Source organism: Triturus cristatus, chromosome 1_2, assembly GCF_964204655.1.
Source record: "Triturus cristatus chromosome 1_2, aTriCri1.1, whole genome shotgun sequence".
NCBI classification, from domain to species: Eukaryota; Metazoa; Chordata; class Amphibia; order Caudata; family Salamandridae; genus Triturus; species Triturus cristatus.
This window is the reverse complement of record NC_140580.1, coordinates 1,072,885,031-1,073,173,388: the sequence shown is the minus strand read 5'-3', so window position 1 is coordinate 1,073,173,388 and position 288,358 is coordinate 1,072,885,031. Positions and strand designations below refer to the sequence as shown.

Here is a 288,358-nt window from a genome sequence, read left to right as displayed (position 1 = left end):
CACTCCAGACGCCATCTTGACTCCACCGCGTGGGCTTGCCACTGCCAAGATCCGCTGCCCCATTCCTGGGCCCAGCATCATCGACAGCAGACACCTGCGTGGGACAGCTCGCCCTCCATCCTGGTCGCCGCCGCGCCTCCTGGTCCGAGGAACAGCCGAGTCCGACGTCATCCACTCACCTGGTCGAGGTGACTTCCGCCGGTACCCTCCTGGTGCCCCACGATCGCTGGCTAGCGGTTGAGAACTGAGTCCCCTCTGCTTTCAGGTTTCCTTCATCACCGATCCAGGTTTGGATCTCGCTGAACATCGACACTGGTCGCCTGCCAGCAACTCTTCTTTCAGGCTCCTGAGACTACAACGAGGACGTCCGACATCTTGCCGAACCTTCCACAGCCGCAGCCTCTGGGCTAGGTAACTCGAGCATTTCGGTGCTCCATCGCAGGTTCGCTTTACAAGTGTCCAGTTCCTTTTACGTTTAGTCCCACTGATCGGATCACTCCGGAATCAGTCACTTTAGACTTTCTACACTCCTCCCCTTCCACTTGCAGTGTAATGGTTTCGTGCCCTCGGGCATTTGTGTAAATTGTGCAACCAGAGGTATTCTCCTAAGAGTTTTGTATTGTGCTTAGCTCCCTGACTCATAAAGAGCCAGGGTAGTCTTGTTATAAATAAATATCCTTTATTTTCATAACAACTTGTGTGGTGTCCTTTCACTTGGTGTTCAAGGGGTATATGTGATGGTAAACAGCTGGCTTAACACGCCCTCTAGAGTTTAGCCTAAGACTGCTCGTATCCACGCTACTAGGATAGCTGGTCTATAAGGTTGACTTACAACCAATCATCAATAAGGGTCGTTTGGAATGAAACACAGTGATCACTAGAATAGTGAGCACTACATATCAGGCCAACTTCTCACATTGGTGAGCAGCGGTTGGGATTTGAGCTTGCTGTTGTTTTACCACACACGTATCCTAAGAATATCGAAGTGAAAGATCACATAAGTACCCAGGTACATATAACTTAACTTAGAATACTCCGAGTTCTACTGAACCGGCTGTTGTAGTGTAACAGGGCTTAGCACACCCTGGCTACAACTCTTAGCAAGGGATCAGTAGGTAAACACATAGTGTAGGTAGGTGCATCACTTACACCTCACTAGAAAAGCATGTCGGTCCACGGAGAGTCTTCGCAGACTCCCCTAGTGGTCAGTGACCCTCCACAGGTCGTGTCACGATATGCAACTCTTAGCTTCAAGGAGATGAGACAACTGTGTGCCTCCAGGAAGCTAAACCAGGGTTCTAACCCTACCATCGCAATACTGATAGGTCTCTTAGAGGCGTACGATGCTAGGAGGTCCTCTAACACAGGTCCCCCCAGTGCTGATGGGAACATGCCTCCCTTAGAGGGAACCCTCGGTGACCCAGACCTCGACCTCCACACAGAGGAGGAGGACGAGGAGGAGTTATCAGGAGACGAGGCAGACAAAGGTCCAGTGGTAGTCGGCAGGCTTACAAGGACCAACTTAAACAGGCATGAGAATGGAACTGGGGGAGCCCCGGGCCCACGCTCAAGCAGGCCTAACCTTGGGAACGGACGAGCTAGGTCTCTCTCCAGAGGCTCTGGCAGATCGGTTCATACACATGTCTCTCAGGCATCTTCTCAGAGAGGAATGACGTCCCCTCAGAGAAGGGAGCATGAAGCGAAGATGAGGGAAGTCAATCTGAGGATCGAGCGGGAAGAACTTGCCCTCGCCAAGGAAAGACTTGCCCTGGCCCGAGAGCAGAAATTAAGTGGGTTAGATCCCACTGGTGGCAGCATTCTCAATAGAGAGAAAGACAGGGGTATAGACACTAGACACCTGAGTAAAATAGTGCCCCCCTTTAAACAAGGGGACGACATCCACAAGTGGATAACTGCCTTGGAGAGGGCCTGCACTGTCCAGTGCGTCCCCCCAAGTCAGTGGGCAGCTATACTGTGGCTTTCCTTTGAAGGTAAAGGAAGGGACAAGCTCCTCACTACTAGAGCTGAGGATGCTAACAACTACCAAGTCCTGAAGAACACACTGATTGTTGGGTTCGGCTTAACCACGGAACAGTACCGGGTGCTGTTCCGGGACACCCAGAAAATTCAGTCTCAGGATTGGACTGACTTTGTCGATTGTGCCACTAAGGCTTTGGAAGGCTGGTTGCTGGGTAGCAAGGTTACTGATTACACAGGATTGTACAATCTTATCATGCGAGAACAGATTTTAAACAACTGTCAGAACCAATTGTTGCACCAGCACCTTGTCGACTCGGATCTGACCTCTCCCCAAGAATTGGGAAAGAAGGCAGACAGATGGGTCAGAACAAGGGTCAGGCAGAACCAGAACCAGAACCAGGGTGGTCAGAAGAAAGCAGACCAGAAGGGTAGTAACAAGAATGAACAAAATGACCAGATGTCTTCGACAGGTCCCCAACAAACCAAAGAGGGTGGGGGTCAGGCTTCACAGAAGAAGAAGACTCAAGAAGGCCAGTCCAAAAGGTGGTGCCAATACTGTAAAAGTAAGACTCACTGGTTTAGTGAGTGCACCAAGAAAGGAGGGCAAACTCCTGCCACTGCACCCCCTAAGGCACCTGCACCCCCTAGTACAGTCAGCAGTGGTAGTGCGCCTCCCAAGGCATTAGTTGGGTTAACCTTGGGAACCGAGGGGAGTGACGACTTAGTCGGCACACTCACTCAGGCCGTCCTTGTCTGTACAGGGGATATGGATATGTCCCCTGATGCCAGTCCCAATACTTTGGGCAAATACAGACAGACACCTTTGATTAATGGAAAAGTGGCTCAGGCCTACAGGGACACTTGTGCCAGTGTCACCATGGTGACGCCTAACTTTGTGGACCCTGGACAGATCATGCTAGGTACCAGTTACCTAGTGACCAATGCCAGCAACGTCACTACCAATCACAGTATGGCAGTTGTTGATTTCTCCTGGGGAGGGGTAAGTGGCCCGAAAAAGGTTGTGGTTAGTTCAGACCTCCCCGTAGAATGTCTGTTGGGCAATGATTTGGAAACGTCACAATGGTCAGAAGTGGAGCAGAGGACTCACATGGAAATGTTAGGCTTGCCAGCACATGTCCTTGCTGTGACCAGGTCACAGGCCAAAAGGTGCCCCACTGAACAGGTGCTGGATCCTGGAAGAACGGACCAGACACCATCCAAGAAAAGGAGCAGTAAGGGTAAGGCTTCGCCTTCCCCCTTGCCCCAGGTCGTGGATCAAGTCTCTGAGGAGGCTGACCTTAAAGAACTGAGGGAAACTGAGCCGCAAGAGCTTGAACCTGGTCAGGTTGAGTTTCTGGGCTCAGGGGGACCCTCCAGGGAAGACCTGGGGAAGGCACAGTTAGACTGCCCCTCACTTGAACCCCTCAGACAACAGGCTGCTGCTGAGGCTGCAGGGAACGCCACAGGTACCCACAAAGTGTACTGGGACGATGGACTCCTGTACTCCGAGGCAAGAGACCCCAAACCTGGCGCGACCAGGAGGCTGGTCATCCCCTTGTCTCTGAGAGGTTTCCTTCTTACCTTGGCCCACGAGATTCCCCTTGCAGGTCACTTAGGCCAGAATAAGACTTGGGACAGAATTGTTCCACACTTTCACTGGCCCCACATGTCCGAAGATACGAAGGAGTTTTGCCGCTCCTGTGTCACTTGCCAAGCCAGCGGTAAGTCAGGTGGCACGACAAAGGCCCCCCTCATACCACTACCGGTGGTGGGGGTACCCTTTGAACGAGTGGGGATCGACATTGTCGGACCAATGGAACCCCAGACAGCATCAGGGCACACGTTTATACTGGTGGTGGTGGACCACGCCACTAGGTATCCTGAAGCTATTCCCCTTAGGACCACTACAGCACCTGTGGTGGCACGGGCCCTACTTGGAGTGTTCTCCAGAGTGGGCTTCCCTAAGGAGGTCGTCTCAGACAGAGGTGCAAACTTCATGTCGGGATATCTGACTGCAATGTGGAAGGAGTGTGGTGTCAACTACAAGTTCACCACACCCTATCATCCACAATGCAATGGGCTTGTTGAGAGATTCAACAGGACCCTAAAAGGGATGATTCACGGACTACCTGAAAAGCTTCGGCGGAGATGGGATGTCCTGATACCCTGCCTCTTGTTCGCCTACAGAGAGGTCCCGCAGAAGGGGGTTGGCTACAGCCCTTTTGAGCTTCTGTTCGGACATCCTGTAAGGGGACCCCTTTGTTTGGTAAAGGAAGGATGGGAGAGACCTCTCAGAAAGCCGGCATCAAACATTGTGGACTATGTGCTCGGTCTCCGCTCGCGGATGGCAGAGTACATGGAAAAGGCATCTAAAAACCTTGAGGCGAGCCAAGAATTACAGAAAGCTTGGCACGACCAAAAGGCTGTCCTGACTGTGTACCAGCCTGGACAGAAGGTGTGGGTGCTGGAGCCAGTGGCCCCAGCAGCACTCAAAGACAAATGGTCTGGGCCCCACACGATCATTGAGCAAAAGGGAGAGGTCACCTACTTGGTAGACCTGGGAACTCCCCGGAGCCCCCACAGGGTGCTCCATGTAAACAGGCTCAAGGCATATGTCGACAGGGAGGGCATGGGCTTGCTCATGGCCACAGACGAGGGACAGGAGGAGGAGAGTGACCCTCTCCCGGACCTGCTCTCTCAGAACCCTGACGATGGGTCAGTAGATGGTGTTGTCTTTTGTGGCAGCCTCTCTGGACATCAACAAAAGGATTGTAAACAGGTTCTTCAATCCTTTCGACATATGTTCTCTCTGACGCCCAGTCAGACCAATTGGTGTACCCATGAGGTCGACACTGGGGACAGTCTGCCCGTAAAGAGTAAAATCTATCGGCAACCTGATCATGTCAGAGACTGCATCAAGACGGAGGTGCAGAAAATGTTGGAGCTGGGAGTCATTGAACCCTCGGACAGCCCCTGGGCTAGTCCCGTAGTTCTCGTGCCGAAACCTCACACCCAGGGCGGTAAGAAAGAGATGAGGTTTTGCGTGGACTACAGAGGTCTCAATGCAGTCACTAAGACTGACGCCCACCCAATACCAAGAGCAGACGAACTTATCGACCGGTTGGCTTCGGCCAGCTACTTAAGTACGTTTGACCTGACAGCTGGGTATTGGCAAATCAGGTTAGCTGAGGAGGCCAAGCCCAAAACAGCATTTTCTACCCCAGGTGGGCATTATCAGTTCGTGGTAATGCCCTTTGGTTTGAAAAATGCACCTGCCACCTTCCAAAGGCTGGTGAATCGAGTTCTCACTGGGCTGGACGACTTCTGTGCGGCGTATCTGGACGATATCGCTGTCTTTAGCTCCACCTGGGAGGATCACCTGGTCCACCTGAGGAAAGTGTTAGAGGCCCTGCAAAAGGCAGGCCTCACTATCAAGGCCACCAAGTGCCAGATAGGGCAGACACAGGTTGTATACCTGGGCCACCTTGTAGGTGGAGGCCAGGTTCAACCATTGGAGAGCAAAATACAGGCCATCCAGGACTGGGCTCCTCCAACCACCCAGACTCAGGTTCGAGCTTTCTTGGGCCTGACTGGTTATTACCGGAAGTTTGTCAGAAATTATGGATCCATTGTGACCCCGCTAAACGACCTGACAAGTAAAAAGATGCAAGCTGTCAGAAGGCATTCGATGACCTAAAGAAGGCCATGTGCACAGCACCTATCCTAAAGAGTCCAGACTACTCCAAACCATTCATTGTCCAAACAGACGCTTCGGAACTGGGTGTGGGAGCTGTTCTATCTCAACTGAATTTTGATGGTCATGACCAGCCCATAGCTTTTATTAGCAGGAGGCTGACCCCTAGAGAGAAGAATTGGTCAGCCATTGAGAGGGAGGCCTTTGCTGTGGTTTGGGCCCTGAAGAAGTTGAGGCCATACTTGTTTGGCACTCACTTCAAGATTCAGACTGACCATAAGCCCCTCTTGTGGCTAAATCAAATGAAGGGTGAAAACCCCAAACTACTTAGGTGGTCCATTTCCCTACAGGGGATGGACTTCACAGTGGAGCATAGACCTGGCACTGATCATGGCAATGCAGATGGGCTCTCCAGGTATTTCCACTTAGAGCAAGAAGACTCACCTGGTCAAGGTTAGCTTATTGTCCCAAAGTTTGGGGGGGGGGTCATGTAGGAGAGTAGGGTCTGCAATCCTATGATCACCCAGATTTTTTGCTTTTGCTTCATTGGTTTATGACTTTCCCCGGCTGTGGGCCTGCCAATCAGACCCACAGCCTAGCTGTTCTCTCTCGAAATTACACACATGTACATTAGGTGCATCCACCAATTGGAACTGGGCCGCCTTGTCAGTCCCTGTCTCAGCATACCACAGGTATCCAGGGCATCGGTGTACCCAGGGCCTACCAGGGGCTGCAGCATGTATTATGCCACCCCTGGAATGGCCGCCCAAATCTGACACAACTGGCTGCACGACAGCTGGGGCAACGTGGTGTCATCACCCGTTGCTGTAGGTGTAGTATTCCTACACCTAACCCTAAAATGGACACATGGATTCCTATCAGTCACTCCTATGGCAGGCCTTATCAATCCTGAAGGCAGAGTGCAGGGAATCATGTGGGACGGTGCTCTGGCGCGAGCTGAGCCCGTCGACGGCTTGCGGAACCAAGTCCTAATAGCCGTTCCATGGTGACGCGGGCCAACTACTTTTAAATGCATTATAATCCTCGCGGTTATTTGCTAACTCTGGCATCGCATCACCTACACATGTCGAGTAAAGTGTCATACGAATTGGAATACGAACCCCTCGCCAGTTCTGGCGACAGGGTTAGCATTCCCCCCTTTTAGAGGGGCACGACATGGAAGTAACCTTGAACCCCGGTTAAAGTTGACTCAAGCCTCAGCATCACAAAATGGATGCTGCCACCAGACACAAGTCTGACCTCCTGCTGCTGGGAGACCTTCCAGCGAGGGGAGCTTGGACAAAGGGTTTCCTGTCGAGGGCGGTGTTAGCACCATCCCAGACAGGGTTTGTGTATCCCAGGTAGGCAGGGCTGAAAGGAAGGTGATTGCCAGTGGCACCCCGGTGCTCACTGTGCATAGCCCGGCTCAAACCAGTTTCGGGGGCACACCAGCCCCTGAGCTGGGGCGAAGCCGGACAAAGGATAGGGGTGTAACCACCTCCCTCCTGGCTCCACCCATAGGTAGAACCTAGTCACGGGCCAGCCCCTTTTCTTAGAATAAAGGTAGGAGCGAGTCCCCTTCCCAAATTGGATAATTCTGAATCTTGAACTACTTTCCACGAAAGGAACTCTTGACTATTTCTGAAGACTCTCCCTTGTGGCTAAGGAGTAGCCACCCTGCACCAGCAGGCACCACCTAAGCGCTTGCGGTTTGCTGTAAGTCTCTCCTACGGATCAAGACTGCCCAGCTTGACGAGACCCGAGTTCCCTGCCATCTCTGACCTTTTACCTCCCTCATCAGCTCAGCTGAGAGTCGTAGGTGTGACGAGACCTGCGGGACCGGCTATCCTCAGAACCTGCACGACGCTTATCTAAGCACGCCCACCGAGGGACCCTCGAGTGAGTGCACCTAGGGTTTGAGAAGCCCTAACCCTGAGCAGCTCCAGCACCGAAGTCTGCCTCCCCAGCATCCCCGAGATCTGCATGGGGGCCCTTCCGCTCCTTGCTGTTCACCGCGTTGTTCGACCACTTGCCGACCGGCTTGTGGCCCTCTTCACGACGCACCACGTTTGTTTCATCACTAGTCTGGTTGCTCCAGACTGGCTCTTGCTCCCCTTCAACAGAGGAGTACCACGGACCCTCCTGGTCCACTCCAGACGCCATCTTGACTCCACCGCGTGGGCTTGCCACTGCCAAGATCCGCTGCCCCATTCCTGGGCCCAGCATCATCGACAGCAGACACCTGCGTGGGACAGCTCGCCCTCCATCCTGGTCGCCGCCGCGCCTCCTGGTCCGAGGAACAGCCGAGTCCGACGTCATCCACTCACCTGGTCGAGGTGACTTCCGCCGGTACCCTCCTGGTGCCCCACGATCGCTGGCTAGCGGTTGAGAACTGAGTCCCCTCTGCTTTCAGGTTTCCTTCATCACCGATCCAGGTTTGGATCTCACTGAACATCGACACTGGTCGCCTGCCAGCAACTCTTCTTTCAGGCTCCTGAGACTACAACGAGGACGTCCGACATCTTGCCGAACCTTCCACAGCCGCAGCCTCTGGGCTAGGTAACTCGAGCATTTCGGTGCTCCATCGCAGGTTCGCTTTACAAGTGTCCAGTTCCTTTTACGTTTAGTCCCACTGATCGGATCACTCCGGAATCAGTCACTTTAGACTTTCTACACTCCTCCCCTTCCACTTGCAGTGTAATGGTTTCGTGCCCTCGGGCATTTGTGTAAATTGTGCAACCAGAGGTATTCTCCTAAGAGTTTTGTATTGTGCTTAGCTCCCTGACTCATAAAGAGCCAGGGTAGTCTTTTTATAAATAAATATCCTTTATTTTCATAACAACTTGTGTGGTGTCCTTTCACTTGGTGTTCAAGGGGTATATGTGATGGTAAACAGCTGGCTTAAAACGCCCTCTAGAGTTTAGCCTAAGACTGCTCGTATCCACGCTACTAGGATAGCTGGTCTATAAGGTTGACTTACAACTATCATCAATAAGGGTCGTTTGGAATGATACACAGTGATCACTAGAATAGTGAGCACTACATATCAGGCCAACTTCTCACAGGAATGTCCTCCATCAGGAGAGTGGTCTGGTCAGGAAGGCTGGACGTTGTTCCCCAGTTCCAAATTCGGCAGCTCTGGCCATAGTGCCACATCCTCTCCCCCAGTGAACACCATACTGCTCCACAGAGGGAAACTCGCACTGCTTTCAGCTACAACCCAATTGTGCAACACAATAAACACATGGATGTGACTCAATTTAAATGATGCATTAGACAAGAGTAATATGCTGCCTGAAAAAAAAGTAACACCATCCTGGAAAAAGCAACACTCATAGGGAATGCAAAAGTAATTAGAGCATGTGAAATGTAAGCAGGAACAACATGGTTAACAACGATTTTACACTCATTATCAGTAAACAAGGAGTATTTTTGCCTGAAAAGTTAAGGAGAGCCTGGAGGGAACCAATTTCAATGTCCATTGCTTATATCCTTACAAAACGTAAGCAGTATGTTTTAAAAAGACCACATCCCTGTACACATTTTATAAAGTAAAGTAAGGAAAACAGCTCACAAGGATCACATCAAGCGTTTTCCAGTCCACGCATCAACCATGTATTGCAGAACCTCAGGAATGGTGCACTTCCCCACCTGAGAAAACAAAGGTAGGCCTTCACTGGCAAACTCTGTAAAGTGGCGTTAAAGTGTTTGGGTGTGAATAAAACCATGCTGGCCACTTTGCAACCACTCTGTCGTATTGCTTTATTTGGTTATATATTTATTTTTCGTATTTTGAACCTTTTTTCTCTCCGTCGCAAAGCTGCACTTTGGAATAAAAAAATATCAGAAAAAGAGGAAATTTCCTGAAAGAGTTTCTTCCTTCTTGGATCCATTTCACAGGCTATGAATGAAAGAAAGTAGAGGAAAGAGAGCATAAGAGCCGTTTGTTGAAGTAACGTTTTTCAGCAAGTGAGGAGGAGCAAGACAGAGACAGAAAGAGAGGGAATAGGAGGAAGAAAGAGAGCGGGGGCAGCTGACAGCGGCAGAGCAGGATAAGTGGGCATTGTTAATGTCTTTTTTTTTTTTTTGAAAAACCTTTATTGAGATATAGTAAATAGACATATCAGATTGCCGTAGGCTCCTAGTACAATGGGTTGCTCCAGCGAGCTCTTCTGTACCAGTCCAGTATCTCTCACACAGCCATTTAGCCGACATCCCAGAGGACCGGCGGCATTGCAGTACTACATCAAGCAGTCCAGACCGAATCACTATCGAAGAGTGAAATACGTATTTGCCCCCAGCCTGCACAGTAGTCTAACATGCCCGCATGACCAACCTGTCGCTAGTCTGGTCAAGCCCCTAAGATTTCGTAAACCATATCTCAACGCCCAACCCCCCACCCCGTCCGCTACCATGCCACTGTCTCCACCTTCATTGCTTCTACCTGTACACGCTGTCGCAAACCCAGACGCCAAACTCTGACCAGACACTGCGCCCCTTGCTTCCAGGCCATTCAAACCCTGCAACTCTCGTTCCCGTCTCGTTTGCGCACTGCTAAGAAGCGCACGCCGCAGTCGGAGGACACCCCGACCCCCCTCCCGCAAACCAGCAACCATCCCAGACGATTCACTGACATCGTAGCCCATCACACCACAATAGAGTCCTATTCTTGTGTCACGCCCCCCACCACCCCTCTGCACGCACCCGGGGCTTCATGTTGTGTCTCCCCCTGACCGGCCTCCTCGGGGTCTCCGGGAGTCAGGTATGTTCTATACAGCGCCCAGAAGTTCTTGGGGCGACTCCTAGGGGGTAACAGTTCGCTATACGTTTCCGCCTGCGTGCTGCAATACAGCATATCTCTAACCCATCGTTTCTTAGTAGGAAGCGGCCCTCTCATCCAGCAGGCCGCCACGACGCGTCGCGCGATCAATAACGCCATGTCCGTCAGACGCCTCAGTTGCCCAGCAGCGCCAGAGCCGGATTTGGGGGGATCTCCTTTTCCAAGATCTGGCTCAACTCCCGGAACACCGCCGTCCAGAACCGGGCCACACCCGGGCAAAGCCAGGCCATGTGTAGGAAATCAGCCACGGGGACATGGCAGCGCTCGCACTCCGCCGTGGGGCGCAACCCGTACCTATGCAGTCTTTCAGGAGTGTAATAGACCCGCTGCAAAAACTTAAAATGTATTAAACGGTGTCGACCATTCAAGGAGACCTTTTTAGTACTAGAGCAGCAGTACTTCCACATCTCATCCGAAATGTCTATTTCAAGATCCGTCTGCCAGGCTCGCCGCGCTGCAGAACACTGGCGCTCCCTTTGCTGGTCGCCAAGTTTTTTGAGGATCGAGACCATTTTGGACGGCGCCACAGTTTTAATGACGTAGGAAAGCTCCGGGATTTCGGGGGGCTCCTCCCCGGGCGGCCCCAAAAGAGACAGCAACGCACCACGGACCCTGTGGAATTGAAAGCGCTGGAGTAACGTGATCCCCGGCTGAGTCGAGACGACACTCTCCAGTGTCTTGGCCACTCCGTCCTGAAACAGGTCCGCCATCCTAACTATTCCCAAATCACCCAGCGCCCGCTTCACCCCTGCTTCCCGCAGAGGGGGGAGCCAAGCTGCCCACTCCACCCGCATCAACGGGGAGTATAAGAGGTCACGGTCTTGCATTCTCATAATCGCGTGCCACGCATGGTTAGTAGTTCTGAGCGAGTCCAACAGACCCACCCTACGATCCACAGGTAGAAAGACCGTCGCCGGGAGAGGGAGCGGATCCGCAAACAAGCGCTCCAGCAACACATGCGGAACGTCTGGTTCGGCGTGTATCCACGTATGCAAATGGGACGCCTGCGCCGCTCTGTAGTAGCTCTCTAGGTCCGGAGCTCCAAGCCCCCCCATCTCGTATGGCAGCGTCAGCACTTTCCACTGGACTCTAGGTTGTTTACCACCCCAGGCCAGTCGGGTCAGGGTCTGAGTCAGCTGTGCAAAGAAAGATCTGGGGAGCACTATAGGGATGTTGTTAAAGAGGAACAGGAATCGCGGTAGGATAATCATTTTCATGATGGCAATTCTGCCCATCAGCGACAAAGGGAGCCTGTTCCACTCCTCCACCTCGTCTACAAGTTTGTAATAAGCTACCCCATAGTTTTCTCTCAGCAAGACCTCCGGGTCCCTATGCAGCCGAATTCCCAGGTAGCGGATTGAGTCCGTTGTCCACTGCAAAGGGTATTCCATAGGGAATGGCAATGTAGCCGGAGTCAACGGAAATGCCAGCGATTTGTTCCAGTTGACCCTGAGGCCCGACAGCGCCCCAAACCGGACCACCTCCCGCAAGATAGAAGCGAGATTCTCCTCCGGGTCTCGGATATACAGCAGCGTATCGTCCGCGTAGGTGGAAATCCCGATCTTATAGGAGGGAAAGTTGATTCCCTCGAATCTGTGGTATTCTCTTATTGCGCACGCTAAAGGTTCCGCCACCAGCGCGTAGAGGAGTGGGGAGAGAGGGCAACCCTGCCTGGTCCCCCTAGTGATTGCAAACGCCTCCGTGACTCGGTCTCCGAGGCGCAGCCGGGCAGTGGGCCTAAAATACAATGCTCCAAGCATCTGCAAAAAAGGCTCTCCCAGCCCAGGTTTCCTCAGCACCCGCACCATGAACGGCCACTCCACTGAATCAAACGCTTTCTCCATATCCAGGAAGAGCGCTAAGGCCTTACTCTCTGGGCGCACATGCTGCATGACTCCAAGGACCGAGCAGAGATTGTACGTGAGATTCCTGGATGGAACAAAGCCTGCCTGCTCCGGCGCCACAAGCTCCGGCAACAGAAGCGCCAAACGCGTGGCCAGCACCTTTGCATATATCTTGGCATCGACATTAATCAGGGAGAGAGGCCTATAGGAGCCGCACAGGTTGGAGGGCTTCCCGGGTTTTAAGATAGTAACTAGCAGCGCCTCTCGCATCGTGTCAGGCATACAGCCTTCAAGACATATGTCGTCAAAAAGAGTCATAAGGTGCGGGAGGAGCTGGTCCTGGAAGGCCTTATAAAAGGCCACCGTCAGCCCGTCCGCTCCCGGGGCAGTGCCCGCCCTCATACCTCCCAGAGCCTCCAAGATCTCATCCTTTTGTATGGGCAGCGCCAGGAATTCCCTCCGCGAGTTGGACAAAAACGGCATTTTAATGTAACTGAGGTAGTCGTCTATCTCCTCTTCCATGTGAGAGGACTGAGATTTATACAGTCCAGCATAATAGGCTCTGAATTCTTCTATGATCCCCGTCTCGTCAGTAATCACATCGCCCGAAGTAGTGACGAGCTCGTCAATGACTAGGGGTCGCCTAGAGTTGCGGAGTATCCCCGCAAGTAAGGATCCCGGGCGTTCGCCCTCCCCGTAAGTACGAGCCATAGCGTACTTCCCCATATGTTGCGCCTCTCAGTCCGCTTCACTGTTGAACTCGGTGACCAGGTTCTGCAGCCTCGTAGCCACTTCGGGGTCCGCAGAAGTCCCCTGATTCTCCTCCAACTGAGCAATCTGCATCTCCAGGGCCCCAAGCCGCCGCCGGATAGATTTAAGCACACCCGAATGCTTAGTCATTGCAACACCGCGTATATAAGCCTTGAACGAGTCCCACACCGTTTGGAAACTCTGGACTGAGCCTGAGTTTACCTCAAAGAACGAGTCTATTTCTTCCGCCAGTTCCCCCCGGAACACGTCATCCAACAGTGAGTAAGGCGGCAGCCGCCACGTGAACGGCGGTACTCGTCGGTGTGGAGTAGCCAGTACCAGTAGAAGAGGGGAGTGGTCCGACAGTGTGCGCGGCAAGACCACGCAGTCCAGAACGCGCGCAAGCAGTGACCGCGACACCAACCAATAGTCTATTCTGGTATGCACGTCGTGGAATGCCGAGTAATGCGTGAAGCCCCCTTTACCCGGGTGTCGATGCCGCCAGATGTCTAGCATGTCTAGCCTGGTTAATTCTGCCTGCACATGTAGGGCGGCGGTCGCCGGGCGGCGGGCCGGCCCCAAGGAGCGGTCTAAATCCGGATTGAATGTGAAGTTAAAGTCACCACCCCATACCATACCAGTGTGCACGTGTAGCCTGCATTGTGCCGCCAGTGCATCATAGAACTCAGGGGAGTCGTAATTGGGGCCGTACACATTGACTACAATTAGGTCATGGCCCTTACCAGCGCACCTCGCTATTAAGTAACGCCCGTCCGGGTCGGAGGTCAGCGACGTCAACCGCAAGTTCGATCGTGGGTTTACCCAGGTAACCACCCCTCTGGAGTGTGATGTAAAGCCTGCCGCCGCGCTGGTGCCCACTAGCCCCTTCGCCGCTAACAGTTTACTTGTAAGAGGGAGGTGAGTCCCCTGAAGTAGTGCCAGGTCAATGTGATGCCGGTGGAGATAATTTAAAACTTTCCTGAGTTTGCGATAATCGTTCAACCCCCGAACATTCCACGTCAGCGCTCTAATGGCCTCCTCACCAATGTCACCCATCTGTTCTCCTAGTCCAGTCATCCCAGCAGAAACATACAGCCACCACCGCAGCGCGCGGGCCAGGCAGGGGTCCCCGCCCACCACTCGGCTCCAGATAGTCTGAAACAGCCATACAACAGTAAGACAAAAAGCTTGCCACTCAACAGACAGTGCGGATCACAGTTCCCAACAACAGAACGTCCCCCTAACTTCCCAGCCCTCCACCCACAGCCGACCACCCCCAACCTGGCCAGACAGATCCCCAGTCCCACCCCCCTCCCTACCCCACAACAAACATACAAAACCATCCCGAACCAGCCCCCAGAGGGGCCATGAAAACTATCAGCGCTGGGGCAGGGGCCACCGATGAACAGCTACCCTAAACTCTCAACAGTCCACCATATGGCCATGCCCCCACTTCTAAGCCCCCAGTCTCTGTGCAGCTCGAGCTATTATCACCTCTCCACCATCAGTTCTAGGGGGGACCCCAACCCTCCCATCAGCGGCGAGCCACCCCACCTATCTAAGCTTGCAAGGCACCCTCCAAGCGCCCCCATTAAGTCATCTAGGCCAGAGCCCATTTGTCTCGTAGACAGGCCCGTGCGGCAAGCTCCAGGCGTCACACAGACCAGAGTCCCGCAGTTATTAAGGCCGCAGGGCTATCCCGCCCTTGACCAAACCATGAAAGCGGACCAGCCCCCGCCACTCCTCCAAGTCTAGGACATCAACACCCGGGCACCCCCAACACATCAGAAAGTTCTCACCCAGCTACAGCCTCGAAGTCCTCCGGGGCGGTCGCCGTCTCCTGCACAACAACAATGTTCCAGCAGCTGCAGCCCCGCCAGGGAAGCGGCAGCCTCCACGACAGGGCGACGACCCCCCGCCAGGAGGCAGTGCGTATCAAGTGGCCACTGCCAGTGACCTAGTCCTGCTCCCCCAGGCTGGAGACCTCCGCCCGGGCGTCCACGCCGTCCTGCAGCCCACGCCGTTGCTCCTTCGACCACTCCTTCAGGGATCGTTGCAGCTCCCTCGGGTCCGTGAAGAAGTGCGAGTGCCCCTGTCTGTTGATTCGGAGCCATGCCGGGTATAACATGGCATAGTCCAGGCCCAAGTCGCGGAGTTGTTTTTTGTAGGGTGCAAACTGCCTGCGCTCCTCCTGGACCTTCGCCGTGAAGTCGGGGTAGATGGAGATATCCATCCCTTCATATTGCAGCTTCCCCTTTTCCCTTGCCACCCGCAGGGCTGTGTCTCTGTCCCTATAATTCAGTAGTTTTGCTATTATGGGTCTTGCAGGCGCCCCAGGCTTGGGGCGAGGGCCCAACGAACGATGGGCTCTCTCAACAACAAACATGGGGGAGAACACGTCCTCTCCCAGCAGTGCCCGCAGCAGTTTTTCAACGAAGGGTTCCATTCGCCCGGTGTGCGTCGATTCCGCCACACCGGTGATGCGGACGTTCGACCTCCTCGAACGGGCCTCCAAATCTTCGGACTTGTCCTGAATGACCTGCAGCAGTTTACTGAATTGCCTGCGGTCCGAGTCCCATGCCGTCTGTGCCTCCTCCACCTGTGTTATTCTCTGTTCGGACGCATCCAGCCGCTCAGCATTCTTATCCACTCATTCCGACATGCGGTCCATGCGGTATGTGAGCGCATCGAGCTTGGTGTCTATCGCGGTCAGACTGCCCTGCAGCCCTTTTTCCATTGCCGCCAGCATTGCCTTGATGTCAGCGCACATAGAGCTCTCCGCAGTCGCTCCAGCTGGAGGCCGCGCCGTCGTCGGGCCCCTTCGGCTTACGGGGGTCAAAAGACAGTTTGGGCTGGGACTTATCGCTTTTGCCCATGGCTACGCTGAGGGTCAGCGGCCGGCGTGCGTCCGCAACTCCGGGGCAAAGTCCTGATCCAAGGGGGGCCGCGCTGCAGGTCACCCCCACCACGCCTCGCAGATGTCCGGGGCGCCGACCACCCCGAGTCACAGTTCCACTCTCTGGCCTCTCCCCGGCCACAGTCACCAGACTGCTCGCAGATCAGCCTGCGCCACTCCCAGTGTCCGGTCGCCACCACAGGCCCGAGCGAGGGTGGGGTGCTCCCTACCCGAGTCAGTTATTCCGCGCTCCTCCACATGCTCCGTCGCTATCCAGGACAGGGAGGGCACCCCAGGGGCAGCGGCTAGTGACTGCTATTCACGAAGGCTACACCCCCAAGTGCCGCGGCAGCAGACCGCTCCCCTCTGCACGACAGCCCCAGTGGCCCCTCCAGCACACACAGCCAGGCCACAGCACAGGTCACGCGGTCGAGTCCTCCGGGCCGTCGCCTTCGCCCACCGGTCCGTCCACAGCACAGATGTCAGGCTCCCGTCCAGCAGGGGATAGCAATGGAGGGCGCCGCAGCGACAAAACACAGATCGGAGCAAGGGAGAGCGGCAATCTCTCTGTAGACTCCGCGGGCCTGGGTCATCGCCTATGGTGCAGGGGGGGGGGGGGGAGAGCGCCAACACCCGGGCAGCCTGCTAGTGCCCTCGTCTCCCAGGCACCCAGTTACGGCTCCAATGCGCTTCCCCGCCACCTCCCGTCTCGCAGGTGCCCCTCGGCCTGCGCCGCTCCCCGGGGCAGCCAGAGGGGGGGGGGGAGGGCGATCCACACCAGCTCGCCTGTCTCCCCCGCCGTCCGAAGCAAAGGTGTCTCGGGGGAGTCTCCGGGTCCAAAGCACCAGGGGTGACCAGGGCTCCACGCGGCCCAGGCAGCAATCCAGCCGGGGGGGGAGGGGAGGGGGGGGGAGACACCACAACTGCCTCTCCGTACCCCTCACGGGTCCGCAACCCTCCGCTCGTGTGTCCGATGCACCTGTCTCCGCCACTCCGACGTCTCCCGGACTCTCAGCAGGCGGACCGGGACGGTCGGGTCCTCCCCCTGCAAGTCGGCCGCACGTCGCGTGACGCACGACGGGGAGAGCCACAGGAAAGCCCGGGGATCACGGCCCAGTCCGCTCCCCCGCACAGCGCCCGCCGTTATCAGCTCTCCGGGCCTCGCTCGCTGTCGCCGGGCCTCCGGGGTGACACAGCCCAGCACCGGAGGGAACCCCCTCGCCAGCTATCTGTTCAGCGCCGCTGCTCAGGATACTTTGGTCGGATATTTAGGGGCTTAGAGCGGGAGCTCCGCGTTTACACGTCCGCCATAGCCGCCGGCTAGCTCCGCCCCCCATTGTTAATGTCTTCTATGGGCAAGAAGGATGCAACAGAGTCCTTTTACTTCTCTGACCACCCACCTGCTCCAAACGACCTTGAATGTGGAGCCTTATCTATAGGCCTTGGCTATTTCTGCCATCCTGGGACGCATTTTTACAATAAAAAAAGTAGGAGAACAGATTCTATTAAATTAAAAAAGTAGGGGGACGCCCTGCGCCTGCTGATCCTGCCCACTTCGACCACTGGTCCTCAGTGGCTTTTCAACCTCTTGAGAGTCTGAGGAAGTTTTGGAGGAACCAATTTTTTAAACACTTGATGTATGACTCTGGTACTTTGGTAGACCACTAGTGCCTTCCATATTCATGGATTTAGGTGTGCACCTTTAATAACAAAGTCAGAATATCTTCTCTACTCGCTACTCTGGAACCCATAAAGGATTAGTGGTGAATTAGTATAGTGGAATATGAAATGTGAGAAGTGAACATGTTAGTCTGTTATTTTGATTGAAAAAGATAGTGGAGGGATATATATATATTATCTACTTGCGGTCGCCAGTAGATAGTTATAGTTAGGACCGAGTTTCCATAGGAAATCTGAAAATTCTATTTTGAATAACTTTGGCGCCGGTTGGCGAATCCTCGCGAAATTTTCAAAACTAATGGGGCGCTCCGCTCAGCTCCTACCCTAAAAGTCTCGGGGTGATTCGTCAAGCAGGGGCTGAGAAAAAAGGGGGGTCCCAAAACGCGTTTTCCCCATGCATTTTCCCATAGGACCTTTAGTCGAAGGTACAGCCCGAACGCCTGAACAGAATTACTTGAAATTTGGCAAAGAGGTAGTCCTCAGGTCAGGCATGTGTCTTTTGCATATATGGTGTCTATCTGTTCAGTAGTACCTGAGAAAATTGCAGTTAAAAGTACATAAATATCTATATGCGCGCACCGTGCGCGCACGGTGCCGTGCGCAAGCGTAATTCTGATTGGTGGTTAGATGTCAGTCAACATTCGAATCGGTCGAAATCAGGAAGTGTCGGACGCCATTTCCTGTGTCGCAGTGAAAAAGAAAGGTGGAGAACGTGAAAAGGGGGAAGGGTAGAGAGTTCCTGACCCCCTAGCCTTTGTCAGGGGGTCCCTGAAGGACCCCGAAGGGTGAAAAAAACATTTTATTTTTTTTCAAAAAATCGCAGCGTGCGCGCAGGGTGGCAAAAAATTCATTAAAAAAATTACAACACAGTATATTAGGAATATAGATCTTCTTGGAGAAGTGAAGTGAGTTCTGAAAAGAACTGTTGTTTTTTGTCGAGCAGCAAAAAAAAAAAAATGCAGCAAAAAAAAAAATTAAAAATGAAAAACTTCACCAGGAACAAAAAAAAAAAAGGAAAAAAATTAGGGGGTGGAGCATGTGTGCTGCTGTACCTTGTTCTCTATTAGGTTAATGCTGCTCTCACCATAACAGAGAACAGCATTGCACACATTGCACCGTATATGCACCTTCGTGAACAGAGGGTGCATATCCAGAGGTCTAGAAGCAGGTGAAGCTGCGGCTACAGATGATGTGCTCGGCTGAGCTGCGGCTGCAGATGATGTCCTCGGCTGAGCTGTTGGAGGGTTGTCTCTTTCAGCCCGAGCATAAGCCACAGGATGCACTGCTTTAAAGTGCCTTATCATGGAGTAAATACTAAAGGAGTATTTTTTTTTAGGGTCTCCTCTAGATAAGACCACTCCACAAACAGTGCAGGTGACTTTAGGAGCATTCACCTTCTTCTGACTCTCTGGAAAAGTAAAAAATTGCCAAATAAATGAGTCCTGTTGTTTCCTCTGCCTTGGGGGCACAAAGGTCTCCTCCTCACTCCCTGAAGAAGTCTCCTGTTCTGCCATTTCAGGTGCAGGAAAAGCTGTTCAGCTCCTTCTCCCAGGAAGTAAGAAGTATTAATGAGGGGAGTGGGTGTGGTGTTGGAAGATTCTGGAACTGAAACTACTTTGAACCAATGAAAAGTGTTGTTTCGTAATCAGATGACTTGCCATGCGCGCACCGTGCGTGCACGGAGCACGCTCACATGCGCGCATGGAGCACGCGCGCATGCGTGTACGGAGCACACGCGCACGGAGCACGAACGGAGCACGCACGCATGCGCACACGGAGCACTACGCATGCGCACACGGAGCACGCACACATGCGCACACGGAGACGGTGCGCGCACGGTGCGCGCACCGTGAAAATCTTGTTTATAATGTTTATAAGTTTATGGAAGATATAGGTTTCACACTTAGGAATTAGCATTTTAAAAACCTTGCAAATTCACTGAAAAAACCATAGGTTTCACACACGTTATAGTTAGGAATTAGCATTTAAAAAACCTTGCAAATTCACTGAAAAAACCATAGGTTTCACACATGTTATAGTTAGCTGGACATTTCACTCGTAAAAAACCATTGAAATTCCCCCGTTATAGTTAGTTCAGCTAACTATAACTCGCGCGACCGCAATCCACTGCTGATGACGTCACATAGTTCGAAATTAGCATTTAAAAAACCTTTGAAATTTACAGAAAAAAACATAGGTTTCAGGCAGTGTATTGTTAGCAATTAGCATTTAAAAAACCTTGGAAATTCACGGAAAAACCCATAGGTTTCAGGGGCGTTCTAGTTAGCTGGACTTTTCACTCGTACAAAACCATTGAAATTCCCCCGTTATAGTTATAGTCATTGGAGATGTCATCAGTGATGTCATGAGTGATGTCACTGACCATGTCATGAGTGATGTAATATGTGACGTCATCAGCAGTGGATTGCGGTCGCGCGAGTTATAGTTAGCTGAACTAACTATAACGGGGGAATTTCAATGGTTTTTTACGAGTGAAATGTCCAGCTAACTATAACATGTGTGAAACCTATGGTTTTTTCAGTGAATTTGCAAGGTTTTTTAAATGCTAATTCCTAACTATAACGTGTGTGAAACCTATGGTTTTTTCAGTGAATATATATATATATATATATATATATATATATATATATATATATATATATATATATATAATTATTTTTTTTGCGGTTATAGCAGTAGGAGGAGGCTATTGGATGAGTAAAAAGGGGTGGTGGAGGGGAAAGTCAGAGGGAAGAGTTTAGAAAGGTTTGTTTTGGGGAATCAGTATAGTAAAAAGAGGTGTCAGATGATGCAAGGAGTGGTAGAGTAGAGGAGAGTCTAAAAGGGTTATTTTGTGGATCATAGTCGTGGTATGGGTTTGGGATAAACGAGAGAGGGGATGTAGAGGATATATTGATAGATGTATAGGGTGAGAAATAGGGTAGTGCATTGGAAATGCTAAATTAGAAGAAAGTGATAAATATATAGATCCATAAGTACATTGAAAGTATATAGATGCATAAAGGAGGTAAGTATATGTAGAATAAAGATATTGATATAGGTAAAGGCTGAGAAATAGGGTAGTGCATTGGATATGCTTTTTCAGGAGAAAAGTAACAAACACACAGATCCAAGTACATGGAAGGTACATACATGCACAATGGAAGCAAGTACATGTAGACCAAAGATGCACCAGATAAACAACATAATTATTCTACATGTTAATACAAAGCAATACACAAAGATAGGTACATACCTATTGTGAAAATAAATGATTATATACAGAGGCATATGCTGTAAATTTCTGTTTGCGTATGGTGCTTATGTGAGGAAGAGCCAATTCTTGAGTAGTTTTCTGAAGATAAGGTGGCTGTCAGTGGATCTTAGGTTGGGGGTTAAAGAGTTCCATAGTTTGGCTGATTGAACAGAGAAGGGTGTGCTACCCAGGTTTTTTTTTCTTGTATCTTGGGATTTTGAGGCAAGGTGCCCCTTTAGAACGGAGGTTCCTTTGTTGAATGTGTTTAGTGATTTTATTCCCGATAAAAATGGCAGTCCAAGCACTAGTCATCTCTAGGCTGGAATATGGCTGTTCCACCCTCTCCGGTTTACCCAAGATCTCCCTGGCACCCTTAAAAGCCTTCTTTAACGCGGCCGCTAGGCTACTTACTGGCACCAGGAAATTCAACCACATCTCTCCACTTCTGAAAGCTTTGAACTGGCTCTCCCTTGAGGCTAGAATACAGCTGAAGCTGGCATGCATCACACACAAGGCTCTATACGCAAACTCCCCTGCTTCTCTGGCACAGAAACTAGTGGTATCTGGAAGAAGCAGGAACTCTCGGTCCGCCAGAGACCTCTTGCTCCAACCTGCCCATTTCCGGAAGAAAGAAACATACAATCGGGCCTTCTCCGGGGCCGCACCAAGAATTAGGAACTCTCTCCCACCCGCCATCAGAAGAATCCCTTCTTTGGCATGCTTCAAAAAGGAGGCCAAATCTTTCCTCATGGGTAAATTCCTCATCTAATCTCTGCCGTCAACCACTACAGTGTGCCTAACTAATCTAAGACTACTGCCTTTGCCGCAGATCACCTATTCACTCCACCAAGATTCAGTGGGGTTTTTACGGATTCTAACTGTAAACATACCCATCCACTTATGTTCCCTCTACTCCCTATGGGTCCAGCACCACTGCCCCTCTCCAATCGTTTTGTATACTCCTGTACATATAAGTCTTTTTGTTTGTTCTCTTCTGTAAACCTTGTAAAGCGCTCTGATACCCTTTCGGGTCAAGTTCGCGCACTATAAAACACTTAAATAAATAAATAAATAGATGACGAGTGATCCGATTCTATGTATTGCTTTGTGGGTGATACAAAGCAGCTTGAATGTGGATCTTCTGGCAACTGGTAACCAATGCAGGGCTTTCAAGGCAGGTGAGATGTGGTCTCACGATTTGATATGCAAGAGTAGTCTGACAGCCAAGTTCTGAATCCGTTTTAGTCTTTTCATGGTTTTTAAAGGTGATAGGTGGTAGAGGCTATTGGCGTAATCGAGTTTGGACAGAACAAGGGACATGGTAGCTTGGATCTTGTGTGGAAATACCAAATGAGGGAAAATTCGTCACAGCATTTTATAGTGACAAATCTTGATCTAGCTCGTTTGTGCACTAGGGCATTCATCAATAGTTTGGTGTCCATGGTCATTCTGAGGTTTCTTACTTCCTTCAATACTATAGGCGTTGATCCCAGTTCATCAGGCCAGGCGGCAAGCGGGTCATAATGTTTCCAATCGCCACACATGAGTATTTCCGTTTTGGAAGCTTTCAATTTGAGATGGCTCCAAGTCATTGACTGATCCACGGCTCTGGGACAACTGAAAATTGGGGATTTTCCAATGTCTTTGGGGCATTTCAGTTGAAGGAGTATTTGCATGTCATCTGCATAGTTATAGCATGTGAGGTGAAATTGATTGATCAGTACAAGTAATGACTTCATGTAGATGTTGAAAAGCATAGATGTTGAAAAGCATGGGCGAGATGATTGAGACTTGAGGGACCCCTGCTTTTGTGGAGTACGGTTTGGACGAGAAAGGTGGGGTATGGATGGCATTAGTTCTGTTTCGAAGGTAGGACACGATCCAGTCTAGCGCTGTCCCCTCTATGCCGGCTTCATAGAGTCTTTGTTTTAAAGTGTCATGGTCAACCGTGTCAAAGGCAGCTGCGAGGTCCAAGAGGAGTAGCTCAGCAACCCCGTTGCGATCTACTGTATTCTTCAGGTCATCGCAGATGGCAAGGAGGGCAGATTCAGTGTTTCTTCCCGGACGGAATCCTGTTTGAAAGTCTGAAAGTATGTCATTCTCCTCATTGAATTGTGACATCTGGGCGAACGCTGCTCTTTCTATCAGTTTGCCCAGGAAAGGTCCCTTTGTAATGGGTCTGTAGTTGTCAGGGTTCAGCGGGTCCAAGTTTGTTTTCTTTAGTAAAGGGTGTATGTGTGACTTTTTGAGTTCTTCTGGAAATATTCTGGTAGTTAAGGAATCGTTGATGATTCTTCTTACTGGAGTGGCAGCAGAGGTTGTTAAAAGAATTGTCTTGAAAGTTTGTGGTTGACACGGGTCAGAAGGGCTGCCGGCAGGCCTGCCTGCTTTGACCAGGTCCATAAATTCATCGTGTGATATGTGCTGGAAGGAACGGAGAGGCTGGGTTAGAGTATTCTTGGATTGTTGTTTTGTACAAGGGTTATTGCTGGTGCTTTGTTTCTGTTTTAAGTATGAGTCCAATGTGTCTAATTTGTCAGTGTAATGACTTGGCAGTTTGTCTGTGAAATCTTGAGTAACAGGATGAGCTTCTTCTAGGCAATTTGGTTTGCAAAATTCATTGAGTATTTTATAGAATTCTTTATTTGCACATTTAGCATTTTGAATTCTGTCTCTGGGACAACTGAAAATTGGGGATTTTCCAATGTCTTTGGGGCATTTCAGTTGAAGGAGTATTTGCATGTCATCTGCATAGTTATAGCATGTGAGGTGAAATTGATTGATCAGTACAAGTAATGACTTCATGTAGATGTTGAAAAGCATAGATGTTGAAAAGCATGGGCGAGATGATTGAGACTTGAGGGACCCCTGCTTTTGTGGAGTACGGTTTGGACGAGAAAGGTGGGGTATGGATGGCATTAGTTCTGTTTCGAAGGTAGGACACGATCCAGTCTAGCGCTGTCCCCTCTATGCCGGCTTCATAGAGTCTTTGTTTTAAAGTGTCATGGTCAACCGTGTCAAAGGCAGCTGCGAGGTCCAAGAGGAGTAGCTCAGCAACCCCGTTGCGATCTACTGTATTCTTCAGGTCATCGCAGATGGCAAGGAGGGCAGATTCAGTGTTTCTTCCCGGACGGAATCCTGTTTGGAAGTCTGAAAGTATGTCATTCTCTTCATTGAATTGTGACATCTGGGCGAACGCTGCTCTTTCTATCAGTTTGCCCAGGAAAGGTCCCTTTGTAATGGGTCTGTAGTTGTCAGGGTTCAGCGGGTCCAAGTTTGTTTTCTTTAGTAAAGGGTGTATGTGTGACTTTTTGAGTTCTTCTGGAAATATTCTGGTAGTTAAGGAATCGTTGATGATTCTTCTTACTGGAGTGGCAGCAGAGGTTGTTAAAAGAATTGTCTTGAAAGTTTGTGGTTGACACGGGTCAGAAGGGCTGCCGGCAGGCCTGCTTGCTTTGACCAGGTCCATAAATTCATCGTGTGATATGTGCTGGAAGGAACGGAGAGGCTGGGTTAGGGTATTCTTGGATTGTTGTTTTGTTCAAGGGTTATTGCTGGTGCTTTGTTTCTGTTTTAAGTATGAGTCCAATGTGTCTAATTTGTCAGTGTAATGACTTGGCAGTTTGTCTGTGAAATCTTGAGTAACAGGATGAGCTTCTTCTAGGCAATTTGGTTTGCAAAATTCATTGAGTATTTTATAGAATTCTTTATTTGCACATTTAGCATTTTGAATTCTGTCTCAATAGTACCTTTTCTTAGCTTTTTTGATAGCTGACTTGTATAATCAGTTAATTTTCTGTAGGTGGAGTTTGTCTTGTTTGCCACTTGCTTTGAGCCAGGTACGTTGCAGTGTTCTAATTTGTTGTTTTATGTCTTTTATCTCTATGTTTCTCCAAGGCGCTTTTTTTCTTTTGTTCTGTCGTGTGGTTTTGAGTGGTATCAGGATGTCAAAAGCTTCCTGTAGCCACTTATATAGTTTTTGAACAACATTTATTGTTTCCAGATTTGTACTGGATGCTAGTTGTGTTTCTAAATGTTCCAAATTGAGTTTGTTCCACGGCTGATAGGTGGATGGATGTGGGGTAGTTTTAGGTGAGTCGCCTAGTGTTGTTTTATGTTGGAAAGCAAGCAAGTGGTGGTCTGACCATGTGACTGGAGTTATCGTTTGAAGGGTATCTAGTTCAGTATTAGCAAAAATTATATCTAGGATATGTCCAGCGATGTGTGGGTTTGTGGACGATCTGATGCAGGTTCAGTGCATCTAGGCCAGTTATTATTATTTTTGGATGGGTCATATTGGGTTTGTCAAACCAAACGTTGAGGTCACCCAGAACACATAGGTTGGAGTGTATTGTTATCAGGTTTGAAACTGCGTCTAGAAGTGCGTCTGGGAATGTCGCTTTGCTAGGTGGAGGTCTGTAAAGGAGCAGGAAGTTACAGGAGGAAGACGGTGTAGGATTGCATCTGGTGAGAAGGGCCTCACAATTCTTTATGGTGATGTCGTCAACTATAGTGATATGTAATGTTTGCCTGAACACAACAGCTAGACCATCTCCTTTTTTGCCTATACGATTTTGGGTGATCGTTTGATAGCCCAGTCACGCAGGGATTTTCAAAGTATGGCCCGGGGGCCGCATGCGGCCCTCCTGAGCTTTAATTGAGGCCCCCTGGTGAACAGCAACACTGGCCTGTTGTTCACTTGGCAGTGCGGGAACATTCAGGAAGATGTGAAACAGACATACTTTATTTGCATGTTAACTAAACTAAAGGTAAAGAAGCAAAGCATGTTTTCTAGACAACTTATCTTTATCATACATCTGCTTTGCGTCCCCCTACGCCCACCTTTCAACACCCCGACCCTCCCCTGCTAGAATCGGTGCGGCCCACGGGGAGCCACAGACAGTACTTTGTGGCCCCCGGGGAAATGTTTGCGGGTACCCATGGCCTAGAGGAACGGCTTCATGCAGGACTGGAGCCATATCATCTCCCAACCATGATTCAGTTATGAATAGTATGTCTGGTTTTGCACCGGTGAGAAGGTCGTAGGTGTGATGTTTGTTTTTAGCGAGGGATCGAGCATTTATTAGTAGACAGTTTAGAGAATGGGTTTTGGTGATAGTGAGACTTTGTTTTGTAGAAAAGTGATCAGTAGTGTGTGGGTTTGTAGCCGGTGTGTTTTTAGTGCTGGTATTAGCTGTATTAGGATAGCAATCGTGTATCTGTTCTGTATCATGTTTCTCATCCAGCATGCTAAGAAGGCATTTTGATGGGTCTGCATGTGTATGTGGTGGAGATGGTGTTTGAGAGTGAGTGGTGTGCTGTGTTGTTTTCGTGGTGTGACATTGTTTTGCAGTAGACATGGAGAAGCAAAGTTGTAAGGTGTGGCACGTTGCTTATATTGTTTGCGTGTGTTTAGGGCGGAAGGTGTATGAGTCAGGTGGTGGTGCTGTATGTGGTTTATGTAGTAATGTTCTAAATTGTCCAATGGATGAGAGGCGTTTGGAAGAGAGTTGCTGTGTGGCTGTATCTGTGTTAGGTGTGGTGGAAGAGAGAAAGCTTGACATTGGAGTTTGTTCCTTTGTGTGGTTTGAAAGGTGGGTGTATGTTTGTATTTTGGGATGGTAAGTATTATGAGGTGTTGCGCTTTGAAGATCTTGTTGTGGTGGTGTGTGTGATATGTTTTGTTTTTGAGGAGTAGTGAAAAGGAGTGCTGGTGTAGTTGTTTCATGCAATGGATTTGTTTGTATAGTATTGTTTGTGAGAGGAGGTTGTAAGGTAGAGGGGGTTGTAGGAAGGAATGAAGGAGAGGTAAGAGTGTTTGTCTTAGACTGGTTTGTTGCAAGAGTTAAAAAGTGTGGTGCAGTGTATGTGTTGTGCATTAGTGTTATTATGGTAGAAGGAAGAGGAGGGTGTTTGTTGGTCAAATGACGGAGGGCTGGTTATATGTTTGTTAGTGATAGAAAGTGGTCTGTTAGGAGTAATTAGAGCAGGGAGTGTGTATCTGGATGGGATGTAGTTATGTATGGTGTTGAAAGGCGTTGTGTTAGTGATGAGTGGATTGGTTAGTGGTATAGGATAGAGTTGTGTACTGTTTGTAGGTGATGGTGGAAATATGTGGTAGTTGGGATAGAAGGGTGTATAGATGTGGTTTTGTTGGTTTTGTAGTGTATGCTGGTACATTGATTTGTGCATAGGGTTGTGTGTGGTGTACATTTGGTGTGAGTGTGTTACTATGTTTGTGGATGTGAACCTCCGACTACTAATCGGGTGGTTTCCATTTGGAAACTATGTCAGTCGGGCGCGTATCTGGGCGGCATCATAATAAGGCCCTTATTTTTGTTTTTTTATACTTTGGATTGTGGGTGTTTTGGAGTTTGGATGGGTAGTTTATTCAATTGAATTTGTAACATTTTATTTGTATTTTTTTCAAAATATACACATTTAAGTATGTTACTAAGTGATTGGGTTTTTGGGTGGTTACTGCATATTTAAAAAAAATTTTTTTTAGAAATGTTATTTTTTTAGTTTTATTAGTTATGTTAAATTATTTATAGGTATTTATTTTTGAGGTTATTGATTATTTTGGTGGTTTGGGTGTGTAATTTATCAATTTTTGTTTTTAAAATTTTATAAATAATTTTTGGAATTTTATAATTTAAAAATGTTATTACATTATTTATAGTTTGGGTTTCTCAATTTTATAAGGGTGTTGGTGAGTAGTCATTTTAATTTTTCTTTGTAATTACAATTTTTTATTTTGTTTTCATAAATTTAATTTAGTTTATGTTTCTATTACTTTTTTATATGTTATTCTTTCGTTGGGTTATAGGTTTTACGTCATTTTGGGTAGTGTATTAAAGTGCTTTACAAATAAATGTAAATTTTTATATATATTTTTTCAAATCTTAAAATGTTATTTGTTGTTCTGTTTATTAGGTTTTTGTGGGTGTTGATTGATGCTGGTTGCATTGTTTTAACATACATTTTTAGAGTACAGGGATGAGTTTACTGATTAGTTTTTAGGGCACAGTGTGGATATTGCACTGTGTTACTGTTTAGTTATTATGCTTTGCACCTGTTTACTGATTAGTCTTTAGGGCACTAGTTTGGGTGTTATACAGGTTTAATGATTGGATTTTAGGGTCCTGGAATAGGTATTGATCCGGGTTACTGATTAGTTTTTGGGGCACTAGTATGAGTATTGGACTGGATTACTGATTCATTTTTATGGACACTGGGGGAGGTGTGCTCAGGGTTACTGATTTGTTTTAAGGGCAAATGTATAGGTGTTGCACTGGGTAACTGATATGTTTTTAGGATGCAGGAATGGGTGTTGCACCGGGTTACTGATTAGTTTTTAGGATGCAGGGAAGGGTTTTGCACCAGGTTACTGATTAGTTTTAAGGGTGCATAGATGGGTGTTGCACGGATTTACTAATTTGTTTTTAGGGTTAAGGGATGAATATTGCCCAGGTTACTGATATGTTTTTAGGGCACAGTGATGGTTATTGCACTGTTTTAAGAATTAGTTTGGAGGGGAAGGGATGAGTATTGAATAGTGATAGCAAGGAGTTTGTAGAGCTCAGGACTGTGTAGAGGATTGATGTAGGAAAGAGTGTTTTTACGACTCAGAGCTAAGTATTGATGTACAGTTCACGGGCATCTGTTGGGGATAATTATATATATATATATATACATACATACTATATATATATATTACCTACTGGCTATTGCCAGTAGGTAGTTATAGTTAGGACCAAAGTCTCCATAGGAAAAGCATTTTTTGTTTTGCCAATAGCTTGGCGACGCTTGACAAAGCTTCATGAAATTTTTCACAAAACTTCCCCCTTTTAGTTCAGCTGATGTGTTGAAAGGTTCGGGGCAATCCGTCAAGCGGCGGCTGAGAAAAAAGAGGGGTCCCAAAACGTGTTTTCCCCATGCTACGTCTATTGCATTTTTCTATTTTTGAACACGAACACAGTTCGCACTGCTGAACGGAAACACACCAAATTTGGCAGTAAGCTATATGTTGGCCCAGAAAGCGTGCTTTTTGTGATTTGGTGTAAATCCGTTCAGTATTTTTTGAGATATGTAACTTAAAAAAATTGAGATATCTGGGGACGCGAGCCCTTGCAGTCGACTCGTGGATCCTACTAAAATGTTATTTGCTGCCAACACTTCAACCACAAAGTGTTGGGAGCCTTCTTATGACTCGGCTTGAAGCTGAGTTTCAGACAAAATGTAAAAAATAAAGAAAAGGAAGCAGGATAGGAATACCCTGGCCCCCAGATATGGTGGGGAGTCCCTCAGGGACCCTGGTGTTTTTCTAAATTTTTAAAAGTTTGCCGCAGACTCATTGTGGATCCATGAATCCGTGGCGAAATAGAAAAAAACCCAACACATGCAGACTTCTGTGTGTCTTTTTTTAGAGCCCCCGGGTGGGCTCATGGGCCCTCCCTCTTGGGCTTATGAAAAGCCCGGGGACCGCCACCTCCCCAGGGCTGTAAACAATAAAAACACGGAGGGCACGCTCGGCACCCCCGCAGCCCCCGGGAACTGCCACCTCCCCGGGGCTAATAAATTATATTAATGAGGCAAGGTCCTTATCACCTCTGCGCAGCCCCAGGGACCATCACCTCCCCAGGGCTATATTAAATATCATTGTGTGGGGAGCCCTGGCCTCCCTGCACAGCCCTAGGGACCGCCACCTCCCCAGGGCTAATTATGACGAATGCGGGGGACCGCCACCTTCTTGAGGCTAAATTGAATACTAATGCGCGGGGGGCTCCATCATCCCCAAGAAGCCTCAGGGACCGCCACCTCCCCGGGCAAGTCTTTTAAATTACATATGGGGGCCGTGTGGCCCCCGCAGCCCTGAGGACCACCACATTGTGACCCCCTCGTGGATCCCTACATTGCCCTGGGAACCACCCCCCCCACGGCCGGCTCCAGCCATTCGGGAATGCTGTGCTGTACGGAGTAAACCAGTTCCACTCCACATCCTTTCTGTTGTAGCAATATGTTGGCCCAGAAAGCGTGCTTTTTGTGATTTGGTGTAAATCCGTTCAGTATTTTTTGAGATATGTAACTTAAAAAAATTGAGATATCTGGGGACGCGAGCCCTTGCAGTCGACTCGTGGATCCTACTAAAATGTTATTTGCTGCCAACACTTCAACCACAAAGTGTTGGGAGCCATCTTATGACTCGGCTTGAAGCTGAGTTTCAGACAAAATGTAAAAAATAAAGAAAAGGAAGCAGGATAGGAATACCCTGGCCCCCAGATATGGTGGGGAGTCCCTCAGGGACCCTGGTGTTTTTCTAAATTTTTAAAAGTTTGCCGCAGACTCATTGTGGATCCATGAATCCGTGGCGAAATAGAAAAAAACCCAACACATGCAGACTTCTGCGTGTCTTTTTTTAGAGCCCCCGGGTGGGCTCATGGGCCCTCCCTCTTGGGCTTATGAAAAGCCCGGGGACCGCCACCTCCCCAGGGCTGTAAACAATAAAAACGCGGAGGGCACGCTCGGCACCCCCGCAGCCCCCGGGAACTGCCACCTCCCCGGGGCTAATAAATTATATTAATGAGGCAAGGTCCTTATCGCCTCCGCGCAGCCCCAGGGACCACCACCTCCCCAGGGCTAAATTAAATATCATTGTGTGGGGAGCCCTGGCCTCCCTGCACAGCCCTAGGGACCGCCACCTCCCCAGGGCTAATTATGACGAATGCGGGGGACCGCCACCTTCTTGAGGCTAAATTGAATACTAATGCGCGGGGGGCTCCATCATCCCCAAGAAGCCTCAGGGACCGCCACCTCCCCGGGCAAGTCTTTTAAATTACATATGGGGGCCGTGTGGCCCCCGCAGCCCTGAGGACCACCACATTGTGACCCCCTCGTGGATCCCTACATTGCCCTGGGGACCACCCCCCCCACGGCCGGCTCCAGCCATTCGGGAATGCTGTGCTGTACGGAGTAAACCAGTTCCACTCCACATCCTTTCTGTTGTAGCAAAATGGTGCTCCCTTCCACGACCGGGCAGCTGTGCAGAAAAATTCATCGCCAAAATGCCATGAAGCATTGAAGGGGCACTCAACGGCGCTCCCAACCATCCGGTCTCTTTGCCTCGCTGCAGCTCGCCTCTCTCTTGCCATTCTTTATTTCATGCTGACCCGTTTTGAGGCATACACGCCTCTTCTTCATGGGCTGCAAGACAAACAGGCATTGAAGGCTCCCATCCGATCATTTCCGGCATGCTTTTATTAACAATTTCACCAGTGGGCTTTGCTTAGTGCAATATTTCCTTAGTGCAATGTCTTTAATGCATGATGGGACTTGTAGTCCCTCGAGGTGACTACAAATGAATACCTTAGTAGGTTCAATGCCAGGTTTGTATCTCCGAAAAGCATATTTACATCCTTTGTAGGATAGGCAAAGTCAAAGCGGGCTCTATTTTCATTAGGGAATGCTGTGCTGTACGGACTAAACCAGTTCCACTCCACAGCCTTTCTGTTGTAGCGAAATGGTACTCCCTTCCACGGCTGAGCAGCCGTGCAGAAAAATTCATCACCAAAATGACCTGAAACATTGAAGGGGCACTCGACGGTACTCCCAACCATCCGGTCTCTTTGCCTCGGTGCAGCTCGCCTCTCTCTTGCCATTCTTTATTTAATGCCGACGCGTTTCGCGGCTGACACGCCTCTTCTTCATGGGCTGCAAGACAAACAGGCATTAAAGGCTCACTTCCGATCATTTGCGGCAGGCTTTTATTAACAATTTTACCAATGGGCTTTGCTTAGTGCAATCTTTGCTTAGTGCAATGTCTTTAATGCATGATGGGACTTGTAGTCCCTCGAGGTGAATACAAATGAATACCTTAATAAGTTCAATGCCAGGTTTGTATCTCTTAAAACATATTTACATCCTTTGTAGGATAGGCAAAGTCAAGGCGGACTCTATTTTCATTCGGGAATGCTGTGCTGTACGGAGTAAACCAGTTCCACTCCACAGCCTTTCTGTTGTAGCGAAATGGTGCTCCCTTCCAAGGCCGGGCAGCCGTGCAGAAAAATTCATCACCAAAATGCCTAGAAGCATTGAAGGGGCACTCGACGGCTCTCCCATACGTCCGGTCTCTTTGCCTCGCTGCAGCTCGCCTCTCTCTTGCCATTCTTTATTTCATACCGACGCGTTTCGAGTCAGACACGCCTCTTCTTCATGGGCTGCAAGACAAACAGGCATTGCAGGCTCACTTACGATCATTTCCGGCATGCTTTTATTAACAATTTCACCAATAGGCTTTGCTTAGTGCAACATTTCCATAGTGCAATGTCTTTAATGTATGATGGGACTTGTAGTCTCTCGAGGTGAGTACAAATGAAGATCTTAGTAGGTTCAATGCCAGGTTTGTATCTCTTAAAAGCATATTTACATCCTTTGTAGGATAGGCAAAGTCAAAGCGGGCTCTATTTTCATTAGGGAATGCTGTGCTGTACGGAGTAAACCAATTCCACTCCACAGCCTTTCTGTTGTAGTGAAATGGTGCTCCCTTCCACGGTCAAGCAGCCATGCAGAAAAACTCATCACCAAAATGCCCTGAAGCATTGAAGGGGCACTCGACGGCGCTCCCAACCATCCGGTCTCTTTGCCTCGCTGTAGCTCGCCTCTCTCTTGCCATTCTTTATTTCGTGCCGACGCGTTTCACGGCTGACACGCCTCTTCTTCATGGGCTTCAAGACAAACAGGCATTAAAGGCTCACTTCCGATCATTTCCGGCAGGCTTTTATTAACAATTTTACCAATGGGCTTTGCTTAGTGCAATCTTTGCTTAGTGCAATGTCTTTAATGCATGATGGGACTTGTAGTCCCTCGAGGTGAGTAAAAAAGAATACCTTAATAGGTTCAATGCCAGGTTTGTATCTCTTAAAAGCATATTTACATCCTTTGTAGGATAGGCAAAGTCAAAGCGGGCTCTATTTTCATTAGGGAATGCTGTGCTGTACGGAGTAAACCAATTCCACTCCACAGCCTTTCTGTTGTAGTGAAATGGTGCTCCCTTCCACGGTCAAGCAGCCATGCAGAAAAACTCATCACCAAAATGCCCTGAAGCATTGAAGGGGCACTCGACGGCGCTCCCAACCATCCGGTCTCTTTGCCTCGCTGTAGCTCGCCTCTCTCTTGCCATTCTTTATTTCGTGCCGACGCGTTTCACGGCTGACACGCCTCTTCTTCATGGGCTTCAAGACAAACAGGCATTAAAGGCTCACTTCCGATCATTTCCGGCAGGCTTTTATTAACAATTTTACCAATGGGCTTTGCTTAGTGCAATCTTTGCTTAGTGCAATGTCTTTAATGCATGATGGGACTTGTAGTCCCTCGAGGTGAGTAAAAAAGAATACCTTAATAGGTTCAATGCCAGGTTTGTATCTCTTAAAAGCATATTTACATCCTTTGTAGGATAGGCAAAGTCAAGGCGAGCTCTATTTTCATTCGGGAATGCTGTGCTGTATGGAGTAAACCAGTTCCACTCCACAGCCTTTCTGTTGTAGAGAAATGGTGCTCCCTACCACGGCCGGGCGAGAGGGCCAGGGAGAGAGGCGAGCTGCAGTGAGGCGAAGAGACCGGATGGTTGGGAGCGTCGTTGAGTGCCCCTTCAATACTTCAGGGCATTTTGGTGATGAATATATATATGTAGCTTTATAGACTAATATTATAGTATTGGACGTTATTGAAGTAAAAAAATATGTATTATTAAATATACTTAATATTTTTAAAATGCATTATTTTTGAGTCTACACTAAGGTGTTCGATATTTCTATAATTGTTCTAAATAATGTTGTTAGTTTAAACTTTCTATTTATCTTCATTTGTGGGTTTTCATATCTTTAAGTTTAGATATTTTTATTCAACTATATTTTGTATTTAATATTATGTCATTTTAATTATAACTATAGGGTATAAAATATTCCAGGTGGCAACATTTTGGTTTCAATATTTGTATATGTTGATATTTTTAATATATATATATATATATTTTTTTATATCAATACCTACTACTACAGTCATGGATTTACTACTCGGATTCTATTACTCCTCTCCACTTTTGGCCCCTTTTGGAAGTGGGGTGGGATATTTGGAAGGCAGTATTTTGGCGGTCTCAGCGCGTGTTAGATGAATATAAACAGTCTTCAGATATATGTCCATGGGTTAATATAGTGTCCACTTTCAGACTTAGGGCACATTGAATTGAGAAGGCCAACTGAACCCCATTTATTTGTCTGCAATCGTCACTCCAGCTCTGAGTGGATTTCCTTTTTTTGTCTTTGCCTTTGCTCTCATTCCTCATGCCACTCTTCTCTGTTTGTTACCATTGCTATGAGTTCATTGTGTATCAACAAATTCTTTGGAAACTTTCCTTCCTTTAAAAACAAAAACGCATTCTGTCGTGGGCTTTTCTGAAGTCTATTTCTCTCATTAATTAATGTCTTTACGAAGTAATTACAATATGATTTTTGTACTGGGCAGATTTCTCTTCCAGGGGTAAGGAATTCTTTATTACATTATTGAAAACACCATCATTATCAAAATCTGTATTCGGATTTATGTTCAAATCCATAAAAGAGACGAAGATCAGTATTATCCATAAAGTGGCATATATCATTCCCCCCACAAAAAAGAAACAGCAAAAAATAAATTAAGAATTTAAAATATTTCAATCAAGGTTCAGGAGCTGGTCAGCAAATAGTGCAAATGACAAATTCCAAATGTTGAAATTATACCAAAGGGTTATTTATATACATTAACAAACTTAGGGGCTGATTAGGATGGCAGGTGGACTTTGGTCTGCCTGCCACCCTATCAAGAACGGGATCGCCGGACAGGCTGTCGGCGGTCTCGACCAAGGCAATATGATGGTGGTCGCAAAGGCTATCACTTGCATTGCATTGCATTGTAGCGCGTTGCTCTGGCTGCAGCACACACCGCAATGCATAAAGGGGATACATTACATATCCATGCACTACGTGGCTGGCACCATGCCATGTACCTACAGCTCAGGGCAAGGGGAGACCTGCTACGGGCCTCCAAAGTCCCTTTCCACCTGCCTTTTCATGGCGGGTTACACACCATGAAAAGGCAGGCGGAAAGAGGCATCATAATCCCTACTGTGGTGCCTGGCTTGTAGGGATTGGATGTCCCTCCGATGCACCGGTGGGCACCGACCGCCAACCATCTGTCTGCCATGGTAAGATGGTGGGCAGATTACATGGTTGCAATGGCACCGCCACGGATAGGCTGTCGGTGGGGTTCCCACCGTCATCATAATCAGCCCCATAGATTACTATTGAAAAAAGCATTAATCAAATGTAAATCAACCATGCCCCTTCCAGGGAATTGACATATCTCTACAGTCTATTCAGTTTTCTTCGTAGGGTAAACAATCGAAATGAAATAGTAATTTTCGCCTGTGAAGAGGCATTTTCTTTAATTTTATGTAGTCATAGTACAAAATAATTCATTGTATTACAGTACATAGAATAAAATATGTGTAATAGTACATCATCTTGCCAAAGGACAACATGATGTGGAAAATAAGGAAGACAGACATAAGTGGCACAGAAAAATAAATAAAGAAATCCCATAAAACAATAAGGTATAGGGTTGTGTGCCTTTAATAATTCCTTATAATAGAGCTAATTGAAGTAAGGCAAGAGAGAATCTGAGAACATGTCTAAAGATGGCAAGGAATGTAGCAAGGTATAGCAACCAACTTAGTCACGCAACAATGAATGTAATGAAAGGGCAAAGTCCCATAAGTAGAGTAATGATAAAGGCAAGTGTATAGACTATAATGTTTACATTATCCATGGAAGGAAGCAAATTCATCTAAGGAGCGCCAAATAATAGAGGATATCGGTGGGAAGGACCTTCTTATTTTCTTTTTAATAAATCTTTTTATTAATTTAACATTAAAGTCACATACATTTCCCAGTTGCCATTTCGAGTACTTGTACAATGCTGCATCATCATAGGTAAGGAGAAAATGGTTACAAACATAATACCCCAACATCACATTCTTCCCTTCTTTGCATTTCCAGCTCGACTGATGGGGATATACACAGTTTGCCACGGTAGACATTCCATTTGCCCTATTTTCTTTTTTTTTTTTTTTTTTTTGAAAACCTTTATTGACATTTCAATCAATTACACGTATGGGCCTACAACCCCCGGGGCCGGCCGCTAAGCAGTCAGAATAGCAGAAAGCAAGTCTATCACAGTCAGCACCTCGGGGTGCAAAATCTCGACGTTAGCATACTCTCAGTCTCTGAACGGCCCAAATAGGAGACAAGGATAATAAAGGTTTACATTTTATAATAGAAGAGGATGAAAGGATCAGGCGTCAAACAGTTTCCCAGCAGCGAAAAATGGCAGGCAGAATGATGAAAGTAAACAATAAACAGCAGTCTATCTAGGCAATGGCGCTGAAACAGGAAGTTCAGGATGTGACGGATTGACACGGCCATTTGCGCCTGCAACCCCCCTGCCCCAAGACCCAGGAAACTCCACGGAAATTAGAGCACTCCGGAAACAGCAGTGATTAACAACAAAGGAGTTCTACCATGCTGATCCCAGGAAAAGACAGAGAAGAATAAGAGAAGAAAAAGAGGCCATAGAAAAAAGGGGTTAAAGACTAAAGAATCCCCCCCCCAACCCCCCACCCTGCACCTCTGCAGATGAGTACGGCCCCCCCCCCCCAGCAGTGTGCCTGTCGCCCCTAAACCAGATCCGAAATATAGAAGAAACAGAGAAAAAGAGTAGGAAAAGAGCCCCCACCAGGCGGGGGGGTAGAGAGAGTATTAATAAACTGGAGGAGGGCCTGTAAAACACGCCCCCGGCTTCTTCCTCCCGCACCATACGTTTTCCCGCAAAGCATACAATACAGAACACGAAATCGACCCTGTCAAAATGAAGTAAGGAGCATTACGCACTTGGTACACTAACAGTTATGCCGTGAGAGCACACAACGCCCGAGCCCGCCCGCCTAGTGGATGACCGTCTCTGAAGGGTCAGCCTCATCCTTGGCCACTCTTTGCAAACCCACCCATGCATACCCTTCGTCCCAGTGCCATGTCCAGTGTTACCAGGAAGAAAAGCGTCCAATAAAGATCAGGAAGCGACACACCCAAGTAGGGTAGAGGGCTCTGAAGGTCGACACAGTCAGCTCTATGGAGGGTCGTCTTTCCCAGTGCTGAGCCAGGATTGACACTGCACACCAGGCCCAGGATGGCGGAATCAGGCAGAGTAGGCGACCGTTGCTTGGATGTTGCCTGAGTCGTCGGAGGCCGCGCACGGGACAAGGCCACCACCTCCCGCTCAGGTCCGAAACCTCCGGAACAGACCAGATCCACAGCCAGCTGATCGCACGTTAATATACTGTCCGGAGAGTCCAGGCGTGCACTATTCTCAGGGGCGGCCACGACACTGTCCCCTTGTGCGCGGTGTAAGAAGTCCCAGTGTACCTGGGGATAGGCAGGCGTCAACTGTTCCAACGCTGATGTCACTCCATCGAGCTTGCTCCCCAACACCCAGGCGCCGTGAACCAAGGTGGAATGAAGGGCACCGAGGGCCTCGAGAAGGTCACCGTACCCCAGTACAGCTACCGGCGCTCGCTCCGCTACGCTCCTCAGAGGCGCACCCTCCCAATCCTGCTGCAACCCAGTGTACAGGATAGTGGACACTGTCCGACCAAATTGGCCGCTGGGTAGATCCAACCCAGATCGGGACCGGGACTTAGGCCCAAGCGCCTCGGGTTCCATGTCACTGGAAACAGGGTTCCGGGGGCAGGCAAATGATGTGTCCGGTGTGTGGTCACGGGCCACAGTCGTCCCCACCACGGACCAGTGCCCGCGAAAATCCGGGAGCAGCCCGCGAGAATCGGGGCGAGTTACTGGCGGCGTCCGGGCAGCTCACCGGCGAAGGCTGAGGCAATCACCGGAGAGTCTTGGAGTCGCCACCTCGGGCCCGCACCCGTTCCGCTACGCTTAGTGGTAGGAACGACCACGGCGAAACGCAGGCCGACATTCACACCACTCCGGCAGTCCGACTCCCCCCAGTCACCGAAGGCCGCTGTTGTTGCACTGCCGCCCGGCCACGGCGTCCACTCGAGGTCCCGGCTCCAGGGCTGCACAGGCCGCAAACTTCAGACGGACATTTCTCCGGCGGTACCGCTGCCAGAAACCTCGGGGTCACACGGTCGGGTGCCGCTCGCGTTCACCAACACGGGCAGCTAGCGCAGGCTAAGGATCTCATGCAGGATATCTGTGCGGGGTGCGGAGGTTCACGGAGCCGGGAGCCTACGCTGCCATCCCGGTCGCCATCTTGGCTCCTCCCATTTGCCCCATTTTCGATCCCATTTCTTCAGACACCCACGCGATTTGAATACTTCAGTTTCTGCAATCATGCATTTATCTATTTAAGGACCTTCTTTTTGAGTGTGAATTATGGCCACCCCTTAAAAATGAGACGCATGCCCACCAAGTATGAAATTAAATGTGGATAAAAGATTTCCATTGTTATAAAATAACAATCACTGCAACCGAGAGGAGTAGGTCTAGAAAAGCCATATCATTCCAGCCTAAGGCACTCAAAGATTGGGATACTCTGGGTCCTAATATTACTGAAGGGTAATCCAAAACTACAGAGAAGTGGAAAATTGTTGGGTTGGGATTGGACTTGGTCCCAGCAGGATCTGAGAAAGTCGGCAGTGAAAAAAACATATGAAGATCCATTTTATTATAAATGAGGATAGTACAACAGATATGAACATTTCTCAGAGATTTTAAGAATGCGAGGGCCTCCTGATGATAAATAACGCCTTGCAACAGGAAAAGGGGTCATTGAATGATCTAATATCACAGCAAAATGTACAAAATAACATAAAATGAGTCCTCGACTGTGTAGCCTTTCCACCACAAGGGCATCTCGGGAAATGATGGGGACACAGATCTGTTTTTGGAAAGACCACTAAATGATGAATCAATTTAGGTGTAGTATTGTCAATAAAAATCTATCATAGGTTTTTCTCCCACCTACCAGGTAGCCTTGTATCTCCTGGTCATATTGGCCTGTACTGTACCTATCTATTGTAGTTTTGATTTCTTCTTGGTGTTCTTTACACATATTCCTTTTTGCCACCAGGATCGATTTGATGTTCTTTTTCCTAAATTGCAGGATAGTGTGAGGTTCTAGAGGGTTCAAATCTTCCCCTAGTTTGTGCAATAGAGAATTTATGTACTGAAGCCAGGGCATTGTATCAAAATGGTCCATACCCAAGCAGTCCTTGATGATCTTCCTGGTAGATTTGGTGCCATGCTTTGACCAGATACTATGCTGTTTCATCAGTTTATTGCAGTGGATGATGTCCTCTAGGTACTCAATGCCAAGTTCTTTATGTGCTATAAAAGCAGGAGTCGAACCTGACAATGCCAAAAGTCTACGAAGAAAAATGTTTTCTTGGACGTGCTGCTGGTTACTCTTTTCCTTACCCCATATCGGAGAACCATACAAAGCTACTTACATCTTTACAAATTAATGATAGCTCTTATTGGCTTGCTTTCTATTTTCTTAGCAAACCTAAAAAAAGCTTGTACATTTTAATTTGGCAATTTGCAGGCGAGGTAGCCAGTTACCTTTCTGTGACAAACACGGATATCATTCACTGTCTAAAGTCACAACTAATCGCAACCTTCATTCCTCACTGAAGTCAGGTTCCTGATGTGTGGCTGACACATTTGAAGATTTCCATCCTTGTTAAAGACTTCAGACTGTGTTTTTTTCCTGCTGGTGCATTCATTGACTTCACTATGTTCTTCCTTGAAACTGATGCTATATTTGTAGTTCAATCCAGTCGTTTTCTTTTCAAGGATGGCGTTATTCACCTACTCTGCCATGTTTACTGATTGGTCAGTAAGGAATGCCAGGATTGGTTGTAATGTTAATAGGGGAAAGATAGTCTGACATGTTGATGGGTAGATAGCTAAGTACATATTAACAGGCAGATAGTTACGTTATGTAGGCAGATAGACTGATAGATAAACAGGCTCACAGACAGATAGGCAGATTAAGAAATAAGTCAGGAAATAGGCAGCTAGAGAGAGAAATAAAGAGCAGATTGATTGATAGTCAAACGGATAGTTGGATACATGGGTAGATGGACAGCTGGCCAGATAGGCAGACAAACAGATGCATTATTTAACAGCCCGATAGATTGTCCTGATACGAGTTAATTTAATGCAGGGGCCAGTACTGTGTTGCCGGTAATGCCTTTTGCATATATGCTCTCATTGCCACTCATTACATAGGGACTTTGGAATAGCTGGTGCTAGCTTGTGTCAACGGGTGATGTTTCTCACTCATGTAACAATGTGCTGCTGGCTGCTGCCACTGAGTTCTAGCTCCAAGTGCGTTTCCTGAGCAGGAATATTGTGGGGAACACTTTACACAATAAGGCCAATCTTATGTTGATTATATCCAGTTTTTTTTTGGGAGGGTAGGTATAATGGAATCCGGTGGGGTTTTGTGTTCTTTTATGTGATCTCTTCCCTACCCAATGACACTACATTCTGCATAGTTAGCTCTCTCTTCTCTTATTGAGGCTGTGAGGAGATTGCTGAGAAGGTTCTTGCGGTGCATCTCGGGAAGCAGAACCACCTCGCACTCTGAACAGAACATGCAATGCACAGAACAGTATGTTCAACATTGTTTCGAAATGATATGATGAGGGCTGATGCAGTGATGGTTAACCGGCAGGCCAGGTACCTCAGATGTGTCAGCTCACCCCCAAGCCAAGGGCTGCTCTGAAATGACCGTCCAGGGCAGAGACAAAGACAGTTCTCTTTATCCAGTACTGAATGATTTACAACCATCTAAATGGGCAATGCAGAATGTTCCTTTCTTTGATGATGTCTGCATGGGTAGTGAGACCTATTGTGAAATCACTCACTGGATGATCCCTTTAACACCCTCTTCTGTGTCCAGGCACGAACCTGAGGTTTAACACACTGAGACTGGCCGGCAGCGCCTATGCAATGTATGGCGTTCAGCCCAGAGTGATTGATTCCCGGAGCAGACCTTTAGCCGAGCACTGAACATGAGATGAATTATTTAGCACTGATACATTTGAAGCCCTTGGTGTTTGACAGTTTATTCTGTTCTGTATTTGCCACATAACGCGTGGGAGCATGAGTAATATGTTTTGAATGAATAAAGGCCAGAGGGCTTTATTTTGAAGCCCTGTAACTCTGCTGAGACCAGGCTGAACAGGTCCGGAGAAATCAACAGAGCAGAATGACCTCAGCACATCTTTGGATAGCTAGGAATGTAAAAGTATGTATTTATTGTTGATATTATATTGTATTTTAGCATGTGTATAGTGCTAAGTACATAGGTGTGAGATGCTCAAGCTCTTAACCCCATACATTGAATGCTACTCCGTGTGGGGTGTGTGGTTGGAAGTGTAATGCCTTTACTTTGAAATTTTACTTTGAGCACGCGGGAAGTGTGGCATCGAGATGTGGCTATCATGTTATAGGATGCAGTGCTTGGCAATGTGATGGATGCGGTAAGAGATAGATGCACAGTTTTATAATTTGTGACTTTCTGACAGATCTGATTAGCTCTGCAGGTTCTTTTATTGTTGTTGCCTATTTTTTTATTATTTTGTCTCAATCTTATTTTCGATGCTGGCTGTGCCACGAGGTCATCCAGCAGTTTGTGGCGCATCTTCACATGCTTGTCTGGATGGTAGAGTTGTTCTTTCCTATATCTGTGCTCTTCAGTGGTCGGTAAGGTTCCACATGTCCATTCGTATATTATCTACTTGTCCCGTTGATAATGAATTGATGTTTGATACAGAAAAGACACAGGTTATTTCAGACAGAGTCAAGGAGATTTGTCAGGAAGTCCACAGTTATTGGCCTCCATCTAGTGGTAATCACAATTTTTCTGTTTTATGCAAACCGTTCCAGAAAAACATATCTACCTGTGTGCGGACTGTATGTACCACTAGGTTTAAATCACAATCAGGGCTGATATAAGTGTATTACTGCCATAAGCAACTGCACAAAGGAAGACGCTGTCAGAGCCTACTGGAATTTTATAGTGACATACATCCTTACAGTATAAGCCAAATCTGTGATGTTACATCGCAGTCTTCACACCGCGATACCTTTACAACGCAGGCATTACAACGCAAGTCGTTACAATGACTTGCGCTAGAGGGCACTGGACTTAGGAATAGTATGATTTACTATTTCCACTCCACCTACGTTACAGTAGGGAAGGTATTGGAATAGTAAATCATACTATTCCTTAGCTTAGAGCGCCATCCAGCTCAAGTCATTGTAATGACTTGCGTTGTAAAGGTATTGCGGTGTGAAGACCGCAATGTAACCTATGTTTCCCGTATAAGCCATCAATTCCAATTAGATCAGCACCACTACTACTACTACTACAACTAAAATAGGTAGACAATGGTGACAGTCGATTGGGCAGAGGGGTCGAATGGAACCTCGTTTGCCTCAGGGCAATATTCAGTAGCAGGATGCAGATATCTGTATGAGCAAAGAAGAAACATGAAGTAATCGATTTGCCCAAATTGTATTTTGTAATATTACGCAAAACATTGAAAGATATGTACATCCCTGGAATTTGAGAATGCCCTATAGTGAACTACAGAAGACTTTTTCACCCATGCTTGCCTCTGTCACTTCTAGAGAATAATCTGCACACACAGGAAATATGCTTATAGACGATAATGAGATGTGTTCCCTTAAGAAATGGTCAATCAATGTCCAGGCTGACGTCCAACAATGGAGAATCATAAAGTTTCCAGATCCTAACTATAGTTACTAGCCCTAAGGCTAAAAAATAATTAGGAAAGTCTGAACAGTCAGCAGAATCTCCTTCAGGCATTAAAAACTTTATCAGCAGCAATTACAAACCCTTCACTCCACAGAAGAAACAAGAATTCTTCAGAACATGGCAGAAACTCCACGGAGTCAGATTGACTAGTAGTAATGCTTCTGTGGCACAATGCCACTTTTAACGATTGTTGCAGCTTTTCTTAGAATGTTCCTTACACGTTTGGAATTTATTTCGCACATTTTCCAGTATAATGCTGGAAGACTCAGCACAATGAAAAGTGTAGTTACAAATGCTACCAAGGCATAACCCATCACCGAAGAACACAGTCCTCTAGGTAACAACGTTTCTAGAATTACATACACTGCAACTACATCCACGAATAGGCTGCATAACCAAGCTGCCATTTTTGAAGTAAAAGTGAGTAAAGTAAAATTTATAAAGTGCTACAGATGCCTACTAAGAGACGTGCCAGCTAAAGACCAACAAGGCCTACTTAATGTCTTTTATAGTGTGGTAGTTGCCTGCCGGTGGCACCAACAGAAGAAATGGATATGAAGGGTGTTCAACAATATGTCCAGGATGTCTGTAGTCATACCCGTTTTTCAGGCTAAAACTATTTTTTTGATGCATTAAGTGCGATCCTTGAGCCTGGTCACAGGCAGGTTGCTCCCCACGCCGCACAGCTCCACCAGTTCGTGCCCGTGCTCCCGCCCTCGCTGCTGACGTGAGTTCGCACTAGTCCTCTGCTCTGTTCTCTCCCTCCCGCCTCTCTGCCATTTTTCTGCACACTTCACTTCTGCTGTAATCTGCTCTGATCTGCTTATTGCCTCTCTCTTTTTGCTGTAATCCGCTTCACTTTTGCTGTAATCTGCTGAATTGTGCTCTGACTTGCTTATTGCTTATTGCCTCCTTATTTTGCTTGTTTCTTCCCCTTCCCGCCGCTGCGTCCCCTGCGTCCCCGCCCCCCTCGCTCGCCCATTCGCCCCTCCACTCCCACCTCCCAGCTGCTCATCCCTCCCACCTCCCCTTCTTATGGCGGCGCCGAAGGTGCACCTAAGGCAAGCCCATCTGCGCCCGTCTGCGCCTGGACCGTGCCCAGCGCCAGACCCCCTGGCCCATGCGAGTGCCACGACACCCGACGCTGCTATGACGCCAACCTCCTCCATGCACTCAATGCTGGCCGCTCATCTACCTGCTTCCAGGCCACCCGAAGCGCACCCACGGACCCTTCACTTGCCGAAACTGCAGCTTCACCAGCCAGCGAACACCAGCACGACCTGCCCCCCCCACCAGGGCAGACCACAACCACCTCAGATGCATACTACTCAACACCCGCTCCGTCGACAAGCACACCGTCGAACTCTGGGACCTGCTCGACTCATCCTCCCCGGACGGCACCTTCCTGACGGAGACCTAGAGGAACCCCTCATCGGCACCCGTCGTTGCCATAGCCATCCCGGATGGCTACAAGATCACCCGCAGGGACCGCACCAACAGACCGGGAGGAGGAACCGACATCGTCCACAGAAATACCGAAGACACCCTTAGCACTGCAGAGCACCTACACTTCCAGATCCACATCGATCTCAACACCACCCTCAGAGGAACTCTCGTCTATAGACCACCCGGACCCTGGCCACAGTTCAGCGACTCCATCACAGACGTCGTCATCTCGCACGCCCTGGCCTCCACAGACTACATCCTCCTCAGAGACCTGAACTTCCACCTCGAGAACGCCAACAGCAACTCCACCACCCTACTGGACAACCTCGCCAACCTCGGACTCAAACAGCTCATCACAACACCCACCCACTCTGCCGGACACACGCTTGACCCCATCTTTTCCGCCAGCAGCCACATCACCTTCAGCCACACCACCAAACTCCACTGGACCGACCACCGCTGCATCCACTTCTCCTTCGAGAAAAACACCACACACAACAACCCGCAACAAATCCCCCACCGCAGCTGGAACAAGGTCACCGAAGACCAGCTAATCATCACCCTCGCCCGTGACCCACCAACCGACCACACCGACACAGCCGCCCACAACCTCAGGCAATTGATCGACGACTGCGCCAACGTTCTCGCCCCGATCAAGAAACCCTCAAACAGATGCACCGACAGAAGGGCCATCTGGTTCACCACCGTACTCCAGACATCCAAGCAGACCTGCCGAAGACTCGAGAAGAAGTGGCGCCACCAACAGATACCGGACAACTACGCAGCCCTCAAGAACGCCAGCTGTAGGCACCACCAACACAGTCAAACCGCCAAAAGGACCTCCTTCAAGGAACACATCGACAACAACGCACACAACAGCAAAGAGCTCTTCAACATTGTGAAGAAACTCGCCAACCCCAGCTCCAGCTCTAATGACATCCCGCCGTCACAAGACCTCTGCGACTCTCTTGTCACCTTCCACCGCAAGATCATAGACATCCACGACAGCTTCAACACTCAGTACCACCCGACAGCCGCCGACACCTCAGACTGACCTCCCCCCAGTCACACTGGCCTCCTACTCTCCTGGAACCACGTCAACGACGAAGACACCATCAAAACCATGGACACCATCCACTCCGTCAGACCCCTGCCCTCACCACATCTTCAACAAAGCAAGCTCCATCATCGTACCCCTACTCCAGAAGATCTTCAACCGCTCCTTCGAGACCGCCACCTTCCCGGTGAGCTGGAAACACGCCGAGATCAACGCCCTACTCAAGAAACCCAAGGCGGACCCAAAGGACCTCAAGAACTTCCGGCCCATCTCCCTGCTCCCGTTCCCGGCGAAAGTCATAGAGAAGATCGTCAACAGACAACTGACCTGCTTCCTCGAAGAGAACAACACCCTGGACTCGTCCCAATCCGGATTCTGCAGCAACCACAGCACTGAAACCACCCTCATCGCCGCCACCGACGACATCAGGACCCTGCTGGACAATGGCGAAACCGCGGCCCTCATCCTCCTAGACCTCTCAGCCGCTTCGACACCGTCTGCCACCACATCCTACACACACGCCTCCACAACGCTGGGATCCGCAACAAAGCCCTGGACTGGATCACCTCCTTCCTCACCGACAGAACCCAGAGAGTCCACCTCCCTCCATTCCGATCCGAAGCCACCAAGATCACCTGCGGCATAACCCAAGGATCATCCCTCAGCCCGACCCTTTTCAACATCTACATGACACCACTCACCAACATCGTCTGATCGCATGACCTCAACATCGTTTCATATGCCGACGACACCCAGCTGATCCTCTCTCTCACCAAGGACCCCGCCACCGCCAAAACCAACTTCCACGAAGGAATGAAGGCTGTCGCCAAATGGATGAAGAACAGTCACCTGAAACTGAACTCGGGCAAGATGAAGGTCCTCATCCTCCGCTCCACCCCCTCCGCCTGGGACGACTCCTGGTGGCCGGCCTCACTGGGAGTTGTGCCAACACCCACTGACCATGCACGCAACCTGGGGTTCATCCTGGACTCATCACTGTAAATGACCCAGCAAGTCAACGCCGTCTCCTCCTCCTGCTTCAACACCCTCCACATGCTTTGCAAGATCTACAGATGGATCCCCACCGGAACCAGAAGGACGGCCATTCAAGCCCTCGTCACCAGCAGGCTGGACTACGGCAACGCCCTCCACGCGGGAACCATGGCCAAACTCCAGAAAAGACTTCAACGCATACAGAATGCCTCCGCACGCCTCGTTCTCGACATCCCCCGCCACAGCCACATCACTGCCCACCTGAGAGACCTGCACTGGCTCCCCGTCAACAAGAGGATCACCTTCAAGCTCCTCACCCACGCTCACAAAGCACTCCACTACGCCGGACCAACATACCTCAACAAACATCTCACCTTCAAGCTCCCAACCACCAGCTTCAATCCGCAGACCTCGCCACCATTCCACGCATCCACTGAACGACCACCGGCGGCAGATCTTTCTCCCACCTCGCCGCCAAGACCTGGAACACCCTCCCCATCCATCTGCGACAGACCCAGGACCTGCTGACCTTCAGGAGACTTCTCAAGACCTGGCTGTTCAAACAGTAGCAGCTTCCCCCCCCCTTAGCACCTTGAGACCCTCGCGGGTTAGTAGTGCGCTCTACAAATGCGTGATTGATTGATTGATTGGTTTATAAACATCCAACATAGTATAATTTTATATGTGGATATCCTAAAAATCTGGCATGGATCTGGCCCTGCTACTTACACCCCCTAGCTAAGACAGTGCTCAACTCCTTCCCCCTTTTATTGCTAGTTGTTGGGGACCATGGTTTGCTTATAGATATAGCAAAGTTTCAGAATGGTCCCTTTGAGATAGTTATGTACCTTATGAACCGTACAGTCCCTTATAATGTGGTGCTTATTGATACCTTGGTTTATCACATCACCACAAACAATTATGTTGTAGTACACCCACCATGTGATACATTTTCAATCAGCTAGATAGAATAAATGTGGCATAATGCCCGGTCTGTTCCTCTCACATGCCTCTATAAACATTGGCAAGCATAACTGCAGTATCAGGTTTGCTGCAAGAGGACCAGGCAACTTGTTAAGACCAAGTATTACACCCAGCTCTTCCACATAGGACTTACAATAACCACTTAATTCTCCAACCAAATAAGGATTCCCTTTAACCACTCCGACAGTGGCAAAGCTATAATACCGCTCTAGTTACACTTGTGATCTATGCAAAGACTAGACAACATAAGGTAATGTAAGATAAGATAAGGTAAGGTAGGATAAGATAAGATAACATAACATTTATTTATTTATAAGCGCAACATTCATCTGAGTGGATATCACGGCGTTAGGAGAGCGAGAACCTGAGTGAGGGTGAAGTGATGTTAGAGGCCTCTGTGTCAGTAGTTAGACCCTGGGGAACGGAGGGGTTTTCAGCTTGTTACTAAATGACTCATAGACAGCCGCCATTTCTGAGAGGCAGTTAGTCAGTTTAATCCTGGTGTCCTGGTGTCTTTCTTCAAGGGCTATCAGCAGTTGTGTGTCGTCTGCATAAGAGCAGATACTGAATCCCCATTTTTTGCTGATTTTAGCCAGAGAAGATACATAGGCATTGAAGAGGGTGGGGCTCAAGGAGGCTCCCTGTAGGACGCCATAGTTTTATTTTTTTACTTTATTTACCAGTTTCCACAGTGTAACATTACATCTTAAAATGTTGGTATATATATATATATTACCTACTGGCGGTCGCCAGTAGGTAGTTATAGTTAGGACCCCTTTTCCATAGGAAATCCGCAACATTCTATTTTGAATAACTTTGGCGCCGGTCGATGAATCCTCGCGAATTTCTCAAAATAGGTGGGACGCTACGCTCCGCTCCTACCCTGAAAGTCTCGGGGGGATTCGTCAAGCGGGGGCTGAGATAAAAGGGGGGTCCCAAAACGCGTTTTTCCCATGCATTTTTCCATAGGACCTTTAGAACGAGCTACAGCCCGAACGGCTGAACAGAATTACTAGAAATTTGGCAGAGAGGTAGTCCCTATGTCAAGGAAGTGCCTTTTGTAGGTTTGGTGTAAATCTGTTCAGTAGATTCTGAGAAAATAGCCTTTAAATCAATATATATATCTGAGCCCGCTTACGGTACGCTTACCGTACGCTTACCGTACGCGTACGGTGGCGTGCGCGAGCGCGATTCTGATTGGCTCTTAGATCTTAGTAAACATTCGAATCGGCCGAAACCAGGAAGCGGCGTCCGCCATTTTGTCTCTCGCACTGAGTGTTATTTATCAAACATGATGCCCAAAAACATGTTACGGGGCTGTTTTGACAACTCCCTCCCACATAGTCATGTTGAGGGAGTCCCCAAACATCCCCCAAGACCAAAAACGGTTTTATTTTTTTTTCGGCAATTTCGCCGAGTACGCTTACCGTACGCTTACCGTAAGCGTACGGTAAAAAATAGAAATAAAAAAAACACTATCCACACTTACCCCACCCCCTGTGCTTTTGGTGGCCGTAGGCCACCAAATGTACAGGGCTTATTACACCAGTAAAAAAAGCTATATTTTGGCAACATGAAATTATAAAATCGAAATAAAAAAAACACTATCCACATTGACCCCACCCCCTGTGCTTTTGGTGGCCGAAGGCCACCAAATGTACAGGGCTTATTAAAGTTGATTAAAACCGTGCACGGAACGCACTGCGTTAAGTGGGCGCGCACGCCTCGAATGGCGTAAAGTAACTTAGCATTTAAAAAACCGTACAAATTCACTGAAAAAACCATAGGTTTCACACACGTTATAGTTAGGAATTAGCATTTAAAAAACCTTGCAAATTCACTGAAAAAACCATAGGTTTCACACATGTTATAGTTAGCGGAAATTTTACTGATAAAAAACCAATGAAATTGCCCCGTTATAGTTAGTGCTGGCAACTATAACTCACGCGACCGCAATCTTCTGCTGATGACATATGTGTCTTTATAAAAAAAAATATTTGTAATATATGTATAGCTAAAAATGTATGGAAGAAGACATGGGCAAATAAGTGTCTAAATACAGTATTAGCATCAGCAGAGGATTGCGGTCGCGTGAGTTATAGTTGCCAGCACTAACTATAACGGGGCAATTTCATTGGTTTTTTATCAGTAAAATTTCCGCTAACTATAACATGTGTGAAACCTATGGTTTTTTCAGTGAATATATATATATATATATATATATATATATATATATATATATATATATATATATATATATTACCTACTGGCGGTCGCCAGTAGGTAGTTATAGTTAGGACCACGTTTCCATAGGAAAACCTCAACATTCTATTTTGAATAACTTTGGCGCCGGTCGACGAATCCTCGCGAATTTCTCAAAATAGGTGGGGCGCTACGCTCCGCTCCTACCCTGAAAGTCTCGGGGGGATCCGTCAAGCGGGGGCTGAGATAAAAGGGGGGTCCCAAAACGCGTTTTTCCCATGCATTTTTCCATAGGACCTTTAGAACGAGCTACAGCCCGAACGGCTGAACAGAATTACTCAAAATTTGGCAGAGAGGTTGTCCCTAGGTCAAGGAAGTGCCTTTTGTAGGTTTGGTGTAAATCTGTTCAGTAGATTCTGAGAAAATAGCCTTTAAATCAATATATATATCTGAGCCCGCTTACGGTACCCTTACCGTACGCTTACGGTAAGCGTACGGTGGCGTGCGCGAGCGCGATTCTGATTGGCTCTTAGATCTTAGTAAACATTCGAATCGGCCGAAACCAGGAAGCGGCGGCCGCCATTTTGTGTATTTCACTCTGAAAAAAAAGAGTGAAAACAAGGAAAGGGGGCAATGAGGAGAGTTACAGACCCCCTAACATTTGTAAGGGGGTCAAAGAAGGACAGAAAAGTACAAAAAAAACATTTATTGATTTTAAAAAAAATCACGGGGTACGCGTACGGTAAGCTTACGGTAAGCGTACGGTAGAAAAAAAAAAAAAAAAAAATTGAAAATCAGATTTAAGTGTTTAGATATTAGGGGGCTCTAAAAAGAGCCGTTGTGTTTATGAAATGATTTTTTAGTGGTACCTACAAGTAAGTACCGATGCAGAGTCTAAGGTTCAAGAGGAAGACTCTGTTCCCTTCATCATTGAAGTGCACACCATCTCCTCTATAAATGTCTTGCATGTCATAACGCAAGTTGTTGTGGTAAATGGCACCCATACCATAGTCACGGAGGAAAGCAGAAACAGATTTGTTGACGTGCTTTCTTGCTTTGTCATCGCACCGCGTGCCCACCGTGCGTGCACGGCACTAACTGCGTAAAGTGGGCGCGCGGTGCGCGAAGCGCACCGCGTGCTCACTGTGCGCGCACGGTGCGCGAAGCGCACCGTGCGCGCACGGAACGAACTGCGTTAAGTGGGCGCGCACGCCACGAATGGCGTAAAGTAACTTAGCATTTAAAAAACCGTACAAATTCACTGAAAAAACCATAGGTTTCACACACGTTATAGTTAGGAATTAGCATTTAAAAAACCTTGCAAATTCACTGAAAAAACCATAGGTTTCACACATGTTATAGTTAGCGGAAATTTTACTGATAAAAAACCAATGAAATTCCCCCGTTATAGTTAGTGCAGGCAACTATAACTCACGCGACCGCAATCTTCTGCTGATGACATATGTGTCTTTATGAAAAAAAAATATTTGTAATATATGTATAGCTAAAAATGTATGGAAGAAGACATGGGCAAATAAGTGTCTAAATACAGTATTAGCATCAGCAGAGGATTGCGGTCGCGTGAGTTATAGTTGCCTGCACTAACTATAACGGGGGAATTTCATTGGTTTTTTATCAGTAAAATTTCCGCTAACTATAACATGTGTGAAACCTATGGTTTTTTCAGTGAATATATATATATATGGATGATAATGTCAATACAACAACCATTAAGAAACTTACCGGTTCCACTCAGATGTTAACCACAACAATATTCTGTTCATGATGCATATGTAAAATCAGCAATTATATAAGCGGCACTCCAACCTGTCAACATTTTGTGTCCAATGTATGAGTTTTCTTTTCCCCCAATATTAAACACATTGAAAGCGTGATTAAAAAATACAAATCAATTTCTTTAGGTACCTGTGATGTCTTTTCAACCCACTTCAGTCGGTTCAAGCCTGCGTTCCAGTTGTGTGGCAGAATTTGACTGCACTAATGACGTGTAGTGTTTGAATGGGCCCCAAATGGCCCTGGAACAGGACGCTCCGGGGAGCGTAGTGGAGTATAAATCGTGATTAGTGTTGCAGTAGGCAAGACTGTTTAGCCAGTCCTTTAGTGTCGGAGCGATTTCTCGACCCCATTTAATAGCAATTTCTCTTTTAGCCAAAAGTAATCCTATAGTGGTAAATTTCCTAACCGCTTTAGGAATGTTTGTTACATAACCCAATAATGTAACCTCAGGGGTAGGTACAATGTCTAACTCAATCATTTCCCCATGTGCTTGAAAAATTGCAGCCCAATAGGTTACGATTTTGCCACAGGTCCAGGCTAGATGCGCAAAGTCAGCATGGGGGGACTTCCATTTTAAACAACAATGGGGTTTATCTGGGTTGAATCTGTGTGTCATCCCGGGGTGATGTACGCTCTTCGTAGAAATTTAAAGTGAATCAGCTTGTGACGGCTGTTCAGAGATACCTCGTTGGTTTGACTGCAACATACTGCCCACTGATTGTCCGAGATCTATCTCCCAGAAAGTCCTTAATTTGGAGTCATTTACCGGGATTATGTCAACACATGTTCTGAACATTTTTCAGATTAAGGGGCCTATTAGGATGGCGAGCGGACTTTTGCCCGCCCGCCACCCTAGCAGTGCTGGGAACGGCCGCCAGTGGTGCGGCGTTCCCGCACCGGCAATTAGGATGCCACCGCCACTGTGGCAGTGGCATCCTCTATTCCCAGCATTGTGGCGGGCGGTGCTCACAGCACTGCCCGCCACAATGCTGGGAATGCACATCGTGCATTGCCACTTTGTCTGTGCCAATGCAGGGGGGTACCATAAGTACCCCCCATGTGCCCCCCACCCCCCAACATCCTGGGGGCCCGCAAAACAGGCCCCCAACTGCAAAATCTGCATGCCTTTGCGTGACGGCAACGCCGCCACGGAAAGGCTGCTTCCCGCTCCCATTGTAATATGGATGGCGGTGTCTAGCAGACACCACCACCATATTCAACCCTTTTCCGCCCGGTCGTCTCGTCGACCGGGTCGAAAAGCGGCGGATGGTCTTCCCGTCTGCCGTGGGGCCCCCGCCATCACAATATGGAGGGGGGAAATGGGAAGCGGGCGGGGGATGATGTCAGATGGATCGCCACTGCCATGCGGACGGTGGCGATCCGCCTGACATCATAATAGACCCCTAAGTGTTCCCCACCTGTACTACCTAAAATGATGGAAAAGAGAGCAAACTCTCCAGTCTCCAACGGGAAACCAAGGATCAAAGATCTCACTGCTGACTGCTTACGACTAAGGACAAATTTATCCATAAAGGAGGCGTTACTAAACTTAACCCCTTCCAAAACAGAAAATATGTGCCCACCAATGTATAAGTCCCCAACTGTGTGTAAATTGTATTTGACCAGTGTGCATTGAACAATCTTTTCCCCTGTGATAGGTAGCCCCACGGTTATTGGGAATTGGTAGTCCGGGAGAATATAACGTCGGGAAGCCTAAAAATCTTTTCAGCTTCTGCCAGGCCCAACTAGTGGTAGAGACGGTTTTGATGTCATTCGGGTCTCGTGGGAAACCCAAATGTAAAATTGAGTTAAGTGTATCTGGTAAAACCAAATCAGCTTCTGGGCACAAATACGGGATCCTAGCATCTGGATGAAACCAGGAGTGAGCATAACTGCTCTGCACTACTAAGTAGTATAACTGAAGATTGGGAACACCAAATCCTCCTCTGTTGTAAGGTAAGGTCATCACCTCCCAGTGGACCCAGGGCCATCTACCCCCCACATGTCAGTCGAATGAGTTGGGAACGTAGAGTCATTAAAAATTGATTTGTAAGTGAAATCGAAATATTTTTAAAGAGATATAAACATTTGGGAAGGACAATCATTTTGATCAATGCAATATGTCCAGCAATTGAAAGTGGGAGTCTCAGCCATCTGCCCTCCTGCAGTTCTAGTGTATGTACAGCCTTCCATAATTTAGTTTAATAATTTCAGCGATGTCTAAATGTACGTGAATCCCTAAATATTTAAGTGAGTCAGAACCCCAAGAAAGTGGGAATTCACAATCCCACCTCCCCGTACCAGCCGTAAGGGGGAATATCACTGACTTGTGCCAGTTTCTTCTGAGGCCAGAGAATCAACCAAATCTAATAATTTCTCTAATTAATGGATCTAAGTTAGTCTGCGGGTCCCTAACATAGAGAATAACATCATCTGCATACAATGACACCAGTAGGGGACCTGTGTTAAACTGGATTCCTCTCTGCATGAGACGTTCCTGAGACTGACGGACTAGGGGATCCATAGCCAGTATGAATAGAAGTGGCGAAAGGGGGCAACCTTGTCTGGTTCCTCGTGTTAATGTGAAGGAGCGGGAAATTGTGCCATTGATACGGATCCTGGCAGTGGGGGCAGTGTATACAAGGGATGTGAGATCAATAAATCCCCTGGGCATGCTCAGCCTGCGCATTACCAATAGTGGGATGCCATAGTTGATGGTTTTTGGGTTGGAGGTGAAAAGGCCCATTTTTATTGTTTGTGTTCTGTTGCTTAAAAAGGAGCTGAACCACTGAAGGGCTTTAGAATGTATACCCTTTTCATGTAAGGTTCTCAGTAATAGGCGATGCGAGACCTTGTCGAATGCCGCTGATAGTTCCAATAGGATCAGGGTGGCAGCTTTGCCCTGATCAGTTAAGGATCTGATATTATCTAGGACTGCCAAGAGGATGGCCTCTGTGCTGTTGGTGGCTCTGAAGCCAGTTTGAGATTGATCCAGGAGTTCGTTGGTTTCAAGATAATTGGACAGTGGTTTGTTAACCAGCTTCTCCATTACTTTATATGGATATGGGACCTGGGAGATTGGTCGGTAGTTTGCCGGATTATGAACGTCCGTGCCTGTTTTTTATAGTAATGGGACTGCAGTGGCTTTTTTTCAGATCTCTGGGAATACAGCAGTGTCAAGGATTTGTTGAATATACGAGTTCCTTTTTGGAGGGAAGGATGCAGCAGGTTTGGCTCCCTCCGTGTGCCTCGGTCCCCTTGAGGGTTACCACGGGAGTACCACAGGGGTCGTCACTTAGCCCTCTGCTATTTAACATCTATGTGACTCCGCTGATTTTTCTGGCGGAGTCACTGGGGGCTAAAGTGATGGCCTAAGCTGATGACACCCAGCTGCTGTTCACTTGGAATAAGGAAGACGACTCGTGGCTAGACCTCATCAGTGTCTGTCCTCGGTCTTTCAGTGGTTGGCTAATGCACAGCTGAAATGTAACAAGGCAAAGTCGGAGGTCCTGCTGTTTGGCTCATTTTCTCCTGAGTTCAGAGCAAGACTCTGGCCCTCGGGCTTTCCATGTCCCCCCGAGATTAATGGGGCCGTAAAAAATCTCGGCGTCTGGTTTGACGAGAATTTGAACTTTGCATCGCATGTAAAAAAACTGTCCGGCACATGCTTTGGGCTGATGAAGAGTTTGAAGAAGTTTCTCCCCTTGCTGCCATATAAGGCCAGAGAGACGGTGGTGCGCGCACTGGTTCTCTCCCACCTGGATTACGCGAATGCCCTCCTGGCGGGCAGCCCGGGCTACCTTGTAAAGAAATTGCAAGTGGTCCAAAATTCAGCCGCCAGACTTCTAGGGGGGCTGTCCTCCAGGCATAGTGTACGGGCGCAGTTTCGGTCACTTCATTGGCTTCCCGTTGAAACACGACTGAAATTTAAAATGCTGTCAATTGTGCAACAGGCCCTTTATGGATTAGGCCCCTCTTATTTGCAGGACAGATTCACCTTTTACATTCCTAGGAGACAGCTGAGGTCGTCCTCACTGCTGCTGATGCAGGAGCCCAAATTTAAGCGTCAACGGTTGGGGGGCAACTCTTTTGCCCGTAGAGCCTGCCTTGCCTGGAATTCGCTTCCCCTGACTTTGAGGGCCATTTCTGATCCTCGTCTGTTCAGTAAGTCTTTGAAGACTCTGCTGTTCTAATGGACATCTGTGTTTTTGGGCCGCCTTTCTGTTGCTAGCGCTGGGACACTTCCGAGTAGCTGTGCGCTGAATAAATTAAAATAACATAAAATAACATAACATAAGGTCGATATGATCCGAGAGAAGATAAAGTGAGTGCATGGATCAAGTGGGGACCCTGATTTAACTTTAGCCATTGCTTTTGCGAGCTGCTCCTCTGTGAAGGGGACGAAATTGCTGAGGTGGGATTGAGCCTCAGGGTGAGGATCCAGGGTTTCCCAGTTGGTCTCAGCGGAGGGGGATTGGTTTCTGAATGAAGAGTAAACCTCGGAGATTTTATCAACAAAGAAGTTGGTGATTTTCTCACAGCATTCTACTGGTCGGGGCAGGGTTTGGGACTTGCTTGATGGTTTACATAATTCATATAACTGCAGTGAATATCTATTTGGAGCTCACCTCGACCCATGAAGTATGATATGAAGCTAAATGATAGCTGCAAAGAGGTGTTTTATATGGCTATAATGTTTTCAAAGCAGATGCACGTCTACTTGCCACACAAGCCACATGAAGAATTCAACTAGGTCTGTTATTTTTCATCTTGACATCATATTGGCAACAAGACTGCCAGATGGGCACAATGGAGAGCTGTAGCAGAGAACGCTCTATACGGTATCACTGTTCTATACACAAGTCTTCCAGAAAGGGCCTTGTGCATGTGATAAGTGTCTGTTGCTAATGTGCTTTGCATTACCTGAAATGTTGCTACAAATTACTCCCTAAGCTGCAAGTGTAGAACCCGAGAGTGCTCATGGGGCACCAGTTCTGCTACGGACAGCAAAAATTAATATGTGAAAATCATTGTTATCTGTCCAAACCCCTGAAAAATAGTGTGGATGCATAGGTTCAGGTAGAGACACGGTCCAGCTCTATGCATATGCTTATGCTTCTATCACCCAGCACACTTGCCAGAGATGAGGGTAATACTGTAATCAATCTAAAGTCTTGGTGATTACACTGGGTGCATTCCATTACATCGTTTGTTAGGTTCTCTGGGATTCTCTAAGCCATCACACTCATGCACCAACCACACGCATATTACTATTCTCCTAGGACCTGTGCCACGTAACGTGATTTCCTTTGTAAAAGAATGATTGTTAGGAATGATTTAGTCTGACCAACCGGTAAAAATAATATGAGTGCATTCCATTTCACTGTTTATTAGCTTGTTTATGCCATTACAGATGTTGACAAATCAAATAATCATATTGATTCTCCTACTGCCGTTCTACATGAAGGGACTAAGAGGCATACTTACAAGCCCCGATCGCCACATACCCTTCACCTTATTTACAAGGTGGCGATTAATGCTGCCTTGTAAATAAGGGCCCCTTTTATGCTACACGTAGCGTGAAAGGGGTGTGCAATGGGTGTTGTGATGGGCCTTCCGCCGCAACACCCACTGATTATGAGGCTGCCCCCTATTTAAAAGGGTGGCATAAATAGGAGGCAGCGCAAAAATTAAGACCAGGGAAACCTGGTCTAAAAGTGTCAAACAAGGAGAAATGCATTATTTCTTCTTGTTTTTGCTGTTTTTATAGGAACAGCAAATTGCCATGAATGATTGTTTTATGTGCAGGAAGGTGTCCCTTCCTGCACATAAACAATCATTTTAAAAATTACGATTTGATCTTCTAAGTGTGCTGCACAAAGCAGCCCACATGGAAGTTACAAATCGCCATTCTAGTGTCCCATCCTGCACATAAACAATCATTCCCTCAGTGCAGGCACCCTTGCACTATAGTGCAAGGAGGCCTGCGCTGGCGTCAGGCAGCTGAATTTAGCGCCATTGCAGAGAGAAAAGCAGGGGTGCACCGTATTATTGTAAATATTGTGCATCCCTGTGTTTCTAAAGTGATGGAGCACGGTGTTAGCAATTTTGGAGCTAACCTAGGCTCTGCCACTTTCTTATACATATGCCCCTAACTTCTATGTAGGCATCAGTAAAAATGCTTGCATTTCGCAGATCGTCTGAGGACATTCCTTTCTTCTGTCTACAGCTCGTCTGTCACCACCCATAGTCAAATCGTTCTTCCCTGAGTCCCAAACAGGGAGAACGCAGACTGATTTAAGCATTTCCATCCATCACTTGTTTGCTTTACCTAATGCCCTCTTTAGAATGCCCTTCAGACCCGCGCACAGACGCCTGGGGTCCTCATTCAGGCACTGAGGTGAGAGACAGGCACGGCTGCTGCTCTGAGAGCAGGCGCTCACTCCGTTTGCCACAACAGCCTCCCATTTCCCTTCTGACAATATTTATGTGAATGACCTGCCCGCATCTGTTCAGGGAAGAAAAGTAATAAAAGTCCAACTGTGTAATAAAATTGCTTTTAGGGCTGTTATGTTCTTGAGTTTTTTTTTCTGCTGTGGGCATCTACACCGCACACTATATATATTTTTAAACGCTCTGTAATGGATGCCTCAGCCTGCCAGTGCTGTTCCTTGGAGCCGAATGGATGAAGCAGGCACTTTAGACTTTAGAAATAATAGGCTTGCCTATTAAGGGAGCAGGGGACATTTCTCAGCATTGTGGTACCACAGCCACCGAGTTTCCACTGTCATTGCAGCAGTCCGAGACCCAGGGTGTTGGGGGCTCACTTTGTGCTACTCCCACAATATTCTAGAGCAGTAGAACTAATCAGGGACACACTCTTTACCATTCCACAGTTCCCATGCTGACAAACATATCTTAAAGTGAATTAAACCCAGAGAGTCATTTGATGTCGCAAACCTGCGCATGCCCTGCTTACCCAACTTCACAATTTCAGTACCTTGTTTAGAGGTCAGTAACCACAGAGTTTCTGATGGTGGAGCAGTACTTAGGGGGTCATTATGATGGTGGAGGGCCTCCATTCGCCATCGTACTGTGGTTTTCTGCCCGCCAGATTACAATGGTGGGCGGAAACGTGGTGGCGGTAAAGACCGACCGCCACGGTTCTGACAGGTGGTCATTTTCCAACCGTCTGTCGCAGCAACCGCATTGCCCAGCATTGCTCTGTCATCGGGATAATGATATCCCTTTTTGCCGGTCATTTCGCGGTGGTCAACCCGCCACGAAACTGCAGGTGGAAACAGATTTGGGGGCCTGTAGCGGGCCTCCCTTCTTCGCTGGGCCTGAGGCAAGGGCACTGGGGGGCACTTACAGTGCCCCCCTACATTTCCCTGCACCTTGTGGCAGGCACCGCATGGTGCCTGCCACGTAGTGCAGGGATATGCAAGTGCTGTTTTTTTTTTTGTGTTGCGGCAGGGTCTGCTAACCTCATCCCCGCCGCAATACAGTAGATAGGAAATGCGACTGCTGCAGTGACGGTCACATCCTAATGTGGTCGGTGGGTGGGCTGCCTCGTAGGCGGCCGGTCCAACTACCGCAATCGTGGAGGATGAAGTCCGTCTGCCATCGTAATGACCCCCATAATTTGTAAAAGAGTAAGTGCCATGGCCTGAGATATTTCTCAAGAGGATACTGCAACTTGTGCCAGCCACTGTCTTTGTTAGAGCTGCTAAATTTCAGTACCAACACAATTATTGCTGGTGTTGAGAATTAAGTGCCAGTGCCAAGCAGAGGTGCACACTGGCTCAAATTAACCACTGTAGCAGAGCCTCAGCTGTGTAATTATTAGCTTTAAGCAGTGGTTGTTGTCACCACCATCTTGCTTTAGGGATAAAAGGTTTTGCTTTGATTCAGTCAGTTATACACATTATCAACCTCGGAATGCCAAGCAAACAGGGTATGTATTTATTTAGTGCATGATCAAGAAACCTTACCCACAAGGGAAAAGGGTATTTATCCTGGGAAATGCGTTATATTACACATTACACATACATTACCACACATATTTAATGTTAACAATTGATGTTATATATATATATATATTCACTTAAAAAACCATAGGTTTCACACATGTTATAGTTAGCTGTACATTTCACTCGTAAAAAACCAATGAAATTCCACGTTATAGTTAGATCAGGTAACTATAACTTGCGCGCCCACAATAAACTGCTGATGACGTCACATATTACATCACTCATGACATGGTCAGTGACATCACTCATGACATCAATGATGACATCTGAAATTACACATTGTGGATTGCGGTCGCGCAAGTTATAGTTACCTGATCTAACTATAACGTGGAATTTCATTGGTTTTTTACGAGTGAAATGTACAGCTAACTATAACATGTGTGAAACCTATGGTTTTTTAAGTGAATTTGCAAGGTTTTGTAAATGATAATTCCTAACTATAACGTGTGTGAAACCTATGGTTTTTCAGTGAATATGTACGGTTTTTTAAATGCTAAGTTATGTATTTATTTATTTTATTTTTTTCTGGTTTTTCACTGTGCGCACACCCTGCGCGCACGGTGCGCTTCGCGCACTGAGCGCGCGCTGTGGTCGCTCGGTGCGCTTTGCGCACCGAGCGCCCACGTTGCGCAGTCCATGCCGTGCGCGCCTCTCTTTTTTTAACACAGTAACATTTGTTTTTTTCTCCCTTGTGGGTCCTTTAATTTATTTAATAAATGTGATTGTTACTTCTTTATTTATTTATTTTTATTTTTTTGCCGTGCGCGTACGGTAAGCTTACCGTACGCGCACTCCGCGATTTTTAAAAAAAATTATTAAATGTATTTTCCGTACTTTTGGGTCCTTCTTGGACCCCCTGACAAACACTAGGGGGTCTGCAACTCTCTTCGTTGCCCCCTTTTCACGTTCCCCACCTTTGTTTCTCAGTGCGAGAGACAGAAAATGGCGGCCGACACTTCCTGATTTCGACCGATTCGAATGTTTACAGTCATGTAACCACCAATCAGAATTGAGCTCGCGCACGGCACCACACGCGTACGGTAAGCTTACGGTAAGCGCACGGAGCGCGCTTACAGATATATATATTGATTTAAATGCTATTTTCTCAGGACCTACTGAACAGATTTACACCAGACCTACAAAAGGCACATCCTTGACCTGAGGACTACCTCTCTGCCAAATTTCAAGTAATTCTGTTCAGCCGTTCGGGCTGTAGCTCGGACTAAAGGTCCTATGGGAAAATGCATGGGGAAAACGCGTTTTGGGACCCCCCTTTTTTCTCATCCCCCGCTTGACGAATCCCCCCGAGACTTTCAGGGTAGGAGCGGAGCGTAGCGCCCCATTAGTTTTGAAAATTTCGCGAGGATTCGTCGACCGGCGCCAAAGTTATTCCAAATAGAATGTTGCGGATTTCCTATGGAAACACGGTCCTAACTATAACTATCTACTGGCGACCGCCAGTAGATAATATATATATATATATATGTATATCTATATGTATATATATATTTTCTCAATATTTTTGCTTCTTCTGTCTCCCCCCGCCCAAGGCAGGCAGATCGTCCAGTGTTGGCGAAGCGCGCCAACTTCCAAATTTTCCACAATCGATAAATATGACAATCACGCAAGGACTATTAATTCTTCACCAGATCTTATTTAATTTAGCTACGCGTTTCGCCTGTCACAGCAGGCTTGTTCACACACTAAACAGTGGGTCTGTGTTACGTATATACACATGAGAACTAGGAAACAAAATTAGGACTTCCTTAATCACATCCACATATCAGTTCAGTCTTTATGTCGGCCATCTTAAGCTAGTGGAATACAAGCTTTATACACTTTGTTAAACCTGTATAAAAGATATGTCCTTTTTATTCTTATGACATAGTGCCAAGAAAGTGACTCAAAACGGTCGACATTGTCTTTTCTTAAAGCAGCTCACCAAATACTCCATTTCAGAGTTTCTGGGTGTCTGCTTAGAGCATGGAGAAGACTGTTACCAGCTGTTTCTTTCCTACATAACTTAGTACATATCTTGTTCTGGCGAATTTCTACCACCACGTCTAGAAATTCAATAGATACCTTGTTGATGTTATATGTTAGCTTCAAATTGTAGTTATTTACATTCAGTTTTTCAATAAATGTTATAGCTGATTTTTCATCTCCTTTCCATATAATGGAAAGGTCGTCAATATATCTTAGCCATTTAATTATCCTTTCTCCTGTTTCTATCTGATCCATATCCTTTTGTACTTCCTCCTCCCACACCCCAAGGAACAAATTTGCAAAACTTGGTGCAAAACAAGTCCCCATTGCTGTACCGAGGACTTGTTTGTACATTTGCCCATCAAATAAAAAAGTATTATGTGTTAGACAGGATTTTACCATTTCCAACAACATCATTGTATGTTCCATATAACAGATTTTTCTCATTTTGAGGTAATGATAACAACATTGCAAACCCAATTCATGATCTATTATTGAGTACAATGAATTTACATCCATTGTGATTAGTTGATAATCATCCTCCCAAATGATATATTTTATTTTTCCTAAAAAGTCTTTAGTATCTTTGGTGTAGGATGGTAAGCTTAGGACATATTCTCGTAGGAAATAGTCTACATATTTGGAGATGTGTTCAGACACACATCCAATTGATGATACTATTGGTCGTCCTGGTGGGGTGCTGGCATTTTTGTGGACCTTAGGCAATAAATAAAAACTAGGTAATTTTGGATAATCCTTTTTTAAATAGCAAAATTCTTCCCATTGTAGGAGGCCTTGATCTTTCCATGTTGTTAACATAGACCAAATTCTTATTATGCTTTCATTATATTCATTCATATTGGTTTCCACATAATATTTTGTGTCACTAAGTTGTTTCATGTCTTCCTCAATATACATTTTGCGTTCCCAAAGGACGATATTTCCTCCTTTATCAGCTGGGCGAATCACCAAATTTTCATCATCTGCTAATGATTTTATCAATTCCCATTGTTTTTTGTAAAGTTTTTTCCAGGTTGTTTGTATGCGGACTTATTGATCTTTGTTCGAAAATTTATCAGATCTTTTACTACAGTCTCATGAAAAGCATCTATATCTATATTATCATGAGCTGTCGTTGGGTAAAAGATAGATTTAGGTTTAAATCCAGTTCGTGCTGGATGATCAGTAACAATTTCTTCTCTGTCTGCACTGATTACATCTACAGGGTCATCATAAAAATCAACAAGAGTTGTTATTATGTTGAAATCACCTATATTGGTATATGGTGTATTTCCCCTTTGTCCGTTTTCTGTATTATCATTGTCAACTATATCTGGTGGTCTTAACCATTTGTTACTATGCCATTTTTTCAACTTTAATTTACGTATAAATTTGAATATATCAATTCTTGTTTCTGGATAATTGAAATTTCCAGTGGGACAAAAAGAAAGTCCTAAGCAAAGAGTTTTTTGACATGTGGAACTGCCTATGTAGTTTATATTCTTGAATGTCCGTGTCTTTTGAGATACGTCGGGAGCACGACTCTAGCAGTTAAAAAAAGAGTGATGGAACATATGCGGGCAATAAACAATAAAGACAGTATCCTGTAGCTAGACATTTCGCCAAATACCATTTGTCAAACAGCTCATTGCTATCTTTCTATGCAATAGAACAAACATAATATAACATCACTGTATTTAGACACCTATTTACCCATGTCTTCTTCCATTAATCTTTAGCTATACATATATTCCTATTATTTATTTTTCAGAAAGACATATATGTCATCAGTGATGTAATATCTGACGTCATCAGCAGAGGATTGCGGTCGCGTGAGTTATAGTTGCCTGCACTAACTATAACGGGGGAATTTCAATGGTTTTTTACGAGTGAAATGTCCAGCTAACTATAACATGTGTGAAACCTATGGTTTTTTAAGTGAATTTGCAAGGTTTTTTAAATGCTAATTCCTAACTATAACGTGCCTGAAACCTATGGTTTTTTCAGTGAATTTCAAAGGTTTTTTAAATGCCAATTTATGTATGTATTTTTTTTTAATGAAATTTTTGGCTTGCGCGCACCGTGCGCGCACGTTTCGCGAACTTCGCGGAATTTTTTTCGTTTCTACCGTGCGCGCAGGGTGCGCGCATTCGGCGATTTTTCGAAAAAAAAATAAAATCTTTTTTTGGCCCTTGGGTGTCCTTCTGGGACAGGAACTGTCCACCCTGCCCCCATTTCACGTTCTCCACCTTTGTTTTTCACCCCCTCAGACTGCGAGAGACAAAATGGCGGCCGACACTTCCTGGTTTCGACCGATTCGAATGTTTACCGACATCTAACAACCAATCAGAATTACGCTCGCGCACGGCAGGGTGCGCGCACAGTGCGCGCACGCTGCGTGCGTATAGATATTTATATGCTTCTAAATGCTATTTTCTCAGGAAATACTGAACAGATTTACACCAGACCTGCAAAAGGCACTCCCTTGACCTTATGGCTACCTCTCTGCCAAATTTCAAGTAATTCTGTTCAGCTGTTCGGGCTGTAGCTGCGACTAAAGGTCCTATGGAAAAATGCATGGGGAAAACGTGTTTTGGGACCCCCCCTTTTTCTCGGCCCCCGCTTGACAAATCACCCCGAGACTTTCAGGGTAGGAGCTGAACGGAGCGCCCCATTAGTTTTGAAACTTTCGTGAGGATTCGTCAACCGGCGCTAAAGTTATTCAAAATAGAATTTTCAGATTACAGGCAGCATTGACGCGTTTCGGGTAAAATCCCTTCCTCAGAATGCCAAAAACACTGCAATCTGCCTCCTGAAGCCTTTCAGTCATCCATCTTACTGCCATTGGTGGCAGCCCAGCAGAGCCGATTGGTCTCCTTCACACTCCGCCTCCACCTCCTTCCGAAGACTTCATCTCCCAGCATGCACTGTCTTGGCTGCCAGGTAAGCGTGTTACTGTCGGCTCTTTTACACTATAAATAGTGTGCTGGCGATTGTAAAAGGCAAGTATAGGTGTAGATTCCATCTGGCAGTGTCCCTGTTGCATCAAAGTCTCTCCCGGGCCCCCTTAACGTCTCACCGCAATCCAAAGTCACACAGCGGTATTGAGACTTCACTCAATGAGTAATGCCCCTCCGTGCAGTCACGGACTGCGCATGCAGTGCTCCTGCTGTGTCTTCTATCTATCACAAGGATGATGTCATCGGTGATGTCATGAGTAATGCCACTGACCATGTCATGAGTGTTGTAATATGTGATGTCATGAGCACTGGATTGCGGGCGCGCGAGTTGTAGTTATCTGACCTAACTATAACGGGGGAATTTCATTGGTTTTTCACGAGTGAAATGCCCAGCTAACTATAACATGTGTGAAACCTATGGTTTTTTAAGTGAATTTGCAAGGTTTTTTAAATGCTAATTCCTAACTATAACGTGTGTGAAACCTATGGCTTTTTCAGTGAATTTGTACGTTTTTTTAAATGCTAATTTATGTATTTATTTATTTTTTTATTTTTTAAAAGTTTTTTCACCGTGCGCGTACCGTGCGCGCACGGTGCGCTTCGCACACCGTGCGCGCGCTATGGGCGCACGGTGCGCTTCGCGCACCGCGCGCCCACGTTACGTAGTCTGCGGAATTTTTCCGTTTCTACCGTGCACATACGCTACGCGCACTCCGCGATTTTTCGTAAAAAATTTTAAATATATTTTTGCCCTTGGGGGTCCTTCTGGGACCCCCTGACCAAGGCTAGGGGGTCAGGAACTGTCCAGCCTGCCCCCTTTTCACGTTATCCACCTTTGTTTTTCACCCCCTCAGACTGCGAGAGACAAAATGGCGGCCGACACTTCCTGGTTTCGACCGATTCGAATGTTTACTAAGATCTAACAACCAATCAGAATCGCGCTCGCGCACGGCAGCGTGCGCGTACGGTAAGCTTACGGTACGCGCTCGGAGCGCGCCTATAGATATATATATTGATTTAAATGCTATTTTCTCAGGAAATACTGAACAGATTTACACCAGACCTGCAAAAGGCACATCTCTGACCTGAGGACTACCTCTCTGCCAAATTTCAAGTAATTCTGTTCAGCCGTTCGGGCTGCAGCTTGGACTAAAGGTCCTATGGAAAAATGCATGGGAAAAACGCGTTTTGGGACCCCCCTTTTTCTCAGCCCCCACTTTACGAATCCCCCCGAGACTTTCAGGGAAGGAGCGGAGCGGAGCACCCCACCTATTTTGAAAATTTCGCGAGGATTCGTCAATCGGCGCCAAAGTTATTCAAAATAGAATGTTGCGGATTTCCTATGGAAACACGGTCCTAACTATAACTATCTACTGGCGTCCGCCAGTAGATAATATATATATATATATATATATATATATATATATATATGAGTCCAACGCCTCCTCCAACTCAGGAAAAAGCACAGCACACTCCGGAATTCGAGGCAAGGACTTTATTGAAATAAAATGCGCGTAGTGCAGCAGTCCCAACAAACGCTAAGGCAGACGCGTTTCAAGCCTCCAATGGCTCTCATCAGTGCCTGTTCCTGTGTCTTCGCGCTCTCTGTGGTGTTCAACGAGGTGCAGGTGAGTTGAAAAACGCTCCCCTTTGTGATGTCATTACCGTCTCCTCCAATGGGTGACTCGCGCTTTCAGCCTGCCTGACTGAAGCATGCTGGTACATGCAGTCCTGAGGGGTGTTTGTTCAGTAACAGAAACACTCCACCATCAAGTGATGTCCCAAAATACTGGATCAGGGCCACACTCCAGATCAAGAGCCCTGCAGGATGACCAAAAGCTTTACACCCGACTCCTTATTCAGGCGAAAATATCACCTCCTCTCTCCCCAAATGCAGTGTATCACACCATGTAGGCAGTCAAAACTGGTCGGTGGGGCTCCGTGTTTTTGCAGTTCGTGCAATAATTCCAAGAGAGTTGCTGGTCTTAACACGGTGCACCAGACCGAGAGGGTGTGCTGTTAGTCAGAGACCTGCTGCTGACAAAACATGAGTCCATCGCCTCCTCCAACTCAGGAAAAAGCACAGCACACTCCGGAATTCGAGGCAAGGACTTTATTGAAATAAAATGCGCGTAGTGCAGCAGTCCCAACAAACGCTAAGGCAGACGCGTTTCAAGCCTCCAATGGGTCTCATCAGTGCCTGTTCCTGGGTCTTCGCGCTCTCTGTGGTGTTCAACGAGGTGCAGGTGAGTTGAATGTTTACAGTCATGTAACCACCAATCAGAATTGAGCTCGCGCACGGCACCGTACGCGTACGGTAAGCTTACGGTAAGCGCACGGAGCGCGCTTACAGATATATATATTGATTTAAATGCTATTTTCTCAGGACCTACTGAACAGATTTACACCTGACCTACAAAAGGCACATCCTTGACCTGAGGACTACCTCTCTGCCAAATTTCAAGTAATTCTGTTCAGCCGTTCGGGCTGCAGCTTGGACTAAAGGTCCTATGGAAAAATGCATGGGAAAAACGCATTTTGGGACCCCCCTTTTTCTCAGCCCCCGCTTTACGAATCCCCCCAAGACTTTCAGGGAAGGAGCGGAGCGGAGCACCCCACCTATTTTGAACATTTCGCGAGGATTCGTCAATCGGCGCCAAAGTTATTCAAAATAGAATGTTGCGGATTTCCTATGGAAACACGGTCCTAACTATAACTATCTACTGGCGACCGCCAGTAGATAATATATATATATATATATATATATATATATATATATATATATATATATATCCAAAGAACTCCGCCTTCAGTATCCAACTTGCTCGGAAAGACGAAAACGGACCCAGTCTTTGTGTGCAAAAATTTTCTTTACTCCATAGGAATCCCACACACCGCCATTATATATTCAATCAAAAAGTCAATAACGTGCGCTCTCAGTTGCAAAAGCCTCCACCAGATCAGATGATTCAAAAGGTGTTTTATTCACAACGCGTTTCGGCTGCAAAGCCTTGATCACGTGAATAATTGTGCATACACTGGTGTCTTGATAAAGCATTAGACTGTGGTCTTAGAAGAAGGACTTCATCAGTGGACGTATTGCAACCAAGGCAGACATCTTGGAACGGTCAAACTATGCATGTTTAGTACGTAGTCACAATACATGTTGATCATTTGTTCGCGTGAAAACTTGTACAAAAAAGTAAATTATAAAATCTAATCGGCAACTTAGGTTGTGTCTACAAATACAAAATTGTACCGGCAATACTTATTTAATATGGTTTAAATTTCAATATCACGCATTTGATTATCCCTGCTTGCCTTGACCAAATATGGGCTCATGTTGCGTGGATAGGCATTATCAGCAAAAACCAAAATTAAATGAACAATGAAATGATAATATAATGCAGGCTAATATTCTGGCACCTCGTGCACCCGCGCCTGGTTGTAAATATTTAGTACGTCAACCCAGTACATGTCGATCAATTGTTCGCATGAAAATCTGCACAGCAATTGTTGTAAAATACAAATTTGGTTGTTTCGACAAGTGCATAATTATACCATAGCCAAGATACTATTACCTGAATACATATCGAAATTACGATGTTCTAAAAGAGTTATAACCTCCTGTTGTACACGATACAGTGAATGGGCAAGTGCCCAAAAGTAATGCCACCCCATCCATCCAAAATGTTGATAGATGAGTATCGTCCATTACCTGTAAATGCAATGCAGTGCCATAACAGACGTGTTGTTGCAAGTCCAATGTTTGTGCATAAACAATTACTGTTGAAAAATAGTAATTGCAGTAACTGACCATATCCAATGTGCAAACCATGGTCCAACCAACTCATGTGCCCAGTCTCACAGTACCCGACATTCAGCAATAGAAGTGATAATGAGGGGAAAAGGGTAGGTTGCCCGTGAGACGTGAGTGCTGGTGTCTGGGCCACTACCTTTCCTCCTGTAACATAAATAAGAAAAAATTATAAAACAGTTAACAAATTCATTTAAAAACAATCATGATCTAGTGCACAGTACTGGAAAATGGACGGAAAGGAGACATGGAACTCGCATCAGGAACTGTAGAAATAAATTGAAATGATACGGACATGTTATTCCCTAAGGTGTATAGCCAATTCCTCATCATAATTGAGGCCCCCCGGATCCTTAGTTTGGAAATCCAAAATGTATTTAGATTCTCTTTGCCTTAATCTCAACACCCTATTCCCACCCCTGGGATTAATCAGAATTTGTTCCAATATGAAAAATCTGAGTAAAGTGGGGTCGGAGTAGTGTTGGTCTCTAAAATGGCGTGCCACTGCATATTTTTCGTCCACATGTGTAATGGAATGGTCAGAAAATTCTGCATTAAGTTCCAAAAGGATGTTGGAGATCTTGGTTAAATATGCATGGATAGACAGAGATCTTATCTTAAAGCAAATACAAGAGATAATGGAAGAATTTAAAAAGGTGACAGATGGTGAGATGGTGGAAAGGACATTAAGTGCCATGAAAGATCGCCTTAAGAAATATGAAGAGGACATTAAAGCCCAGAAAGAGAAGAAAAATTAACAGGGACTATCATGACTATGAAAGTGGGAGAATTCTCACTTTTAGTCGTAAATTTGACCATCTCTACGAAATTAAGGAAATGCCAACTACAACATTTGAAAACATAGAATCTGATCGAGCAGCCTCAATTTCTACGGCAAGTGAAACGGAATCGGATATTTCAGTTGAAGGAGTGTCCAGTCTAGATCCCATGACCCGCCCAGTGAATTTTTTAGAAAAGTATCGCCATCTGCGCCGGAGCAGGCGGACAACGAAGTAGACTCCGGCACTGAACACACAAGGGCAAAGAGGACGGGGACGGGGCAGGGGACGAGGAAACATAGAAACAGAAGCAAAAGACTCCAGCAACGATTTTTTGGTCTAGTCAGTTGGACACCCTCCTCCGGGTGAGGTACGGCTTGAGGATTCTCTTCAAAAGGTGAGGAATCAACAGGTAGAAGTATCCATCAGAAGAGCAAGTTACTTACCTTCGGTAACGCTTTTTCTGGTGAATACAGTATCTGCCTGTGGATTCCTCACTGTCCCACCCGCCTCCCCATTGTCCACCTGTTTCTACCAAAAATATGCTTTTACTGTTTGGCATGAATATTTTTAATATGTCTTAATCATGCTTATGTTTTAATAGTGAGAAATGCTTGATCTGTTGCTTTTTCTTTATGCCTTTATTGGTTATGCATTTGTATATATATATATCTATATTTTTATATTTAGTATACTATGTATACATGTGAAAATGTGTCAGTCCACCTGTTTACCTCGGTGGCACGGAAAAGATGGGTGGAACTGACGTCAGCACGCCGACGAGGTCCTCTTATGGCTCCTATGACATCATACGGTGTCGCGAGCGGAGCAGTGCTATTATGACATCGTCGTCGACGTGGGAGAGCTAGGAAAGAATTTCCGCGGAATGCTGGCGCAGGGGATATTCATCTAAGTGTTCAGGCTAGTCCTTTGGGAGCAACTGTTTATGTTGCCACTCCAGAAACCGAATCCAGTGATCCGAGGGCAGAGGCCCTGCAGATGGCACACGAGGTGGGGAGCCCAGTTGTGTGCACCGGCGGGGCAGCGAAGTGACAAGCACCACTACCCACAGAAAAGGTAACAAGGGCACTGAATAACACAGGATCTTCTCTTTGTATCTGGCAGGAACAACAAGGTTAAAACGCCCTAGTTCCAAAATGTAGAATTAGTGATAAAACGGTCTTGAAGAGGACCTGCGATGGATACGGTTTCTGCCTTCCGTACACTGGAGGCGGCACATGGGTCACGCGGTACGGTCATACTGCGGTGGAAAGCACACTCGTTGACCTCTTATGACACTGCTCCACACTTCGGGGACAACGCTTTCCATTAGCTGTGTTTTCTGATGACGTGTTGCGCCGGCCCAGTCCAACAGCAGAACCCCTTTAGATCCAAACAGACTCTTCCACTCTCTCACCGGAAGTGAAACCAGGCCATGCGGACACTTTCACAATACAACAGCCGGGACTGCACTTTTCGGTAAAAAAAACAAATTCCTTCCTCCTACTTTATCAAATAAACGACTCACTGAAGAACAGGGGCCAGCTTCGATCAGTAAACAGCTGTTACAATGACTTTTTTACTTCGCGATACCATTACAACGCATGCATTACCACACATGTGTTGTACATTGCGAAGTCATTACTACGCATTTTTTTAGAATGCATGGTCATTTACCGCGCATGCCTTTACAACGAATTTTGTTGTAAGGGTATGTATGGTAAATGACCATGAGTTCTAAAAAAACTGTAGACGATCCACGTCGTTGTAAGGAAACAGAGGCTGTTCCGTTTCCTCACAACGACGTGCACCGCCCCTCAGAGACAAAATGAAGCAGGAACCACGAGGAGAGGGAACCATGAGGAGTGAAAGGTAAGGGGGATTGGGCATGGGGTGGTGGTTACTTTTCTAGGGTTTAGGGTAGTGCAGTGGTTTTTGGGTAGTGTAGGGGGTCGTGCTGGGGGTAGTGTTTTAGGGTTTAGGGTAGTGCAGTGGTGTTTGTGTAGTGTAGGGGGTCATGCTGGTGGTAGTGTTTTAGGGTTTAGGGTAGTGCAGTGGTGTTTGTGTAGTGTAGGGGGTCATGCTGGTGGTAGTGTTTTAGGGTTTGGGGTAGTGCAGTGATGTTTCTGTAGTGTAGTAGGTCGTGCTTGGGGTAGATTTAGGGTTTATGGTAGTGCAGTGGTGTTTGTGTAGTGTAGGGGGTCGTGCTGGGGGTAGTGTTTTAGGGTTTAGGGCAGTGCAGTGGTGTTTGAGTAGTGTAGGGGATCGTGCAGGGGGTAGTGTTTTAGGGTTTAGGGTAGTGTAATGGTGTTTGGGTAGTGTAGGGGCTTGTGCTGGGGATAGTGTTTTAGGGTTTAAGGTAGTGCAGTGGTGTTTGGGTAGTGTAGGGGGTCGTGCTGGGGTAGTGTTTTAGGGTTAAGGGTAGTACAGTGGTGTTGGTGTAGTGTAGGGGGTCATGCTGGGGGTAGTGTTTTAGGGTTTAGGGCAGTGCAGTGGTGTTTGGGTAGTGTAGGGGGTCGGGCTGAGGATAGATGTAGGGTTTAGGGTAGTGCAGTGGTGTTTGGGTAGTGTAGGGGTTGTGCTGGGATAGATTTAGGGTTTAGGGTAGTGCAGTGGTGTTTGGGTAGTGTAGGGAGTCGTGCTGGGGGGAGTGTTTTAGGGTTTAGGTAGGCTGTCCGGTTTTCGGGTAAAACCGACTCTGCCCGAGATTACCCTACCGATTGCAAATCAGCTGACCCGGTTTAAACCGAGTATCGCTGAATTTTTCAAATTGGACTCACCACTTGGCCATTTGCACCTTTTGGCCACTTGAGGGAGCCAAAGCAGTACAATACAGTCATTGCTTATAGGAACAAATGGAATATAACTCCCCAGTAGGTCGGAACATCGATCCAGTGACTATGCCAGTAGCGACCTATTGGAACGCTCAATGAATCCGGAAATAACTCTACTGTATTGATTTTCGATACATATCGAGATCCCCGCTTTGGGTATGCCGGTTTGCCCTAGTTAGCCCTACAGTGTCAACTACTATCTTCTACGGAGGCACCTAATGGCTTTCGGGCAGGATACAACAACTTCTGTACATGCCGGACACATCCAAATAAAATCTCTAGGCGGTTAGATTAAACATAAAGGGAATTCCTCTATAAAATACAAATGTGGGATTAAGCCACCCATAATCAAACAAATGTCGTTATTGTACTGCTTTGTGAATGAATGAATGAATGAGTACTTTCTTGTATAGCGCATGGCTACCCTGGAGCATCCCAGTGCTGTAAGACCGGAGGACATTAGAAGGCATTATTGAAACAGAAATGTCTTTAATTGCTTCCTGAAAGCGATATGATTCGGTTCATGCCTGATGTTGTCGGGGAGTTTATTCCAACCTTTGGCCGCTTGGACAGAGAGTAGGCGGCCGCCCATCCGGGCCAACTTCACCCTAGGAACTACAAGCAGATTTCGTTGGTTGGATCTAAGGGATCTAACCGATTGATGGCGACAAAACAGGGGGTCCAGAATGGACGGGCCAACATTGTGGATAGACTTATGTGCCAAGCACATAGTCTTGAACACAATCCTTTCCTGAATTGGTAGCCAATGAAGCAATCGTATTGAGGCCTTTGCTGAACATCATTTGGGGACTTTCATCAGCAGGCGAGCTGCGCAGTTCTGCACAGCTTGCAGAGTTTTTATGGTAGCTGCTAGTGTCCCCATATAGATAGCATTTGCATAGTCCAGTCGCGAAAGAATCAACGACTGGACCAAAATGCGTCTGGCTTCAAATGGAAAAAGATCTAGGACTTTTTTTATAGCTCTCATCAGACCATAACAGGTTGCGGCCACCTTATTAGCCTGATGTTGGAAGTTCATGGCGGAGTCCAGCCAGACCCCCAAGCTTTTTATTTTGGTCTTGGGCTTCGGAGGGGGTCCCAAACAATGCGGCCACCAGGGGTCCAGGTTGATTGGGGCTTTATATCCCAATAGCATAATATCCGTTTTGGCTCCATTTAGCTTTAAACAAGACGAGGTCATCCATTCAAGGACTTTGGTAAGACACGGGGTCAGATTGTTGATCCCCTGAAGTAAGGCATCATCCCTCACTAAAGAAACAACCAGCTGCGTGTCATCGGCATAGGTGACGAGCTGAATTCCCCAAGGAAGCACCACCTCAGCCAGAGGTCTCATGTAAATGTTAAACAACGTAGGGCTGAGTGATGATCCCCGGGGAACGCCGTGACTCAGTTGCAGCTGGCTCGATGACACCTCATCCTCAAAAACGGAGAAGAATCTGTCCGATAAAACGGAATGAAGCCATTTAAGGGCCAATCCGGAGACCCCTACCAGGCGAAGCCGATGCAGCAGGAGAGAGTGGTTTACAGTGTCGAAGGCTGCGCTGAGGTCCAATAGGACCACCGCAGCGCAGCCTCCCGCATCCACAATACCCCTAGTCGCCTCCACTACTGCTACCAGCGCTGTTTCTGTTCCTTGCTTAGCTCTGAATCCAGTCTGGGTTGAATGTAAGGAGCCCGAAGACTCAACAAATGAAGAGAGGGCCTGGTTAACGTGTTTTTCAGCTATTTTGCTAAGACTCGGGAGCACTGAATTAGGTCTATAGTTAGCCAGGTCTTCCGGGTCCAAATTAGGTTTTTTTAACAGGGCCCGGACCTTTGCCTTCTTCCAGTTAGGAGGTACTACTCCCGAGGCCAGAGACACGTTGATGACCTGCATTATCACCGGGCATACTGTTTCCGAAACCTGCTTAAGAGCCGTCGGAGGAGCAGCATCCTGAGGGGAGCCCGATTTTAAGTTGTTAAGGAGCCTTTCAACAGTAACAAGATCTAACAGCGGAAAGGCTTTGAGATCTCCAGATAAATTAGGATTCACCACCTCCGACCTTTCATAACCCCTCTCCAATTCGTCGAGAGTATGTGGAGTTGTCACAAAGCTAGAGTAGATGTTGGACACTTTGGACGCAAAGAACACGGCTAGAGCCTCGCAGTGTTTCTGAGGGTCCGGAGCAGGAATGGTAGCCCTAGGAGTAGCAACCAGAGATTGAAAGATTTTAAAAATCTCTCTAGGAGCATTGGCTGCTTCTGAGATTTTTCCCTGGTAGTATGCTGCTTGGGTAGATTTCAATCATTTTTTGTATGATCTGAGGGATGCTTTATATTCAGTTTTTGCAACAAGTGCAAAGTCCTTTCTCCACTTCCTTTCAGCTCGTTTGCACAGTTGCTTATGTTCCTTAAGTTTTCCAGAGTACCACGTTTTTTTATTATGACCCTCCCGATGCCGCAACTCTTTTTTTGGGAGGGTGGCATCTAGGGTGTAATTAAGCCAGTTATCAAAGGCTTCATTAGCAGCCACTGGGTCCTCATGGGGAATAGGAGGGCACCTCTTCAGGGCTGCCTCCCAATCCCTGACCGGTAATCTAGACCAGACTCGGCCAACTTTCTTTGAATGGGTAACCCTGTAATTCTGTGTCTCTGGAGACCAGACGAAGGAGAGTAGAGCGTGGTCTGACCAGGGGACAAAGTGGGGCTGGTCCCACACAATGTTCGCAAGGTTAGTAAAACAATGATCTAGTAGGTGCCTGGCTACATGCGTGGGGCTTGTCACAATTTGTTCCAGGTGTACTAGACCCAAGGTATCGAGCAAACATTGCGATGCAGCTTCATCGCCTTTATCAAGGTGAATGTTGAGGTCGCCCAAGATGGAAAAGTTGGGGGTACTGCTAATGGAAAGAGAGATCTTATCTAGAAGGTTATTACAGAAGTCACGGTAATCACCCGGAGGTCTGTACACCAAAATCCCTGAAAAGGTACATGTGGGCGAGAAGGATATGGAGAAGCCAAGACTCTCACACTCTATAAGTGGACTCTCATAGGTTCTACATCTAAAGGAGTTCTTATGATTAATTGCCACACCTCCTCCCCTCCCTATCATGGGGTTCCTGTCTGATGATCGAATAATTGGACGGGAGCGCCTGGACTATATCCGGGTCCGATGACTCGGTCAGCCACGTCTCAGTTAAAAAGAGTACGTCAGGGCCACGTTCCTCTAGGATCAAGTGGATCTCCAAGGCGTGCCTCGGGAGAGATCTACAATTTAACAGGGCGAATGTAAAGCAGGTATTATTAGCTTTCCCTGGCTTAAAAGGCTTGCATTAGGGACAGAAGGAAATTATGTCCTCTGGTAAGGCCTCTATCGGACAAGTGGGCCTCACAACACCACTAAGAGCCCTTAACAGGTCAGCATTATAAACAAGAGTATTAGGCTGTGGGGGTTCCATTAGTATGGCCCTGTACCCCGTCCTAGTCCGGCCTAGCACGGACGGGCACAGACGGGCTTTCCTTAGGCGCTCCTTCGGCGCTCTAAGGCGCGTCCGCAAACGCGTACGCTAGCGCGTATATGGATTGTTTCAATTTATGCGCTTTCTCTCAGCGTGTCCAGCCCTACCTCCCAGCAACTAGCGTGTCAACCTCATCCTCACCAAGATGGCCGCTGTAATGGATCGGCCCCTCTAGGTCCCGGCAACAAAGTGCCCAACACGGCTCGAGGAAACTACGAGGTCTCCGAAGGGTGCGGCGCTATGTGGATGTAACCAGTCACTCATACGAGCGTGATGTGCAATTTGTTCCTGAACTTTCACATTTGCTGGGTTCACTCCTGGTTTGCAGCATCTGCAGGTCTAGGTTCAGGCGAGAGACGTGGCATCAACGACATCTGTACATATTCCATCTGGTTGCCCAAGAGAAATAAGTCCGCTATCATGATACAGAAGGCCACTTGATCTAGCGGACAGAGGGAGGTCTGTTTCTTTGGGGGTGCCTACTGTATCAGCCAATGTTCCGTCTGACGTCACTTGTGCCTCCTCAATGTTCTTTCTGTCTCTGATGCTCTGGGTGTTTCGCTGGTGCACCATATAGTCGTAGGTGCTCAACCGCTTCCACAGGAGGTAAAGATGGAATCAGGCGCGCAACGCCCATTGGACTCAAAGGGCTTCAGCCCCCCCCGTCGTGTTTGGCAGCCCGGGATGAGACAGCTTCCCGGCGCACACACAGCCGCACCCGAGTACTTCACAGGTCTTTAAAAGACCTTTGGCTTGTTAATGAGGCTTTTATGGTTTTCACCCCTGCTTAGAACCCCTGCCGCTCCACTCTGCCTTTTGCTTGAATAATCAGCCCCCCCCGAAATTTTTTACCTAGCCCCCCCCCCCGAAATTTGACTCTAGTTGCGCCTCTGGATGGAATACCAGCAAGTGTCCAAGCAGCAAAATAGGTATGATGCCCAATATCACAGTGATAACTGCTATGGCCAGAATTCCTGCTGCAGTTGTCTCAACTGGAGCAGCCGGAAGAAAGACTAACCAAGTAGTGTTTGAGGTCACTCCCTCAAACTGCGGCGCTGTGCGGAGGTCCGCCGGGTTCACGAAGTACTGGATGAAGACATAGAGGACAACCATCGTCAAGAGAAAGACTCCAAGGACGGCAGACCCCACCGCGCTGAAGAAAAACCAGTAGTTCTTTCCTCCCACACAATTATTCAGCCACTTGCTGTGGTGGTCGAAGTCGGAGATGCACTTGTTGCAGGTGCTACAGTGCTTGGCCCTAGGCCCCACGTCGACTTGGCACAGGTAGCAGTGAAGGTTTTGAATGACGTGCTTGTGCTTGGAGCGGTCCAGAACCGGCATGGGGCGGCTGTAACTTTTCTTGGCCAGGACATTGGGGTCTGCGGGGTCCACCGTGATGGCGACAAGATGTGTGACAAAGTGTCCAGCGAAGAGTATCCCAGTGAACACATAGGCTGCATCCTTCCACCCATGAGGCAGCAGAGGTATGTATGCGGAGCCCACACTAGTGTCTTGTGAGCTGCGTTCCTGGCAGCGGATTCAGCAGGGAGACTGCAATTTCATAATAGCATTAAAAAAAAGTTCTCTACGTATATTTATTGACAAACACTTGCTGAGTGACCAATTCACGCTTTCATTTTAAACAAGCATTTGCAATAGGTCTTGCATTTACGCTATTGACATTGCAAATAACAATGCCTTTTATTTTTGTTTTTGTTTTTAAAACATAAATAAAAGGCTTTGTCATTTACAATGCCAATAGCTTAAACTCGCATAAATGTGAGACCTATTGCATTGCAAATGCTTGTTAAATCTGAGCAACAGAATCAAAGGACAATGGAAATTTTTTAATGACTGTATTAAGCTTCTGAAATGTAGAGCAGTATACAATTTCTGAAGAAAAATGGAAAAATCAATCATAAAAGTAAAGCATTCCATAAACACCGGCAAAACACTGTTTAATTTGTTTCTTATGGCGCGAAAATGAGTAAACACTGAAAAGCACTGTTTTTTTGAGGTATGGAAATCACTGGAAAACACTGAAAAAACACCACCAGAATTTACCAAAAATAGAAACTGAAAACGGGAAAGCCTAGGTTTAGGGTAGTGCATTGGTGTTTGGGTAGTGTAGGGGGTCGTGCTGGGGGTAGAGTTTTAGGGTTAAGGGTAGTGCAGTGGTGTTTGGGTAGTGTAGGAGGTACTGCTGGGGGTAGGGTTTTAGGGTTTAGGGTAGTGCAATGGTGTTTAGGTAGTGTAGGGGGTACTGCTGGGGGTAGTGTTTTAGGGTTTAGGGTAGTGCAGTGGTGTTTGAGTAGTGTAGGGGGTACCGCTATGGGTAGTGTTTTAGGGTTTAGGGTAGTGCAGTGGTGTTTGGGTAGTGTAGGGGGTCGTGCTGGGGGTAGTGTCTTAGGGTTTAGGATGGTGCAGTGCTGTTTGTGTAGTGTAGGGGGTAGTGTTTCAGGGTTTAGGGAAGTGCAGGGGTGTTCGGGCAGGGTAGGGGATCTTGCTGGGGCTGGTGTTTTAGGGTTTAGGGCAGTGCAGTGGTGTTCGGGCAGTGTAGGGGGTCGTGCTGGGGCTGGTGTTTCAGGGTTTAGGGCAGTGCAGTGGTGTTTGTGTAGTGTAGGGGGTCGTGCTGGGGGTACTGTTTTAGGGTTTAGGGCAGAGGAGTGGTGTTTGGGTAGTGTAGGGGGTTGTGCTGGGGGTGGTGTTTTAGGGTTTCGGGCAGTGCAGTGGTGTTCGGGCAGTGTAGGGGGTCGTGTTGGGGGTGGTGTTTAGGGTTTAGGGCAGTGCAGTGGTGTTCGGGCAGTGTAGGGGGTCGTGCTGGGGGTGGTGTTTTAGGGTTTAGGGCATTGCAGTGGTGTTCAGCAGTGTAGGGGGTTTGCGGGGGTGGAGTTTTACGGTTTAGGGCAGTGCAGTGGTGCTCAGGCAGTGTAGGGGGTCTTGCTGGGGGTAGTGTTTTAGGGTTTAGGGCAGTGCAGTGGTGTTCGGGCAGTGTAGGGGTCGTGCTGGGGTAGTGTTTTAGGGTTTAGGGTAGTGCAGTGGTGTTTGGGTAGTGTAGGGGGTCGTGCTGGGGGTAGAATTTTAGGGTTTAGGGCAGTGCATTGGTGTTTGTGTAGTGAAGGGGGTCGTGCTGGCGGTAGTGTTTTAGGGTTTAGGGCTGTGCAGTGGTGTTTGTGAAGTGTAGGGGGTCGTGCTGAGGGTGGTGCTTTAGGGATTAGGGCAGTGCAGTGGTGTTCAGGCAGTGTAGGGGGTCATGCAGGGGGTGGTGTTTCAGGGTTTAGGGCAGTGCAGTGGTGTTCGGGCAGTGTAGGGGGTCGAGCTGGGGTGGTGTTTCAGGGTTTAGGGCAGTGCAGTGGTGTTTGGGCAGTGTAGGGGGTCGTGCGGGGGTGGTTTGTCAGGGTTTAGGGCAGTGCAGTGGTGTTCGGGCAGTGTAGGGGGTCGTGCAGGGGGGTGGTGTTTCAGGGTTTAGGGCAGTGCAGTGGTGTTCGGGTAGTGTAGGGGGTCATGCTGGGGGTAGTGGTTTAGGGTTTAGGTAGTGCAGTGGTGTTAGGGTAGTGTAGGGGGTACTGCTGGGGGTAGTGTTTTAGGGTTTAGGGTAGTGCAGTGGTGTTTGGGTAGTGTAGGGGTACCGCTATGGGTAGTGTTTTAGGGTTTAGGGTAGAGCAGTGGTGTTTGGGTTGTGTAGGGGATCTTGCTGGGGGTACTGTTTTAGGGTTTAGTGTAGTGCAGTGGTGTTTGTGTAGTGTAGGGTGTAGTGTTTTAGGGTTTAGGGTAGTGCAGTGGTGTTTGTGTAGTGTAGGTGGTCGTGCTGGGGGTAGTGTTTTAGGGTAGTGCACCCTTGCTTGTTAAGTGTAGGGGGTCGTGTTTTCGGGTTTAGGGTAGTGCAGTGGTCTTTGGGTAGTGTAGGGGGTCGTGCGGGGGTAGTGTTTTAGGGTTTATGGTAGTGCAGTGGTGTTTGGGTAGTGTCGGGGGTCGGGCTGGGGGTAGTGTTTTAGGGTTTAGCGTAGTGCATTGGTGTTTGTGTAGTGAAGGGGGTCGGGCTGGGGGTAGTGTTTTAGGGTTTAGGGCAGTGCAGTGGTGTTTGTGTAGTGTAGGGGGTCGTGCTGGGGGAAGTGTTTTAGGGTTTAGGGTAGTGCAGTGGTGTTTGGGTAGTGTAGGGGGTCATGCTGGGGGTAGAAGTTTAGGGTTTAGGCCAGTGCAGTGGTGTTTGTGTAGTGAAGGGGGTCGTGCTGGCTGTAGTGTTTTAGGGTTTAGGGCTGTGCAGTGGTGTTTGTGTAGTGTAGGGGGTCGTGCTGAGGGTGGTGCTTTAGGGATTAGGGCAGTGCAGTGGTGTTCAGGCAGTGTAGGGGGTCATGCAGGGGGTGGTGTTTCAGGGTTTAGGGCAGTGCAGTGGTGTTCGGGCAGTGTAGGGGGTCGTGCTGGGGGTGGTGTTTCAGGGTTTAGGGCAGTGCAGTGGTGTTTGGGCAGTGTAGGGGGACGTGCGGGGGGTGGTTTGTCAGGGTTTAGGGCAGTGCAGTGGTGTTCGGGCAGTGTAGGGGGTCGTGCAGGGGGGTGGTGTTTCAGGGTTTAGGGCAGTGCAGTGGTGTTCGGGTAGTGTAGGGGTCATGCTGGGGGTAGTGGTTTAGGGTTTAGGTAGTGCAGTGGTGTTTGGGTAGTGTAGGGGGTACTGCTGGGGGTAGTGTTTTAGGGTTTAGGGTAGTGCAGAGGTGTTTGGGTAGTGTAGGGGTACCGCTATGGGTAGTGTTTTAGGGTTTAGGATAGTGCAGTGGTGTTTGGGTTGTGTAGGGGATCGTGCTGGGGGTACTGTTTTAGGGTTTAGGGGAGTGCAGTGGTGTTTGTGTAGTGTAGGGTGTAGTGTTTTAGGGTTTAGGGTAGTGCAGTGGTGTTTGTGTAGTGTAGGTGGTCGTGCTGGGGGTAGTGTTTTAGGGTAGTGCACCCTTGTTTGTTAAGTGTAGGGGGTCGTATTTTCGGGTTTTGGTAGTGCAGTGGTCTTTTGGTAGTGTAGGGGGTCGTGCGGGGGTAGTGTTTTAGGGTTTATGGTAGTGCAGTGGTGTTTGGGTAGTGTCGGGGGTCGGGCTGGGGGTAGTGTTTTAGGGTTTAGGGCAGATCAATGGTGTTTGGGTAGTGTAGGGGGTCGTGCTGGGGGTGGTGTTTAGGGTTTAGGGCAGAGCAGTGGTGTTCGGGTAGTGTAGGGGGTCGTGCTGGGGGTGGTGTTTTAGGGTTTAGGGCAGTGCAGAGGTATTCGGGCAGAGTAGGGGGTCGTGCTGGGGGTGGTGTTTTAGGATTTAGGGCAGTCCAGTGGTGTTCGGGCAGTGTTGGGGGTCGTGCTGGGGGTGGTGTTTTAGGGTTTAGGCCAGTGCAGTGGTGTTTGACAGTGTAGGGGGTCATGCTGGGGGTAGTGTTTTAGGGTTTAGGGCAGTGTAGTGGTGTTCGGGCGGTGTAGAGGGCCATGCTGGGGTAGTGCTTTAGGGTTTAGGGCAGTGCAGTGGTGTTCGGGCAGTGTAGGGGGTCATGCTGGGGGTAGTGTTTTAGGGATTAGGGCAGTGCATTGTTGTTTGTGTAGTGAAGGGGGTCGTTTTAGGGGTAGTGATTTAGGGTTTAGGGCAGTGCAGTGGTGTTTGTGTGGTGTAGAGGGTTGTACTGAGGGTGGTGCTTTAGGGTTTAGGGCAGTGCAGTGGTATTCGGGCAGTGTAGGGGGTCGTGCTGGGGGTGGTGTTTCAGTGTTTAGGGCAGTGCAGTGGTGTTCAGGCAGTGTAGGGGGTCATGCGGGGGTGGTGTTTCAGGGTTTAGGGCAGTGCAGTGGTGTTTGGGCAGTGTAGGGGTTCGTGCTGGGGTGGTGTTTCAGGGTTTAGGGCAGAGCAGTGGTGTTCGGGCAGTGTAGGGGGTCGTGCTGGGGGTGGTGTTTCAGGGTTTAGGGCAGAGTGGTGGTGTTCGGGCAGAGTAGGGGGTTGTGCTGGGGGTGGTGTTTAGGGTTTAGGGCAGTACAGTGGTGTTCAGGCAGTGTAGGGGGTTATGCTGGTGGTGGTGTTTCAGGGTTTAGGGCAGTGCAGTGGTGTTCGGGAAGTGTTGGGGTCGTGCAGGGGTGGTGTTTCAGGGTTTAAGGCAGTGCAGTGGTGCTCGGGCCGTGTTGGGGGTCCTGCAGGCGTGGTGTTTCAGGGTTTAAGGCAGTGGTGCTCAGGCAGTGTAGGGAGTTGTGGCGGGGGTGGTGTTTCAGGGTTTAGGGCAGTGGTGTTCGGGCAGTGTAGGGGGTCTTGCTGGGGGTGGTGTTTCAGGGTTTAGGTCAGTGCAGTGGTGTTCGGGCAGTGTAGGGGGTCGTGCTGGGGGTGGTGTTTCAGGGTTTAGGGCAGTGCAGTGGTGCTCAGGCAGTGTAGGGATTCGTGGCGGGGGTGGTGTTTCGGGGTTTAGGGCAGTGGTGTTCGGGCAGTGTAGGGGGTCTTGCTGGGGGTGGTTTTTCAGTGTTTAGGGCAGTGGTGTTCGGGCAGTGTAGGGGGTCTTGCTGGGGGTGGTATTTCAGGGTTTAGGGCAGTGCAGTGGTGTTCGGGCAGTGTAGGGGGTCGTGCTGGGGCTGGTGTTTCAGGGTTTAGGGCAGTGCAGTGGTGTTCGGGCAGTGTAGGGCGTCGTGCTGGGGCTGGTGTTTCAGGGTATGGGTATTGCACTGGTGTTCGTGTAGTGTAGGGGGTTGTGCTGGTAGTATTGTTTTAGGGTTTAGGGTAGTGCAGTGGTGTTGGTGTAGGGTAGGGGGTTGTACTGGGAATGTGTTATAGGGGTTAGGGTAGTACAGTGGTGTTTTGGTAGTATAGGGGTTCATGCTGATGGTAGCTTTAGGGTTTAGGGCAGTGCAGTGGTGTTTGGGTAGTGTAGGGGGTCATGCTGGGGGTAGATTTAGGGTTTAGGGTAGTGCAGTGATTTGATTTGATTTGATTTAAAGATTTACAAAGCGCACGTATGCTCATGGGCGTCTTGGCGCTGCATAGAGACAGAGAATACCCGGGAAATATCACGGCTTGGTCTAAGTGGAGGAGAACAACCAGGTTTTTACCTCTTTCCTGAATGACAGCATAGAGGGACTGTTTTTGATTGTGATTGGGAGAAGGTTCCAGGCCCTTGCTGCGTGTAGCAGAAAGCTTCTTCCCCCCCACCTGACCTGTTTGTATCTTGGGATCTGGATCAGTTTTGCTTGGCTAGAAAAAGATTCCTGGATGGCTCATACAGTCGTAAATGAGTTTTTAAAAACTGAGAGCCACTCCCATGCAGTGCCTTATAGGCAAAACATACAGACTTAAATTTTATTCTTTTTTCCATTGGGAGCCAGTGTAGGGATCTTAGTCTGTGTGTAATCGGCTCAGACCTGGGGATGTCCAGTATCAATCTTGCCGCTGCATTTTGCAGGCGTTGTAGTTTTGCTAGGTGCTAAGCCTGTATCCCAGCATATAAAGCGTTCCCGTAGTCTAGCCTTGATAAGGCCAGGGCTGTTACCACCGTTTTGCGGGAATCTAAGGGGATAAATGGCAGGAGCTTCCTTATTATTTTCAGAATATACCAAATTATTGATGCCAGTTTGTTGGACTGGGCGTCAAAAGTCAGTTTGTTGTCTAGTATTACACCCAGATTTTTCACTTTGTTTACTGGAGATGGGCGATGGCCTAGACTGTCTGGCCACCACTCCGGGGACCAAATTTCCATGTCAGTACCTAGCAACATGACTTCACTTTTATCTCCATTTAACTTTAAGCATTTACTCTGCATCCATTGATTAACTCACATCATGCAGTTTTGAAATTTTTCTGCTGTCTCTTTGACATTATTTTTGATCGACACCACTATTTGGGTTTCGTCAGCGTAAGAGACTGGCAGAAACCCACAGTTCCTAATGGTTGCAGCTAGGGGCTCTACATACAGATTAAAAAGAGTGGGGTTCAAAGATGACCCCTGAGGTACCCCACACGGAGAGCTAAAGGATTGTGATTTTACTTCTCCAAGCTCCACTGTAAAAGTTCTGTTGGACAAATAGGAAGCAAACAATGATCGGGCCGACGAATGCACTCCGGCTTCGGCTAGTCGGGTTAGAAGTGTGTCATGGTTTACCGTGTCGAAGGCCGCCGAAAGATCCAATAGGATCAAGGCCGTCCAAGACATTCCTGAGTTCCTCTACTGCCGTGAGTAGTGCTGTTTCCGTTCCATGTCCCTCTCGGAAACCTCTCGGAGGGTTTAGGGCAGTGCAGTGGTGTTTGGGCAGTGTAGGGGGATTGTGCTGTGGGTGGTGTTTTAGGGTTTAGGGCAGTGCAGTGGTGTTCGGGCAGTCTAGGGGGTCATGCAGGGGGTGGTGTTTCAGGGTTTAGGGCAGTGCAGTGGTGTTTGGGCAGTGTAGGGGGTCATGTGGGGGGTGGTGTTTCAGGGTTTAGGGCAGTACAGTGGCTTTCGAGTGTTGTATGGGGTCTGGGGGGTGGTGTTTCAGGGTTTCGGGCAGTGCAGTTTTGTTCGGGTAGTGTAGGGGGTCGTGCTGGGGCTGGTGTTTCAGGGTTTAGGGCAGTGCAGTGGTGTTCGGACAGTGTAGGGGTCATGCTGGGGTGGTGTTTCAGGGTTTAGGGCAGTGCAGTGGTATTCGGGCAGTGTAGGGGGTCATGCTGGGGGTGATGTTTCATGGTTTAGGGCAATGCAGTGGTGTTTGGGTAGTGTAGGGGGTACTGCTGGGGGTAGTGTTTTAGGGTTTAGGGCAGTGCAGTGGTGTTCGGGCAGTGTAGGGGGTCATGCTGGGGGTGGTGTTTCAGGGTTTAGGGCAGTGCAGTGCTGTTCGGGCAGTGTAGGAGGTCGTGCTGGGGTGGTGTTTCAGGGTTTAGGGCAGTGCAGTGGTGTTTGGGCAGTGTAGGGGGTAGTGCTGGGGCTAGTGTTTCAGGGATTAGGGCAGTGCAGTGGTGTTCGTGCAGTGTAGGGGGATGTGCTGGGGTAGTGTTTCAGGGTTAGGGCAGAGCTGTGCTATTCGGGCAGTGTAGGGGTCATTCTGGGGGTAGTGTTTTAGGGTTTAGGGCAGTGCAGTGGTGTTCGTGCAGTGTAGGGGGTCTTGCTGGGGTGGTGTTTCAGGGTTTACAGCAGTGGTGTTCAGATAGTGTAGGGGGTCTTGCTGGAGGTGGTGTTTCAGGGTTTAGGGCAGTGCAGTGGTGTTCGGGCAGTGTAGGGGGACTAGCTGGGGGTGGTGTTTCAGGGTTTAGGGCAGTACAGTGGTGTTCAGGCAGTGTGGGGGGTCGTGCAGGGGGTGGTGTTTCAGGGTTTAGGGCAGCGCAGTGGTGTTCGGGCAGTGTAGGGGGTCTTGCTGGGGGTGGTGTTGCAGGGTTTAGGGCAGCGGTGTTCAGGCAGTGTAGGGGGTGTTGCTGGGGGTGGTGTTTCAGGGTTTAGGACAGTGGTGTTCGGGCAGTGTAGGGGGTATTGCTGGGGCTGGTGTTTCAGGGTTTAGGGCAGTACTGTGGTGTTCAGGCAGTGTAGGGTGTCTGGCTGGGGCTGGTGTTTCAGGTTTTAGGGCAGTGCAGTGGTGTTCGGGCAGTATAGGGGGTCGTGCTGGGGCTGGTGTTTCAGGGTTTGGGACAGTGCAGTGGTGTTCGGGCAGTGTAGGGGGTGTTGCTGGAGCTGGTGTTTCAGGGTTTAGGGCAGTGCAGTGGTGTTCAGGCAGTGTAGGGGTTCGTGTTGGGGCTGGTGTTTCAGGGCTTAGGGCAGTTCAGTGGTGTTCGGGCAGTGTAGCGGGTCGTGCTGGGGCTGGTATTTCAGGGTTTAGGGCAGTGCAGTGGTGTTCGGGCAGGGTACGGGGTCTTGCTGGGGCTGGTGTTTCAGGGTTTAGGGCAGTGCAGTGGTGTTTGGGCAGTGTAGAGGGTTGTGCTGGGGCTGGTGTTACAGGGTTTAGGGCAGTGCAGTGGTGTTCCGGCAGTGTAGGAGGTCGTGGTGGGGCTGGTGTTTCAGGGTTTAGGGCAGTGCAGTGGTGTTCGGGCAGTGTAGGGGGTCGTGGTGGGGCTGGTGTTTCAGGGTTTTGGACAGAGCAGTGGCGTTCAGGCAGTGTAGGGTGTCGTGCTGGGGCTGGTGTTTCAGGGTTTAGGGCAGTGCAGTGGTGTTCAGGATATGTAGGGGTCTTGCTGGGGGTGGTGTTTCAGGGTTTAAGGCAGTGGTGTTCGGGCAGTGTTGGGGTCTTGCTGGGGGTGGTGTTTCAGGGCTTGGGCAGTGCAGTGGTGTTCGGGCAGTGTAGGGGGTCTTGCTGGGGGTAGTGTTTCAGGGTTTAGGGCAGTGCAGTGGTGTTCGGGCAGTGTAGGGGGTCGTGCTGGGGGTGGTGTTTCAGGGTTTAGGTCAGTGCAGTGGTGTTCGGGCAGTGTAGGGGATCGTGCTGGGGGTAGTGTTTCAGGGTTTAGGTCAGTGCAGTGGTGTTTGGGCAGTGTAGGGGGTCGTGCTGGGGTTGGTGTTTCAGGGTTTGGGGCAGTGCAGTGGTGTTCGCTCAGTGTAGGGGGTCGTTATGGGGTTAGTGTTTCAGCATTTAGGGCAGTGCAGTGGTGTTCGTGCAGTGTAGGAGGTCGTGCTGGGGTAGTGTTTTAGGGTTTAGGGCAGTGCAGTAGTGTTTGTGTAGTGGGCAGCGCATGCGCTGTGTCGCTAGGTGAGACCTAAAAAGCATTGCACCAAGATGGCTGCCAACACTTCCTGGATTGAATTGTTGGCAGCCAATTAGAGCGAAGCTTGTGCTTGTGTAGTTAGGTCCAGCCCATATATAGAAAGATTGTTTTCCTTTAATATCTTGAAAACTACTGAACGGATTTACACCATTTAAAAACTGGTCGCTTTATGAACCAAGCACTACCTTTTTTGCCAAATTTTGTGTAATTACGTTCAGCAGTTTCAGCTGTAACCGTGTCTAAAGTTTACTATTGGAAATTGTTTTTTTGACCTCTATTTTTTGAATTTCTCAGGAACTACTAAACGGATTAACACCATTTAAAAAAAAGGTCTCTTTCCGAACCAAGGGCTACCTTTATGCCAAATTTGGTGTAATTCCGTTCAGCAGTTCAGGCTGTAGTCGTGTCTAAAATTTCCTATGGAAAATAACATGGAGAAAACACGTTTTGGGACCCCCCTTTTTTCTTGGTCCCCGCTTGGCGAATCACCCCGAAACTTTCAGGATAGGAGCTGACCGGAGCGGGACCAACGTTTTGAAAATTTCATGAAGATTCGTCTACGGGCGCCAAAGTTATTGGGAAAAGAAAAAATGCTTTTTGAATAGAAAGAAGGTCCTAACTATAACTACCTACTGGCGACCGCCAGTAGGTAATATAGATATATCTACACACACACACACACACACACACGTGTCTCTATATATGTGTGTGTATACATATGTTTGCATATATATAAATATATATATATATATATATAAATATATATATATTACCTACTGGCAGTCGCCAGTAGGTAGTTATAGTTAGGATCTTGTTTCTATTCAAAAAGCGTTTTTTGATTTGCCAATATCTTTGGCACAGTTTGATGAATCTTCACGAAATTTTCAATACTAATGGTTCGCTCAGGTCAGCTCCTGTGTTGAAAGTTTCAGGGTGATTCGTCGCGCAGGGCCGAGAAAAAAGGGAGGTCCCATAATACGTTTTCTCCATGTTAATTTCCGCAGGAAACTTTAGACAAAGCTACAGCCTGAACTACAGAACGGAATTACACCAAATTTGGCAAAAGCTAGGTCTTGGTTCAGAAAGCGTTTTTCTTTTAAATGGTGTAAATACGTTCAGTAGTTCCTGAGAGATAAAAAAAAAAAAATCGATATCCGGTGACCAAGGAGTATTCTCGAACCCTCCCAACCATGATCTTCATTTTGATTGGCTGCCAACACTCCAAACCAAGAAGTGTTGGCAGCCATCTTGTCACTCAGTAAAACTGAGTCACAAGAAAAAAGGGAATAAAATGATACAAAAAAAGAAAAGGGGGCAGGGTAGAAACACCGTGACCCCATAGGCCTGGTTAGGGGGTCCCACGGGGACCCCCAAGGCCTCAAAAAGCATTTAAAAAACACAAAAGGTCAGTATTCGTGCTGGGTGCGCGAATCCAGCATAGAAAATTTAAAACAAAAAAAAAACGTTGGCTCCCGCACTTCATTTTAATGAGAGCCCGGATGGGCCAGATCCCAAGGGGCAATGTGCATAATATGTGCGGGGGTCATGAGGGCCCCCGCAGCCCCTGGGACCACCACCTCCCTGGGGCTTATTTATCAATAGAAGTGTGGAGGGCTGCTGCCCAGGGGACCAACACCTCTGCGGGCCATTGGAAAATAATGGGTGGGGGGCCTCACGGGCCCCCCCAAGCACTGGGGACCATCACCTCACTGGGGCTTCAATGTTTAAATGCGGGGGGCCTCTTGCCCCCTGCAGCCCCAGGGACAGCCACCTCTGGTGATGGGGTCCCCAAGGCCCACAAAATATTGAGAAAAGGGGGTCCACACAGCCCCACTTCTAATTAAAAAAAAAAAGCAGAAGCTAGCATCTCACAGGAGGCCCCGCTTCCTACCTGCACCACTATGCAAGCGCGCCTCCTGGCGTGTTCTGGATTGGGGGATTAAGTCCTCTTGAATCCTAAGGGTTCTTAGGGTCCAATAGCCAACCAGGTACCTCCAGTAAGACCCACACAGTGGGAGTGCTGAGAGGTGGTCCGAGACCATGCCCCTTTTTACACCACTCCGCAACATGCCTCTTTGCACACTGCTAGTGGGGCGATGAGGTCATCTTGTGTCCTGAGGACCTCCGGACTGAAGTGGACTTCATCCCCCGAGTAGCAGTGCACCAGGCGGCGCGTTTGCAGAGTGGTGTAAAAAGGGGGCATGGCCTCGGATCACTCTCAGCAATCCAGCTGTGTGGGGCTTACTGGAGGTAACAGGAGGGCTAGTTGGCCCCCAGGGACCCTCAGGAGGCAATGAGACTTCATCCCCCAATCAAGAGCTCACCAGGAGGTGCGTTTGCAGAGTGGTCGACAAAGGGGGCATGGACTGTGTCCTCCTCTCAACAATCCCACTGTGTGGGGCTTACTGGAGGTAACAGGTACGCTAGTTGGCCCCTAACCACTACCAGCAGCGAAGGGGACTTTAATCTCCATCCAAGAGCGTGCCAGGGAGCGTGTTTGCAGACTGGTGGGCAAAGGGGGTGTCCTTGGGTGTCCAACTACCATTTTGGTTACCTCCAGTAAGTCCCACACAATGGGATTCCTAGGAGGTCTTCAGAGGCCATGCCCCCCTTTCTTCACCACTCTGAAAATGGGTCTCCTGGCACCCTACGGGTTGGGGGATGAATTCCACTTTTCTCCTGAGGGACTTTGGGGGCCAAGAAGCCCTTCTTGTACCTCCTTTAAGTCCTAAGCAGCGGAATTCCTGAGCGGTGGTCGGAGGCCCAGCCCCCTTTCTCCACCTCTCAGCAAATGTGGCGAGTAGTTAAAGAAGCATTTGAAATGTAATAGGTTACGCATTTGCGAGAGTTAGAGCTATTGGTGTTGTAAATGTAAAAGTGTTTTATTAATGTTTCCTTGAGTGGATGTAGGTTGTGTGGAGTGGAATTATGTGGTATGTTGTGCAGTGAAATTATGTGGATAGAAAGTATGTGGCATTTAGTGTACAGAAATTATGTAGAGTTAGATTATGTGTTATGGACAGTAATTGTGTAGTATGATAGTCTGTGTTGGGGAGTGGTAACCTCAGGTTTAGTCTTCCTTATTTGCATAGAAGCTAAACTATAAACGCAATGAGACAAAAAAAAGAAGGAACCACTGAGGAACACTTCTGGACCTAATCAGAGGTATGAGCAGGGCCACTGGAATTATGTGACTTTTTGGCTGCACCGACTTTTGCACAATTATACATTTTCGCATTTGCCACATAATCCATCATCTGCTGCATAATCAGCAGATTTGAACAAAAAAACCTTGTTTCTTGTTCAAACTTTACCAAAAATGCAGCGACAAGTGTTACAGCATGGTGGAAGGCCCAATGGTCACCTGTTACTTATCGCCAAATGTGGGCATTAAATTAGTATAAATGGTGTGCAAATAACTCCTGCTTCTTTCTGCACTTCTCTTGCCTCTTTCTGCATTTCTGTTGCCTCTTTCTGCATTTCACTTGCTTCTTTCTTTACCCTCTTGCCTTTTTCTACACCGTTCTTCCCTCTTTCTGCACCTCTTTTGCCTCTTTATGTACCCCAATCCCTCTTTCTGCACCTCTCCTGCCTGTTTCTGCACCTCTCTTGCCTCTTTCTGCACTTCTCTTGCTTCTTTCTGCACTTCTGTTGCTTCTTTCTGTACTTCTGTTGCCTATTTCTGCACCCCTTTTGCCTCTTCCCGCACCTCTGTTGCTTCTTTCTGCACTTTTCTTGGTTCTTTCTGCACCTCTGTTGCTTCTTTCCATACCCCTCTTGCCTCTTTCTGCACCCTTCTTCCCTCTTTGTGCAACTCTCTTGCTTCTTTCTGCATCTCTCTTCCCTCTTTCTGCACCCCTCTTGCCTCTTTCTGTACTTCTGTTGGTTCTTTTGCACTGCTCTTGGTACTTTCTGCACCTCTCTTCTGTCTGTCTGCACCCCTGTTCCCTCTTTCTGCACCTCTTTTGCCTGTTTCGGCAAGTTTCTTGCCTCTTTCTGCAGTTCTCTTGCCTCCTTCTGCACCTCTCTTGCTTCTTTCTGCACCCCTGTTGTCTCATTCTACACTCGTCTTCCCTCTTTCTGCACCTCTCTTGTTTCTTTCTGCACTTCTCGTGCTTCTTTCTGCACCTCTCTTGCTTCTTTCTGCACCCTTCTTCCCTTTTTTCATCCCTCTTGCCTCTTTCTGCAGTACTCTTGCCATTTTCTGCACCTCTCTTGCCTCTTTCTGCACCTCACTTGCCTCTTTCTGCACTTTTCTTGCTTCTTTTTACACCTCTGTTGGTTTTTGAGCAATTCTCTTGCCTCTTTCTGCACTTCTCTTGCTTGTTTCTGCACCTCTCTTGCGTCTTTCTGCACATCTGTTGCTTCTTTCTGTACCTCGCTTGTTTCTTTCTGTACCCCTCTTCCCTCTTTATGTACCTCTCTTGCCTCTTTCTGCACCCCGTTCCATCTTTCCGCACCTTTCCTGCTTGTTTCTGCACCTCTTGCCTCTTTCTGTACCCCTCCTGCCTCTTTCTGTACCCCTCTTGCCTCTTGTGCACATCTCCTACCTCTTTCTGTACCCCTCTTGCCTCTTTTTGCACCTCTGTTGGTTCTTTGTAAACTGCTCTTGCTTCTTTCTGCACCTCTTTTGCAAATTTCTGCATCCCTCTTGCCTATTTCTCCACCTCTCTTGCTTCTTACTGCACTTCTCTTGGTTCTTTCTACACTGCTCTTGCTTCTTTCTCCACCTCAAATTTCTGTATTCCTTTTACTTCTTTCTGTATCCCCGATCCCTCTTTCTGCACCCCCTTGCCTCTTTCTGTACCTCTGTTGCTTCTTTCTGTACTTTTCTTGGTTCTTTCTGCATCTCGGTTGCTTCTTCCCGTACCTCTCGAGCCTCTTTCTGCACCCTTCTTCTCTCTTTGTGCAACTCTCTTGCCTCTTTCTACATCTCTCTTCCCTCTTTCTGCACCCCTAAAGCCTCTTTCTGCATTTCTGTTGGTTCTTTTGCACTGCTCTTGCTTCTTTCTGCACCTCGCTTGCAACTTTCTACACCCCTGTTACCTTTTTATGCACCCCTCTTCCCACATTCTGTACTTCCCTTGCCTCTGCAACCTGTTTCCTCTTTCTGCACCTTTCATGCCTGTTTCTGCACCTCTCAAGCCTCTTTCAGCACCTCTGTTGCTTCTTTCTGCACTTCTCTTGCCTCTTTCCGTATTCCTCTTGCCTCTTTCAGCACCTCTGTGGCTTCTTCCTGCACCCCTCTTGCCGCCTCTTTGTGCACCTCTCTTGCCTCTTTCTGTACCTCTCTTGCTTCTTTCTGCACCCCTGTTGTCTCTTTCTGCACTCATATTCCATCTTTCTGTACCTCTCTTGCTTCTTTCTTCACTGCTCTTGCTTCTTTCTGCACCTGTCTTGCTTCTTTCTGTAGCCTTCTTCCCTTTTTTGCATCCTTCTTGCCTCTTTCTGCAGTTCTCTTGCCATTTTCTGCAACTCTCTTGCCTCTTTCTGCACTTCTCTTGCTTCTTTCTACACCTCTGGTGCTTCTTTCAGCAATTCTCTTGCCTCTTTCTGAACTTCTCTTGCATCTTTCTGCACCTCTCTTGCGTCTTTCTGCACCTCTATTGCCTCTTTCTGTACCTCACTTGCTTCTTTCTGCACCCCGCCTGCCTCTTTCTGCAACCCTCTTCCCTCTTTCTACACCTCTCTTGCCTCTTTCTGCACTTTTCTTGCCTCTTTCTGCACATCACAGTATGTAAAGAATTTACCATGATTACAATGTCACAGGAGCACGGATTGTCAGTAGGCAAGGAGAGGTTGAAGGGACCTAGGGAAAACCAACAGAACAATAGTCACTAGTCAGGCGGTGGCATCACAGCCAACAAACAGCAGATGTCAGCAAGGTACACAAAACTGCACACATTACCATGAGCAACAGTACTGGCATAGACCTCCCAGAGCTGTGCATAACTACCGTGTCCCCTAAACATTGCCATCCAACACTGAGGCAATAACAGGCTGCAGTCACATTGACCTTTTCACCAACAACAACATCAGCAGACAATGGCCCCGTTGTATCTTGTCACTCACCTTCATGTGAAATAGCATTTGATGAGCTGTTCATGCAGGTCAACACCCTCCTCCTCTCCACTATCTTCGTCAGTGGACATAGGTTGGTTTGCAGGCGAGGGCCTCGGCTGATCATCATCGTCCAGAATCAGTGGGATCTGCTTGCGTAAGCCCAGGTTGTGGAGCATGCAGCAGGCAACAACAATCTGGCACACCTTCCTGGGCGAGTACATCAGGGAACCCCCGGTCTTGTCCAGGCAGTGAAAACGTGACTTCAGGAGACCAAAAGTACGCTCCACCACACAACGGATCCTCCCATGACCATCATTGTAGCGGACTTCAGCCGGTGTCTGGGGATTGCTCAGTGGGCTCAGCAACCATGGACGGTTGGGACATGCAGAGTCACCTAGGTGTGAGATACACAGACCAACTCTTGAAAACAACTGTGGCAGAGGACAGCATGTCACACACACAGCACGCCAGTTGACTCTGCATACTCACCCACAACCCATGCACGCTCCGGAAGAAGATTAGCCATCAGCTGTGGCATGATGCTGTTACGTAGGATATATGAGTCATGGGCAGAACCCGGCACACACGTGCCAGATGATCATATCTGCCTGGCACACCACCTGCACGTTGATGGAATGAAAATGTTTCTGATTCCTGTAGACAAACTCACATGCCTGCAGTGGAACCAGCTCTACATGTGTACCATCAATGGCTCCCACAACATTGGGGATGTGGCCAAGGGGATAGAAATCACCCTTTACAGCCACCAATTCATGCATCCTGGGTAAATGTATATATCTGTCCTTGTAGATCATCATAGCGGACAGGACGTCAGGTAGCACCATGCCGAACATGGGTTACAACATGCCAGCAGCGCTGGCCACCGTGTGCTGGAATGATCGAGTGGCAAAAAACTGCAGGGCCGTCATCACCTTCGATGTTGGGGTGAAAGCAGTTGGATATGTCCGCTGAGGCTGCAGGTGGGGCTCCAACATAGCACATAGGTTCTGTAGGGTGGGTTGATCCAGCCGGAATTTCCGGATGATCTCCTCATTCTCCATGTCTGCCAGCACCATGAAGGATTGATGTATATTTGGTCTCCTCCTAGTTGAGATGAAAGGGGACACATGTGAATGCAATGCAACATTACACATGTACAATCTATCATGTCTTGAGTGACACAACAACAACAGTTACTGGCCTCACTGTGGAGTCATAGACCAGCTTACATGTAGGGACAACATCTGCTACACTACTTGTACACTTGTCCCCTTCCACACAGCAAGTGCCGCCACAAAAATACAGCCATGTAAATGCACCAAGGGGTATGGCCACATCTAGCATGAGCTGCACAGAGAGTATGCCATCCAGCGTATGTGGGAAACCGGAACACCACTGTCACATACATGTCAGCTGTGCCTGCCCCACCATCATGTGTGGTTGCACAAGGGACACATCAACAACACAATGAGCACAGTCTGTGCCTAAACCACAAGTGCGTGCATGAGCCACGAAAAATGGGAAGTCAAAACTGCACATTGTCCATTTACACATACATCACTGGGATCTTGGCAGCCCCTACCACATTGCACTATGTACCCAATGCGGAGTACGACACGACACTGATCGGTGTACATGCACATCAACATCACAAGTGAAATGTGAGTGACTACATGGCAATGGTCAAGGATACATACACGGCATATGTAGGCAGCAGTGGTGAAAATGTCACATTGGTATTGTGTGCTTCATGAAGTGCCATTTATCATGTGCTTACTGTGCATTGTTGGAAAATGCCCATTGGACATTGAGACAGCATGGTGCGTCCATATCTGCAGTCAAACCACTCTGCCACCCAGATCCCGGTCCCTCATAGCAATGCATTGCCCAGTAATCGCGGTAGCTTCCGCCTGTGTCACCACCAATCCCCAAAACACAAGTGCGGTAGTCATAGCCATATACACATGGCCAAATGGCAGTTGGCATGCTCCGCCACCCAAATCGCGGTCCCTCATAGAAATGCATGGCCCCGTAGTCGCGGTAGCTACCGCTTGGCACCAGCGGTGTGTCACCATCAATCCCCAAAACACATGTGCGGTAGTCATAGCCATATACACATGGCCAAATGGCAGTTGGCATGCTCCAGCACCCAAATTGTGGTCCCTCATAGCAATGCATGGCCCCGGAATCGCGGTAGCTACCGCCTGCCACCAGCGGTGTGTCACCACCAATCCCCAAAACACATGTGCGGTAGTCATAGCCATATACACATGGCCAAATGGCGGTTGGCATGCTCTGCCACCCAAATCGCGGTCCCTCATAGCAATGCATGGCCCCGGAATCGAGGTAGCTACCGCCTGGCACCAGCGGTGTGTCACCATCATGGACCATGCCCTTACAGCCAATGGGAACTGCAATCGCGGTAGCCTGATGCAATTTTGAAAATCGCGGTAGGCGTGCTCCGCCACCGCGGATCCAGTCATTAGATGTATTTGAAAAAGGCCGACCTGGAACACCAATTGCATCAGCTTAGCACCACTGAAACGACCACAGGGGGCTATATATGTGTGGGAGAGAGTCTCAAATTTCCACTGCTCCCAGGGACTGCTGCCTGAGACCCCTCACCTGCTGCTGCCTCCAGGGACTGCTGCCTGAGACCCCTCACCTGCTGCTGCCTCCAGGGACTGCTGCCTGAGACCCCTCACCTGCTACTGCCACCAGGGACTACTGCCTGAGACCCCTCACCTGCTGCTGCCTCCAGGGACAGCTGCCTGAGACTCTTCACCACCCACTGCCGCCGCTGCTGTCTCATGTCCACAGTGATGGCAAGGACTGAGAAGATCCGTGCCAGTCCCTACACAAGCGAGGAGCTGGAGGTCCTGGTGGACGAGGTGCTCACACAGTACCCAAGGCTATATGGTGCCCCAAATGTCATGGTAAGTCTTCAACAGTGGGGGTGAGAGTGCAGAGGGGGCACACATGTAGTCGGTCTGATGCAGTATGTGCCTGAGAGTGTGGGGTTGGGTCATGTACTGCCTAGCATGCTGTCTCCATGGGTAAGGGGTGTGTAGCCTATTTCACATGTTTCCCTGCCTGCACATCAAGACTGGAGGGACATGTCTTGTCTTGTCAGCCATATAGTGACACAGCAAGTTGGTAATACAGGAGTCAGGACAGTGATTGCTTGTGTGAATGGCTGTGTGGGTCCCTGTTGTCCATCTCAGTGTGAGCCCACCTGGCCTGCACAGTCACCGCCCAATCTGACAAGGACCCATCACTAAATGTACAGAGTGTAACATGTGTGTTTTTTGCAGGACTCTCCATCAATGAGCCATATCAGCCCTGTAGATTGCACATGACTGGACCTGTGAGAAGGGTGTGGGTTTGTGAGATCATGTCCCTCAATGTGACATCCATGACACGGTGAACCATTCACAGGGCAAGGTCGTTGAGGCCTGCGCCGTGTTGGACACAGTGAGTCTCCCCCCAAACACATGTAGACATGTGACGTATGTGCTCTACGTGGAAATGAACAGTAGATGTGGGCAGACTACACATGGCTTTCTGTGCTAGCATCCTGCTTGTATGTGAGATGTGCAGGTACTGTGTCCTCCCTCACACCTGCATGCATTTACGTGTACTTCTCACATGCAGATGTACCCTGTGAGATGCATTCCTGTCTCTGCAAGACATATCTGTGGAGTTGGGATGAGTCAGTATAATGCTACTGTACTGAGGAATTTTGCTACATAACACTGTGTCACTGATGTTTTCCCACTCATGTCTCCCATGCCTGCCGCTCAAAGTACACCAGCGTAAGGCCATGTGGAGGGCCATTGCGACAAAGGTGCGGGCTCTGGATGTGTCAAACTGCCGGCGCACCCCCTGCCACAAGAGGTGGGATGACATTTCATGGCTGGCAAAGAACGTTGCGGAGATGACACTGGGGCTGCTCCCTCGCAGTGGCAGGTTGGCACAGCACAGCATGACACCACTGATGTGCCGCATCTTGGCCGTGACACACCCTGAGCTGGATGTACGATTGAAGGAGCATCAGCAGCAAAGTGGGGGTGAGTATTCGGGGAAGGGTAACTTTGGCTGTGTGTGGCTGCATGTGTACCAAGCCTGTGCCAGCGCTGGGCTATGTGATGTTGGTAGTGTGATGCAGTGGCTTGTGAGTGGCCTCTGAGCTGGGTGCAGCTGTCATGCTTATGTCCTACCTGTACTCCCTAGGGGAATTCGAGTACTGGGCATTTCAATAGCATTATGGGCGGTGGGCTTCATGTCTGAGCTATTTGTGTTACTGTTTGAACGGAGCCACATGCAGGATGTTGTGCTGTGTGGTCATCACATGGTTCACTTATGCCTGTTTTTCTTGTTTACACGCATTGTTTGAGTGACAAAAGTGTGTTTTCACAATGTTATTGCACAGGTTGGCGTGCAACATGTAGATTTAGTCATCCTCAGTGTTGCTTTGCTTGCATATGTTTGTTCTCTTGCTGCCACTGAATTGACCCTACATCTATCTCTCTCATGCAGCATCTCCTGTGGTCACGGAGGGACAGGGGATGGGCACCAGTGGTGGGGAAACAAGCACAACAGCTGCACAGGAGCCCAGTGACACAGATGTGACCAGCGCCTCGGAGGGGGACCGGAGTCTGCCGGAGGAATCACAGCCCGAGATGCAAATTTCTACCTCATCTGATGCCAGCGGTGACGCATCCATGTTGGCGGGCACAGTGAACGGGGACTCTGCATCATCTTCCGCCACACAGCGAACAGTGCCCACCCTCCCAGCCACTTCCTCTGGTGCTGCCAGTGTTCGCACCAGTAAGAGGAGAAGAGTGTCCTTCACCCCAGGCACCGCTGCCCCTGCCCCTGCCCCTGTCCCCCCTGCTGCCATCAGTGCTGAGTCTGTGGACCTTTTGTGCCAGCTTTGTGTAGGCCAGACAGCTCTCCTCAATGCATTCATAGACCATGACCACAAATTGGCACAGGTGGTTGCTTTCACGAAGGGCATACATTCAGATGTGTATGGGCCGCACCGGCCTGTCCAGTCAATGTCCTCCGCAGTGATGGCAGCCCTTCAACTGGCACAATCTCGTGGTGCAGCTCCAGTCCCTTTGTCCACCCCCAAGCCAGTGGCCACGTCTGACGATAGTGACCACGCTCCACAGACCTCAAGGTCACGATACAGCACACGTAGCACACAGCAGCAGCAGCCCAAGCTGTCCAGGCCGCAGACACCATCCCCACAGAAAACCAGAGCACAAAGAGAAAACCCCGTCAGGCGACACCAAGGCCCAAAAGGCGAAGTAGCAGACCTCAGGGTCACATGCCTCAGAGGCATCCACAGCCAAGGACTCTCCTGTCCCAATAGCTTCTCGCAAAGACAAGTAGACAGTTTCCGTGCCCACTGAGAAGGTGGTGCCTGCCAAGGCTACACATAAGAAGGGCTCTATGGCAGGTTCACCCACTACCTCGACTCCCATTCCAAGCCCAGTGAAGCAGGGAAAGGAGGGCACTGTAGGGGGAACACCTGGTAAACGGGATGGAGGGACAGAGGCATGGCCAGGCGAAGCGTCCAGCTGGATCCAGCACGTTCCCAGAGGGAGGGCCAGCGTCTGCACCTGATGCAGCCTTGGTGTTGCGTGTGCCTGTTGTCCACACCACTTCCCATTGATCCAAAGTCAGGCAAGCCATTTAGAATCCCCAAGAAGTGGAAAGGCACCCCTCGACAATCTCCCACTCACACTGTGTCTCACATCAGCATGACTCCTCCACGTGCCACTACACCACCTGGTCCAAGCCGCCCTCTGGCTTCCCAAGCCACTCATAGCTCTACCTCAGCTGGGCATCTCACTCCCCAGTCAAGTACTCCAACTGTGCCCGACACACAGCCAGCTCCCAATCCTACTGAGAGCCAAGTCTGAATGTTGGTCAACCCCACACACCTGTCTCTACCACAGCGGGGCCTGTGCTGCCCATCGTGACACCCCTGACTGTGTTGCTGACCATGGCAGGGTACAGTCGCACACATTCCCTGTGCAGCTTCTCATGTACCTCAGCGGCACCTTGGACTGGCCACTGGCCTTGCTGTTTGCCCCTTGCCTGTGCAGCTTCTCATGGACATACTCAGCACTTTGAACTGGCCACAGGCCGTGTTGCTCCTTTCTGTGTTAAACTATTCCCTGTGCAGCTTCTCATGGACTGACTCTGCACTTTGTATTGGCCACTGGCCTTGTTACTCCTTGCTGTGTTAAACTATTCCCTGTGCAGCTTCCCATGGACTCACTCTGCACTTTGTATTGGCCACTGGTCTTGTTGCTCCTTGCTGTGTTAAACTATTCCCTGTGCAGCTTCTCATGTACCTCAGCTGCACCTTGGACTGTCCACTGGCCTTGCTGTTTGCCCCCTGCAGCTTCTCATGGACTCACTCTGCACTTTGTCCTGCCCACTGGCCTTGTCGTTCACTGCTGTGTTGGACTATTCCCTGTGCAGCTTCTCATGTACCTCACCTGCACTGTGTGCTTTCCACTGGCCCTGTTGTTCACTGATGTTCGAGTCTTGCCTGTGCAGCTTCTCATGTACCTCACCTGCACTCTGTGCTGCCCACTGGCCCTGTTGTTCACTGATGTTCGAGTTTTGCCTGTGAAGCTTCTCATGTACCTCACCTGCACTGTGTGCTGCCCACTGGCCCTGTTGTTCACTGATGTTCAAGTCTTGCCTGTGAAGCTTCTCATGTACCTCTCGTACACTTTACCCTGGCCCTGTTGTTCACTGATGTTCAAGCCTTCCCTGTGCATGTTCTCATGGACATACTATGCATTTTGTCGTGGCCACTGGCCTTGCTCTTGTCCATTTTTCGTGTCTATCACTGTGATATGTGAATAAAACCAGTTACTCCTGTTGTCTGCATTGTCAGTGTCCATGATGAATGAAGCGTTATTCTGTGTGGGTATGGTTTACTGTGACATATGACCTATATGCCAATTCAAAATTGGCAATGGTTTGGGACTTTTTTTCTGGGTTTTGCAGAGGTGATATGCACTTCAGTTCTTCTTGACTCTGGGGCTTGGGGGTGCAATGATGTTGGTTAGTGTTGAACTACAGTTGCAATGCTAACTCTTTGGTCAACTTGTCTATATTGGACACATGTCATGTCTGTATGCAGTGCCAGCACAGAGTGGGATTCGATACACAGTAGTGCAGGCTGGCAGGTCAGGCTAGTAATGTCTGTGTGTGCTTTCTTAATGTGTGCTCAGCAGTGTTGGTGTATGCTCATTTAGTGATGTCCAGGCATCATTGTCACATGTGTTACTTTCTATTTTTGCACTTGGGTGGGCATGTGGTGTGCAGTGTGAAGGTGTGACTTTGTTATTGGTGTTGGTGTGTGTGTGCCCCTGCTATGTGAAATGCACACATGTCATCCTGGAGTTGTATGCCTGTTGTTTGTGTTAGTCAGCCCTGTGCTTGTGACTGTGTGCACATGTGTGAGTTGTAGGTTGTGCACTATACAGTGTGTGGGTGTGTCTTTGCACTTGTGGGGGACAACTACTTGTTGTTGGTGGCTATTGTGAGTATGCAGGGTGTGTGGCTTGCAAGCCAGTGTTGTGTTTTGTTGATCCACCATGTGTTTAGTAACTGTCTGTGCTCACTGTGCAGCCCTGCCTAGACACACTGACATTGTGGGTGTGTTTTGTCATGCATTGTTGTCACTTGGGTCTATTTTGTAGCCATTGTGGCATGTGGGGTGTGGTGTAAGACCATTGCCTATCTGTGCATCGTATGCCTACCCATTGTGTGTGTGCCCTGCATCTATATTGGTATTGGGCACTCCTCACCTATCCACTTCTGTCATACCCACCACTACACTATCATGTCAGATGTTCCCTTGGCTTGCCAGTGTGTGTGCCTCCCCATCAGTTCATTGGCTTCACTATGCTTTGTGGTGCTGATCTGCACACAGGACCAATGTGCCACTGATGACAGTAGATCAATTGGTTATATGTGATGTTCTTATTTTGTTTTGCAGACATGTTTGCTCATTTGCAGTTCTGCTGTCTGTGCTGCACAGTCCTCTAGTCATGGTGTTGTCATATGGGAGTCCCTGACCTGTGCATGTGTGTGTGTTGTATTGGCTGTATGTGTGTTTGCTGTGGTACAGCTTCACTTTCTGAGGGTGATGTTGTGTCAGTGATGTGCTGGTTGGTGGGGTGTGTGTTCATGTTGGGTCACTCTTATCTGTGTGGTACTGGTATGTTTGTTGTGCACACACTGCTTGTCGTGCATGCAATGCTGTGAGTGTATGTTGCCTTGTCCGTGCCTGGTGTGCACCCCCTGATGTCCTGCTGTGGTGTGCACTGTGAGGTGTTGGCATGTGCATCTGTTGTGTGTTTGATGTGAATGTGTGCAGTGTTTGGTCTGTGTTATCTCTTGCAGCTGACAGTTGCTCAGTGTGTGGTCTATTTGCATGTGAGTGTGTGTGTTTTGTAAGTGTGTTGTTATTCAGCCAGATGTGTGCTGCCAGTGTGGTGTGCATTACTTGTGTGACGGTCACATGCACTTAGGGGTATTGTTGTTCCTGGGCCTGTTTTGTGTGCCTCCGAGGGTGTTTTCTCCTATCATGTGTGAGCTTTCTTTTGTCAGGAGTGTGCGTGTGCATGCAGGTGGTACAGTTTGACACCATGCTGACTTTGTGGGTGGTGTGGTATGTCTGTCTGTGTTTCATTGTAGGGCCATTGGTCTCTGTTTGTGTCCATGTTTGTTTAGAGATGATGCACCTCTTGTCTGTGTTGGGGTATGTTGTGTCTGCAGTGTTGCTGAGTGATGATGTTGAGTTCGCCTGTTCTGTCTGTGCTCCCATTGCCTTACTAAAACTTTGCTGCACAGTTCAGGCCTTGTGTTGTTGTACTCCTGTGTGTGTTGTGGGTGATGTTGGTGTTTGGCTGTTGGTTTGGTGTCAGCATTGATTCAGGCATCCCTGAGTGTGTGATGTTTGTGTTTGCCCCCGGGGGTGTGATTGTCTGACAATGTGTTGCCTGGACATTGTTGCCACCCTTCTGTGTGTTTGACACAGGTGTTATGTGATGCATGTGTGGGTGGGGGGTATGTGTGGAGGATGCTGCTTGTGTTTGTCAGTTGTGGAGTTTGCAAATGGGCCCTGTGTGTGGTGCTGCTGACCCTCATCTATCAAGTAGTTTGATGCTAATGTGTGGCTGGTGTCTGTTTGACTTCTGTGACTTCCTTTCATTCCTGGCATATACATGGTTTGCCTTGCTGTCTCCATGGGCTGGTGCATATGTAGTGGCTGTGGTTTGATTTGACTCACTGTAGCAGCCATCTATGGTTCGATGGGGTAAGGGTGTTGTCATATGTTCTTTATCTTGCATGTGGTGTACATATGCTTGGTGGTTGCCTCCTTGCCCTTTCATTAGTATGCAGATCACTTTTTCTTTCACATTTGTAGTCCTACATTGCTGGTGACATTTGGTCTGTGTTGGTGGCTGTGTGTCTGTGTGGGGTATGTCTGTGTGACTTGATAGGCTATGTTCAGTTGGGTGTTTGGTTCTATTCTGTGTGATTGTTTAATTTGTGCTTGGACTCATTTTGTTTGCCATGTGTGTAGTATAAGTGTGGTGTGCGGGTTGCCATTGCCATGTGTTTCTGTGCTGTGTGTTCAGCTGCAGCCTACCTGCTGGGGCTGCATCTCTAGTTGTTTGGAGTGTGTGGTGCAGGGTGTGGATTCACCTAGGTGGTTGTTGTGCTGGGGGTGGCACAGGTGGGGCACATGGCATGTCCCTTTAGGGGGGAGCTACTGTGTGGAGGGTGGAAGAGTGGGCCTGTGATCTGTGGGCACTGCCCAGGCCTGGCGCCAGCCATACCTTCCTGCATTCTGCGCATGTTTTCCCACAGCTTCACTGCTGCGGTGACGTGACCAGGACATTGCAGCAAGATTCCGGTGGATGTGTGGCCTGGATGCGGAGGGGTGCATTTGTGACAATTGGGACATGTATGGGTGCACTTGTCGATGTGTTCCTGTCCCTACCTGGGTATCTGGTGTGGACATAAACCCAATGTCAGCTCTGGTGTTGTATTTGTGGGCAGAGTTGTGTAATTGCGTCCACGACAGTCCATGACTTGCTGGTAGTGTGTCACATACAGCGCTGGGAAAACGTGTAGGGCTGGGTCCATTGCGGTCGGGTCCGGGTAGCAGGGACCGTGAATCAGGTTGACTAGCTCCACTGTGTTTCCGCCGTATCTGGATGTGTGGTTTCTCCGCTGCCGTGCGGCTGGCTATTTGGGGCATCCTGATTGGTACGGCGGACGGGACGTCATTCTGCACGGCGGTGAGTGCCCATTATCTCCCACTGACGCGGTGGCTGGCACTTTTGCATGGTGGTTCGCGTCGCACCGCGACGGATGGGAAATGGGCTGTGTTTGCCCATGATAATATGGCAGACGTAAGGACCGCTGCTCGCGAACAGAAAATTGCAGTTTTCTGCACCACCAGCACCGCGGTGGTGCCACCGCCGGACATCATAATGGACCCCTAAGTGACTAAATCAATGAACCGCTTTCAGTCATACCACTACACTCGACTCCACCACTACACAGACATGTAGGTCTGTTGTGGTTGTTGTTGACTTGTTTACCCTATATGCCATTCATGAAACGCCCTGAGTTATTCCATCGATCATCTCCGATCCAACTGAGTGACTGAAAAGATATTATGTCACTCTGGTCATCATCATGGTGGTGTACAACTCAGTGTGCAGTGCAGAGTCCAGATTCCATATTCAAAAATGCAATGGATCGGCCTGCAGTAGAAGTACAATTTTGTTATTAAACAACAAGAAGGGAAACGGTGACTTGAGTTACTTTTCGTGTGTAGATTAAATAATAATAGTATACAATTAATTCACTTCATGCACAACAACCAATGACACAAGCACCAATCACTCTCAGAGTCAGTGTCCAATGCATGCCATCATTCATTACCTGTTCTTTCTCATCTTAACTTAAGGGGCAGCCTCTCTGGGCTCGGAAAGGAGGATAGCTATAGTAGTCATCATGATTCATGTTCCACTTCTTTTGGAGGGACTCGACGAGGCAACATTTTCTTGCTGGTACTATTATTATTCTACATCCAATCATCATTTGGCTTGAGGGAAATGGATTTAGGGCGAGTCAGGAGGATGGAGGAGCAGGACTTGGAGTAGTGGACTTCAGTTAAATGCAGACAGCTGCTCCTCCAATATGGCAATAAAAAGCCTAAAGACGGTGGTGATGGATTTGTTGTGGTTCGAAGTTTCGAACCAGAAAGACAGACACACACAAATACAAGTAAATAAGGAAGGAAGAAAGTAAGAAGTTCAAACCTAGTTGTCAGGGAAGTATAGCTCATCCTCAAACTCTGGGGGTTCAACCAGAAGTAGGTAATCATCTAACACACTACTTCCGTCACCTAAGTCGCTGTCCTCATCTGCCTGTGTTGATTCATGTATTGTGTAATTTGGTGGTATAAAGTGCTGATTCATTTTGATCATGGTTAACCTCTCCATGTTTTTGGGCGAGAGACTGGCCCTTTTCACTGTTACAATGGCACCAGCAGCACTGAAAACACGTTCAGAAGAGACTCTTGCGACAGGGCAAGCCGGATAATAACTCTCATGGTTTTGGGTTGCGGCTCTAGGGGCTCTGACACCTGCTCACGAACGTCACAAACACTGTGTGGCACAATGCATAGCGCCAAACCTTTGGCTCGCTTTTGGTGGCAATGTTTTCACTCACATTAATGGTGCACGAAAAGCATGTCTTAGCAGAGTATCTGGCCTTACTTCACTAACCAGTATCAGTGAAATATTGGGCATGCTTCTCTTAAATATTTCTGACCTTGCTTCAATAATCAGTATTAGTGAAATATTGTGCATGCTTATCTTGAATATTCCCTTGTGCGTGTTATCCTGATTATTTCATTGTGCGCGTAAAGTATGGTGTGTTTAATATTATATGCGCATGGCCTTCGCTTTGCTTCTTATGTTTTTGCCTATGTAATTACAACGCTTCTTTCAGGGTCAAGAACGTGTATACTCGAGATTTCTATGAATAACACAAACCGCTTTGTTTCTGCACGCTTTGTATAGTGCAGGGTGTTTCGATATTGACGTTCCATTATTGCAGAATCTTGTGTTTACTTTCAAACGCGTGTGTACGTTCTTACGTTCCACACGCCCGCTTCCATTACCCTTGGGTGTGGCAGTACTATAAAGGGGTACCACACCCAAGACAACATGCTTACTATTTTATGCCGATTCAAGAAGAACAGCTGATTCCGGTTATTGCGGACATCGCGCTAGAAGCGGAACTACTCCGGGCAGCAGTGGCAAAAATGAAAACCAGTCTTCTCAGGCAAGCAGTTCAAAAAGATGCAGTCGTCTGAGTCTGGGTAAGGTGACTTGACATTTTTAGTTTGGAAAACGCTTTATTTGCCTGGAACTTCTACGAACAATTCCAAGAACTATTTCCAAGAGATCGTGCTACAGGACATTATTTGATCTTTGTGTCAAACTGCATTTAGTTAGTTTATTCTTTGAAAGGAGTACAAAAGATCATCATCGGACATAGTGTTCTCTAAAGAGAAATTGTATAAAGTTGCTTGGCAGGACCAGCACCATTAATCACAAGAGAGTTACCAAGACTTGGAAAGGACAGTAGTGGTATGTTAATTAATCATCAACCATAAATCATAAAGAGCAGTATGGGGGAACTTTATAGATATGTTTGAGCTAAAGGTGATTAATCATTGGATATTCTCTTTTAGCATCTCTCCTTGCACATGGCTGATTCTGAAGCAAGGATAGAAAGGTGATTATTCCCTACTAAGCTATTATCAGAGAAAATTAACATCATATAACAAGCTGCTTATTACTGATTAACGCCTTTTATGCTTTTTTTACAGATCTCCTTCCCTGCTGCTCCTTTCCTAATACCCTTTCCCCCACCTGGCCACTCTAATACTCTGTGTCACAACGACCAATCAGAGTTGGAGCTGCCTGGAGGTGGACCTTTCTAACATCGAGCAAGTTCTGAGGAATCTGCGTCCTGACAAATGTATCGCCAGCCTGCTGAGCACTGGCCATTGGCCCCTTTTCCCATACCAATACCGTAATGGGTTTTGATCAATGTAGACCTCTGTTGGGTCATCCAGATAGGCCTGGACCATCCGCTCAATGTTCAGGGGTGCTACACTTTGCTTGGCCTCTTTTGTCTTTGCATCAGCACTGGACCTAGCAAGCCCTTGCTGTAAATACCAATCCTGTGCTGATTTTACTGGGGCTGATGATCTGGTTCTTGCTGTTGTCGATAGTGTTGGTGACAGCTCTGAGCCAAACGCACAATGCTCAGGTTCTGAAGTGGAACTTGATGACGGATGCCCTGCTGCAGTACTTGTTGTGGGTTTGAGTAGCGGGCCTTTAATTACCAGCCGTTCATTTTCAAAGTCACTGGCTGCTTCAGCTATCCAAGTTTTATACCGGGCAACATCCACTTCTGAAAAAGGAATTAATGTCTTACTGTTCAGTGTCAATTTGTACCGTGGATCCAGAATTGTGGCACAAATGTAATGTTTTTCTGAAACAATGCAAGTTGTACCCTTGTATTTTCACCTAAGCAACGGGATAAGCTCTCCACCAACTCATATGCTTCATTTTTTCCCTTCACACCTGTGTACGCTTGAGACACCTCCTTCAGCTGTTGCTGTAGCATGTGCAACAATGGGATAGCTTGGCCCATTGTACAGTCCTCCTTGCTGACTTCACGTGTGAAGAGCTCGAAAGGAAGAAGCATCTCTGTCAGGCATTTAACTAGGCCCCATTGGTGCATCTGTAGGGTCATGCCTTTCACAGTAGCATCCCCTCTTTGCATGACATGTTCATTGATTGGTCTGTACTGCTTAAACAGACGGCCAAGCATGTAATAAGTTGAGTTCCAAAATGTTGCCACCTCGTGGATGAGTGCTTTGACTGGCATTCTATACTCACGTTGAATGATCTTCAGCTGCTTCCGTGCTTTAAAAGAGTGGCTGAAGTATGTGCATATTCTTCTGCAGGTGGTCAGTAAGTTGCTGACTATGGCTTCTTTTTTCAGAAAGTCTTGAACAATAATGTTAATGCAGTGTGCCAAACACGGGACCCTGAAATATGCACCATCCTCCATGGCCTTAAGTACATTACTGCCATTATCAGTGGCAACAAAACCAATGTTAAGCCCTCTTGGGCGCAGCCATTCAAAGACCTTGCTGTTCTAAAATATTTGCAGCAGTATGAGATTTCTCCATGGCGAACATGGCTACAGTTGCGTGTTTCTGAGTAGCATGAAAAAACTCAGCAGTGTCAACACCTGCTTCAGATATCTTTTCTCGAACCCCCACAAAAGAGATCCAGTGTGCAGTGATGCACATGTAATCAGTGGCTTGGCAACTGGTCCACATGTCTGTTGTCAGGTGGATAGTGTGAACAGCACTCTGCTGCAAAGCTTGTCCAAGCAATTCCAGCACATCGTGATGTAGTGCTGGAACAGCAACTCTTGCGAAATAGGACCAGCTGGGAACCTTCCATTTAGGGCAGATGGCTGACACAAATTCAAGGAAACCCACTCCTTCCACAAAAGAAAAAGGGAAAAGGTCCAGTGCTAACATCTTGGCCAGCTTCGCATTGTACAAACGTGCCGTTGGGTGGTTGCGTTCGTACTGCTCTCCGACCTAAGCATGCTGTCAATGGTAGGCTGGATTATTTTCTTTTGTGGTGCAGCTGATGCAGGTGACTTCTTGAACACAGTTAGGCTCAACGACATACTTTTTTTCATTGCAGTACTCTGTTTACTTGGTTTCCCAGCCGGACTCTTACTACGGTGCCACTGAGATGTTGCTGAGGATGTGGGCGGTACCACTACACTGCTGGGGACAGGACTAGAAGTGTCTCCCTCTTGTTCACCTTCCACTGCGATCATATCTTCTTCTACTTCTTCATCCCCACCAACAGCAATGGGTGCAGTTTTACTTTTTGGTACGCTAAGTAGGTGCGCCTCCCACTGGATCATGTGGTGTTTTTTGAGATTACTTGTTTAGCCTCCGGCACCATAGTTTGTACCAAGCTTACCTCGACTAACAGCATATAGCAACGTTCTCCTCCTTACTGCTAACCGAAAAGAAGTCTCAAACTGGGGAGGTGAACTTTCTGGCGCTGCTGGAGGTGCCTCTTTCAATACCAGATGAACTGGAGGGTGGGCGTGGAATTTGACTCTGTGCACTTACAGTACCACTACCGACTGAGGTGGTGGTTGAGCTGGATGTAGGGCCCTGCCGGGCCTTAGCAAATGCAAATATGGAAGCTGGAGGTCGTGTTGGTGTTACCTGTGTTCGTGGTATCCGTGCCACATCCCTAACAGCAATTTGGGATGGGGTAATAATAATGTCGGTCTCCATCTCCACTGGGGCGGGAGTAATCTTCATGATGACTGGCTCGTCATCATCCTCCTCTTCTACATCTTCCTCCATAACTCTTAGGCTTTCTGGAACCTTCCTTTTCCTTAGCCTTGTTGCGTGGCATGCCTCACTCTCAGACTGAGCTGGTGGCTTCCAAGTGGTATCTAGATCATCAGAAGGGTGTCTTGAAGATGAGGTTGATGGACTAACCCTCCTTTTCCTTGCTGCTGATCTGGAAGACAATGGATCTTCTGAAAGAGTGGCTTGCTCTTCTTCCTCTGCATGAAGCTCAATTTCCTGAACTGCCCCTACTTCGGGAGGAACAACTACTATTGTGGGCTGTTGCGGCTGTTGTTGCGGCTGTTGTTCGTGCTGATGTTGCCCACTTATCTGCTGAGTTTCCACCTGCTTTGATTGGGTACTACTTTGCGATAATGACATTTCAACATCACTGCTCGTTGGCGTTTGTGCAAGTAGACTGGCTACCTCTGCGACACTCATGGGCTTGGGCCTAGGTTGGTGGGGTGGGCCCGCTGATGCGGAGGTGCTGCTCCCAGCTTGGTTCCCGGACACCGCTGATGCAGGCGTAATTTTTGGTTTCCCAAAAAACATCGTGGGCGGCACTCCAGATTTGGTAAGTGCCACTTCCTTCTTCTGTTCTTTCTTCTCACTGGCAACTTTCTTGGTACTGGAGGACATGGTAACTTTCTTTGGGGCCATCTCCTTCAGATGTCAGCAGGATGCAGTTGCACAAGTTGCAGAGATGTCTGTGGCTACACGTCACGTGATGTTGTGCGAAGCAGGACTTCTGTCTAGGAATGATGATGATGACAGTGACACCTCCTCCTCAGTCTTTTGTGCACCTAAAAGCAAAGAAGCCAGAGGAACATCAGTGAAATGTTGCATTTGTTGTTGTAGTTCAATTAATAATAGTACAAATAAACACATTTTTTTAAAATCAGTTTAAGTTATATATATTTTTTTAAATTGTGTAGCCATTTGTGAGACTTTGACAACAAGGGCTTTCATGGTATACTGTGTCCAGTCAGGAAGGATAGAAAAGAAGAATAACAAAAACAAAAATACAAATGGAATGGAATGGAAGTGGAACCTGTTTGGCATTAATTTGCGCATCACGTCATTCAGGGAGCTACAACTGGCAAAGAGGATGGAAGCAGTAAGCCAAGGGGAACAAAGGAAACACATGCAGGCCCATATGGCAAAAGCAGCACACTTATAACTACCACCAGAAATGGCCACCAGCCACATGGACACTCACAGGCACAAGCAACCGGCAGGAGGCCTGGAAAACAATGAACTGAAACAGGCCTATAATAGCCAGGCAAAGGAGGCATGCTAAACAACACAGCTTTAATGCAATAAAATGCCAAAACAAAAGTCCACAGGGCTAAACAAGGTGTGCAAGTTACACAACAACCACACCACACACAGACACAACAAAGGCATTTATTTAACACACACCAAAAAAGTGAAATACCCCAAAAAACACATTTTGCAATTCAATCCAATGCCATCCATGCCCTAAATGATGTTTATCAACAGACCCCACAGAAACAGTTGTTTCATCATGCACCCATGACTACCTCTGGGCCTACTGGATGAAAGGCCTATTGGCAGACTAGGCCACAAACTTGCAGGCCTATGGCAAAAGCACACTGCCTGGCTTCAAAATGGCCTCCAGCCACATGGCCAGGCCCACAACAACAAGAAAGGGAAGACAGGCAATTCAGGCCTATGGCAAAAGCATACTGCCTGGCTTCAAAATGGCCGCCAGCCACATGGCCAGGCCCACAACAACAAGAAGCCTGGAAAACAATAGACACTTACAGTCACAAGCAACAAGCAGGAGGCCTTGAAAACAATGAACTGAAACAGGCCTATAATAGCCAGGCAAAGGAGGCATGCTAAACAACACAACTTTAATGCAATAAAATGCAACAACGAAAATCCACAAGGCTAAACAAGGTGTGCAAGTTACATAAAAAAACACACCACACACTCACAACAAAGGCATTTATTTAACACACACCCAAAAACTGACATACCACACAAAATACACATTTTGCAATTCAATCCAATGCCATCCATGCCCTAAATGATGTTTACATAAATTCAACACACACCAAAGAAACAGTTGTTCATGCACCCATAACTAGCTCTGGGCCTACTGGCTACCCACAATATTTTTTTTTCTAAATGATGAAAAGTAAAAAAATTGTAGTTGCAGCAACTGCAATGCCTCAATCAAACAAACAAACAACACCAATTTACTTAAAATCTCTAATCCAAAAGTCCTCAAATCCAAAAGTCCTCAAATCCAATGATATATGATATATGATGCATCAGACACAAAGAGTGATCCTTCAAGCTCCAAATCCAAATGAAAAGTGAACAGGACATGGATAAAGCACTGGGAGGAGCCTGCTGGACAGGAACAGGAAGTTGGAGACTCTGGGGCACTTCCTTCCTCTACAAAAAAAAGGTTAAAAAAAACAAAGGACTCCTTGTACAAAAAAGTGCAGCCAAATGTCAATCTGAGGAGTTTTTTTCATCCAAATCATCATTTTGAAGAAGGTTTTATGCTGCTCGAGATACTATTCTTCTCCAGATTGTAAATTTTGCGTGTTCGGCATCTCAAGCTTCACCAAACTTCCGCCGGATGTCGAAATTAAGTGTTCGCACACTCTCGCGATGTCCGATGGTGCGTCCGAATAATGTGTTCGCGATCGCACACTCTCGCGGGATCGCGCAGCCAGCTTCTAAAATCTCGTAGCGCACGCGAACGGATCAGAAAACTTGTCGGTGAATGCAGGGATCCTGGTAAGTTGCTACCGCATGCGAAAACGCATTTTTAAAGCACAAACAAGGAAAAAATTAGGCTACGCCACGGATCGTGGAATTTTCGGTAATTCCACGTTCTCCATGGAATGTGGATTTGCCAAAAATCCGCAAATTACGCGAGCGGAGGCCTACTTAGACCCTCATTATGATGACAGGTGGACCGCCACCGAGAGGCTGTTGGTGGCGGTCCACCCGCCATCGAGGGCATCGGTCCGACAGCTGCATTTAAACAATGCAGCTGGTCAGACCATAGAGGTGGGGGTTAGGACCGTCGCTTCCAACCGGATTCAAGATCCCTTTGGGACAATGGTCAGATTCCTAATACCTACAATGGTAGCAGTGACTGCACAGGTACTGCCGTAGGGATTAGGATATCTCTTTCCGACTTTCTGTTCATGGCGGTCCCACCACCATGAAGAGGCAGCTGGAAAGGAGCTTTGGGTGCCCCTAGCAGGGTCCCGTCCCCCTCGGCCTCCCCTATGTGTCCAGGAGGGCACATGTGGTGCCCCCCAAACATCCATGCACTGTGGGAGTCCAGCGGGATTGTGGCAAAATAAATAAAAACAGAACGCCTACTGGTGTTGCTTTTATTTGAATTATTATGACCCCCAGGGTTGGAAAGAGTACGGAGGTAATTATTTCAAATGGTTTGGGGAGGTGGCATGCGCAGGGCCACTATTGGTCCCCAGGTACCACATCTCCCGGGGCCAAATACAAATTGAAGTGGGAGTATGCAAGCCTCCTCCCTGCGTTTCTGTTGGGCCCCATGGACTTCAACCCCCCAGGGCCAAGTTTCTTCAAAAACGGAAGAGGCACCATGCACTGCCCTCCCAGTGCTCGTATCCACTCCATGGGACCCCATCCCTGGGGCGTGATACTTCACAGTGTCCCAAGGAACCTGCCCTTGGGACAAAGTGGTTACGTGCCCAGGAGTGTGTGGGCATACCCATCCCGCACTTTTCCAGGTAGGGAACTCAACTTGGATACAGCATGGTGGGAGCAGTAAAACAAAGACTGCTTCATTTGAGTAGAGGCAAAAGAAAGGGGCCAGCTTCTGCCAGCAGCCAGTTTGGTGCTGGGTGAGGAGTCGGCTGGAGCTTTGTGGGCCTTGGGACTCCTCCACAGCCCCCAATAACCCCCTACTTTGTGGGTACACCAAGTTGACACTGGGGTACCCAGCTATAAAAACAATGGCCATCTCCTATGAGGGCATTCGCTGGGACTGTGAGGCATCTGAGGTCCCTATGGCCTTCAAATAAAAAAGGAGTTGTGTGTGCCCTGGGTGGGCACCGGGGCACCCACTTAATAAAAAATATGCTGCCTCCCATGATACACACTATATTTGTTGACTGGAGAGCTGGCTGGTGTAGTGTAGTTCCTATTTCCCTTATAGGCTCTGCGCATTGGAATAATATACACTATAGTTTTTGCATAGGACTAAGGTCAGTATGCTCCAATCGAGTACGTTAAACTTAATTACTTTGTGTGCCAGCTAACTCAGAGGTCACTAGAAACTTCTCGAATAAACAAGAAGGGATTAGTTTCTGATAACCGCATAAACATGACAACTTTGTTTCCCTTAGAATCGGAACGTGTCTCTGAATTGTGGAATCAATAGATAACAGTTTCACTCAGTCAATCGTGCATGCTTAGTTTCTTCAGAGTTACACAGAAATAGATAGACAGGCGTTTCAATAAAAAAGAATTTATTGAACAGTCTTGTTTCTCGTGTAAGAGATATGAGCTGTTAAAATCATTAGACAGTAAGCAAGATTTAATACGCACAGCGTAAGCAGTAAGAAGAAATAATACTGCAATAGCATTGTCTTTTAGCTATAACATATATTCATACATACATACATAAATAACACAGGCTAAAAAGTGAATACTCGTCTGATGCTTCTAAATAGTTCTACCCCAGTGTACCTAACCTAGGTGTAGTGAGAGGTAAGAAGTAGGTGCTTTTTTCTATAGTATGGTATATACTTTGTTAGTATGCCAAGAGTCCCTCTAGGTTCTAGCCAGCTCCATACCTTTAGAATGAGAGAGGTGGGAATCTCTTTCCGGGTCTCAAACTCTAACACCCCGCGAAGGGAGTCAGAACACCGGAAGCTGGATTCTCTGTGAGCAGGGATGACAGCGTCTGGTCCGTGCGTCAGGCCGGGATATGGTCTCTTCCGAACTTGCCGTGGCGAACCGTGCAGTCAAGTTTTGTCGAGCCGTGCGGTGGTTTGCCATGGTGAGGGAAGGTATATTTATATCTGGAAGGTGTTTAGGAATGCTAGCATTGACGTAAAGTCGGGCAGAGGAAGACGTCATGAATGAACCCCTAAGGAATAGTAGTTCATGCATAATAGATGAGTTCTTGGAGAAATCAATAATCCTGGTTAGTGAAAGTCCCGTCGACTTAAGGGTCTGTTTTCTAAGAATTCGTTGTGACGTGGAATGGACGGATGTAGGTGACCATGCCTGTATTTGGATTGCATGGCTAATGCCTAAATAAGGCCTGGGATTCTATGCCTAAATAAGGACAATGCAAATTGTGCCCATATAAGGACATGATTCAAGGAAACCTATGTACGGGCATCTAAATCGAAACACAACACCCACTCCATTGACGAATGATCGATATTGCTAAACATGCTAAACACATACAATTGAGTATCACATGTTCACTAAAAACATTTATAAAAGCGTAGTTAACACCTTCCGCGCTCATGACGGAGCCACTCCGTCATGAGCCACGGTTGCCGTGTGCTCATGACGGAGCGGTTCCGTCATGAGCACAGCGCCACCGCGCTGCCCCCCCGCACCCCTCAGCGCTGCGGCGGAATTCCCGCCGCAGCGAAGGGGTTAAAATGAGTTCATATTAAAACTTTCAGCTAAACATGGAATGCAAAAGTGCTGTACATATCCAAGCAATGTTCCATTCTAAGCATACATTTATAGTGGATGCTAAATGAATGAACATACATATACACATATGATGAAATGGTTCGTAAGTACAGAAGAAAAAAGTTCAAAGCCATTTCATATCATGGTACATAAATGCGAAGAAAGGTGACAATGTGTCCCTGGAAGTGTTTCAAAGAAGGCTCTATGAATAGTTCTACTGTAAGCAGTTTTTTTCTTTGCCATGAAAGAAAAAGTCAATATCCACAAACGTGATTGTAGCCAAATGTTTGTCTTTTGTTTTGAAAAGAGAAAAAAAAAAATATTGAAGGCCGAATTCATAGATTATATGGTACACTGTGCTCCAAATCAAAAGTTATTTGAAGATGCTGGAGAAAACATGAAATTCTCTAATCCTGTAGACAAAAAAGTCGTCTACCGTTGTCGGTGATAGGTCGATTACCTCATTTAGAAGACTAACTGCACATAGTGATGCATCGTCAGTAGCAGTGTTCGTTGCCGATGTTACCTGTGTGCCTGTTGATCCATCTCGTACCTCAGCAGTAGCATGTTGAGTCTGTGAGATCTCAATGAATGCGGTCATCAGGATCGGTAGCCTCTGGGGACAACACAGTGCATGGGCCGTTATCAGGTCCAGCAGAGTATTGATATCCGTTGGCATGACTGATGGGAGTGTTAGACAGATGTCTAGCACGCCTTCTTCACCGCAAAGCAAGCAGCGTAGAACAGGTAAGATGCAATCTTGCCAGATTGGTCTGAACAACAGAAACTATGTGGTATTTAGTTCTCGTAGACGAGGTAAACCCAACAGTTGTACTATGCGCTCACGACACTTCCTTTCCAGGAGAGCATTCTCCAAGCCGCAGGGAGTGACGCTGGTGGATTGGCTTGCCATGGCACAGCAGTAGGAATAAAAATAGGTTTCCTGCGACGATTGTTAGAATTAGCGGCAGACCACCAAACACCGAGTGCATGAAGTTTGGAATTATTCCGAGGACTGCTTGAAAAGGTGTTAACAGTCCTGAACATATGGTTTTAAATACATGCACAATACCGCTCGTATCAGACATGTTTAAGATACGTCCTAACATTTCTGTGAAATGTGTAGGGCAATTTGTCCTTAACAGAGCCTGTATTTCAGCCGAAGTCCTTGCGACTTGTAGATCATAGGTTTCTTTGGCCCGAGGTCTAAGGCACGGTTTGTTGTAAAAGAATGACTTTTATTCTGCTTAATGTATCAATTCATATAGAAGAGATGTCCAGTGAAGGCCATAAAGGCGACTCCCTGACTGTGTCTATTTGGGGGAACAAGACTTGCATACAGCAAGTGACCCTGGAAGTAACCGTTACTAGATATGGGATACCTGGCAACATGCCACAACAGCTCTGATCATTCAACATGAGGTAACTCCCATTTGAAAGTTGTCCAAACGTTAGCTTAATCACAGCGGCTGGTGAACCTTGCAGGTGGCAGATTAAATTTGCAGTGGAACCGCTACAGGCCCGTGTAAACTAATATCTGACATATGAGTGAACCGCTCAGTGCATTTTCACAGCGTGTACCGCTAATAAACACTTCACGCCCCCCACTCCAACATCTGTGTGTGTAAGGTAAATCCCAGGATGTCCTGATGTATTCTTTACCCAACCTTTCATATTTGCCTATTGGCATGTGTTTAAGGCAATACTGAAAATGGAAAGTTGTAACAGGCTGAGTTATTTTGCCATGTATGATCCATTCTGTGGCTGGTTTTTATGCTACTGTGAATGGCAATTTTTCCAGTGTTTCAATGCTCAGCACTGTATTCTTTGCTCCCCTTTGTGCCAGTTCTATCTGTTTATCAGTGAGATTGTATTCTGAAACAGAGAAGACGTGTTGATGAAACACCAAGGCACATAGCCTGCACGCAAGTCTTGTAGCGTCCAGCCTAACAACAGAATAGAACGTAATTGAGACTGGCCATGACGCAGCAGGACCAAATCTTGTTCCACAATGTCTATAGCAGAGGATACAATGTTGCCCAATGAATATATCCTGGATGACAGAGTCGTTAACCCATTGTCGACCACAGCAAGAGATTTCTCTAAATTAATACGATCAATTTCTCGTATTCTTTCTGCAGCGTCTACCTGGGTAACCTTCCATATTTCATTATAAGCAGCATAGATGCCGGCATATATGAAACTTTTTTGACGCAGCTTTCTTGGACCTAGCAAGAATTCCCTAAGGTTTGCGTCTTCTTTAACCCCTTCGCTGCTAGGCCTTTCCCCCCTGTGCTAAGCCTTTTTGGGCTATTTGGGGTAGTTTGCGCTTAGGCCCCTGTAATGTTTTGACCACATAAGGTATCCACGCCAAATTTTCGTCCTTTTCTTCCAACATCATGGGGATTCTAGAGGTACCCATGGTTTGTGGATTCCCCTAGAGGGGACCCAGAAATTAGCCAAAATACAGCTACATTTTTATTTTTGTGGAAAAATGGGAAAAAAATGCTGCAAATGAAAGTATCTGGGTTTTTTCCTGCAAATGGTATCATTAAAGGGGTTGTGGGGCTGAAATCAGAATTTTCCCAGCTTTTAGGGAATGACAGACTTTTGTCAGAAAACCAACATTTTTACACAGTTTTGGCATTTTTTCTGGGACATAGCCTATTTTTGCTATTTTTTGTTCTTTCAACCTCCTTCCAATTAATGGTAGAAATGGGTATAAAAGCAATAATGTATTCTGGAAAGCTATACATTTTCGAAAAGTAGAGAAAATTCTGAATTCAGCAAGGGGTAATTTCTGTAGATCCTTCAAGGTTTCTTTATAGAAACTAACAGTTAAATATAGGAAAAATTGAAAATTAGTTGAAAAAAACAGCCTTTTGTGTTAACGTTTTCACCTGTATCTTCTTCTAATTATGACAGCTCTTGGAAAACAATATACCTTTATATCCGCGGGACCTTAATAGTTGTGGGGATATATGGGAATTGTAGGTTCACCAAGAACCCGACGAACCCAGAGCCAAAAACTAGCAATTATTCTGGGAAAATGTATACATGGAAAAATTGGTATGAAAGACACCTATAAATGAGAACAAAATATAGAGTTTAGAAACAGTAGGTATTTGCACATTTCCGACATTGGGAACACTCATACTAGCATGAGAATTATCGGTCATTTTTCAAAATGACTTCTTTTTTACACATTGTCTTTCATTTGGAAGGCAGAAATGTATTGAAAGTCAATAGGTAATAACAGTTGCTTTACAAATCTGAAATACCCTAAGTCTCCCGATAAAAATGGTACCTCACTTGTGTGGGTAGGCATAGTGCCCACGACAGGAAACGGCTCAAAATGCAACGTGAACACACCACATTTTCACAATGAAAAATTACCCTTTTTTTGCTAAGTGCCTAGCTGTAGTTTATTAACCCTAGCTCTGCCAGCACCTTGAGAAACCTAGCAAACATATACATTTTTTAAAACACCCAGGGGAACACAGGATGGGGTGACTTGACTGGCTCTCACCAGGTTCTGTTACCCAGACTCCTTTGCAAACCTAAACAAATGGCCCAAAAACCACATTTTCCTCACATTTCTGTTGTGGAAAGTTCTGTAATCTGCGTGTATCCACAAATTTCCACCCACCCTGCGTTCCCCAAAGTCTTCCGAGAAAAATGGTACCTCACTTGCATGGGTAGGCCTAATGCCCGTGACAGGAAACGGCACAAAACACAACGTGGGCACACCACAATTTCACAGTGAAAAATGACCCTTTTTTGGCAAAGTGCCTAGCTGTAGTTTTTTAACCCTAGCTCTACCGGCACCTAGGGAATAAGTATAAAAACACATTTTGCTCACGTTTCTTTGGTGGAAAGTCCTGGAATCTGCGTGAATCCACAAATTTCCCCTCACCCCGCGTTCCCCAAAGCCTTCTGAGTAAAATGGTACCTCACTTGTGTGGGTAGGCATAGTGCCCGCGACATGAAACGGTGCAAAATGCAACGTGGACACACCACAAATTCACAGTGAAAAATGACCCTTTTTTGGGAAAGTGCCTAGCTGAATTTTTTTAACCCTAGCTCTGCTGGCACCTAGGGAACCCTAGCAAACCTATAAATTTTTGAAAAATAGACACCCAGGGCAATCCAGGATGGGGTGACTTGACTGGCTCCCGCCAGGTTCTGTTGCCCTGAATCCCTTGTAAACCTAAAAAAATGTTTAAAAAAAACACATTTTCCTCACATTTCTGTGGTGGAATGTTCTGGAATCTGCATGGATCCACAAATTTCCACCCACCCCACGTTTCCCAAAGTCTTCTGAGAAAAATGGTACTTCACTTGTGCGAGTAGGCCTAGTGCCTGCGATAGGAAACGGCACAAAATGCAATGTGGACACACCTCAATTTCACAGTGAAAAATGACCCTTTTTTGGCAAAGTGCCTAGCTGTAGTTTTTGTACCCTAGCTCTTCCGGCACCTAGGGAAACCTAGCAAACCTATACATTTCTGAGAACTAGACACCCAGGGGAATCCAGGATGGGGTGACTTGACTGGCTCACACCAGGTTCTGTTACCCAGAATCCCTTGCAAACCTAAAAAAAAGTTCAAAAAACACATTTTCCTCAAATTTCTTTGGTGGAAAGTTCGTTAATCTGCGTGGATGCACACATTTCCACCCACCCCGCGTTCCCCAAAGTCTTCCGAGAAAAATGGTACCTCACTTGCATGGGTAGGCCTAGTTCCCGCGACATGAACCGGCGCAAAACGCAACATGGACACACCACAAGTTCACAGTGAATAATGACCCTTTTTTGGCAAAGTGCGTAGCTGTAGTTTTTGAACCCTAGCTCTGCTGGCACCTAGGGAAACCTAGCAAACCTATACATTTTTGAAAACTAGACTCCCAGGGGAATTTAGGATGGGGTAACTTGACTGCCTCTCACCAGGTTCTGTGACCCAGAATGTTGAAAACTAAAACAGCGATATGATTAAGCATTCACTAAAGACATGAATTCTCTCTAGTTAAAACATGTTTCTTGTCTTATGTTGACTAATGTCTGGACTCCATTTTGTATTGTCATGTCTCCACGTGCTTTGCACGAGAAGAGTCCTACCTTTTCGCTAGTTGCTCTTGTAATCTGCCTAGCAACAGTCTATCAATAGCTCCTTTGTCCGTCTGGCGCATGCCCAGACTTGACCACATCTGTTATCAGTTAGTCCTTGTCTGACCATGTTTTCGTGGGCTCAGGAAATTGTTAACTCCGCCCACATATTGATCCTGTATCGAAAATGTCCATAAATGGTAATGAATTTTGCTCTATGTTGTATCCACCCACTTATGAGCCCCTCTGTTGTGTATAAAAGGGGACCACGTACGCAAGTTCTTTGTGCTACTCTATGCAATACTGAAGAGTGTTGTGTAGGTTGTAGGACCACCCTTAAGGGTTAATAAACTCTGTCTTTGTATTTGCAGTTTCCGTGCCAACTTCCTTCTAGCTTTTGTTACAGGAGAGCGAACCCTTGTATTCTGCAGGCCTAGCTGGGGCCTGTACTCATCAATTGGCGCCCGTCACGTGGGGCTCATCGGCGACTCGGATGCTCGAAGGACTGGTCGTGACGAAGGTGAGGAATTTGGCCGGGGATGGGATCACTGCCAGCAGCGTCTTTTAGTCCTGGCACCCCGAGGTTTCTTCCTTCCCTTCCGAGCTGACCATCTGGGTGGCGCCGGTCCTCGACTGAGACCTCTTCTGTCGGTTTGCCGTGTGACAGCCGTTTGGGTGAATTTTGGAACTTGGCAGTTGGAATCAGGACACTCTTGATTGGTAAGAACCGTTGTAGGGTACTTGCTCCGAGTTTTGAAGCCTGGGTTGGCTATTTGAGTTTGATTTGTGATGACCGGTCATATTTTGTATTGATTACTGTGAGAATATATGCGTTGCAACACATATAGGCAGGTAATGTGGAGATATTTCTCCGGAGTTGTTTAAATCTGAACGGCGCAACGTTTAAGTGCCATTTTTGATAATACTGCATATTTTGCATTATTTTTGAGCATGCCTACTTTTAGCGCACTCCGTAAGTGGTGCTGCTGCTTTGGAAACCGGTTAAATCTTGAGGAATCTGCTCCAGCCCCCCCAGAGGGGACTCCTAATAGGGATATGTATGTGAAGCATGGTCTTTCCTCTATAATGTACAGCACATTGTGGAGGAAATACACCAAAAAGGATCCTGAGTTACGATGGCCTTTGTATGGATCGTTTGATATGCGTAAGATTGAATATGTGGAACAGTGTATGTGTAAACGGCGTGCTCGGCAAGACATGTTTGAATGTGTACGGTTATGGGTGAAGGAAGTGCGTGAGCGAGAGAAACGTGAGAAAGCGCTGATTGATAAAGAGCAACGGAAAAATGATCATGTGAGAGCACAGGAAGCGAAGCGTCGGGAGGAAAGAGAACTGGCGGAGAGACAAGAGAAAGAGCGTAGGTTGCAAGTCTCGGGTCAATATGCTGTCCGCCAGCCACTTTATCCTGTCCTTACTAATCTTGAAGATGATTTTCATTTATTAGATTGCCCCCCGCCCCCTTATGTTGGCGCGTCTGCCCCGAGGTCACAGGATTCTGGATCGGTTTCGGATAAGGTAGACACGCGGTCCATGTTATCAACTGAGCGTATGGGTGAGCTTCGGAAAATTTCTTTTCGCACGCTTACAGGCAAGGTATCTCTTACTGAATTATTGGCATTTTTGGGAAGTTGGCGGGATAGAGAAAAGTTGTATTTTGTTGAAACTTTTTCTGATGAAGTGATTACTGCCTTTCGGAAATAGTCTGATGTTTTTGAGCCTGATGATGTAGTATCAGATTCTAAAGCATTACGTAATGGTGTCTTTTCTCCCTCTAAGGTACCCGATGCGGTCCGACGGCTGTTTGCATTGCGGGACGCGGCGTTTGAACTTAAAGAGAGAGCGCGCCAAAAGACAGGGGAGAAGGAGCAATCGGATTCACACGTTGGCGGGAAACAATCGTCTACCTCCCATTCAGATAAGAGCGACATAGTGCATGCTAAACCGATGCGAGAGGCGGCACCTTTGTATGTTCCTCCTAAAGGAGCTGGAACTAGTTCAGACATGTCTTCCCCCAATGCTAGGGGATATTTTGTGTATAATTGGGTTTATACTCCCTGGCATAGGACTGATGTTATGGCATTGAAGAATGCATTGCCTGACCCCCGCAAGAATCCAGCGGCCTTTTATGAAGAGGTCGAAGGGGCCTAGAATTCTTGTACTATAACTTTAGCAGATATAGATTTGTTCTTTGGGCTCATTTTACCACCGGATATGTGGCGATCTGTGCGGAAGGTGGATGATCACGCCGCTTTCAAGGCCAAGTGGTCTGAGATTGAGGATGAGGATAGGGAGAGAAAACCCGCGCAAAAACCGCCCCAGATTATTTTAGATCTCCCTGCTGCTATCTTGACCAAGTTGAAAACGATTATTCCCCCTAAAAAGATTGACTGGAACATGTTAGCCTCGTGTAAACAGAAGATTGATGAATCAGTTTCAGACTTCTTTACGCGCTTTGAGGAAACATTTCATGATTTCAGTGGTCAGTCACTTACGGATGATACGGGTCGACATCTTTTTGTTGATAAATATGTGGCGAATTTATTACCGGGAATAGCAGCTCGATTAAAGGCGAGTGAAAGCTCTTGGTCCACCTCGTCTCTGGCATCCCTCCTGACTATGGCTCAGTATTATGAGCGTCAGGAACAAGAAGCGAAGGGGAATGAGGAGAAGAAATTGAAAGATTTGAAAAATAAGGTGATGTTAGCACAAGTGTATGGCCCGCCTCGTCGGGGTGTTGAGAGAGGTAGAGGAGGATTTTATGGTCCCCCTTCGGGTCGGTCAGATGTTAATAGAAATCAATGTGCGTATTGTAAACAGTTGGATCATTGGGCCAGGGATTGTCCGGTACTATATGTACCCCGTCAGGGACGTGGTCAGGGACCGCTGAGAGGTAGAGGGGGCTTTTCGAATTTTAGAGGGAACTCTAATGATCATGCTCGCTTTGAGCCTAACGTGCAGCAACGAGATAGATCTAATGTATTTGATAGGCAAAATCAGTATCAAATGTCTGGGAATGACCGTTCTGGGTACCATGATTCGCAGCATGCGTAGGATTGCGTTGGATGGGGGTTGGAATCAGTTGAAGTGCCGGTTGATCAGAGGGGTCCTTATGTTTCAGCAAATGTTCTGGGTTCTACTGATCAGTTCCTAGTTGATACAGGAGCTACTCGCAGTGCGCTGTCCAAACAATTGGTTCCGAGGGCTCCCCCATCTGGCTTAATGGTTACATCGGTAGGGTTTGATGGTACACTCTCTCGAAGCCCTCTATCCCGACCCCTTGCATTTCGTGTTGAACACCTTTCTGCACCTTGCCCAGTTTTGCTTGCTCCGAACACGCCTGACAACATTATGGGTCTTGATATGCTTAAGCACTTCAGAGCTACGATCCGCTGCTCCCCTACTGGAGTACGTGTGATATTAAACGATAATCACCCTATGACAGAACGGATGTGTGTGGTTGCAGAGGATACTGTATTAGCTTCTCTCCCTCGTACTTTGTGGGCCACTTCGGATACTGATGTAGGTCAGATGGTGATTCCGCCTGTCCACATTAGTGTCCAGGAGGTTGCGGTATTACCACGCCTCCCTCAGTATCGTATTTCCCAGGAGGGGGAGGAGGCACTCATACAGATTGTGCAGGATTTGATTAAGGTGGGAGTAGTGGAGGAAGTTCCCTACAACGTCTGCAACAGTCCTATTTTACCCATTTTGAAGAAAGATACCGATACTAGGGTTTATCGTTTTATTATTGACTTACGAGAGGTGAATAAGATAGTGATACCCCAGTATCCAGTGGTTTCTGATATCACGACGTTGCTTACTCTGGTTCCGCCAACGGCGACCACATTTTCAGTTATCGATTTGAAAAATGCTTTCTTCTCGATTCCTATTCATCCCGATAGCCGATACCTCTTCGGCTTTACTTTGAATAATAGATCTTATAGATTTTGTAGAGTCCCTCAGGGTTATACAGAGAGTCCTAGTATTTACAGTCAAGCATTGAAAAGACAATTGGACTCCTTTGTTCTGCCTGATGGTGTCGCCCTTATACAATATGTCGACGACATCTTGTTGGCGGCCGACACTCCTGAGCTGTGTGAGAAGTGCACGTTATCCTTGCTTTCCTTTTTGGCATCACACAATCACAAAGTGTCGAAGAAGAAATTGCAATTCTGTAGACCAAAGGTGACTTATTTGGGTCACCTTTTGTCTAAGGAGGGTCGTGCACTCACATCAGATCGTATTCAAGCAATTTTGGACACGCCAGTACCTTCCACACAGAAGGATGTGCATGCATTTTTGGGTCTTGCTTCTTTCTGTAGGCAATGGATATTGGGGTTTTCACACATAGCTAAGCCATTGTTAGCACTTTTGACAAAAGACACCCCAATTCCTCTTCCTTGGTCAAATGAGTGTGAAATTGCCTTTCAGCAATTGCGACAAGCCCTTTGCTCAGCACCAGTGTTAGGGACCCCTGATTATACGAAGCCCTTTACATTGTATGTACATGAGAAAGATGGATGTGCATTATCAGTTTTAGTGCAGATGCACGGCGACAAGCAGCGCCCTTGTGCATATTTTTCGGCTGTACTTGATCCTGTTGCCCGAGCATTGCCTGGTTGTTTTCGCTCGGTTGCGGCGACAGCTGTGTCAATACGCCAAAGCGAAGGTATTGTGTTATCTCATAAGTTGTTGGTATTAGTTCCCCATGCTGTTGATGCTCTGCTTAATCAGACAAAGACGCAGCACTTGACCAGTGCTCGTTTAACGGGATATGAGTTGATGCTTTTGGCTCCTCAAATTACGTTAAAGAGGTGTGCAACGTTAAATCCAGCCACATTGTTGCCGTTCCCGGAAACTCAGTCTGAAGCACGAAAAGCACACGACTGTATTCTTGTGACTGAGGAACAGACAAAGGGTCGTATTGATCTCCAGGACACGCCCTTTACAGATGTACATGGAGAACTGTGGGTGGACGGATCATGCCTGAAGCTACCAGATGGTACGACTTCAGCAGCGTATGCAATTACCACATTACAAACAATAGTAGAGACAGCATGCATACCGCAGAAATCAGCTCAAGCAGCGGAACTGATAGCATTAACACGAGCATGTGAGCTCAGTACAGGATTGTGTGTGAATGTTTATACAGATAGCCGCTATGCCTTCGGAGTAGCGCACAACTTTGGCCTACTCTAGAAGGAGAGAGGGTTTCTAACGTCACATGGAGCACAGATAATGTATGGAGAGTTAGTTCACAACCTTTTGACTGCATTAACATATCCAAAGAAGATTGCTATAGTTAAATGTAGTGCCCATAAAAAGGTGGTTGATAAAGTTGGAGAAGGGAATGCTTTGGCAGACCGGGTAGCACGAGAGACGGCGATGCAGCCTGGCTCTACTGCAATGTATGTTGTGAAGTCACAGGCAGAAAGATGGCACGATGCTAGGAGAGAAGTGCTGGAGATACAGAGGACCGCTTCCGATAAGGAACGGGAGCAATGGTCCAATGATGGAGAATTAGATGATGAAGGGTGTTGGAGAAGTAAGCAGATGGATAAAAGGAAGTTACCCACAGCTTTTGTACAACCTATGGTTCAGATGGCACATGGACTAGCGCATGTCGGAGCTTCCGCAATTGTAAAATTACTCACACGAGTTTGGGAGCATCCGGAGATCGCTAGTACGGCAAAGAGGGTAGTGCAGACCTGCATGATTTGCCTGAGGTACAACCCAGGAAAGGGTACATGAACTCCAGCAGGAGGATTTGCAACACCCACTGCACCCTTTGAGGTTTTGCAGATGGATTACATTCATCTTGAGCGCTGTAACAATCTGAAGTATGTTCTAGTAGTGGTTTGTGCCTTCAGCAAATGGGTTGAGGCATACCCTACGAAAGACAATACTGCAATGACTACAGCCAAGATGCTATTGAAGGAGTTCTTTCCTCGATATGGTGTTTGTAGATTGTTGTGGAGTGATAACGGACCTCATTTTATAGCAGACGTTATCAAGTATGTCCTGAAAGGACTGGGAATTTCCCAGAAATTTCATGCAGTGTTTCACCCTCAGTCTGCGGGATTGGTTGAGAAATATAACGGTACTTTGAAGCTTAAGATCGCTAAGATCCAAGCTTCGACTTCTTTGACTTGGCCAGACGCTTTACCACAGGCATTATTGTCAATTAGATCGATACCGCATTCTCGGACCGGTCTCACACCCTACGAGATCGTGTTTGGACGCCCAATGAATATTTGGGGTCCACCTAACCGAAGTCAGTGTATGATGTACCTTGTGTAATGATGAATGATTATCTGACACAGTTAACGGATAATTTGGTTTCTATTCATCAACAGATTCGAGAAGCGCTCCCTGATCGGTCCACAGGTGAAGGACATAACCTCCGGCCTGGAGACCATGTTATGATCAAGGTGTTTGAAAGGACGAACAGTCTGGAGCCGAGATGGGTTGGTCCTGAGCAAGTCTTGCTCGCAACGAGGACAGCTGTGCGAGTCTCCAATCGGAAGAACTGGATCCACTCCTTGCACTGTCGTAAAGTGCTGCCTGGATTAGTGGAGCCTGCTGTATTGACCGACTATCGAGAAATCCTGACTGCAGAGAAAGGCCATGCTGTGGAACCGAACGACACTGAGGAGCTCTTCCCGGACCAAGCGATTCCTGGAGGAGGAAGATATTATCTCAGACCGAGGAAGTGATTTCTTTCTGTATCAGGAGATGTTGTCAGAACGGCCCTTAGGTTAGTGAAACAGAGAGCCAATGAGGCAAGGGGGGGGGATCAGCCCTGCATTAGTGTAGTGACACCCGTCTTGGCCCGCTGGTGAAGAAATCAACGGCTGTCTAAGGGGAAGAGTTCTGACAACCCTTTAGTTTCAGGAAGATATTGACTTTTACTATAAAATGGAAAAGAAGAAGATTTTTTGTGCGACAAGTTTTATTATCATTGTAGCCATTGTCGGTATAACCACGTGGTTTGTTGAGGATGTGACTCCTGCCCGTGAGTTACTTGTTTTGACTACCCGAGTGCCTGAGGAGCACTACTTTTACACCCTTCCGTATCAAGAATTGAAGCATCGTCAGTCTTATTTGAATAATACGTTTATCCAGATGTTGCATCATACCCATGTTGCTACAAATGCTACGAACTGTTGGATATGCGGTATGATGCCAGCTCATCAGAAGAAAGGAGGAACGCCGTTTATACCTCTTCCTTTCTCCCATAATGGCTCTTGTAGAGCATGGTACCCTTTGCTTTTTGCCACTCGGAAACCTACAGTGGGACGATTACTTTTTAGACTTAATAATGAATGTCATCAAGATAAAGAAGGCTATCCACAAGCGAATGGGACAATATGGGAGTGGGAAGAATATCGACCAGACAATGAATCAATCCCCTATATCTTCACGAACACCAGAGACACTGCTGGGAATGAACAATTTGTGATTCAAGTGGCACAAGCTCAAGCGGACCTGTGTGTTCAGAGTGTGGGTCATATTCCTGTTGGTGTTAGTGACTGTATTATTGTTTTGAATATAGACGGATTAAATAATAGTACTTTCTTAGCTTCCCATAATACGTATTTCGTATGTGGGAATAAGGGTTATTATCGCTTACCAGCCGGCTGGTCCGGAGTATGTTATGTAGCGTTTTTATTGCCCCCTGTATTCTTAGCGCCTGCATCCTATCATAAAGATTTGAAGTTATTGAACAATGTAACTGTAAATAGGTATAAACGTACTTTATCTATTAATGATGTTGACCAAACTGACACTAGCTTACAGCAGGATGTTGATTTTAACTTAGGATTGTTTTTCTTTGTTGGAGCTGCCCTAAATAGTAGGAAAGTTCGACGATTAACAAGAGTTGTAGAGGCTGTAACATATCAAGCTGCTGTCGCTCTTGGGAATCTTACGGAAGAATTGCAAATCACTAGAATTGTTGCGTTACAGAATCGTATGGTATTAGATGTTATGTTAGCAGACAGAGGTGGAGCATGTAGGATTATCGGAAGTAGCTGTTGTGTATTTATTCCTGACCACACGCCATCAGTCTATAACGCTATTAATAAATTGCATAAAATCGCAGCTGAGATCCATACAGAAAATGGCACTTGGACCTTTTCTGGATGGTTTTGGACATTGATCACTACATGGGGATGGAAAGTTTTAACTGGTCTCTGTATTATTGTAGCAGTTCTGTTTTCCTGTTGCATCTGTGTTCAGTGTGGTCCTTTACTCTGTTCCTTATGTATGTCATTCTGTATTCCTGATAAGAAAGCTATTGCCAATGTCACCTATCAGAAACATTTAAACAAAGAGGTGGAAGAGATGATGAAAATTGACATATATGATGATTATCCCAACAAGCCGAATGTCTTCAGTAAATGCTGAAAGGGTCGTCTGTTGAAAACTAAAACAGCGATATGATTAAGCATTCACTAAAGACATGAATTCTCTCTAGTTAAAACATGTTTCTTGTCTTATGTTGACTAATGTCTGGACTCCATTTTGTATTGTCATGTCTCCACGTGCTTTGCACGAGAAGAGTCCTACCTTTTCGCTAGTTGCTCTTGTAATCTGCCTAGCAACAGTCTATAAATAGCTCCTTTGTCCGTCTGGCGCATGCCCAGACTTGACCACATCTGTTATCAGTTATTCCTTGTCTGACCATGTTTTCGCGGGCTCAGGAAATTGTTAACTCGGCCACATATTGATCCTGTATCGAAAATGTCCATAAATGGTAATGAATTTTGCTCTATGTTGTATCCACCCACTTATGAGCCCCTCTGTTGTGTATAAAAGGGGACCACGTACGCAAGTTCTTTGTGCTACTCTATGCAATACTGAAGAGTGTTGTGTAGGTTGTAGGACCACCCTTAAGGGTTAATAAACTCTGTCTTTGTATTTGCAGTTTCCGTGCCAACTTCCTTCTAGCTTTTGTTACAGGAGAGCGAACCCTTGTATTCTGCGGGCCTAGCTGGGGCCTGTACTCATCAAGAATGCCTTGCAAACCTAATAAATTGCCAAAAAAACAAATTTTCCTCACATTTCTGTGGTGGAAAGTTCTGGAATTTGTGTGGATCCACTAATTTACATCGACCCAGCGTTCCCCAAAGTCTTCCGAGAAAAATGTTACCTCACTTGTGTGGGTAGGCCTAGTGCCCGCGACAGGAAATGGTGCAAAACGTAACGTGGACACACCACAATTTCACAGTGAAAAAGGACCCTTTTTTGGCAAAGTGCCTAGCTGTAGTTTTTTAACCCTAGCTCTGCCGGCACCTAGGGAAACCTACCAAACCCACACATTTCTGAAAACTAGACACCCGGGGCATTCCAGGGAGGTATGGCTTGCGTGGATCCCCCAACGTTTCCTTACCCAGAGTTCCCTGCAAACCTCAATTTTAGCTGAAAAAATCACTTTGTTTCACACATTTTTGTGTGGGAAAGTTGTGGCATCACCGGGCTGACACAAATTTCCTACCACCTAGCGTTCCCCCCGCTCTCCCGATAAAAACAGTGCTCTCACTTGTGTGGGAGGCCCAAGTACCTGCGACACGCAAGGCCCCAAAATGTAGTGAGGTGACATCAAAATTGCCCATCTCAAAACAACCGGGTTTTGCAAGGGGGTCCCCTGGGTTTTTGGCCCGGTGCTCAGCGGCCACCTAGGGAAACCTACCAAACCTACACATTTCTGAAAACTAGACACCCGGGGGATTCCAGGGAGGTATGGCTTGTGTGGATCCCCCAACCTTTCCTTACCCAGAATCCCCTTCAAACCTCAAATTTAGCTGACAAAATCACTTTTTTCACACATTTTTGTGTGGGAAAGTTGTGGTATCACCGGGCTGACACAAATTTCCTACTACCCAGCATTCCCCCAGTTCTCCCGATAAAAACGGTGCCTCACTCGTGTGGGAGGCCCAAGTACCCGCGACAGGCAAGGCCCCAAAATGTAGTGAGGCGACATCAAAATTGCCGATCACAAAACAACCCTGGTTTTGCAAGGGCTGTCACCTGGGATTTTGGCCCCGTGCTTGGCGGCCATCTATGGAAACTTACCAAACCCACACATTACTGCAAACTAGACACCCAGGGGATTCCAGGGATGTATGGCTTGCGTGGATCCCCCAACGTTTCCTTATCCAGAATCCCCTGCAAACCTCAATTTTAACTGAAAAATCACTTTTTTCACACATTTTTGTGTGGGAAAGTTGTGGCATCAGCGGGCTGACAAAAATGTCCTACCACCTAGCGTCCCCCCGGGTCTCCCAATAAAAACAGTGCCTCACTCATGTGGGAGGCCCAAGTACCCGTGACAGGCAAGGGCCCACAACGTAGTGAGGCGACATCAAAATTGCCTATCTCAAAACGACCTGCTTTGCAAGCTGCGTTCCCTGTATTTTTGGCTCGGTGCTCGGCTGCCACCTAGGGAAACTTACCAAACCCACACATTTCTGAAAACTAGACACCCGGGGGATTCCAGGGAGGTATGGCTTGTGTGGATCCTCCAACCTTTCCTTACCCAGAATCCCCTTCAAACCTCAAATTTACCTCAAATTTAATACGTTTTGGGCCCTTGCCTGTCGCGGGTACTTGGACCTCCCACATGAGTGAGGCACCATTTTTATCGGGAGAACCGGGGGAATGCTGGGTGGTAGGAAATTTGTGTCAGCCCAGTGATGCCACAACTTTCCCACACAAAAATGTGTGAAAAAAGTTATTTTTTCAGCTAAATTTGAGGTTTGCAGGGGATTCTGGGTAAGGAAACGTTGGGGGAAAGCCATACCTCCTTGGAATCCCCCGGGTGTCTAATTTTCAGAAATGTGTGGGTTTGGTAGGTTTCCCTAGCTGGCCGCCGAGCACAGGGCCAAAAACCCAGGTGACCGCCCTTGCAAAACCAGGTTGTTTTGTGATAGGCAATTTTTATGTCGCCTCACTACCTGTCGTGGGAACTTGGGCCTCCCACGTGAGTGAGGTACCATTTCTATTGGAATGCATGGATAAAGGCGGGGGATAGGAAAGTTTTTGTGTCTTTCCGCAGCGTAAACATTTTGGCAAAATAATGCAGGAAAATGTGACAAACATTTTGAGGTTTGCAGGACATTGTGGGTAAGATAACGTGTTGGTATCCACAAAAGAGACATCACCATGTACTCCCATGGGTGTTTAGTTTACGACAATATCGACAGTTGGTAGGTTATTCTTAGATGGAATGTACACATTGGCAGAGAGACTAAAAAGACAGAGGGCCCGATTCACAGAACTAACTTAAGACAAAATCCTAAACTTACTACCATTTTCGTATTCACAGAAGGCACTTACTCATTTTGGTATTCACAGAAGACACTTACTCACTTCGGTAGTCACAGAAGTTAGGAGTCCTAACTTTAGGACTCCTAAATGCCTTCTGTGAATACCGAAAGTCTTAAAATTTGGATTTTTCTCAGTTTAGGCGTCCAAAAGTTAGGACTCCTAACTTTACTACTACTAAATTGAGAAAAATCTTAATTTTAAGGTTTTCGGTATTCACAGAAGGCATTTAGGAGTCCTAAAGTTAGGAGTCCTAACTATACTACTACTAAACTGAGAAAAATCCTAATTTTAAGACTTTCGGTATTTTACTAAAGTTAGGAGTCCTAACTATACTACTACTAAACTGAGAAAAATCCTAATTTTAAGACTTTCGGTATTCACAGAAGGCTTTTAGGAGTCCTAAAGTTAGGACTCCTAACTTCTGTGAATACCGAAATGAGTAAGTGCCTTCTGTGAATACCAAAATGAGTAAGTGCCTTCTGTGAATACCAAAATGGTAGTAAGTTTAGGATTTTGTCTTAAGTTAGTTCTGTGAATCGGGCCCAAAGATTCCTGTACAGCATCTATTCCTCAAGCACACACACATACTGGTTGGATTTGGCACGAGGGCGAGTGATGGTTCTGTGGATAAAATTTTATTAACAAGAGATTTCGCAAAAATGAAATGCACTGTCAATAATTAAACGGACAAAAAACTGAACCAGTGACTCGCAGCTCCTGAGCTGTAAAGCCACGGCAAGGTACCAACCGCTTTACAGGCCATTCACACACCTTTCATACGTGATACACAAAAGACCATTCACACCACCAGGCATGAAACCAACACTCACAAAAAGGGACAAGGTACACCCTGCTTGAGAAAGACAGAAAAGACAAATATTTCTGCACAACCACCTATTCTTCAAGCACACAAACATTCTGGTTGGATTTGGCACGAGGGTGAGTGATGGTCCAGTATATACAGTTGTATTAACCAGAGATTTCACAAAAATGAAATGCACTGTTAATAATTGAAAGGATGAGAAACTGAACCATTGGCTCACAGTTCGTGAGCTGTAAAGCCACGACAAGGCACCAACCGCTTTACAGGCCATTCATACATCTGTCATACGTGCGACACATACAAAACCAGTCACACCGCCAGCCGCGGGCCCAGCACATTACAACACTCACTCACACCAGCAGACAGCGCCATTCAAGGGCCCATCACTTTCACATGCCCACATTCCTGACACAGCACCCACACCAGCTCACGGATTGCGTGTAGTGGCGTCAAGCTAGCAGTGTGTGTAGTGACCACCAGCAAGTCACTACTCACACACTGCCAGCCAAGCGCACGTCCACGCACACCGCCAGCCAAGCGCCAGTCCACGCACACCACCAGCCAAGCGCCAATCCACGCACACTGCCAGCCAAGCGCCAGTCCCCTCACCGCCAACCAAGCACCAGTCCACGAACACTGCCAGCCAAGCACCAATCCACACACGCCACCAGCCAAGTGCCAATCCACACACACTATCAGCCAAGCGCCAATCCACACACACCACCAGCCAAGAGCCAATCCACGCACACTGCCAGTCAAGCACCAGTCCACTCACCGCCAGCCAAGCTCCAGTCCACTCACCTCCAGCCAAGCGCCAATCCACGCACACCACCAGGCAAGCGCCAGTCCGCTCACTGCCAGCCAAGCACCAGTCCACGCACACTGCCAGCCCAGCACCAATCCACACACACCACCAGCCAAGCACCATTCCACGCACACCGTCAGCCAAGTGCCAATCCACACACACCACCAGCCAAGTGCCAATCCACGCACACTGCCTGCCAAGCGCCAGTCCACTCACTGCCAGCCATGCTCCAGTCCACTCACCGCCAGCCAAGTGCCAGTCCACGCACACCACCAGCCATACGCCAGTCCACGCACACCGCCAGCCAAGCGCCAAATGCCAATCCACGCACACCGTCATAATTGCTTTTTTAAACAAGAAAGAAAACACAAACAAATTGCAACTAAATACAAAACTATAACTACAAAAACAACAGCAGTAACTGAAGACATCATTTTATTGCAAACATTAAACTGAACTTTATAAAACCATACAGACCAGGCAGTACACTATTAGACTCATGGTTGCTTCCAAAAACTCTTTTTAGTGTGATACAATCTGAAACATGTGGGCACACACAGTCCAGGATTAGAAGGACAATCGGCACAGTGCATACGACTCTCCACCCGCACACCTCTTCGCAAGCAGACTCTACATCTCTTACAGGGATTGTTTTTTTTGGGCGTGGGAGGAATTAAATCAGGAAAGTGGCGATCTTTCAATCTAGCCACATCCTCCACCACTCCAACTCTAGGAGCACTTGCCTGTTACACAACAGCAAGGTTGCCTATCACAGACTCCTGAAACTGAACAAAAGTCATCTTTGACGCAAGAGAGCACTCCTTGAACACAACAAAAGCATTGAAAGTTGCTAAATTGAAGAGATGGATGGCCAACTTCTTATACCAAATGTAAGCCTTACGAATAGCAGTGTTAGGTTCCAAACTCTGATCTACTCTATCAAAACCACCCATGTGCTTATTGTAGTCTAAAATGCACACAGGTTTGCACACTTCAGCAATCTGACCTCAAACAGCCACAGGTGAAGTACTCTCAACATGGATGGTAGTCAGCATGTACACATCCCTTCTGTCCACAAATTTCACAGCTAGTAGTTCATCACTACGCAAGGAACTGCACTGTCCCCTCTGAAGTTTTTTGCAAGCAAGCACTTTTGGATAACCTTTACGGATAGAGCGGATTGTGCCACAAGCAAAAGTGTCCACTTTGAACAATTCCTTAAACAATTGCACAGCAGTGTAGAAGTTATCAAGGCACAAATGGTGGCCTCTGTTAAACAGTCCTCTAGCAAGATCCCACACAATTTTCTCTGAAACTCCAAAAGTGGACGGACAACCAGGGGGGCCAATAGTGGAATCCCTACCAGTATACACACGGAAATTAAAAACATATGCTGTCCTACTCTCAGACAACATATACAGCTTAATTCCATAACGTGCCCTCTTGCTAGGAATGTACTGCCTAAAAACCAAACGGCCCTTGAACAGGACCAAAGACTCATCAATAGATACTTCTTTCCCTGGAGTATAGATCTCTGAAAATCGATCTACAACGTGATCAAGAACAGGCCGAATCTTAACAAGATGGTCACAGTCAGGATGATTTAGTGGCAACGCCAAAGCATTATCAGCAAAATGCAGATTCCGAAGCAAAAGTAAATACCGATCATGAGTCATAATTGCAGGAAATATGGCCGTTGCCATCAAGGGACTGGTAGACCAATATGAAGCCATGGACGGCTTCCTTATCAAACCCATCAATAAAGTCAAACCCAAAAACTTCTTAATCTCTTCCAGATTTGTGGGAGTCCACCGGGTAGCTCTAGAGTGGGGCTTAAGTCTGACACTGTTGTCCCTCAAAAACTGGTCAGCATACAAATTAGTCTGCTCAACAATCTCACCCAAAAATACATCATCCATAAACAACTGAAAAAACTGTATAGGTAAAAAATGTTCACAATCCACTCTACACCCTGCATCACCACTAAAGGCAGGCAACACCGGCTGCACCATGTTTGGATCAACCCAGAGTCCAGCACTTCCAGTAGGAAGCCTAGCAGCATCAGTTGGCAATCCAGATGCCTCTTGCACCATCGGCATAGCAGTGTCCTCCTTTAAAACAGGCACTTCATCCGCACTGAGAGTAGATTCATCCACACCGAGAGTAGCTTCATCTGCACTAAGAGCCTTCATCATCCGATGATTCCATGTGGAGAGAAAAGTCACTGCCTGAATATTCCCCTCCCTCCTCTCCCTCAGACGCACTGTCAGTCTCATAATCCTTGCCCAAGGGGCCGCTCCCAAAAAACAGATAGTGCATTTAAAAAAAAAAAAAGTGGTGGCCCTCTTTTTAGTTAAATAGGACGGATCTGCCCCCCCCCCCAAAGGGGGGCAGACCCAACTGCACAATTTTTTCCCCCAACGGAGCAACCTTTGCCCAAGGGGCTGCTCCCCGACACAAATTGGGCCAACAAAAAAAAAACAAGCATTCCTGCTGCACGATCACGCCCAGGCGCGATCGTGCAGCAAGAATGCATTTTTCAAAAGACATTGGAGGAAAGGAAAACCCTTTCCTTTCCTCCGATGCCTTTTAAAATATACTCCCACCCTCCACCAGGCAAAACTCACCTCTTTGTATCCCGACGTACTGGAAGCAAATGGCTTCCAGCGCGTCGGGAAACAAAGGAAAACCTCCAATGACGGTGCGCTGACGTCATTGATGATGTGGAGGGTGGGCGGGGGGGGGGCAGGGGAAGGGCTTCTCCTGCCTCCCCTGATACAGGCACCAAGATCGGTGTCCTACGGGGGAGCGCCAGTGCTTCCCCCGTGGGTGGGTGTCACGACGGCTGGGAGCCGTCATGAGCACATGCCCACTGTGTGTCAGACCGGCTCCCAACCGTCGTGAGCACTGAAGGAGTTAAGTAAAGATAAGTGTTGTTTCACATCCTCTAGTGTAGATGTCTGTAGCCAATCAAGGCATAATTTTCCTACACTGTATGTTGTTAGTACCCTTGGATGCTGTCTTTGAACATAGCGTGGGTCTGGCCTATTGATTGTTAGACCTTGTGTCTTGTTCAGGAATCTTTCTTGACAGATGTTTGTGTCTGTGGGCCAGAGCAACCATTTTCTCCATTCGGAATCTGATCTGTTGTTTTGTAAAATAGTATGTACGTCGACCACCCCCTGTGTAGTGCTATTACTTGCAGGTGTAGGTATGGACGGTGTGTTCATGTTTTTCACCCTGGCTAACCCAAGGCAAGACGTTTGTTGGACAGTGTTGTTCAAAAACATTATCTGCTGTGGGATGATGCAGGCTCTAAACAAAGCTTCTATCCCCTGTACCTGCCAATCTTTTGTACCCCAGATAGATTTTGCGTCAATTGTGTCTTTCCAAAAGTCAAAACCCTGTTTAGACAGTTGGGCAATAAAGGCTGCAGAATAAATCTGTTTTGTATTGGTTAACATATTTTTCGTTCCTGTTTTGTTCACATTTGTAAAGTAAAACGTTTCTGGATTGGATGTATTATACCCTGAAAAATATGGAAACTTCATTGCAAATGTTTTTGAGCTACCCCTTGGTGGTGTAGGACAATGTTCCCATTGGTTATACATAAATACATTTCTAGGTGTTGCAGATTTATGCAAGAAATGATGACCATTGTGGTTGTAACAATAAAGCTGTTCATAGTCTGTTGAACCCTCTAAGTATTCATGGTTAGAGAATGCAGCAGACCTTTCTAGATCAGACATCATGTTATTAACAGTCTCAAATCCCAATCATCAAAATAGGTACTGGAGGTAATAAAGTCACCTAATGAAATTTTAAATAAGTGTGGAGTCTTCAAAAGTTAAGTTAATTATGAATATATCATAATCCGTTTTGTCCCAAACTATACCATCTTGTATAGGAACGGCTGTGATGTTCACTATCTCTTGCTTCACGATGGGATGATTTGTGTGGTTTCAAAAGCAAGTGCACATTTTCACTTCCTGTGTCCAAAGGAATATATCTTCCATTTATCAGCATGCTCAGAGTCATTACTGAAGCTAGCCAAATCAGAAAGAAGAATATTCCAGAAATAATCCACAGTTCAATCCATGGTGAAACCAGATACGTCTTTTTCACATGTTGAAAGAAGTCTTGTACTTGGTCTTTGAAAGTTCTTTTGGCTGGCGTCGTTTCAGATTCGCTTGGATCTTCAGAAAACGTATCAAAGTTAATGAAATAGCCAGAGGTAGTTCTGTCAATGGTTGAAATTGCATCTGGATTTGCTGAAATCGCTGGAACTAGTGGATCACTTGTTACGTTGGTGTAGAAAGGTGTATCAGGACGAACTGTTATTTGGGTTTCAAGAGGAATGAGTTCCATAGCATTGTTGCTTAGTCCTCCATTTCTTACTGTTGGATCCTCAATGGTAATGAGTCTTTCAGTTTGAACCTCTTGGATAGAATTCGAGGAGTGCGTCTGCTACTTGATCGGAGTCCACAAGGCCTACTGTTTAGTATCGGCCACATAGTGTGGTTTGATAAGGTCTATGAACAAAAATCTTTTCTCCTTTTTTCCAGCAAGGGGCGGTAGAAGTACTGTTCTTGGTCCGTGGATTGCTAGGACAGGTACCGGTTGTCTGTAAGAAGGTCCAAATTCCTTCTTGTCCGCGATCTTCTCTCTGACTAGATCCCTGAGCTTTGGTATCCAGACAGGCCTTGCTGGGACGGCTGGATTTTCCCCAGTGGGGGTTGGCTTCAGGAACACGTTGCTTTGCTTCGATCTTAGTTCATTTAAGCCCTGTAAAACAGCCAAACGATCTTTGATATTAAATGGTTTATTTTCCACCACTGTGCCTTTACATTCGAGATCAGGAACCCACATTCTTGTCCCAAATAGGACCTCATATGGAGTGACCCCTCCTAGAGAACTACTTGGCAAATTGTTTAATGAACGTTGGACCCCATAAAGATGTTTGACCCACCCATCACCCGAACCTAGTACCCTAGCTGTTATAGACCGCTTTATGTCCCGGTTTCTCCTTTACACAACCAAATTTCCCTCAGGATGGAATGGAGAGGAGTACCGCAATGCAACGCCCAAACTGGCCAAGGCTTCTTTGTAAGTCCGAGTGCTAAACGCAGCGCCATGGTCAGAATGTAGCGTGCCTATTCCGTATGTGCCAATAAAGACTCGCAAATCTTTTATAACAGTTCGAGCGTCAGCCGAGCACTGAGGCCACATCCATAGGAACCTTGACTTAGTGTTTGTGGGATTTTATTCGTCCAAGAGAACGCCTGCACGTAGACAGTTTGATGCTGTCTAACAATGGTGTCTGTACTGGGCGAGCTACTTCGCAGCCTGGTGTCTGGCAGCATTCTGCACTGCATTCTCTATTGCAGTCTTTGCAGTTATTGATGAAGATGTGAATCAGAGAATTCATTACAGGCCACCAGTACATCTCTTTTAATGTTAAAAATGTTTTACAGATCCCCCTGATGTGACAGACCCTCTCCCAGATGTGCTTCATATTCAAAGCTGCTCTACGTTCCATGTTTGGAATTACCTTATCCCCCATTCCAGGGATTAGTGCAAATGGAACGTTGTTCGCATCAAATATATGAGTATTTGAGCAGAAATTTTTTAGGTAGCGCTGCACCACTGCCTTTGCTTGAAGCATTGATAGCCAACAATATCTCACTGTCTATTTTTGTTTTTGAACGAGTGATCGCATCTACGGAACTCATTTGCACAGCCCCCTTTGCGGCTTCGTCAGCCAATGAATTCCCTGCAACGTGAATGCTATCACGTTGATGACTCAGCATGTGTATCACGTGAGTGTTTTGTAGTCCGTCTCGCAACTGAAGTACTTGTTCCCAAAGAGTCTTAAGCTTGATTGTGCCACCTTTTGCATCTTTGAAACCATTTTGAAGCCAATTCTGTAAGTATTCATTATTTGATTGAACACAGTAAAAAGAATCGCACACTATAAGTGTGCGGAATTAGCGATCCGTATTTTCAAGTGCCAATTTGAATGCTTGTAGTTCAGCTCACTGAGCTGTACAATCGCCTAGAGATTGTGTTTAAGTGACCATTGGTCGAAATTTACCATTGCGCATACGACCTTTAACGATTGCGCATGCTGCACTGTAAGCTTGCTTACTCTCCGTAGCGGGTTGTGCTGATCCGTCAGTATAAATTATAAATTCATACTGGTCAAGAGGGAGAGTCTCAATAGACAGAGGATATTCGTGTTCGTATTGCAGGAATGCTTGTGTTTTTAAATTAGGATCAAAAACATATTCAACATCTGTTGCAGCATGAGAATTAACACATTGTATCCATCTTGGATGTAAATCTTTTGCATACGGAATGCTCGCTTTTGTTACTGCCTCTAAGGCTGGTACTGAAGTCACGTCAATAATGCGTTTCCCCTGAGCTAGACCTCTTTCTTTTGCTACAGCGGTTTGAACTGCTGTCAGAATTTTTTCTGTAGAAGTGAAGCGCATTTCCGCTTGTGTATACAAATGTGATTTATATGCAATTGGGACTTTTTCACCTTCATTAAAAGTTAAATAGGTGAATCCGCATTGACCCGAAATTATTCGGATCACTGAATTGCGTGCATTTACGCGTGTTTGTAAGTGATTTGTTGCTAACATGTCAACTTGTAGTGAACGCAGGATGTCTGTGTCCAATGTTTGTTTTTGAAATCAAGTTTGGTTAGTTTGTAGAGAGGTTTAACCCTTTCTGCATAATTTAGAATGTAAGTTCTTCAAAAATTCCGGAAACCTAGAATCGACTAAATTATTCAGCGTTTTTGGAGGTTGGAGCAGTGCACACTTTTCTAAAAAGTTAGCTGCTAGGCTTTTGCCTTCACGTGAAAGCTCATATCCTAGGAAAAGGACATTCAGATGGGCAATTCTAGATTTTTTAAAGTTGAATTCATAGCCCTCAGAGGCGGAGCCCAGTATAATGGTGTTCACCCTGTTCAAGTGCCTATCCAGGTCATTGTCTGTCAGATAGATATCATTGACATATGACAATACCTCGTCATCATAAATTTGTAGTAACTCTGTTACTCTTGCTGAGAATAACCCGGGCTGTTCTTGAACCCTTGTGGGAGTCAACAGAAGTGACGCTGGGTCCCCATTATTGAGAAAGCTGTCAAGTATCTACTTTCAGGTGCTACATTTTGGCAAAAGAAGCAATTTGAAATATCCAATGTGGTTTTATATTTTTTACGCACAATGTTATTCATCAATGCTGTACTGTGTGCATTTTGCACAGCAAATGTCTTAGAACAAGTGTTCAGGTGTCTGTAATCCAAAACTAGACGATATGTATTGCCTGGTTTGGAAACATCAAACAAAGGATTGTTTATCGATGAGGTGCATGTTTCAATCACCCCTTGGTATTCAAGTTGATCTAAGATCTCCCTGACCTGTTTTTTAGCTTCTTGCTTAATTGGGTACTGCCTTTGTGCATTAGGTTGACATTTTAATTGGATTTTATGGTGAGGTGAGTCCTCATCCCATCCTACAAGATTCCTGTTTAATGCTGGGGCCTGGGCTACTGCCCATTTCCTGGCATATGTATATTTAAATGTATTGGAACATGGTTGGAGAAGGCTGGCATAATGATGTCTTCGCCATGTGGACACTCCCTGACAAATTTTGGTGGCCAGTCTTGTGCTGCTAGAAGTATGCCATAATCCCTCCAAAGCTTTTCCCAAAAGAGTGCTTTCACTTTTCTTGATATGTCTCCCTCCATCCGCAGTGTTATTTCATATAACTTTTCTGGAGAACTAACCCTGGTGTCTACAGTCTCAACTTGGATGTACTCATTCAAGTCCACTATCTCCAGAAGTTTCTTCAGGTTCTGGAGAGCTATTGTTACTTCTTCTGCACTGTCCAACATTGTCTGAGCCCATTCTCCGTTCTTGAGTTGTGTCCTCAGAATTCTCGGCATGTCTGATCTTCAGACCTGCTACCTTTTTCTTAGTGAATTGAGGTTTTGATTTGTTTTTCTGAACGTGTTGATCGTCTCTGGACTTCACGCGTTCTTCTTTGTGATCTGACCGTCCTCTTCTTTCAGATGTCTGTGAAGATGTCTGAAAGGTACAAGAGGAACGTGTATCAGTATCTTGATACCTGTCAGGTTTTTTCAAATTATCCCTATTCCTGAGGTTATACCTCCTGTCAGAGTGCTCCTTTTGAGGAGATCTACCTCGGGATTGAGAACGTTTCTCTTTTGAATGTTGTTTGTTATTTTCCCACTTCTTTTTAGAAGATGTAGGATTGTGTTTAATTAGGTTCTTTTCAGGACCTTCAGACAGTTGTGGTTTAACTGGTTTTCCACCTAAACTGTCTCTGCCTAATTCTTCATAGGATTTTTCTATTATTCTGGGTAGTTTATGTTGATGTTCTGTTACATCAAATTCCCTTAATTTTTGGGGGATCGCCACTGATGCTGCCTCCCCTTTAATATTAGATAATGTTATTGTTGAGACCTGGTCGAAGTTTTTCAGTAATTTCATACCTAAGTTCAGAGCGGGCTCTGCCCCGTATTCATTTTGAATTTGTTTCAGGACATCAGGTATTACCACAATAGATGGAACACCATGTGTTTTAGTATAGATGGCAGCAAAGTCTGTGCCCCAAGTGGTGCAGTCTTCCAGATGTGGTGTGATCCCCATTGGTAGACAGATTGTTAAAATTATGTGTTTCTCAAACAGGCTAGTATTAGGGAATACTGCTTCAATTTGAGTAATTTTTTGAGCTATCCAGAATGGAATTTGTTCTCGTTTTGTGAGCATTTTACCCATGACTGAGTGTAAAGTTTATGGAGTAATTTTTAGTGTATTCCCCTGGTGAGGGGTTTGATTTGGAATGGTTATTGGTGGTTGGACTATTAAAGTCCGCATGAAATATTGTACCAACTGTCTGTACATTTTTATAAACTCCTTGAGTTGAGTGAGTAATTCATCATCTGACATATCTTCAATGTCAGGATGAGGTGTGTAGCTGGCTAAAATCGGCCATGTTGCTCCTGGTCTATCTAGTGGACCGAGCCTGGTTATGTGATTGTAATGTTTTAGGGTGCCTTTACACCAGAGTTGATGCTCCTGGTATGTGAGTGGAATTTCAACATCTTCGAAGGGAATGTATTCCTCAGGTGGTTCATCTTCTTTAAAGAAGTATAATACATGTGTTACTGGATTTGATTCTAGGAATGTAATCCATGAATAGAATACCTCTGTCTGAAAAGATTCATGTGCCTCTTTCACAAAAACTGCTCTACCACCTCTTGGTGTTAGGCCATGTTTTATAAGTATTAGAGTGATGTCTCTCTTTAAGTTTGGAGAGATGTTTATAACACCCTCATCGGTTTCATTTAAACCTGTAAGATTAAAACCTGTTGCGACTTTGTCAGTTGCAGCCTCACCGGTCACGGCATATTATCCCCGTTTTGGGGCATTTTTTTTTTTTAATGTAGAACAAGTTTCAAGGAAACAAAGATACGGTGCACAATATTTTGGAACACTGTATCCTTCAACGTTGAACAAACCAAACAGCTAATACATAGGATTCTCGTCCTACTCAGCTGTGGCGGATATTAACCCTACCCACTCCAGACTTCTTATGGAGAATTATGAGTAGGGGTCTCTGAGAAAAGCACGACTGAGTTACTTCAGTATCTAGTGTTAAATTAGTGCCTTACCAAACGTTGGGCGTCATGTAGTGTAGTTCCTATTTCCCTTATAGGCTCTGCGCATTGGAATAATATACACTATAGTTTTTGCATAGGACTAAGGTCAGTATGCTCCTATTGAGTACATTAAACTTAAATTCTTTGTGTGCCAGCTAACTCAGAGGTCACTAGAAACTTCTTGAATAAACAAGAAGGGATTAGTTTCTGACAACCGCATAAACATGACAACTTTGTTTCCCTTAGAATAGGAACGTGTCTCTGAATTGTGGAATCAATAGATAACAGTTTCACTCAGTCAATCGTGCATGCTTAGTTTCTTCAGAGTTACACAGAAATAGATAGACAGGCGTTTCAATAAAAAATAATTTATTGAACAGTCTTGTTTCTCGTGTAAGAGATATGAGCTGTTAAAATCATTAGACAGTAAGCAAGATAAAATACGCACAGCGTAAGCAGTAAGAAGCAATAATACTGCAATAGCATTGTCTTTTAGCTATGACATATATTCATATATACATACATAAATAACAAAGGCTAAAAACTGAATACTCGTCTGATGCTTCTAAATAGTTCTACCCCAGTGTACCTAACCTAGGCTTATGCGAGGTAAGAAGTAGGTGCTGTTTTCTATAGTATGGTATATACTAAGTTAGTATGCCAAGAGTCCCTCTAGGTTCTAGCAAGCTCCATACCTTTAGAATGAGAGAGGTGGGAATCTCTTTCCGGGTCTCAAACTCTAACACCCGCGAAGGGAGTCAGAACACTGGAAGCTGGATTCTCTGTGAGCAGGGATGACAGCGTCTGGTCAGTGCGTCAGGCCGGGATGTGGTCTCTTCTGAACTTGCCGTGGCGAACTGTGCAGTCAAGTTGTGTCGAGCCGTGCGGTGGTTTGCCATAGTAAGGGAAGGTATATTTATACCTGGAAGGTGTTTAGGAATGCTAGCATTGACGTAAAGTCGGGCAGAGGAAGACGTCATGAATGAACCCCTAAGGAATAGTAGTTCATGCATAATAGATGAGTTCTTGGAGAAATCAATAATCCTGGCTATTGAAAGTCCCATCGGCTTAAGGGTCTGTTTTCTAAGAACTCGTTGTGACGTGGGATGGATAGATGTAGGTGACCATGCCTGTATTTGGATTGCATGGCTAATGCCTAAATAAGGATTGGGATTCTATGCCTAAATAAGGACATGATTCAGGGAAACCTATATACGGGCATCTAAATCGAAACACAACACTGGGACTGTAAGGGCCCTATGGCTCCCTCCACAACCCCCAACTAAAATAAAACATGTGGGTGTCCCGGGTGGGCTCCAAGACACCGCACAAGAATAATTTAAAAATAAAAAATAAAATGAATAATAAATGAGTGGCCGGAGCCACTGTTTTATTATACACTGCTTCAAGAACGAGTGCCACATAATGCCCAACGTTTTCTATATGTTGGTGTTATCGCTACAAGGGGCAGGAGCACCACCAGGTCTTTTTTTTATTTTGTGAGAGGCTGCAAGGAGTGTTTCAGCCCTCCAGCAACTCAAAAACTAAAGAAACAGGGGCATATCATCAAGGGCTTTATCTCTGCTTTTCTGGCTTTAAAAGCCAGAAAAGCGGAGATAAAACCAACGCCCTATCAGCAAGAGGGTTCTAACATGCGTTTTCGCATGTTAGCACCCTTTTACACTACGCCTACCTTTGTATCTCTAATGAGATGCAAAGTGGGCATTCCTGACATACACTACATGTCAGGAGAGCAATAACGCATCTTTGCGCTATCACCAAGGATGCCCTTGCATTTTAGCAGACGTTAGTTTTTGGAGAAAACTGCTGTTTTCTCCAAAAACTAACGTCTGCTAAAATCCTGACTAAGCCATCCCTAACATTGGAGGTGGATTATGCTGATATGACCACAGGGTCGTATCAGCAAGGTTATTGCCCTTTTGCAGGGAACATCGCTGGAAAACCAGCGATGTTCCCTGCAAAACGGCGATAACATCACTATCTCTGGAATTTTTATCACCCTGGAGCAGCGCGTTGATGATAACGCGCTACCAGGGCGATAAAAAGCAGAGATAGCCAGCGATAAGAAAATTATCGCTAAGCACGGCCAGCGATAATTATCGCTGGCCGTTGCTGATATGGCCCACAGTGAGTCTCCTAGGTTATTAAATCCATGACCCAAGGAGAACATATTTTTTAAACCACTCTGAAGGCGTAGGCGGTGGGGGTTGGCTTCACACATGGCAATAAAATCTTTCTTTATGTTAAAAAACCCTAGAACATCACTGAAAAAAACGAAGGTTAAAGTAACGTTATAGCCAGATGACATTTTCTGGTTAACATTTTGACATAAAGCCAGAAACACACACACTGCCCTCCATATCCTGGAAAGGTGGTAAAACCTCTAAAGGACTTCTACTATGTGCAGCCTCCACAAACAAATTGAAAATGTATTCTGTGTCAGGGTTTCCAGGCCACCCTGTGTTTACCATGTGAAATCATCTCTTTACAGGGTGCAAATGCTGATATTGTGTGACATACAGTTGCACCATGTGTGTTGACAGGTCTGCTTGCATGGAATCTACAGCTGCATGTAGTTTGAGAATGGGGCAAAAGTAATTCCAAAATGGCTGAGCTTCCATTTGCAAACACGAACTGACAAACTCAGCTCGTCTTGCCTTTTGACTTTGCAAGTTCAAACTTTTTGGTTTTTCCAGTGCTTTCTTTTGTAAATGTTGTTGTGCAGAGGCAAAAAGAACAGAAGCACAATGATGCTAGATCAACTTTTGATGGCTGAAGCACTGAAGCACACACATAGGTCTGCAGAAACACTTTGGGGCTGATTACGATGTCGGGTGGACCGCCACCGCCCGCATGGTGGTGGCTATATGCCCGACATTTCCCTCCGCCCGCCACCCATTTTCCCCCAGCCATATTAGTATGGCGGACGGGACCCCGGCGGAAAAGGGGCTGGATATGGTGGTGGTGTCTGCTAGACACCACCATCCATATTACAATGGGCAGAGGTGCAGGGCTTTCCATGGCGGAGGTCTCCAGGCGGATTTTGCTTTCGGGGGCCCTTTGCGAGCCCCCAGGGTATTGGGGGGTGCACATGGGTGGCACCTATGGTACCCTCCTACATTGTCATGGACAAGGTGGCAGGCACCCCAACATTGTGGTGGGCAGTGCTGTGAGTACCGCCCGCCACATTGCTGGGAATAGAGGATACCACTGCCACGATGGCGGTGGCATCCTAATTGCCGGTGCGGGACCGCCGCACCACTGGTGGCCGGTCCCAGCACCGCCAGGGTGGCGGGCAGACAAAAGTCCGCCAGCCATCCTAATCAGTCCCTTACTTTGGGTCAGGGCCAGCAGGGGCAGTAGAGAAATCACATTGATTCAAGAATCCCATAAATAGGGTCATAACTACCACTGTGGGGCTTGACACCTTTTTATTTGTTGCAGGGCTAATGCGCTCTCTCAATTTGCCACCAGCTTTGCGTCCCTCATTTTTGTTATTTTGGGTTCCCTCCTTGGTTCATGTATTTTGCTACTTTTCCCTGAGACTTCAAAGACTCTTATCCATAGCCTTACTTATAAGATTCTGAAGAGAGGCTGTTTAACTGTGGTCTGACAGCATCTCGAGTACCGCTCGTTCGGGGTCGCGGGGCGAGTCAGGATTCCTGCGGAGCCTCAATACTGTTCAATGTTCTGAAGGATCCAACAAGTCACTTAACACCTTTGCATGGCATATATGTTGGGTTCTAAGCTAATTCATGTATTAATGGTGCTCTGGTACTTGTTATTCTAGAGAAGTATCACTGACATAACATTGACACTCAAAATATGGACCTACAAAATTATCGACACACAAATATCGATAACATAAATATCGATATTCTATACTTATTTAAAAAAAATACACAAATGTCAACACAAAAAGATCATCAAACATTAACATCGATATCACTAATAGCGATCAAAAAAATATTGTCATAACTAATATCGAAAACATTAAATAAAACATACAAAATGACACAAATATCGATAACAAAAATATAGATCACACTATTATTGCCAAAAACAAAATATAGACATCTTAAAAATATTTTTAATAAGACCATATATAACAAAAATAATATGAACAATATTACAAGCACACAACATATTAAATAAATTAAATTAAAGTTAAATAAATTTTAATTCAATAAAATACCTTTAGCATAATTAAATTCACCAAATTGATTATACTTACAAACACTACGGGGCCGATTCCGATCCTGTATCTTTTTTTCCCACCCGACTCGTATCGGTAAATTTTTCCATACAAATCGTACAAGTCCCGTCCGACCCGCGAAGTACGATTCGTACGGGAAAAATACAACTTTTCCCGATCCGATTTGTACAAATCGGATCGGGAAAAGTTGTACGAGAAGGACCCGGACACTTTTCCATACAAATTGTAAAAATGCAGTCCGACCCTACTAGTACGATCCGGACCGGCTTTCCGATTTACGATTTGTATGGAAAACGTCCCATACACGGGGAATGCCATTACCCGCTACGAAGCGAACTTTGTGCGACTTGTATCCCGGGAACAGTTGTTCCCGGGGTGTGAGTCGGACAGGGGTACGAGTCATGCAGGCATACATCCCCGTGCGTTGTGTATGTACGGTGCGTACCCCAACATCGCGTATGTACGGTGCGTACCCCCAACATCGCGTACCCCAACATTGCGTATGTACGGTGCGTACATACGCGATGTTGGGGTACGCGATGTTGGGGGTACGCACTGTACATATGCCATGTTGGGGGTACGCACCGTACATATGCAATGTTGGGGTACGCGATGTTGGGGGTACGCACCGTACATATGCCATGTTGGGGTACGCACCGTACATACACAACGCACGGGGGTGTATGCCTGTACGACTCGTACCCCTGGGGACTCTGCTTTTACAGCAGTTTTTGGCTCCTGTAAGAAAAGAGCCGTATAGAGTGCCGTAGGGACGAATCGTACTTGCTGGGCTGGAAACCGCAGCTTAAATACATACAGACGTCGCGTGCAAGCTGTTCCAGATCAGAATCGTTGGTATTTTTAGCTGTATGGTCTTTCGTACGATTTGTATGGAAAGAGGCTTTCTGTACGAATCGTACTTCCTAGGTTGTAAGAAAAGTTTACCGGGTACGAGTTGTACGGGAAAAACGCTCCATACAACGATTTGTATAGCCTTTTTCCAGGATTGGAATCGGCCCCTATATATAAAATAAATAATTTTTATTATACATGCAGTGCAGTATGAAAGACAAATAGTATACTATTATACTTTTAAATAAAATAGGAATAAAAAAAAGTTTAACTGATCATTAATTAATAACTGCCAAATTAATTGAAAACATTAGTAACAACCAATGAAAGACACCTACAAATAAAATATCCCAATAATATTGAAAGCACAATTAAACAAACACTATATAAACTAAAGATAATGTAACATTATTTGATGCTCCAACAACAAAACCAAGAATAAGTGGAATCTTTGCCGGATTGCTTCTACAACACTGGACTTTCTCATTGAAAGGCTCTGATTTAAACTTCACAAAGTAAGTAAAATATCTATTTAATTTTACAACTTTATAGAATAATTGTAAAGCACTTTTTATAATAACTAAATAAGTAATGTATTTTTTTCAAAATTATATATCCCCTACAGAAACTTCAACACATACTCAACTAACTTCAAACTTCATCCAAAAACCACCTTCCCAAAAAGTAAGTATAAATCTCAATTAAACCATCAAAGCAACTAAAATTCCTCACCCAATTCGCCCACTAACCACACAAATCCCAAAATTCAGAAAATGCTATTAAACACATTTATTAAAATTTTCATTTTTCTTCTGCAGAAAATAAAAAGAAACACTAAAGGCAAGCACCAACAGAAACACCTCAGCGTCAAAAAAAGTTCAACATATTTAAGCATGTAAGTATAATTTTGTATATAAAAACCTCTATTACAATTAAAACAATTACAATACATTTAACATTTTTTATATACATTTCAAACATCAGAATGACTGAAAGTGCAAAATTCATAACTTCCCAGAAAGGAACATTTTTATTAAGTTATATGGGATATGTCTACACCCAAGAAAAACAGACAGGCGACAAACTTAATTGGAAATGTAGTAAGTATTATTAAAATGCATGTTATGGGAGGGCTACAACAAAAGAAACTACTGTATTACATGTTAGGGAACATACCCACCCCCCTAACATAGCTGAAATAGAAGTGAGAGACGCTTTAGACACTCTGAAAGAAGCTAGCACTAGCTCTCAAAAACTTACTACTTGAAATACTAAAAGACATACTCCCCAGAATTCCAGAACATGTAAAAATGAACTGCTACCACCGAACCTAGCCCCAAAACCTTCAGCGATATACAAATACCACCTGAACTCACTGTAAGTCATAATGAAGACAATAAATAAATCTAATGACAAAAGAATTATAATAAATGCAACTCCCACAAACTTACTTAAACTACAGAATTGTGAAACATGGATGATGGACGGAACATTTAAATATGTCCTAAACCATTTTACCAATTATATACAATCCATGGACTGTATCACAATACCAACATCCCCTTTATATATGCCCTGTTACCAAACAAACAAACCACTACCTATGAACTCTACGCAAAAGTAAAGCAAGAAACTAATAATTACTATCCTAAAACAATTATCATAGACTTTGAACATTCAAGCCATCCTGAAAAGCTACCCTCACACAGCAATACATGGTTGCTATTACCCCTTTAATCAATGCACATTGAGATACCTTCAAAAATCTACCCTTAGGTCCCGATTTGATCTCGCTCGGATAGGCTACGGACCGCATTCGTCAAGAACGAGTCTGACTCGCTGTCCCATTTTCCAAACGACTTGTAGTGCTGTACGAGCGAGCAAGTATGGTGCGCATATAGCCTCGCCCTCCAAACGACTCGTACCTGTCAGCGATGCCTGCCGGACGATTCTAACATGACTGACTCGCGCTGCGCAATGGGGCCGATTTCCGAGCAAGCAAGTACGATGAGCGCGTCTGTCAGTTAGATAGACTCGCTCCTGACGCAACGTCGCGGTTGTCGGAGATGTACTTTGGGGGCCCGTAGCCAGCCCCCCCTTAACCCATAGCCCTATGAATCGGTCACTGGGTGTGGGGGCACTGAGGTGTCCCCTCGACAGAGGGGGGCGGCCTTTTCCGTGACCTACCTTTTTTCTCTATGGGAGCCTATGTACGCGATGTACAACAAGCTTCCATAGACTTCAATTGGACGCCGAGCGACCTGAGTCTGTCAGCGTGCAATTGCATCATACTCGGTGGCTTGGAGCCCCGGAGACTGAGTCGTTCGGAAAGCTCTACGGGCCTGAGTAGGACGTAGGGTTTTCCCAGCAAGATCGTAATCAGGCCCTTAGTGTAGAATATGCAACTAACTGCAATTTTCCATATAAAATTAAAAAGCTAATTGCACTAGCATACATCCCAGTGACTGATGTACCAGAACCCTACAATCTCTTAATAGAAAGCCCCTACTACCAAACAAATGAACATAAATTAAGTCTCCTACTTGACCATTTCGAGGATACTTGGGTGGGAAGGCTACACAGATCTGGACACAGGAGACAGCCCAAATACCACATTCCATGGTGGAATGTATATAACAGTACCCTAAACAAAGAAGCAAAAACTAATAACGCTGTGGAAGGATGGCATAATGCTTGCCAAGCCACAACAGGCAGAACACAACCAACCCTACATAAATTACTACAATCATTCCAAAAAGAACAAAGATACCAACAACTAAGGGGTCCATTAGGATTTCCTCCGCTGTGCTGGTGGTGCGGAAAAATGCATTTTTCCGCCCGCGAGCAGCGGTCCTCACGTCTGCCATATTAGTATGGCCAGCAGCCGACAGCCGCGGTGCGACGCGCACCGCCATCAAAGTGCGCCCGCCACCGCGGTGGTGGGAGCCAATGGAGACTCTCCGCCGTGCGGAATGACGTCCGCCCCGCTCCACAAATTAGGATGACCCAAACAAGCAGACGCACCGCAGCGGAGATACCACCCAACCAGAGACGGCGGAAGCTCGACAGCGAAGCGCGAAAACAGAGTCCCGGCCCACACCACCCGGGCACGACCGCCATGGATCCAGCTCTACACGTCTTTCCAGTGCTGTACCTGCTACATCACCAGGAACTCATGGACCGCCGCGGATTTCGCCACAGGTACACAATAGCACAAACACAACACACAACACATGGGCTGACACAGAGTCCAAATCCACATCAGACACCCTAGTGGGGACAGGGACACATCCACGAGGGCACCAACACATCACCCACCTGCCACCAAGTCACCCCTCTGCATCCTGGACACACATCTTCCGCGATCATGCAGCAATGTCCCGGTCACGTCACCGCAGCAGTGAACACAAGGGAATACATGCACACAATGCAGAAGTTAGGGCCAGTGCCAGGCATGGGCAGGGCACAAGGACCACAGGGCCACACCCCCTCCCACCACACACTAGCACACCCCATGAAGGCACATGCCATGTGCCCCTCCTGTGTACACCATGCACAACAACAAGCCAGGTCAATACACACCCTGCACCACACAACAAACAATCATGGAGACAGACACTGCAGGAGTTGCTGCACAGGAACACACAGCACTGTAGCACAGGGCCAGGGAAACACACACACCATCACACTCAGTGAAACAAACATGAGGACAAGCACCAAATGAACACATACACGGAACTAACATCCAAATGGGCACATAGCCTGCATAGTCACACATACATACCGCAGACTGACACACAGACACATACACACCCCACATGCCAACAGCAATGGAGCACAACAAATAGGAAAAGCAAAGTGGCCTGCACACAAATGGAAGGCCATGGAGACACACAACAAGCATGTGTACATCACATGCAAGACAAGGAACAGAGAACATCACCCTCAGACCATCAAAGCACACATGGCTGGTACAGTCAGTGAGGACAAACCAGAGACATCACAGTGCAACAACACAGGGAGACAGCAAGGCAAACCATATAGAGGCACAAGGATGAAAGGAAGGCCCTGAAGTCAAACTGTGAACAGCCACACATATGTATACAACCACTTTGCAGGAGTACGCCAGCAGCACTACACACAGGGCCCATTGACAAACCCCATGACTGACAAACACCAGTAGGAATCTACACACATACCCCCATCACACCAGCAGCACACAACACCAGTCTCAAACACACCGAAGGCTGGCAATACTTGCCAGGCAACACACACACAAACAATCACACACTCTGGGGGTAGCCAAAAACATCACACATACACAGGGATGCCACAACAAATGTCTGCACAAAAACAACACACAAACACATAACCCAACCTAAACACACACAGAACCACAACAAGACCACACATGCCCTGTGCAGCTAAACTGTGGAACGGCAATGGGAGCACAGACACAACAGGAGGGCACAAAATCATCACTCAGGAACAATGCACAGACAACATACCACAACACACACAAGAAGTGCACCATCACAGAACAACACAGCCACATCAAACAAACAACAGATGCACAGGCAAAAAAATCACATAGCAAACACAGCAGGACATCAGGGGATGCATACCAGGCAATGACAAGGCAACAGACACACACAGCACTGCATGCACAACAAGCAGTCTGTGCACACCAAGCATACCAGCCACACACAGACACCAGTGACAGAACAGCAACCCACACAACACCATACAGCACAGCACAAATACAACAGCACACCCAGGAAGTGAAGCAATAACACAGACAACACACATACATCCAACACAACACCAACAGATGCACAAGTCTGGGACATAAAGGTGGAAACAACTTGACCAGAGGACTGGGCAGCACACACAGTTGGACTGCATAGGAGGAACCATGACTGCCAAACAGCACCAGCACATCACATACAACCCATTGGGGAAATGCCCTGAGTGACACATTGACCCTGGACAAAGAACTGCACCACAAAGCACAGTGTCACAAATGAAGTGATGGGGAGGCACACACACATGTAAACCAAGGGGACAGCTGACACCAAAGTGAAGTGTACTGTGAGATGTTGGCCTGATATATGCTGTCCACTAGTTCTAGTGGGCACCTTGTATCAGTCCAAACAACCCCTTATGGTGATTGGTTAAAGACAACCTTTATTGAAAGCTATCCTAGTGGTAGCTATGGAGAGCAGCCTTCAGGCTAAGTCTTGAAGGAATGTAAAGCAGCTTGTTTTACCAGTCTATAATCTCTTGAATGATCAAATGAAAGGACAACCACACCAGGTATATATTTAAAATATATGTATTTAAGATAAAACACACCCCTCTAGTCTCTTTATGAGACTGGAGTTCGAAGTACTTAATTTACAAGTTAGCAATCAACAGTAATAGCACAAATACATGTTTGGGCCCTAGGGGTGTACCAAGCCATATAACAATAAAGTGGTATAAGAACCACGACTGAACTAGACACAAAGCCTAGAGCCTGTAGAATCGCTGGGACTCCAAGGAACCACCCAAGGTAGTGACACAGGGGACCCACGGGGTCGTGTGCAGTGTGTAAACACAACCACTGGTTCCCGTTAGCTTCTATGGGCAATGTCGCGGTTGGAAAATTAAAGATTAGGGACACTTAGAATCGAGTCAGGACCAAACCCTTTTGGACTTAGGAAGTTCTAGGGCTAGCACCCACGGGAGCACCGGAGTACTCGTATTACCTCACCCAGGGAAGCCGGGTGCATAGGTGTCTTTTGGTGTCGAGTTGCGTCGTCGATTACAATGGAAGCTGGCGAAGAACTGCTGCTGCCGTGAAGAGGAGAAGTGTCCGAAGAGATCCAAGCCTGGATCTAGGATGGAAGGAACCTGAAAGTAGAGGGGACAGAGTCTGGGTCATTTTCCAGTGACTGAGGGCAGGATGGACCAATGCCCACAGATGTCGGGTGCTTCAGGTGAGTTGACGGGTGTCTTGACTCCTTAGCCACAAGGTCCAGGAGGCATCGACGAAGTCCACGAGCCGGATTCGAGCTGTGCCACGAAGTCTGTCGAGTGCTGCTGTATCGGTGACGAGAATGGACCCAACAAGCCTTGGCAACGGCAAGTCTCGTAGAAAGAGAAGAAGGACGTTGGTGCAGACTCGCAAGGTCTGAGGAACTCACCCAGCGAGGGTAAGTCGGGGCACATCTGGAGCAACCAGGAAAGCCCAAGCAGAAGCAGAGTTTTCTTTGTGGAGACCCACTAACCAACGGCCTAGCGATCGCGAAGGAGCCTCGAGCGGTAGCACTGGAACCCGGCCCATGGGTCACTCGTGGAGTGGAGGCCAGAGATCTTCAGTGCAGTCAATGCTCAAGGCTGGGGCTACTTGGAGTCCAACGCAGAACTTCAGAAATAAACAAGAAGTCGATGTACCAGCAATAGTACGCGGTGCCCAGGGGTCACGGTTCCTCGTCACCCACGATAGACATGGGCCTTAGCTTTGCTGTGGACTCAGGGTAGCCTCGGGAAGTCAGGAAATCCACCTCTGGTGATGCAGAGACTTCGGCATCCAACAGGAGCTTCGGAATTGCAGACCGGACAGTTGCTTCTTTGGTGCCTGCCAAGCAGGGGAGTCACTCCTTAACCACAAGGGAGATTTATTTTGTCTTCTAGTTGAAATAGAAAGTCAAAGGTCCAGGATATATGTTGCAGAGTTTCGTCCAGGGTAATCTAAAGTCGCAAGGACTGGGTTCCCATACTTATACAAAGTTTGGGGGTTGGACATACTCTAGGGACCCACCTATGGGAGGGTTTGGAAGGAGGGGTTATTACACCCATTTCCTTTGTCCAGTTTTGTACCAGAGCAGGGGCAAGTAGCCCCTGCAACCGGTTTGAACTGGACTATGCACAGGGACACCAAGTGTGCCCCTAGTGCAGGACTTCAAAGCACCAGCGAGTGCTCCCGCCCAGCCCCAATACACATCTGCCTGTCTGGGGAGGTGGTTACACCTCCCTGGGACAGGAAACCTTTTGTCCAGGCCTCCCCTGCCGGATTTCAGTCCGCAGCAGGAGGCCAGACCCATGTCTGTGGCAGAGGCATCCATTTTGTGATGCTAGGGCTGTAGAAGGTCCTACCGGGTTAGACCAGTGTGAACATGTCTCTCCCTCTAGAAGGGTGGAATGCTACCCCTGCTGCCAGAACTGGCAGGGGGGGTTAGTATTCCAAAGCATTTGACACCAAACACGACATGTTTCCATGCAGCCATCCCAAAGTTAACATTTACCGCAATGTTATAGTGCACTTAAGAGTATATGGTCAGGCTGTACTACAAACAGCATCAGAGGAGCTACTCCAAGCGCTGCAGAGGGTCTCTGCTCATGCAGGGGTACCCTCTCACATAAAAACCAAGCACTCTGCCTTCAGGATTGTTAAGGCCTGCCATAGGAGTGACTTATAGGTTTTATGTGTGTTTGCAATGGCAGTGATATAGGTTGTCTATACCACAGTAAGGGGTGCAAGCACACCCTTACCCAGGCTGCAGTAGCAGACCTGTGGTGCCATTTTGGAGTGCTTCCCAGGGGTGGCATAATACATGCTTCAGCCCCTGGTAGGCCTCTGAGGTACCTATGCCTATACTAGGGGCTTATAAGGCACTCCAGAATCCAATTGTGAATGTACCTAATGTACATGGAAACCCTTTTAGAGAGGAAGCAGCTAGGCTGGGGTCCTGATTAGCAGGGCCCCAGCCATACTAAGGTCGAAAAACAGTGAAACACCAGCAAAAAGTGGGGGTACCCATGTGAAGCAGATCCTACTCTCCTACATGTACTGCATATCAGTAGGGGACATGGCAGGAGTGCACCATACACAAAGAGAGGGAGTGCAGACCCATAATGGGTAGGCATCTGAAGAACAGATAGGGGATGGTATGACAAAACACACAACATTCCACACTGGAGGCAAGAAGGCACCATGTGACAGCAATGCATGAGAAAACACACCCACAATGGCAGTGCGGAACAGCAGGTCTGCACAGCCCCCACAAATAGCCACAAGACACATGGATGTGCAACAAACACAACACTGACTTGCCAGTCACAAACTCTGCATACTCACAAGTGACGACAAAAACAAGTAGGAGTCAGACAGAACTGCAAGGACACACCAACACACTGCACAGTGCACAACATACAACTCACACATGTGCATACAACCACATCCACAGGGCTGAACAATCAAAACAACAGGCATAGAACTCCTGGGTGACACATGTGTGTAGTTGACAATGGAGGGGCATGCACACATCAACACTCTCCACAAACTCACCCCCTTCACACTGTGCACTACCCAACCATCCAAGAGCTCACATAGAAAGTAAGCCATGCGACTAGGATGACTGGCCATCACAAGATGACCACACACATACACCACTGGGAACACATAAAGGAAGAATACACATACATGAAGCCCCTGGACAGCCTGCCTGCAATACTGTGTGCAGAACCCCCCTCTATGCCGGCAGTGCCCCCCAACCTGACATGTGTACAATATAGCCAACATGAACTAATTAAGTAAATGGCAACTGCTTCCCATTGTACAATTACACCATTGCCCCCACAAGTATCTGGGTGAGGAAGAACTGAAGACCCTGTCACCCCAGAAAACTGATTCATAAGGGAGCCCATACATTGACCAAGTTGAAGTGGCACACAGACTATGTGGCACAGTAAAGCATATACGCACAGCAAAATAACTTTACTCAGTAAGGACACTGACAAAATAGACAACAGGAGCAGCTGTCTTTATTCACTTATTGCACAGATAGGCATCATTAGAAGAGAAGAGCAAGGCAAAAAATGCAGAGCATGTCCATGAGAAGCTGCACAGGCAAGGCCAAACAGCAGTGAACAACAAGGCCAGTGGCCAGGGCAGAGTGCAGAGTAGGTCCATGAAAAGCTGCACAGGCAAGGGCAAAACAGCAAGTCCAGTGGCCAGGGCAAAGTGCAGAGTATGTCCATGAGAAGCTGCACAGGTAAGGGCAAAACAGCAGTGAACAACAATGCCAGTTGCCAGGGCAGAGTGCAGAGTAGGTCTATGAGAAGCTGCACAGGGAATGTGTGCGACTGTACCTTTCCATGGTCAGCAACACAGTCAGGGGGTAACAATGTGCAGTACATGCCCACCTGTGTGAGAGACAGGTGTGTGAGTGTGACTAACACTCAGACTTGGCTGTCAGGCGGACTGGGAGCTGGCTGTGTCTCGGGGACTGTCGGGGCACTTGAACGGGGAGAGAGCGGAACAGCTGAGGCAGAGCTATCAGTGGTTTGGCAAGCCAGAGGGTTCCTTGGACCAGGTGGTGTAGTGGCATGTGGAGGTGGAATCATGCAGACGGGAGACATGGTGTGGCTGGGAGATTGTGGAGGGGTGCCCTTCCACTTCTTGGGGATCCTAAATGGCCTGCCTGTCTTTGGATCAATTGGAAGTGGTGTGGGCACAACAGGAACACTCACCACCAAAGCTGCATCAGGTGCAGACGCTGGCACCCCCTCTGGTGATGTACTTGCTCCATCGGTACTCTTTGCCTGGCTTCGCCTCTGCCCCCCCTTCCCCTGTTTACTAGGTGTCACCCCTATAGTGCCCTCCTTCCCCTGCTTCACTGGGCTTGGAATGGGAGTCGAGGTGGTCGGTGAATCTGCCTTGGAGCCCTTCCTAGGTGTACCCTTGGCATGCACCACCTCCTTGGTGGGCACAGAAACGGTATGCTTCTCTTTGCGAGATGCTTAAGGGACAGGAGAGTGCTTGGATGGGGATGCCTCTGAGGCTTGTGTGCCTGAGGTCTGCTGCTTTGCTTTTTGTCCCCTGGTGTCGCCTGACGGGCTTTTTTCTCTGTGCTCTGGGGTGGGTTTGGTCTTCTGTGGGGATGGTGTCTGCGCCCGGGGACCGCTTGGGTTGCTGCTGCTGTGTGCTTCATGTGCCGTACCGTGACTTTGATGTATGTGGACCGTGGTCACTATCGTCAGACATGGCCACTGCCATGGGGGTGGACAAAGGGACCGGAGCTGGACTGTGAGTATGTGTCTGTTGAAGGGCAAACGTCACTTTGGAGGACAAAGCCGGGACAGTCCGGTGCAGCCCACCCACATCTGAATGTATGCCCTCCATGAAAGCAACCACCTGGGCCAATTTTTTGTCATGGTCAATGAAGGCATTGAGGAGAGCTGTCTGGCCTACACACAGCTAGCGCAAAAGGCCAACAGACTCAGCACTGAAGGGAGCAGGGGGGACAGGGGCAGGGGCAGTGGTGCCAGGGGTGAAGGACACTCTTCCCCTCTTACTGAGGCAGACACAGGCAGCACCAGAGGAAGTGGCTGGGAGGGTGGGCATTGGCCACTGTGTGGTGGAAGACGATGCAGAGTCCCCATTCCCTGTGCCCGCCAACATGGATGCATCCTCGCTGTCATCAGATGTTGTGGTGCTTTGCGTCTCAGGCTGGGATTCCTCCAGCAGACTCCTGTCCCCCTCTGAAGCGCTGGTAACGTCTGTGTCACTGGGCTCCTGTGCAGCTGTTGTGCTAGTTTCACCCCCACTGGTGTCCATCTCCTGTCCCTCCGTGACCACAGGAGACGCTGCATGAGAGAGAGAGATATAGGGTCAGGTCAGTGGCAGCAACAGAACAAACATATGCAAGCAATGCATAACAAAAGATGACATGTTGCACACCACCCTGTGCAATCACATCGTACCAACTCACTATATAGACTCAAACAGTGCGTGGAAACTGGAAATTCAGGCATGACTGAGCTATGTGATGACCACACAGCACAACACCCTGCTTGTGGGTCTGTTCAACCAGACACACCACTCGCTCTGAGCACACCTAGGGACATGATGGGGGCACAGTACTTGTTGCCACTGACAGATCGGGATGGAACAGGAAGGGACAACACAGACACAGACCACAACATGACAGTCCACAATGGCCATTAGCCCATGACATCCACCATGTCGCACTTCAGGGCCCAAATACTGGTGCACATTGTTGTCAGATGTCTAGGCCTCCCCAATCTGGGTGCATGCAATGGACGCATTGATGAAGGCACAGTCAGATTGGGCACACTGCTGTTCCCTCCCATGGGATTCCCAAGACTACCCCAATGCAGAAGAAACCTGAAGAGCACAACTCAGAATGCAATGGGAATGCACAGCATTCAAATCACCTTTGTAAGTACAGGTATGGCAAAAGCATGACACCGGCACCTTGCCCAGCAGCCACTTACATTCCACTGCATCACACTACCAACATCACATAGGCCAGCGGTGGCACAGGCTCTGTACACATGCAGCCACTCCCAGCCAAAGTCACCCTCCCCAAATGCTCACCCCTGGCTTGCTGCTGATGCTCCTTCAAACGTGCATCCAGCTCAGGCTGAGTCACCACCAAGATGCGTCCCATTAGTGGTGTCATGCTGCGCCGTGCCAAATGCCCAGTGCGAGGAAGCAGCCCCAAGATCATCTCCGCCACGTTCTTTGCCAGCCAGCTGATGTCATCCCACCTCTTGTGGCAGTGGGTGCGCCGTCGGTTTGAGACCTCCAGAGCTCACACCTTCGCTGCAATGGCCCTCCACAAGGCCTTACACTGGTGTACCTTGAGCTGCAGGCATGGGAGACAAGAGGGGGAAATGATCAGTGACACAGTGTTTTGTACCAACATCTCTCAGTATAGCAGCAAGATACAAACTCATTACATATCCAACGATATGTCTATCAGAGACTAGAGTACATCTCACATGGGAAAAGCTGATGTAAATGCATGCAGGTGGGAGGGGGAGCACAGTCCCTGCACATCTCACACACATTCAGGATGCCAGCACTGAAACACCTATGTAGCCAGCCCACAACTCCAGTCCATTGTTGGGTTGAGCAACACATACATCACATATCAACCTGTGTTTGGGGGTAGACTCACTGTGTCCAAGACTGCGCAGCCCTCAATGTCCCTGCCCTGTGAACAGATAACTGGGTCATGGATTTCACATTGAGGGACTGATCTCAAAAATCCAAAATCCCCTTCACAAGGCCGGTCGTGTGCAATCTACAGTGCTGAGATGGGCCATAGCTGGAGTGCAATGTGAAAAGACTGATGTCATAGTGAAGTGATATGTCCTTGTCTTTGTAGGCGGGGACTGTGCTGGCCAGCTGGGCTCACACTGAGATGGACTACAGGGGCACACACAGCCATTCAGCCAAGCAATCACTGTCCTGACTACAGCATGAACAACCTTGAACAACCTTCTGTGTCACTGTATGGCTGACAACACAACACAGGTCACTCATACATACATGTGCAGGGAGGCAAACCTGTGGCATTAGGTACACACACCCTCTCCCTGGAGACAGCATGTCAGGCAGTGCATGACACTACCCCACACTCCCAGGCCCATACTGCATCAGTCCAACTACATGTGTGGCCCCCTGCCCTACTTCCCCACTGTTGAAGACTTACCACAACATTTAGGGCACCATATAGCCTTGGGTACTGTGTGAGCACCTTGTCCACCAGGACCTCCAGCTCCTCGCTCGTGAAGCGACTGGCACAGATCTTCTCTGTCCTTGCCATCACTGTGGACATGAGACAACAGTGGCAGAATTGGGTGGTGAGGGGTCTCAGGCAGCAGTCCCTGGAGGCGGCAGCAGGTGAGGGGTGTCTGGCAGCAGTCCCTGGAGGCAGCAGCCGGTGAAGGGTGTCTGGCAGCAGTCCCTGGAAGCAGCAGCAGGTGAGGGGTCTCAGGCAGCAGTCCCTGGAGGCAGCAGCAGGTGAGGGGTATCTGGCAGCAGGCTCTGGGAGCAGTGGAAATGTGAGGCTCACTCCCACACACATATAGCCCCCTGGGCTCGTTGAAAAGGTGCCAAGCTGCAGCAATTGGTGGTCCAGGTCTGCCTCCAATGACCGCCTCCGTGGTGGCGGAGCACGCCTACCGCGATCTTCAAAATTGCATCATGCCACGGCTATCGAGGTTCCCATTGGCTCCAGGGCAAGCTCCATGACGGTGACACACCGCAGGGGCCCGGTGTGCGCTAGCGCGATGGTGCATCTTTCAAATGCATCCAATGACCACCTCCGTGGTGGCAGGGCACACCTACCGTGATCTTCAAAATTGCATCAATCCACTGCTATCATGGTTCCCATTGGCTCCAGGGCAAGCTTTATGGCGGTGACACACCGCAGGGGCCCGGTATGCGCTAGAGCGATGGTGCATCTTTCAAATGCATCCAATGACCACCTCTGCTGTGGCCGAGCACTCCTACCGCGATCTTCAAAATTGCATCGTGCCACCGCTATCGAGGTTCCCATTGGCTCTAGGGCAAGCTCCATGGTGGTGACACACCACAGGGGCCCGGTGTGCGCTACCGCGATTTTGGCGGCGGAGCATGCCAATCGCCATTTCTCCATGTGTCCATGCCTATCCCTCCTGCACATAAGTGAATGGGGGTGCTGGTGACACACCGCCGGGGCCAGGCGGTAGGTACCGCGATATGGGTGCCATACATTGACACGAGGCACTGCCATTCAGGCGGCGGAGCATGCCAACCGCCATTTCCCGATGTGTCCATGCCTATCACTACCGCACATGTGTGAATGGGGGTGCTGGTGACACACCGCCGGGGCCAGGCTGTAGCTACCCCGATATGGGTGCCATACATTGAAAGAGGCACTGCCATTCAGACGGCGGAGCATGCCAACCGCCATTTCCCCATGTGTCCATGCCTATCACTAACGCACATGTGTGAATGGGGGTGCTGGTGACACACCGTCGGGGCCAGGCGGTAGCTACCGCGATATGGGTGCCATACATTGACACGAGGCACCACCATTCAGGCGGCGGAGCATGCCAACCACCATTTCCCCATGTGTCCATGACTATCACTACCGCACATGTGTAAATGGGGGTGCTGGTGACACACCGCCAGGGCCAGGCTGTAGCTACCGCGATATGGGTGCCATACATTGACACGAGGCACCGCCATTCAGGCGGCAGAGCATGCCAACTGCCGTTTCCCCATGTGTCCATACCTATCACTACCGTACATGTGTAAATGTGACACATCGCCGGGGCCAGGCGGTAGCTACCGTGATATGGGTGCCATAAAATGGCAATGGTCATCTGGCAAACATCAACAGTGCACAGTACCCACATGGTCAATGGCACATGATTGTGCACACGATGCCAATGTTCCATTTACTCCACTGGTGACTACATATGCCATGTTTGTGTGTGTGATTTCGTAGATTGGCCTGTACTCACTCACATGTCACTTATGGATTTGATCGCCGTGTAGGCAGGACAGTGCCGTTCTGGACTCTACAATGTGGACACATGTCAATGTGTTGAGGTGCTGTGACAATCACAGCGATGCTCGTCTCAATGAATGATGATCTATTTTGCATTGCCTCTCATGTCTGCTCATGCACACATTCGTCATTCCTTCACCGACTGTGGTCATTGTGTGGTGGATGTGTGCCAGGTTGAAATGACGCATTAAGGTGTGACAGGTACAGCAGCTAGGTAGGAAACAGTGGGGTTGATTTGTTACACATATGCTGGTTGCTATACTCCCAGGCGTGCCCATGTGAAATGTGGCCATATCCCTATGTGCATTCACATTGACCATAGTGGTATTTGAGGTACTTGTCTTTTGTAAGTTGACAGGTGTGCCCTTTGTGTAGCTGAAGGTGTCCCTACATGTAAGCTGGTCTGTTACTCAATATTGATGCCAGTCATTGTTGTCGTTGTGCCATCTAGAACGTGATATGCTGTGCCCATCTCATGATGTATTGCATTGACATGTGTCCACTTTCATCTCAAATAGGTGGAGGCCAAATTTGATTCATCACTTGACGGTGCTGGAGGACATGGAGGATGTTGCGAACATCCGGAAATGCCGTCTGGATAGAGCCACCCTAAAAAGCCCTTTGTGATCTGTTGGAGCCCCACCTGCAGCCTCGCCGGACATATCCAACAGCTTTCACCCCTACTTATTAGGTGATGGCGGCCCTGCATTTTTTTGCCACTGGATCGTTCCAATAGACGGTGGCCAGCGCTGGTGGGATGTCACAACCGATGTTCAGCATGGTGCTGCGTGATGTACTGTCCGCCATGATGATATACAAGGACAGATACATCCATTTCCGCAGGGGTGCTAAATTGCCAGCTGTGAAGGGAGACTTCTATCCCCTTGGACACATCCCCAATGTTGTTGGTGCTATTGATTGCACCCATGTCGGGCTTGTGCCACCACAGGCAAGTGAGCACATTTACAGGAATCGCAAGCATTACCACTCCATAAATGTGCAAGTGGTGTGCCTTGCAGATATGATCATCTCCCACGTGTGTGCCAAATTCCCAGGCTCGGCCCATGACTCCTACATCCTGTGGAACAGCATTGTGCCCCAGCTGATGGCTAATCTGCTTCCCGAGCGTGCATGGATTGTGGGTAAGTATGCCTAGTCGTATGGCGTGCTGGGTGTGTGACCTGCTGCCTCAGCGACATTGCAATATCTATTTGTGTTTGTCATACCTAGGTGACTCTGCATATCCCAACCGTCCCTGGTTGCTGAGCCCACTGAGGAATCCCAGGACTCCAGCGGACGTCTGCTACAATGATGATCATGGGAGGTGTCGTCGTGTGATGGAATGTACTTTTGGTCTGCTCAAGTCACGTTTCCGCTGCCTGGACAAGACCATAGGTGCACTGGCATACTCGCCCGGGAAGGTGTGTCAGATTGTAGTGGCATGCTCCACAACCTAGCCATTCTTAAGGAGATTCCCCTACTCCTGGATGATGGTGAGGACCCAAGGCCCCAGCCTGCAAGCCAATCCGTGCCCAGTGATGAGGTCGGACAGTGAAGAGGAGGAAGGTGTTGACCTGCGTGAACAGCTCATCACACGCTACTTCACTTGAAGGTGGTTGACAATGTACAACATACCCATTGTCTGCTGATATTGCTGTTGACGTGAAGGGGCATGTGAGAATTGTAACAGCAGCCAGTTGTAGACTCAGCAGTGGTTGACAATGTTTCTGGGACAGGTCATTTGGGAACATCTACAGGACGTGTATGTTGACACTTGTTGCCCATTGTGACGTGTGCATGTTGGGTCATCCTGATGGTAGGTGTTGTGTGATGTCTGTGATGCCACTCCCAAACCAGTGAATGTTGTTCTGTTGTTTTTCCCTAGGTGCCTTCAACTTCTCCTTGCCTACATACAGCCCATACTCCTGGTACATTGTGATCATGTTGAAGACTGTACATCCTGCAATAAAGACGGAGCAGACACGACAACATGTGTTTAAGGATATTTTATTTGCAATGGTGAGATGTGAGGGGGTGTACATTTCCATTGGGGTGGTGGTGGAGCAGTTAGTTGACAGTTATGGTAAATGAAATATTCGAGTAGTCACCACATTGATGTAGTGACCCAGTCCAACAGACAGATGCCATTCACAAGGCAGTGTGGGGAAGGACAGTCCAAAAAGTCAATGCAGTGGTGAAGAGGGTTGCCATCATGGCTGGCTCCGTGACTGGCATCTGGCAGGTGCTTTGCCTCCAGATACTCCCAGGGTCTTCTTAGGACGGCCCCTTTGTCGTTTGGCAAGGGGGGGGCCCTGCTGCAGGGCCAGTGGGGTCTGAGGACTCACCCCTCTGTGGGCGCAGGGAAAGATGGTGAACTGTCATCCTGTGGCCCACCAGAGGGAGGTGGAGGTGTTGTTTGTGGCGCAGGCCTGTCCTTCAGTACTGCCACTTGCTGGCCCAAGGGGCCAATGATTTGTCCCATGCGGGGGTCAATGGACCTCATCAGCAGGATGAGCTCGTGCAACAGTTCATCCCACCGGCCTGTTCGTCCCTGGGACTCTGGTGATGTGTTCCAGGGATTGGGTCCCAGCCTCCTGGTGTCTGTGGGTGACCCTGCCCCTCCCACGGATGTATGACGTTACAACGCATACATTTACATCACGGTACATTACAACGCGGTTTTTACAACGCAAGTCGTTACAACGACTTGCGTTGGAGGGTTCTGGACTTAGGAGTAGTATGATTTACTATTCCAACTCCAGTCTACGTACAGTAGGGAAGGTGTTGGATAGGAAATTATACTATTCCTTGTCCTAGAACGCCATCTAGCGCAAGTCGTTGTAACGACTTGCGTTGTAAAGACCGCGATGTAATGGCATCGCGTTGTAAAAGTTTTGTTGTAAAGGTTGTTTACCCCCTCCCACCTATCCTGCTGCCACGGACCTGTTGCCTCACCACTGTGGGCACCCGCATCCTCTCCCTGCCCTCCTCTGTCGGTGGTGTGTGGTGGTCATCCTCTGGGACAGGGAGGGTGTTGCAGGCAGCACTGGTGGTGGTGGAGGTGGTGGCCGCACAGGCCGTGACAGCAGGGATCTGCTGTGAAGTTGTTATTGCCGCAGATGTGGTGGGGGGGGATGATGGGATCCTGGGACCTCTTGCTCCCTGGCACATCAGATGGGCCGGCTACGAGCTCATTGTCCATGGAATCCTGGGAGTCAACATCTGAGAGTCCATGTACGGGGGGGGAGACTGGCTCTGCAGGTTGCTGGTGTTGTCCTCTGCAGTGAGTTCTTGGTCACCTGTGGGTCAGATGGGAAATGGTCATTGTAGTGCACCCGGCAAGCTTTGTGTTAGCTGTGTGTCATTCACTTTTTGTACACTGCACAATTGACTGATCATCACATCAATCAATCAATCAATTTCATCTTTATTCGAATTTTTCAAATTCATAAAAGCAATCACATATATACAAGCCCAAAAAATAATTATAATTCTAAATATGTATTTAAACAACACACATTGCAAGGTTACATATTATTTGGCAAGAAGATTATTTCAAGGGTTTTCCATTGTTTTACGTACATGGGTTACAACTCTCAAGAAAGTGCTAACACGAAAAATCAATTCATCAGTATGCAGGGTGAGCAACATCGCATAAGACTGCTCCAGGGAAAGTGGTCTTTGTTTCTTAAAATATGGGAGTAAAAACCATTTAATATATTTAAGATAAAATTTACAAAAAAAGAAAAAATTTAAATCATTTTGTAAACTCACTCCATCACATGGGCATAACATACTTTCAGATTTCGATGAAAAATAACCTAATGGAAAACATAACAAAAATCTAACAGTACCTGCCCTTAGACGGAGCAGTAGTGATCTTTCCCAATTTGTCATTGGTAGCGTGAACTACAAAGGAATTGGTTGTCTATGCAGGTCTTTGTTCACATAAGCCTGGACAGTTGATTTAGTTAATTCCGCTTCCAGTCTCATATTACTATAAAGTGCATACAGTGCAAACTTAGTTTCATTTTTATCGGTGGACTCAATCTTAGTAGGATCAATAAATAAGTGGCCTTTACCCACACTGCATAATTTCTTAAAAACACCAGCAAGCCATGGGATTCTCATCCCTTTCTCGCAGTTTAGACAATCTCTAATAATTTCATGGGTTAAAGAGGCCGCTGTATTCCTCCAAATTGCCAGCCAGAACAGGGCCGGTCTTGTTGCTATGAAATCTATTATGTAATGCAAATTTAATTCGCAATGACAAATATACTCCGATGTAGCAATAGGGGCTCCAAGGAGTTTCCTACAAAAACGATTTTCCTCTGTTTGGATACTAGGTGTCTTAGCCAAACCCCACATCTCAGCCCCATATGTTGCTACGGTACACACTGCTATCTAAAAAAATTTAAAATAGCTTTAGTAGCTCCTATTTTCTTAGGCCGTGGGAGACTGAGAATAGAATTAATGGCTTTTGAGAACTTGCTCGTGGCGTGGGCCAGATGTCCACTCCACGAGCCGTTCACAGCAAAAACCATTCCTAAATAGGGAAAAGTATTTGTGGAATATAACTTATCAGTTCCCACCGAAATAGCACTAAGCTGTCTTTTCCCTGGCCCACAAGACATAATAAAAGATTTTTTTAAATTTACTTTAAGATCTAAGTTATCCATATACTGTACAAAACTTTTAACCAGAATACGCAGGGCGTTCGGGGTAAGACCCATAAGGACCGCATCATCTGCGTAAAGCAATGTTTGTAATGGCCCCCCCCTTATTTTTGGAACATCCGTAGTTGCCGATTTTAGGGAGTTACTTAACCCGTTAATGTAAATAATAAACAACAGGGGTGCTAGAACGCACCCCTGCCTAACTCCTCTTTCCACTCTTATGGCCCCAGAGGTTTCCCCCGCCATCCCAATCCTTACTTGGGCTTTTGTATCAGTATGCAAATAGGCCAAAAATGTACAAGGGGTACATCTAGACCGTAATTTAAAAGAATAGACCACAGTTTAGACCTATTTACAAAATCAAATGCGGACGATAAGTCCATAAAAGCTAGATAAATTGGTGACGACCTGGCGATGTTATATTTGCCAATTACTAAATTTAAATTTAGGCACTGCTCTGTCGTCCCAACCCTACTTCGAAAACCCATTTGGCACGGGTCCAAAATACCTGATTCCTCTGCCCATGTATTTACTCTATTGTATAAGACTCGTCCCAGAATTTTCAGAGTATTATCTAAAAGTGAAATAGGTCTATAATTTACTGGATCTGTTCTTTCCCCTTTCTTATATATTGGCACTATTATACTTGTGGACCATGTGTCAGGCATAGGTACTAGAGGTAGGCTATTAAAAACATTCATTAAAATGGGTGCCCAAAATTCCGGTTTCCATTTAATTATATCTATTGGGAAACCATCTGGCCCAGGGGCCTTATTGCCAAGACTTTGTTTAATAGCCACAGTCACCTCACCTAAACTAATCTGTATAGAGGATAATTGACCAGATGTGTACTCATCATTAATTTTTGGGGGTATGGCATATAGTTTTGAAAAATGATCTTCCCACCGGTCACTCGGGATAATACAGCTAATTGTAGATAGTTGGTTTCCCATGTTACGCATCTTTTTCACTACAGGCCAGAAAGTAATTGCATTCTTTCCTGTTGTGGCATCAGATAGCTCCTCCCAATGCTCTTTCAGAATCGCTGCCTTACGTACCTCTATCGTAGATTTATATTTCTTTCTTGCCGCCCTAACCTCCGATTGGGATCTCGGTTTTGTACTCAGTGCCTTACGTAAGGCCCTGTTAGCAACTGAGCAATTTCTGTCAAACCACCTGGGATCCTTATCTATCCTTTGGTTAGGGACAGATAGGAGTGATTTTATGACTATACATAAGCTAGTAAAATCTTTAATTACCCTTTGATTGGTCCCATCTGAAAATGTGCATGAATCAATCAGACGTTGATGCTTGTTTATAACATGCTCAACTATCCTTCCACTATCAAACCCCCTCCATTTCAACCTCAGATTATTTGTAACGTGGATAATATCTCTAGCACCTAAAAAGCTTGCAAATACTGGAGAGGGACCCAATTTGATTTTTACCACTAGTGCATTGTGATCCCCAAAAGCGGTTTCTAAAACCCTAGCCATTAAAAGGCAATCAATTAACTCAGGTGACATAAAAATATAATCAATGGTTGAAGAGTGGTCTCTACCTCTAAACGTCAGAACATTATTAATTGTAGAGATATGGTTTATATCCATCATGTTAGTTAAAACATGCTCACGGATAAAACAATCCAATTCTATGCCACGTTTTGCTGCACGGTCAGTTTGCATATTTCCTTCATTTAGTTCAGATTTAGAAATCTTTGCATTAAAATCCCCTGCTAGGATGATCCTATTACCCCTGCTATTATCTGATGGTTCTATCATGTCAGATAAAAATTAAAAAAGTTCTATAAAATTTTTATTTGGAATTGAATAAAAATCATTATTGTGAAAATTGATCACATAAATGGGAGCCTTCCTTTTATATTCAATAATCTGAATATTGGGGTTATTAGTTGGCATTATCTTTATGCTTCCACCTGCCGTTGTCCTAATACCAATCAATAATCCACCCATAGGGCGGCCAAAATCGGGCTTAGTTGCAATTACACTATTACAATGGAAGCCCTCTATCTGAAGGTCCGTAATAGCCCAAGTCTCCTGAAACATTATTATGTCTTTATCCAGTAGTATCCTTAACCAATCGGGATCCGATAATCTAGACTCCAGCCCTGCAACATTCCAGCTAAGGATACTAAGATCAGTTTTAGTCGACTTATTTAAACAAGGTTTTTGGCTTCTCCCATTTTCAATCTCCTTATTTAAGAACCTATGTCTGGTCTTTACAGTCCCTTCGCCGCCCACAGGAATTTCCATTACAACAGTCTCCACATTATTCGTCCCTATTACTAATGGACACTGTGTAGTAAATGCTGCAACTACATCTGCACCTGTATCCCTATTCTCCAGAGTTGATTTTGGATGGCTATTAACCATCTGGTTGACTCTACCATTGTTCATTCTCGGCCCCTCCCACTCTCTAATTGGGGAACCAATAAAAGCTATGGGTCAATCTACAAACTCCAGGCAACTATACCTATTAGAAATCAGGATCCCTCTATAATTTTCCAAAGAGTCTCCATCACTGCGGTGGCACACTCTCCGCTCTCCCTGATCTCCTCTCTAATCCCAATGGCCTATTCTGCTCCAATTTTCGTCGTGACCCGACCCAAAACAGCTCATAGAGGGGTAAAAAAAGGCAAGTCTTTTTGTTTCAATACGTTCGTTACGCCCTTGATTTCTCCATGAGCATATGTAATCTACTGTGTTTGGGTCCTCAAAATTGATTATTACACAATCGCCATGGGTTTTTTTCTCCTCTTGTCCCACCCAAGGCACTCTACGCACCATTAAAATCCTACTTGACCGATGGGGAGGTAGCGGACGATTAGTGTTAAGCCAATGTTGGACTTTGTTCTTTAATGACCAACTGGATTCATCTATATGATCCACCATTTCTGGGACCCCTGTCATGACCACCACATAGGGACTGTCTTCTGGGGGCAGATTAAATTTAAGTCTGCCCTCTTTCACTCCCATGTCCCAGTCCCTTTTGGGAAATGTGGTGGGGGCCTTAGATATAATATTTTCCTGTCTGTTAGGCACAGTAGAAATTCCCGATTTATCGGCCAATTGCTTATCTGGGGCCTGCAAGGTGTTTAACTTTACATTCAGAATTATCACTGAAGGATTAGAATCAATAGGTTTGGTTCCCCCGGTCTTTGAAGCCCCATGCTTAAGAGAATCTTTAGAAAGAACACTCAATTCAGCCAGTTGTTTTTCTATGTGTATGAGTCTGGTCTCTATGGGGGACAGATACATTTTAAAAAGGTCCCCGATTCTTGCCAGCAATTGATTATTTGTTTCACAATTGTTACATTTATTACATTTATCACATATTCCGCCCAGAGTATCCGAGACCTTTACACTTTCAACATCTGAGACTACATTTGTCACATCTAAATGTGTATTCCCTCTGCCATTATTTCCATGATAATTTAATAGTGCCAAACTCGATTGTGAATCTGTTAAGAGATGTGATGCTGACAAATCAACCTCATTCGGCATACTATACACTTCTACTGTGGGGCCAATATCTTTAGCCTGTACTGGAGTTTTGGCTAACGCAAGAGGACCCAGAGATGATCGTTTTGCCAAAGCTAGATCTTAGGAGACTCTACGCTCCAGAAGACTAATGCCTTGATCTATGGCTTCATTTGCCCTTATAATAAAATTATCTAACGGGCCTATCCCCTGTACTCCACCACCAGCTAATTTATTTCTGCTGCCCCTTATAGACATTATGTTGAATTATTAAATCAACTGCAGACGGGTGGAAGGGAGCTCTGCGGGAAGAGGCACCAGCTATAAATAAAAATACGGCTGCTGGTCCTCGCAGTCCCAGCAAAATGAGGGTAGGTCCTAAGAGTCAAAGGTCCGTACACCCAGCTATTGCGGACTATGTGAGTATGGAGAACAATACAAGAAAGAAAACACAGTCCGTTTTATACAATACAAATTCAGGATAGAGTAAAATAATCTCCCACACTGTAAATATTATGTATAAAATTAAATATAAAATATTAGGCAATCTCAAAAAGTTAAAATACAGAACAATAAAACCATCAGATAAAGTGTCACGTGCTAGCAGAAAATACAGTACTAGGATACAACAAGCCTCTAAGATCTCAAGTGCAAATGTAGGGAAAAAAAAAATTGGGCCCAGGGTAAAGTGACACGTGCTAGCAGAAAATACAGTACTAGGATACAACAAGCCTCCAAGATCTCAAGTGCAAATGGAGGGAAAAAATTAGCCCGGGATAAAGTGACACGTGCTAACAAGCAATCACGAACACAAAAAAGAATGAAATTGTCCAATTATTAACACCCCACTAGACTAAATCAGACAAACAATAAAAATAGTCCGGGAATATATTTGCCAATCGGGGCAGCTGAATCCAGAATATCTGAATAAATGTGCAAATCCCAAAAATTGAGAGTGTCATAGGTGGCGAAGCAGTTCCCTCGTGTATCAAAGTATACACGTGACTGATACAATGAAGAATACAATGAAGAACCTACCCTTGCAAGAGCTGTTAACTGGATTCCATAGGGCAGGTGGCAAATGTTAGGGGGGTGGCCCTGCCCTGGCTCCTTCTGGCACTGACGGCCACAGACGGCCCGCCCTTTGCCCGGGCTTAGCCCGGCGTCCGCCCGCGCGAGTCCCACGCTGCGGGAGTGCTACCCGATCTTTAAAGCCCCCCGGCGCTGGTCTGACGCGGTCTCAAAGCGCCACCCCGGGCCTGCTGGGATTTGTAGTTGTTTGAGGCCGTTTCCCTCACGGCTTGGCCTGGAGGCCTGGATTCACGCTGGCCGTTCCCCTCACGGCGTGGGTGGAGAGTACTGAATAGGACTATGCCATTCCCCTCACGGCTCGAAGGTAGGTTTAGTGCGCGTCCCGTGCTGCAGGAGGGCTACCCGATCTTTAAAGCCCCCCGGCGCTGGTCTGACGTGGTCTCAAAGCGCCACCCCGGGCCTGCTGGGATTTGTAGTTGTTTGAGGCCGTTTCCCTCACGGCTTGGCCTGGAGGCCTGGATTCACGCTGGCCGTTCCCCTCACGGCGTGGGCGGAGAGTACTGAATAGGACTATGCCGTTCCCCTCATGGCTCGAAGGTAGGTTTAGTGCGCGTCCCAATCATCACATTGTTTACTATGTGCACTACTGTGCTTCCTGACATGATGCAGTGGTACATGCATTACTTGTCCATGGTGTGAGGTGTCAAGACATACCATGCAACCCGTGCATAATTAATGATTACAGGGACCTGTTGCCATCTAGCGACTGGCACAACATGTTTTTCATTGAGAACTCATTGTTGATTTGTCTGACCTGGCAGGCGTTACCTCTGGCCATGGACTGGCCATTGTCATCTCCTGCATACCTTTGTCCTGTCATGTGCATATCTTGATTTGTACCACCACACATGCTTTCGTATTTTTCGGATGGTCCTTGTCGCACTTGCCCCATGGCGATGCACATGTGCTGTGCATGATTGTGCCCTGACTTTCTTCTACATGTGCATTGGTGTGTCACACTTTGGTAGCTGTGACAGTTTCCTTAGCTTACCTGTGTGCACACTGTGCTTGGCAATGGGGTAGGTGTGCCTATTTGTGCAATGAGAGGGCTGGTGATGTCATATGGCACCATTTATTTTGTGACAAATGTGTGGGTGCACGTACTGGCTACTTACCTGTAATGTGCCCACATTTGGATTTGTTATGTGACACATCTGTGTGTGCATGATGGAGGCTTACATCCTGCTCAGTGGGGTCACAGGACAGAATAATGTCTACCTACCTGTAAGTTCATTTGGTGTACTGCAATGGCTTCCAACTGCTTCTGGGTGGAGTGGGGGAGGGCTCCATCCTGCTTAGGTGGGAGGCAGGGGGCATGGTGGGAGTGGTAGTGCAGGCCTCCCACCACACACACCCTCCCAGGGAAGATGGCTACCTACCTATAAGTTTGATGAGGGTAATGTAATGGCTGACACATGTTTCTGGGTGGGGTGGGGGAGGGCTCCATCCTGCTGAGGTGGGGGGCAGGGGGCATGGTGGGAGTAGTGGTACAGGCCTCCCACCCACCCACACCCTCATTGTGAAGATGGCTACCTACCTGTAAGTTTGATGAGGGTAATGTAATAGCTGACACATGCTTCTGGGTGGGGTGGTTGGAGGGCTCCATCTTGCTGATGCTGTGGGACAAGGGGGCCTGGTGGGAGTTGTAATGCTGTCTGCCTGTACACATGCCCCCATGGTAATGTTGGTGGCTATGTTTGGGGTGAATTGGAGTGGGTGAATGTTGGATCTGTGAGACATGTTTTTATGAGTGTGTGGTGCAGATGGATGGAATTTGTCCTAGGTGGTGTAGCTTTGTAGTTGTGCAAGACAGTACATAGCAGTGTGGTGGTAGTCATTTGTTAGTACTTACCAGCCACCACTCCTGTGAGACTCTCTGGATGCAGTATGGCAAGCACCTTCTCCTCCCATGGTGTGAATGGTTTTTGTGGAATGGGAGGGCCACCGTTAGTCCTCTGAGCCAGCTCACGGTTCTTGCTTCTCCTCTCCTTGACAACCCTCTTCAGATCATGCCACCGCTTCATGATCTCCTTTTTTGATCTTGGGCTGGTCCTTACTGCATTAACCCTTTAGACTATCCTTTCCCACGTTTGTGTCCTTGTGGCTGATGGTGTCTGTTGAACCAGGCTACCAAACAGCTGTGGTTCCACTCTGACTATCTCATCTACCATGACTGTCAACTCACTCTCTGTGAATTTGGGCATTTTCTGTGTGACCATGGTGTGTGGTTTGAAAAGTGGTTGTGGGTGCAGGAGTTTGAGTGGTGGGTGTGGTTGTGATGTGTATGGTGTGTGATGTGCAGGAGGGTTAGTTGTGCAGGTGTGAAAGTGGTGGTGGTGCTGTGTGTGGTGTGGCTAGTGATGTTGTGTTCTTTGCCTCTCCTTTCAGCTGGGGTGTGTGTCCCTTCTCTCCTGGAGTATTGCAAAGGATTGTGGTCAGGGAAGGGGCTGGGATTATACTCAACTATGTGGGTGTGTCCAAATGGGGTATTGCTGTCAGGTGTGTTGTCCTGGGAATTGTATTTTACTTTTTGGCATGTGGTTGTGTCATTGGGGGATGTTTTGTGTATTTGGGGGCCAGAGCTAGTTTTCTGTGTGCACTTTTTGGCCTTATTGTGGGTTTTTTGCTATTTTTCACAGATCGTCCGCAGCGGTGGCTATGCTGCAGCTCTTCCGCTGGCTCTCCCATTCATCCCATTGTGCGACCGCAGTGGTCGGAAACAGCGATACGTACCACGGGACCTTTGGGGATATCCTAATTTCCGGTGCGGTGTCTCTGCTGCACTTGCGGCGGATTGGCATTTTTCCGCTGCGTATCCGACCGTCGCGGACGGATTTTGGCCATCTCCGCCCGCTATGGGCGTTTTTTCATGGCCCCGTTCTGCCGTGGTCAGTGTTTTTTGGCAGATAATCCTAAATTGGCTGCCGGTTTTTCCATGGTGCCGGCAGGCGGTTGTTTTTCGCTTCCATGGCGGTCGGGGTGCTTTTCTGACCGCCATCCTATTAGGCCCCTAAGACTTGAACAGTCGGTAACATAACTAGGTCCAAAACTAACTAAACAAACTAAAACAATGTTCGAGCACCTACAATACAAAGTAGGACTCTACCCAAACACTAAAGGGCTAGAATATCTAGAAACAATAGTTAAATCCCTATTTTAAAACAGTAATACAAAAACATTAAAAAATCGTAATTGTGAACTGAATTCTTAAATAAACATTTCTTTGCAAACATGTAAAATATAAATATTATATCAATTAATTTTAACTTTAAAAAAAAATATTTGACATAATAAATATATTTGACATATTTACAAATGTCAATAAGAATTACAAAATGTACATTTTCCTCCCATTGTAAATAATTTAAAATAATACAAAATTCCAAACGTGTAAAAATCCCTAAACTTAGTTAAAAGTCCAAAAACAATAGAAAAATACAGCTGTGTAAACATTATTCGGCGGCAACGTATCCATAGACTTGAATCCATTAAAAAAACAAAAAACGTAATAAAAAAAAATAAACACTCCAGGCAAACCTGAAAAATAAGGGAACTGTAAAATAATTATTGGTTTACTATAAACTAATACACAGTTCCCTTAAAAAAAAGCATACTTCTCCCAACGGCAACTTTCAAACGACAAAAACCTGTAGTAAAAACAACACAGTCCCTTCCGCACAAATACACAATAAAATCATTAAAAAACACACATAAACATACTAATAACACCATACTCTAAAAATATTTAAACATATAAAACATACTCTAGTACCTACCTATCAATGCACTAACCGCATTTCGCATATGCAAAACTAATAACTAAACCGCACCAAAACCCAAAAAATACAAACATTACATACACTATGGACTACCTAACTACCTTCACCCTACACCAAAATTAAGCCTAAAAGTAATTAAATGTAACTTACCTTGACCGATGGGACGCAGCTTCCAACCTCGATCTTCTCCCCTCAGAAATGACCTAAAACAACTCAAATAGCCTACATAATACAACTTAGGGGCTGATTATGATGGCGGGCGGATCGCCACCACCGGCCCGGCGGTGGCGATCCACCCGCCATCAAAAGGTGATTTACCCACCGCCATATTATGATGGCGGTGGGAATAACTATTGTTCCGTGGCGGTCCAAGGTTCTGCAAGGCGGTCCTTTTCCGCCTGCCTTGTTGAACCGGGAACCAGGCAGTCATTGCGGCAGTGTCTTGCAGGCACCGCCGTAGTGATTACAATGGGTCTCTCCACCTGTCTTTTTGCGGCGGAGAATCCGCCGCAAAAAGGCAGGCAGAAGACTGGCTTTGGGGGCCCGATCGGGCCCCTGGTGGGGGGTAGCTGTGCCCTGGGGGGGTACCCATGGTACCCCTCTTCGGTCCCTGCCACGTTGTGCAGGGAAATGTACAACATGGCCATTTCACATTATGGCGGGTGCTGCAGCCAGCAGCACCCGCCGCAAAATGAAATCGACAGATGGCTGGCAGGACGGCCACATGGCAGGCGGGCGGTCCCGTTACCGCTAGGGTGGCAGGCGGACTAAGGTCTGCCCACCATCCTAATGACCCCCTAAGTTTAGAAAATGGCTACCTAATTGAAATAATAAAAATACTTTTTACATTAAACTCAATGTACATTAGAAATGTAATACAAACAAATGTTTAAAAAATACTAATTAATATTACTAATGTACAAAATGTTTTTTCTTTACTGTTTTAAAATGTTAAATTATAAAAGCAAATATTTAAAAAACTAATATCTATTATTATACATTAAAATAAAATATGTTGACTCATCAATGTGATAAAAAATGGTACTTCTTGCTAAAAATGTGAAAAAATGTATTAATGTATTTTTTTTTTTCAAAATGCATTCTTACCATCATAGTTTTATTTGTATTTACAACTTAAATAATATTATACAAAATATATTATTTATTAGAAAATATGCAAAAAATATAAAAAAGTTATAAAATGAAAAAATTGTAAACAAATGTATGTTCTTAAAAATGTACACTAGGGGGCTGATTCCGATCCGGGTCGGAAAGCACTCCGACCGAGCCGGATCTGGAGTGTTTTCCGACCGAGCCGGAGTCCTGCAGTCCGACCGAGCGAGTACGATGCGGCCTTATGCTGCCGGACTCGGTTCGGTCGACGCGTACATGGTCTCCCATTGACTGAGACCAAGAGCGCCCCCTACAGTGGGTACGCGTCAGTGCTATCCGCAGCGCACATGCCTGTGTTGGGTGGACCCCTGTGTCCGAGTCGTAGGGCTGCGGGTGACAGTGGGTCTGACGCGGACCCCCTGCACGCCACGTTTATCTTACGACTGAGACGTACGGAGCGGTTCAGACCCGGAAACGACTCGGTCGGAGAATTTCATGTGAGCTACATGAAATTCTCCGACCGAGTCATTTCGTACTTGCTCGCTCGCACAGCTGTACGAGTCAGGCGGAAAACACGCGTACGGCTCGTAGTTTTTCCGGCTGGATCGCGTTCGGTGCCCTCTCAACCCGGATCGGAATCGGCCCCAAAATGTAAATATGTAATCCATATTTACAATGTAAATAAATATTCTATAACTGTTACCCAAAAACTATGGGGTCTATTAGGATGGTGGACGGAAAAGCACTCCGACCGCCATGGTAGCGGGAAACACCGCTCGCTAGGACCGCGGCATAACCGCCGGTCCAATTAGTATGCTCTGCAGTCAAAATCCAACCGCGGAGGTACGATCGCAGCTTTTAACATTGCGCGGATTCTGCTGGCAGCAGCACCGCCGTGATGTCCAAAAAGGCATGGCCAGCATATCCCTGCACTGCGTGGCAGGCACTGCTCAGTGCCTACCATCTGGTACAGTGACATTTAAGGGGGTCCCAGTGCACCCACACCCCCCCAAACACATTGTGGGCCCGCAATGAGCCCCTGGAGACATTCTCCGCATGCCTTTCCATGGCGGTTCCACCGCCGCGGAAAGGCTGGCTACCTCCGGCATCATAATCATGCCGGCGAAGCCTGGCCCTGCACTGGCCCCATTTTAGCGGTCCAGCTCCGCACGCCAGGCAAGCGTGCGGACTGCTACTGGCGGAAAAGTGGCGGGTGGAAAATCTCACTGGCGCGGTCATTACCGCCATGCTAATGGGACGGCCCTAAGTGCGCCAGGTATGCCCAGATGCGGGTCCTGGGCTCACTGTGCCACTGGAATCAAGCTATCCTGGCTGAAGAGGGGTGAAACCCCGAAACCGGTCCTAGGATGCTTGTTTCCGGTCCAGGGAGGACCTGGCTTGGCAGTTCGGGCTGGACTGTTCCCATGAGGCACAGGGTCAAGACTGATTTGCATATGGCCAGGTCTAAACTGGGGTGGCATGGTGAGCAAAAGAATGATGGATTGAACCCAGGTCTCTTGACTGGGGGTGAATGTTTTGAGTTGTTCTGCATTCCGTCCATCAATTGTGTGTCTTTTGCTTTCTCGCCCTAAGTGCGCCAAGTATGCCCAGACGTGGGTCCTGGGCTCACTGTGCCACTGGAATCAAGCTATCCTGGCTGAAGAGGGGTGAAACCCCAAAAACGTTCCTAGGATGCTTGTTTCCGGTCCAGGGAGGACCTGACTTGGCAGTTCGGGCTGGACTGTTCCCATGAGGCACAGGGTCAAGACAGATTTGCATATGACCAGGACTAAACTGGGGTGGCATAGTGAGCAAAAGAATGATGGATTGAACCCAGATCTCTTGACTGGGGGTGAATGTTTTGAGTTGTTCTGCATTCCGTCCATCAATTGTGTGTCTTATGTTAATGGGACCGGCAGTTTTCTGGGTTGCAATCGTGGGCGGATGACCGCCGCCGGCCCGGCGGTTCCCACCGCCGGCCTGGCGGCTGCCATCCGACCGCCATCCTAATAGACCCCTATGTATTAAAAAAAGTATAAAAACCAGTGGACAACAGTGGACAACTACATCTTTCATTTATTAAAAAATTTCATATTTACCAAGTTCTCTATCAAAAAAACATAAAAATGCTTCATGTTGACTATACTTAAATAGTATATGTTTATGTTTGGATATGTACAAAATATGCAATGTATCCAAAAATAAAAAATTATTATTTCTCTTAATCACAATATATATATCAAACAATGTTAATAAAATAAAATGCATAATATTTCCTTGCTTGAGTCTTTGAATGAAAATAAAAACATAAATAAAACATAAATATTGCTTTGTATTTAATTCCTATATTCATCTTTTTCTCTATTTACAATAAAATATTGATCTTAAACTAATTATCAGACATATTGTTTTTAATACACATATATAACATACTATTACCACTCAAACATACATTTTTATCATTAATCTTACTCCAAAATAAAGAACTAAGGGGCATATCATCAAGGCGGCGCTATGAAATTATCGCTGCTTTTGCGTCTGTTTTCGGGAGAAAAGCAGCGATAATTTCATCGCCTTATCAGCAAAGAAACGCTATTGTGTGTTTTGCTAACTTAACGTCCATCACAAAAACGCCCAGCTTTGCATCGCTAATGAGATACAAAGTGGGTGTTCCTTCCCAAAATAACTGGAGAAATGTCGCTAACCGACATTTCTCCAATTATCAATGGGCACGCTAACAAGCATAGCGATAAGAAAAGTAGCGCTAACCGCGGTTATCGCTATTTTCCTTACACATGCTTTTAGTTCGACTTAGCCATGATATCCAATTGAAGGTGGATATCATGGCTGAGTCTGCCCTGCCCTATCCGCAAGCTATCGCCAAACGTTGTGCAATTATCGCTGGATTTCCAGCGATAATCGCACATTTGGCAGCTTGCGCCTGGAATTTTATCGCTTTTGAGATAAGTGTTGCTGATAGCACGCTATCTCAGCGGTAAAATTCAGCGTTAGCCGGCGATAATTATCCTAGCGCTAAGTGCGCTTAGCGATAATTATCGCCGGATGTTGCTGATATGCCCCTAATCTTTTACTATTCCCACTCTACACTATATCAACTCAGGGAAACTGCTGGACACTAAACATATATAATTTACTATTCCCACTCCAAACTGCATTAACTCAGGGAAGGTGCTGGACACTAAACAAGTATAATTTACTATTGCCATTCCGAACTGCTTTAACTCAGGAAAGGTGCTTGACACTAAACAAATATAATTTACTAGCCCCACTCCACACTAAACAAAGTCAGGGAAGGCGCTGGCCACTAAACATAATAATTTACTATTCCCACTCCAAACTACATTAACTCAGGCAAGATGCTGGACACGAAAAATATATAATTTACTATTCCCACTCCAAACTGCATTAACTCAGGGAAGGTGCTGGACACTAAACAAATATAACTTACTATCCCCACACCACACTAAACAAAGTCAGGAAAGGTGCTGGACACTAAACATAATAATTTACTATTCCCACTCCAAATTGCATTAACTCAGGGAAGGTGCTGGACACTAAACAAGTATAATTTACTATTCCCATTCCAAACTGCTTTAACTCAGGGAAGGTGCTGAACACTAAAAAAATATAATTTACTATCCCCACACCACACTAAACAAAGTCAGGGAAGGCGCTGGCCACTAAATATAATAATTTACTATTCCCACTCCAAACTACATTAACTCAGGGAAGATGCTGGACTCGAAATATATATAATTTACTATTCCCACTCCAAACTGTATTAACTCAGGGAAGGTGCTGGACACTAAACATACATAATTTACTAATCCCACTTCAAACTGCATTAACACAGGGAAGGTGCTTAACAATAAACATATAGAACTTACTATTGCCATTCCAAACTGCATTACCTCAGGGAAGGTGCTGGACACTAAACAAATATAATTTACTATCCCCACACCACACTAAACAAAGTCAGGGAAGGCGCTGGACACTAAACATAATAATTTACTATTCCCACTCCAAACTACATTAACTCAGGGAAGATGCTGGGCACGAAACATATATAATTTACTATTCCCACTCCAAACTGTATCAACTCAGGGAAGGTGCTGGACACTAAACATATATAATTTACTAATCCCACTTCAAACTGCATTAACACAGGGAAGGTGCTTGACAATAAACATATATAATTTACTAATCCCACTTCAAACTGCATTAACTCAGGGAAGGTGGTGGACACCAAACAAACATAATTTACTATTCCCACTTCAAACTACAAAAAGTCAGGGAAGATGCTAGACACTAAACATATATATTTACTAATCCCACTTCAAACTGCATTAACACAGGAAAGGTGCTGGACACTAAACATATGTAATTTACTAATCCCACTTCAAACTGCATTAACTCAGGGAAGGTGGTGGACAACAAACAAATATAATTTACTATTCCCACTTCAAACTACAAAAAGTCAGGGAAGATGCTAGACACTAAGGTGCCGATTACGATCCGGTAGAAAAAATCCCCGTGCGACTCGTATCCGGTCTTTTTACCGTACGAATCGTACAAGTTCCGTACGAACTGGCAATCACGATTCGCATGGTAAAAAGTCCATACGAACCGCATTTGGAATCATTCCCCACACGTCCTCGGGTCGGAAAATGTGTCCGACACGTCCTCGGACGATTTACCGTACAAACGTGAAAAGTCAAGTCCGACCGAGGAATCACGGTCCCACCCGTGCGTCCGAACTCACAACCGTATGGTAAAAACACCGTCCGCACCGAACTCCCATTGCAACCATGGAGATATGTGCCCGCATACGCGCCAAACACTCCCCCCAGCACCCATACGTTCGAGTCGTACTCCCCGTTAATGTACACCCCACCCCCTGTATGTACACCCGTGTACGTGTCGAACCCCCACCCGTGTATGTACACCCCAGTACGTTCGAGTCGTACCCCCACCCCTGTACGTGTCATACCCCCGTGTACCTACACCCCAGTACGTTCGAGTCGTACCCCCACCCCTGTACGTGTCGTACCACCGTGTACCCACACCCCAGTACGTTCGAGTCGTACCCCCACCCCTGTACGTGTTGTACCCCCGTGTACCTACACCCCAGTACGTTCGAGTTGTACCCCCACCCCTGTACGTGTCGTACCACCGTGTACCCACACCCCAGTACGTTCGAGTCGTACCCCCACCCCTGTACGTGTCGTACCACCGTCTAAGTACACCCCAGTACGTTCGAGTCATACCCCCACCCCTGTATGTGTCGTACCACCGTGTACCCACACCCCAGTATGTTCGAGTCGTACCCCCACCCCTGTACGTGTCACACCCCCGTGTACCTACACCCCAGTACGTTCGAGTCGTACCCCCACCCCTGTACGTGTCGTGCCACCGTCTAAGTACACCCCAGTACGTTCGAGTCGTACCCCCACCCCTGTACGTGTCGTACCACCGTCTAAGTACACCCCAGTACGTTCGAGTCGTACCCCCACCCCTGTACGTGTCGTACCACCGTGTACCCACACCCCAGTACGTTCGAGTCGTACCCCCACCCCTGTACGTGTCACACCCCCGTGTACCTACACCCCAGTACGTTCGAGTCATACCCCCACCCCTGTACGTGTCGTACCACCGTCTAAGTACACCCCAGTACGTTCGAGTCGCACCCCCACCCCTGTACGTGTTGTACCACCGTCTAAGTACACCCCAGTACGTTCGAGTCGTACCCCCACCCCTGTACGTGTCGAACCCCCACCCGTGTATGTACACCCCAGTACGTTCGAGTCGTACCCCCACCCCTGTACGTGTCATACCCCCGTGTACCTACACCCCAGTACGTTCGAGTCGTACCCCCACCCCTGTACGTGTCGTACCACCGTGTACCCACACCCCAGTACGTTCGAGTCGTACCCCCACCCCTGTACGTGTCATACCACCGTCTAAGTACACCCCAGTACGTTTGAGTTGTACCCCCACCCCTGTACATGTCATACCCCCGTGTACCCACACCCCAGTACGTTCGAGTCGTACCCCCACCCCTGTACGTGTCATACCCCCGTGTACCTACACCCCAGTACGTTCGAGTCGTACCCCCACCCCTGTACGTGTCGTACCACCGTCTAAGTACACCCCAGTACGTTCGAGTCGTACCCCCACCCCTGTACGTGTCGTACCACCGTGTACCCACACCCCAGTACGTTCGAGTCGTACTCCCCGTTAATGTACACCCCACCCCCTGTATGTACACCCGTGTACGTGTCGAACCCCCACCCGTGTATGTACACCCCAGTACGTTCGAGTCGTACCCCCACCCCTGTACGTGTCATACCCCCGTGTACCTACACCCCAGTACGTTCGAGTCGTACCCCCACCCCTGTACGTGTCGTACCACCGTGTACCCACACCCCAGTACGTTCGAGTCGTACCCCCACCCCTGTACGTGTTGTACCCCCGTGTACCTACACCCCAGTACGTTCGAGTTGTACCCCCACCCCTGTACGTGTCGTACCACCGTGTACCCACACCCCAGTACGTTCGAGTCGTACCCCCACCCCTGTACGTGTCGTACCACCGTCTAAGTACACCCCAGTACGTTCGAGTCATACCCCCACCCCTGTATGTGTCGTACCACCGTGTACCCACACCCCAGTATGTTCGAGTCGTACCCCCACCCCTGTACGTGTCACACCCCCGTGTACCTACACCCCAGTACGTTCGAGTCGTACCCCCACCCCTGTACGTGTCGTGCCACCGTCTAAGTACACCCCAGTACGTTCGAGTCGTACCCCCACCCCTGTACGTGTCGTACCACCGTCTAAGTACACCCCAGTACGTTCGAGTCGTACCCCCACCCCTGTACGTGTCGTACCACCGTGTACCCACACCCCAGTACGTTCGAGTCGTACCCCCACCCCTGTACGTGTCACACCCCCGTGTACCTACACCCCAGTACGTTCGAGTCATACCCCCACCCCTGTACGTGTCGTACCACCGTCTAAGTACACCCCAGTACGTTCGAGTCGCACCCCCACCCCTGTACGTGTCGTACCACCGTCTAAGTACACCCCAGTACGTTCGAGTCGTACCCCCACCCCTGTACGTGTCGAACCCCCACCCGTGTATGTACACCCCAGTACGTTCGAGTCGTACCCCCACCCCTGTACGTGTCATACCCCCGTGTACCTACACCCCAGTACGTTCGAGTCGTACCCCCACCCCTGTACGTGTCGTACCACCGTGTACCCACACCCCAGTACGTTCGAGTCGTACCCCCACCCCTGTACGTGTCATACCACCGTCTAAGTACACCCCAGTACGTTTGAGTTGTACCCCCACCCCTGTACATGTCATACCCCCGTGTACCCACACCCCAGTACGTTCGAGTCGTACCCCCACCCCTGTACGTGTCATACCCCCGTGTACCTACACCCCAGTACGTTCGAGTCGTACCCCCACCCCTGTACGTGTCGTACCACCGTCTAAGTACACCCCAGTACGTTCGAGTCGTACCCCCACCCCTGTACGTGTCGTACCACCGTGTACCCACACCCCAGTACGTTCGAGTCGTACCCCCACCCCTGTACGTGTCGTACCACCGTCTAAGTACACCCCAGTACGTTCGAGTCGTACCCCCACCCCTGTACGTGTCGTACCACCGTCTAAGTACACCCCAGTACGTTCGAGTCGTACTCCCACCCCTGTACTTGTCGTACCACCGTCTAAGTACACCCCAGTACGTTCGAGTCGTACCCCCACCCCTGTACGTGTCGTACCACCGTGTACCCACACCCCAGTACGTTCGAGTCATACCCCCACCCCTGTACGTGTCGTACCACCGTCTAAGTACACCCCAGTACGTTCGAGTCGTACCCCCACCACAACCTCCTAAGTACGGAGCGCACCCCATGCCCCAACATCACAACCGCATGTACGAGTCGTGCCAAGCCACACACAAGGACAGCACCGTACAACCAAATGGCCCATCTACACACCGTACACACGCTCAAAATGCACGTACACAACCAGGACAAAACAAAACAACACAAGAATACACTATTGGAATGGCACAAAGCCACTAAACATGGCCAACAAACACTCAAAAAACACACATTCACTGACCTGCAACTGCCAAAAACAAACAGAGGCCCTAAACACCACCACTCCTTATAACACACCCACCCAAACTTCAAACACAGCCACACCCACCAATGGACCAATAAAAAGGGCCCACACACACAAACCATGAGCCTTTGCAACAGACTCACTGCTGCCAGACACCACAGACAACTTACAGCACCTTACTACAAGCTCCACCACACCTTACACTTGCACATCTCCCCACAACCACCTTCACAAACACACCCTCATCACATTCACTCACACACCTGCACAACCACACCCACACACCCACAACCATCCACACACCCCCCCCACCCTCCACACCCCCCCCACCATCCACACCCACACCCCTCACCATGCCCACTACCAAGAATCCAAAGTTCAGTAACCGAGAGTTGGAGGTTCTTGTCGATGAAATCCTCAGAGTCGAGCCACAGCTCTTTGGAACATTGGTCAGAAACACCAGCATGGCAGCTAAAACAGCCATGTGGCAGACCATCGTCGATGCTGTGAATGCTGTTGCGGACACCAGAAGGACCAGGCAGGAATGCCAGAACAGGTGGTACGATCTGCGGAGGAGGGTCCGAGCCAAGAGGCAGGAGGAACACGACCAGGCCAACGCCACCGGAGGAGGGCCCTCCCGCAGACCCGTACACTACCAGCCCTGGGAGGAGAGGGTGATGGCCATACTGCCGGTGGAGGCAGTCGAAGGATTAGAAGGACTCCGAGACCCGGGTGAGTACACAAACAACGCACCTCACATGGGGGGAACGGCATCCACAACCAAAATCACTAACAGGCACGCAACCACCCCAAGCCATCGCATGACTCAACCACACTCCATGAGCACGCACATGCCACTGCTGCCACCATGCCCCATGCACCCAGCTGGACAATGTCAAGTCACAGGCCACAGAAGACACCAACACATGACACGGTAACCCGGATGGCGGGAGGCTGGGCCCCAAAAATCACATAGTGCAACTCCGAAGCAGACAACAATGCCCTCTGCCCATATGGCCTAGGTCACAGCCAGACAAACAGTGTGTCCCAACACAGGAATGACTTGCCAGCAAATGGCGGACGCCTTGCATCAACACATGGGGGTGAAGGCACTGTTTTGCACATGACAGCAGCTAATGAACAGCCAACATTGTGAAAGAGTGGCAGCACACACCACCACAGCAGCAGCGCACAGACACACATCACACCCAATGGGTGCCTGGAGATCAGAAACAAACTCACATCAACAAGCCAAGGGCCACTCAAAGATCTGCTAACAGTGTGTGTCCAGGAAGCTGGGCTGAGGTGACAGAGGGTGACACACAGAGGGAGGGAGAGGGGGACAGAGAGGGAGGGAGACGGACAGAGGGAGGAGGCTGACACACGGAGGGAGGGAGAGGGGGACAGAGAGGGAGGGAGAGGGGGACAGAGAGGGAGGGAGACACAGGGAGAAGGACAGAGGGAGGAGGCTAACACACGGAGGGAGGGAAAGGGGGACAGAGAGGGAGGGAGACGGACAGAGGGAGGAGGCTGACACACGGAGGGAGGGAGAGGGGGACAGAGAGGGAGGGAGAGGGGGACAGAGAGGGAGGGAGACGGACAGAGGGAGGAGGTTGACACACGGAGGGAGGGAGAGGGGGACATAGAGGGAGGGAGAGGGGGACAGAGAGGGAGGGAGAGGGGGACAGAGAGGGAGCGAGACACAGGGAGACGGACAGAGGGAGGAGGCTGACACACAGATGGAGGGAGAGGGGGACACAGAGGGAGGGAGACACAGGGAGACGGACAGAGGGAGGAGGCTGACACACGGAGGGAGGGAGAGGGGGACAGAGAGGGAGGGAGAGGGGGACAGAGAGGGAGGGAGAGGGGGACAGAGAGGGAGGGAGACGGACAGAGGGAGGAGGCTGACACACGGAGGGAGGGAGAGGGGGACAGAGAGGGAGGGAGAGGGGGACAGAGAGGGAGGGAGACACAGGGAGACGGACAGAGGGAGGAGGCTGACACACGGAGGGAGGGAGAGGGGGACAGAGAGGGAGGGAGAGGGGGACAGAGAGGGAGGGAGAGGGGGACAGAGAGGGAGGGAGATGGACAGAGGGAGGAGGCTGACACACGGAGGGAGGGAGAGGGGGACAGAGAGGGAGGGAGAGGGGGACAGAGAGGGAGGGAGAGGGGGACAGAGAGGGAGCGAGACACAGGGAGAGCAAATCAGCCGTGTGGCGTGTGCGAATGTCTGCTCGTCAGCAGGTAGACTGCGTGCATGTAGACAAGGGTGGCCAGTCCCAGAACCCCCGCTCTTCCCCATGGCAAAACACAGGGCCATGTCACAACCTGTTCACGAGCACAACGACAGCTACCTGGATCATATAAGTGTGTGGATCCACTCCATGTGCACATGTACAGTGCTACACGGAAGGCGCCAATGCATGGCTCGCCACACCTGCCCACTCCACTGCTGACTGCAGTCACACTTGACGCAGCAAGTAAGACCGTGCCACACATAGTTAAAGGGGCCAAAGTGGTGCCCAAGGGACACACCCATGCACAAGTGCACTGTGAGTGGAATGCAAGACAGGTCCCAATTCCAAGAGGAAATGTCCCAACTTTGAAACAGATGAAACATGGATGTTGCATGGACCAAAATTAACATTGTCTCTCTCACACACAGGTCAACGTCGTGGTTCACCCCGCAACACTGGGGGGGAAGACTCACAGGACCCGGATCTGCGGGAGCCCGATCCCACCGGCAGCGACCACTCTCACCACTCTGTGGACGACCCGACCGACCTGGCCCCTCTGGTGTCCAACCACCTGCAGCACCTGCGTCAGGTACAACTGTGCCAGCCACCACCCCCACTCCTGCCACATCCCAGGAGACACCCAGGATCCCTGCCCCAACACCACAATGCAGCCAGGCTGGCCAGGAGGGACACGGTGTCCCGGGCACCCAGGAGGAGGCAGGCGACAACGCCAATGCCACCCCTCAGGGGTCCCGGAGACCCGATGTACCCACAAGGGCAGGCCAGGTGCAAGTGGGCAGGGGTGGTGGGAGTGGAGGACGGCGGAGGCGCGAGCCTGACCAGTTGGCTGGGGAACCGGTATTTGCCCATGTCCGAAACATCATGGACACATACCGGCAGGACACCACGGGCATGGCCCAGGTTGTGTCCACCCTCAATGAGATCAAGGGGACCCTCGATGAGATAAAGACCCAGCAGGCCCAGCAACATGCCTGTCTACTGCGACACCAACGGAGGATGGAGGACAGACAGGCTGAGCAAGTGACGGCGTTCCAGGGGATTCACGATACACTCCGTCGGATGGCCGACAACATAGCCGACCCTCCCTGTGCCAGAAGGCGGAGAACATCACCACCCACAGGGAGGGATCAGGAGGAGGAGGAGGAAACATCCGATGGAGCATCCCAGACGTCGTCACGGCCTGCTGCTGAGGGTCCCCGCAGGAGGCCGGGTCGTCCACGGAAAGGACCGTGAGGGTCGGCGCTACATCACCATCTCCCAGGACACCTGGCCTGGCACCTGGCCCACTGGAGCAACAGCATCACAGCATCAAGAGACATTCTCTGCCACATGGCCCTGCTGGTCACTGGCTGACCAATGTTGACAAAGACTGTGGCATGGACTCTGAGGATTTCAAATGGCAAGGACACCAACTCCCCTACTGAACTTTGGATTCCAAACTCCCGGAAAGCCCCTCACTTTGTCCCCCCCCCCCAATAATAAATCACACTATGAAGAGTAGATGCCTGCTGGTTGCATTATTACCTAACATGTGTCTTGTAAAGTCTAAACATGCCTGAGTCATCTTTTGTCTTCAACCATCCACACCCTGGGGCCTGAGTCTGGCACAGGACACATGGGTCACAGTGTATTAGGCAAGACAGACATGGAGCACCATACACACCCGTGATGGGCCCAACCAGCTGAGGGGGTGGCCGAACAACCGTGCTGACAGACACATTGAGTACAGCAACAGTCATGCGCAGAGGTCAGGGATCCAGTCCAGTGTCCTGGGGGGCACCCAGGTATGTGTAGACAGGTGGCAGAACCATGTCCTGCAAGCTTGAGTCCGGTGGATGCAGAGAATGGGGTCCTGGACAACGTTGGATGCATGGGGATGGCACATGTCACAATACCCACACAGTCATGGACATCATGCCCAATACACAGTCTCAACCCACACACACAGCTTGCATCTTGCTACTCGACACATTGACACATAGCCACAATCAGGGAATACCATGCCAGACATGCTGGATGCACCGTGGCAACACACCAGCATTGACTGAGAAGAGGCACCTTGGAGGCATAGGGACACCTTTATTAGTCATGTTTTCGGGATTGCAGAGGCAACTTGAAGTACACATGAACACATCATGTGGAATAACATGTGGGTCCAACACTGGCACCCCCCTTCTGCAGCACAAATGCGTGTTCGCCATGGAACTGGCACACAAGCGTCGGCTAACAGCTAAACACCCACAGCTGCTCACGGAGAGCCTGCCATACACCATAGATCCGCTGATGTGGAAGTCCCACACCATGTCAAGCCAATGCTAACCGTATGTGTCCGAGGGCAGTGTCACACACATTGATGCCATCATCACAATCCCCTATCCCATCACTGATGACTGTCAACCAGGCAGACCATCTATTCAGGTGTACACAGCTGCATGTCGTGTCCCATGGTGATGCTACATGGCTGCAGAGGAACCAAACATCGACAGGGGCAGTGTGCATACATCGTGAACAACTGCCACACCCAATACACCCCAGATACATCCCTTACCCTATGGAGACTTCCAAACGTGTCCGTGCCTGTAACGCTGAGTCAGCCCACGATGTCATGTCCATGAGGAATAGCAGTGCCACAACAATGCAAGCAGCAGACGGCATGCGCAAGTACCTGGGGAAGAGAGACACACAAGAAGTCAGCCACAAAAAGCACAGCCACTTGCATGTGCATTTACTCGACACATGTATGGATGACAACATGCTAGGTCACAATTATGACTGGGGAAATACAACCATCACTGCCACCATCACTCCAGTGACACACCCACACACACCTCTGACTCACGTGCCATACATGCAGGTGGACACACACATCACAACACATGCCACACGGGGACCAATGCGTGCACACTCAGACACTGGTACTCACCACTAAGCAAAGAAGTCGCGTATGAGCCGAGTCCGAAAGTCCTCTTGCGGCTCCACATCCTCCACATCACTAGCCCCATTGCCAAGCCCTTCGTCCTCCACGGGTGGATGGTCCTCGTCATGTTGATTCAGGATGAGTGGCACAGCTCTTTCAACTGCCATGTTGTGCAGCATGCAGCAGACCATGAAGATCTTGCAGACCTTCGCCGGGGCATATGGGAGTGCGCCGCCGGTCTTGTGTAGGCACCTGAATCGGCTCTTCAGCATGCCAAACGTCCTCTCGATCACTCGCCTTGTCCGGCCATGGGCGGTGTTGTGGCGGAGCTGGGCCGGCGTGATGGGGTTGCGGAGAGGTGTGAGCAGCCAAGGCATGTTGGGATAGCCAGCGTCCCCTACATGGGAAGCACATGGACATCGTTAGAAGTGGTGAAGCGGTTGTGCTGGTAGGTTATGCAAAATACAGGACAGACAGACTGTACCCACCAACAACACATGCCCGTTCGTTGCGCAGCTGCATCATCATTTCAGGCATCCTGCTACGCCTCATGATGTAGGCATCGTGTGCTGATCCTGGAAAACGAGCACAGACATGTGAAATCACCATGTTGGCCTGACACACCACAAGGGCATTAATGGAGTGGTAGTGCTTTCGATTGCGGTACGCCACCTCCCGTGCGTGTGGTGGTACCAAAGCTACATGTGTCCCATCTATGGACCCAATGACATGGGGCATCCCTCCCAGGGCATAGAATCCACGCTTGACCGCAGTCATCTGTTCAGGGGTTGGGAACTTGATGAAGTCATCCAGGTGAATCAACATGGCCTCTAAGAAATCATGCAGCACACGGCAGAACATGCTCTGGGACATGCCACCAACATGAGCTATGGTATTTTGAAAGGTACCCGTGGCAAGAAAATGTAGGGCAGCCATTACCTTCAGCTGGGGTGTCAGTGCCGTAGGATACCTGTGCTGCGGTTGCAGGTGTGGTGCCAGTCTCGCCGTCAACTCCAGAATCAACGGTTGGGTGAAGCGGTAGAGCCGGATGCTGTCATTCTCCTGCATGGCAGCCAAGCCCGGAATTGGTCGGGCAAGAGGCGGCGCTCTGCAGTAATTTGGAAGTGACAAGGAAGAGTGAGTGCACTACGACAACAAATCATATGTACTGAGCACATGTTAATCTGTCAATACACATATGCTACATAGGGAGTCAGGTATGTGCTACATGCCCAGGACACGTATGGATGCAAGGTGACACTCCTACCAAGACCCAGCTACACACGGAGATTGAGAACCTCCCCATGCCACGCCATGGGAATAGCTGTGTCCCAGTGCAAGTGAACAGCCAGACGCAAGACAGGAGTGACATACGCCCACACATCAGCAGCAGTAGGATGCCGATTGCAGAGACTGGTAGCGGAACACTGGAGCCACAGGTCACATGACATTACACTAGGACAGCCCACACACCTTGCCATGAAGGTGCACATGTCATGACTCACCACACATTCCTTTTGAGGATGCTGACATGTCCTTGTCACGCTACTCCGTGTCCCATGCATACATGTGCACCTCACATCCGATACCACATGTGGCATGGTGTGCGGAACAGTGTGCAATGACAATCTACACACAGACACATGTTGGTTGCTGCAACGGCTGCAGCTTTTGAGGGTGCTCCAACATCAACCTGATGGGAAGCCCCCACACATACATGACATAGTCACATTGTGCACCGTGGGTAGTGACAAGTCAGGTGTGATAACCCCTGTACCGGGCATCAGGGGACACTTCCGTGTGTTGGTGTCCATGCCATGCCAGTGACGCTCACCCCAAGTGTGCAGTACGACATGCACACATGTCAAAGGAGTCAAGGGCATGCCTGGCACACATTGCACCATCACACAGTACATCTGTACACATCTCATCATACATCTGGTGCCTTCTCGACTCAGGAGTAATGTTCCACATCACAGGCCGTCACACCTGTGCCCCACACATGTAGTAATGCACAGACGATGCCTTGATGTCAATTAATGGACAAGTATGTCCATCCATGGACAAGTATGTCCATCCATGGACAAGTATGTCCATCCATGGACAAGTATGTCCGCCCTATCCCTACCTGTGTGCCGCCTGTCACCACTGTGATGTGTGAAAACCGCTGTACTGCTGCGAAGAGGGCCTGTGTACGTTCCCATATCACTATGGGAGTGCTGCCGTATGTGTACCCATCGTGATGGCGAGCGTACAGGCATGTGTACGGCCCGTACCACTACGAGTAGGCATACGCAAGAACACCCATAGTGGTACGGGCCGTACACACGCCTGTACGCTCCCTATCACTATGGGTGTCCTCGCGTATGCGTAGTCGTAGTGGTACGGGCCGTACACACGCCTGTACGCTCCCTATCACTATGGGTGTCCTCGCGTATGCGTAGTCGTAGTGGTACGGGCCGTACACACGCCTGTACGCTCCCTATCACTATGGGTGGCCTCGCGTATGCGTACTCGTAGTGGTACGGGCCGTACACACGCCTGTACGCTCCCTATCACTATGGGTGTCCTCGCGTATGCGTACTCGTAGTGGTACGGGCCGTACACACGCCTGTACGCTCCCTATCACTATGGGTGGCCTCGCGTATGCGTACTCGTAGTGGTACGGGCCGTACACACGCCTGTACGCTCCCTATCATTATGGGTGGCCTCGCGTATGCGTACTCGTAGTGGTACGGGCCGTACACACGCCTGTACGCTCCCTATCACTACGTGTACGCATACGCGAGGCCACCCATAGTGATAGGGAGCGTACAGGCGTGTGTACGGCCCGTACCACTACATGTACGCATACGCAAGAACACCCATAGTGGTACGGGCCGTACACACGCCTGTACGCTCCCTATCACTACGTGTACGCATACGCGAGGCCACCCATAGTGATAGGGAGCGTACAGGCGTGTGTACGGCCCGTACCACTACATGTACGCATACGCAAGAACACCCATAGTGGTACGGGCCGTACACACGCCTGTACGCTCCCTATCACTATGGGTGGCCTCGCGTATGCGTACTCGTAGTGATAGGGAGCGTACAGGCGTGTGTACGGCCCGTACCACTACGACTACGCATACGCGAGGACACCCATAGTGATAGTGAACGTAGGCACGCGTGTACGGTCCGTTGCAATGCATTTGGGGTGCCCTAGGGCCCCTGAACGCACCGTACCTGTGTGTGGAGCTCCAAATTACATAGGGGACACATGAGGGACAAGTATTAAGGCCTACATGCATGCTGGTTGTCATGGAGACCAAGTTCAAAATTTGAATGTGTTCTGGAAGGTGCACAGCAGTAGTCAGTTGGAATTCTTCTACTTTGTTGCAATGTGTTTGTGGGGCTGACATCATGCAGGAGAATGAAACCGATAGAGAACCCACAGACTGCTAGGTTTGAAGGGATTGGAGGAAACATAGGATGCAAATGTGAGTGACCAATCACTCTGTACTCCTGTGCATGAGATGGGCCAACAAGGCAGATATAAGGCAGCCAGGTCCCATGAGGGAGCACTTGCCTGCACATCTCTGTATTCCACGACCCAGCTGCTGCTACTGATTCCCTGGAACCATGTCAAGGGCTGTGGAGAGGTCACAGCCATTCACCCTGGAGGAGAACATGGCTTTGGTGGATGTGATCCTCCCACGGTACCCCATGCTGTATGGGCGACCAGGTTATCAGGTGAGTTCAGTGTCCAGTGGCACAGACTGTGTCCCTTTTTAGTGACTGTGACTTCTGCCATTGTGTCCAGGTGTGACACACATGCTTTGTACTGTAGGGGGGGTCCCAGGGGGGGAATGCCTGATGTCTCCCAGCAGTGCCCTGAGACAGGATGGGTGTGTGCAGAGTCCTCCCAGCAGTGCCCTGAGACAGGAGGGGTGGGTGCCCATCACTCCCAGCAGTGCCCTGAGACAGGAGGGGTGTGTGCAGAGTCCTCCCAGCAGTGCCCTGAGACAGGAGGGGTGTGTGCAGAGTCCTCCCAGCAGTGCCCAGACACAGGAGGGGTGGGTGCAGAGTCCTCCCAGCAGTGCCCTGAGACAGGAGGGGTGGGTGCCCATCACTCCCAGCAGTGCCCTGAGACAGGAGGGGTGTGTGCAGAGTCCTCCCAGCAGTGCCCAGACACAGGAGGGGTGGGTGCAGAGTCCTCCCAGCAGTGCCCTGAGACAGGAGGGGTGGGTGCCCATCACTCCCAGCAGTGCCCTGAGACAGGAGGGGTGTGTGCAGAGTCCTCCCAGCAGTGCCCTGAGACAGGAGGGGTGTGTGCAGAGTCCTCACAGCAGTGCCCTGAGACAGGAGGGGTGGGTGTGATGCACAGTGTGAGCCTGGATCATTGATTGTGTAGTTGCCCTCATTCCACCTGTGTCCTTCCAATGGCACGTACTGCTTTTGGCCTTCCCCCACAGGATCATGTCCCTATGACAAAGTTGCAATGCGTTGGATGCATACTATGCCTTGTTGTAAACTGCAAATGTGTTCTAATCTGTGTCCCCGTGACATGTGCAAGGTGTATTGATGTAGTGTCACTTGTTCATCCTCACAGGTAGACGCCTCTGCCAAGGAGCAGATATGGCTGGACGCCGTCAGCGCCGTGAGGAGTGCGGATGGTCGGAGGCGGCACCTGTCCCAGGTGAGGAAACGCTGGCAGGATATCCGGTGCTGGACGCGGAGGATCGCACGGGTCCTGCTGGGGGACTCACCTGTGAGCCACAAGAACCGCGGGCGCCGCCGTCTCTCCCACATCCAGAAACGTGTGCTGGCGGTGGTCTTTCCTGACTTGGACAGGCGTCTACAGGACATGCAGCAGCCGGAAGGGGGTAGGTACATGTGTGTGTTTGTTGTGTTTCACCAGCATTTGTAAGTGCACTGTTCCATGGATACACTTCCAGGGTTTATGGTGTTGTGACGATCCTGTTACCCACAGTGTTGCAGGCCTCACCTGCCTCCCTTCCCAACCTTGCAATGTGTTCCCTGGTCTCTGTGTAGTCACTCCATCACAAAGTAATGTAGCCTGACACCTTCTCCAAGTGTACAATGCCTGCAGCGTCATGTGTGGGGGTGGTGTGTAAGAGGTTTAGTGACCTTGCCTGTGCCCTGTCCAGTTCTGGACTTGTGGGTTCCATGTCAGTTGGCACTAATGCTGATTTCAGACATGGGAGTTAATCTCTTGAGTGCGAGGCCTTCCAGCAGGCATGTCCCATGTGGTGGCCTGTGACATGATGTGCATGAGTGTGCATTACGCATAGTGCAGGGATGTTAGCGTGTGTTGCAGTCATTTCCATTCAGGAGCATGGAGTTGTGTGGCCACTACTGTCCCCAGGGGCATCTTTTCCTAGGTATCTTGTGTGTAATCCGAGAATGCCGACAATCTCTGTGTCTACAGCATCGCTTGTGCTCTGTGCCATTGTCCCCTGGCACCATGTTTATTGACGTGAGATGTATTACAAGTGTCCACTGTCCAGCCTGACATGATTTTCCAAGTTCATACTCACGGTGGCCATTGCCTGTGTGTCTTGTAGCAATCATCTGATGATGGCCATTTGTACATGATTCTTTGGACAGCCGCACCTTGGGTATTTGGTGTGCAATCTTGAATTATTGCATCCCATGTGTATTTCACCCAGACTAAGAGATGTAAGTGCTTCCTGTGTCTCCACAGATGTGTCTCATGTAGGGGGTGGGTGGGGCGGCCATGGCCTACATGTCAAGACCTGTCATCTCCTTGCTCGGACTGGCCAGTGTGTGATGTTTGTCTGGACATACACTCAAGGTGCAGCGTGCCAGTCAGGGTGGGCATGTTCTCAGTATTACCTATGCTGCATGTGCCTCTAGTTCCTGGATTTGGTCCCTGCTCATCCCAATTTCCTGCCACGCTGTGTGGTGCAGATGCAGTGCTGTATTGTCCCCAGGGCCTTGCTCCTCAGTCAGAATGCCATGTCATCTCATTTGCTATTGTGTCATGCTCTCCATAGTTTTTCCATGCCATGGTGGGTCACACAACTGTGTCTTGCAGGGCCTACGTATGTACCTTGTTTTGTAGTTGTAACTCATCCTTTGTTTCAGGCTATGCACTGTAACCTACATAGATTGTACTCATGTGACATATGTATACAGGTGTATGATTACTTTCTGTCTCTTCACCCTGCCCACAGCATCGTCGGGGGACACGGTGGGAGACATGGACACAGACGGCGCGGAGGGACCGAGCACCAGTGCCAGCGGTGACATCGGGGCTGGCACTTCGAGTGGGACAGAGGCGGTGGAGAGTGACCCCGGGGACCTGTCGACTGGCACAACAGACTATGAAGCGGACGGGTCTGAGGATGATCACTCTGAGTGGGCGGTGGCTGCACCACCATCTGACAGCAGCCCTACATCTGGCACCGCCCCCTCCATTGGCATCAGCCGCCTCCCACGTGCTCGTGTCCCTTCCCAACGTGCCCGGTCACCACATGTCTCCTTCCTGCCAGGCACCGCACCCCCTGCCCCTGTCTCCACTGCTGCCGCCAATGCTGAGTCTGTGGACATCCAGCGGCAGTTGCAGATTAGTCAGACTGCGATCCTTAATGTCCTCCATGGCCACAGCCAGGTCCTCAACAACATGGAGGCATACTTGGAGGGCATTCATTCATCGCAGGCTGACCAACGCAACTTGCTGAGGTCCATAGACTCCACACTGACTGCAGCAGTGGGTCTCCTGCAGCGCTACGTCCCACCCCCTACCCCTGCTCCTTCCACACTTCCCACTCCCATGCCTGTCCAACATACACCCAGACGTAAGCATGCAACCACCACAACAGACACAGGCACCACACCAGCAGGGAAGGTCCGCCGCACACCTCCTGACACGCACACACAGGGTGCAGTAGGCACACCCACTGGGTCGGGGGGCAAACGTGTGACATGCAGCCAGAGTGGGAGTCCGCATTTCACACAATCCACTCCCTCCAAATCCCCTCCCCTCAGCTCTCCTGGCCACATCTCCCCCAAAGACTCCTTCATGGCCGCTCTGTCCCTGAGCCCCACAGTGACACCACCCCGCAAGCGGTCAAGGAGGTCCCCGGTCATGGTGCTTGATTCCCCCCCCCTGTCCACACCCTCCCACAGTGGCGCTGCGACCCATCCCTCTGACCCCCCCCCTCCTTGGGGCCTGTGGTTCCTTCGGGTGCAGGGGAGTCCCTGGAGGACCTTGCTAAGGTGTGCAGCGAGGTCCTGGCCTCCGCCTTTGGCCCTGCCCCACCCCCTGTGGTGGAGTCCTCCATCCCTGCACCCACGACACCTACCCTTCACCCTCCTGTCCCTGCGGTGCCTGTTTCTTCCCCCCCACATGATGCCCTGACCCCTCTGGAAGACGACGGATTGTAACTGTGCAGGCAAGCTAGGGGACACGCATCCCACTGTGTCCCCTATCCAGTTGGGACTCCTGGACTGCCCTATGGCCTTTGTTGAAATTGGACTCACGTCATACTAGTTTTTTTCTCATGCTGAACAAAGCTATTTATTTTTGCCCTTGGAACACTCCTGCATTGCTGGCCTTGCTGTTGGTGGGGCTGCTACATGGTTGTGGGTGTTGGTCATGTGTTGGGTGTGTGGGAAATGTAGTAGTGTGCTGCTCATAGGGGGGACCCTGGGATCTGTGTGCCATCACACAGTGTTAGCTACCTTTCTCCATTCATGTATGCAGTTGCTGCATGTTGCAATTGTCCCAAGGTGTATTCCTTCCTCTGTGTACCCTGACTTCTTCCCTGCAGGGTGTCCCCTGACTTTGGCACAGAGCTGTGTGTCCATTAGCTGGGTGTGTGACGTAGTCCTTCACCTTTGCACATGCATGCTGAGCGATGTCTCCACCTGCGTCATTCGTGGCATCCTTGGTAGTCATTGTACTTGTGTATGTGGCCTATTGACATGACTTCATGTGTACATGTTTTCTTTTCTGCGCTATGCATGCGTATACTCCCAGCCTCGAACACATGTGGTACATGTACTGCAGGGTCTTTGTGCACCTGACTGACATTTGTGGGCATGGTATCTGTGACTACTCCACCCTTTGCGTTCCATGGGCACTGCTGGGAGTGATAGGCACCCACCCCTCCTGTCTCAGGGCACTGCTGGGAGGACTCTGCACACACCCCTCCTGTCTCAGGGCACTGCTGGGAGTGATAGGCACCCACCCCTCCTGTGTCTGGGCACTGCTGGGAGGACTCTGCACACCCCCCCCTGTCTCAGGGCACTACTGGGAGGACTCTGCACCCACCCCTCCTGTCTCAGGGCACTGCTGGGAGGACTCTGCACACACCCCTCCTGTCTCAGGGCACTGCTGGGAGTGATAGGCACCCACCCCTCCTGTCTCAGGGCACTGCTGGGAGGACTCTGCACACACCCCTCCTGTCTCAGGGCACTGCTGGGAGTGATAGGCACCCACCCCTCCTGTCTCAGGGCACTGCTGGGAGGACTTTGCACCCACCCCTCCTGTCTCAGGGCACTGCTGGGAGGACTCTGCACACACCCCTCCTGTCTCAGGGCACTGCTGGGAGGACTCTGCACCCACCCCTCCTGTGTCTGGGCACTGCTGGGAGGACTCTGCACACACCCCTCCTGTCTCAGGGCACTGCTGGGAGGACTCTGCACACACCCCTCCTGTCTCAGGGCACTGCTGGGAGGACTTTGCACCCACCCCTCCTGTCTCAGGGCACTGCTGGGAGGACTCTGCACACACCCCTCCTGTCTCAGGGCACTGCTGGGAGGACTCTGCACCCACCCCTCCTGTGTCTGGGCACTGCTGGGAGGACTCTGCACACACCCCTCCTGTCTCAGGGCACTGCTGGGAGGACTCTGCACCCACCCCTCCTGTCTCAGGGCACTGCTGAGAGGACTCTGCACACACCCCTCCTGTCTCAGGGCACTGCTGGGAGTGATAGGCACCCACCCCTCCTGTCTCAGGGCACTGCTGGGAGGACTCTGCACACACCCCTCCTGTCTCAGGGCACTGCTGGGAGTGACAGGCACCCACCCCTCCTGTCTCAGGGCACTGCTGGGAGGACTTTGCACCATCCCCTCCTGTCTCAGGGCACTGCTGGGAGGACTCTGCACACACCCCTCCTGTCTCAGGGCACTGCTGGGAGGACTCTGCACCCACCCCTCCTGTGTCTGGGCACTGCTGGGAGGACTCTGCACACACCCCTCCTGTCTCAGGGCACTGCTGGGAGGACTCTGCACACACCCCTCCTGTCTCAGGGCACTGCTGGGAGGACTTTGCACCCACCCCTCCTGTCTCAGGGCACTGCTGGGAGGACTCTGCACACACCCCTCCTGTCTCAGGGCACTGCTGGGAGGACTCTGCACCCACCCCTCCTGTGTCTGGGCACTGCTGGGAGGACTCTGCACACACCCCTCCTGTCTCAGGGCACTGCTGGGAGGACTCTGCACACACCCCTCCTGTCTCAGGGCACTGCTGGGAGGACTCTGCACCCACCCCTCCTGTGTCAGGGCACTGCTGGGAGGACTCTGCACACACCCCTCCTGTCTCAGGGCACTGCTGGGAGGACTCTGCACCCACCCCTCCTGTGTCAGGGCACTGCTGGGAGGACTCTGCACCCACCCTTCCTGTGTCAGGGCACTGCTGGGAGGACTCTGCACACACCCCTCCTGTCTCAGGGCACTGCTGGGAGGACTCTGCACACACCCCTCCTGTCTCAGGGCACTGCTGGGAGGACTCTGCACCCACCTCTCCAATTTCACAATATGTACGCTCATGACATACACGGATGTGGGTACGCTCCATGCATTCGAGGTGGGGGTACGTGTCGTACTTACACTGTTGGGGTGGGGCTACGCTCCATGCATTCAAAGTGAGGGTACGTGTCTTACTTACACTGTTGGGGTGGGGCTACGCTCCATGCATTCGAGGTGGGGGTACGTGTCGTACTTACACTGTTGGGGTGGGGCTACGCTCCATGCATTCGAGGTGAGGGTACGGGTCGTACTTACACTGTTGGGGTGGGGCTACGCTCCATGCATTCGAGGTGAGGGTACGGGTCGTACTTACACTGTTGGGGTGGGGGTACGCTCCATACGTACGCGGGTGTGGGTACGGGTCGTACTTACACTGTTGGGGTGGGGGTACGCTCCATACGTACGCGGGTGTGGGTACGGGTCGTACTTACACTGTTGGGGTGGGGGTACGCTCCATACGTACGCGGGTGGGTACGGGTTGTACTTACACTGTTGGGGTGGGGGTACGCTCCATACGTACGCGGGTGTGGGTACGGGTCGTACTTACACTGTTGGGGTGGGGGTACGCTCCATACGTACGCGGGTGTGGGTACGGGTCGTACTTACACTGTTGGGGTGGGGGTACGCTCCATACGTACGTGGGTGGGTACGGGTCGTACTTACACTGTTGGGGTGGGGGTACGCTCCATACGTACGCGGGTGGGTATGGGTCGTACTTACACTGTTGGGGTGGGGGTACGCTCCATACGTACGCGGGTGTGGGTATGGGTCGTACTTACACTGTTGGGGTGGGGGTACGCTCCATACGTACGCGGGTGGGTACGGGTCATACTTACACTGTTGGGGTGGGGGTACGCTCCATACGTACGCGGGTGTGGGTACGGGTCGTACTTACACTGTTGGGGTGGGGGTACACTCCATACGTACGCGGGTGGGTACGGGTCGTACTTACACTGTTGGGGTGGGGGTACGCTCCATGCATACGGGTGGGGGTAGGGTCCGTACATATCCGTCCCCACGCTATGTGATGCTTGTGCGGGCCGTACCCAGGCCTTTGCCACGTGGGTACGAGCCGTCCCGCCATTGTTGGGGTGACGTGGGTGTGGGCGTGGTTCGACTCGTACCCACGCTCTACAGGCGTGGGTACGGGACGTACCTGTCTGGTTGTGTTGCCTGTTCGCGTCGTGACGGACTTCCGTTGTGGCGGTCGCTGGCTTATCTGGACACGCCCCCACCCCCTCGTAGTGACCAGGGCATGGGAGTCAGGTATGTCCAGGGCATGTGTGCTGTGTGACTTTGGTGGGGGGTTTGTGGCCTGCCCTGGTCCTGCCACCCCCACCCCACCCCACTTTCCCCCCTCCCTTAGTTGTTCTGACCTTCTGCGGCGTCTGCGTCGGAACCTGTATAGGAGGTCGAGTGCTATGAGGGCCGGGATGACTCGTAGGTTCGGGTCCATGTCTGTCCGTCGCGTACTGGTCCTCCTTGTTCGCGTCGTCCTGTCGCGTACTGGTCCTCCTTGTTCGCGTCGTCCTGTCTGTCCGTCGCGTACTGGTACTCCTTGTTCGCGTCGTCCTGTCGCGTACTGGTCCTCCTTGTTCGCGTCGTCCTGTCTGTCCGTCGCGTACTGGTAGTCCTTGTACGCGTCGTCCTGATTTCCCGGCAGTTTTTGGCTGCCGGAAAATATTCACCGTGCGGGATGACGTCGGTGCGAATCGTAATTCCTGGTTCGTGAATGGCAGGCTGTGTGCGTCCCGACGTCAGGTCGGCGCTTTCCCGGTTCGCATTTGTATGTTTATTTTGTTCGGTCGGGGTTTTTTACGATTCGTACGGACATGGTGTTCCCGTGCGAATCGTAATTCCATGTTTGTATTTTTGTACGACCGGGTATGCGTCGGACGGAGAATATGCTCCGTCCGACGGTTCGTACCCGGTTTTTACAGGATCGTAATCGGCGCCCAAACATATATAATTTACTAATCCCACTTCAAACTGTATTAACTCAGGGAAGGTGTTGGACACTAAACATATATAATTTACTATCCCCACTCCAAACTGTATTAACTCAGGGAAGGTGCTGGACACTAAACATATAAAATTTACTATTCTCACTCCAAACTACATTACCTCAGGGAAGGCGCTAGACACTTAGGGGCCTTTTAGGATGGCGGGCGGACTTTAGTCCCCCCGCCAACCTAGCGGCGCTGGGACCGGCTGCCAGTGGTGCGGCGGTCCCGCACCTGCAATTAAGATGCCACCGTGGCATCCTCCATTCCCAGAATTGTGGCGGGTGGTGCTCACAGCACCACCTGCCACAATGCTGAGAATGCACGTTGTGCATTGTCATGCACAAGGTGACAGGCACCGCGTGGTGCCTGCCACCTTGTCCGTGACAATGTAGGGGGGTGCCATAGGTACCCCCCATGTGCACCCCCACTCCCCAATACCCTGGGGCCCCTCAACGGGCCCCCGAAAGCAAAATCTGCATGCCTTTCTCCACCACGGAAAGGCTGCTTCCCGCTCCAATGCTAATATGGATGGCAGTGTTTAGCAGACACCGCCACCATATCCAGACACTTTTCCACCCGGTCGACTGGTCGACCGGCGGAAAACCGTTGGACGGTCTTTCCATCCGCCGGGGTCCCCCCGCCATACTAATATGGCGGACGGGGTATAATGTAGGGCAGATCCACCCTATATCATAATAGACCCATAAGCATTTAAAAAAATATATATATATTTATAAATTACATTATAAAAAAAATTAAAACATTATTTAAAAATGAAAAATAGTTAATAATTTTATATAAAAACATTTCTACTCTATAACATTATTATTTTCAAAATCAAACAATTAACATCTTCAAAATGTACTATTTTTAAAAATTGTATTACATGTTTTTAATTATTAAAACAATATTTACATTTTCTTTTTTAAGTACACAATATTACAATTGCAACACTAAACACCCCTACATTAAATAATATATTTTTTCTTAAATTATAATTTCACTACTATAATACCATATCAAAACAAAACTTGGTAATATTTTTATTTTTATTTTTTTCCCAAAAAAAACCCTTTATTGACATAGAGGAAATGTACAGGTCAGAACGCCGTGGAAGCACATAGCAATGGGAGGTCCACCAACCAGCAGGGCAGTTAAGTTTACTCTTACACGGCCTTTCAGCCGACATCCCGGAGGACCGGCGGCGTCTCAATAAAAACATCATATACAATGGACCAATCATGTTTGCGTCTGAGAATGGTGGCTGCACCAATCCCCAGTCCACTCTACAGCCTTACGTGTATGAATGGCAAGCCTACCATTATCCACCATTGCCTACAAACCTGGCCTAGTTCCTGAAAATTTGTAATCATGTCACAAACCCCAACCACCCACCCCACCCACCCCACCCACCGCACACTAGCTGTCTCCTCATTCATTCCATCTACTTTCATACACGTCCGCAATCCTTACACCTAGCAGCAACCAGCGATAGCGTCCCCCCGCAGCCAGTCTGTATACTCCCTTGCAGTACTCGTTCAACTCCCTAGTGACCCCATAGAGAACGCGCCAGTCAGATCCGAGTGGCACCCCTCCACACCCTCTACGGACAGGCGTCCATCCCAGCTGCCACACCGACCTCACACTCCATCAGGCGCTCGTAGGGTCCTGATCTAGTCCCGCGCCCCCCTCGGCCCCGCTGTGAGCAATGGGTTCCTCACACAGTGTCTCCCCCTGACCAGCCGTTTCTGTGACCCCGGTAGTCAAGTATGTTCTATACAACCCCCAGAAGTTCTTGGGACGACCCTTCGGGGGTAGCAATTCGCTATATGTCTCCGCCTGTGTGCTGCAATACAGCATATCCCTGGCCCATCGCTTCTTAGTGGGAAGTGGCCCTCTCATCCAGCATGCCGCCACAACTCGCTGAGCTATTAACAGCGCTATATCTGTCAGACGTCGCAGTGCTAGCGGGAGCGGCCTGGAATAACCCAGCAGCGCCAGTGCTGGGTTGGGTTGTATCTCCGTTTCCAATATCTGGCTCAGTTCCCGAAACACCGCTGTCCAAAACTGGGCTATGTTTCAAATTTTCACTTTTTCAATTATTTTTTTAAAAAAAATGAAACATTACTCCACAAAGTATCAGCAAATTTCACTAAATTTAATTTTTTTTATTATAATTTATTTTTAGCATATTAAAATTTCAATTTTAAATTTATTTTATTTTCAAAAATACCCACCTCTTTGCCTAACCACAATATCCCACTCATAAAATCCAAATTTAATTGTTTTGAATATAAAATATATATTTTTTTAATTTAACATTTTCTATTTTTTTAAAACACTCCCCACCCTTATCCCCTTAACCCCAACATCCCACTCCTAAAACACAATTAATTTTGTTTTATTAATTTAAAAATGTTAAAATGTAAAAAAAATATTTTTTAAAACACTCCCCACCCTTATCCCCTATAAACCCAACATCCCGCTCCTAAATTTTTGTTTTTATAAAACATATTCAATGTAATAATAATTATTAATACATTAAAATATATATATTATAATAAAAATGTCACATTTACAAAATTGATATTTTTTAATAACGATATTTTCAAAATCGATATTTTTAACAACATTTTATACAACACAGTAAATCGATATTCTTGACATCAGTATTTTTGACTTTTTGCATTTTTTTAACTCGATATTATAACAAAACGACATTTCAAACTCGATATTATGTCTACTTACCTCTAGAGGGCACCTCAGAGCCAATTGGTGCCCATAATCTGTGAAGTTCCGCAATTGATGGAAGACTGTAGCTGCGTTTTGTCCTCTCTTCCTTCCCTTACCCTCAATCCCCCTTTTCCTGAGCAGTAATCTATTTTAGAGTTGTCTGAGCAGGATTCCATCTCTGAGTTGTTCACAATTCTTAAAATAATGAAGATTGCGAGATTAATTTAGAAATTCATTGCACCTTTTTCCCTTGCAGGACCGAGTGCATAGTGACAATGCATGCAGGCACATACAGCACGGCAAGGCTGACATTCTTTTTTGTTAATTTACTGTTCCAGGATGGAGGGTGTCCATCTTGGGGCAGTAAAACAAAATAAAAAATGTGCGTGAGAAAGCGTCCCTTTATGAAGGGAGCGCCCGACAGCAAATTTCATCTGCCTGTGCTGGAAAAAACAGGTAAAAAAAACAGAATGTGACGATGACAGGGGTTAGAAGGAGCAGGTGAAGAGGTATGCCCAATGGTGGACCAGGGAGCATGGAGAAATGGTAGGCGGGAGGAGGGCAAGGGGGTAACAGAGGAGCTGTGAGCAGAGGGAGGCAGTTGAAAAATAAAATCAATAAAACCCGAACTGGAAGCAGTGGAGGAAGCGAAGGACATGCTGTGGATGGAGGTGTGAGCAACAGGGGAAACCTGTTGGGAGAAGGGGGTAGTGTAAAGATTTTAGGAGGGGAGGAAGCACCCAAGCGAGAGAGCAAGAAAACACATGCATTCCATGAAGTGATAAAAGCAAAAGAAAAAATGTATTTCCAGGACCATGAGCTGTGGATAGAAGCAAGTCATCTGATCAAAAGGAAGGCAAAGAAACTATTCTTCAAGGGAACGAGAAGCAGAAGAAGAGGGCGGAAAGCCACTGAATAAGAAGCAAGCGAGAATGTCACGAAAGGCACCCAGTAGCAAGCCATGTGCTGTCTAGAAGCTGATTGTAAATATTTATACTGCCGGCATTCGATGAAAGACAGCTACAATGGGGTAAGAGTTTAAAAAGAAATAGAGGTATGATCAAAAGAAATAGGGCTGCTAATATATTCATAATAACATATTGTTAAGCATCTGGAAAAAACTTCCTATTAAAATGACTTCCTGTTACCTACTTGCAGAATGAGGTAAACGAGGGAAGTGTTCTCCCACAGATGCCATCTATTCCCACTTTTCGATGCATTTGCATCTATATTGTTCTACTTCTATCCTTTTAGTTGTTGGTGAAGTTGGGCTTCATCATATTTTTGTATTCAAACGTCATGCATCTGGCAAAGGTTCACAAAAATATAAAGTGCAAAGTTCTACAAGTTAAGCAAAACCTATTGTATGCCCATTCACACTCTTTCCTTTATCTGTGAAGTTTCCTTGTAATTGTCTTATTTTGCTCAGTTTGAGGTACCACTTAACCGAAGGGATATCCTCTAACACCTATCTATCACGCCCTGGTATAGGGGAGGCTATGAATTGCTCTCTCGCCCAATTTTCTGACTGAGCTTTTTGCCCTAGGTTCAGGTCGGTGTCAGAAGTTATATTTTGCGGGTGTAACAGCACACTTCCTATTATTCATAGAACTAATGGAAAATATATCTACAGACAATAGTCCAGAGAAAAACAGATTTCACTATTAGTGATTGGAAAAATGTATTGAAATAAAGAAGCCTTGTGGAAGTTCTGGCACTCGGAACAAAAAGCTTTGGCTACATTGTGGACACGTTTTTTAAAAATGTATTTTTGTTTATTGAGAATTCAATTCATAATCCAACATACATATACAAAATAAAGTGCTTATGGTGCTCAATTTCAATTTGGGTTGACATATTCCCACAAACATAGTCCATTTTCAGATCACATCAATATCAAAAAGCTTCGATTAAAAATACGTAAAACCAGAAATAGCAAAAGAGAGCCATATTTTGCACAATTTCCCTGTAACATTTCATTTTGATCAAATCACAGATTAATTTCCCATTGGACTTCCAGCGTTTCTCAAATTTGGTAAGAGACCCTAATCTTAAAGCGTAGCATCTCTCCAGCTCTTTGACTTTATGAAGTTTAGCCATCCAGGCATGGAAAGTGGGTACAGTATTACTTTGCCAATTTTGTAGAATTAATGATCTTGCCACCAGTGCTGATATAAATAAACATTACTCTTGCATTTTATCCATCGTTCTGCTTGGATAGCATCCCAGAACTGCAATATACTTGTCAATAATTAATGCTTGACCTATAGTCGTTCTGAGATATTTCTTAATTTCTTCCCATAGTTGCTTGATCTTTGGGTAATCCCAGACAATATGAGACCAAGTACCTCCTCTCTCCTTGGAACAGCGAAAACATCTGCTCTGAATCTGGGGTATATAATATGGAGAAACGATGGGGTCCTATATATTAACCATTTTGTGTAGAATTGCATTCTTCAAAAGTTGGCACCTCTAATTGTTGTTACATTAAGTTTGTTCATTCTATTTCAGACCACTCTAGGGATCTGGAGGCCTTCTTTCTTCTGCCATTTATCTCGGGCTTTTTCATAGACAATGGATGGTTTATTATTTACCAAGTTGCTTACTGACCGCTTATCAGTTGTTTCTCATAGCAATTTGCTTAGTTCTGATCTTACTCTTAGCTCTCTAGAGTCAATATTTTCTAAAAAATGCTTGATTTGGATAAATGACCACTTAAGCATCTCCCTGGAATGAAGCAGTCCATTCTCTATCTCTGGCCACTTTTTCCAGGAATCTCAGTTAGGATGGTCTCTCACTTGCCTGTACCCATTCTCCTCCCCTTTCTTTAGTACACTGGTTTGCAACAACCTGACCTCCCCAGTGTATAGGTCGGCCAATCTTGTAGAGCCATTTATCCGTGGGGTACCATAAAACTTTAACAGTTGGGTTTTTTGTTTTAAAAACCACTGGAGTTTCCATATATTGCACTTTCTTCGGGTTCTTGGCAATCCTCTTTGGATCTGTGAACTCAAAATTGGGCCTATACGTCCTAAATGATTTCATCCCGCAGGATTTTTGAGCACTTATAACCGAACTCTCTTTTTTGATTGCCTGACCCCCACCACCTTTCCCTCTGCCCCCTGAAAGACAGAATTACCCACTATTCCCTCTTCCCCCTCCTTGTTGCTGGATGCCATTTTTTTGCATACTTTTGCGCCTTCTGACTCTCCCCCTTCCCCCTCTTGTTCAGTGCTGTTTAAGCACACTTTTACCAGCCAAGTAAGTGACTGAGCTTTTCCATTGATTGACAGTCTTGGTTTTTGCCCCCTTCAGGACAGAAGCAGAGCCTCACTCCTCTCCGTCTGCCAGTTTTGATAGCAATGATTGAGCTTCCTGGACATCTGTGAAAACGTAGAATTTCCCGTTAGCTAATACTTTGTTTAGATTGTTGAACTATCGAAGCCTGAGCTCGCCTCTCCGTTAAGAAGTCAATCATCTTAACAAAGTCTCTGTGCTGAAGCTGCAGACATATCACAGAATATTTTGAACTGAGGGGTTTCTGTAGTGGAGAAGGATCGCTTCGCTATCGCAATGATTAATATTTTTTCCTTGACTCTAAAGTCTGCGAAATTAAGTAGTATTGTCTGTGGAAATTTAGCATTCGATTGTGTCTGTGCTGGGACTCTATGGGCTCTAGTGATCATAAGGTCCCTTTCTATCTCTGGCATTACTTTCCTCAGCAATGAATCAGCTCATTTAGTTACCTTCGTGCCTCCACATCCTTCCGGGATTCCCACTAGGCGAAGGTTTGAACGTCTTTTATAATTTTCTAAGTCCTGGAGCTTTAATTCCATCTGGCACTTACTTTTGCTCAGAATTAGCACATCTTGCTGAATGGCAGACAGCTTGTCCTCTAGGTCAGAGATGCGGCTCTCTGCCTCGTCTAGTCTTTTCGGTACCCTGGATATGTTCTCTTCCAATTTAGACAGTCTTTCATGCAGCTGGGCAATCCTTGATGCCTGGGTCTTTTTTAAATCTCTGATTTCATTCAGTATGTTTAAGAGCATTTTTTGTATTGATATTTCTCCACTCTCCCCTCCCTCCAGAGTTTTTTCCGCCGGCGCCATCGGGTTTGCAGTGCTTTCTTCATTTTCACTGGCTATATCCCATGAGATCTTGGCTGACCGCTGAATGGCTTGGGAGGGGGGGAACCTATAAGGGTATTTTTAGAAAGGTCGTTCTTTTCTTGCAAGTGTGCTGATCTAACCTTTTCTCCTGCGGAAGCAACTCAGTCAACTTGAACGGGGTATATGGCTTTGATTGTAGTCTGATTCTTTTGGTGCTTATGGAAGAGAGGGTATTGCTTAGAGCAAAGAGGACCATCATCAATTGTGCTCTGTACCCCCATGCTCATGTCTTGATCCACACCGTTCCTTGTCTCCGGTCGTAAATAGGGTGAATCATTACTAGCACCTTCCTCGATTTCCAGATCTGACGTGCTCTCAACATCTAAGGGGTCATCTGGCTCAGTTTGCTTTTCCTTTTCAGCTAGCGCTTTGGACAAGTTTTTGAATGAATCTAATAAAGATGTATTATATAAAACTTGGAGTGTGCTGGACCGAATTATTTAAGTGGTTGGAAAAGACTACGACCAGGGCTTTGAATCTCAAGTCTGTGATAGACTACCTCTTCCAATATAAAATAGTAACTATTAATCAAACAAGCACATCGAAGATAACAATTTCCTTGCCCACTTTAATCTTTCTTGCCGAATGGCTGTAGTACAAAAACTGCCACACTAAAAATCCTGGATGATGAATGTAGTATTATTGTACGCTTTCGACATGATTGATCGCTGTCACCATTTACACGCCATGCGTGTGCATCGCAGGTGAGATCCTCTGATGGTTTGACTTTTTCCTAACCCAAAACAAATTGTAAGAATTAGTAGTTGATCAACCATGATCACCCCTATGATGTGTGGAATCTCCCAGGGTTCAATTCTAGCACCAGTACTTTTTCTATTCTTTAAAGAATTCTAATTGAGAGCCCAGAGGTGGCCTTTTATCAATATGCAGTGAACCCCCAGAGCTACCTGAGGGTATCACCACCTGAAGACATCGCCACACTAAAGTCATTCATGTTGAAGCTTTAGGACTGTATAGCAGAAAACAAATTAAAATAATCCTTAGAGAGATTAAGACCTCTTTTTTTAAAAACCTTTAAACAGGGCCTTGATGTCTTTGGGTAAATGTCTGCGCTCTACAAATTCCAAATCAAATGAGTAAATGGTCTTTACAAGTAGTGTACCAACATCCAATTTCATCACTGTCACAATATTGCATATATAGAAGTAATGATACAAAAACATCCTACAGAGATTCTTGATGGAGAGGCAACATCCGACAGTGTCAAAATAGAAACATGCATGATGTTCAAATAGGAGAAGGTATGCGGCAGGTATAAGAAGTGAGAACCGGGGAGCTGTAATAAGAAAAATGCCATTGAGTACAACCAAAATAAATAACAATTATACAATTAAAATGCCGAATTAGACAGGGGACTGCATCGTTGAGTATTGTCTAATAGGTTTTTCAGTAGCCACATAGACCCATTCTAAAGACCAATTACTGGACTCGTTTATGTTACTGCCTACGAGGCTCCCTTAACACTTTGCCAGTATGAATTAATGAAATGAAAGAACCAAAGTGTTGAATATATCTACTGCTACTCTCGACTTACACCCCCAGAGGGAAGCACCAAAAAGATATGTACCTTTACTGCAGAGTATGGGCAGGACTGAGTTCCTTGAAGACTCTTTATTCTGCAAATGAAAAAACGATATTGTCCTCATTTAACAATGTATCCAAACAGGCAAAATGCATGAAGCTCTTTAAAACACTATTAACAAGTGGACTTACTTTACCGCATCTTCACCAATTCAAAACTCTGAATGTAATGGACTTTCCTTTTGCTCAAATACAGGCGTGCTTTCCCTCACGGGTATTATCTATAAGAAGTACAGACGTAAGCGCATTTAAGCATACGGTCGGATGTTTTTTAGTATTCTCATTTTTAACCAAACAAACACAGGGGCATTTCAGAAATTCATACTGGCAAAGTGTTAAGGGAGCCTCGTAGGCAGTAACATAAACGAGTCCAGTGGCAGAAAAGCCAAAAACTCTTGGAGCAAACAAGCTGGAGCGGCCGCTGCATCTCTAGAAAACAGGTACTCACTAAGTTAGTTACATGTACAAGAGAGAGAGTTAGTTCGGGTTGACGCTGTTTTTGCATCATTTAATTATTTTGTTTTTTGTAGAATATCCGGTCTATTTATATGAAGCCCTGATGATAGTCCCAGTACTATTCGCCTGGGTCTTGAAACGCGTTGGCATTTTGGGAGGCATATAGTTAATTCTGAATGCAGCAAGAGTTGAAGGAAATTATTGGATAAAGGATTGATATACTATTCAGACGCTCTTTTGATGCTGGAGTTGGAATAATACATGTGGTTCATAACATTGGATATTTTCATGTTTATTACTAAATTTTGTATATGATGTAAATTTTCCTAAAAATGTATTTTGCATCAGATTAATGTATGAATTCATTTGCTGCTTTTGTCATGTTGCAAGCTGTTGCCAATAATTTTTTCACAGTGTCTAAATCCATTTTTGTCTTTAAGTGTATGTTAATGTGAATTGTATATACGTGTAAGGTCATGTGTGAATTTGATAGGTCTGTGTTTCTTTTTCAGTCCAAAAAATTGTTTTGATCAATTTTTAAATTAATAAGAAACAGGAATGGTCTAATAAAAATTCCATTCGGACAGATAAAAGAGTTGACTGTTCGTTACTCCATGAGTAGTAGGAGTGTACGGTAGTACGGAGCCAGGTTCATTGTTTTGTGTTCTGAATTTTGAATAGCCCTACCTGGCCCTGGTCCGTTGGGCTTAACCCCTATAAGTTTTTGCACTTTTAGAAAGTTGGCATTTTTGTGTCCTTACTATTTGGTGCCTGCTTCCTGTGTCACTTGACTGTGAATAGCTTGGCAGTTTGCCTTTGTGTACGCCCCCGAGACAGTGAGACAAAAGGGGGCTAGGTGTTTGCTGTCATGTCATTCACCTGGCTCTTGTCCGCAGAGACAATGCTGGACCTCCTATTTCTGCTAGGCGGACTTCTGATCAGTGAATTGTAACCGTGAATCCCCTGCCACCCCAGAAGGGAAGGGAGTTTGGGACAAAATAACAAACAGAGAGACTTGCGTGCCTTTGAGCTCAGCCACCATCTTCTTGGAGTCGTATGTGCATCTTTTCTCAGTCCTGGGGAGCGTCGTTGTGATATGTGCGTAATGTAGTGAGCAGTAAGCTGTACTGTAAATACAAGTAGAGTGGTTATTCAATAAATAAGTAGTCATGAAATATTCCCTCTCGCCTTTGACATGTGTACTAACAATCAATTACATGATAATGAATCTAATGTTGCATAGACTTCCAATACTCAACTGCTGGCCTTGAAGTTGTGGCACTCTCAGCAGAAGCTATATTGTGTTTTCACATCACACACTAAGGTACATATTGTTTGTTCAATACTAAGCACAAGGTGCACATGGGTGTGCTTTTGGATTCACAGACTACAGCACAATAAAGGATGGCACATTAGAATGTCAATGGACGCTAATACCAAGGCCTTGGTATGCATTTTAAATAATATCCACAATGTCTCAATGTTCAAGAGTCATCCTGTTTTCTGAATTTCAGCGTCATAAAACAATTTTTTGGTTGATATGCTTTCCGTTAGTTCACTAACTTTGATGATGTTACCATGTTTTCTCCTTTTAGGTGCGGCGTTGCAGAGATGCCATTCGCTGTATCGCTGATTTGCAGGGAGAAGATATCCGCAGTGTAAGAGATATGCAGGAGAGCCACACGGCGTTGCAGAGATCAAGTTTGCTGTGTCACTGGATTTGTAGGGCAGATGTCTGCAGTGTCGGAGATTTGTAGGAGAACTGCAATGCAGAAGAAGCTCGGTCAGGTCATGAAGGCGTTCAGGTGAGAGGGGTCACTGAAGAGGACCCGTCCTCTTCAACCAGTGGGTAAGCCAAGCAATGCCGCGTGGTTTGAGTGTGCCATAAATACCATTACCAAATGCTGATAAGTCAGCACAAATATCCCCATAGTCATGTGCCTATGAGTCAGCCCAAATATACACATTGTCAAGTGCCTATGAGTCAGCCCAAATATCCCCATAGTCATTGTTAGAAATTGGATTTCTGGTTCGCTAGGGCAAGCGCCCAAGCCAGGCAGAAACCACCACTCTAGTCAGGGCAAGGGAGTTCCACACTGAAGATAACCCCTGCTTACCCCCTGGGTAGCTTGGCACGAGCAGTCAGGCTTATCCCAACACACACACGCAGCAGCAACACACTAGGCACACCACAAAACAAACTCCACACAAGGTTATATAAAAAACATAGCCTTTGTATTACTCATAAAACACATTAGAATGCATTCACAAATATATACTGTGCCACCTGGCACTTGTCATGTATTCACAGGGATTATAATCACTACAGGGCTAATCGGGCCACTGTCATAACCAACATATCACAATTAGTGAAACCAACCAATAGCTACTGGCAATAGGGTCCTGAGCATAAACACATTATGCATACAGATATTAGGCATACATATATGAGGCATACATCCTAATCATCAGCCTACCACTAAAGAGAATACATCAATAGCAGCGCACCAAAGTAAACATTCTTAGTGTGCACATAGCATAAATCACCATAGTGACGTGCGGGGCACAAACCTTAGCAATGTAATCCCCAAAGCCAATTCTCATCAGACCATAATTTGCAGCGGTTATTCGTCTTGCAGTATTAGACTAGTCAATTTGTTGCGGAACCTAGAACTAATTGCAATACAATTTCTGTGAGTGGATTGTTATTGAAATTTATCCTTAGAAAATGATGGTGAAAAGTCTACCACTCTATCATGACGCGTTAATCCAATATGGTGGATTTTTCAAAATGGCTGCCCATTATTTGAGATATAGGGTATAACTGTTTATATGCCCATGTGTGGTATCATTTTATATGTTTTTAGGGACGGGAAAGTCAAAAATAACATCAAAAATTGTTTCTGATGGCCATAATATCAAATAATCGCGGAATATGTCAGATAGACAAAGTTTGTATAATTTTTTCGTTGACTTATATGACAAAGTGTGAAGGAACGTAAATATTACAATTAACTTTTGAAATAAAAAGTTTGCTATTGTTTGTGTTTTGTTTTGTAACTTTGTTGTTATTGTTTGTTTTTTTGTTAATCAAAAATGTTTCATTTATGTGTTACAGGTTCTTGCGAGGTGCTGTGTGATTCAGTGAAAATGGACGTAGAAAAGTGTTTCATTTGTGATGTGGTGTTTCATGAAGATGACGATGTATCTGTACTCACTGAAAGAGGAGTGACTGGAATTCAAAAAGCATGCAAGGAGAGAAAAATATCTAAGTTTCACGTTTGTGTTGGGCAGAAAGTTCACAAGAAATGTAGAGCGCGTTTTGAAAACTCCGTTCCAGGAGAAAGAATCAGATCCCACAACTTCTCGTGTCTATGGTCGTGTGAAACCCTGTTTGATTTTAGAAAAAATTGTTTTTTCTGTGGTACTAAGTTAAGTTTATACTTCAGGGAGAGGAAAAAAAATGCATAGTTTAATGCACGAACAGTTGAATTTAAATCATCAGTTTTACTAAAATGCAACAAACGCAATGATGAATGGGCAGACAAAGTTAAGAGACGTATCCAAAATGTGTCTGATTTACATGCTGTAGATACATGCTACCACAAACAGTGTTACGTCAATTTTTATACTGGAAAATTACTTCCAGGGCAGTTCACTGATAACCCTCCAATATCTTCAGGTCGACCAGAGGACTTAGTTCGCCAGGAAACTTTTCTTCAAGTAGTTAAATACATGGAGGCAAATGATGAAGAACAAACTACTGTTAAAGAACTTGTTAATAAAATGCGAGAATTACTGCCAGAAGATAGCGAACCATACAGTTCGAAGTATATGAAACAAAAATTCAAAGAGCATTTTGAAGATGAAATCTTCATAGGAACAGTTGCAGGGACTGCTGATGTTGTTACTTTTAAAAGTACAGCTGCTCATGTATTGCAAGAGTACCACAGTCATAGCCATGAAGATGTTGAAGAGGATCGAAACAATCTCCTTATGGCAGCTGCTGAAATAATAAGAAATGATATTAAAGACATCCCTGTAGAACCAGAAACATATCCACCCATTGAAAACATGAGTAGTGTTGACTATAATGTGAGCTATATTCCTGATTCGTTAAGGCTCTTATTAACAGTTTTTGTTACTGATAAAACCAACAGAGAGAGAAAAGTAGCTTCTATAGGATAGGCAATTATGCAAGCTGTGCGCCCACGAGTCTTAGTTGCAGCGTTGCGGTTAGGGCTGGCAGTTCAATTACATGACAACACAAGCTCGAGATTTGTAGTTGAAGCAGTAAATCATATGGGATTCTACAGCTCATATTCAGAAGTTCTTCGTTTTGAACGTTCAGCTGCAGCAGAAAGAGGAAATACTATACTTGTCCTTGTGGAACCTTCTGAAAGTCCTCCGAAATTCGTTCAATATGCAGCTGATAATGGATCCATTACAGCGGGGATTTGAAGTGAAAGATGGAAGATTGGCTCCCATTAGAATGAGTCAAGCACAGCACCAGATCATTTATTAAAATTTGTGAAATGTGGCTGTAGCAAGAGTCAATGTGCGACTCTGCAATGTATATGCAAAAGACAGCTAATAGTGTGCACAGATGCGTGCACGGATTGTCGAGGAATAAGCTGTTGCAATTCCATGGAAGTGGACATGGACGATGATTGAAATCATACTATTCTTATACTGAGGAGTGCTGTTTGAATTTATCTCTTTAACAATTTTCATTTGTCAGTGTCATATTGAGAAGTGCTATATTATCTAGTTGAAATTTGTTGATTCTTTTCAAATGATGTTAAAAAAATGTAAATAAAAAATAATGTCAAAACTATGTTTGGCATATTAACATATAATTATCGTTGTTTATTGTATTAATCCCAATTTGATATTATGGTCATCAGAAACAATTTTTGATGTTATTTTTTACTTTCTCATCCCTAAAAACATATAAAATGATACCACACATGGGCATATAAACAGTTATACCCTATATCTCAAATAATGGGCAGCCATTTTGAAAAATCCACTATATTGGATTAACGCATCATGATAGAGTGGTAGACTTTTCACCTTCGTTTCCTACGGAAAAATTTCAATAACAATCCACTCAAAGAAATTGTATTGCATTTAGTTGTAGGTTAGCCCATTTTTCGAACTAATTTGACTAGACTATATACACCGCAATGTAGTCCTACAGTGTAATCATGGCCTGAACATGCCTGCCCCAAATACCTTCTGGTGAGCCAACTGGCCCCCAACACGTGTAGAGCGCCGATGTACCTGCACCTCTACTCTAACTCTACAGTCCCAATGCTTCAGCGCTTACCATGTGGCAACTGCAGGGCTGGGACCTCCGTCGAGGTTCCACCCCAGTCCTATCAACAAGAATGTCCCCGGAGCCTCATACCCAAATCCGGAGGTAGAAGGGGTGCCGCACCCACCAGGAAATGATCCCTTTGCTCCACTAACAGCCCCAGCGCTCCCACGCTGATTGAAATGCGGCTCGGTAACTACGGGGTAGTGATGGGCCCTCTGAAGGTTGCCTCCACGTCCTGCCCCCAATGACAGCCTGACTGTGCTACCATGGGCAACTGTGCCCGAATACTTCTGAGGGACCGGTGGTGACCTCGGCAGGTCCTGTGCAACTGGCTTGGCGGAGGAGGCACCTCAATCTCCACGATGCCTCCGGTGCTGTTCACGGTTCCTGCGCCGTCGCGGGGAAAGTGGGCGTGCCTGCCCGTGTAGTCCTTGTGACACCTGATGTTATGTTAATGGGTTTGTTTGTAGCGCGCACAGCTACTCCTGGGAGTGTCCCGGCGCGAGCCTGTGAGGATCCAAAAGAGGAGAAGAGTTAAAATAGGAAGGTTTTAAGCTGCTTTTTAAACTGATTAGTCTCTTTGATGGCCCGTAGAGAGAAGGGGAGTGAGTTCCAAGCCAACGCTGCCTTAACCGTAAAGGATCTGCCCCCCAGTTGAGCCCCAGCAAGCGTCCTCCGCTCCTCCTCACTGCTCCTTCGCTGCGGGCCCCGCCCACAGTCAGGCGGGGATGCTGCCTGATGTCCGGTAGCTTCTTGTGGCCAGAAACACCCTCTGCACCCGCCGTATGGGGAGGGTTTGAGCCTACTCCCAGGGCTCAGGAAACAAAGCACCCTCCACATGCAGGACTGAGTATGGGGCCCCCACCTTGGAGGAACAGGTGTTTCAGGGCCTTCCCAGCGCGCCTGGATAAGGACAAAGTTAAACGCTCTTCAAGCACTTCTGGTGTGCAGGCAAAATGCCCCACACACTTGACTGCAGTATGCGCTCACACCTGGGCTCAGGCAAATGAACTCCAACGCACATCCAGCCCAGATTCAGGGTCATGTGCCACACGAGAACAAAGCACCCAGTTCTGCCCATACCACGGGCCCTACAGCACTCTTGGAAGAGTGCTGGGGGACACACAGGCAGGGAGCAGCCAGGCAGGCCAGCATCAGGGGCATCAGAACAGGGGGGGCTGCCCTTCTCTCAGCCCACCAGAATAGTCCAGTCCCTAGGCGGTTCCTCCTGGAAGTCCCACTCATTGTCTTCTTCAGTTTCAAGCAGCTTTTTCATAGGGTCACAGCCCCAATACTAATACTCCCAATGTCTTTGTTCTCTCCCTGGCCCAGGGCTCTGCGCCCGCTCCAAACCAGTTTTGGGGGCACTCACACCTTTCTCTAAAGGTGCCCCTCCACCTCTTTGTCAGTGTAGGCTCTGTCTCCAGACACACCACAGGGGGGACAGAGTCAGCATTGTGGAAGGCAGCCACAGTCCCATTCAGTCCCAGGTGCTACTCCTCCCACCACTCCAAATGCAGATTGGCCTATTCAGCCTAGTGCTGACTCACCCAGCCCGTGCCACTCCAGAGACAGACATGCAATACACATCAGGCAGGCACAAAGACACACAGCACACAGAAATACCCACTTCTAAAATTGGCATTTCTAAAATAGTGATAATAAATCTGCGAACACCATTACACAGCATTTATTATTACTATTCCAAACATACCAAACTTGACCACAACTGACATATCAGGATTTACCACTGAAACCCTTATCAGGGAATCCTCAATGCATTCCTATGAGAGGGCAGCCTCACAGTAGTGAGAAACCAAAATGGCTGTTTGTCACTACCAGGACATGCCACACAGTTAAGGCACATGTCCTACCTTTTATCTACATTGCACCCTGCCAATTGGACTAACTAGGGCCTACTTTATGGGTGACTGCTATGTAGTAAAAGGGGAGTCACAGTTGTGGCACCCACTTTAATAGCCACATCACAACAGCAGTAAACTGCACGCACAGGCCCTGCAATGGCAGAGGCCTGAGACAGGTTTGAAAGGCTACTTTGGTGGGTGGCGCAAGCAGCGCTGCAAGCCCACCAGTAGCATTTAGTTAACTGGCCCTGGGTATATGAGATAGCACTTTACAAGAGACCCACAGGTAAATTAAATATGCCTAACAGGTGTAGACCAGTCTTACCACGTTTACCACAGAGAGCACACGCAGTTTACACTGGCCAGCAGTGATAAAGTGCCCAGAGTCCTAAAACCACCTGTGAGAAAGTGGCTCTGTATATACTGTTCCCTAATAGGTACAGGGTGTACAGAGTCCACAGTCCCCCAGAGGCTGATAGAGGTCAAAGTTAGGTATGACCTTACTCTCAAAAGTGGTAGCTTGGTCGAGCAGTAAGGCAGTACCAGAGGACAGTGTAAAGCATTTATTGTACACACTCAGTCAGCAAATGGTTTCACACACTCAATAACTGAACTCTAGGCCAATGATTTGTATATATAAAATATATGCTTGTTTTATTTTTAGAACCACAAAGGGGGTAAAAATATACTTTCTCAGAATGAGAGGTTGAATATAAATACTTTTGTTTCAAGCAATAAATTTGTGTAAACAGTCACAGTTGGTTGCAATAAACAATCCTATTTCCTAAACATAACAATGCATTGAGCTCAATGGTAAATTCAGGTTATTTGTAATAAATTACTTTTCAGATTACTTTTGGAATTCCAGGTCTGGATCCTAGAACCAGCCTGGGGTCAGTATTCAGAATCAAGTGATGAAAGTCGACTTAATAACTGTAATGATTTTTAAATAATATTTAGCTATTTCAAAAGTTAGCACTTAGAAAATATTTCACAGAAAACATTCAATGGATCTCTATGGCAAGAAATTCAAATTGCAGGTAGAGTACTTTATCGTTACTTTAGTAATCCAGGACTGGGTGCCTAGACCCAGGACTGGGGTCCTTATCAAAAGCAGGTAAGTAATTTCGTTTGCAGAAATGGTACGATTTTAAAAGAATATTTCAAATTTGCAAAAGTAGACACTTAGAAGAAATTTCACAGAAAAGCAGACAATGGTTTCCTAAGGGAGAAAAATGAGTTAGAAGTAAGTATAGTTGTGAACACTTTTCAGAGTCAGGGCTGGGCACCAAGATCCAGCACTGGGAGCTCACCTAGGAGCAGGTGAGTAAATTCGTTTTTGTCACTTGGCTGATTTTTGGTGAATTTTTGCAGTTTTGAAAAGTTCACACTTAGAAGATTTTTGAAGAAAAAGCCAGTCAATGTTACCCTATGAGGAAAATGAAGTTAGCGGTTTAAGGGTAAGTACTCGACTGGTAGTGTTGAAATTCCGGGCATGGACTCAGGGGTCCCCCAGTGTCAGGTAGGTACAGTTGGTTCACCCTCAGCGGTTTCAGGACGGCCGGGTGCAGAGAGAGTTGGGCCCAATGTTATCCTATGAGGGATAGGGGGGCCTTGGTTGGTGGCTGCTGTCTGGCAAGCCACGCGGCTGTGGGAGCTGGGCTCCTGGTCACTTACTCAGGGCAAGTGGGGAAGTAGGTTAGTGTAGAGAGGGCACTGCCAGGGCCACTCGGGCGGCTGGGTGCAGGGTGCTTTTGAGCCTTAGGGCGCTCAATGGAAATCAATGGGAATGTTCCGGTTTGGAAAGAGGCTGCAGGCTCGGGGACGAGGATGTTTCAGGTGCCACCACCACTTTGAGAGGTAAGTTGGGTAGTTGTAGGTTAGGTGGGTACCCCGGGATTGGGCACAGGGGGTCGCAGGGCGCCGGGTGCAGGGGTGCCTTTTGACGTCGGGAATCTTACCCTCTGGTTGATCGCGGCTGGGGTGGCACTTGGTTCTGAGGCTGCAGGCTTCTTCCGGGATGTCGAGGGGGGTCCTTGGGTGCCGGACTCTGGGTCACAGTCACCGTGGGGTCGTCCTCTGGGTCTTTGTCCACTCCGGCACTGGCCAGGCTTGGCTGGTGCAGAGTGTGTTGGGTCCGCGGTCCCGGGCTGGTGCCAGGGATAGCAAGTAGGTTTCTTGAGTAGAGCCTCTACTCGTGGGAGTCCCAGGGGCTTAGAGCTAAAAGGTAGCCAGGTCCTCCGGGGTTGGTGAGGTTGCTGGCCACGTGGGATGCCGCGCTGGATCAGGTTCGAGAGTCGACAGGCCGGTAGGGCTGGGGCCAAAGCAGTTGGTGTCTTCTTCTCTTTTTAGCAGCTGCAGGGCAGGTCTTTGTTCTTCTTGCTCTTCTTGTCGTTTTTCTATCTGGAATCTAAGGAAGGAAGGTTCAGGGGGCCCCTAAATACTAGATTTAGGGGCGTTACAGGTAGGTGAAGGCCAGGGACCAATGGGTCCTTGTCCTGGGGTGGGTACACCCCCTATCCTGCCTCTCTCCTGTGGGAGGGGGGCAGTAGCCTAATCCTGATAGGGTAGGGCCTCCCATCTTCAAGATGGCGAGAGCCCGGAGATGTGCTTCACCTCGCCTCCCCCACTTGAGGGGTGGGGTGGGCAGGCTGGCACATCCCCTGTCCTTGTATGGGGTTTCCGGCCAAGCTTCCCGCCAGAGTGGGGGGTTGCAGTGGCCTGGGGAAACTCCAACTGGCGGCATGCCTTTGAAGCTTCCCTTTGCTCATCCTGGGGGAGGAGATTTCTCACCTCACCCAGGATGTGCATTGTTGCAGGCCCGGGAGAGCAGGGGCTCTCCCACCCAGGGGTCCAGCAACGTGTCTGCTGTGTGGCAGCCTGGGCAGCCTCAGAGCAGACGTGGATTGCAAGTTAGCTGTAAGGGGGCATCTTCTAAGATGCCCTCTGGGGTGCTTAGTACATTAAATCCTACACTGGCATCAGTGTGGGTTCAATGTGCTGAGAAGTTTGATACCAAACTTCCCAGGCTTCAGTGTTGCCAATATGGTGCTGTGGAGCTCGTGTTTGACAAGCTCTCAGCACCATGTATTCTTAAAAGACAGCACTGCACTTACAGTGCCCAGGAATGGACCCGGGTACTGTAGGGGCACAGGGCTCCTGCTCCTGTGCCCACACCATAGGCGTAATGCACCCAGCTAGAGGGGTGGCTGACATATGCCTTGGCAGTGTAGGTGATGGGCATGGTACACAGTGATGTGTGCCATGTCGACTCTTTGTTTTGTCCTGCACCCAGACACTCAGCCTGCAAGGGCAGTGTGTGTGTGTAAGGGTATAGGGTCTCTGAGGGTGGCACAATGAGTGCTGCAGCCCTTAGAGGCCTTCCCTGGTCACAAGGCCCTGGGTACCTAGGGTACCATTTACTAGGGGCTGACATGTGGCTAGGGTTTGCCAATTTGGAGTTTGTGTGGTTTAAGGAAGGAACATAGGCCCTGGGCACCTGATTGGCAGGAACCCAGGGTACACTCAATCGAAGTACATTCAGCAATTTAGCGAAAAGTGGGGGCATACCATGCAAGAAAGATGGCACTTTCTCACACAACCCCCCCCCAAACGAAAGGTGATGAGACTAACCTTGTCCTATGGAGTCTTCATTGTCTAAGTGGAAGAACCTGGAAAGTCCATCTGCATTGGCATGGGCAGTCCCTGGTCTGTGTTCCACTTCAAAGTCCATTCCCTGTAGGGAGATGGACCACCTCAGTAGTTTTGGATTTTCCCCTTTCATCTGCATTAGCCATCTGAGAGGTCTGTGGTCAGTTTGAACTAGGAAGTGAGTGCCAAACAAGTATGGCCTCAGCTTCTTCAGGGACCAAACCACAGCAAAGGCCTCCCTCTCAATGGCACTCCAACGCTGCTCTCTAGGGAGTAGTCTTCTGCTTATAAAAGCAACAGGTTGGTCTTGGCCTTCATCATTGGTCTGGGATAGGACCGCTCCTATCCCTAGCTCAGAGGCATCAGTCTGCACTATGAACTGCTTGGCATAATCTGGAGCTTTTAGAATTGGTGCTGAGCACATTGCTTCTTTTAGGGTGTCAAAAGCCTTTTGACAACTAACTGTCCAGTTAACTTTCTTGGGCATTTTCTTGGAGGTGAGTTCTGTGAGGGGGGTCACAATGGACCCATACCCCTTCACAAACCTCCTGTAGTACCCAGTCAAGCCAAGGAATGCCCTGACTTGGGTCTGGGTTGTTGGAGCTATCCAGTCCATGATGGCCTGGATTTTGGGTTGTAAGGGCTGTACCTGGCCTCCACCTACAAGGTGGCCCAAGTACACCACAGTGCCCTGCCCTATCTGGCATTTGGATGCCTTGATAGTGAGACCTGCACTCTGCAGAGCCTCTAAAACCTTCCCAAGGTGGATCAGGTGATCCTGCCAGGTGGAGCTAAAGACAGCAATATCATCAAGATAAGCTGCACTAAAGGACTCCAACCCAGCCAGGACATGGTTCACCAACCTCTGGAAGGTGGCAGGGGCATTCTTTAACCCAAAGGGCATCACAGTAAACTGATAATGCCCATCAGGGGTGGAGAATGCTGTCTTTTCTTTTGCTCCTGGGGCCATGCCAATCTGCCAGTACCCTGCAGTTAAGTCAAAGGTACTGAGAAATTTGGCAGCCCCCAATTTGTCTATCAGTTCATCTGCTCTTGGGATAGGGTGAGCATCTGTCTTGGTGACAGAGTTGAGCCCTCTATAGTCCACACAGAACCTCATCTCTCTCTTTTCACCCTGTTGATGAGGTTTGGGGACCAGAACCACTGGGCTAGCCCAGGGGCTCTCTGAAGGCTCAATGACCCCTAACTCCAACATCTTGCTGACCTCAGCTTTGATGCTTTCCTTGACTTGATCTGACTGTCGATAGATTTTGTTCTTGACAGGTGCACTGTCCCCAGTGTCCACATCATGGGTACACCAGCTTGTCAGACCAGGGGTCAGGGAAAAGAGGCTAGCATATTGTTGCAAGACTTGCTTGCAGTCAGTCTGCTGTTGGGCAGAGAGGGTGTCTGAGAAAATCACACCATCTACTGACCCATCTTTTGGGCTGTAGGATAGGAGGTCAGGGAGTGGCTCACTCTCTGCTTCCTGTTCTTCATCAGTCACCATCAGCATGGTGATGTCAGCCCTATCATTGTAGAGTTTAAGGCGGTTCACATGGATGACCCTTTTGGGTGTCCTGCTAGTGCCCAGGTCAACTAGATAGGTGACCTCACTCTTTCTCTCTAGGATAGGGTAAGGGCCACTCCATTTGTCTTGGAGAGCCCTTGGTGCCACTGGCTCCAAAACCCACACCTGTTGCCCTGGTTGAAATTCAACCAGTGCAGCTTTTTGGTCATACCAGTGCTTCTGGAGCTCCTGGCTGGCCTCAAGGTTCTTGGATGCCTTTTCCATATACTCAGCCATTCTGGACCTTAGGCCAAGCACATAGTCCACTATGTCTTGTTTGGGTTCCTGAAGAGGCCTCTCCCAGCCCTCTTTTACAAGACATAGTGGTCCCCTTACAGGATGACCAAACAGAAGTTCAAAGGGTGAGAAACCTACTCCCTTCTGTGGCACTTCCCTGTAAGCGAAAAGCAAGCATTGTAACAGGACATCCCACCTCCTTTTGAGTTTCTCAGGGAGTCCCATGATCATACCTTTCAATGTCTTGTTGAACCTCTCAACAAGGCCATTGGTTTGTGGGTGGTAGGGTGTAGTAAACTTGTACTGCACTCCACACTCTTTCCACATGTGTGTTAGGTAAGCAGACATGAAGTTGGAACCCCTGTCTGAAACCACCTCCTTAGGAAAACCCACCCTGGTGAAGACACCCAGGAGGGCCTTGGCTACTGCAGGAGCTGTAGTAGTCCTAAGTGGAATTGCTTCAGGGTACCTAGTAGCATGATCCACTACTACTAGAATGAATTTGTTCCCTGGGGCTGTGGGAGGTTCAAGTGGACCCACAATGTCCACACCTACCCTTTCAAAGGGGACCCCCACCACTGGTAGTGGAATGAGGGGGGCCTTTGGGTGGCCACCTGTCTTGCCACTGGCCTGACAGGTAACACAGGAGCTGACAAACTCCTTCACCTTTTGGTGCATCTGGGGCCAGTAAAAGTGACTCACTAACCTTTCCCAAGTTTTGGATTGCCCCAGATGGCCAGCTAGGGGGATGTCATGAGCTAAAGTTAGGAGGAACTCCCTGTACTTCTGTGGCACTACCACCCTCCTGGTGGCTCCAGGAGTGGGGTCTCTTGCCTCAGCATACAGTAATCCCTCTTCCCAATAAGCTCTGTGGGTACCACTGACATCTCCCCTGGTTTCTGAAGCAGCTTGTTGTCTCAGGCTTTCAAGAGTGGGACAGTCTCGCTGGCCCTGGCACAGCTCTTCCCTAGAGGGTCCCCCTGGGCCCAAGAGTTCAACCTGGTAAGGGTCAAGCTCCATGGACTCAGTTCCCTCAGGGGTATCTACATCCTCTCCAGGGGGAGAGGGGTTCTGAGTGTTTGGCTGTACAGAAGCTGGTCCCCCAGTCTCCTTGCCCTTCCTCTTGGTTGGTTGGGCCATTATTCCAGGCTCCAAACCTACTTTTTCACCCTTCCTCTTGCTCTGTGCTCTGGTTTGCACACACACCAATTCAGGGATGCCCAGCATGGCTGCATGGGCCTTTAACTCAACTTCAGCCCAGGCTGAGGTTTCCAGATCATTTCCAAGCAGGCATGCAGCTGGCAACTTTGGGGAGACCACTACCTGTTTCAGGCCAGTAACCCCCCCCCAGCCTAATGTTACCATGGCCATGGGATGACTAGTGGTGACACTGTCAGCGTTGGTGACTGGGTAAGACTTCCCAATCAAGTATTGCTCAGGGGAAACCAGTGTGTCTTTCACCATAGTGACACTGGCACCTGTATCCCTCAGAGCTTCTACCCTAGTTCCATTTACCCAGGGGTACTGTAAGTATTTCTTTAAGTTGGGGGGCCACACAGCCACAGTGGCAAACTCCACTTCTCCCAAGGAGACTAAACTTGCTTCAGTGTGTTCCCAGATTTGCTCAGGGTACACCTCTGATCCCATTTGTATACTTGCTGCCCCAGGAGTGGCTGTACTGGGTGCCTTAGGGGCTTTGTTTTGGGGGCAAGATACAGTTAGGTGTCCCTGCTTCTTACAGGTATTACACCAGGCCTTTAAGGGATCAAAGTTCTTCCCCCTATATGGTTGGGGCACATAGGGAGTAGTTTGGGTCCCACCCACCTGAACAGGTTTTTGGGGCCCTTTGGAAGACTCAGACTTTTTATCTTGGGGATTCTCACCACCTTTCCCCTGGGGAGGTTTTGTGACCACCTTCTTTTTGGTCACCCCCAGTGGTTGTCTTGGTCACCCTAGTCTTGACCCAGTGGTCTGCCTTCTTTCCCAATTCTTGGGGAGAAATTAGACCTAGGTCTACCAAATGCTGATGCAACTTTTCATTTGTGGAGTTACTCAAAATATGTTCCTTCATGAATAAATTGTACAACCCAGTAAAATCCTGCACACCATGTCCAGCTAACCAACCATCCAGTGTCTTCACTGAGAAATCTACAAAATCAATCCAGGACTGGGTCTGGGTTTTGTGAGCCCCCCTGAATCTAATTCTATACTCCTCAGTGGTGAATCCAAATCCCTCAATCAGAGCTTTCTTCATGAGGTCATAGGATCCTGCTTCTGGCCCAGAGAGAGTCAGAAACCTGTCCCTGCAGTTACCAGAGAACAGTTCCCACAGGAGTGCCCCCCAGAGAGGTTTCATTACTTTCCTGATATCACAAGCCCTCTCAAAGGCTGTGAACCATTTGGTGATATCATCACCTTCCTCAAATTTAGGGACAATCCCTTTGGGGATTTTAAGGTCAGAAGTTTCCTCCCTATCCTTGTTTTTATTATTGCTGCCACCATTGATGGGTGCTAAACCCATCTCTCTCCTTTCCTTTTCTAGAGCCAGGAGCCTGGACTCTAGATCTATTCTTTTGGCCAGCCTCACAAGGCTGTCCTCTTCACTGGGGGGTCCCCCAGTGTTGTCTCTGGGACCAGAGCCACCTGTGTGGTCTCTAGGTGCCCAGATGCTATGTCTTGAGTTGGAGGGTATGGGTGCCATCTCCTCCCTAGGGAATAGTATGGGGAGGTTGCTGTCCTCCTCCCCTGATTCCCTTTCCCCATCTGACTGGCCATCACCATGTTCAGATGGGTGGTCTTTAGCATACTCAGCCAGGAGCTCCTGGAGCCCTTGTTTGGTTGGATGCTGAACCATTTGTAAATTTTTGAGTTTACATAAGGACCTCAATTCCTTGAAAGACAAGTGTAAGTAAGGTGTGAGGTCGAGCTCCTCCACCAGGTCCATGTTATTATTATCACTAATAGCTGGGTTTGTTTGAGACATTCTAACCTGACAGTTCTAACCCTCTACCCTGACTATAGTGACTTTTATTTTTCTAAAATTCTAATGGGACTTAAGCAAGGCCCTAGCAAGACTTTTAGTAATTTTGGAAAAACCAATCAGAATTCTAAAGGCAATTTTTAAGAGTTCTGTCGTGTGATCAGATGGTAACCAAGTAGTCCAACAAATGCAAGTTTGTATCCCACCGCTGATCCACCAATGTGAGAAAGTGGCTCTGTATATACTGTTCCCTAATAGGTACAGGGTGTACAGAGTCCACAGTCCCCCAGAGGCTGATAGAGGTCAAAGTTAGGTATGACCTTACTCTCAAAAGTGGTAGCTTGGTCGAGCAGTAAGGCAGTACCAGAGGACAGTGTAAAGCATTTATTGTACACACTCAGTCAGCAAATGGTTTCACACACTCAATAACTGAACTCTAGGCCAATGATTTGTATATATAAAATATATGCTTGTTTTATTTTTAGAACCACAAAGGGGGTAAAAATATACTTTCTCAGAATGAGAGGTTGAATATAAATACTTTTGTTTCAAGCAATAAATTTGTGTAAACAGTCACAGTTGGTTGCAATAAACAATCCTATTTCCTAAACATAACAATGCATTGAGCTCAATGGTAAATTCAGGTTATTTGTAATAAATTACTTTTCAGATTACTTTTGGAATTCCAGGTCTGGATCCTAGAACCAGCCTGGGGTCAGTATTCAGAATCAAGTGATGAAAGTCGACTTAATAACTGTAATGATTTTTAAATAATATTTAGCTATTTCAAAAGTTAGCACTTAGAAAATATTTCACAGAAAACATTCAATGGATCTCTATGGCAAGAAATTCAAATTGCAGGTAGAGTACTTTATCGTTACTTTAGTAATCCAGGACTGGGTGCCTAGACCCAGGACTGGGGTCCTTATCAAAAGCAGGTAAGTAATTTCGTTTGCAGAAATGGTACGATTTTAAATGAATATTTCAAATTTGCAAAAGTAGACACTTAGAAGAAATTTCACAGAAAAGCAGACAATGGTTTCCTATGGGAGAAAAATGAGTTAGAAGTAAGTATAGTTGTGAACACTTTTCAGAGTCAGGGCTGGGCACCAAGATCCAGCACTGGGAGCTCACCTAGGAGCAGGTGAGTAAATTCGTTTTTGTCACTTGGCTGATTTTTGGTGAATTTTTGCAGTTTTGAAAAGTTCACACTTAGAAGATTTTTGAAGAAAAAGCCAGTCAATGTTACCCTATGAGGAAAATGAAGTTAGCGGTTTAAGGGTAAGTACTCGACTGGTAGTGTTGAAATTCCGGGCATGGACTCAGGGGTCCCCCAGTGTCAGGTAGGTACAGTTGGTTCACCCTCAGCGGTTTCAGGACGGCCGGGTGCAGAGAGAGTTGGGCCCAATGTTATCCTATGAGGGATAGGGGGGCCTTGGTTGGTGGCTGCTGTCTGGCAAGCCACGCGGCTGTGGGAGCTGGGCTCCTGGTCACTTACTCAGGGCAAGTGGGGAAGTAGGTTAGTGTAGAGAGGGCACTGCCAGGGCCACTCGGGCGGCTGGGTGCAGGGTGCTTTTGAGCCTTAGGGCGCTCAATGGAAATCAATGGGAATGTTCCGGTTTGGAAAGAGGCTGCAGGCTCGGGGACGAGGATGTTTCAGGTGCCACCACCACTTTGAGAGGTAAGTTGGGTAGTTGTAGGTTAGGTGGGTACCCCGGGATTGGGCACAGGGGGTCGCAGGGCGCCGGGTGCAGGGGTGCCTTTTGACGTCGGGAATCTTACCCTCTGGTTGATCGCGGCTGGGGTGGCACTTGGTTCTGAGGCTGCAGGCTTCTTCCGGGATGTCGAGGGGGGTCCTTGGGTGCCGGACTCTGGGTCACAGTCGCCGTGGGGGTCGTCCTCTGGGTCTTTGTCCACTCCGGCACTGGCCAGGCTTGGCTGGTGCAGAGTGTGTTGGGTCCGCGGTCCCGGGCTGGTGCCAGGGATAGCAAGTAGGTTTCTTGAGTAGAGCCTCTACTCGTGGGAGTCCCAGGGGCTTAGAGCTAAAAGGTAGCCAGGTCCTCCGGGGTTGGTGAGGTTGCTGGCCACGTGGGATGCCGCGCTGGTGCAGGTTCGAGAGTCGACAGGCCGGTAGGGCTGGGGCCAAAGCAGTTGGTGTCTTCTTCTCTTTTTAGCAGCTGCAGGGCAGGTCTTTGTTCTTCTTGCTCTTCTTGTCGTTTTTCTATCTGGAATCTAAGGAAGGAAGGTTCAGGGGGCCCCTAAATACTAGATTTAGGGGCGTTACAGGTAGGTGAAGGCCAGGGACCAATGGGTCCTTGTCCTGGGGTGGGTACACCCCCTATCCTGCCTCTCTCCTGTGGGAGGGGGGCAGTAGCCTAATCCTGATAGGGTAGGGCCTCCCATCTTCAAGATGGCGAGAGCCCGGAGATGTGCTTCACCTCGCCTCCCCCACTTGAGGGGTGGGGTGGGCAGGCTGGCACATCCCCTGTCCTTGTATGGGGTTTCCGGCCAAGCTTCCCGCCAGAGTGGGGGGTTGCAGTGGCCTGGGGAAACTCCAACTGGCGGCATGCCTTTGAAGCTTCCCTTTGCTCATCCTGGGGGAGGAGATTTCTCACCTCACCCAGGATGTGCATTGTTGCAGGCCCGGGAGAGCAGGGGCTCTCCCACCCAGGGGTCCAGCAACGTGTCTGCTGTGTGGCAGCCTGGGCAGCCTCAGAGCAGACGTGGATTGCAAGTTAGCTGTAAGGGGGCATCTTCTAAGATGCCCTCTGGGGTGCTTAGTACATTAAATCCTACACTGGCATCAGTGTGGGTTCAATGTGCTGAGAAGTTTGATACCAAACTTCCCAGGCTTCAGTGTTGCCAATATGGTGCTGTGGAGCTCGTGTTTGACAAGCTCTCAGCACCATGTATTCTTAAAAGACAGCACTGCACTTACAGTGCCCAGGAATGGACCCGGGTACTGTAGGGGCACAGGGCTCCTGCTCCTGTGCCCACACCATAGGCGTAATGCACCCAGCTAGAGGGGTGGCTGACATATGCCTTGGCAGTGTAGGTGATGGGCATGGTACACAGTGATGTGTGCCATGTCGACTCTTTGTTTTGTCCTGCACCCAGACACTCAGCCTGCAAGGGCAGTGTGTGTGTGTAAGGGTATAGGGTCTCTGAGGGTGGCACAATGAGTGCTGCAGCCCTTAGAGGCCTTCCCTGGTCACAAGGCCCTGGGTACCTAGGGTACCATTTACTAGGGGCTGACATGTGGCTAGGGTTTGCCAATTTGGAGTTTGTGTGGTTTAAGGAAGGAACATAGGCCCTGGGCACCTGATTGGCAGGAACCCAGGGTACACTCAATCGAAGTACATTCAGCAATTTAGCGAAAAGTGGGGGCATACCATGCAAGAAAGATGGCACTTTCTCACACAACCGCCCCCCCCAAACGAAAGGTGATGAGACTAACCTTGTCCTATGGAGTCTTCATTGTCTAAGTGGAAGAACCTGGAAAGTCCATCTGCATTGGCATGGGCAGTCCCTGGTCTGTGTTCCACTTCAAAGTCCATTCCCTGTAGGGAGATGGACCACCTCAGTAGTTTTGGATTTTCCCCTTTCATCTGCATTAGCCATCTGAGAGGTCTGTGGTCAGTTTGAACTAGGAAGTGAGTGCCAAACAAGTATGGCCTCAGCTTCTTCAGGGACCAAACCACAGCAAAGGCCTCCCTCTCAATGGCACTCCAACGCTGCTCTCTAGGGAGTAGTCTTCTGCTTATAAAAGCAACAGGTTGGTCTTGGCCTTCATCATTGGTCTGGGATAGGACCGCTCCTATCCCTAGCTCAGAGGCATCAGTCTGCACTATGAACTGCTTGGCATAATCTGGAGCTTTTAGAATTGGTGCTGAGCACATTGCTTCTTTTAGGGTGTCAAAAGCCTTTTGACAACTAACTGTCCAGTTAACTTTCTTGGGCATTTTCTTGGAGGTGAGTTCTGTGAGGGGGGTCACAATGGACCCATACCCCTTCACAAACCTCCTGTAGTACCCAGTCAAGCCAAGGAATGCCCTGACTTGGGTCTGGGTTGTTGGAGCTATCCAGTCCATGATGGCCTGGATTTTGGGTTGTAAGGGCTGTACCTGGCCTCCACCTACAAGGTGGCCCAAGTACACCCCAGTGCCCTGCCCTATCTGGCATTTGGATGCCTTGATAGTGAGACCTGCACTCTGCAGAGCCTCTAAAACCTTCCCAAGGTGGATCAGGTGATCCTGCCAGGTGGAGCTAAAGACAGCAATATCATCAAGATAAGCTGCACTAAAGGACTCCAACCCAGCCAGGACATGGTTCACCAACCTCTGGAAGGTGGCAGGGGCATTCTTTAACCCAAAGGGCATCACAGTAAACTGATAATGCCCATCAGGGGTGGAGAATGCTGTCTTTTCTTTTGCTCCTGGGGCCATGCCAATCTGCCAGTACCCTGCAGTTAAGTCAAAGGTACTGAGAAATTTGGCAGCCCCCAATTTGTCTATCAGTTCATCTGCTCTTGGGATAGGGTGAGCATCTGTCTTGGTGACAGAGTTGAGCCCTCTATAGTCCACACAGAACCTCATCTCTCTCTTTTCACCCTGTTGATGAGGTTTGGGGACCAGAACCACTGGGCTAGCCCAGGGGCTCTCTGAAGGCTCAATGACCCCTAACTCCAACATCTTGCTGACCTCAGCTTTGATGCTTTCCTTGACTTGATCTGACTGTCGATAGATTTTGTTCTTGACAGGTGCACTGTCCCCAGTGTCCACATCATGGGTACACCAGCTTGTCAGACCAGGGGTCAGGGAAAAGAGGCTAGCATATTGTTGCAAGACTTGCTTGCAGTCAGTCTGCTGTTGGGCAGAGAGGGTGTCTGAGAAAATCACACCATCTACTGACCCATCTTTTGGGCTGTAGGATAGGAGGTCAGGGAGTGGCTCACTCTCTGCTTCCTGTTCTTCATCAGTCACCATCAGCATGGTGATGTCAGCCCTATCATTGTAGAGTTTAAGGCGGTTCACATGGATGACCCTTTTGGGTGTCCTGCTAGTGCCCAGGTCAACTAGATAGGTGACCTCACTCTTTCTCTCTAGGATAGGGTAAGGGCCACTCCATTTGTCTTGGAGAGCCCTTGGTGCCACTGGCTCCAAAACCCACACCTGTTGCCCTGGTTGAAATTCAACCAGTGCAGCTTTTTGGTCATACCAGTGCTTCTGGAGCTCCTGGCTGGCCTCAAGGTTCTTGGATGCCTTTTCCATATACTCAGCCATTCTGGACCTTAGGCCAAGCACATAGTCCACTATGTCTTGTTTGGGTTCCTGAAGAGGCCTCTCCCAGCCCTCTTTTACAAGACATAGTGGTCCCCTTACAGGATGACCAAACAGAAGTTCAAAGGGTGAGAAACCTACTCCCTTCTGTGGCACTTCCCTGTAAGCGAAAAGCAAGCATGGTAACAGGACATCCCACCTCCTTTTGAGTTTCTCAGGGAGTCCCATGATCATACCTTTCAATGTCTTGTTGAACCTCTCAACAAGGCCATTGGTTTGTGGGTGGTAGGGTGTAGTAAACTTGTACTGCACTCCACACTCTTTCCACATGTGTGTTAGGTAAGCAGACATGAAGTTGGAACCTCTGTCTGAAACCACCTCCTTAGGAAAACCCACCCTGGTGAAGACACCCAGGAGGGCCTTGGCTACTGCAGGAGCTGTAGTAGTCCTAAGTGGAATAGCTTCAGGGTACCTAGTAGCATGATCCACTACTACTAGAATGAATTTGTTCCCTGAGGCTGTGGGAGGTTCAAGTGGACCCACAATGTCCACACCTACCCTTTCAAAGGGGACCCCCACCACTGGTAGTGGAATTAGGGGGGCCTTTGGGTGGCCACCTGTCTTGCCACTGGCCTGACAGGTAACACAGGAGCTGACAAACTCCTTCACCTTTTGGTGCATCTGGGGCCAGTAAAAGTGACTCACTAACCTTTCCCAAGTTTTGGATTGCCCCAGATGGCCAGCTAGGGGGATGTCATGAGCTAAAGTTAGGAGGAACTCCCTGTACTTCTGTGGCACTACCACCCTCCTGGTGGCTCCAGGAGTGGGGTCTCTTGCCTCAGCATACAGTAATCCCTCTTCCCAATAAGCTCTGTGGGTACCACTGACATCTCCCCTGGTTTCTGAAGCAGCTTGTTGTCTCAGGCTTTCAAGAGTGGGACAGTCTCGCTGGCCCTGGCACAGCTCTTCCCTAGAGGGTCCCCCTGGGCCCAAGAGTTCAACCTGGTAAGGGTCAAGCTCCATGGACTCAGTTCCCTCAGGGGTATCTACATCCTCTCCAGGGGGAGAGGGGTTCTGAGTGTTTGGCTGTACAGAAGCTGGTCCCCCAGTCTCCTTGCCCTTCCTCTTGGTTGGTTGGGCCATTATTCCAGGCTCCAAACCTACTTTTTCACCCTTCCTCTTGCTCTGTGCTCTGGTTTGCACACACACCAATTCAGGGATGCCCAGCATGGCTGCATGGGCCTTTAACTCAACTTCAGCCCAGGCTGAGGTTTCCAGATCATTTCCAAGCAGGCATGCAGCTGGCAACTTTGGGGAGACCACTACCTGTTTCAGGCCAGTAACCCCCCCCAGCCTAATGTTACCATGGCCATGGGATGACTAGTGGTGACACTGTCAGCGTTGGTGACTGGGTAAGACTTCCCAATCAAGTATTGCTCAGGGGAAACCAGTGTGTCTTTCACCATAGTGACACTGGCACCTGTATCCCTCAGAGCTTCTACCCTAGTTCCATTTACCCAGGGGTACTGTAAGTATTTCTTTAAGTTGGGGGGCCACACAGCCACAGTGGCAAACTCCACTTCTCCCAAGGAGACTAAACTTGCTTCAGTGTGTTCCCAGATTTGCTCAGGGTACACCTCTGATCCCATTTGTATACTTGCTGCCCCAGGAGTGGCTGTACTGGGTGCCTTAGGGGCTTTGTTTTGGGGGCAAGATACAGTTAGGTGTCCCTGCTTCTTACAGGTATTACACCAGGCCTTTAAGGGATCAAAGTTCTTCCCCCTATATGGTTGGGGCACATAGGGAGTAGTTTGGGTCCCACCCACCTGAACAGGTTTTTGGGGCCCTTTGGAAGACTCAGACTTTTTATCTTGGGGATTCTCACCACCTTTCCCCTGGGGAGGTTTTGTGACCACCTTCTTTTTGGTCACCCCCAGTGGTTGTCTTGGTCACCCTAGTCTTGACCCAGTGGTCTGCCTTCTTTCCCAATTCTTGGGGAGAAATTAGACCTAGGTCTACCAAATGCTGATGCAACTTTTCATTTGTGCAGTTACTCAAAATATGTTCCTTCATGAATAAATTGTACAATCCAGTAAAATCCTGCACACCATGTCCAGCTAACCAACCATCCAGTGTCTTCACTGAGAAATCTACAAAATCAATCCAGGACTGGGTCTGGGTTTTGTGAGCCCCCCTGAATCTAATTCTATACTCCTCAGTGGTGAATCCAAATCCCTCAATCAGAGCTTTCTTCATGAGGTCATAGGATCCTGCTTCTGGCCCAGAGAGAGTCAGAAACCTGTCCCTGCAGTTACCAGAGAACAGTTCCCACAGGAGTGCCCCCCAGAGAGGTTTCTTTACTTTCCTGATATCACAAGCCCTCTCAAAGGCTGTGAACCATTTGGTGATATCATCACCTTCCTCAAATTTAGGGACAATCCCTTTGGGGATTTTAAGGTCAGAAGTTTCCTCCCTATCCTTGTTTTTATTATTGCTGCCACCATTGATAGGTGCTAAACCCATCTCTCTCCTTTCCTTTTCTAGAGCCAGGAGCCTGGACTCTAGATCTATTCTTTTGGCCAGCCTCACAAGGCTGTCCTCTTCACTGGGGGGTCCCCCAGTGTTGTCTCTGGGACCAGAGCCACCTGTGTGGTCTCTAGGTGCCCAGATGCTATGTCTTGAGTTGGAGGGTATGGGTGCCATCTCCTCCCTAGGGAATAGTATGGGGAGGTTGCTGTCCTCCTCCCCTGATTCCCTTTCCCCATCTGACTGGCCATCACCATGTTCAGATGGGTGGTCTTTAGCATACTCAGCCAGGAGCTCCTGGAGCCCTTGTTTGGTTGGATGCTGAACCATTTGTAAATTTTTGAGTTTACATAAGGACCTCAATTCCTTGAAAGACAAGTGTAAGTAAGGTGTGAGGTCGAGCTCCTCCACCAGGTCCATGTTATTATTATCACTAATAGCTGGGTTTGTTTGAGACATTCTAACCTGACAGTTCTAACCCTCTACCCTGACTATAGTGACTTTTATTTTTCTAAAATTCTAATGGGACTTAAGCAAGGCCCTAGCAAGACTTTTAGTAATTTTGGAAAAACCAATCAGAATTCTAAAGGCAATTTTTAAGAGTTCTGTCGTGTGATCAGATGGTAACCAAGTAGTCCAACAAATGCAAGTTTGTATCCCACCGCTGATCCACCAATGTGAGAAAGTGGCTCTGTATATACTGTTCCCTAATAGGTACAGGGTGTACAGAGTCCACAGTCCCCCAGAGGCTGATAGAGGTCAAAGTTAGGTATGACCTTACTCTCAAAAGTGGTAGCTTGGTCGAGCAGTAAGGCAGTACCAGAGGACAGTGTAAAGCATTTATTGTACACACTCAGTCAGCAAATGGTTTCACACACTCAATAACTGAACTCTAGGCCAATGATTTGTATATATAAAATATATGCTTGTTTTATTTTTAGAACCACAAAGGGGGTAAAAATATACTTTCTCAGAATGAGAGGTTGAATATAAATACTTTTGTTTCAAGCAATAAATTTGTGTAAACAGTCACAGTTGGTTGCAATAAACAATCCTATTTCCTAAACATAACAATGCATTGAGCTCAATGGTAAATTCAGGTTATTTGTAATAAATTACTTTTCAGATTACTTTTGGAATTCCAGGTCTGGATCCTAGAACCAGCCTGGGGTCAGTATTCAGAATCAAGTGATGAAAGTCGACTTAATAACTGTAATGATTTTTAAATAATATTTAGCTATTTCAAAAGTTAGCACTTAGAAAATATTTCACAGAAAACATTCAATGGATCTCTATGGCAAGAAATTCAAATTGCAGGTAGAGTACTTTATCGTTACTTTAGTAATCCAGGACTGGGTGCCTAGACCCAGGACTGGGGTCCTTATCAAAAGCAGGTAAGTAATTTCGTTTGCAGAAATGGTACGATTTTAAATGAATATTTCAAATTTGCAAAAGTAGACACTTAGAAGAAATTTCACAGAAAAGCAGACAATGGTTTCCTATGGGAGAAAAATGAGTTAGAAGTAAGTATAGTTGTGAACACTTTTCAGAGTCAGGGCTGGGCACCAAGATCCAGCACTGGGAGCTCACCTAGGAGCAGGTGAGTAAATTCGTTTTTGTCACTTGGCTGATTTTTGGTGAATTTTTGCAGTTTTGAAAAGTTCACACTTAGAAGATTTTTGAAGAAAAAGCCAGTCAATGTTACCCTATGAGGAAAATGAAGTTAGCGGTTTAAGGGTAAGTACTCGACTGGTAGTGTTGAAATTCCGGGCATGGACTCAGGGGTCCCCCAGTGTCAGGTAGGTACAGTTGGTTCACCCTCAGCGGTTTCAGGACGGCCGGGTGCAGAGAGAGTTGGGCCCAATGTTATCCTATGAGGGATAGGGGGGCCTTGGTTGGTGGCTGCTGTCTGGCAAGCCACGCGGCTGTGGGAGCTGGGCTCCTGGTCACTTACTCAGGGCAAGTGGGGAAGTAGGTTAGTGTAGAGAGGGCACTGCCAGGGCCACTCGGGCGGCTGGGTGCAGGGTGCTTTTGAGCCTTAGGGCGCTCAATGGAAATCAATGGGAATGTTCCGGTTTGGAAAGAGGCTGCAGGCTCGGGGACGAGGATGTTTCAGGTGCCACCACCACTTTGAGAGGTAAGTTGGGTAGTTGTAGGTTAGGTGGGTACCCCGGGATTGGGCACAGGGGGTCGCAGGGCGCCGGGTGCAGGGGTGCCTTTTGACGTCGGGAATCTTACCCTCTGGTTGATCGCGGCTGGGGTGGCACTTGGTTCTGAGGCTGCAGGCTTCTTCCGGGATGTCGAGGGGGGTCCTTGGGTGCCGGACTCTGGGTCACAGTCGCCGTGGGGGTCGTCCTCTGGGTCTTTGTCCACTCCGGCACTGGCCAGGCTTGGCTGGTGCAGAGTGTGTTGGGTCCGCGGTCCCGGGCTGGTGCCAGGGATAGCAAGTAGGTTTCTTGAGTAGAGCCTCTACTCGTGGGAGTCCCAGGGGCTTAGAGCTAAAAGGTAGCCAGGTCCTCCGGGGTTGGTGAGGTTGCTGGCCACGTGGGATGCCGCGCTGGTGCAGGTTCGAGAGTCGACAGGCCGGTAGGGCTGGGGCCAAAGCAGTTGGTGTCTTCTTCTCTTTTTAGCAGCTGCAGGGCAGGTCTTTGTTCTTCTTGCTCTTCTTGTCGTTTTTCTATCTGGAATCTAAGGAAGGAAGGTTCAGGGGGCCCCTAAATACTAGATTTAGGGGCGTTACAGGTAGGTGAAGGCCAGGGACCAATGGGTCCTTGTCCTGGGGTGGGTACACCCCCTATCCTGCCTCTCTCCTGTGGGAGGGGGGCAGTAGCCTAATCCTGATAGGGTAGGGCCTCCCATCTTCAAGATGGCGAGAGCCCGGAGATGTGCTTCACCTCGCCTCCCCCACTTGAGGGGTGGGGTGGGCAGGCTGGCACATCCCCTGTCCTTGTATGGGGTTTCCGGCCAAGCTTCCCGCCAGAGTGGGGGGTTGCAGTGGCCTGGGGAAACTCCAACTGGCGGCATGCCTTTGAAGCTTCCCTTTGCTCATCCTGGGGGAGGAGATTTCTCACCTCACCCAGGATGTGCATTGTTGCAGGCCCGGGAGAGCAGGGGCTCTCCCACCCAGGGGTCCAGCAACGTGTCTGCTGTGTGGCAGCCTGGGCAGCCTCAGAGCAGACGTGGATTGCAAGTTAGCTGTAAGGGGGCATCTTCTAAGATGCCCTCTGGGGTGCTTAGTACATTAAATCCTACACTGGCATCAGTGTGGGTTCAATGTGCTGAGAAGTTTGATACCAAACTTCCCAGGCTTCAGTGTTGCCAATATGGTGCTGTGGAGCTCGTGTTTGACAAGCTCTCAGCACCATGTATTCTTAAAAGACAGCACTGCACTTACAGTGCCCAGGAATGGACCCGGGTACTGTAGGGGCACAGGGCTCCTGCTCCTGTGCCCACACCATAGGCGTAATGCACCCAGCTAGAGGGGTGGCTGACATATGCCTTGGCAGTGTAGGTGATGGGCATGGTACACAGTGATGTGTGCCATGTCGACTCTTTGTTTTGTCCTGCACCCAGACACTCAGCCTGCAAGGGCAGTGTGTGTGTGTAAGGGTATAGGGTCTCTGAGGGTGGCACAATGAGTGCTGCAGCCCTTAGAGGCCTTCCCTGGTCACAAGGCCCTGGGTACCTAGGGTACCATTTACTAGGGGCTGACATGTGGCTAGGGTTTGCCAATTTGGAGTTTGTGTGGTTTAAGGAAGGAACATAGGCCCTGGGCACCTGATTGGCAGGAACCCAGGGTACACTCAATCGAAGTACATTCAGCAATTTAGCGAAAAGTGGGGGCATACCATGCAAGAAAGATGGCACTTTCTCACACAACCCCCCCCCCAAACGAAAGGTGATGAGACTAACCTTGTCCTATGGAGTCTTCATTGTCTAAGTGGAAGAACCTGGAAAGTCCATCTGCATTGGCATGGGCAGTCCCTGGTCTGTGTTCCACTTCAAAGTCCATTCCCTGTAGGGAGATGGACCACCTCAGTAGTTTTGGATTTTCCCCTTTCATCTGCATTAGCCATCTGAGAGGTCTGTGGTCAGTTTGAACTAGGAAGTGAGTGCCAAACAAGTATGGCCTCAGCTTCTTCAGGGACCAAACCACAGCAAAGGCCTCCCTCTCAATGGCACTCCAACGCTGCTCTCTAGGGAGTAGTCTTCTGCTTATAAAAGCAACAGGTTGGTCTTGGCCTTCATCATTGGTCTGGGATAGGACCGCTCCTATCCCTAGCTCAGAGGCATCAGTCTGCACTATGAACTGCTTGGCATAATCTGGAGCTTTTAGAATTGGTGCTGAGCACATTGCTTCTTTTAGGGTGTCAAAAGCCTTTTGACAACTAACTGTCCAGTTAACTTTCTTGGGCATTTTCTTGGAGGTGAGTTCTGTGAGGGGGGTCACAATGGACCCATACCCCTTCACAAACCTCCTGTAGTACCCAGTCAAGCCAAGGAATGCCCTGACTTGGGTCTGGGTTGTTGGAGCTATCCAGTCCATGATGGCCTGGATTTTGGGTTGTAAGGGCTGTACCTGGCCTCCACCTACAAGGTGGCCCAAGTACACCCCAGTGCCCTGCCCTATCTGGCATTTGGATGCCTTGATAGTGAGACCTGCACTCTGCAGAGCCTCTAAAACCTTCCCAAGGTGGATCAGGTGATCCTGCCAGGTGGAGCTAAAGACAGCAATATCATCAAGATAAGCTGCACTAAAGGACTCCAACCCAGCCAGGACATGGTTCACCAACCTCTGGAAGGTGGCAGGGGCATTCTTTAACCCAAAGGGCATCACAGTAAACTGATAATGCCCATCAGGGGTGGAGAATGCTGTCTTTTCTTTTGCTCCTGGGGCCATGCCAATCTGCCAGTACCCTGCAGTTAAGTCAAAGGTACTGAGAAATTTGGCAGCCCCCAATTTGTCTATCAGTTCATCTGCTCTTGGGATAGGGTGAGCATCTGTCTTGGTGACAGAGTTGAGCCCTCTATAGTCCACACAGAACCTCATCTCTCTCTTTTCACCCTGTTGATGAGGTTTGGGGACCAGAACCACTGGGCTAGCCCAGGGGCTCTCTGAAGGCTCAATGACCCCTAACTCCAACATCTTGCTGACCTCAGCTTTGATGCTTTCCTTGACTTGATCTGACTGTCGATAGATTTTGTTCTTGACAGGTGCACTGTCCCCAGTGTCCACATCATGGGTACACCAGCTTGTCAGACCAGGGGTCAGGGAAAAGAGGCTAGCATATTGTTGCAAGACTTGCTTGCAGTCAGTCTGCTGTTGGGCAGAGAGGGTGTCTGAGAAAATCACACCATCTACTGACCCATCTTTTGGGCTGTAGGATAGGAGGTCAGGGAGTGGCTCACTCTCTGCTTCCTGTTCTTCATCAGTCACCATCAGCATGGTGATGTCAGCCCTATCATTGTAGAGTTTAAGGCGGTTCACATGGATGACCCTTTTGGGTGTCCTGCTAGTGCCCAGGTCAACTAGATAGGTGACCTCACTCTTTCTCTCTAGGATAGGGTAAGGGCCACTCCATTTGTCTTGGAGAGCCCTTGGTGCCACTGGCTCCAAAACCCACACCTGTTGCCCTGGTTGAAATTCAACCAGTGCAGCTTTTTGGTCATACCAGTGCTTCTGGAGCTCCTGGCTGGCCTCAAGGTTCTTGGATGCCTTTTCCATATACTCAGCCATTCTGGACCTTAGGCCAAGCACATAGTCCACTATGTCTTGTTTGGGTTCCTGAAGAGGCCTCACCCAGCCCTCTTTTACAAGACATAGTGGTCCCCTTACAGGATGACCAAACAGAAGTTCAAAGGGTGAGAAACCTACTCCCTTCTGTGGCACTTCCCTGTAAGCGAAAAGCAAGCATGGTAACAGGACATCCCACCTCCTTTTGAGTTTCTCAGGGAGTCCCATGATCATACCTTTCAATGTCTTGTTGAACCTCTCAACAAGGCCATTGGTTTGTGGGTGGTAGGGTGTAGTAAACTTGTACTGCACTCCACACTCTTTCCACATGTGTGTTAGGTAAGCAGACATGAAGTTGGAACCTCTGTCTGAAACCACCTCCTTAGGAAAACCCACCCTGGTGAAGACACCCAGGAGGGCCTTGGCTACTGCAGGAGCTGTAGTAGTCCTAAGTGGAATAGCTTCAGGGTACCTAGTAGCATGATCCACTACTACTAGAATGAATTTGTTCCCTGAGGCTGTGGGAGGTTCAAGTGGACCCACAATGTCCACACCTACCCTTTCAAAGGGGACCCCCACCACTGGTAGTGGAATGAGGGGGGCCTTTGGGTGGCCACCTGTCTTGCCACTGGCCTGACAGGTAACACAGGAGCTGACAAACTCCTTCACCTTTTGGTGCATCTGGGGCCAGTAAAAGTGACTCACTAACCTTTCCCAAGTTTTGGATTGCCCCAGATGGCCAGCTAGGGGGATGTCATGAGCTAAAGTTAGGAGGAACTCCCTGTACTTCTGTGGCACTACCACCCTCCTGGTGGCTCCAGGAGTGGGGTCTCTTGCCTCATCATACAGTAATCCCTCTTCCCAATAAGCTCTGTGGGTACCACTGACATCTCCCCTGGTTTCTGAAGCAGCTTGTTGTCTCAGGCTTTCAAGAGTGGGACAGTCTCGCTGGCCCTGGCACAGCTCTTCCCTAGAGGGTCCCCCTGGGCCCAAGAGTTCAACCTGGTAAGGGTCAAGCTCCATGGACTCAGTTCCCTCAGGGGTATCTACATCCTCTCCAGGGGGAGAGGGGTTCTGAGTGTTTGGCTGTACAGAAGCTGGTCCCCCAGTCTCCTTGCCCTTCCTCTTGGTTGGTTGGGCCATTATTCCAGGCTCCAAACCTACTTTTTCACCCTTCCTCTTGCTCTGTGCTCTGGTTTGCACACACACCAATTCAGGGATGCCCAGCATGGCTGCATGGGCCTTTAACTCAACTTCAGCCCAGGCTGAGGTTTCCAGATCATTTCCAAGCAGGCATGCAGCTGGCAACTTTGGGGAGACCACTACCTGTTTCAGGCCAGTAACCCCCCCCCAGCCTAATGTTACCATGGCCATGGGATGACTAGTGGTGACACTGTCAGCGTTGGTGACTGGGTAAGACTTCCCAATCAAGTATTGCTCAGGGGAAACCAGTGTGTCTTTCACCATAGTGACACTGGCACCTGTATCCCTCAGAGCTTCTACCCTAGTTCCATTTACCCAGGGGTACTGTAAGTATTTCTTTAAGTTGGGGGGCCACACAGCCACAGTGGCAAACTCCACTTCTCCCAAGGAGACTAAACTTGCTTCAGTGTGTTCCCAGATTTGCTCAGGGTACACCTCTGATCCCATTTGTATACTTGCTGCCCCAGGAGTGGCTGTACTGGGTGCCTTAGGGGCTTTGTTTTGGGGGCAAGATACAGTTAGGTGTCCCTGCTTCTTACAGGTATTACACCAGGCCTTTAAGGGATCAAAGTTCTTCCCCCTATATGGTTGGGGCACATAGGGAGTAGTTTGGGTCCCACCCACCTGAACAGGTTTTTGGGGCCCTTTGGAAGACTCAGACTTTTTATCTTGGGGATTCTCACCACCTTTCCCCTGGGGAGGTTTTGTGACCACCTTCTTTTTGGTCACCCCCAGTGGTTGTCTTGGTCACCCTAGTCTTGACCCAGTGGTCTGCCTTCTTTCCCAATTCTTGGGGAGAAATTAGACCTAGGTCTACCAAATGCTGATGCAACTTTTCATTTGTGCAGTTACTCAAAATATGTTCCTTCATGAATAAATTGTACAATCCAGTAAAATCCTGCACACCATGTCCAGCTAACCAACCATCCAGTGTCTTCACTGAGAAATCTACAAAATCAATCCAGGACTGGGTCTGGGTTTTGTGAGCCCCCCTGAATCTAATTCTATACTCCTCAGTGGTGAATCCAAATCCCTCAATCAGAGCTTTCTTCATGAGGTCATAGGATCCTGCTTCTGGCCCAGAGAGAGTCAGAAACCTGTCCCTGCAGTTACCAGAGAACAGTTCCCACAGGAGTGCCCCCCAGAGAGGTTTCTTTACTTTCCTGATATCACAAGCCCTCTCAAAGGCTGTGAACCATTTGGTGATATCATCACCTTCCTCAAATTTAGGGACAATCCCTTTGGGGATTTTAAGGTCAGAAGTTTCCTCCCTATCCTTGTTTTTATTATTGCTGCCACCATTGATGGGTGCTAAACCCATCTCTCTCCTTTCCTTTTCTAGAGCCAGGAGCCTGGACTCTAGATCTATTCTTTTGGCCAGCCTCACAAGGCTGTCCTCTTCACTGGGGGGTCCCCCAGTGTTGTCTCTGGGACCAGAGCCACCTGTGTGGTCTCTAGGTGCCCAGATGCTATGTCTTGAGTTGGAGGGTATGGGTGCCATCTCCTCCCTAGGGAATAGTATGGGGAGGTTGCTGTCCTCCTCCCCTGATTCCCTTTCCCCATCTGACTGGCCATCACCATGTTCAGATGGGTGGTCTTTAGCATACTCAGCCAGGAGCTCCTGGAGCCCTTGTTTGGTTGGATGCTGAACCATTTGTAAATTTTTGAGTTTACATAAGGACCTCAATTCCTTGAAAGACAAGTGTAAGTAAGGTGTGAGGTCGAGCTCCTCCACCAGGTCCATGTTATTATTATCACTAATAGCTGGGTTTGTTTGAGACATTCTAACCTGACAGTTCTAACCCTCTACCCTGACTATAGTGACTTTTATTTTTCTAAAATTCTAATGGGACTTAAGCAAGGCCCTAGCAAGACTTTTAGTAATTTTGGAAAAACCAATCAGAATTCTAAAGGCAATTTTTAAGAGTTCTGTCGTGTGATCAGATGGTAACCAAGTAGTCCAACAAATGCAAGTTTGTATCCCACCGCTGATCCACCAATGTGAGAAAGTGGCTCTGTATATACTGTTCCCTAATAGGTACAGGGTGTACAGAGTCCACAGTCCCCCAGAGGCTGATAGAGGTCAAAGTTAGGTATGACCTTACTCTCAAAAGTGGTAGCTTGGTCGAGCAGTAAGGCAGTACCAGAGGACAGTGTAAAGCATTTATTGTACACACTCAGTCAGCAAATGGTTTCACACACTCAATAACTGAACTCTAGGCCAATGATTTGTATATATAAAATATATGCTTGTTTTATTTTTAGAACCACAAAGGGGGTAAAAATATACTTTCTCAGAATGAGAGGTTGAATATAAATACTTTTGTTTCAAGCAATAAATTTGTGTAAACAGTCACAGTTGGTTGCAATAAACAATCCTATTTCCTAAACATAACAATGCATTGAGCTCAATGGTAAATTCAGGTTATTTGTAATAAATTACTTTTCAGATTACTTTTGGAATTCCAGGTCTGGATCCTAGAACCAGCCTGGGGTCAGTATTCAGAATCAAGTGATGAAAGTCGACTTAATAACTGTAATGATTTTTAAATAATATTTAGCTATTTCAAAAGTTAGCACTTAGAAAATATTTCACAGAAAACATTCAATGGATCTCTATGGCAAGAAATTCAAATTGCAGGTAGAGTACTTTATCGTTACTTTAGTAATCCAGGACTGGGTGCCTAGACCCAGGACTGGGGTCCTTATCAAAAGCAGGTAAGTAATTTCGTTTGCAGAAATGGTACGATTTTAAATGAATATTTCAAATTTGCAAAAGTAGACACTTAGAAGAAATTTCACAGAAAAGCAGACAATGGTTTCCTATGGGAGAAAAATGAGTTAGAAGTAAGTATAGTTGTGAACACTTTTCAGAGTCAGGGCTGGGCACCAAGATCCAGCACTGGGAGCTCACCTAGGAGCAGGTGAGTAAATTCGTTTTTGTCACTTGGCTGATTTTTGGTGAATTTTTGCAGTTTTGAAAAGTTCACACTTAGAAGATTTTTGAAGAAAAAGCCAGTCAATGTTACCCTATGAGGAAAATGAAGTAAGCGGTTTAAGGGTAAGTACTCGACTGGTAGTGTTGAAATTCCGGGCATGGACTCAGGGGTCCCCCAGTGTCAGGTAGGTACAGTTGGTTCACCCTCAGCGGTTTCAGGACGGCCGGGTGCAGAGAGAGTTGGGCCCAATGTTATCCTATGAGGGATAGGGGGGCCTTGGTTGGTGGCTGCTGTCTGGCAAGCCACGCGGCTGTGGGAGCTGGGCTCCTGGTCACTTACTCAGGGCAAGTGGGGAAGTAGGTTAGTGTAGAGAGGGCACTGCCAGGGCCACTCGGGCGGCTGGGTGCAGGGTGCTTTTGAGCCTTAGGGCGCTCAATGGAAATCAATGGGAATGTTCCGGTTTGGAAAGAGGCTGCAGGCTCGGGGACGAGGATGTTTCAGGTGCCACCACCACTTTGAGAGGTAAGTTGGGTAGTTGTAGGTTAGGTGGGTACCCCGGGATTGGGCACAGGGGGGCGCAGGGCGCCGGGTGCAGGGGTGCCTTTTGACGTCGGGAATCTTACCCTCTGGTTGATCGCGGCTGGGGTGGCACTTGGTTCTGAGGCTGCAGGCTTCTTCCGGGATGTCGAGGGGGGTCCTTGGGTGCCGGACTCTGGGTCACAGTCGCCGTGGGGTCGTCCTCTGGGTCTTTGTCCACTCCGGCACTGGCCAGGCTTGGCTGGTGCAGAGTGTGTTGGGTCCGCGGTCCCGGGCTGGTGCCAGGGATAGCAAGTAGGTTTCTTGAGTAGAGCCTCTACTCGTGGGAGTCCCAGGGGCTTAGAGCTAAAAGGTAGCCAGGTCCTCCGGGGTTGGTGAGGTTGCTGGCCACGTGGGATGCCGCGCTGGTGCAGGTTCGAGAGTCGACAGGCCGGTAGGGCTGGGGCCAAAGCAGTTGGTGTCTTCTTCTGTTTTTAGCAGCTGCAGGGCAGGTCTTTGTTCTTCTTGCTCTTCTTGTCGTTTTTCTATCTGGAATCTAAGGAAGGAAGGTTCAGGGGGCCCCTAAATACTAGATTTAGGGGCGTTACAGGTAGGTGAAGGCCAGGGACCAATGGGTCCTTGTCCTGGGGTGGGTACACCCCCTATCCTGCCTCTCTCCTGTGGGAGGGGGGCAGTAGCCTAATCCTGATAGGGTAGGGCCTCCCATCTTCAAGATGGCGAGAGCCCGGAGATGTGCTTCACCTCGCCTCCCCCACCTGAGGGGTGGGGTGGGCAGGCTGGCACATCCCCTGTCCTTGTATGGGGTTTCCGGCCAAGCTTCCCGCCAGAGTGGGGGGTTGCAGTGGCCTGGGGAAACTCCAACTGGCGGCATGCCTTTGAAGCTTCCCTTTGCTCATCCTGGGGGAGGAGATTTCTCACCTCACCCAGGATGTGCATTGTTGCAGGCCCGGGAGAGCAGGGGCTCTCCCACCCAGGGGTCCAGCAACGTGTCTGCTGTGTGGCAGCCTGGGCAGCCTCAGAGCAGACGTGGATTGCAAGTTAGCTGTAAGGGGGCATCTTCTAAGATGCCCTCTGGGGTGCTTAGTACATTAAATCCTACACTGGCATCAGTGTGGGTTCAATGTGCTGAGAAGTTTGATACCAAACTTCCCAGGCTTCAGTGTTGCCAATATGGTGCTGTGGAGCTCGTGTTTGACAAGCTCTCAGCACCATGTATTCTTAAAAGACAGCACTGCACTTACAGTGCCCAGGAATGGACCCGGGTACTGTAGGGGCACAGGGCTCCTGCTCCTGTGCCCACACCATAGGCGTAATGCACCCAGCTAGAGGGGTGGCTGACATATGCCTTGGCAGTGTAGGTGATGGGCATGGTACACAGTGATGTGTGCCATGTCGACTCTTTGTTTTGTCCTGCACCCAGACACTCAGCCTGCAAGGGCAGTGTGTGTGTGTAAGGGTATAGGGTCTCTGAGGGTGGCACAATGAGTGCTGCAGCCCTTAGAGGCCTTCCCTGGTCACAAGGCCCTGGGTACCTAGGGTACCATTTACTAGGGGCTGACATGTGGCTAGGGTTTGCCAATTTGGAGTTTGTGTGGTTTAAGGAAGGAACATAGGCCCTGGGCACCTGATTGGCAGGAACCCAGGGTACACTCAATCGAAGTACATTCAGCAATTTAGCGAAAAGTGGGGGCATACCATGCAAGAAAGATGGCACTTTCTCACACCACCAACACCAGGTCAGAAAAAACACCAGGAGGAAGGCAAAAAGTCAGCCCAAATATCAGCATAGTCACGATGAGACGTCCTGAGAACCCTGGGGGATGTTACTCTTTGTACTTTGGTGTTTCAGGACTCAGTGATCTAGGGCCATGAGGGATCATGCCAAGAACGTTGTCAAGCCTGCGAGGCAATGAGTTACATGAACAGCCAGGGAGGCATCGAGACGTGTGCTCAATCCCGCAAGCCCCCCATATACAAAGTACAGGAGGAGTGGGAACGCAAAGAGGTCAGGGCCATGACATTGGCAGGATGGTCTCTCCTACCTCGATGGGTGGGGAGGAGCTGTTAACTTCCCCATTTATATTTTAAAGGGCTGGCTCCAGCACACATGCAAAGGCAACTGAAACCAGTCTTTTGTCACTTGAAACTACTTGGAGCCTTGGCTGGGGAAAGGGAGATCGTTCCAGAACTAAATGTGAGGGTAGCCAGGAAGTCACCCCCACTTCAAAGGTTGGTACAAGGTATATATATTGGACCTCTGCCTGCAGTGACCACTACGCAAAGATTCAACAATGACCGTCTGCCACGCCCTACTGGATCTTCATGCTACAGCTGCTTCCTTCTGCAAAACCAGGCCTGCTCTTCGTGCTACAGCGGCGGGCAATCATGATGTACTCATTGCTCCCCGAGGCCTAATCCACTGTGGACTGGACTCTTTGCGCCAGACTTTGAGAAGGCATCTTTTTCAGCAGAACCAATCTGCTTTCTGTATCCAGCCCACGCTTCATCGCGGTTGGCCTGATCTTCTGACTTTGCCCAGTCTAGCATGACCAGGTGACCACATGTTTGTATATGCTTTTAGGCGCTACACTTAGCTAAAACATTTAAAGTTTATATCCCATGTTCTACTGATTGGAGCTTTGTCAGTATAATTTCATTTATTAACATTTTCTAAATTGGTGTGGGAAAATTTTCTTGTGTTGTGTCTTCACTCTATTACTGTTTGGTTGCTGCTAAAATACTTAAGACAGCGCCTCTAAATTCAGCCTGACTGCTTTTGTGGCAGGTTAAACTGATGACTTTTGTGGTTGACCCTAACAAGGATTGCTGTTGTTACATGATTCAGGCTTCCACCCTCCTTAATCAATAACCCAGTTTCTTACACCTCTTAATCCACCCACAGCCCAAATCAAAATTCTGTAATGTATGGGCCTCAGCACTTACCAACAATAACATCTATCCTCTACTAAGGAAGCAAAATCATATCTCAACATGGCCCACCTTGATGGCGCACATGGCATATAAAGTCTGAGCTACTCTGTTCACCATTAAAAACTTTGAACCATTCCTACCCTTCAACTGACTTTGACAGGTGGTGCAGTCTGTGGGCTTTTTCAAAGTTGTCTATGGAAACTTGGCCCCAGCTTGTCTACCTTCACATCAATTGCCATCAATCAGAGCATGCTCAGCTAACAGACTCCAAGTTTTTCACCAAAAATACAAGCAACCAAACTCAATCCTCAAAAACCTGCATTGTCAACCCTTTGAGACAGGGATAACCTTTCAAATGGCTTGTATCACAAAGAAAGGATTATATCTCAAAAACCAACCAGGTTATCCATAGGCCTGTGCGGTGAACTCCACTCTGTTCATGGAGTTTTTTCTTTGCTCACACTCGCCAATGTCAAGTTCAAGAGCTCAAGCGAGGTAAATCCACCTCCCACCGAGATTTCTCAAAGCAGGCGGTCAGATTTCTCAATGCGGGATGGTTGTGACCGCTCATGGTGGGAAACCTTACGTTTGCGTTGAGAAAGCGGATGCTCGGGTAGAAAATCTACTTGAGCGGCTAGAAAAGTAACAGCATCCTCTTGCGCTGTGCGTGGTGTGATTGCGCTGATTTCACAGCACGGGACAAACACCCGGTGCTGAAAATCAATGCGAACGGCATGACCCAATGCACTCCGCCGCTTGCACAGGTATTCTCCACCGCTTGCACCAGGCATTCTGCTCAGTAGGGAAAACCTTCCCATCTTGCCTTTGATGTTGGTGGGTTGTCGCTGCAAATTCATGAATAAGAGGAAAAGGAGATGTCGATGTACGTTTTGCTTGAATATTCATTCAAAAAACATATTAGCTTGAGAGTCTCTGGCACAGAAAACGTTTTTCAAAGATGAAAAGCTTTGTAAATTTGCAATGATTGTGAACTTTACAAAACTTTGCTGGTGGAACTATAATCTTGCAGATTGCTAGTCATAATTCATCAAGACACCAGAAGCTACTCATACTTGCAGCTTCTTTGAATCTGATGGTATGGTGGGCAAATGCATTCACTGTGCACAGCTGTGTTTGACCTTATGGTCAGGGGTTGGTATCTCAGCAGGTCTACTTAGCCATTCATGATATTGACATTGTTAAGAAGACTGACACCCACTTTGTGCAAGGAAATTCTTTTGAAAAACATGTATTTGCATGAGTATCCTGGCACTTTTGAATGCAGGTAATTTCATCCATTGGTGTTTTGCAAGTTTGAAAAACTTTGTGAAGTTGCAAAGATTTTCAAACTCAGGAACCTCTGTTGGCAGAAGTTCAATATTGAATTCGTCTAATGGTTGCGCAAAGTCAACAGGCACTACAATGTAAAGAGCATATCAGGGGGAAATGGGTTACTCATTCCTGAATCTGGGTCTATTGGCTCAGTTGACTAATTCATATATGCAGGGATTTGTGTTTGATCCTAGTAGTCAACTCAGCTTTCCACCTTGCTAAATTTGATTGGGTATTCAGAAAAAAACCCATTATGTTACCACCCAAAAACGCTTGGTGAATGTGCACTATACAAATACTCATGTTAAGGTTCCTGCCATCTTAAAATGTACTTCTCTCGGCTTGATATTCCAAACAGAAGTTGGCGGAATTCAAGGAGTTTGATTCCACAGAATCACTTGGAACTACGTAAAAATTCTGCCAGATTCAGTAGAATTCCACAACATGGGGCAGTGGGCATTTGGTGCTATTTTCTCAGCAATAAATCCACCCTTGCGTCCAAAAATGGATATGAGGATCCTTTTTGGCTAAGAAAATTGTGCAGCCAAATGTCCAAATGTGCTCTCTCTCCCCCATGTTTAAAACCACTGAATACCACTCGGCACCTTGGCATACTCTGCAGTGATTAAAACTTTTAATCACTGCAGAGTATTTAAGGGCGCCTTTAATCACTACAGAGTATTTAAGGGTGCTGAGTGGTATGCAGTGGTTTCAAAACAGCAGGAAGAGGGAACAATCCCTCTACGTTTAAAGACCACTGCATTTAAGTAGTTCATTCCACTGGCAGAGCTTTGGAACTTATCAGTAATTCTGTGTTACAAGAGGAAGGTGAAATTACAGCCTACCTGGAGAAAATGGCCTCCCCATAGATGCCTGTGTGGTCAGCGTCCCAGCCAATCACAACACTGTCATTTCAGCATTGTGATTGTCATAGGGGAGGGGAGGGAGGCTGCCTGCTTCCTGCAAGGACTCGGAGCAGAGGCGACGCAGGACCGGACCATGCAGGCAAAAGTAAGCTTTCATTTTTTTATTGAAAATTAAACCCTCCTGCACGACCCCCTGCCCTCCCACCCGCGAGTCATGCCGGCCGCGACTGCCAACTGTAATTGGTCAAATGCTCTTCCTTCCTTAAAGTGTGCTTGTAATTTGTACCTGTCAGTACATATTCAATATAATTTTTCGATTCTGACACCATCTTGCCGCTGCCATCTCATTCACAACTGTCAGTTATCCATCCTGCAACCAGCACTAACCGCATTTTCACGTCTCATTACGTGCCAGCTTTGATCAAGACAGCTCTCATATCCCCACTTGGTTGAACATCTTATAAGTTCTTTGTTCTGATATCATCTGAGTAATATTCTCAGGGCTTTGATCCCCAGAGGTTCTAAGTTCTGTGGGGCAGATTTACAAGCCTCTTGAGCCACAGAGGCGTCACTATTTGTGACGCACCGGCAGCGCATTTTAGTGCCCCATATTTACAAGGACAAGAAAAGCCACCCTGCGTGACTTTTCTTGTCCTTGTAAATATGGTCCCTTTGCACGCAGCACTTTGCTTGATGAAAGGGGTTGTCCATGGGTATTGCTGAGGGTGTTCCCACGCAACACCCATGGAACCAGAGGCAGGTGTAGGGAGGCGCAACAAGGAGAAATGTATTAATTTCCCCTAGTTTTTTTCCTCTTAATCAATCAATCAATCACTGCATTTGTAAAGCGCGCTACATACCAGTGAGAGTCTCAAGGCGCTGTGCGTGCTGCATTCTACAGCAGACATAGAAAGAGGAAATCACTTCTGATGATTGTTTATGTACAGGAAGGTGTCCCTCCTTCACATAAACAATCAGTAAAACAATGACGTTTTGGAAGTTCTATGTGTATGCTAATGCTGCACACATAGAAGTTGAAAAACACTATTTCTGATTGCTTATGTGCAGGAAGTGAACCCTTCCTGCATGTAAACAAGCTCCCCACGACGCAGGCATCCTTGAACCATGCTGCAAGGGTGCCTGTGCCGGCTCATCGCAGCAGCAGTTTGTACGCCAGCGCAGGGGGAAGCACAGAGATGCAACATATTGTTGTACATATGTTGCATCCCTGTGCTTTGAAAGTGACTCAGTGTGTCGCAGCCAAATGGGTTGCGGCACTCATTGAGTCACTTTCCTTGTAAATCTGCCCCTTCATGATTATAATGATGATCTATAGATCTCTAGGGCTTCCTGGGAGAAACACTAGGAAACAGGGGCTACCTAAGAAATCAATTCAGCCCAATGTACTTTTTCAAAGCTAGAACCTTGAAATATTTTGGTCATGGTGTACTCTCAAGGTTTAATTTGAAAAGTACTAGATTGAATCAGATTGCCTCGCTAGCCTGTTATTATAAAAGGTTTCAGTGATGTTTATTGGATCTTGGAGAGTTTCCCCTCTGCTAAGTTTTTGGCATACACAAGTTCATAATGCAAAAAGCTTGGTGGCCGGACAAAATTCTAGCGAACTCCTATGGGGCAGCTCTTCTAAAAGAACGCTTAAAGATCTTGAATTAAAGATATCTGAAAATATAAAGACAAGCATCATTGTGATATTTTATGTAACTTTATGTATTTACTTTTGAACGTGTGCAGAGGATTTGTATATATAGCATAAGAGGTCTGCGGGCCACACAGGGCTGGACTGGCTACCGGGCGTTTTGACATGCTGCCGAGGTGGGGGCTGATGTCTCTGCGGTGGGGGCTAATTTCGTTGATGGAGACCTGCGTGTGCTTCGAAATAAACAAAGCAAAACGAATTTCGTTCAGCACACCAGGTCCCCATCAACGAAATCAGCCCCCAGCTCGGCAGCATGCCAAAAACCCCGGTAGCCAGTCCGGCCCTGGGGCCACACACGTGGGGGTCTGGAGGTTTTTCCCTACCTTATGCACCATGCCAGATGACCTGCTACCAGTGATTTGTACTTGTGATAGACCTTAGAGTGCCATTTTGCCTATTGCTGACCACCGACTGTATAACTAATAGAAGTAAATTCACATGGTAATATAATGAGGAAATGTACCCCTGCCAAGCTGTACCAGGAGAGTACTTCCGAGCGAGCTCATACCGAGCAATAGCGTTCTTAACACAAGTTCTTACCTGGTGGTGTCCAAATGGTTAAAACGACTCAAATCAAATGTATCCTTGTTTATTAAGCGCACTTCAGGTAGGGGTAGGTGAAAAAAAAACTTTGCGCAAACAGGCGGCCAAAGTCGAGAATCTCTCCTCTTTGCGAAAATCTGAATTTTGTGATTTCGTGCTACTCTGCGGATTTCAACAACAGGGAATGTAAGTATGGAGCATGGGGTGCCCGGAAGAATTTAAGGAACACAGAAGATCCGACGTTGCAAACTGCCCCCACCTCAGTTGTGTAAGCAGTGCAATTAGCAACCAGCCAACAGTGTGAACTTCCTTCACCCGGATCCCATTTCCCACCCAGAGGTGCTCCCCAAAGGCTCCAGCTGCAACAAGTCCTTTTTATAAACCTATCAGTCTGCAGCCTTCCACCCAGCATACCCCTTTAAGAAACTTTTACAAGAAATGCTTTACTGCATTCCTTTTGCAATATTAATTCATTAAAGATCGATCGGTGGAATTAAACGTTCAACCATCACTGAAATCATATAATCAGACATGACCAAGACATAAAAAATTACAATAAATGCAGATAATTTCTCTTGCTGTGCATGTTTTATTGGTGGTCAATGCAGGGCAGCCGCACAATAAAGACAAATTTGCGAAGTGTGCATGATCGATTGCCATGAGTCAAATTCTAATGTATTATTAAGAGGTTTCTTGCAGAATAATAACTTTTGCTGCCCCGTAAAATGATGAAACCAAACCATAATGTGCAGGCACACGCGGACTCCTGACCATTAATATGAAGGACCAGTGCTGTGCGCTTGAACCAGACTCAGCTGGGACACGTGCTCTGGTATAATCGACCTTCACCAACTGCTTCGTTGATGCCCACCTCAGCCTCACAATTACTTGAAACACACCTAAACTACAGCCTCCCTCATCTCACCTGAACCTCACCTCAGCCCTCAAACTGTAACCTCAAACTCATTTTTAATTCAAGCTGAACCTATTATAGCCTTGCCTCATCATTAATTCAACCTTGCTTCATCCTCACCTCGCTTTAGCCCCACCTCAACCTAATACCAACTTCTACCTCCACTCTCTCCTCACACAGTCAGTCTCACCTTTCTTCACCTCGAATCCTCTCAGCCCTAAATCACCCCGACTCAAACGCTCCCCAAAACACAGTCATTTCACTTCACTTCAAATCTATCTCACTCTGAACATCAACATTACCTCAATCTCATCCCACCCTAAACTTAACCTCAACTCACCTTCTCTCCAACCTCACCTCAAACTACATTTTACCATAAAAGTGCAACACTCTCCCAGTGCTAAATTTGAGCTGGTGGTTACCTCTGGGGACCACATGCGCTAATTGTTAGAGACAGGCGCTTATGTTTTTTCATTAGACATTGATCAAGAGCAAGAGAGAGAAAAACAAACATAAGGGGAAAAAAGAGGAAGATAAAGACTGAAAAACCGTCACAAAGGGAGAACGCTGACATTTGCCAAGAGAGAAATGGCCAGGGAGTGTCTGGTAGTGGATTAAAGACTACACATTCAGTGAGCCAAATTTTTAATAGCATTGGCCTGTGACTTCTGATCAGAGCTTTGGGTACCAGAACTCATTCTTGTACAAATTAAGCACTGCACTTTCCCACTCCTCAGCTCACCTCATCCTTACCTCACATGAACCTCATATCTACCAAACTTCACCTTTATCTGAACCTCACCTCGAAGTCATCTAGCCACAAACTCACCCCTTCTTAACATCTCCTCCTCCTTAGCTCGTCTAAAACACTCTCTCATTCTCACCAAACCATCTCCTCATACTTGCCTCCACCTTGTCACTTGACCTTCTGCCTTAACTTATGTGCAATGCCTCCACACCTGACACCTTCCTCCTCACTACTCATCCCCCCACCTCATCCACTCGTATTCATACTTTCTAATCTTTAACAGTTCGGGTAGCTGCTCGATAGGAGCATGCATAAAATATCATTATTCTTGTTAGATTTAGGGGATATAACCAAACCATATCAAAACAGCAACTTTGGTGATAGAGTGATTTCCTACTATCTGTAAACTGTACATCGGTTACCTTCTGATGTAAATCATTTTTCTCTTGAGTGCACACACTTTTATAAAAAATGCTAAAGGAATAAGCATCCCTGTGCTCTCAATCTATGTTTGAATCACAGTTGTAGTACCCCTATTTCATGGGTGTGGAACAACAATCCTAACTCCCCTCAATCATATGCTCTTCTCACTCATGAATATCAGCTTTGCAACTGATGTCTCTTAACTGGATACAGTACTCCAGGTGAGGCCTCCTGAATGTGTCTAGATCTGCATTTGTGGCACCCAGAAATAAACCTCCTGAGATGGTCTCCAGAACTGGACACAACAATTAAGTTGAAGTCTCCCAAACAGGACAAAATACGCTCTCCGGGACTGGACTCAACCCCTCAGATGTGGTATCCAGGATGCAATGCCAAACTGGTGGAAGTAGAACATTACCCCAGATGTGGGTGGATTTGGTACACAATATGCACAGTGTGCCTCCATAGTAGTGGAATACTACAGATGGGGCTCCTACACCTAGACTAGCCAGCCATGTGCAAAGCTGCAAGGTTTTCCCTCATGAATGGCTCATAATTATAGCGAATACAATTATTGCTACCTGTAGCTTGCATGTGGCTTTACATGTTCAAATTGTATGTTCAAACCGATTTTGAGGTGGTAAAAGGATCACCTGCATACATCCAGTATCAAAGTTCAAAGTCACAAGGAAAACAGTTTTAAAGTTAACTCAAAAGGAAATGGTACATTGATCTTCTGCGCCATCTTGCACTCACAAGCAAATGTAAGTTTGAGTAGAAAATCCACGACAGGGCATAGACATAAAGAAAAGTTGCAGCATGCAGAACCTACGAGCATGCGAATAATCAGAATCAATGTGAGGACTGCTTTGTTTATAAAACATTTGCACACCCCTACACTTGGCACAGAATATGAGGTGAACCTCATGAACTAAACCCAATATTCCAGATGTATCGTCTAAACCAAACTACAGAGCATCGGGTGAAGCCTTACGAATGAGTCAGAAAATTCCAGGTGTGGCATTACATTTGGTTTATTAATTTATTTCAAATTTTCGTAATGCACATCACAACTGTGTGGGTCCCAACATACTGTGCATAGGAGCAACATGGGGGCACTTGGCAATGACTTACAAAGAACATACAGGAACATATGATAATAAAATCGTCAAATAACAACAGATATTGATGAACCAGCAGTCTCTGCTGAAAGTATGTAGTGGTATCCATCAGTGATTGATATGGTGTGTCAAGGCTCGAAGACTAAAGTTTTGAAGAAAGACAGCAGGGTGTTGTGTTATGTTATGTTATTGGTTATTTATAGAGCGCACGATCACCAGTCAGGTCTCTAGTCGCGGTGTGAGACGCCAAATGGAGACAAGGAACCATAGATGTGAGAATAGTGAAAGAGAGAGCGGAAATACGATACAAGGTTGTGATTGGATTGAAAGTAAGAAGGAAAGCTAGGGAAGGGGATGGGGACTGATTGCTGGAGTAGAGATTATCTGAGTATTGCAGAGGTGACAAGACTGTGTAGAGTTTACCCAGAGTTAGTTGGAGAAGAAGGAGTCTCATATGAGGACAGAGAAGGAGTGGACGAAAGGCAGACAGAAGTGTGGTGGAAAGTTTATCTGGGGGGTAGGCAAAAGTGATTATACCGTATAGGGTTTAACAGGTAGGAGTTTAACCTTTTTCAGAATTGCGGGAGGTCTTTTCAAGCATCTGAGGCCAACTGTCAGTGAGTGCCAAATGGAGCGGGTGACCCGGAGGAAGACTGTATAGTGACTTTGCATGAGCGGAATTATGGGTTTTTAATAGTAACTTATTGATGCTTTTCAAGCTGATTCCTTCCAGAGATTTTGAAAAAATCGCCAAAATGCTCTGGACGCTTGGGCCTGGCCTGGGGTCTGGTTGTGTAAGGCTTTAAAAGAGCAGCATACCAGTTTGAATTTTATTTTTGCATCTATGGAAAGCCAATCAAGGTCTTCTCGTGCAGTGACGGCTGCCATGTACCGAGCGTGGTGGGGAATAAGGGGGGCTGGGGCAAAAAATAATAATAATAAAACACACTTACCTTAAGATGCGATGTCTTCCTCCACCGGTCGTCTCTCTTCCACGGGACCCAGCCAACTCCCCATACCAATCCTGGCACTGCTCTCGCCAGCATGAGAGCAGCACTAGGGGTGGTTGGAGTGGCCTCACTCAGCGCTCTCAAGAGCAGTGGAGACCTGCACTTTCTCTAAACCAGTTGTCTAAGACCTCTGGGTTAGAGATGTTTAAAATGCGCATGTCTGGCTGGCCATGACAAGATGGCCGGCCAAAGAGACATGTGCATTTTAAAGTGCACAGCTCGCTGCTGCCACTCGGCAGCACTGGCCCGCCCCGTCCTGTCTCCCAGTTCAGGACGGGTCGGTTGCTGAAAAATAAAATGGAAATAACTTTATTACCATTTTATTTTTCAGCTCTGGCCTGGGGCTTTTCTTTGTGGGGCGATGCTCCTCCGCTCAAATGGAGGAGCCGCCCCTGTTCTAGTACGAAGGCAAGGTTTGGCTGTGCGTTCTGATCCGGCACATGGCTGCTGAGTGAACGCTGGCTTTTATAGATGCTAAAGAGGAGCTGGGAATTCCTGTGACAGTGGAGCTGCCACAGTACAAAGGAGGAAGGACAATGGCCTGTGCAACAATGTGGAGTTTCTTAGTATGTAAGAAACGTTACTTTTTTAGTGGTAGCGGGTGACCTGTGATGATTTAGCAGTTTGAGCAATTTGTGAATTCATGGACAGATGGGTATCAATCCACAGAACAAACCATGTAGCTTCATCAACCAGGAGGTGAGCAAAGCTGGCAATGTGGAGCTCCGACTGCCATTCGATCTAAAATTTGAATTTGGGAGGTCTTCTAATGAGGATCACTTCAGTTTCCTCTGGACTAATTTACATATTTTCATTGAAATACACTTCTGAATATTAGCAAACAGTTTTTTAGAGTGCAGATGTCTTGTGGAGATGACATTAAATTGGGTGTTATTTGTGTACTGGTGAATCACTACCTTCAACTTCTCCATCAAGATTCTTAGTGGTTCCATGCCCTTGATAAACAGCTTTGAAACAAGCATGGGTTACTGGGTGACCCCTTATATGACCAGGATAGGGTAAGAGATTGTTCCTCAGTCTAACCAGCTGCTTACGGTTAATTAGGAATGAGGAAAATCATTCTCAGATGATGCCTTTGAAGCACATGTGAGATTTCAGGACTGAAATTAGCCTCTGATGCTAAACTGGATCAAACACTAAAAGAATAATAAGAGGCACATATCACCATTGTCTGATAGACACATAATTTCATCCAAGATCCAGCAATGTTTACACCGTACTGCTGTGCCACAGCTTTCCTTTTCTGCTGGTTTTATTGTCTTTCCCTCTGAACCCCAACTTTCCTTTTGTTCTTTCCGATGTATTATCAAACCTTTCACCCACTTTGGGATGATCCATTATGAGAGCTCATAGGTGCTCAAGGACATGGGAAGCATGCATTTCCAATACCTGTTCGTTACTTGTCATGTGTGTGCAAAGAAAGTTTGTACTGCTGCTGTGCATGCTGTATCTGCTCTGCGTGCCTGAGGAAATGTGCACTATTGTTCCTGTGTGCTGTATCTGCTACTGTGTGTTAGGAAAGCCACACTGCCTCTCTACCGCAGCCGTTTGTGTTAGTGACTGAAATCAAATATTGTTTCACTATGCAAAAAAACAAAACAGTGTGCTTTATGAATTTCTAGTATAGGGTTGGTTTTGTTTTATAGGCATTATAGTACGCATATGTGTTGGAAAGGGTTAACCTAAACTTTTTGCCTTCATCCTCCTATTTTTCTGACCTTCCTTTTTTTTTGCTTTCGGATTCAGACCCCTTTACCACTGCTAAACAGTACTAAAATGCATGTGCTCTCTCCTCTAACCATAGTATAATTGGTTTTCACCGGTCGGGCATCTTTAAATTACTTGTAAGCTCCTTGTAAATTGGTATACCATATATCCAGGGCCTGTAACTTAGAAGCTACCAGTGGGCCTGCAGCATTGATTGTGCCACCCACACAAGTAGCCTTTCAAACCTGTCTCAGGCCTGCCATTCCTAGTCCTACGAGCACAGTTTACTGCCACTTTGATTTGGCATTTAAAACCACTTTCCAAGTCTTGAGCTTCCCTTTTATTACACTTTTGTCACCCCTAAAGTAGGCCATAGGTAGCCCTTAGGGGCAGGGTGCTTTGTAAGTAAAAGGTAGGGCAGGTACTTTTAAGTGAATGTCCGGGTAGTGACAAACAACCACATTTATTTTTTACTACTGTGAGTCCTACTCCTCTCATAGGCTAGCGTTGAGAATTCCTTAACACACTTTTACACTGTAATTCCTGATGAGAACAGAGTAGCTGCATCATTTTTCACATCTTTGGAATGGTAATGATAAATCCTCTTTAATAGTAAAGTTGGATTTAACATTACTGTTTTAGAAATGCCACTTTAAGAAAGTGGACATTTCTCTGCTCTTACTGCTCTGTGTGCCTTGCAGCTTGTCTCCAATACACGTCTAGGGTGAGTGACAGCTACACTTTGTGCATTCCCTCTAGACAGCCACAAACACAGGAAGGGTTGGTGTGACAGAGAACTCATCTGCATTCTGACAGCTTTTCCTGGGAAGGAAGAGGGAAGGGGAGCTGACACATATACCTGAATAGGCAGTGTTCTGTTTCCCACAAAAAAGGCAGATTACCCCACTGATAGTTTGGAGCCAGGGCTTGGAAGATAGGGGGACCTCTGTGCTTCGAGGGCCTGCCTTGAAGTTACCCCCTCTTCAAAGGCACAACTTGGTCTAATACTGGTGCGCTGACCCTACAAAGACAATAATCACTCAAAAGAAGGGGGCCCCTGCTTTCAATGTTGGTAGAGACCAACAGGGGAAGTACAAGGATTTAATCAAAAACAAAAAGTTTCTCTACCTGTGTAGCTCAATAAGTGCAAAAAGTCACAAGTTATAAAGACAATACCAGTGCATATCTCAGGTTAATAGTGACACCACAACAGAAAAATGTGAATTATCAAAAAGACTTTTTATTATAATTTAATAATATGATGCATGACATTATTTAAATAGAAATATCCAAACACATCCCACAACACATTCACTCAAACCTCAAACATACCTTCTCATAAACTCACATTCTCACACGCCTCACAATATCAGACATTCAACAAAATACAGTCAATATGTACATAGATGTAAACCCCCCAATGAAACTGAGGTTACATGTGAGGCCGAACAAAGAATACAGATATGCCTCAAAAAGAAAAGAACATGTCAGAACCTATGAATCAGTAACACAATGAAGTAATAAGCAGAAATACATTTTCATGAGTTGATAAACATTCTTAAAGAACAAATGGGGGGATTTTTTCTATCAAAACGATTCCACTTGTGGAATCCAGCGCCGATGCGCGTTTCAGTGTTAGACCCCGATGTGGGTGTCACCTTCCTCAGGGTGCAAAAGTCAGCTAAATATCCAAAGCTGTTTGGATATTTCTATTTAAATAATGTCATGCATCATATTATTAAATTATAATAAAAAGTATTTTTGATAATTCCCATGTTTCTGTTGTGGTGTCACTAATAACCTGAGATATGCACTGGTAATGTATTTATAGCTCATGACTTTTTGCACTTATTGAGCTACACAGGTAGAGAACCTTTTTGTTTTTTCATTAAAACCTACAAAGACAATAGACCACTGGACCTCTGAAGAACTCTGCTAGGAGTAAAGACTGTTTGCTACAAAGATTGTTACTCTACTTGACTGCTGCTCAGGAAGAATTGATTTTCTACTTTGCTGTGCTGCCCTGCTGTCTGCTGATCTCTGACAACTTTCCACAGATCGGTACCGACTCATCTCTCTTCGACGCAGGATCCGATCGGCCACATCGCCTAGACGGACTGGGCGCTCGAAGATGATGGACAGCTCAGCTCGACGATGACACAGCGCGAGCATCATAAAGAGGCTCGTCGACGAAGCCTTCATCGAGTGCGCGGATCGGCAACGATGCTTTGCAACCATCCCTGGGATCGATGATGACACGGATGCCTACTCAACTCCTCACATCGAGTCTTCGACGTTGACGCTTGCTCCATCCAAGGTACTTTGTTAGCGGAACCTGGATGAGTCCTATAGCTGGCCTGCCCTCCATCGCAGTCGGCCTGAAGTTTGGATTCATCCCGGTCTAGTGCAACCTCAAGTGAACCTTTAGCACTATTGACTTCTAAGCACTATTTTTGGTTTATTCGTTAAAAATTCATAACTCTGGTTCTCCTCATTGAAGTTTTGTAGATTTGGTCATATTTCATTGATAAAAATATAATCTATTTTCCTAAACCTGTGTGGAGTATTTCTGTGGTGCTTTCATTGTGTTGCTGTATATGTGTGTGCTGCTCAACTACTTTACACATTGCCTCTTTAGATAAGCCTGACTACTCTGTGCCAAGCTAACAGTGGGTGAGCACAAGGTATCTTTTAGTGCGTATCTCACTTTGATTAGGATTGTGGTTCCTACCTGAACAGGGTGCATATCTCTGCTAACTAGAGACCCAATTTCTAACAATATGATACACCGCATATTAGATTATGTCTGTGCTTGGCCGTTTCCACCTTCTGGATCTTGATTTCTTCCATTACTTTCCCACTTCTTAACAGTACCTCTTCTTTCCAACCTTTTAAGTTCAGTCACACATCAGCCTCAGTTTGGATATATATTTCAATGACCCTGCACATCCCCTTTTGATTTCTTTCTCTTTTCTTATGTCAAGGGTGATCATCGATTGAACCTACATTATTATGGGCAATTTATTTCTCATTGGTCATTTTCTGTTGGATACTCCATGAAAATCTATAAAACAAAAACGAAAACACATGGCTCGCTTATGGCCTAATAGCGCAGCCTACACGATATTAGCCACATTTACGCTTTTGTTATTCACTTTCAGTTCTTGCATACATCTGGTTGCATGCACACTCACCACACCACACAGCAAGTTAATAGACCCGGGCCCCTATGTTGGAAATGTTGCACTCGTGCAAAAAATATAACACATCCTTTAGCACCTTGTTTCCTGCTTATGTAACATGGAATGGAACAAATAGATTTTGCCACCGTCAATATCACAGAAAGATTATGAAAAACCATCTGCAACACATTTATTGCTTATACATCATCTTAACCGACCCCTTATGTCTTGGAGTTCGGTCTCATAAGTGACATAAGGGGAGAGCCGGTACGAAGGACTTTGGCTCGTTCATGGTAACGTTAACATGTGTGTAATGAATAAATAGTGTCTGACATAATGTTGAGAATGAGAACCCTAGAGAGTAACTGGCTATGTACCTGTTTGTTTTTACATTTGACAGTCCCTGTTTAAGAAAATATCAGTGTCAAGTACTGGTGCCTGACGAACTCACTGCCGTGACGAAATTGCCTCAAAGTTGTAGTGGCAATGAAACATGTTGGCTCAGTATGAAGCGGTATGCATAAATTGCAACCGGTTTTAACTTGAATAAGTGCACAAGCGAATAATAAAGTTGGTATCGGTTAATGTGCTACTTATCTCAATTTTACCTTCACATGGTTGCATTTGTGGTAGTTTGTGATACATTCACTTCACGTTTTCTCAGCACCATTTTGTTTGTTCTGGACACTTTCTTATTCTTTAAGGCGAGATGGCTACCAATGATGAAACAAGTGGACATAGCTGGTGAGTACCAATCAGCAAGATCTATTGGTGGTGCGCACGTGTGGTGCCATCTTGCTCTTTCACTATTTTTCTAAGTTTACACATATACGGATGTGTGTTGATATTTCACTCACAGCTATACTCCTATATGGCTGAGAGGGGTATATTTGCCTAAGTGACTGTCATCTGTAAATACAATTTTTAGAAATTTAGAGGCAATAAAGTGGGAGGTCATTACCTCTGATTATAAGTGAGGGGTGTATTTGGAGAAAGAATTACGGAACTCTAACCTCCACTTTTATAATTATCCTCAAAAGAGGTGCCTCTGATGAACAGGTCTTGGTATATTGATACCCTTGTAGGAGTGCAATGGTTAGGGGGTTATGTTGTACTGCCATTGGCAGCGCTGGCAGGGTATGGTTGGTGCAGGCTGCAGTGGTGTGCCGAGAAGAGCCCTGGCACTTAATTTTTTACAAATTAAGCACTGTATTACTCCTCTTGATTACCCCTCAACCCTACCTCATCCCAGTACTTACTGATATCAACTCGCACCTTCATCTAGGCACCACTCAGAAAGATGAAACCATCCTCCACCCTCCCCTTTCTCCCATACTGCTCCTACTCACCATGGGTTGAAAGGGAAGGGAGACCACATAACGTCCTGTTTTGTTTGTCTGCTTCCTTCTGCACCAGGGAATTGGCAGGGCTAGATCTTCTCTCTTAAATATAAATGCAGCTGGGTCCCGTTTCACAGTTACGTTGCATCTGCTCCTGTCTGTTGGAAGCTAAGCGGAGGGGCTTACAGCAAGTAGGCCATTCTTCCTCTCTTGCAGGAGTCTTGCCGCCGATCAACCAGGAAATCATATGACCATCATTGGAAATCCTTTTCCTCCTGGCTTTTGGGTTTCACAATCTCTTCAGGTTGGGTTCCATTTAGGATTGACGGTGTCCACCTTTAAAGTTTGGTGGGTGGTAACTAAGGCGGTCTGAGATCTTTGAGGTGGTCTTTGTGAGGCGGAATAGCTGAGGAGTCATCTGCTTTTCTCTTTAGCACCCCTTTAGCACCGCCAGGTGTTCCCCTTGGGATCTACCTTTAATCCTCAGAGCTTTGCAGCAGCGACTATTTCAGCTCATTGAGGAAGTTCCTTACATGCTTTTAACTGTAAGCTTTTCTTTCTGGTGGCTATTACAAAAGCTCACAGATTAAATGAATTGGGATCCTTGTCTATAAGATCTCACTATCTGAATATATTCGCTAACAGTTTATATTTTCGAATAAGTTTGGCTATTAGACCTAAAGTAGCACCTTCTTTGCACATGGATCAGGAAAGTGTTTTGCCTTCCTTTTTTTTGCACTCCCGTCTCAGAGGAGGAAAAATCATTTCATCTTCTAGACGCTACTTATACAGTCAGAGTCTATCTCTCTCTGTCTCCTGATTTTAGATTTTGTGACAATCTTTTTGTTAATATTGGTCCTTTAAGAACGAGTTGTAAACCTTCCGCCTCTTCCCTCTGCAGGTGGAGCAAATCAGCCATCTCTCTGTCCTATCAATCTCAGAGACAGTTTAGAGCCACTTCACTCAGGGAATGGCAGCCTCTTGTGCAGAAGCTAGAGGGGCTTCTAATAAAAATAGTTGTTGATCAGCAACTTAGGCAATTCCTTCAACTTTTGTAAAGTACTATTGCTTGGACTTGATGAGTTCAAAGGTTTGGACTTTGGGATCAGTATATTGGATTTTGCATTATAATATTTTTATTCAGGTAAAGCTATTTCTCTGATTAAATATAGATAACTTAGCATTACCGGGGGAGTTGGATTTTATTTAAGGTTGCACTGTATTCTAGTGTGGTAGACCCTCCTATCAGTAAGGACAGGCACCGGGTAGGATTGAGGAGGGAATGTGTTGATTATTTACCAGTAATCTTCATTACTCCTATTTGTTTTCTTTATCCCAGTACTTACAATGCCAATCACCCTCCTTGATTGCGATCTTGGTTCTTCTTTGCTATAGAACAGGACATCATACGGCCTCCCTTCTCTTTTGACCCAGGGTGAGTAAGAGGAGACTATGGAGAAAGCGTAGGGTGGAGGGAGGTGGAAGATGGTTCCATTTTTTATTCTTTGTAAATGGTGCCAGAGGTAGGTGTGACTACCTTATATCAAAATCGGTAAATACTGGGATGATGAGGGATAATCAGAGTATTTATTATTACCTGTAAGTAATTTTACATAGCAGGTGTGCTGGTTTACCAGCCCCCCTCCCTGGCCTCCCACATCATCACTTCATGGCCTTGGGACACATTGGTGGAAACCTGCCCACTACTCGCACACTGCCTTGCCCATTGATAGGAACACCCTCCTGTTTTACAATCCATCTCCAGTAACAAGAATGCAGACAGTTGCCTGACCGTCTCTTCCTGTGGGTCTGCTGTGCTGCCCCATCTGTCTTCGGCCGGGGATACAACTTCCCGGCCTACATTTCCTTTCCTACAGATCCCCGTGTGCACTGCGGCATACTATGTAATACCGCTCCTGCCACATTCACTATCATTCTCCTAACAGCTGCTAATAACCTTGCCAAGCAGCAAGCCAGCCTCCGTGACCTGAAGACCCTGCCCAACCTCTTGCAACAACCACATGGCCTCCTGAACCTGCCCTACAGTGGGGTAACACAGGCCCCGCAGCCCTTGTGGTGCGGGTGGGCCCCCCAGGGGGGCACCTCAGCACAGTACTCTGCCCAAAGAGCTCCTTAATGAGTACAGAGGGGGCCCCTCCACGTACCTTGCAGGGGGGGGGGCCTCAAGTTTTGTTACGCCAGTGCTGCCGTACTTGATAACCACAGAAATATGGCATTCCCGAAGTTCAAAATTTTACACTGTAGCCTAATCCAGTGTTTCCCAAACTGGGGTCCGTGGACCCCCAGGGGTCCGTGAAACATTCCCAGGGGGTCCGCAGGCAGCAGTTTTAAAAGCACTGCAAAGTTCCTTGTAGAATTAGCCGTTTTCGATCAACAATAAAAGTGTCAAGATAACACCAGTCATTAATGTACCTGCTGAAGAGAGCTGAGAGTTTTTTCCAGTGGCAGGTTTGACTTATCTAATGTAGCACAGAGGGTTAATATGCCTGCTGCTAAGAACGCGTATCATACATTTAAAAAAAACTGTATTTTATGTGCATAGGTCAGTGGGTTACTGCTTTTGTCACAGAGATTCGTTTGTTACTCTGCAGCTCATAAGAGACAATCCTAATCAAGCGCAGTGCCCTATACACTGTCATCAAAGAACTGCTTACACATTGCATGGTACAAGTTAGTAACTTATGTTTTTCCCAGTCTTTTATTATTCTGATGCTGCTAAAGGGGTTTATTTGGGTGGAAATAGAGATTTATTGTTAATGTCAATGCTAACCACTGTGTTATGTTCTGGAGCCCGAGTTTGTACATTTCCAGACCAAGCACTCTTTAAAAATGCCTACCAGTATGAATGACGTGAATCCTACACCTTGTTGTCCCCTTTGCCTTATGTAGCATTTTCTCTGCACTGATTTACACGCATGATTCATTGTCTCTATATGTCTGTGATGTAAAGTGCTCTGACATCCTACAATGTTATGAGAGATGCTATAAAACAAATGACATGCATGTGACAGATGTGCTATGGAGAAATGAGAGGCACTGTTGAAGGGTGATTATAAGGGAGTCATTGAAGAACCCCAACAAAGACTGTTGTATCCTGGTGCATAGTAAGGTAACTATTTACTATTCTTTAAAAGCTAATACAATTCAATATATAATGACAAATGTGTTGTAGAATGCACCATTGTAACTGTTAGACCTGGTATCATTGGCATGAGTCTCTCCTCCATTTTTTTCTGTTGGCCTCCTCTGTTTACGATGTTTTGCTGGAATATGGCTTTGGGCACTGTGCCGCTGCTGATCAGTGCCACAGTGCAAGTGCTCCCTATGTTAAATTGATACATTGATTGGTGTTACCATGATTGGCTTGGTTGACTTACTGTTCAGACCCTAGTCTAGTGCACTGCGTGTGCCAAGGGCATGTAAGTTAACTGCTGCTTGTGGGCTTGCAGCACCGGTTGTGCCACCCACAGAAGCAGCTTGTAAAATGTGTCCCAGGCCTGCCATCGCAGAGCCTGTGTGCAGTCCCTGACTGCCATGTCGACTTGGCAAGGAAACCTACTTGCCAGTCTCTAAAACCTTCACTTTGCCACATTTCAGACACCTCTATGGTAGGCCCTAGGGCTAGGTGCATTGTTGGTAAAAGGTAGGTCATGCCCTGATGTGTGTGGCATGACCTAATAGTGAATTACAGCCATTTTCCTTTTTCACTATTGAAGGGCTACCTGCCTCCCATAGGCCAGAATGGGCAGACTGATTATGAACTCCATTATAATCTTATCTGACTCAGGGAGCATGGTAGCGGTTCGAGTTTAGTATCCCTGAACTCAGAATTTAATAACACATCCTTTAGGATGGATGGTTTTTAAATTCTGTGTTCGAAAATAGCCCTTTTAGAACGTGGCTATTTTCTTGTCCGACTATCCACCGGTCTCTGCTGGTTTGGTGTGTGTGTCAGGGGCTGGGTGGCTCCAGAGGTCTGAATGAGTCAGTGTGGGGTGAATGAGGCATTTACCTTTAGAGTGGGGGAAGAGTAGTCCCTGGTAGCCTGCCCTGCTTGACACAATGCTGGCTCCACCTCCTGCCGGGCGACTGATGGCCCTGCCCCTGCCAGTGACAATACTGGCTCCGCCTCCAGCTGTGAATAGGCCAGGTGCCTCGGCCTGGCAACACCCACAACAAACCTGAGATGGGGGGAATTTCCCTGCTTGGACAAAGGGAACAAAGCAGAAAAGGGGTATAAAAGAAGGACCCCGAGCCAAAGAACCTAGATCACTTCTGACAAGGAAACCTTTACCAAGGATAAGAAGCCTGCTGATCCAAGGACTTGCCTCCCCCTTCTGCCAGTGTGCTGTTTGCTGGGGGGAACCTGAAGCTGCTTCTTTATTTTTGCCAAGGGACAAGGAGAGAGGAACTTAGTGTGTACTCTCAAGCTTGCAAGAAAATCTCCAAGGGCTGGAAGAGTGCCAGCCTCCTGTTGAAGTCACAGGGCTAAAGGACTTCACCCTCTGCTGAATTGCTTGTTGCTGGAACGTGGTGTTTCCAGTGCACAGGCGAAATCTGCAATCTCGACGTCGCCGGACGCCGCCGAATCCTGCTCGACATCGTGAGTACGGCTCCAGTGTTCCGAGCCTTCGACGCCGGCCGCCGGGCCCGATCGACGCCAGTGAGTAGTGAGTTCGGCTCCAGCTCCAAGTGACCCCGTCTCGACGCAGCTGCTGATCGCATCAATGCTGCGCCCTTCTCGACGCCGTGAGCGCTGCTCCGGCGCGACACCTCTCGACGCCGCTACGGATCGCCCCGACTCCGAGGCATGATCGACGCCGACCTCTCGACGCCGACCTCTCGACACCGTGGATCATCGTGTTGCTTCATTCTAAAGGTACTGTGTTTGTGGGGTCTGTTGCGACTCCAGGCTCGACGTAGCGCTCCTCGCGGTCGACGCCGAACCTTGGGAATATCGTAACCTCGACGTCGTGTGACTCCTGTGGGGGTCACATTGTTGCCAAGAACTGTGTTTTAAGAAGAATACTTACTTTTGTTGCTAAAGAACTATTTCCTAAGAAGAAACTTTACCTGAACTATTATTTTTTCTTCCAAAGAGTATTTATTAAGATTGTGGTATATTTTTATCGTTATTTGGGCTTGTGCTAAGCCTTATATAAAAATACTTATTTTTATAATAACTCCTGTGTTGTGTCCGTTTGTAGTGTATTCACTTTATTACTGTATGTGGTCATAAATGCTTAACACACTGCCTCTGAGATAGGCCTGTCTGCTCTGCCAGGCTACCAAGGGGGTGAGCAGGGGTTATCTGAGTGTGTAATCCCCTTGCCCTGACTAGAGAAGGTGGGTCCCTATTTGTCAGAAGTGCATACCTCTGCCAATTAGAGACCGCCGGTTCTAACAGTAACCTAGATTTTCTTGGGGGGAGAGCCTCCCAAACCCCCTTTGTAGTGGTCAGGCTCACTCACTGCACTTGGTGTGCACTGTATGGGGACTGGTCTGAAAACATTTGCCAGGGCTGCTTTGGGTTTCCACTCCGGCCCTGGCAGGAGAGGTAATCACGGAGATGCAGCACCAACCTTCCCTTTACATTTTTCCATTTTTTGCTAACTCTTTCAATATAAAATACTAAAATCCTTACTAATTAGAGTATTTGTTTTGTGTGCATGTGTGTTTATTTTTTTCGAATTACTCTTTTAATGTATGAAATTTAAATCATACAAATTGCTGGGGGTCCCCGGCTTCCAGTGGTGAGTCAATAGGGGTCCTCAGGAGTCAAATGTTTGGGAACCACTGGCCTAATCTAAGGCTCACCTGGCCTACCTACACTTCTACACATTCACAGACATGATTGATGCATCAGGGTAGACAAGAAAAAGGATGCAGCCGCTTGCACACCCCACCCTAATCACTTGACGCCATCCCTTTTGCTGGCCTGCACCTCTTGCCTAAAGAGCCCAGGGGGAGAAAGGGGAATCCCTTACCTCCCCCTCCCCCATTCAAGAGTCCCTTTGTCTGAATGCTTTATGGAAGAAAAATGCACAATAGCAGAGTTACGAAAATAGATATGTTCTGTTTTCTGGCAGTGTAGCTGCTGAAAGGTGGATCGTTTATTATGTTCATATCAAATGATGCCCTGCCAAATGGTTCATAACATTTGTTGTTGAGTGCTTCATTATTATGCTCAGGTGAAAGCGAACACTCGCGCGCTAGGGCTCTGTAATTCAGGCAGGAATATGCAAAACAGCTGCAGCACCTGCACCCGCACAGTGGGTGTGTTTAATAAGCGTGTCACTCTCACAGTGGCATGTTCCGCAGAGCGCACATTCCAGCCGCTCTTTGGAAGCCGCACATTCACATCACACTCCAGGGCTATGACACAACAGCTGGGGATGGCTGGTTGCACACACTGCGTGAAGGCATGTGTTGGTAAATGCCAGAGTTGATATTCTTCACAGGAGTGCTGCTCGGGCACTCCCAACCCCTCCAGCCTTCTGTCCACATTTACTGCTAAATGTATGAAAACCTGCTCAAATCTTTCTCACATTTCTACAGGCAAGCCTGAAAATCAGCACAAACAACTGTAAAACATTTTTTTGACATGCATGAAGTTGAGCCTGAGGCCATAAGTAGGGATGAAACTATTTGAATGTTTTGCCACAGAAATGTTTACAGAGTCACACTATATGAAATATCTCTTCTCAGCCGCCTTGTGTTCCCATGCCAGAATATTTCCCCCACTAAAGACTTATCCTCAGCCACCTTTGTGTATTTTATTTGGGTCCCTGTGTCTATTACACGCACAGTCTCAGCCTGCCCTTGTCCTTTGCCATCTGACCGACCGAGGGCAGGTAGCGGTGTCCGAGACCAAACAGCACTTACAAAGATATTCTTACAAAAAATCAAAAGGAAACTATTATGTAAGCACCTGCCAATGTGGAGACACCCAGTCCTAAATGTTAAGAGGCACACTGCACATCCCAGACACCAACAGTTCCACCATAAAACATGCACACATCGAAGAGAAGAGAGGCTACCTCAGCACAATTAACCCAATGATTTACACATACATCAATTGCATTTATCCAACCTAAATACAATAACTAGGGTATCCCTCACTGAAAAGGGCACATATTTACACAGACTAGCCACCCAAATCCTCCTCACAGTCTTTGTGCATTTCTAATGCCACCTTGCAGTCCTCAAACCACTTATCAATGTCATCCTCTACCTCATAGCTGGGCACCAGGCCTTTGGGCATTTGAGTCCTTCTACCTCTTCTGGGTACTCCTGTATTGCTGCCACCATCCTCACTGGATTTTATTTACTTTCTGACCTTCCTGGTGTGTTCTTTGTGACTCACTTCAGGAGCCAGAAGGCCCTTTCTCTCCTCCAAGGCCAACCTTTTCTGTTCCAGGGCACTGGCGACGGCCACCTCCTCCCTGGCCACCTCCACCGTTCTTAGGTCTTGCCTACGCAGCACGCATGGGACCTCTTGGAATCGATCAGCGTTTTGGCCAAAAACGTGCAAGTTTTGCATTGCTTTCTATTGCAACGCGTGCACGTTTGGCGTTTCCCTTGCAGGATTGAGCAGCGGCGCCATGTGTTAGCAATTATCGCGCTCGCTCCCGCAATGTAAACGCTTCGTGTCCCTGCTCTCGCCCGCACTCCCCCCACCACTACCACTTGTTTATTATTGTAGGCGGCCACTTCCCACAAGTGTTCATTTTGTGCCTCACGTTTCCACAAAATCATGCTATCCTCTACCAGTCCTTAACCTCGCCGAGACACATTTTCCAGCTTCCACTACCATCACAGTACATTTTACTTTTTCTCCGGGACCACGAAGTCCCGTTCCTGAGGATCTTTCGGGAATACTGTATTAGCATTCGGCAGTTTATGGTGCGCGATTTACCGACCTTAGTAGGATCGAGGCCAGGGCGTGACTCGATGCCATGCCAACTCATGACATCCCAAACATTTAGTTTTCAGCGGAGAGTGTTCAGCTCACTGAGCGATCCTCCCGGATGCACCTTATACCCGTGACTTTGTTGCTTGGTGCACTCTAGTAACCTACTGTCTGTGTGCCCCATTCATTTTCATTGGGGAAAATATGACCATTCATATATTTCCAAATTGAATACTTCAGTTTGTGTATTTGATAAAACACCATTAGCATGATCATAAACCTAATATGGAAATTTGTGAAAGTGACGTTTCTTTCAGAGAAACAACCAAGCTATATATACGCTGCGTTGTTGCACGAGACGTCGTGGACACTGACATTTCTCATGCGTGTGCTTCTCACGAAGGGTTTACTTTCACACGTCTGTGAAGTTGTGTTGTGAAGGAAGGTACCGTTAAAAGTGGCATGGTATGATACCACCCAAAAAAGGAGATGGGTGGTATGCTTGAATTAATCACAGCCGCTTGTGTTCACAACGCCCCACATTCCAATCCAGTGATTTGTAGCTCGCTTGGCCATTACGAGCAGGAAAACAATATATATGGGAAGCCTTAACACAAGACATTGTTCTGACATCTGTGTAGAACAAATGGCCGAGCAATTTGTCTTGAGCAAAAATGTGCCCAGCACATCTGCACGTCCCCTAATTTCGAGGTGACAAGTATACGCCCAGGCCTTCATGCAGGCGATGGAGTGCGAATGACCATGAGGAATGTGCAATTTTCAGGGCACAAAGAGTGAGTAGTCAGAGAGCACACTATAACAAGATCTTTTGTATTTATTGTGGTGTTTATTTTGTGGCAACTTGTCGCCGTTTGTCATCTTGGTACCACTTTGCATGTCGAAAGCAGCAAGAAAAGAAGGTAGGAACTATAGTCGTCTTACAATGCTACCAGCTAGGGTTAGTATAGTTCAGACAGATATTTAGGTGAGGCTAGTACTCGAACAATTCGGCGAAGGGCACACAAGAATTCTGAATTGGTAGCTTTTCAGGGGATAGGCTTGTGGTTTCTGATCTTTGGGATAGATTTGTGGAGAAAGAAAAGGCCGAAAAAAGAATAAAGAAGATTGTTATAACTTTTACCCAGATGGTTTCTGAAAGACTTGCAGACTGTGGAAGCAGAAGATATTTTTAGCACCTCGTCTGAGCCTGCCTTGGCTGTATTACATGTGAACAGTCACAGCATGAGTTTTTTCCTTCACCACCCAGGACGGCTGTGCTTCATACCTCAAAAATGCCACTACTTGGTAAATAAAAAAAGTGCAAATTTCTCTTTCTCCCGCCCACAACCAACCTGAAGCATTAATAACACATCATAAATGTATCTTAATTTAATTTTTGGAGATTATCGATCTCACTAACTCTCTCATCTAACTCACTTTAAAAACACTAATTCTAACTCTCTCTCTCTCTCTTGGACTCTCTCTTTCAATAACTAACTCTCTAACTATCTCTCTCTCTCACTAAATAACTCTCTCTCTCTCACTAACTAACTCTCTCACTCACTCACTAACTTACTAACTCTCTCACTGTCTCACTAACTAACTAACTAACCAACTCTATTATGAACAAACTAACTAAATCGCTAACTATCTCACTAACTGTTACACAGGTACTATTTCCCAAGCTTCACCCTCCTGTTATTTATACCCCCATAACAAAACAAAAAAAACCATAACAAGCAAGAATTGGCACAAGCAGAAACAAGTTACCAGCATTTAAAGAACAAAATTAGATCAAGACATTATTTATAGGTAATACGTTTTTAATATAGTCTTTCACTTGTATGTAATGCTTTCTTGGTCATATATAAGGTAACAAAAATGCTTTAAACACTTCTTTATTATAACTTTGCAGCATTCTACAAACTAATGTACAGCACAGCTTAAAAACATAGGCAAAGTCAATATCTCTGGCTAAACACTTATAAGGTCCCAAAGGCAAGACCTATTGGCTATGCCAATGCTTGTCTCATGAGCAGCCAGTTCCTTCTCTTCTGCAGCCAGTTTCACCTTGGTCGGCTGCAGTTTAAGCTCCCTTTCAGCTCTTCTGTCCTCCATTTCATCAGGGATCAGGTTGTGGAAGAACACACTGCTTCTTGCTTTGGATTCAGCGGATAGGGGACCTCATTCTAGTGGGTGCTCACTCTCCTCTGGCTCTGGGGCTATGTCCAGGACATCTTCACCTTACTCCTCTACTTCATCCTCCCCTTCTATATCATCATCATCCTCATGAGGGCTGTCTGGTATTCCAGTTTCTGGGAGACTATACTAGCTTCAGCCCCTCTCCTTGCACAACGTGTTCAGCTCTGCCCCTGTGTAGCCTTCAATGTTGCTCAGGTCTCCTTCCACTCTTGCAAAATAATATCACAGATGCAAAGATATGAGGCAGGAATTACATTTGGACTAAAGGACATTTTCACAATTTAAAATGAGGAGAATTTTAAAAAAGAATTAATTTTGATGTCAGATTAAAACAATGGATTTATGGCTTTACACAAATCACTGAGTACTGGATCCTGCAACTGAAATCAAGTGTTAGAAATTGGGTTATTTGTTGAGAGGAGTGAGAGTCCCATGCAAATAATAAACACAGTCCTTGTCAGGGTGACCCGCGAAAATCACTGTTGCCCGTCTTGTAGTTTGGCACAAAAACAGGAAACGTGTTAAGTATTTATGCAACACACAAACAGTAATAAAGTGAAAAAAAATTATACAGGAAAAATCCCAAACCAATTCAGAAATGTAGAGCACATTTTGAAAAATACAAAACAACAAAATTCTTAGAAGGAGAACCGGGGTTGAATTTTAAAGATTTAGGTAAAACTAGCACCCAGAACCACGAAGGGCCAATTTAATTTGGTATTTTTGGACTGGGTCAAAGTTAAAAGTTCAGGCCAACCGTGATGGAGCGCTTGTCCCCAATGGAGGAGTTAGTCTACTCCTTTTGAGTCAACAACTCTTCCTGCATATACCATTGGTTCACTGAGTGAATGCTTGAGGACTATTTAGAACTTGCTGCCATACAACATTTTAAAACTTAATTGCAACCAATTTCGAAGTAATGGATATTGATTATAGCACCCTCTGCTGGTCGTCTTGCAGTTTGCCAGACCTTCTAAAAACCCCTACTAAAAACTCCACCTGTTCCAGCTACCTTAGATAAAACCTGGGCTGTTTGTTTTATAAGAATTTTGCCTTCAGTATCCATGTGCAAAAGATATGGGTCACCGATTTTCTTCAGCTCAGGCTGCTACATAAGGTATTGATTATTTGCCATCTGTCTTTCACTGTTCTGAGCCTTCCTTATTATTACATCGAGACTATTACTATGTGAAGTACTTGCAAATTCCTGCCAGTGCAGGAAATGAGCCTTAAAGGTTACATAACCAGGCACTTAGGTTGGTATGTGGGCTAAGCTGCTTTGACCATGTAATTGAACCTCAGTAGTCCTAGTACTTGCTGCCAGTAAAGCAACGTGGGCGTTTTAGGCCACATTGGATAAAGCATTGCGCCTTTCACAGGACTATACATGTCTTCTTGACTAATAATTTGGTCCTTAATTTTAAACGGGACCATTTGGAAAAAGATCTTTCAGAATTTTGGGACCCAAATCCTTGAATTCACTAAATTGCATCTCTATATTTGGGCAAGTCTGGAGACACTTGAAAAGCATTCTTTCTGGCTATCCTTCTCTTGACTGATGGATTTTAGTGCTTCTTTCAAAGTACTCCTAGAGCTAGTAACCCTACGCTATGGAAGTCATCGTACTCCTTGAGCCAGTAACCCTACGCTATGGAAGTCATCGTACTCCTTGAGCCAGTAACCCTACGCTATGAAAGTCATCGTACTCCTTGAGCCACTAACCCTACGCTATGGAAGTCATTGTACTCCTTGAGCCAGTAACCCTACGCTATGGAAGTCATCGTACTCCTAGAGCCAGTTATTGTACTCCTTGAGCCAGTAACCCTACGCTATGGAAGTCACCGTACTCCTAGAGCCAGTAACCCTACGCTATGGAAGTCATTGTACTCCTTGAGCCAGTAACCCTACGCTATGGAAGTCATCATACTCCTAGAGCCAGTAACCCTACGCTATGGAAGTCATTGTACTCCTTGAGCCAGTAACCCTACGCTATGGAAGTCATCGTACTCCTAGAGCCAGTAACCCTATGCAATGGAAGTCATCGTACTCCTAGAGCCAGTAACCCTACGCTATGGAAGTCATCGTACTCCTAGAGCCAGTTATTGTACTCCTAGAGCCAGTAACCCTACGCTATGGAAGTCATCGTACTCCTAGAGCCAGTAACCCTACGCTATGGAAGTCATCGTACTCGTAGAGCCAGTAACCCTACGGTATGGAAGTCATCGTACTCCTAGAGCCAGTAACCCTACGCTATGGAAGTCATTGTACTCCTAGAGCCAGTAACCCTTCGCAATGGAAGTCATTGTACTTCTAGAGCCAGTAACCCTATGCAATGGAAGTCATCGTACTCCTAGAGCCAATAACCCTACGCTATGGAAGTCATCGTACTCCTAGAGCCAGTTATTGTACTCCTAGAGCCAGTAACCCTACGCTATGGAAGTCATCGTACTCGTAGAGCCAGTAACCCTTCGCAATGGAAGTCATCATACTCCTAGAGCCAGTAACCCTACGCTATGGAAGTCATCGTACTCCTAGAGCCAGTAACCCTACGCGATGGAAGCCATCGTACTACTAGAGCCAGTAACCCTTCGCAATGGAAGTCATCGTACTCCTGGAGCCAGTAACCCTACGCTATGGAAGTCATCGTACTCCTTGAGCCAGTAACCCTACGCTATGGAAGTATTAGTACTCCTTGAGCAGTAACCCTACGCTATGGAAGTCATTGTACTCCTTGAGCCAGTAACCCTACGCTATGGAAGTCATCGTACTCCTAGAGCCAGTTATTGTACTCCTAGAGCCAGTAACCCTACGCTATGGAAGTCATCGTACTCCTAGAGCCAGTAACCCTACGCTATGGAAGTCATCGTACTCGTAGAGCCAGTAACCCTACGGTATGGAAGTCATCGTACTCCTAGAGCCAGTAACCCTACGCTATGGAAGTCATTGTACTCCTAGAGCCAGTAACCCTTCGCAATGGAAGTCATTGTACTTCTAGAGCCAGTAACCCTATGCAATGGAAGTCATCGTACTCCTAGAGCCAATAACCCTACGCTATGGAAGTCATCGTACTCCTAGAGCCAGTTATTGTACTCCTAGAGCCAGTAACCCTACGCTATGGAAGTCATCGTACTCGTAGAGCCAGTAACCCTTCGCAATGGAAGTCATCGTACTCCTAGAGCCAGTAACCCTACGCTATGGAAGTCATCGTACTCCTAGAGCCAGTAACCCTACGCGATGGAAGCCATCGTACTACTAGAGCCAGTAACCCTACGCTATGGAAGTCATCACCACCCAAAGTCATCTTCTTGCATCTGGCTTTCGGCAGCACCAACCTGAAGAGATTTTGTTTCATTTTTGTTTTTAGTTTTATATAGTGCAAACTTGGCATTAAGGATTTACATGTGCTTCACAGGAGCACCAGATTACATTACAGAAGGTCAGATTACCCTTGCTCCACTAAGACCCATTCCCCAAACAAGACTTATCTACAGGATGTAGTTTGAATACATCTGTTCATTACTTAGGCAGCTACCTTTAGCTCCCCATTGAGGCGATGATCAAATTGAAAATTAGTTGAATTACCTTCAGTATTCTATGTAACAAACACATCATTCCTCATTGCTCTTTTATTTACATGCAATGGCAGGCCAGCTTGGCCTCAGGAGCAAGAACTCTTTCCTTCAGGAAACAATCACATTCAAAACTGCACCAGAGTGAAATCAGTCATTTTCGGCGTGGTAAGTAATCCTTAGGACTCACTTCTATCAACATGAGGTTCCTTCGTGGCCTTCTATATTTCAAGAAGCCTCTCTTCGGGATCATGCTGAAATCAGTCTAATGCAATAGCTCCTATGCTATATTTTGTGTGACGCCCTTAGCTATCACTTAAGTTTAGCATGGTCTTACTCCATGCAAAGTGTTCAGATGCTTCGCTGGTGAGGGTGCCCCATCGAAAACTGATAAACCATTAAATAAAGATGCCTTCATGGTCGAAACTGCTTCTCACGGAGGAGGCCCAAAAGGCAGAAACCGGTCTTGGGTTGCATATGTTCCTGTCTTGGGGACCGGCCTGGTCTGTTCTTATTGGACCAGGACCAATAGGTTTTGCATATAGCTGGTCTCTGTCTCTATTGGCATGATGGGCAAATAATGACGACGAGGCTGTGTCCCAAGTAATTATTCAAATAATTCCCCCATCGCTTTTTGGTTTTTCTAAGTGAGACGCCCTAAAAGTGTTGGGTATGCTCAGAAGTGCGTCCCGAGCTCACTATGTCATTGGACTCAAACTGCACATCAAGGACAAGGCCCAAAGGACTGAATGTGGCCTGGGTTACAGATGGTATCTAGCCTGGTAGTTCAGGCTGGACGGCTCCTTATTGCAGCGCAAAAGACAAATAGCTCTGAGCGTAAGTAAATAACGAAATCAGTCAGACTGAATATAGACTGTAGAATCAGCTGCTTCATGCCCCGATATCAGCGAAAACTGGTGTTTACAAAGACTTATGTTGTAGTCATAGCAGAGAATGGCAGTGCTGTTGAATTGGCACGTGTGATATGGCTGCTCTAAAAGTAACATTTAGATCTGATCATGTGATGGGATTTAAATTACATCACAAAGAATCCTCTTGGCAGGATAAGTGCCTGGGATCAGACAGGTACAGGTGAGAATCGATATTAATATATTGAAAGTCTTTGCACGATTTGCGCGTGTCAGGTCTCTGAATATATTTTTAGAATATGCAACTCCGGTTGAATTACACTGTATCCTAAAACACTACATTTGCAACAATATGTGTGGCGATACTTTTACCTGAATCCAAGAGTCGTGTGAAAGGATACAATGTTGCATTGTGCCTGGCTGCTGAGCATGGCTCATTGTGGAGCCTGTTAAAATGACACGAGAGCGGCTTCATTAAGCACCAAGAATCCTTCTAAAAAGTATATTTGGCTCTGAGCTCTCCTGGAAACACTTCCTATTAAGACATCCCTTTAACCAAACGCTCTCCCTCCCCAGCATGCACAGCGAGCTCGCAACTAGCGGGAGAAGTTATAAAAGGGAGACGCACTGCTGGTTCAAGTGAGGAACACAGATGCCAATAATAGCAGTATTCGGAGATGAGTACAGAGAATAAGAAAAGCAATTTTTAAATCGTCGTAATTAATCTCCCTCGCCCCACTTTGGTTTAGCAGAGAGGCCTGTAATAGGAGAGAGGCAGCAGAAATAAGTTACCTTTAAAGCATCTAGGATGTAGAGGTGGATACTGATTCTAAAATATTGCAGGTCATTGACAGTGTCAATATGAGTAAAGCCAATAAAATATGATATACAATCCTCTTGATGAAGAAAGCAAAGATGCATTGAAAATCAGAGGTGTAACATAGGCCTCTGCAGCTCCTGCAGGGGTGGGGGTGAAACATTGAGGCCCCCAATCCTTCAGGGGCCCTATTCTGTCCGAAGGCCAATGAACATCTGGATATTTAGGAAACTCAGGGGCCCGCCCTCCCTCTCATTCTGAAGCGGGGCCCCATCGTGTTACGTTGCACCACTGTTGGAAATTAATTCGTATGGGGCTGGTTTATATGGGATCCCCTAAATCAAAACAATATTATTTGGTGACAGGCATGAGTTGAGCAAATGGCAGGGACACCAAACACATAGAAAAGAGGGGTTTGCCATATATGCAATCCATCGTTGACATATATTTGTTTGCTTGAATTAATAAACTTTTGGTAAAAGCATCCAGTGCAGCTGGTGTCTGAGAGTTTATCAAGAAAGGCTCTTGTAGCCTTGAGGGAATGGTCATCGGTACTGCCGCCAGTGTCCTCTGCAGTATTGGAAATAAGTAAGACCCTTGAAGTATGGAAAGGTTATATTTTGGCCCATTCCATAAAAAATAATGTAATGGTATTTTCTTGGTAATTGCAGGCTTCTATCCAGGCACAGTTCCCTCTAGTGCAGTGTGCTTCTCAACTTGAAGGCAAAGACCTTTACCAGGTCCAGATGCATCTTCACACCGCTTTAGAGGCATACCTGAGATGTCTAAGGATTAAGGAAGAAAGGTGGGGCCTTGACAATGGAAGGGTTTTCCCCCAGACACCCAGACGCCACAGAAATCTGCCGCCAGTGAAATGGAGGCCAAGATACTGAGGGAATTTACCACAGAAGTGAACATTGGCAGTGGTACCTATGACCCTCTATCCATAGTATTTTTACGTAGGTGGGGGTCAACTGCAGATTTGATGGCTCTTGTCAGCAGGAGATGTCTGCGGTCAAGCCGACCAGAATGATGGCAGATTATCATCAAAGATGGTCATGTGTATCGGAGGCCTGGAGCAGGTCTGTGCACCCACCCATGTCCTTTTCAGTATTTATGTAAGTGACTTAATGACAGACATCAAGAAATCTAGATAATTTGCAGCCAGCAGGAAAACATTCATGCTAGGCTTTTGGGATAATTCTGTAGTGTTTGAGTGAGATTTTTCTGGTTTTACAGTAGTCTTTTTGTTGACACTTACATGTCCCTCAGCACCTAGAAGTCATTTAATTTAGCTTGGGTTGTGCTCTCCTAGAAATCAAACCAAATGAGTAATGCATGTGTTAAGAAGATCACTCAGTTTATAGTCTACTTCTCTGAAACCCAAATAATGTCATTTAGTTGGCATCTGGGGTCATCCAAATTTGAGATTTTTTACCAACATTGATATTTGGGGATGCTATTGAATATCCATCTTTTGTTGGAGCTAAGGAAAGCAGTATAATCGCTTCCATTGATAGTTATCAATTATTCTTCTGGCACAATTTTAGTCTTTTGACTTACGGGACTAGTGGAGCAGCTGCAGGGGAGAAGGACTAACATGGAGACATGTTTTGGGCAAGAGGACGTCAAGACATTTTCAGGTGATTAGACTGGGATTGGAATTAGTTTTTTGTTGGAGTTTATAATTAGCTGTGAAGATCAGATGCATGCATGATATCTTTTGAATGCAGAGCAATGCCCTTTTTGCTCGAATAGGAGACAATCACAGTAAATATAAATATAGATGTTTGTTAGAAATGGGGGTCTCTAGTTGGCAATGGTTTGCACCTCTGTCCAAGTAGGGACTCTTGCTTCTTGTCAGGGTAAAGGAGTTACACCCTTAAACAACCCCTGCTCACCCCTTGGTAGCTTGACATGAGCAGAGAGGCTTCTCTCAGAGGCAGTGTGTAAAGTATTTGCGCACACAGACATTAGCACAGTGAAAACACTACAAATGGACACCACACCAGTTTAGAAAATAGGTAATCTTTATCTAAACCAAACACGACCAAAATGACAAAAAATCAAAATACATATCTTCAGATATCACCAGAAATAGGTTATTCACACAAATAAAGCTTGTAGCAACAAATAACTCCAGCTGAAGCTATTATGACATCGTGACAGATGAAAATCCAAAGTACAGCGGCAATTGCGAGGTGCGCAGCGTCGGGCGCGGAGTCACACAGATCCCCAAAGAACAGTAACTTTGCAAACAATGAAAGCTAAAGACGGTGCACAGTGTCGGGGAGGTGATGCTTTATTGGCGCCGGGCGACGTCAGTTCCTTACGACCACAGGGGAGGTGATGTGTTGGTTCCTTACGACATCAGGGGAGGTGAGGTCTCGGTTACTTACTGCAATGCAGGGGAGATGAGGCATAGGTTCCTTACTGTTTTCAGGGAGGTGATGTTGCGGTGGCGGCGGGTGGTGTTGATGGATTCAGGAAGTCACCCACGTCAGGTATTCGTTCCGTGATAATGAAGCACCTGTGTCGGTGAAGTTGGGGCTGCAGTGCTAGTGAGGACAGTGCGTCGTGAGCGTCACAAGCATTGCCCTCAGCTCCAGTGCATCCCTACATCATGGAGGAGTCTGACAGATTATGATTAATAGATAAAAGAATTTGATTACACGTTCCTTGTACTAAGTGGAGGGTTGATGTATCCCCTTGAGTGTGTAATGGACTACCTCTTTCTTTTTTGGATTGCTTTTCTTGAATTACATTTCCTGTTTATTTTTAGCATCCGTATGTAAATACAATGGGTAGGAAGGATTGGTTATTTGTACATGTATGTATTTATGTATATTTGTTTTTATTGTGTTTTGTGGTATAGAACAGATAAAATATACTCTTTGATAACCATTTTTGGAGTCAGTATTGGATTAGTATAAAAAGAAAAGAAAATGTAGAGATTATTGACTCAGTGATAGGGATTAATTTGTTTTTTCCCCGGAAGAAATATGAGTATTTGTTCCTCTGCATCACTGTTCATTTTCAGAGTTTATTTCTTGCCCGGTTGCAGTAGGAATGCCAGGTCAAACCTCCTCTTTTGACAAATCCAGTTCCGGTGCAGGCAGCGGCCTCGGTGGGCTTCAGAGTCGATTAGGGGTGGACGTAATTTGCGTAAGGGACCTACACTGAGTGGCACGGAGATAGAACCAATCTCCGCACTAAAATTTTAAATGACCTTACCTGATCGGCAGCATCCCCGGGCTTCCATCCGTCTCCATCGCGTCTTCTTCTGGGAACTGCGCATGTGCGGGCGCCCGCACATGCGCTGTTCCCAGAAGAAGACACGATGGAGACGAGGGAAGCCCGGGGACGCCGTTGATAAGGTAAGGTTATTTAAAATTGTATTTATAATGCTTTTTAAAGTGTTAATACTGCGGGAGGCGGGCAGGAAGCCAACTCTGTTCCGCCCAAGTGTGCGGAGATTTGCCTTGTTTCTCTGCCTACATTGCGGAAGGCGGATGGGGCAAATCTTTGCACATTCCGTGGGCGGAACAGAGTTGTCCGCCCACCTCTAGAGTCAATACGGGGCGGCATCATTAGGTTTCAGGGCTTCGGTGCAAGTCAGGGCGGTACGTCATGCTCTTCATGATCGGTGCCCAGAGCTTTGTTGCAGGTCACGGCATTGCTCGCCGGCGTCTGTGTTGCAATTTCCCTCTGTGGTAGCTGAAACAGCAGTTTCAGATGCAGGTGGACAGAGGAAATTAAGTCTTTGTGTCCCTGAGACTTCAGAACAGGAGGCAAACTCTACAGCAAGCCCTTGGAGATCTTCGTCAAGCAGGATACACAGCACACAGCAAAGTTTTGGTCCTCTCCTTTGCAGGAACAGCCACTACAGGCCAACCCAGACAGCACACAGTAAAGGGGCAGTACTTCTCCCCATTTTAGGGGATTTAAACTTTCATCTTAAACTTCCACTGTTTTACTTGACTCTCTCAGAGTATTAGGCATTTTACAATTAGTTATGTCTCCTACACACACTGCAGGACACTTATTAGACCCCATTTTTGTAACACATGGCCATCCCAGCAGATAGGCCTCTCCCACTTTTATGGGCGGGCCAGTACGCGGTCTCTTTCCACATTTCTCTTGCCACTGCAATACTATCCTATACACTCAGATATCTCAGTCCATGGCAAGCAGCTGGTCTAAAGTATCAGTTACATTTTATTTCTGCTTTCATGAGCATTCCTTTTTCTCCTCTTGCCCCAGTTCCCAGAGACAGAACAACCACTCCTGACATAGGAAAGGAGGATGAAGACTTTATTATTTGGATAACAACTGCACTGAACAAAGTTGCCGACTTAAAAATCTCCTACAGCCCCCTGGTTCTCAAGTTACCTGTGCGAAGCGAAAACACATTGTAAAGTGCTACAGAGAATCTGGAGGAACAATTAGAACCCAAAATATAAGGTCAAATATTCAATCGCTATTAAAAACTACCAAAGATTGAGTAGGAAATCTAAGGCTGCTTTGAATACATCTAAGATGCATGTTACAGTGGACTTGGACAAAGTACTATTTTCAAAAAGTGTGCCCAATCCTTTCTATTGCGATACTTATATTACTCCATCACAGCAACTTTGTAATACAATGTCAAACTTTTGCAATTTAAAAGATTGCTGTAATCAAGCTGCAACTAACCTTATCTCAGCTCAAATGGATTCTTACCGCACTCTCATCTTCTCATTCAGACTCAACACTCTTGGATTTTGAGAGCCTTTCAATTGACACAGTCTTGTTATATAGCCAATCGATTAAATCAGATTCTCCCTTTGACTCATGCCAGCAACATGGGTCATATTTACAAGCAGGCGATAAAAAATTATCGCCGCTTTTCGGCAAGGCCACGCTAACGCGTGAAACCTTGCTTTAGCGTGGGGATTCTTTACGCCCAGCTTTGCATCTCTAATGAGATGCAAAGTGGACATTCCTGACCTAACATGACTGGAGAAATGTCGCTAAGCGACATTTCACCTATCATCAAGCCCACGCTATGAAGCATAGCGTCAGGAAAGGTAGCGATAACCCCTGTTATTGCTACTTTCCTTACGCCTGCTTCAGGACTGACTTAGCCATGATATCCTATGGAGGGTGGAAATCATGGCTAAGTTTGTGAGTCCCTATCAGTAAGCTAACGCCACATTGCGTGAGATTATCGCTGGGTTTCCAGGGATAATCTCACATTAGGCAGTTAGCGTGAGGATTTTTATCGCTGAGGAGATACGCTATCTGAGCGATAAAAATCCACGTTACCAGGCGATAATTATCCTCACGCTAAGAGCGCTGAACGATAATTATCGCCGGGTGTTGCTGATATGCCCCCATGTTTTCACCCATGCATCAGAACCAATCTAGCCAGTACTAAATGATATTTACAACCTCTTGCTTAACACCGTTGAAGTGCCTACCTTTTGGAAAAAGGCTAAAGTCTTGCCTTCTTTAAAAAAAAAACTCTTACCCAATGCCAACACCTTGAGCAACTTTTGCCCATCTCTTTGCTACATTTCCTTCCAAAATGATCATAAACACATTAACAAAAAACTCTCCTACTACCTGGAAACTAATCATCTTCTCGATGAATACCAACGTGGTTTCAGTCCACTTCATAGGATTGACCATTCTCACTGTATAAGCTGATCTGAGATTTACTCTAAACCAAGGTGGTTCTGCAGCCTTAGTATTATTAGACCTCTTTGCCTCATTTGATACAGTTTCCCATTATATGTTCATCAACCACCTCATTCAAAACAGCATCTGCCTCAAAGTCCTGGCTTGGCTAAACTCCTTCCTATCTGATCATTCTTGGCCCTTACTGCTTCCTGGCCACACCGAATAATAGTAGGATCCTCCCGGGTCCTCACTAAGCCTCACATTATTTAATAAATACATCTCCCAGCTCTTTGCTTTGATTAGATCCTTTGGTTTCAAAGTGATGTCATCTGTAAATGGCACCGAAAATGTGGTGTCCTTCGCATAGAAACAGGCTACAGTGTGCTTTACAAGTTACTAAAATAAATATTGCGATCAAACGGAATAAAGAACACAAAAGTCTTGAATTCAAGCATTGAATAAATATGAAGCATTGATGTTTGTCACAGGAATAGCATTAGTCACCAGCCAGGGGAGGACACTCCAGAGAGGAAAGTCTTCTATCCTGTTCATATGAGGCAAAGGCAATAGTAGTAAAACATCCAGACTTACAATAATACTAAATTGTCAAGTTAAGAATATATGAGGAAGTAATGCTTTATTATTCTTAACTCCACAACTACTTACCATGATGATATAGAAGTGGTTGATACTATGGATGTGATGTTTTTGCAGCTAAATCTTTTGACTGCAAAATTGTGATTTTCCAACTTAATGAATATGTTTCCATCATTCCGAAAGAAAAAGAAAGCCAAAACCCCAGCATTTTTGTTTCAGCAGATCTCAAAGTAAAATTTAAATCTCTCATGGTGCTGGAAAGAAGATGACCCCAACTCCCACCTCTACAGGTCATGATGGGTAACCTATGAACTGCAGAAAGCAATAGAAGAAGAACACCAGCTGTCAGAATACACTAACCCTACCATCTGGATATAACAGGAGCTCTGTGTGCTTTCACACTTCTCCGAACCCACTGTCAACGAAACACTGAAGAAGAAGTTCATTGGAATTAAACACAGGGGGCCAGAAGTAAATAAGAGTTAGAGAAACAAAGTTAATGGGGCCCAGATACACTAACGCTTTGAGCCGTGTTCATGTTACTTTTATAAAGGAAACCTGATGTAAAGTGTTATACTGGGATTTACTATCCAAAGCAAATCAGGATTTGCATCGGATAGTTCTAACCCTGGGCGTAGTGGGTGTAGCAGGGCTACGCGGAGGTCCACGGCGTCTCAAACAAACTCCGTGGAGCTCCGCTACGCCACCCGCCTCCACCCCCCCATTACAAGTAAGTAAACATTAAATAAAAATACATTTAAAACCAATTACCTATGTACTGCGGCGTCCCCAGGACCGGACTGGGAACAGAAACTGGCCCAGGCAAACTGCTCAGCCAGCCCCCCTTGGGGTGAGTGCAGCCGAGCAGTTTGTGTTGCAGGGGGGTGATATTGCCGGCCCCGGTAACATAAATGGCCCCCCAGGGCCCAAAACAGGCCCCCACCCTAGTGTCCTACTGGGGAAACGCCCTACTGGGGAAACGCCCGGTGCCCGCTATGGCCAGTCCGGCCCTAGGCGTCCTCTGGCTGCAGTCCTCATCTTCCTCGCTGTATGGGTAATCAAGGTAAAAACTGTGCATGCACGAGCACCGGCTCATGTGCAGTTTTCACCAGGATTACCCATATGGCGAGGAAGATGAGGACTGCAGCCCGGGGACGCTGCAGTACGTAGGTAAGTGGTTTTATATGTATTTTTACTTAATGTTTTCTTACTTGTAGTAATAGTGGGGGTGGAGGCAGGGGCCGGCGGAGTGTGCAGAGATTTTCCTTCTCCACGTTCTCCGCGGAACGCGGAGAAGGCAAATCTCCACACACTCCCCAGGCGGAGCGGAGGTCCCCGCCCAGGGTCAGATAGTTCCTCAAGGTAACGCAAAGATGTGCTATGCACTCGTTTGCATTACTTTGCCTCAAGGGGTGGTACATGGATGTTCCCATGCCCCCACCCATGGGTTTTGACATGAATCCCTATATACAAGCATTTGTAGATAGAGATGTGCGGCAAAATCTAACACCTCCTCGAGGCAGGTGTAACGAGGAGAAATGCTTTAGTTTCTCCTAGTTTTTCCTACATTGCACAGCATACATACAGCACAGGAAATGTGCCAAAGGATGGATTTTGTACTGGAACGGTCCTCTTCCAGTACAAATATTATTCCTTACAGAATGCAGACGCCCTTGCACTATGGATCAAGGACGTGTGTATTGGTGCATAGCAGCCTAAAATGCACCAGGGCATGGAGAGAGGAAAACAGCGTCACATCTGGGGAGAGAGGGCCTTGTTCTGCTCGCGCCCTTTCACACAATGTTGCATGAATATTTCATAAATCCAGGCCTGGGTATTCTCACTCTCCCCGGTCACACAGCTGGGCACAGCTTTCACTGCAGTAGTTTTTCTATCGAAAGGCTCCAGCACATCGATCCTAATATTGTATATGACATACCTATTCGCAATCTCTGTATTCTTAGCTTTTTAAGGTGTGGAGAAACTCTGTGTCACTCTAAAGTCAAAACACAGTCATAATCTATGTAATATATGCAAAGAGTATTCAGAGCCATTATGTGTTTCCTACCACAGACAATTACTTCTACATTCATACAAATATGCTCTTGATTTGAATTATATTCAAGGTGCCAGGTTTGCAAACTACAACATCATGAACGCACATTAGTTATTATCGATTTCGCCTCACAAGAAGCAGTCACTTCCACATCAAAGTACATACTTTAAAATCGTAAGCAAAGTGAGGACCCTTGTCACTCCTTTCCTGGAAACAAGGAAATGAAAAGGAGAGAGTTCATAATCCAAAACAGATGACTCCTGAAAAATGTGTTTAACTACAAAGTCTAAATCCTTGAATCCTTAACCCCTTCAGCGCGGCGCGGATTACCGCGCTGTGCTGAAGGTTCTATTGCGTGGGCGGGGCCATGACGGAGCGGTTCCGTCATTCGCACAGCGCAACCGATGCGCATGACGGAACCGCTCCGTCATGCGCATCGAAGGGGTTAAACAAAGGTTGTTTTTTTTAGAATGTTTCTCTGTATCCACTTTAGTCATTTGTTGACTTCCAACGATGACAACAATATGCAAAGTATTAAAACCCAAGCATGAAGGTCCCTGGTCTGGCATCTTCAGGCTGCAGTATCCAGTGCTTCGCTCTGGACAATGAGGAACGTATACTCCTAGGCCATCTTTATGAGTGACCCAGTGAATGGGCCAGAGTTCCCCCACCGCTGGAGTTACCTATACCAGGGGCACCATTATCTTGAGGGGTGGGGAAAATCCAGCCCATTATCAGTTGGTCCCTGAGGGTCCACTAAGAAATGAGGAATTACCAGGGAAATTGGTAACTCCTGGTCCGATTTCCCCAGTAATTCTAAAGGCGCAATTCTGTTTTGTTTAATTACTTTATATTAATGGAAAATTAAACAAAATTACTTGTAATTAAGTGAAATGCAAACCCATCGTTTACCACTATATTCATCCTTATGTCAATTTTTGACGTGAGGACACTTTTGGTGGTAAACAATAGAGCAAAAAACACAAGTGCGGGTAGTAACAGTCACATGCATTCCGGCCCTTGATTTTATTCCTGCACAGTGCAACATTACACAACATGACCTTAATTTTGGGAATTTCACAAAACAAGTATATTGTGAAATTCTTGAAATTATGCAAGTTACATCAGTGTAATTAACAAATGGGCGAGGTCTAGGTAAAACCTAATTTTGGGTAAGGAGATTTTTAATGCTTTTATCTCCCACAATCTCCTGTATTTCCACAGATCTCATAATTCCCATGGGGCTGGTAACTGCTGTTACCAGCCCCATCAGATTTAGGAGGCACTCATAATGAGAGACTAAGGGGCAGATTTACAGTCCCCTTGCGCCACTTTTGCGTCATTTTTATCATGGGAAAAATGACGCAAAAGTGCCGCAAGGAGCTTGTAAATCTGCCCCTAAGAGTTTAAAACAGCCTCCCCCATTTGCAGATCTTGTGCGATTCCTATGGCCTTATGGGACATGTAGTCTTTTTTTGATTCAATTGTGTGTCTTGCATAGCAATCCCATTGCCTCTTTCCAAGTGTCTTTCTCAATCTGGGTCTTCTGCAAGCCTCTCCTGCTTCTGAAGCCATGTACATTCAGGTAGTTTGGAGTGCAGCACCTCCATGCAAGAGCAACACTTGCAGGTATCCTGGCATAAAGTATGTTAAGCCTTCCAGCTTGAGGTCCACTTGAAAGGAACTAAAAATAGACCTAAAAAGCTTTTTTTAGTTAGTCAGGCACATCTCCAAATCCAGCACCATTTCGCATGAATCTTCCAATTGAACGGAAATTGTCAATAACTTAAAAGATTCTTCATAGGCAAAATCCAAAAGAAAAGACAAGTGATATCATACACCTCTCTTAACTGAGGCGTGTCGGTGTCCACAAACATGCAGCAACAGCAAATAATGAAGACTTCTTGCCATTCTCCTTAGGCGATCTCCAAAACAGTTCTCTCTTGAACCATTGAGTTTATGTGGAATGAATGTACCTCTAGTCGTATCATTTATCCAATGCCTAGGCTTGCATTTGCTCAAGATTTATTAATTGCTGGTAAGGCCAAGATGTTTTCCCTAACAGCATCAAATCTGAACATTCAACACATCTAAAACAAATTGACCCTCCCTACCTTTTTTTCATCACAAGTCTCTCATTCTTAAGAAAATAGGATAATCTAATAAAACATAGCGCTCACTGATCAATAGTCTATTTTAGTAACACTGAAACAGCCACCCTTCAGAATTGAGATTGAACTGTGCATTTTGGACAATTGGTAGATTGGCCTTTTGATCGTACTTGACCACTCAATGGTGTTTGATACTGTAGATCATGCAGCACTCTTAAACATCATGTAAAGTTGCATGGACATTTGGAGGATAAGTCCTACAGGATACCACACAGCACTCATGAGTTTTACGGAGATTTGCACAGGCATTGGGAGATTATTAAATTCTACTGAGCATCATGGAGATTCGCATTGCATGGGTGGAGAGTCCTAAACTGCTCCAGCTATTTTCTTTGGAACCACTCTCAAGTGTTCGAAATGAGAGAATCCATATTGCAGCCACTATATATATATAATTATACTTTATTTGGTATAAAAAAATATAATAAAAGTGCTGATCAAATACATCATAATATAAAAACAAAACAATCAACAGCTTAAAATGATACATGTTCGATCCTTCTATGAGTGGAAACCCCTTATCACATGAAATTCATATTAAAGACCAATGAGAGGCTAACATCGCGGGCCACAAAAGTACATATAAAAACATCAAAATTAAGAGAGGAACATAATAGTTTGACAGCTTAGAGTTAATATATATTAGCTCCCATCACAATTAAAAGAACCTTCCCCTCTTCAAATTCATTCATTTTTTTTTTTTTTTAATGTTTGGTCCTTTTAAAAACTGGTATTACGAGCCACATTTGTTCATCTGGGGGCATATGTATCAAACGATTTTTTAATCGCAAACGCTGCGATTCGCAAAATAACAGCGTTTGCGATTAAAAAATTGGTAATAGGGATGTATGAGCCAAATCCCATCGCAAAATTAAGGAATTGCTAATTTAGCGATTTCTTAATTTTGCGTAAGCATTTAAGAAATCGCAAATTGCGATTTCTTAAATGATATGTAAAAAGCACCCAAGTTGTGCGAATTATCCTTAAGAAATCGCAAATTACCACCAACTTCCAGTTGGTGGTAATTTGCGATTTCCTTTCAAAATGCACTTTTTTGAATTTTGCAAGGTGCCACGTGGCGCTCATACATGCCCTTAGGGCATGTATGTGCGCCATATGCACACACATGCTCATTTCAGGAGTGCATCAGAGTGTCATCATGACACCCTTGCACCTTTGAAATTATTCTCAAATAGCGATTAGCAAATTGCGAATTCGCTATTTGAGAATTACTTCCCATTCATTCCTATGGGTCTCCTGGCCCATAGAAATGAATGGGCAGGTATTCCTTAATTGCGATTTCGCAATTTGCTAATCGCAATTAAGGAATTTTAAGAAATCGCTACAAATTTGCAATTTTTTAAATACATCCCATTTTGCAATTCTCAAATAGCGATTCTTTAAAAATCGCTATTTGAGAATCGCAAATGGTGATGTTGATACATATGCCCCCTGGTACCTCTTGTATTTCTGAGTCTGATGGCTGCCCTTAAAAGGTTTGCTGTGCAGAACAGAGTTCATGTGTCTGTAGACAAATTTAAAAATAACAGGGCCACCTTTGCATGTTTAAATCTAGAAGTCTTTAAAATTCTTTTTAAAAACAAACTCCTAGGTAATGAATAAAAAGGGCATAATAAGACAAAGTGAAGGGTGTCCTGAGGAGACCGATGGTCGCAGCCACACGGACCCTTCAACTCTATGGACGGGATGTATCCTGCCGGATCAGCTAGTGTGTGGTGCAATAGATTGAGCCTAAACCGTGTCATTATAAATCTATCATGGGCATTATGGAAATAAGATAAATAGGGCTCAATACCCAAACATGATTTAGTCAGGAGATGTTCTCTAACTGACTGTTTAACCAGTTCCCTATCTTCCCTGAGTGATATAACATGCTTCTGGAACCGGGCCTGCAACAAAAGTCTTGTCATGCACTGACATTTTAGTGGGGTTATTAAAAAGATCTGCGCATCCTATGGCTTCTAAAGTATCCTTTACATACTTAAGCCATGGGATGTTCAGCCCCCGGTCACGGGCAAGGCAGTCTGTTATAATCTGCTTACTAAATGAGGCCTCTGTATTTTCCCATCTTTTGGTCCAGCAGGTT

General features: G+C 47.2%; 1 pseudogene; it reads right to left on the bottom strand.

Annotated features, from left to right (window-relative positions):
* Window positions 1–75,603: 75,603 nt before the first annotated feature.
* On the bottom strand, window positions 75,604–206,557 carry LOC146868672 (palmitoyltransferase ZDHHC11 pseudogene; annotated as a pseudogene).
* Window positions 206,558–288,358: the final 81,801 nt, after the last annotated feature.